At 46.6% G+C, this 288358-nt stretch overlaps 1 protein-coding gene across 1 annotated transcript; it reads right to left on the bottom strand.

Moving 5' to 3' along the window:
- Positions 1 to 57913: 57913 nt before the first annotated feature.
- Positions 57914 to 188865, bottom strand: PBK (PDZ binding kinase). Its single transcript, XM_086928045.1, has 10 exons — positions 188689 to 188865; positions 156872 to 156943; positions 148464 to 148535; positions 123950 to 124021; positions 103413 to 103515; positions 100921 to 101063; positions 89970 to 90139; positions 87976 to 88105; positions 83467 to 83640; positions 57914 to 59328 (listed from the first exon to the last, which is right to left on the bottom strand). Exons 2-10 carry the CDS (start codon positions 156924 to 156926, stop codon positions 59126 to 59128), a joined length of 1122 nt encoding a protein of 373 aa, XP_086784171.1. The 5' UTR covers positions 156927 to 156943; positions 188689 to 188865; the 3' UTR covers positions 57914 to 59125.
- Positions 188866 to 288358: the final 99493 nt, after the last annotated feature.

Here is a 288358-nt window from a genome sequence, read left to right as displayed (position 1 = left end):
CTAACCTGCTGGTTAGGAGAGCCCCACGGGGTGTGCAGTTGGGGAGGGCAGAGCGTTCACGTGTCAACGTCTGTGTGTTTGCGCATTAATGCATGTGTGCACAGGCCCCGCATTCCGCCGAGCACCACCTCAGCTCTCGGCTCGGAAACTTCCATTGGTATTCGAATTGCAACATGGCTGCCAGACACTGTGGTGCAGAATTCCATTGACTATAATTTGCTTTAGAGGGGGAACTGGTTCTTCCTTGAAAACCACTGCAATGACAATTTTGTGATTTTAAATCTTTCATTTTAAATTTCTGAACCGTGCAGAACAATTATCCAATTCGGAAAACGTTTATGCTACAATGTTTTAACTTTATGTAGCACAATTCGCCTAGTTTAAAGAATTGTGTAGGATAATTTTCCCATTTCACTAATAGGAAATACTACATAAAACCGAGCAAATTTTTTACTCGTCTGTTATGGAAAAGTCTGATGCCTATTGTGCTTATTCTGGTAAAATAAGTGGTCTATTGTACTAATTAATAATGGAACATTTTATTGCCTCATTTTTTCTAATTCTTTAAAAAATCTGAAGCCAAATTTAACCATTAAGGGAAACACTGGAGAAAATATGACCTGCTCTTCAGTTTGGTTTAGTTTCGTAATGTCCCAAAACAGTGCAAATTAATTTCCTCTTTCACAGCTTTGCCACAAACCCTGGATTAGAGTAGACAATAACATTTGAGTGCTCTTGTCCGCAGCACTGCACTGAAATTTATTAGTCAGGCATATTACAGGTTCACCAACTCCCATAATGTGCGTTGAGGAGCTGCAGGACATAATTAAATAAAATCAGATAGTGCTCTTCAGCTCGCTCTGTGCGGCTGCCCAAGCAATTATCAGGTCAATCACCATCAAGTCTAGCCAGGTACCCCAGCCTACAATCAGTATTGTGTCTGCATCCCGCCTCTCTGAAGACCACGGCTCTCTGGAAAGATGCTCTCTGGCTAAGCCTGGTAGTCACTGGGATGGCACTTCAGGTTGGCACAAGCGAGTCCAGCAGAGCACTGAGCTCATCCCGAGGGCAACAGCGGCAGTGTCGGAGTGTGGGGCAGTGGGTCAACAACTTGGCTAAAAAACGCATTGGCATAGCCAATAGGTCTTGCTTTTGGGACCTTCTAAGTATTTAGTTTTGCAGCGTGAATCTTTCAGGATTCACTATGCTGTGCATTATTCCGCGGTCTAGTGGTTGGGTCCGGAATCATAGTTTTTTTCTCTTTTCTTTTTTTTCGTAGCCCAGGTGGGCGTTGATGTCCCAACTTTTGGGCGCCATCTTCAGGTTCTTTTTTCCGCCTTTGGGTCTGGATCGTCACCGAGACGTTCCAGAATTTTTGGTGAAAAGACTGAAATCTACTGAAATAGATTGGAGAATACATCCAGGAACAAGACCACTGAGCCGGGACGACGAAGAAGGAGAACATCGAAGACTTCGACGTCCAACGGAGAATGCGCACACAGGGGGCCCCCTGAGCGCAGGAATGGGCAAGACTCCGTTCAAATTCTGCCGCAATTGCCACCACAAATACGCGCAGAAGGACCAGCACCCGGTTTGCAACCTCTGCCTGCCGGTCGACCACAAAAGCAAGGATTGCAATGCCAGCTCCGTCTTCACCCCGAAGACTCTCAGGGTTAGAGAGAGGCAGAGGAGAGCCAACTACAACATGCAAGGAAAAGGCCAACCTCCGTCGCTACGGGACTTGGGCCTCTCCAGTGATGAAGAGGACAACATCGCCGAGGAAGCAGATGACTTCACGGTCGTAGAGACTGATAAGAAAACTACAAAAGAGGTAGGAGAGACGTCGACCCCTAAAACCCCGACAGACTCTCGAAAAACAGAGTCTAAGTCCATGAAAGGAGCGCTGGTGCCGAAAATTTAGACGGCCGCAGCTGCATCCATGGACAAACAGCCCAGCGGATCCTTCGAAAAGGACTCCCAGACAGCGAAAACAATAGAAAAGCCTAGGTCGTCGAAGCACGTCCCCGAAAAGGAGCGCTCGACGCCGAAGGAAAAGGACCCGAAGGCTACTTCAACGTCTGCGTCGAAGAGATCGCCCGAAACACTCGACGCCGAACAGACCGCCGAGATGGAAAGGAAAAAGAGAAGGCTCTAGGCCGAAATGGATAACATCCTGCAAAGGAAAAGAGAATTCGACGAATGGATGAAAAGGTTCACCATCGCGTCGATGACGACGATCGTCTAAGTCGAGGAAGAAGAGGAGTTCGATGCCGAAGAGCCGCCAAAAACTCCCGAGCCCCAGGAACACCAAGAGGAAGAGGGCCTATACTATGGCGAGGAAGATCAGTGCAGGAGTTTGGGCTCGGCCTCCTCGGTAGCACAGGACCTGGATTGGCAGGACCTCGATGCCGAAAGTCCAGAGGAGGCCGTGGAGACGTATCCTTCGAGGCCTTCACCTCCAGAAGACATTGGGATCTACAACATGATCATCAGGAATGCGGCAACAGCTTATGAAGTGAAACTGGAGGAAGAAAAACCAAAATGCCTGCTTCCTTCTAGAGACCCTGCTCCCCACTCAAACAAGGAGCCAATTCCTGCCCATGCTTCCAAGTGTCCTGGACCAGGGGAGGGAGGCATTCAAAGAACCAGCAAGCTGCAGGTTTGTCACACCTAGGACAGAGAAGAAATACAAACACTCCTCTAAAGACCCTACCTACATCCAGGGATCCGTCAATGCAGACCCCATCATTGCAGCAACAGCAGGGAAAAGGGCCAACGTTCCCACAAACTCAGGGCCACCACTGGACAAAGAAAGTAAGAGGATAGACCTCACTGGAAGGAAAATAGGAATGCAGCAGTACACTGGCGCATTGTAAACTAATACCCTACTCAGACACACGTACCAGCATTAGGACGAGGTCGGACAACTGTTCAAGCACCTCCCTGAGCAATACCAACAAAGGGCAGCACACCTGGTGGAGGAAGGTAAGAATATAGCAAACTCATGCCTGAAATCAGCCTTGGATGCGGCAGACCCATCCAGCTGGCTCATAATGATCGGGGTCACAGAAAGAAGGCATGCCTGGCTGAGGATCTCAGGCTTCAAGTCGGAAGTACAGAATAACATTCTGAACACCCCCTTCAATGGAGAAACCCTGTTCGGAGCACCAGTGGATGAGAAACTCACCCAACTCAAAAGAAAATGAGACTGCAAGGTCCATGGGGGCCCTGCAATTCAGAGGAATGAGAAGAGGTACCCCGACACAAAGACCTAACAGGAGAGGGGGAAACCAGCCAGGAACGTCACATCAGACATTCCAGCAGTCCTACCAGGGCGACAATCAAGCACAGCAGGGCCAGCAAAAACAAACCTGGCAATACCAACCCCGGGGCCAGTCCTTTCGCGGAAGGAAGAATGGACGAGGGCAAACAAGAAGAGGGGGCCAGCAACCCACCTCAAAGTGACTCCGCAACACCAAGCGTGCCCACATACACAACACCTCTATGGGAGGGGCACGACAAAGTCAACAAAAAAGGGTTACATGGACTAAAGATCAACGAACATGTAACACCAGTAGGAGGCAGACTAAAACACTTCCGGGAATGGAAGAAAATAACTACAGACAAATGGATAATGAACATCATACAGTTCGGATACTGCATTGAACTGGAAAAGAAAGGCACGCTCAGCTAGAGAACTAGCGCTGCTGCTAGAGGAAGCACAAGAACTCCTCCACAAGGAGGCCATAGAAACAGTACCATTCAAAGAAAGAAACAAGGGAGTGTACTCAAAACTACTTCCTAGTACAAAAAGTGGAAGAAACATGAAGACCCATGTTGGATCTGCGGTTCCTAAACCAACACATAAAAACACAAAAATTCAAAATGACATCCCTACAAGAAGTCATTCCTCAGATAAGGGACGGAGACTTTATGTCCACCATAGACCTCAAAGATGCCTACCTACACATTCCCATGAACAGGCAGCACAAACATCTACTGAGATTTGCTATCGACGAAGCATACTACCAGTTCACAGCCCTGGCCTTAGGACTAACATCCGCAACAAGGGTCTTCACCAAATTTCTCGCTGCTGTGGCAGCGCACCTATGGAGGGAAGGGATTCATGTATACCCCTACCTTGACGACTGGCTAATAAAAGAAAGTTCCTACAAACAATGCAAAATACATGCACAGCGGGTCACAGAAACGCTGACAGATTTGGGATTCTCAATACACTGGGGGAATTCCTCAATGGAACCAGAACAAGTGAAGATCTTCCTGGGCGCACAGATCAACACCATACAGAGCAAAGTGTTATCCAGCGACAAGAGAACACTTGCCCTGCTGAAGGAGACACGTCGGTACCAGAAGGGGCGAGCTCCGACAGTGAGCAAGTTCATGGGGATGATGGCGTCCTGCATACACCTAGTCCCCAATATGCGACCCCACATGAGACCATTCCAGGAATGGCTCCAACAACAATGGTCACGAGCTACAGGGAGTTGGGAAGATCTAGTGGTGTAACGCACACAGTGCAAGAGGAAATAGCATGGTGGAGCAAGGAGAACATAACAATGGGGAGACATTTAACACCACCAAACCCAACAGTGACCATCACCACAGACGCATCCCGGAGGGGATGGGGCGCACACATGAACCAGCTCAAGGTGCGGGGTCTGTGGGCTCCAACAGATGCCATCAAGCACATCAACTACCTGGAGCTAAAGACTGTGTTCCTTGCCCTAAAAGCCTTCCAGAAACAACTGTACAACCAGAGAGTGTTGTTACAAACCGATGTTCTACATCAACAAACAGGGAGGAACACAATCAGTCGCACTATCAAACCTAGTGCAGGAGATATGGAGATGGGCCACCCCACTCAGAATAGACCTCCTCCTTGCTATAAATCTACCAGGAAAAGACAACATGGAAGCAGACAGGCTCAGCAGACAGACATCTGCATCCCACGAGTGGGAGCTCAATGCACAAGAAACGCAAAGGCTATTCAGGAAGTGGGGGAAACGAACTTTAGACCTATTTGCAACACACCAGAATGCAAAATACCGATACTTCGAATCCAGGGGAACAGTCCCAGGGGAATGTCCTATGGATAAGCTGGTCAAAAACATTTGGCTACGGTTTTCCCCCCGATACCACTGATACACAGGGTACTCAGCAAATGCAGAACAAGCATCATGACACTGATCCTGGTGGCACCACAGTGGGCCAGGCAGTCATGGTTCTCACAAATAGTGGAGATGGCGCATGGACCACCTCACAAATTTGTGAAAAGAAAGGACTTCCTCTCCATGCAAAACGGAGAGTTACTCCACCCAGAGCCAGAGAGCCTCTGCCTAGCTGCATGGCTCCTTAAGACATAGAGTTTGCACACCTGAAAATGCCGGAGAGCACACTGCGGGTGCTACGAGAAGCAAGGAGACCTACCACACGGAGGTGCTATGTGGCAAAATGGAAAAGATTCACACAATGGTGCATCAAGGAAAAGCTACACAAGAAGATGACAAAGGAATCAACTGTGCTGAAATATTTAACACACCTGCTAAAAGCAAATCTTTACATTACAAGTAGTAAAAAGATTCCTGGAAGGGGCTAAAAGGATCGCACCACCAAAGAGGATCCCGCCACGGCATGGAACCTTAATTTAGTCCTAACAGAGCTTATGAAAGCTAAACCCATCCCTAAGTCCTTGCTACAAATGCTCACCATGAAGACAGCCTTTCTAGTAGCAATCACCTCGCTATGCAGAGTAAGCGAACTGCAAGCACTAACGCTACAAGAACCTTGTATCCAAATACACGACAGGGTGGTGATGAGTGCGCACCCACACTTTGTGCCAAGGTTGGTGTCAAGGTTTCACATGAACCAAACAATACAGATACCAAGCTTCTTTCAGAAACCATCCACAAGCTCAGAGAGGGCACTGCACACTCTGGACGGTAGAAGGGCAGTAATGCATTATATGGAAAGAACTAAAGAGCAGAGGAAAACAAAGCAGTTTTGTGTCCTTCGCAAGCAGTTTCCTAGGTAGACGAGTAACAAAGGGCACCATCGCACGATGGATCGCACAAATGATACAATTCTGCCACAAACAAGCAGGTCAAGAACTAACAGAGGGGGCACAAGCCCACTCTACCGGGAAAAAGGGAGCAACAATAGCCTTCCTGGCTAACACACCCATTCAAGACATATGCCTTGCGGCAACATGGGCTTCAGTGCACACGTTCACTAAGCACTACTGCGTGGATATACAAATGAACAAGGAAGCACAAGTAGGACAGAAAGTGCTTCAACATATATTCAACAACCAATGCTCATCTTCCACCCAGCCGCCACAAACCTAACAAACCGCTACAAAGTCTATGCACACCATAGTGAATCCAGAAAGATTCACGCTGCAAAACGAAAAGTTTCTTACCTGTCATTGTGTAGTTTTGCAGCTTGAAGATCTTTCTGGATTCACTAGCGAACCCACCCACCTCCGCCAGAAAGATGAGGCAGGAGAAGAAGGTGGAAATACAAGGACAATATACAAACAGACACCTTAAGAGACCGAATGGAAATTCATTACTTTAAGATGGAACTTGAAAACATTGCTTAAGGATTCACGAACATAACACAAAAACGAGAAAAAAAGAATCCGAAGATGGCGCCCAAAGGTAAGAGCTTCCGCAGGAAGCGTGCCGACGTCACAGGAAGGACACCAAAAATTGGGACATCAACGCCCACCTGGGCTGCGAAAAAAAAAAAACTGAGAAAAGACTACGATTCCGGACCCAACCACTAGACCGCAGAATAATGCACAGCATAGTGAATCCAGAAACCTCCTCAAGCTGCAAAACTACACCGACAGGTAAGAAACTATTCGTTATGCAGCACAATATTCTTGGTGCAACAACTGTTATATGGCTAAACACTTAAAAGGTCCCAAAGGTGAGACCTATTGGCTATGCCAATGCTTGTTTGGCAAAGTGCCTAGCAGTAGTTTTTTAACTCTAGCTTTGCCGGCACCTAGGGAAACCTAGCAAACCTATACATTGACTGACTGGCTCTCACCAGGTTCTGTTACCCAAAATCCCTTGCAAACAAATAAATTGACCAAAAAAACACAATTTACTCACATTTCTGTGGTGAGAAGTTCTGGAATCTACTTGGATCCACAAAATGTCACCCACCGTGTGTTCCCCAAAGTCTTCAGAGAAAAATGGTACCTCACTTGTGTGGGTAGGCCTAGTGCTCAGGAAACAGCGCAAAACGCGATATGGACACACCAAATTTTCACAGTGAAAAATTACCCTTTTTTTGCAAAGTGCCTAGCTCTAGTTTTTGAACCTTAGCTTCGCCGGTACCTAGGGAAACCTAGCAACCCTATACATTTTTGAAAACTAGACACCCAGGGGAATCTAGGAATGGGTAACTTGACTGGCTCTCACCAGGTTCTGGTACCCAGAATCCCTTCCAAACCTAAAAATGTGTCCAAAAACCACATGTCCCTCACATTTCTGTGGTGGAAAGTTCTGGCATCTTCGTGGATCCACAAAATTCAATGCACCCCATACTCCTCAAAATCGTCCGAGAACAATGGTACTTTACTTGTGTGGGTGGGTCAAGTACCCGTGACGGGCAAGGGCCCAAAACCTATAGAAGTGACATCAAAATTACCTATCTCAAACCAACCTGGTTTTGCAAGGGGGTCCCATGAGTTTTTGGCCCTGGGCTCGGCGGCCATCTAGGGAAACCTACTAAACCCACACATTTCTGAAAACTAGACACCCGGGGGAGTCCAGCGAGGTATGGCTTGCATGGGTGCCCCAACATTTTCCTACCCAGAATCCCCTGCAACCTCAAATTTAGCTGAAAAAAATCACTTTTTTTCTCAAATTTCTGTGTGGGAAAGTTCTGGAATCTGCGTGGATACACAAATTTCCTACCACCCAGCGTTGCCACAGGTCTCCCGATGAAAATGCTACCTCACTAACGTGGGTGGGTCAAGTAACCGCGACAGGCAAGGGCCCAAAACCTATTGATGCAACATCAAAATAACATCACAATACAACCTGGTTTTGCAACGGGGGGGGGGCGCCATCTAGGGAAAATACCAAACCCACACATTTCTGAAAACTAGACACCAGGGGTTGTCCAGCGAGGTATGGTTTACGTGGATCCCCCAATGTTTTCCTACCCAGAATACCATGCAAACCTCAAATTTAGCTGAAAAAAAACACATTTTTGGGTGGAATCATCATGCCGGCACAAATGTCCTACCCCACAGCGTTCCACTTGGTCTCCCGAGTAAAATGATTACAATTTAAACGGCTTTGAGTTGCTTGCTCATACCGGCATAAAGTGACTGTGGCGATATCGGAGGCAGATGTAGTAGCAGGTCTCATATCTCTGTGGCGTTTGATGTGAGAACGGTGTTGAGGAGTATTGCGATGTTGCTGGTGGCTGATGAGTGCGTGGTCTTTGTGCTGTTGGTGCCTGGCGGTTATAGGAAAATGCAGGAGAACTTGTAGGTAGCGCAGCAGTGTACCTCTACGGTGTAGTGATGTGCTGGGTGGTAGCAGGAATCAGGATTGCAGGCGAGGAGGGTTGCATTGGGGTACGGCACAGGCGGCCTGGCCTGGAGTGCACCAGCATCTGCACTGTGGCCTTCATTAAATGTGGGGGGGCGGGGGGGAGAGCAGGCTACAGAGCAGAAGAGAGCAAGAGATGGGAGTACAGGAAAAGAGCTAAGGATCGCACAGGTAGGAAAGGGAGGAAAAAGTAGTATAGCTCAAAGGAAGGGGGAACAAAGAAAGGAGCAGAAAACAAGCAACTCAATATAAAGTTTAAGCAAAAATATATGAAATAGGTTAAAAAAGACAAAAGTAAAGAGGGCGAAATGGTCAAAAGGAAGGCGAATCAAGATGTAAGAACGAAGAAAAAAAAGGGCAGAAAGAACAAAGAGCGCTAAGAACTGGGCGAATGCTCAGAGGAAAGAGCCAAGACGGTGAATATCGAGCAAAACTGGCACAAGAATGCAGGGAAACCATGGTTATAGTGACAGCAACATAGGATGAGCTCTGGACAAAGTCTACGCCTGATATGAGTTTCCGCTGCCAGGGCCAGTTGGCAGCAGGGAAAGCCATGCCAGCTGAAGTCCAACTGCAGGCCTTCATGGATCCCAAAGGCACCCAAACTGCTGTGAAGTTCGCGATGGCTTGGGGAACTCCTGATGACGTAAATAATTAATTTACTCTCTTAATTTCTATGCAGGTAAGTACATAATCAATAATAACTCAATCAGAATGAAGGAAAACAGAGTCCGTGGTGTAAGAGTTTCTAAGGGTTTTATTCCTCATAAAGGAATCAGGATATCATGTTCTGACCACCACACAGGGTGTCAGAAGGGATAGATGAGCGCGCTCTCGTTTATTGACAATACATAGCTTATATACTTGATTTACATCATAATGTTCAATGTAAGAGGCGTAACAGCTGAGAGAAGACGAGATAACAGTATACACGTGGTACTAGTACATCATCAAGAGGCGTAAACTAGGCGTAAACTAGGCGTGAACTAGAGGTGAGTGCTAGAAACGTCACTGATAGGTGACGCAAGTGGGTGGCACCAAGGGGTGGTGCTAACAGAATGTTGCAATGTCAGCAGAAATCGGAAGCTTGGATGCGCGCGCAGCTGCATGACGTGTGATTGACGGGGTGCAGGGGGCTTGACATTTGCACTGACGGAAAGAGACAGAAGTCTGGCATGTCAGATCAACTCGTGCTTCTATCATATCTGATATCTGATGTTTAGGAACTAAGCTATCTGGGCAGAAAGGTCTCTAGAGCAGAAGCTATTCTATACTTGCTGTGAGTGCGTGTATAAGCGCCTGAGTGTCTGTATGAGAAGCGTGGGGCGAGGGGCCTTCCATGAAAGCATGGCAACGGAGTCTATGAATTACTTGCATAGAGACAGGTCGGCCCTTTAGCCCTGCAGCTGAGGAAGGATGTTTACTGAAACTAGCAGGCTGGAATGTATTTTCGGGGAGGGAAACAGATAACTCGAAGGTTATAGTCAATCTTGGCAGGTAGCAGGCTGAGCTGAGCACGGAGGGCCGCGCTAGAAGTAAGTCAGAGTTCACGGGTACGGGGGCTGCTTGGGCAGGGGCCCTCGCAGTCAGAAGCCAGAAAAGAGGCTCGGTGGCAGAGATTCAGGGCCTACTTTCAGCCAGGCTGAAAAACGTAGGAGTACACTTCAAAAAGACGTTGGCATAGCATACTTAGGAACGGACCATCCAACCCATTCATGGTGGGTCTGAAAGAGGACAAGTTAACGTTGGACGCAAATGTATTTGCGTCTTCATAGCTGGTACAGGAGGGAAGTTACATGCACTTTAACTCGTACATGGAGTCGGTGTGGTACGCGCTAGGGAACATAACTTGACCATAAAATTTATATTACCTCATTCCCTCCTTGTTCCCTACGGACCCTTCATGATATATCAATCCTCATGAATCTATCAGTCTGTTCTTGTAACATTATATGTTCATCTTTCTTTCTTTGACTGTTTGAGAGACAACTGGAATGCTCAATGCAGGATGTGGCACACAGTCCACATATCGCTGGCCCACACTGTAGGCACAGGCAGCAACTGAATACTATAACAAGGCCAATGCCTAGGAATGATAAGATCTTCCATCCCCAAGCGGTTAACGTTGTCCAGAACCAACCGGACCAAGTCCAGGTGCCTGAATTCTGATGTATCTGATTTGCAATTTTATGCAAACGGGTAATAGCTTGATAGACGGATGGTGCGTTTTGTGGAATGAAAACACAGCAACTTGACCCGATGACCTTACAGGCTCCACCTCTATCTGCCAAGATGACGTCAATCACAAGACGATTTTGAAGGACAACAACCCGCATAGCAGATTGCTCCTCTGTTAAGTTACCTAAGGCGGAGGCAGTTTCATGTACTACTGCTTCAAGTGTTCTCGTTAATCTGCGTATTAATTTACTGTTTTGGACAGGTCCTAGGAAGAAAAAGAATCCTTTATTGAAATCAGTGTACTGTTCCCATGCCGTTTCTGTGTAGTCGACAAGGGGAATATCTCTTTTGGGTCTATTCGGTGCTAGATTCGTATTTCTATGGTAATCAGGAGGAGCTAGAAAAACAGGTGGCAGAAGGAATGCAATGTAACAGGTACCATCCCAATCTGGAGGTAGGCTAATGTATGCGGTATGACCACAAACAAAGTAAGAATGACTGGTAGCTTTAAAGGACGATTTACCATGGTCACTGAACTCGACCACAGTAGTGCATTTACTATGACCTACGTGTACTGAACCTTTCTTGCTAACACATAATTCACCTGTGACTGGTAATACTAACATATGGGGCAAAACTGGAGCAGCTTCAGATTCAACAGTAAGGATCATAAGGCTAATTGTGTAATTACCTAATCCATATACTTCGTTTTCTAGATCAGTTCCTATTCGAGTGGGAAGTCCTTCTTTATCAGGATAACAGACGTGGAGCAGGACTAAGTTCAAGTTTCCCCAAACCCAGCCCCCATCGAAAACAGCAATATCAGGATCTAAGGAATTAATTATTTTAAACCATGCTCCACAGGAGCCATTGTGAGTGAATGGGTACGGAAAGAGGGGCAGAGCTCCCTTGTAATTCTGGTAGGGAGGGAGTCGGCCACATATCCAGCAGTCGGTAGCATTGTTTGTCTGATGGGAGTGGTGTAACATACTAATGAATGTATTGTTGCGCAGCGCAAGTCTGTAAGAGAGTTCATGTGCAGGAAGTTCACTAAAAGTGTGTTCAGCAGAGACATTGTAAGCAGATTGTTCACGCCTGAAAATAGGCCAATATATAGGTAGCAGAATGCTGGCAATAATAATTAGAATACTTAGAAAAAACATTATTAACAACGTCACTATGCAGTGACTACGCAGTGATTTACAGTATGTACGTTTCTTTTCTTCTCTCTCTCTCTCTCTATCTCGATCTAGGGGATACATGTCAGAAACTATTTAACCGATTCACCTAGGGGAGGACTTAAACAATTAAACTGTCTGACTTGCTAGATCGGAGTTTCATTCGGTAGAGTTCTTGGGGAGTCTTTTCTCTTTTAGGGACGGTAACGTCTTGTGCTTCAACACAGTCTTTGGTGGGGGTGGACGAGTCAGAGTCCTGTTTCAGTCCGTTTTTTAGTTCATTGCATAGTTTGATGTGACTCGTGTGGACCCACCCCTTTCTCCCCTCGATCTTCACAGCGGTCCTTGTGGTAAGGAGGACGGTCTTCGGAGACTTCCAGCGGGGCTCCAGCGGACTTTTCCGGTCGAAATTCCGGACGAGAACCAGGTCCCCTGGACGGACCTCATGCGCCTTTACATCGGTATTGTCAGGGAAGGCTGCGGCAACCTGTGAACGACATGATTGGAGTGCAGACATCAAGGAGGCAAGGTAATCTGTCAACATGTTACAATCAACATCAGTGATCTTTTTCGGAATGGGCGTCCCCCACATATTCGGTGGTCTGCCAAAGACCACTTCGTACGGGGATAGCCCTGATCTTGAGTGGGCGACCATTCTCATGTAGAATAGTGCCACGGGCAGGGCGACTATCCAGTCGACCCCTTTTTTCTGACAGATCTTGGCAAGACGGATTTTTAGTGTCTGATTATGCCTTTCTACAAGGCCAGCTGCTTCGGGATGTCGGACACAGTGGAACCTCCACTGATATCCTAGCAAGAGGGAAACTTGTCTCATCAACTCGGACGAGAACGGCTGTCCGTTATCTGAATACACGACACGGGGCAAACCGTACCGTGGGAAGAATTCACGAACCAACTGTCTGGCAGTGGTCGGAGCAGTGTAGTCTGGGACTGGGTATGCTTCGGTCCAACGGGACAGAGCACAAACAATTACAAGGACATACTTAAATCCTCTACAGCTATTCATCTGGATATAATCCATCTGGAGGACTTCAAAAGGGTGATCGGGAGGATGGAATCCACCTTGCTCAACAGGGACGCTTTTACCTGGATTGAACTGACAACAGATCATGCAAGTACGCACTTTCTGTTTTGCTGCTGCTCGTAAGTGTTTGTTGTACCAGAGATTCTGTAAACTGTCTAACATCGCCTTTTCTCCTAGATGGGCCGGGCTATGTGCTGTATTTATCATGACCTGAACCATTGAGTCGGGGAGAAACCATATGGATTTTCCCTTCGTCACCCAACCTTGATCTGTCTGAATCCCTCCTAGTTCAGTCCATTTCTTTATCTCCTCTGGAGTAGCATGTGTCTGGATATCAATTACGTCTAGGGCGGGATCTCTAACTGCCATACACTGTGTCTGTACTATTGTCTTTGTCACATCAGTAGTCTGGGTGTGAGTCAGTGCTGTATGTTTTGCTGTCTGGTCTGCCAGGTCGTTACCCTGGGAAACAGAATCTGTGACTTTAGTATGTGCCTTACACTTCATGACTGATATGCCCGAGGGCAAATGTATTGCTTCTAACAGTGCTTGAATGAGGGGGCCATGCTGTATCTTGGCCCCATGGGAAGTCAGAAAACCTCGTTCTTGCCAGAGGACTCCGAAGTCGTGTACAACTCCGAAGGCATAGCGGGAATCTGTGTATATGTTAACATTTCTGTCCTTGGCTAGAATACAAGCTCGGGTCAGAGCGATGAGCTCTGCTGCTTGAGCAGACAGTGTGTCAATACGATGTGTTTCTTTAATTTCAGTTTCAGTGGTCACGGCATACGCGGCCACTAATTCTCCTGTACTTGTTCTCATGCATGAACCGTCCACATAAAGTGTCAGGTCTGGATTTGTCAATGGGACATCTGTTAAGTCTCGTCTAGGCTTAGTTACTGCATTAATTATTTCTATACAATCATGTGGAGCTGGATCTGTCATAACTGTAGGTAACAGTGTTGCTGGATTCAGGATGCTGCAACGTCTGATTTCTATGTGTGGCTGGAATAGTGTTAATTCATAACCTGTCAGTCGTGCTATAGTTAAGTGTTGAGTCTGGGTTCTGTTTAACAAAACCTCTACAGAATGTGGTACTTGAACTGTTAACTGATGACCTAAAACAATTGAATCACTTTGTCTTATTGCTAACGCTGTTGCTGCTACTGACTTTAAGCACGCAGGGAGTGCTTGGGCTACTGAATCCAATGTACTAGAAAAATAAGCACAAGGCTTATGTGAACCTGCTTGATCTTGAGTGAGGACAGACAGCGCTGTACCATCACGTTCTGTAACAAAAAGTGTAAACGGTTTGCTGTAACATGGTGTTGCTAAAACTGGTGCTTGGCATAAGGCTTTCTTTAAGTCTTCAAAAGCTTGTGTATGTTCCTGAGTCCAAGGGAGGGCAGTCGAAGTCGCTGCCTCCTGTGTCGTTAACTGGATGAGTGGTTTAGCTAGAAATGCATACTGGGGAATCCATTGTCTGCAGTACGAGGTGAGGCCTATGAAGGCCCGCACTTCCTTTTGTGTCTGGGGTTGTGGCATATTTGCAATTAACTGAATGCGATCGGGAGTGAGCTGTCTCCCCACTTTGGACAGCAAGTGACCCAAGTACACAACTTGCTGAACACAGAATTGTAGCTTCGAAGGAGACACCTTGTGTCCCTTGTCGGCCAGGAAATGTAAAACTGTCAGTGATGCTTTTTCACATTCGGGCTCACTTCGTGCGGTGATCAGCAGATCATCGACGTATTGTAGTAAAGCGGTGTTAACTGGCATTTGAATACAATCTAGTTGTCTCTTCAGTGCTTGACTATAGATGCTGGGGCTTTCTGTGAATCCTTGAGGTGCGCGCGAAAATTTGAAACTGCGTCCATTTAAACAGAATCCGAAGAGATATTGGCTCTCTGGATCAATAGGCACGCTGAAGAAGGCGTTCTTGAGATCAATTACAGTAAAGAACGTTGCTTCTGAATCAATAGCAGTCAAGAGAGATGATATATCGGGGACCACAGGATACTGTGGGATAATGCATTTATTCAATTCTCGAAGATCAATCACCAGCCGATATACTGGCGGTGCATTGGGATCAGTACGTTTAAGAATCGGAATGATGGGTGAATTACAGATATTGGAGTCGGTTTCGACGACCACTCCTTGGGCAATGAGTTCTTCAATGATTTTCAGTAAAGCCACTACAGCATCGGGTGGTAACTTGTATTGTCTGATTCTGGGTAATACAACACCTGCCTTGAGTGTAACGCGGTATGGTGTAATGTGCATACATCCTACATCAGTTGGGCCTTTTGCCCACAAGTAATCAGGTACATTTTTCAATCTGACGTCAAACTCACGAAGAACGTAATGACCCTTGAAATCCCGCAGAAAGAGTCTAACTCCCTCCGGGGAGCAGCAGATTATAGCTCCTAGAGCCTTCAATGTTTTAATTCCTAACAGATTTTCCGGACATGATTTTGTTAGTAACAGGTCCGTAACGCGTGATAATGGACCCACAGCCAGGGGAACTGGTTCTGATACTTCATTTACAATAGGCTGTCCTGAAAAACCAAGGGAAACATTTTGTGAGCCTGAGAGGGGTGCCCCTGGAACTTCGTCATGACTTATTGTAGTGCGACTTGCCCCTGTGTCAATTAAAAACTTTCTGTCTTTCCCCAATACTTGACTGTGTACATAAGGACCTTCTTGATCTACAGGAATCTCAATAAGAGGCAAGCCACCTTCCCTCTCTAGGCTGTTTCATGTATATCGGGAATATTCGGGGTAAGCAGACTGGGCATACTGGTACATCTGTTGTGAGACTTGCTGAGTTGCAGCAATGGGCTGTGGCTGTGGTACTGCTACAGTCTGTGCTGTCTGTGCGGATGCATGCATAGGCTGTGTATTCTGTGTAGACTGATGCTGGTTATGGTCTTGTCTAGGCGGATGCGGTCTTTCTTTAGTTTTACCTGTCGCTATGTTATGTTTCAGAACTGGGCATTCGTGTACGTAGTGACCTGGCTGCTTGCAATAATTGCATGTCCCTTTAACAGGAGCTGCAGTGTGACTTGTCTGGGTCGTACCTTTTCTGTGACTGTCGGATGGGACCGTCTGAGCTACTAACATTTTCATTTTCGTGTCTTTCATACGTTTCTGTTCCTGATCTTGTTCTTCCCTAATTCTATTCTGGTGATATTGTAACATTTGTAACATCTGGGATGGCGTATTTGCTTGCCATGTACTCTCGACTTTATACACTCTATTTTTAACTAACGGTAGGGAATTCTCGACTAACTTTGATACAAAAAGATGTGGGTACGACTCGCTACTTGGCTGGAGGCCACTATTTATAATAAAACATTTCTCGAATCTTGAATAAAAGTCGCTAGTATCTTCATCTTGTTTCTGTTTACAGGACGAGATTGCGTCCCAATCTTCTTTTCTAGTTGTCAATAATCTGGGCAAGACCTGTACTATCAAACCTGGTAATGCTTTAGTTTTGTCCCCAAGGCCTAACCCTGGAACCCGTTTTTTCTCTTCTTCTTCTATTTCTGCCCAGGCAATCTTTGTGTCTCCCACCTCCCATTCCTTTTCCTTCAGTTTCTCGAATATACCCGTAGGCAGTAATACTTTCAACATTTTCATGATATCATCATACGTGTAGTCTCCCATCAGTAACATATCTTTGAGCTCTCTATGAAAACCTGCAGGGTCTTTATCATGGCACGGGACTAATTTCTTCATTTCTAACAGTTCTAATTTAGTCAGAGGCGTGTGTACATACACGCGTTTCAAAACCTTGTCCTCACCCATAACAGGGTGCACTTCTCGTAAGGGGTTCTGACTTTCAATACCACCCCCGCACTGCATATGGTACATTTTCCTCTCTGGAGGTGGGGCGGGAACATATTCAGAACTTACAAAGGTATCATATCTGCGTCGTTGTTCTAGAATTATTTGAATTAATTTGGTACTTAAGCCTCTCCATCTATCCATCAGTAGTGCTTCTAGTGTCTCGTGTAAGGGACCTGGATCGGAATAATGTTTTCTGTATTTAATGAGAAGGTGCTGAATCATGTATACACCTGCTAATTTCTGTTCGTCGGGGGAGAGGTTCAAAAATGTCTGTGCTACGGTATCATCATTATATATGTCTGCATTCTCGGCCCATGATACAGCTGATCGGGCTAGTTCTTGTTCCTCCATAGAATTGAGTACATGGTACCCAACTCGATCTCGAAGCCGTTTATCAGTTTCCTGGAACTGATGCTCAGCAGAATTCGGATTTGTTAAGGCAGAGAAGAAAACTCTCTTGCTCTCCGGACGGACACCTTTCCTAAGGTAGTTTCCCCTACCTACATATGCTATAATGTCTGTAGACTTTCCTGACGTCTCATCTTCATTTTCCTCCTCGGAGGAAGCTTTATCAGTTCCTTCCTGGTGTGCAGTTAATACTGCCTTTCTGATTTTCTGGGACATAGCGGCTATGCAAGTCCCCTTGTCATGTTTTGCTTCTGCTATATTTTGGCCCCACTTGTTCAATACGTCTAATTCACTCTGATCTGTTCCGGGCCTGTCTCGTTCTCTTATTACACAATTAATGAAGAATCGTAATATCTGTTTTTGAATGTCAACTTTCTGTTCATACATGGCAGCTTGGACACTGTCGGGGTCTTTCCCTGTCTGTATGAATTTGTATAGTCTGTCGAGGGCTTCCTGCATTCCCACACAGCATAACAAGCTATCGGTGGCAGATCTTAAGCGCAGTGATGCTAATACCATTAGATCGTCTGTTCCGGGTACTGGATCATATCTGCAGAACGACATCCTATCTTTCAATGCCTCAAGCCGGGATGAGTAGTGGGGAGACTGGAAAGGATTCTGTGTGTCTTTTAAATGCAATCTGTGTGTCGGGGGCGGGGTCTGTAGACCCGCTGTCGCACCTCCTGAGGCGGATGCTTGGGCATTATCTCTCCGCGGAGTCTGTATCTGAACGTGAACTTGTCGTTTAGGTGGATCAGGCAAACGTTGTTTCGGTAGGTCAGTTTTGAGTAGGGGAAGTGGCGGGGCTGGCGGAACAGGAGAAGTCTGTTGCGGTACCGGCGGAACGTGACCTGGGGGTGGAGTACCACCCCCGTCCCTGTCTGCAGGCAGGGCGCGAACAGGCAGATTGGTGTAAGCTGGTGCTACATCATCTAGATAGGAATTTAGGAATATGTCTTTAGTAGTCTTGTGCATTACTTTAGTTGGAACCAATGGTGACGGCAAATTTTTCGGTATTTCTGAAATGGCGTCAGGGGTACCTTCGGCCAAAAGATACATGTTGTTCACTTGGCTATTTTGGGTACGATCTATTTGTTCTAATTTTACTCGAATTCCCTCAGTAACTAATTCGTTTTCTTGGGCCTTTTCTGATTCTTGAAGTCTGTCTTCTCTACGGAGTGCTCTTTCAGCACGCTTACGTGATTCCTTACGCCAAAATTCTATGGCGTCTTTCTGAGATTGTCTGGCTTTCTTTTTCCGTAATATTTCTTCTACCTTTATGATGCACTCGGCATCCCATGTTCCGTTAACTGGCCATCGGTATCTTTCCTCTAGGTGCTTGGTATAATCGGTCCATAACTCTAGATACAGAATGGCGTCTATGCCATGTTTATTGTACATAAAATTACCTGGAGTGTCCCTAGGGGGGATTGGAATCTCTTCCTCTAACATCCCTTTCCTAGTCCCTATCTGCCTTAACTTGTTGAAAAGCGGCATTGTGCCTACTTGATACTGAAATGCTTGATCCTTGATACTTAATGTCGACTGTAACTATTTATACAAGGAAACACAATAATGCACAAAAACAATCACATTCATACCACGACATTAATTACAAAAACATTTAAAACATAGATGACTACCCCTCTATACTAGATGTACTGCTCAACAGTACAGATACACTGTTGTAACAGTGCAGAATTTCAGAAATTCGGAATACTAGATATACTGCTAAACAGTACAGATACACTGCCTAAAAACAGTGCAGACCGGACTTGCGTACCCAAACCCGTCTAGATACGACCCAGCAATGGTACTCACCGGGAAGCACGGAAAACAGAAGGCCTCGGAAAACTCGACTGGACTCGGCTCGGAACTTCGGAAAACTTCGGAAAACTTCGGAAAACTGGTGGGCCTCTTCACACCTCGGACCTTGCTTCTTTCGGCTGGGCTCTGGTCGGGATCCTCCGCACTCCTCACCGCCTCGTCTGGGCACTGATTGCAGTCTTCGTCACCTCCGTGGGTCAGAGGGAGATGCAGGAAATCCTGCCAGTAAACGTGTATTCCATCTAACTGATGGCAGGGGACACAGTATGCAACGCGCCAACCGGCGCGTGAGGTGGGGGAGGGGTCCCTGTTCGGGCGCCAAAATGACGTAAATAATTAATTTACTCTCTTAATTTCTATGCAGGTAAGTACATAATCAATAATAACTCAATCAGAATGAAGGAAAACAGAGTCCGTGGTGTAAGAGTTTCTAAGGGTTTTATTCCTCATAAAGGAATCAGGATATCATGTTCTGACCACCACACAGGGTGTCAGAAGAGATAGATGAGCGCGCTCTCGTTTATTGACAATACATAGCTTATATACTTGATTTACATCATAATGTTCAATGTAAGAGGCGTAACAGCTGAGAGAAGACGAGATAACAGTATACACGTGAAACTAGTACATCATCAAGAGGCGTAAACTAGGCGTGAACTAGAGGTGAGTGCTAGAAACGTCACTGATAGGTGACGCAAGTGGGTGGCACCAAGGGGTGGTGCTAACAGAATGTTGCAATGTCAGCAGAAATCGGAAGCTTGGATGCGCGCGCAGCTGCATGACGTGTGATTGACGGGGTGCAGGGGGCTTGACATTTGCACTGACGGAAAGAGACAGAAGTCTGGCATGTCAGATCAACTCGTGCTTCTATCATATCTGATATCTGATGTTTAGGAACTAAGGTATCTGGGCAGAAAGGTCTCTAGAGCAGAAGCTATTCTATACTTGCTGTGAGTGCGTGTATAAGCGCCTGAGTGTCTGTATGAGAAGCGTGGGGCGAGGGGCCTTCCATGAAAGCATGGCAACGGAGTCTATGAATTACTTGCATAGAGACAGGTCGGCCCTTTAGCCCTGCAGCTGAGGAAGGATGTTTACTGAAACTAGCAGGCTGGAATGTATTTTCGGGGAGGGAAACAGATAACTCGAAGGTTATAGTCAATCTTGGCAGGCAGCAGGCTGAGCTGAGCACGGAGGGCCGCGCTAGAAGTAAGTCAGAGTTCACGGGTACGGGGGCTGCTTGGGCAGGGGCCCTCGCAGTCAGAAGCCAGAAAAGAGGCTCGGTGGCAGAGATTCAGGGCCTACTTTCAGCCAGGCTGAAAAACGTAGGAGTACACTTCAAAAAGACGTTGGCATAGCATACTTAGGAACGGACCATCCAACCCATTCATGGTGGGTCTGAAAGAGGACAAGTTAACGTTGGACGCAAATGTATTTGCGTCTTCATAGCTGGTACAGGAGGGAAGTTACATGCACTTTAACTCGTACATGGAGTCGGTGGGGTACGCGCTAGGGAACATAACTTGACCATAAAATTTATATTACCTCAGCAGGTCTCATATCTCTGTGGCGTTTGATGTGAGAACGGTGTTGAGGAGTATTGCGATGTTGCTGGTGGCTGATGAGTGCGTGGTCTTTGTGCTGTTGGTGCCTGGCGGTTATAGGAAAATGCAGGAGAACTTGTAGGTAGCGCAGCAGTGTACCTCTACGGTGTAGTGATGTGCTGGGTGGTAGCAGGAATCAGGATTGCAGGCGAGGAGGGTTGCATTGGGGTACGGCACAGGCGGCCTGGCCTGGAGTGCACCAGCATCTGCACTGTGGCCTTCATTAAATGTGGGGGGGCGGGGGGGAGAGCAGGCTACAGAGCAGAAGAGAGCAAGAGATGGGAGTACAGGAAAAGAGCTAAGGATCGCACAGGTAGGAAAGGGAGGAAAAAGTAGTATAGCTCAAAGGAAGGGGGAACAAAGAAAGGAGCAGAAAACAAGCAACTCAATATAAAGTTTAAGCAAAAATATATGAAATAGGTTAAAAAAGACAAAAGTAAAGAGGGCGAAATGGTCAAAAGGAAGGCGAATCAAGATGTAAGAACGAAGAAAAAAAAGGGCAGAAAGAACAAAGAGCGCTAAGAACTGGGCGAATGCTCAGAGGAAAGAGCCAAGACGGTGAATATCGAGCAAAACTGGCACAAGAATGCAGGGAAACCATGGTTATAGTGACAGCAACATAGGATGAGCTCTGGACAAAGTCTACGCCTGATATGAGTTTCCGCTGCCAGGGCCAGTTGGCAGCAGGGAAAGCCATGCCAGCTGAAGTCCAACTGCAGGCCTTCATGGATCCCAAAGGCACCCAAACTGCTGTGAAGTTCGCGATGGCTTGGGGAACTCCTGATGCATCAGCTGATCAGGATGGGATAAGGAAAGCAGAGTAGGCTCTTTCGAAGGCTGACTACATGACTGCTCCCGGAAGCAGGACATTTGGGAAGCCTTAGTCTTGCTTAGGAGTCTTATGTTTTTTTTTTTAACAGATTTTATTTGTCAAGTTACACATATATTGCACTGCTCTATACCCCAGAGACATCTGCACAATTGTATCATATTATATTGACTTTGATATTTTCAATTTAAAACACAGGAGCTAGAAACCCTATAAAAATAAAATCTAAATTAAACCCCCCTGTCCCAACCGCTCCACCCCAAATCGCACTATACACCCACAGTTAGACCGAATCGCACGGTAGTCCCACCATTAAAATAAGAATCCCATCAGAGGGGGGTCCCCTGCCACAGAGACCGGCTCCAACAGCAGTCCTCGATAGTCTGCCCACCATTTCCAAATTTTGATATGTTTGTGTGGGCACCCCCTGGCAATGTAGATGGGGTTCTCCAGGCCCATACAGACGTCTAGGCGATTCTTCCACGCACCTACTGCAGGGGCCCTCGGTGCCTTCTACGACCTAGCTATGTCCCTTTTCGCCAGGGAAAAGCCCAATTACATTAGGTGTCGTTTATAAATGTTGCCTCCTATCCCCTCCATGACATGTAGCAGAGCAAATTTCTGTGAGCGGGGGAGATCCCAACGCAGTACCTCTGATAGACAGGTAACCCCCCACACCCCCCTGCAGAAGTGATCTAAGGAGAGACATTGCCAGACACTGTATGAGAGTACCTCCTCCCGATTACATCAAAGGCACACAGGAGAAGCAATCAGCCCCGCCCTCCACAAACGTACCCGTGTAAAGTAGGCCCTTTGTAGATACTTAAGCTGGACGAGGCGGAGTCGTACTGCTATGGCCGCCTCCCCCCCCTCTGTCCAGTCTTCTTCATCCAATGGACCCACATCGCCCTCCCAATCCCCCCAGAATTTCTGTAGCGTGGGGGAGCAATGGGTAACTAGGGATTGATAGATCTTGGAGATTTTGCGTTCCTGGAGATCTCCCATTAAAACTTTTGCCTCTAGCGGGCTGAACTCCGGCAAGGACTTCAAGCCCACTAGGCAGGGGACAGAGCGTGCCGAAATTTAAGGTAGCGATTGAAATGGGACTTAGGCATGTGAAATTCTTTCTGAAGGATTTGAGTGCCAGTCCCCTCGTAACATCACCCAAGACGCCTATATTATCCCACCCCCTGCAGGGCCGCCAGATGCGGCAGACGCCCATTATTCCAGAGGGGAGTCCTGTCACGAGCCCCGCCTGAAGGAAAACGTGGAAGAGATCGCATCGGCTACTCTCACCGAGGCTGTTCGTCTGTGTATAGGAGAGCTAAGTAGGAAAGGAATCGCGGTCCAAATCGGAGTCTATGCAGTAACGCAAATAAGTACACCCAGCTAAGGGAATCAAATGCCTTATCCATTTCAGCCAATAGTTGTGCCGCCGGTTCACCCAGCTGCTGAATGACCGCCACTGCCACATGCGCCCGCTGATGTTATGCCTGGTCGCCCTCCGAGGCATAAATTCAGCCTGGTCAGGATGGACCAGGGCAGTAATGTGAGGCAAAAAGGCGATGTGCTAGGGCCTTAGCCAGGATTTTAGCCTTCACGTTCAGGAGGGAGATGGGACCATATGATGCATGTTGATCCGGGGGCTTATCGGCTTGTTTAAGACACCCACCTCCGCATGTCTCCAGTCTGGGGGAAGAGAGCCCCGCTCTCGCGCCTCCTCCACCACAGAGCAGTATTGTGGACCCAAATGCAAGAAGTAGAGTTTAAAAAAATTCACTAGGGAACCCATTGGGCCCCGGCCCCTTCCCGGAGTTAAGCTCTCCCAATGCAGCGCCCAACTCTTCATCTGTCAGGGGCAGGTCCAGCTGTTCCTTAACCTCATCCGATAGTGCCTTGGGCGGAAGATCATCTAGGAACCTATCTATTTTGGTAGCTGGCAACATTCTCTAGGGGGCATACAGATCTGCATAATATGTGGCAAAGCTCTCAGCTAGGGCCAGTGGGTCTGTGAGCGGTTTGCCTACCGAGCCCAATATGCCAGGGAGGGCCTGAGAATGAAACATTCCTTGACAGAGCCAATGCAGCATCTTGCTGGATTTATCCCCGCATTTATAGACCCTACTACGTGTCGCAAACCAGGCTTGGTGGGCCTCATCCATCAGGAGTGCAGCATAATTCTGTTGAGCCATCAGCAACTGCCTTCTGACCAGGCCACCTCCAGGCTCCCGGCTCCTACGTTCAAGATCTTCTATGCTCACCTTCACCTGCAGCAGCTCTTCCCTACGTGCCGCCGCACACTAGGAAATGTCGTTCCCCCTCCCCCCCCCTTCCTCAGTGTAGGTTTCATTACCTCCCATAATAACTCGGCCCTGGAACTGACCCCACATTAACTGTCCAGTATTGATCGAGAGCACAGCTCATGTGTTCTCTATAATCATCATTTTGTAGGTGTCATACCGAGAGGCGCCACCTAAACGGCTGCTTCATCCGCCCGATTTGTAAAGTAAGGGCCACCGGGCAGTGGGCATACAACCACCGCGGAAGAATCTCTGCCACCGCCACTCGGGGAACAAAAAGGTAAAAATTCTGGAATAGAAGTCGTGGACCGCAGAGAGATACGTGAATTCCCTATCATCTCCGTAGAAGTGACGCCATACGTCTACCCAGTCAAGCCCCGTCACCAAGAAGTACACCTTCATAGTGCAAGTACCCTCTAGACATCCCCCAGCCCTCCAGCGATCCCTGGCTATACCCATCACATCGTTCCAGTCCCCACCAACTACGGATAAACCCTTTGGTACATCCGCCCAAAGGGTCATGAGACGCGCCACTAGATTCCACTGCCGCGGGGGAGGAGCGTATACACTACCCAGCACCAAAGGATCCTCCCGACCTTGCCCTGGAGGAATAAATATCGCCCCTAAGTGTCTGTCCATTGCTTGGTATGTGTATATAAGGGACTCTGCAGTGTATCAAGATTGCCACCCCCCTGATCCCCTCACAAAACTGGAATGGAACACATGCGGATACCCATATCACTGAAAATAGAGGGCTTTCATTCCCATGAGGTGAGTTTCTTGCAGCATAAGGACATCTGCACTGGCCCGTTTAGCCTGCTGGAGCATGGCCCCCTGTTTAATCCTATCTAGGGCTCCTCGCACGTTCCAGCTAATGATGTGAAGTGTACTGGGGACACCTGCTCCCTAGTGGGGATACTGGCCATCAGGGGCTGTGCCAGCAAATGCAGGAATAAGGAACACTATCTGGTGTATGTGCAAATAACTACTGTCAGTGAGCGAAAGTGCCATCAGAGAACAGAAACGACCCCCCACCCTATACCTCAAAAACAATGAAGCATCTGCCGTGGCTGGAAAGACCCCCAACAGGAGGATGTGGCCCACCCCGACCAATAGATACCCAACTTACAGCCCATGCATCATAGGCACACTCTCCGCTAGCAAAAGTCTAACAGAGATCCTGGCCCATGAACGAGTCCCTCCGATCAGACCAAGGTAGTCTACTTCACCACAGCCCCTTGCGGGTTCACCAATCAGGCCGCCGATGTCTGTTGCCCAGAGGCCGAGCCAGCCCGGGACGATGCGCCACAGTACTGGGAGCAGCACCTGGATCGTGATCTTCTGGTGCCCCTCTGCTGCAGCCGGGGCCCCTATCGAGCCACCACGCTCAATGAGGAATCTGACTCCCTTCCGGGAAGCGTATGAGCTCTTACCCGCACCGTCACATCAGTCCATTTAAAAACCTCTTCTGGTGGGTCAAAGAAATGGGTGCCAGAGCGTCACACCACTCGCAGGCGGGCAGGATATAGTAGAGCATATGGAAGCTTAAGATGTTTGTAATCAGGGAAGATCAGGATGCGAGCATTGTCACAGACCAAGGGCTCCTTGATCCGGGCCTGCTTCAGTATCGCAAAGCGATCATGATAGTTCGAGAGTTTCACGATGACTGGCCTCGGGTGAGCCCGAGGCGGGGGCTTCTGTATTAGTGCTCCACAACGAAACAGCGGGACATAGACTCCAGAGGGAGCCAGCCCTCCAGCCACTGTGTAGGACACTGCTCCATATCGACCCCTTCACAGCCCTCTGGGAACACAACAAAGCTGAGATTATTGCGCATGGCCTGCCCCTGGGCGTCCTCCACTCGCACCGCAAGACCTCGTTGAGTGGTTTCCATGGTGGCCATCTTTTTCTTTAGCGTAGTAACATCATCTTCCACCCCGGATATGTGGGTGTCAGCCTCAGTTATGCGTGATACAGCATTGCTCAGGTCGTGCCGCAGGAGCATGACATCGGAGCAGTTAGTGCCCAGCAGTGGAGATTTGGCCCGTGCAAACGACTGGAAGACTTATCAAGGTCCGCTGGTGTCCTGACTATATATAATATTAGACTTATCTCCATGCAGTGACTCGCGCTACCATATCAAGACACACTTCCTTGACTTTTACCATAATCCTGTGTGGGATTCAACATCTGGAAACTAGTAAGGTGGAACCCACACCCTGAACAGCTCGCCGGGATCATTATCAATAATAGGATTCCTAGTACTGACACATCTCACATCCTTTGACCCATAAGAACTTCCCGACCGCCAGACCTCTCTATTCTGACTAAGATAGCCTTGAAAAAGCCCCTGAGTGGGCGAAACAAGTGTCGGCAGTGCAAAGCTGGAAAACTTTTAATGTGTCTAAAATAAAGATCTTGAAGTATAACAACTGTCTTGGATCCATACTTTGAAATTTCTCAACTCCAAACGAATTCATGTTTGATATTGGGGTTTAAAAAAACTTTTTGAAATAATTAATGCTCTACGGCAAATTTTCCTGAAATTTGACTTGTTAGAGGGTGCTTGTGTAACTTGGTATCTTCTTGTTTCTTGATACTAGCATTAAGTTGCTTTGTTTCACACCCCTGGTGGTGGGTGTCTTACCAGGTTCCCAGTGCACCTCTTTTTGATATTACACGTAGACTGTGCCCATTGAACATATTCATCAACAGAAGGTGCGGACGTTTTCTCTCCTTGAGAAACACTACCACCAGTATTACTGTGTAATAAAGACATCGGAGCAGACTGCCCCATTTTAGCGTCCAACATGTACCTGGACTGAGTAATGGCGGCCATGAGCGCTGCGTTGACCGGCATAGTCCCCCAGACGCCAAAGCCGCTGTACCGGGGCCCGTGAATTAATCTATCGGGCATTGCTTGGACGAGCCGCCGCCCCCCTGCTCTCGTCATGGCAGTCTCTGGGTCTCCCAGCATATGCACAGATAATATCTGGGGACCACAAGGGGGGTCTCACCCAGACAGGGCAGGGGGGGGGGGGAGAAACCCCCACACAAGACTCCCGCAACCCGGGCCTGCCCAGCATCGAGCCTCAACCGTCAAGGGGCCCGAGGGTGCTCACACGGCACGACTGACCGCCGATGCAAAAGCGCTTGTGAGCAGGAAGAGAGGCACTCATCCGCCGACATCCACTAGTGCCACAAACTCCACTGTTGCTGCCCCAGATGTCTCTTTCCAGGATCTCACACCGCCACCGGCCAGTGCAATTCGCCCTGTGGGCACCAGAGACAGGGTTGGGCGATCAGTCTGTAGAGCCAGACTCCAGCGCGGCCCGTTCAACCACTGATGCTAGCGCCTCTCATGACAGGGATAGGGCGGGAAAGAACACAGCGTACAGCCCCTGGCCCGTCCAGGGACTCGTCGACTAGCTCACCAGACCCCCACGGGCCCTAATCTACTTCCCCTGCGGCTCGATGACACCGCCGGACCCCCGCTCTTATGCAGGCAAAGGGGGGAGGGTACAAGGCAGAGGCGCCCGGACCCCTGCTCTCAGCAGGCCCGAAGGGGTGCACGCACTACGGGCCACCACCACGAGGAAGAGGGTGTCTGGCAGGAGGAGGAGCGCACTCGCCTGCCGGGGCCAAAGGACCACCGACACACGCACTTCCAGAACACGGCCAGAGACCTACCTCCTCAGCAGCCTACACACACGGCTTCTCACCTCCGCTGCCCGAATCAACGCCGAGCATCACGGCCCTCCCTATCGTCAATCGTTGTCGCAGGGCAGCAGCTGACTCCTCCCTCCGGAGATGTCTGCCCGTGGGGCACACACCAGGGCATGATCCTCCCCACTCCTGCAGCGCTTCAGCTCAGTCACAGCAGCATCACCCCCATGCTTTGGATCCGGGCAGCGTCCAACTCCACGTCCCGGTCTCACGAAGGGCTGCCAGGCCGCCACTTCAACAACACCATATCGCCACCACCAGCCACTTCAATGAACGAAGGTCTTCCCAGGTAGGTGACTCCAGTTTGCCAGGTCCGCAGACTCTCTGTGGGACTCAAATATTGATCAAAGGTGCAGGATGATGTAGGATTAATTTAGGGCTGGACGGAGCTCACTCATCACACGTCCGCTATGACGGCTTGCCAAGCGACGCCCCCTAGGCGTCTTATGTTTGCGCTTTGACTTGTCTTTTGACTTTGCCCTAGAATTACCAGAAGATGGGAAGTGAGCCAAGGATCGATCGCATGACTAAGCTGAGCTACCCCTTTTCTTGTGATCAACAATGTAGAGTTGGGCTTCCCACTCCCTGTTGGCCTTCGGGTGTTCCAGGGAGCGTTTGTCACAGGATTTGGAGACATGTTTGGTACTGAGGCACCAAAAGAAGATCTTGTATGGGTTTGTGACTGGCATCTGGTTACTGAAAGTGCAGAACTGCTTAAGCCTGTTTTGTGGGTGACAACCCTGCACAAGGTCAGTAAAACGTTTTAGAGAAATTTCCGTGAGTGGCCGAAAAGTGGGAGCAGAGCCCTGGATCTGCAGCGAAGGGACCAGAAAAAGAGGAACATGCATGGGGGTGGGGGGTTAGAAGCTTTATGCATCTACGTGTCATGTCTGGAAGCATGAGGCAGCAGCAATGGAAGTCAATAGCACCACATCTAAACATGCGGAAGCTACTGCAGAGAGTTTTCCGGATCCACTTGGGCTCCTGATGTTATTCAAAAGGTGAGGAATCTGCAGAAGCATCCATCAGAACAACATGCAACTCTAGGCGCTACACACAATGCACAAACCTGAAGGACCAGGTGCTGGCTAGTCTGGGGAGGAACTTCATGGAATTTGAAAATTACCCCCCCCCCTCACCCCCCCCCCCCCCCGCGAGGACAGAGGGCAAGAAGGTCTATCAACTAAAATACTGATACCGGATCTGGTAAATGTGCCATGTCCACGAGAGCTGGATCTGCAGGGATGGAACATCAACAGGAAAAGTATTCTTCACTCCCATAAGCACACAAATCAAAAAACTAAGTAGTACTTGGCGGGGTACCATAGCAGAAGCTATGCCAGTAATTGGAAGGTGGAATGCATGAATCAAAGCTGCTGAGTTCAGTCGCAACATCCTGTCTCACCCAGGTGAAGAAGCTAAGAGGAGTCCTGCAATTAAAAACGTTGTGCCAAATAAATATGTGATTATTTACCTATGCTTAGGGTGTGATGACAAGACATTTTCATATAGTGTGAACTGCACTTCTGCCTCCATTTAGACCACACACACTTTTCTTCCAAGCCCAATATAACTAGTGACTAAAAGGAGCCACTAAAGGGCAAAAGAGGTTTAAAAACAAAGCACCTCTATATTGAAGAGTGGGGAAGCCAACAATGCACTAGAGATGTAACCTTAAAACGTATCAATATCTGAGTCCCATCAATCAATTGAAGGACAAGCAACCTGCAGAAAAGATCATCGTAGAGGGAATAGGCTTCTAGCAGCATGGGCATAAGTAACAATCGCCTTACTTGAAATTCCCTAAAACATACCAGAAACTCACCAATGGGAGAGCTAAATGATCGCCCTGCAAAGAATCTGAGGCAAAATAATGGAGGCCCACACATTTAAAGGGCGAGGAGCCTACAGCGTCCCGCAAAGGCGGAGGCCCAGAGATTAAGAAATTAGCATCCAAACAAACAAGTTAATTACATACGGTAACGCCGAATCTGGTAGATACCAAATCTTGCCATAGATTCCTCACATTTAGAATGTTCCCAGACTGTATCCGAAAGATTTTTCAGCATAGCCCCTGCGCACTGAGGACCCTGTTTCATGTTGCTGGCCTGCCCCTGTAGAGAGAATGGACCAATGATGCTAGGAGGGACAGGCCTGCCTTATCATTAATTTTCATTTTGAATCATTGCCTCTTGAGTGCTGTGGACTAAGAGCGAGCAGGACTGTCAAGGCAAGGAGGGCTGGTTGGCCTAGCCTCCTCCTGCTGCACCTGAGAGTCTCTGTGCTCAGCAGATTTCTCAAGGTATGCTAAGATGTAATCTTGTCGGATATTTCTTTTTTATATTTTATTTATTTATTTCATAGTCAAAACACATAGAATGTAGTAAATATTGACTACTGACCCAATATTCGGTAAGTTTCTACAGGTTATTTGTTCTCTAATCTCATTTTCCCAAAGTTAAACCAAATTGTTAAAGTTTGATCAGGGCACAGGTCCTAAAAAAAAAAAAAACAGTGGGGGGACTAACCAGGTTAGGAAGTATGCAAGTGAAACCATGACAGGTGCCATCCCTGTGCTTGATGTCACGACACGTGACATTGCATGTGACATAACAGGAAGTGACCTCACAAAAAGTGACATCAGATATTAAGACTTCGTACATGTTTATCAGGTATATCATGAGTACATTTAAGCACATTGAGATTTAATAAATTAGATTTGGCTTCGGGATTGTGCCATAAAAATGGCGTTATCTCGTCACAAAATCTGGGCCTCAACTAATATATATATATCTCAAAGCTTTTCCAAAACCTGCTAAAGAAGGAATGTCCGGGCCAGCTTGTGCATTTCAACAAGCTTTTAATGATAGCTCCACTCTAGGAGTGGAGCTATCATTAAAAGCTTGTTGAATTGCACAAGCTGGCCCGGACATTCCTTCTTTAGCAGGTTTTGGAAAAGCTTTGATTTATTTGGGACTCGCTATCCCGTCTGGGCGCTCCGCTGCAAGGGGCAGGGGTTCAGAGCGAAACTGGAGCTTTGGAGATATATATATATCCCAGGTTTGAAGCATGCTGGGAGTTGCAGTGCCAGTAGTTTCACACTGCAACTAACGATCACATGGTTGGGGGAGGCGTGCACTCAGCAATCACGAGTGTCGCAGAGACTTAAAACAGCTGGGCGCACAAACTCTCAGTTGAGCAGAGGCGTCTGAGGAAGGCTCACGCCGAAATGCATTACGCTGTATCTGCATTCAATAAAGAACCTCTTTTCAAGTCCCCGTGTGCGGCTCCTACCTTCTGCAACGCTGGAGGGTGTTTCGGATGTTATTCGTGTCGACCAGAGACACGATAAGGAGCTCACGTTTCTCAAGTTGCCTGCCTGCTATCTAGTGTCTGCGCAAGCAGTTTGTTCTTCGTCATGGTAGTGGCATCAGGCAGCTCACCAGCGGGAAAACAGGAAAAGCACGGGACGTTGCTCAAAGGCAGTCTGTATTTACACGGACGGTGTTGGTACCTCGTTACCGGCCCACGACCTGGCGGATCTGTGCCCTGCGGGTTGAAGCGGTTGCGGGGACTCGAGGGGCTCTTATGGATATTTTGACTGTTTCCAGTTCGCCCAGCGCTGCCTATGCCTAAAAAACACAAGGACTGTTACCTCGGTTTCCCCACGTTACACCAACCCAGGTTTGAAGCATGCTGGGAGTTGCAGTGCCAGTAGTTTCACACTGCAACTAACGATCACATGGTTGGGGGAGGCGTGCACTCAGCAATCACGAGTGTCGCAGAGACTTAAAACAGCTGGGCGCACAAACTCTCAGTTGAGCAGAGGCGTCTGAGGAAGGTTCACGCCGAAATGCATTACGCTGTATCTGCATTCAATAAAGAACCTCTTTTCAAGTCCCCGTGTGCGGCTCCTACCTTCTGCAACGCTGGAGGGCGTTTCGGATATATATATCTATATATATACTAGCAGCCCGTCCCGACGTTGTCCAGGTATGAATTGCTGCCGGCCAGTAGTATATTGTTTTGTAGGATTTCGTTTTGATAGCATTTCTTATCTGTGACAGGTCTGTGAAACACTCCGATTCACAGTGCACTGCTGATGCACTTAAGAGTGCGCGTTCAGTAGTGTGTGAACTCGAGTTTCCCTACTTTATTTTTCCTTGCAATATTATATAGCGCGAACTCGACAACATGGCATGAGCACAATTTACATTACAGAAGAACACATCCATTTGTGGTAGGTACGAGGAGACAAAGTGATTTTCCTGGAATCACAGGATGTTGAGCTGATGCCGAGATTCAAACGTAGCTCCCCAGCTCTAAAGTTCGCAATTCTAGAACTTGCGGCGGGAGGTGTGTCTAAAAGTGTATGTCGGTGCTGGCCATCAATGAGAGAGACCTGTACATTTTTCAAATGGGTGGTGAAAAAATATGAGTATGTTGCTGGAGATGTGGGCCGCCGTGCCACCAATGTACTTACCCGGGGAGAGTAAACACCCATTATTCCGCAACTTTCTTTCCGCATACCATCACTCCGCATACTTTCATTACGAAAGTACCTTGACTCCGCAATGCCATTATAACGCATGGCATTACATTTTATATGCTTTTACCACGCATACATTTACAACAAAATTCGTTGTAAATGCATGAATGGTAAAATCATGGTTTTTTTTAATGTTTGGATAAGGTAAGTGTGGGTATATGTTTTGGGGTGTTTGGGTATTTTAAGGGTTCAGATATAGTTTTGGGTTATGGGGTACAGGGGTAGTTTTAGGGTTTATGGATAGGTATGGGTTTTGGGGTACAGAGGTATTTTTAGGGTTCAGGGCTAGGTTTGGGGTATAGGGGTATTTTTAGGGTTCAGGGGTAGGTTTGGGTTTTGGGGTACAGGGGTATTTTAAGGGTCCAGGGCTAGGTTTGGATTTTGCGGTACAGGGATATTTTTAGGGTTCAGGGCTAGGTTTGGGTTTTGGGGTACAGGGGTATTTTAGGGTTCAGGGGTAGGTTTGGGTTGCAGGGTTATTTTTAGAGTTCAGGGTTAGACTTGGGTTTTGGGGTACAGTGGTATTTTTAGGGTTCAGGGCTCGGTTTGGGGTACAGGGGTATTTTAAGGGTTCAGGGCTAGGTTTGGGTTTTGCGGTACAGGGATATTTTAAGGGTTCAGGGCTAGGTTTGGGGGTACAGGGGTATTTTAGGGTTCAGGGGTAGGTTTGGGTTGCAGGGTTATTTTTAGGGTTCAGGGCTAGGTTTGGGTTTTGGGGTACAGGGGTATTTTTAGGGTTCAGGGGTAGGTTTGGGTTTTGGGGTACAGGGGTATTAGGGTTTAGGATAGGTTTGGGTTTTGGGGTACAGGGTATATTTATAGGGTTAAGATGGGTTAGTTAGTTGGGGTATTTTAAGGAGTAAGGGTGGGTTATGATTATGGGGTGCAGGGGTATTTAAAGGGAGCAGGGTGGGATTAGCACACGATATGAGACATGGCATGAAAAGCGGAATGTACCACACGCCCCCAGCGTTGCACACGACCACAGCACACGCAGACCCGCCCACAAGGTACTACTTTGCTGGCACGGTTCTTTTACCTTTTAAATGTATATGGTGGGCGTCTGCATAGCCTTTGTCCTTCTGCTGCAACTGCCCTTTTCAACGCTGTATTGGATGTTGTGATTGGTGCTGTGGTTCCTGAGATTACCCGCCTCAAAGGTTTGGGCTCTCTCTTTATTATATTGGTATATATATATTTTTATTTTTTTTCAACATGTCACAAAGAAATCGGCAACAAGGAGAAATATGGCAGTAGATATGTTCTGCTTAACTAAAATCGAACCAACTCACCGCCTTAAACTGCTCCCCCCGCATTATTGACTCAGCTAAATCTCTAAGAATTACCCTGGACAAGCATCTGAATATGAAGACTCACATTAGCAACATGTGCAAGAGAGCTAACCACCTTCTGAGAACACTCAGGAATCTCAAACCCTTCCTACCTCAAGCAGATTTCAAGCAAGTGGTCTAAACGCTTGTTTTGCCGAGAATGGACTATGGCAGTGCTACGCTATGTGGCCTCCCCAAATACACTTTGGCCCCCCTAAAGGCTTCATTGAATTCTGCGGCCAGATTGATCACGGGCACCACGCGAAATGCACACATCTCCCCGGTTTTAAAATCGCTAAACTGGCTACGCTAAGTAGCTAGAATTCAACTGAAGATTGCCTGCCTATCACACAAAGCCCCCCACTTCAAAACCCCCATCTACCTTGCACAAAAACTCGAACTATCGGAGGGGGTAGACTGTCAAGGAGTGCTAATTTCCTCCTCTTGAAACGACAGGTCTTCTGCAAAAAGAGAACATGCCAACGAGCCTTCTCTGGCGCTGCTCCTAAAATTTGGAACTCTCTTCCACCGGAAATTCGGAGGATCTCTTCCAAGGCTGCTTTCAAACTGGAAACAAAAAGATTCCTCATGAACAAGTTCTTACCTTAACATGAGGGGGCAATTTTTAGCTTTAAGCACATCGGACATACTATAGTATTGGTCATTATTCTTCTAAATGATCATTATTTTTGTTTTGTTTATTATTCCTGTACATGATTATTGAATTTACTCCCCTTAAGTATGTCAATTATACTGGACAGGACCTATGCATGCCAATACAGCGGTGGCAGCACTGGGTCTGGTGGAATGGGCACCCAACGCTTCTTTGACAATTGTGTAGCAGTTTTTCTTACAGAGAACTATCCATCTGGACAATGTCGGTTTCTGCACTGCTTTGACTTTCTTTGCGCCAGAGAACTCCAAAAATAGCTGATCATCCATTTGATGCATCTTTGGTACAGCCATTGTAACGGCTGAGATCCCTTTTGGGGCGAGGTGGGGCAAAGAACATCGGAAGAGTGATGGATTGCCTGCCGTGAAAGGAAGTTGCAATTTTTGGGAGAAAGGTTGCGCTAGCCCTCAGCACCATTTTGTCCAGAAAGGTGGTGGTGTAGGGTAGTGGAATCGACAGCATGAAGGTCACTCAAGCGACGAGCCGAGGTTACCGCAAGGAGGAACATTTTCTTCAGGCTCAGGAAACAAAGAACAACTGTGCAGCAGCTTGAAAGGAGTGCACATAAGAACAGTAAATACCAAATTAAGCTCCCACTCAGCCACCATAAAAGGTTTAGGAGGGAATATGTGGAACAGACCTTTAAGGAATTGCATCACAACAGATTTTCTGACCAAAGATGATTGGTCTGGTGAAAATAAAAAAGGTCCAAACTAGCTGAGGATAACTTACCTGTTCCCACTGCAAGTCCTAAGAAAAAACAAACAGTAACACATCCAACAGGGTACCTGGCAGCGAGTCAGTGTCATGGGTGCCACACCAAGCCACAAACTTGTTCCAGCGTCAACAGATTTTGCAAAAGGCCGTCAGGACGACAGCCCCTACTTCGCAAGGTAGAACAAATGCTCAATCAGCACAGACACAGGTGCAGATTACACAGACCCAGGTGCAAAGCCCTGTCCTGCTACAGCAAGATCTTTCTGGAGTGGCAGCCTGATCGGAGGACAGATGCTCTTGCCCAATTGTTCCTGGTACCACTCTGTTGGCCCAATCAGGAGCCATTGGGAAGTCTTGGGCCCGGTCATACTTTATTTTCTCTTGAACCCTGGATAGGAGAGTTATCGTCAGAAAGGGATATAGGAGTCCTTGGCCAGCAACAGTAGGTTGATGTGGATCTCCACTGGGCAGCAAAATCCTCTGACAGCATCTCTCCCAGACGAACTTTCCAACCGTCATCTCTGGGTAGGGTGGGGAGAGGGGTCTGCCGCAGTTCCACCACTGCAGCACTTTTGCTGTTATCTCCGAAACCTGGATGAAGTCTAGCAAGCTCCCTTAGAGCTGGGCCCACTGTAAATTCGGTTGACTGGCATGTTTGAGAAACGGGATGCAGGAGGCCAGTAGGCCAAGCAGCCTCAGATCCATCCTCATTGAGAACCAGGACGGAGGCTGAACATGGGGATCAAAGCACAAATGTCCTGGACTCCTCTTTCTGGTGGGAAGGTCTGAAAGTGCACTGTATCCAGAATGGCTCCAATGACAAGGAGCTTCTGTGAAGGTGCCAAAAGTCAGTTCTGCACATTGATAGTGAACCCCCATGATGTTAGGTTTGGTGTTGCCTGGAGCTCTTCTGCGACTGTGTAAGTATGTCTTCGACAGATGAACAAGTTAACGATATATCTGTAAGAAACAGTAGTTAGTATTAGATTCCTTACCTTAGAATATCCCCAGGTGTCAGTCTGGATCCGGAAACTTTTGCGTAGCAGTACCCCTGCACGTCGGTAGGAGTCGTCTGCAGGCGTCCCCTGCGGCTCCGCGTCCGTCGTTGGCGTCGTGCGCCGTGATGACGTCGCTGGAGTATATAGACGCCGCCTCCGCGCGCTGACGTCAGTTCTTTGCACACAGCTTTTCCGCGCCAGAACACGCAGAGCCATGTGAGAACCAACACTGGTGCCATTTGAAACTAGGGCCCTGAAAGGGATGTCCTTAACCCTAGGTATCAGTTCGCAGAACGGGGAGGATGGGTGGGGTGGTAAGGAATCTAATACTAACTACTGTTTCTTACAGATATATCGTTACCGAAGGTAAGTAACTTGTTCATCTGAAAGAAACAGGTTAGTATTAGATTCCTTACCTTAGAATAGATACCCCAGCAATACCAACCCCGGTGGTGGGTCTGCGAACCAATACAATCCTACATCAGAAAGTCCTGGAGGACAGAACGGCCAAAGAAGCCATCCCTCCGACCTTGACTGTCCAGGCAGTAGTGCCTCGCAAAAGTGTGCAGCGAGGCCCACGTAGAAGCCTGGCAAATGTCCTGCAAAGGGACTCCCCGGCCCAGGGCAGTACTAGCCGCCGTGGCCCGAGTGGAATGGGCCCTCAGCCCAACAGGAGGCTCCTTCCGAGCCAAAGAGTAGCACGCTTTGATGCACAGAACGACCCACCGAGAGATGGTCCGTTTATGTACCGCCCGTCCTTTCTTCGCACCCACGTAGCCAACAAACAGTTGGTCATCCATCCGGAACTGGCGTGTGCGATCCATATAAAATGAAAGTGCACGTTTTGTGTCCAGACGATGGAGCCGCTCTTCATCCTTTGAAGGATGCGGAGGCGGGAAGAAGGAGGGTAGGGTGATGGACTGCCCGATGTGAAAAGCAGAGACAACTTTGGGCAGGAAAGAAGGTCTAGTTCTCAAAACCACCTTGTCTGGATGAATGGACATGAAAGGAGGTTTGACAGAAAGAGCCTGGAGCTCGCTCACTCACTCTCCTGGCAGAGGTGATGGCAACCAGGAAGGCCGTCTTTAAAGTCAGGAGACGAAGAGGACAGGAATGAAGTGGCTCAAAGGGAGCACACATCAAGAAGGTTAGAACCAGGTTCAAGTCCCACTGAGGCATCACAAACGGAACAGGTGGATACATGTGTGTGATGCCCTTCAAGAACCTCGTTACAATAGGGGACTTGAACAAAGAAGGTTGATCAGGCAGCCTCAGAAAGGCCGAAAGGGCAGAAAGGGCAGAAAGGTAGCCCTTGATAGTGCCCAGAGCAGAGCCCTGCTGGGCAAGAGAGAGAAGAAAGAGGAGAACCTCGGAAAGAGGGGCAGAAAGAGGGTCCACAGCCTTTGCTGTGCACCATGCCACAAATTTGTTCCACCGGCAGGCGTATACCGACTTCGTGGAGGAACGCCTGGCTGCCAGAATCACATCACAGACTTCAGGAGGCAAGTCAAATGGCCTCAACCGTCGCCGCTCAATCTCCACGCATGGAGGTGGAGGCTGGACAGGTTCGGATGGAGGACCGTCCCCTGCTGCTGCGACAGAAGGTCCTCCTGAAGGGGCAGGCGGATCGGGGGACCGACTGACATGCTGAGTAGCTCGGGATACCAGTACCTTCGAGCCCAGTCTGGAGCCACAAGGATGAATTGGGCCCGGTCGCGCCTGATCATCTTCAGCACTCTGGGCAGAAGTGGTATAGGCGGAAAGGCGTATAACAGACCGCAACTCCACTCGCGCCGAAAGGCGTCGCCGTGCGAGTGCCGTCTAGGAAACTCCAACGCGCAGAACTGATGACATTCTGCGTTCTCTTCTGTGGCGAATAGATCTAACCAAGGCTCTCCCCATTGCAGAAAGAGGCCTTGCACCACGTCCGAGTTCAGACGCCATTCTGATCCATCGAGCACCGACGGCTGAGTTCGTCCGCCCTGGCGTTCAGAGAGCCTGCCAGGTGTTGAACCACCAGGGTCACATCCTGATGTTCCAGCCACTGCCAGAGGCGCAGAGCCTCTTGGCAAAGGGTCCACGACCCCACCCCGCCCTGTTTGTTGCAGTACCACATGGCGGTGGTGTTGTCCGTGAACACCAGCACTACACTCCCGCTGACAAAGGGGAAGAATGCCTTCAGTGCCAGACGAATCGCCCGTAGCTCCAACAAATTGAGATGGAGCCGGGACTCCGCCGGAGACCAGATGCCTCTGATCTCCGCCTCTCCCAAGTGGCCTCCCCAGCCCTGGAGGGACGCGTCCGTCACAACAACGTGCTCCGGTTGGGGAAGGGAGAGGGATCTGCCTCTGACCCAATCGCGGTCCGTAAGCTACCACTGCAGTTGTCTTGCAGTGCCCTCCGAGATTAAGACATGGTCGGACAAGTTGCCCTGATGCTGGGCCCACTGAAACTTCAGGTCCCACTGCAGAGCCCGCATCCGCCACCGGGCGTGATGCACCAGAAGGATGCAGGAAGCCATCAGCCCCAGCAGCCGCAGCGTCAACCTGACCGAAACCCGGGATAACGGCTGGAAGATGGGAATCAAAGCCTGTATATCCTGGACTCGCCGTTCCGGAGGATAAACCCGAAACTGCGCCGAGTCAAGAACCGCTCCGATGAAAAGGAGCTTTTGAGAGGGACACATGTGTGATTTCGGCACATTGATGGAAAACCCTAGCTCGTGCAGGAGGTCTGCCGTCATCTGAAGGTGGTGGACGACTGTCTGGGGCGAGCCCGCCTTCAACAACCAGTCGTCTAGGTAGGGGAAGACTGAAACCCCTAACCTGCGCAGATGGGCTGCGACCACCGCTATCACCTTTGTGAACACCCGTGGGGCGCTGGAAAGGCCGAAGGGGAGCACGATAAACTGAAAGTGCTCTTGGCCTACCGTGAACCGCAGGTAACGCCGGTGGGCCGGCAGGACGGGGATGTGAAAATATGCATCCTGCAAGTCCAACGCTACCATCCAGTCTTGCGGGTCTAGAGCAGCTAAGATCTGAGCCAATGTCAACATCTTGAACTTCTCCTTCCGGAGGAAGCCGTTGACGTTCCTTAGGTCCACGATAGGACGTAGGCCCCTTTGTCCTTCTTGGGCACCAGAAAGTAGTGGGAATAGCAACCACGCCCTACTTCTGGCCCAGGAACGCGCTCGATGGTCCCCTTGGCCAAGAGGGCCGTAACTTCCTCCTTCAGAAGTGTCAAGTGGTCCCCCGACACACAGTGGTTCTGCGGTGGCATGTCTGGAGGAGTGGTCTCGAAGGGGAGGGAGTAGCCCCTTCGGACGATCTGCAGCACCCACCTATCCGAGGTGATGGTGCGCCAGTGGGAGTGGTGATGGCGAACCCTGCAACCCACCAGCGTCACATGGGCCTGAAAGCACGGACTAGGAGGATTTTGTGGCAGATGCTGCGGGGGGAGGTGTGGTCTGACCTCACCGTTGTCCCCGACCGCCTCCACGGCGGTTTCCACGGCCGCCACCGCGTTGATAATTTTATTGCGGCGCGTGGCTGGCAGCATGTGTGGGACCGCCCCTTCCTTGGCCATGAAAGGAGCGAAACAAACCCGTTTGCTGGCGCTGGGTCGAGAGACCCAAGGACTTGGCCGTGACCCTGGAGTCCTTGAAGCGCTCCAGCGCGTGGTCCGCTTTGTCGCCGAACAGGCGACTGCCATCAAACGGCATGTCCATCAAAGCATTCTGGACATCTGCCGAAAAATTGGTGGATCTCAGCCAGGCGTGGCGACGAATCGCCACCGTCGTGGACATCGCTCTGCCCAGAGAGGCGGCCGTATCAAGACCACACCTGATGGAGTATTTTGCTGCGTCTCAGCCTTCAATCATAGCCTTGCCGAGCTTTGCCCGTAGCTCCGGTGGGCATTCCGGCAGCAAGTCCGCGACCGTATCCCACAGAGAGTGGGTGTAGCGGCCCAAGAGGCATGCGGTGTTGCAAGACCGCAATCCCAGACTTAGGGATGAGAAGACCCTTTTTCCATACTGGTCGTACCTCTTAGATTCCCTGTCGGGCGGGGCCGACGGGAATGCGGCCTGGGAAGTCGAGGCCTGGATCACCAGACTCTCAGGGGGGGATGGGTGGACAGGAACTTGGGGTCATCCGTACACAGACGGTGGCGTCTGGCCACGTTCCTATCAACAGGCGAACCTGAAGCGGGCCTGGACCACGTGCCCAAAAGAACGTCAGACAAGGCCTCGTTGAACGGCAGCAGTGGCTCCTGTGGGCACGACTGCGGTTTGAGGACCTCAGTGAGGATGTTAGTCCTCACGGCCGCGACGGGGAGCTCAAGGTTTAAGGCCTTGGCAGCCCTCATCAACACCACTGAATAAGCTGCCCCCTCTTCCGAAGCCACGGTAGGAGGCGAGATAAAGCCAGGGTTAGGGGATTCATCTAGACCACTGGTGTCACCCAAGTCACCTGCCCAGTCCACATTGTACTGACACTCACGTGTCAGAGGGTCCTCAGAGCCCTCCCAATCCTCTCCGTAATCTACCTCCTCATCATATTCGGGATCAACATAGTAGACCGGCTCCTCGGGGTTCACAGGCCCCATCGGCGTCGGGCGACGCCGGTTCGGCTCCGTGACCGGAGTCGGAGAGGGTATGGGGGCGTCGCCGGAGGACCGGCGTCGCGCGGGGACGGCGTCGGGGGCAGCCCCGATGGAATCGGCGCCGGGGAGGTCGGCTGGCCAGCCGGCGTCGATCCTGAAGGCCCCTGCGGCGCCGGGACCGGTGCCGTCAGCGGCGCCGGAGCACCCGGCGGCGTCGAGGCAGGAGCACCCGACCCGCTAGGGCCCTCGGACGGGGGCACAGGACCCGAAGGCGCCATAGGCCCCGTCGGAGGAGACAGCTTCCTCATGGCCATGAGGAACTCCTCTATCTCCTCGGGCGTCGCGCCTTGCCCAGGGACCGTAGGGTATGGAGCAGGCCGCGCCGGCGGCTCATGCGGAGCCGCGGGGGTGGGGCCACCCGAACCCCCGGCTGCATCGCGTGAGCGTCGGGGGGAGTCGGGGGTACGATGAAGACGCCCCGACTTCTTGTGTTTCCTACCTGAGGAACCAGAGGAATGGTGATGACTCCCGGAGCGTTAGTGACGGCTCCGCGACCGCTCCCGCGACCTCCGGCCGGACCGGGACCGCTCTCGACGCGGGGCCGACACCCGCAGCTCGAGAAGCTTGCGGGACCGCTCCCGCCTAGCTTTACTCGTCAAGGCCCGGCAATCGACACAGGCGTCCACGTCGTGGTCGGGGCCCAGGCACCGGAGGTAGAGTCGTTGATGGTCCGTGACCGACATTGTGCGGTCGCAGTCATCACAGTTCTTAAAACCAGGCATCCTACTGGCACCGTAAGAAGAATCAAAAAGATCAAAAACTTTGGTCAAAGACCGGAGTACTGCTCTTCTCGGATCTGCGCTAACTGGCGCGGAAAAAAGAAGAACTGACGTCGGCGCGCGGAGGCGGCGTCTATATACTCCAGCGACGTCATCACGGCGCACGACGCCAACGACGGACGCGGAGCCGCAGGGGACGCCTGCAGACGACGCCTACCGACGCGCAGGGGTACTGCTACGCAAAAGTTTCCGGATCCAGACTGACGCCTGGGGATATTCTAAGGTAAGGAATCTAATACTAACCTGTTTCTTTCAGATAGCTGTTGGAATAGGAGCAGACTGGCACTGCCAAACTTCGAAGGCATGCTGCCACCACCACAATCACCTTCGTGAACACCTGAGGGACACTGGTTAGGCCTAAAGGGTGCATAGCAAACTTTAAATGCTTGTGGTTCACCTTGCAATGCAGGCGAGTGCCTGTAGGTCTAAAGGGTGGGGAATATGAAAATAGGTGTTCTGCAGGTCGAACACCGCCATGTAGTCTTCTGGATCCAGGACACCTCATCTATGAGTTTAGGTTGAGCAGCTTGAATTTGCCATTCCGCAGGAGTCGAAGTACTAAAATAGGGCAAAGCCTCCACCGTTTTCAAGATTCGAGTAACAGTTCCAATCTTCGAAGCCTGGTTCATCTCTCCAAAAGACCCTGAACTTCCTGCCACAAAACTGCTAAACGGTCCGCTGAAAGGTGGAATAGGCAGCGGCTTGGAAGAGAGTTGGAGGGCGCAGCCCTGTTGGACAATCTGCAGGAGCCACCTGCCAGATGTTAAGGCTTGCCACCTGTGGAGGAAAGGAATGATCTTGTCTCCTAGTATTGTGTCCTGCTAAGCTTGAAGGAGGCTGCTGCAGTAAGGGTAAGGGGACTGGGAAGCTTGTTGCTCCTACTGGCCTGGACGCTCTCTGCATTATCCCCTACCCTAACCCCTGGCAATGCCACATAAGTGGTGAAGTTGTAGAGGATGCTGCTTTGCGGGTGTGAAAAGACGAGGGCGCATCCAATAGCTTTATTCTCTTTTAAAGCGATTGGGGCAGAGTCATCGAAGCCTGTCAAAAGGCATACCGAAGGCATGGCGCTGAAGCACCGTGCTAGTGTTGAAAGCTCTAGCCAAAGGAGTCGCCTGTATCCGGCCTGACTAGATGACATACTTGGCCAAATCCTTGACATTTCGAACGACCTGTAGCAAAATTCCTCCTGGATTGCTGGTAAAATCTCAGCAACAAAGCACAATAATATATGGGAATACCATCCGGCAACCAGCTGGCATAAACTAATCGGAGGGTGAGGCTAGTTAAAGAAAACATCCTCTTCCCAAAATGCCCCAATTGTTTATGACTCTGTCCACAGGAGTAGTGGGAAAATAATTCAGGTTCACCATGCTAGCGGAGGCCTGTACTACTAGGCTTTCAGGAGTAGGGTGTTGCGTTAGAAGGCACAGTGGGCCTGTGGAGACATGCCACTTGTCTGTTTCTGGGTGAGCAGGAGCAGGGTTTGGTCCAAGTGCCCATGAGGATATCTGTTAGGCCCCATTGAATGGCAGTAAGGGCTCACACACGGATTGCCCTTACTGCAACGATTCAGGGGCATATGTACATAGTGGCGAAGCGTGTCGTTAAGCCAAGAAGGCTAACAACACGCTTTGTTACTTTAGAAACGCAGGCTGCACCCTATTCACGAGAAACGACCTATCGCAGAACTGGCTCAAGAGCGGTAAAAGGTCCAGCAACAACGACCGGTCATGGGATCGGCACACGTGCGGAATCAGGTCTGTGTCTTTGACTTCAAGTAAGAGCAGCCATTAAATGGGTTTCTTCTATGCTCTGCAACACACAGCTTGGCTTTGAAGTCCCAGATATCGTTCGAGTACACCAGACACACCTCATGTGGATCTGTCACAAACATTTGTTCTTCATCAGCCACTACAAGGCTTTTAGTATGTAGTTATTGAACGGGGACACATTTCCTTGCACACTGGAAAATAATTTAAGAAAAAAAGCTTGTCAACTGATGAGAAAGTAGGATCTAGCTCTGAATCCAAAGTATGAAGATGTGGAAAGAAAGGAACGGACGTCAGCACGCTTGGGTGGCACCTATATACAGCTCAAGCCATCATTCCTGGGATAAAGCAGAGTCCACGAGGAGCTGCTCAACACCACCTAATGGCATGCTGGGACTATGTTGAAAAATGTTACAGATCCAGTGTGGCATCTGCGGATATTGTAAGGAATTGTGAGGAATCTGCGGTTAGAAGCATCCATCAGAAATACACACATGTAAACTGACACTCTGTACTGACAAATCTAAATAGTACAGGAAAACAAACAGGAAAGAAGAGGCCATTCACCAAGGTGAAACCATCACTTGGCATTGTTAGGAGGAACAGACTTTGAGCATGTGGAGTTTAGCGGGGAAAAAGTGTGGCATGGCCACACCTGAGCTTCAAATGGTGTAAAGCAGTCTGCAGAGATTCTAAAAATCATGAGGAAGTAAAAGAAATATATACACACACTCACACAAACACTCAGATACACATATATATATATATATATATATATATATATATATATATATATATATATATATATATATTGATTACCAATCCAATTCCTTCGGATGAAAGGAAGGCACGGACACCGTGACTTTAACTCAAGGAAAGATTTAATCCGACATGCTGCACAGACGCGTTTCGGCGGAAGCCTCCGCCTTGCTCACTTAACTCTGTTGTAATTGGCACACGTTTATATAATGCATTACATGCTGACACATCACGAGCAGAGTCATACAACATGATAGGTTGTTAGTCGTTATGACAACGAGTGAGTCATGGCTAAACACACTAATTGCATAGACACAGAAGAGTCTGTAGTTTTAAGCGCAAAACCTACATGGTAACACGTTATTCCTACTACTGACATTTACTGCTGGAAATGCACGTAAAGTTATATACCCAATGTATTAATACATGATATATGTAAATTCAGTTCTAGATCAAATATGCGTGCCTGCCAAAGTTTACATGACTAGACGCTGGGTTACGAACAATTAAGTATCATTGTGTCTTGTTGCAATATTATAGCCAGTCATGTTACTTCACTTTGGTGCATAGGTAAATTGATTTAAATAACAATACCGATTCTAGGTAATGCTACCTGTGACATTATCTCCAAGTGGACATAATTACTGCTGTGCAAATACATAACAAAGGTTATAGTCGTGTCTGTGCCTGACATTCAATTGTATGTGCCATGGCTACATTATCATATGGTTGTATTTGTGTCGGGAACGTGTATACAATAATAAACAAAATATTCGCTCACATTGTGTCCCAAATTACAAAATTAAATGTATGTTTCAAAGGTACAGAGTTAAAACTGGAATGAGATTATATTGACGGGTAGGGCTCTACTTTGGATTCATAGGTGGACAGTCATGGCTTCGTCTGAGTTTAATCCATTCGGGATTTTTGAATTTAACAGGATTATGTATCTTGACTCAAGACGTCGTAAGGCTAGTCTGCGGTTCCCTCCCCTAGGGTTCTTTGGGACACTGTCTATCACATAGTAGGAAATATGTTTGATATTCCCGTCATGCATAGTTTTTATGTGTCTGGCCACAGGGTACGTTTGGTCGTTGTTAGTAATGGCGCGCAAATGTTGCAGTATTCTCACATGTGCTTGGTGAATAGTACTCCCAACATAGCGTTTGCCACAGCTGCAGACCAGAACATATACGGCGTACTCAGTTTTACACGAGTAGCCGCCCCTGATGGTATAGGGTTTGTTCCTGAATGGTACCTGTACCTCCTTCATATTAAGCCCTTGTTTGCAGGCTTTGCACTTCGTGCACTTTTTGAAGCCTTTCTGAGGTGGGGGCCAAGTGACTGGTTTTTTTAGTGTAGGGGAGTTACACACTAGTTGGTCACGCATGGATTTGGCCTTCCTAAATGTTATATTAGGTCTGTTCCCACTCCCATATATATATGTGTATATATGTATATCTGAATGTATGTGTATATATATATATATATATCACACACACATCTATGTTTTTGTATACACCCACCAAAACAGAGGTTAAAGATAAGTTATAGTTAGGAAAACTTTACGTTTGGTAAATAAACCTAACAAACTACATAAACATTAGAAATTCTACAGTTATAGTTATGTGTTTGATCATTTACGCACCTCTTTCAAATGACAAAAAAATCAGTCAGAACTCACATTTATACTTCTGGAGCACCTTTAACTTATTACGACTCAGGCACAGCAGTAAACTCTTGTCACCTCACTCGCCACACTAAATCATGATAAATTAAACAACTATAACTTTTGAGTTTCTTAGGTTGGGTTTATCACAGATAAGTAATAACTAAGTGCATAACTCGTGTGGAAATGATACATTTAAGAGATAACTATAACTAGAATTTCTAACTAAGTTGGGGTTGTATACCAAAGTTTTCTACAAAACCATAGAAATTCAGCAGTTATAGTTACCTGAGCCAGCTATAACTTATGCCCCTCCATTGCACTACTTATGACCTCACATATTACATCACTCGTGACATAGTCAGTGACATCACTCATGACATCATCCAGTGACTGGGTGTTTTATAAAAGCTTCTGATTGTTAAAGATACATATTATGATACTACAAAAGTTAAATGAGTATTGTTTGGATCCTAGTAACGAGTGATACGATTTGTAACATGCGAGTGGCTGTGACTGTGTATCCATGTGTGAGTAGTTGTCTGAGTGGCTCTGTGTGTACGAGAGTGGCTGTATGGGCGAGTGTGTGAGTGGTGTATGGGTGAGTAACTGGGTATGTGAGGGGGTGTACAGATAAGTGATGGGGTGTGTAGGTGGCTGTATCGGTGAGTGGGTGTGAGCAAATGTGAGAGTGGCTGTATGGGTGAGTGATTGTGTCAGTGACTGTATAGGTGAGTGAGTACATGTGTTAGTATATATGTGAGTGGGTGTGTAAGTGAGTGACTATGGGTGAGTGATTAGATGTGGGAGTAGTTATATTGGTGACTGATTCAGTATGAGTGACTAAGGGTGTATAAATGACTAACGGTGTAGGAGTTGGTTGTGTATCTGGATGTGTGAGTGGCTGTATTGGTGGGTGGCTGCCTGAGTGGCTGGATGGGTGAGTCAGTGGCTGTGTGAATGGAACTATGAACCAGTGAGTGAGTCTGTGAGTACCTGTAACGGTCTATGAATGGGTATTTGACCCCTTCCCTGCTGGCAGGATTCCCCCGCTGTGCTTGGGGAAGGGGGGGCGCACGCAGCGCTCCCATGCTCATGACGAGCTCAGCTCGTCATGAGCTACAGTGCTCCTGTACTCATGACGAGCTGAGCTCGTCACGGCCGCACCCGTTTCTTTAGAACGCTCAGCACAGCAGGGGAATTAGCCCAACGTGCGAGCGTTCTAAAGGCCATGATGAGCTTAGCTCATGACGAGCTGAGCTTGTCATGAGCATGCAAGGGGTTAAGTGGTTATCTGGGAGTGAGCGGTGGTACAGGGGTGTGAGAGTGGTCTGTGGATATCATCACTGATCTCCTTTGAAATATCAGGGATGTCACTGACCATGTCATGAGTGCTGTAATATGTGGAGTCCTAAGCAGTGCATTGAGGGGGCGTGAGTTATAGGAAGCTCAGTTAACTAGAACTGCTGAATTTCTATGGTTTTGTATGAGTGAATTCTGAGCCTAACTATTTTAATTCCCAACTGTAGAGAGCGAGTGTGTAGTGTATGCGTGCATGGGATGGATAGAAAATTTTCTGTCTGGTCGCACATTTCAGGTTTCTTCCTCTAAAGCAGTTTCTAAAGTTCATGCTTACGGAGTGCCACAGGGCTCGATTATCAGCCCTCTTTTGTTTAACATTTATGTTAACCCATTGGCTGATATTGCGGAGGAGGCAGGGCCGTCAATCTTTTCCTATGCTGATGACACCCAAATAGTCTTCTCCCTCTCTGCTAAAGGAGCCTTTGGGCCCTCTTTTCTTCAAGTTGGATTGAGTAAAATCATGCAGTGGATGAAAGTCAATTCACTTAAGCTTAATGGAGAGAAGACGGAGGTGCTCATCCTAGGGAAAAATAAAGAACGCTGTGGCCCCCAACACTGGCCTCCTGAATTGGGTGTTACCCCTCAGCCTACTAAACAAGCCTGTAATTTGGGTTTTGTAATCGATGATCATCTCTCGATGAGGCCTCAAGCCATAAACGTGGCTGCAACATGTTTCTCCATTCTTAGATGGCTCAAAGATTTTATGGATGCTCCAGGAACCTACAAAAATGAACGGTAGTCCATGTTTCGATCACCTCTCGCCTGGACTATGGCAACATCCTTTTTTTTGGAGCTAATAAGTAGGTGATTCATAAGTTACAAATTGTTCAAAATGCTGTTGCTCTTCTGCTCTGCCAGATTCCCATATTTTCTTCTGCGTCTAGTTCTTTGCGCGATCTCCACTGGTTGAAAGTGGAGAATAGCATTGAATTTAAGACCTTAACCTATATGTATAGGATTAAAATGGGTAAGGCCCCCCCAATATTTGAGATCCATTGCTCAATTGTACGTTCCTCCTCGTTCAGCCAACCAGACAAAATTTGTGGTCCCAAGGTATAGACTATCTAGAGTAGGCGGATGATCCTTCTCCTACCTAGGGCCTACTTTGTGGAATTCTCTTCCTTTGTCTTTAAAGAATAAGCCTAGTTTTGTGCACTTTCGTGGGATGTTAAAAACCTGGCTTTTTATTCAAGTCTTCCATCCTTATCTGCATCTGACCTCTTTTCAGGCGGCGCCGGGAAACCCTTGGATAGCTGAGCGCCTTATAAAATTAAATAACAGAACATAACATGAGCGTATCAGTGGGTGTGTGAGGGAATATGCGAGTGTCTCAATGTGTGCGTCTGTATGGGTGTGGCTGCATAAGTGTCTCACTGGATGTGCAAGTGTGAGTGGGTGCATGTGAGTCTGAGTGGGGGAGGCTGAGTGTCTCAGTGGGTCTGTGTCTGGATTCGTTTGCAAGTGCCCCCATGAGTGTCTGAGTGGGTGTGTTAGTCTGTGAGTGGGTGTTTGAGTCTGAGTGTGTGTGTGAGTGCCTGAGAGTGAGACTGTCTGTGTGGGTGGGTCAGTGGCTGTGTGAGACTTGGCCACAAAGGAACCACACCTGCCCTGTTATCCAACAAGAGTCCACAGTTTTGCACAAAGTATCTACTTAAGTGGAGTACATTCTTCTGGTCGATTAGTAACTGCTACCTCATTGGGTAAATGTCCAGTGCGTATTGTACATTACATCTGTGTAATGGACCATAAAGAAATGTCTTTAGTGACCTTCTGTGCGTTTGGCTATGTGATTGTTCTTTACATGTCTTTATCCAGAAATCTGTGATAACATGAACCCCCCCCTACCCCCATAGAAAGAACAATAAGACTACAAAGCGGTAAATCTACAACAAGTACTTCCTCCTATCTATATGAAGTGCTTCTTTGTTTTGTGGATATGGCCTCATATTCCTCGACACCACTATCACCAGGAAAACGCAGTGTGGGGCCTTTTGGTAAGCTGTCCCTCATCCTGGCAGAAGCCCTTTGCATACAACTGAGGTGGGCGGGAAGGCCTGGCCAATTATTAGAAGGGGAGGGGGGCCATGTGTCCCCCCTACCCAGGCCTATTTCGGCCCCGGGAACCCCATCCTCTGGGGCCCAGCCTAGACTCCCTGGGTGCCCTGGAGTCCACCAAGGGCACCCAGTGGGCTTTGGGACCGCGGGTGAAGCTAAAAGGCCCCGCGATCCTAGCCAGCAACCTGCCCCCTGGTGGAGCCCGTATTGCTGTTGCACACAGTTGCCTGCGTGCAGGAGCAATAGTTTCATCTCTGTCCCTGGCTTGCATGTCTTGACAGCTCCCGCTTGATGGAAATGGAGTGTTTCTTTTTCCTTGGCGGGAGCTCCCATCTCCCGCCAAGCAAAAGGAAACAGCTTTGTTCCGGGGGTGGGCACCCCAGCACATAACAGGAGGTAGCCCCTGGAGGTGGGAGTGACCAGGGCCATATATGGCTGCAGGAGGCAGGCCACGCATTTCCCTTTTTTCAATTTCAAGGGCTTGCCCAGGGGAGCAGGTGGTCCCTGGGGCAGAGAACAGCCCGGGAGGGGGGCCAGTAAAATGTCCTGTGGAGGTGGTGGTCCCTGGGGCATACATGGCCCAGGAGGGGTGCGCATGGCCCCATCCCCTTTCAATACCACCAGTGGCCCCGGGGAGGTGTTAGTAGTCCCTGGGGCCCTCTTGGCCAATGGAGGAAGTGGGCCCGGCCCCCCCTCTTTTTTCCATAAAGACCCCAGAGAGCTCTTGCGACCTCAGGAAAAGGGCTGCGTAGACCTCTTCCTTTTCTATGAATATATCGGCCAGCCCTAATAGAGGTTGTGGTCCCGGGGGCAAAGATTGGCTATTGGGAGCGGGGCCTTGTTACCACCTTTGCCAAAATGTATTATAAAGTATTCCCCAGGGACCTGGCCCATTTGGGGGCTTTAATAAAAACAAGCACAGGAGTCCGCTTTTTTTTTTTTAATTTCGCCATATTTCCAGATCTGCTGCCATTTTCAGCAAAAATGTAAAAAAAAGAAAAATTGCATCACCAGAGCTAAGGAGTCAGTCAGGGTATTCCTTCCCTGCCCCCTTTTCTTTGTCTTAAGTTTTATTCTGGGTCTCAGCTGAGGCAGAGTCCGAAGATAGCTGCCACCACTACTTGGTTTAAGTACTGGCAGCCAATCCGATCTCAGCATGAGATCAGGAGGATTCGCAGAGCCTTTGCGTCCCTAAATATACACATTTGGATTTCTTTAAATATCTCAAACTACTGAATGGATTTATTCCAAATAACAAATAGCACATTTTTTTGGTAATTCCATCCAGCGGTTTGGATTGTAGTTTTGTTCAAAATCCGCATGAGAAATAATACAGAAAATACACAGTTTTTCTCAGGCCCCATTTGACGAATCACCCCGAAATGTTCCTTGCACAACTAGAATCACCGCACATTTTTTTGGGGAAAGTTTGTGAATATTCGTCAAAAAGCGCCAAAGATATCGGCAAGCCAAAAAAACACTTTCCCTATGGAAACATGGTCCAAACTATAACTACTTACAGGCGACCACCAGGAGGATATATATGTTTTATCAACCATTCCGCCGAGGTTTTGAATGAATGGATGAATAAACAAATACATATATATTTGCAGATTTTACCTTTGAAACATCAAAAGCATAGTAGCCAAATTAGATTTTTGATGTTTCAAATGTAGAATCAACAACAGCAGATTATGCTAGATAGAGATATACAATCCTTACTTACATCAATCTATCAAAATAGGGTGGGCGTGGCTTGGACGCCGAAGGGAATGGCGGCGTGAGCTCGGAGCTCCGTGCCCGATCCCCACAGAAATCCTGAAAATCGGAGCGGAAAAACCCACGACGGCCCCGGAAAAACGGGTCACTGACAGGTGAATAGAGCAGGCACACGGGGAACCGCCAACGAAGCCGATTAACAGAGGTTTGGAGCCGGAGGAACATTACAACTCGAAACAAAGAGGCTCCCAAGATGGCGGCCGAGGTGTGATAAGAGCCGATCGGCAGCGAGCGAAGTTCTCCCCCCTGAGGGAGCCGAAGTCCCGACTCCGGATCACACTGCCAAACATGGCCAAGTGACCTAGCGGTGGACCTAGATGGCTTAAGACGAGAAGTTTACTGCTCACCGAGCCGTCTAGCCTGAGAGCAGGGACTTGACAAGATGTCGGAGTGACCCGGGCTGGTGCGTCATGCAGGGGAGCGGAGCCCGGAGGAGTAAAGGCCTGCAGCCTGTGGAGAACTAAGGAGTGGTGCAGACCAGCAAGGCCGAGACGCCCTCGCCGACGGACCGGAAGGTGGCCGACTCACGACCCCCCCTGAAAGAGACGGAGGGGTGGGGCACTGAACACCGAGCCATCGGCGGCGGATGAGACGACCGCAGGCAATCCTAGAGAAGTGCCCCAGCCGCCCTTAAGACAGTGGGGCTGAAGGGGAGACCACAGTACACGGAGAGGCCCGGTCTATACATTGCACCAAGCAGGGATCGAGATAGAGGCGCGAAGACGCAGATCACGGGCCCGCCCTGCAGGTAGGCCGCATGAAAGTGCTGAGCGGAGAGCACCTCCAGAACAATACCAGGCCCTAGGTCGGTCTTGACCCGAGTGAACCGTGGTGGTTTGCAGAAGGACGCAAATACGAGGCGGAACGACGGGTTGAGCAGCGATCCAGCGGTGACCCAGTGGCGGGAGAGCCTGAAGCCGGAGCCCCGAGGCGCCAACAGGCGGAAAGCTGGGAACGAGACGGTCCCTGCAGTTGGGATCCAGCGCCCAAGAGGAAAACCGGGGGACAGCGGGGGGCCCGACTAGCGACTGTGGGCACTGAGCACATCGACGGAGTAGGTGGCTTGGCAATATGGTGAAAACTAAAGGAAAGACTGAGGGAGCCGCGGCCTCCGACGCAGTGGAAGGGGATCCTGCAGGACCATCGGAGCTGCAGCAGTTGCAGGACCGCATCTTGGAGGCTATAGCGGCAACAAGAGACACTTTGCAGCAAGATATAGCGCAGGTGGTATCGGGACTGGGCCTCCTACGAGTGGACCATGACAAACTTAAAGATAGGGTCAAGGATGTCGAAGATACCCTACAGGAACTGGCTCCTGCTCATAAAACTGCGGAGGGTAGACTAACAGATGCCCTAGACCTGATCCAGGTCTTAGAAAGACGAGCTGAGGATGCCGAAAATAGGAGTCGACGCAGTAATGTCCGCATAGTAGGAGTGCCGGAAAAGGCAGAAGGGGACGAAATGGTTGAGTTCCTCGACAACTGGCTCAGAACTACGGTGGTGCCGGATGGCCTGTCGCCCTTCTTCACCCTGGAGCGCGCACACCGTGTCCCATCCGGGCCGCCCAAACCGGGCCTGCCCCCGAGACCGATCATAGCCAAATTGCTGCAGTACAGGGACCTTCTGCTTCAAAGGGCTCGGGACACTGGTCCGTTTCAACTGGAGAACAGCAGAGTGACATTGTACCCCGATTTCACCTTCGAGATGCAGCGACTGCGTGCCTCCTTTCTCCGGAGCTCCGGAATGAAGGCATCCCATACTCCTTGCTTTTCCCAGCTAAGCTCAGGGTGGTGGTCGATGATAAGACACACTTCTTCGGCACGTCAGCGGATGCATGGGCGTGGTGGGAAACATAGAAGGTGGGCACTGATGGAGCCAAGTTCCGAGAAGAAAGGGAACGGGCACCATCGGGCCTACGGAAATCGCAGGGATTGCGCAAAAGACGACAAGGCACACGGAAACCATCGGCGTCACAAACGGAAGCGGAGCGGAAGGCCGCGCTTCACGCTGTGGAAACGCTGGCGAGATTCTGTGATTCCCAGTCCAAGCAGGGCACGGACACAGAGACACATGCCTCGGGCTCGGAATCGGACCTTTCAGGAATACACGGAACCATGGGCCCGTTGGTAACACCGCAGACGTCGGAGGAGATCCTGAATATTTGACTCGGAGCTGACAGGTAGTGGGCAGGATTGCCAACGAGAACCTCCCGAACTAAAGAGTACTATAACCGGGGATCACGAACTGGTTTATAAGCCTGCTGCTAATCATGGGGGGGTCCACGGGAGGGTGCGGGGGGAGAGCCTGCGTAGCTACCTTCCGATCTAGGCCACGCTCCACTCGCCCTCAAGGCACTCACGGTTACGACCGTGCAATAGCAACACAGTTAGAAAGGTTGCATAAGTTTGGATGGGAACTGATAGACCAATATTGGGGCCTGTTCTGGGGGGGGAGGAGGGGCATACTGTTGGGGACTTTTTCCACGACTGGCGACTGTTGATCCCGGAACACCTGGGAGATGAAAAGTTTGAAAAATCAAGAGGGAATGGGGGGGGGGGGGGTTACCATCCGCGAGGAAAGGGGATTCTATGTGAGGAAGCGACTTGAACTATGGGACAATGGCTAATGCAAATGTATTGAAGTGTATAACCTGGAACGTGCGGGGGCTTCACACGATGGTAAGGAGACATAAGGTACATGCCTACTTGATTCGAAGGGGGGTCCATATTGCGCTGATGCAAGAAACACACCTCACGAAGCAGGAAGGGGCGGCACTGCAGAGGAGATGAAGGGGTCAGGTCTTTCACACCACTTATTCAGCGTATGCTAGGGGCGCTCTGATATGGGTTAGGGCGGGCACACCCTTTCAGCCAACACGACATTTAATAGACCCAGAGGGGAGGTAGGTAGTGGTAGAAGCCAGGTTGAGAGGTAGGGACATAGTACTGTGCAGCATATACGCCCCGAACACGGAGCAGCTGGCCTTCCTAATAGGTTTGTCAAGGACACTAGCACACTTCCTGGATGGCCCGATTCTGATGGGAGGGGACTTTAACTCAGTAGCGGACACAAGACTGGATAGGTCCCACCCACCATTGAGGGACTCCCCTGTTCACCGACTTACAAAGGGTAGATTGGAATGGCAGGAGGGGTGGGGCTTGACTGATGTTTGGCACGCACAACACCCAACTGAACGAGATTACTCGCACTTCTCCAGCCTGCATGACCTCCACGTCCGAATTGACGCGATACTATGCTCACAGGTCGTGGTGCCGGCCATAACTTGGTCAGAGTACCTGACAAGGACAATCTCGGACCACAACTCGTTAATAGTCAACTTGGCCTGGGCGGTCGAGGTGCCTCGAGTGCCGACCTGGAAGCTGAGACCAGAGACCCTGGAAGACCCATTGTTCCATGCGGCACTGGAGGAGGGGATAACCCAATACTTCACCGACAACGAGGGGACGGCGGCCACTAGAGCGATGGAATGGGATGCTTTTAAAGTGGTGGTGAGGGGCCAGTGCATAACGAAATACGTGGGCACGCAGAGGGTGCTGCTAGAGGACCTCAATAAGGCAGATTCCAAGCTGCGGGAAGCGGAGAGGGTGCGGCCTGGCCATCCAGAACTCCAAGAGGAGGTCAACTTAGCTAGGGAGGCGGTGGAAGTGGAGCGACTTCGCGCCTTTCCTCATCGGGCATATATGCTTAGGACCCACGTAGAGGGGGACAAAGCCGGAACATTACTAGCATGGCTGGTAAACCCCACAAAGCGATGCTATCCAATACTAGCCATAGAGGATGAGGTGGGTCGCATCCACTACTCCCAAACGGAGATCTTGGATGGCTTTCAGAAGTACTATGAGGGCCTCTACAAGAGCGAACCGGGGGATCGGGAGAGTGAAACCGAGATCTTTTTAGATGGCCTCCAATTGCCCCAGTTAGACGAGGAACAGGCGAAGGTTCTGGGGAGAGACATTGACCTAGGAGAGATCAGGGGAGCGGTGAAAAGGATGGCCCGCAATAAGACACCAGGATTAGATGGGCTGCCCATAGAATTTTATAGTAAGTACCTAGACATCTTGGCGCCAAAACTCCACACAATATACAAAGAAGCCAGAGTAACAGGTCGCCTGCCCCAATCAATGCGGGAAGCGCTAGTAATACCACTCCTGAAACCGGGAAGAGAGAGCTGTAAGCCTGCGTCTTATAGGCCACTCTCTATGCTGACCGCTGACTACAAAATATTGAGTTCTATTTTAGCAGCTAGACTCCTACAGCATATGCCCGACTTAGTACACGAAGACCAAAATGGATTTATTCCCGCACGGAACACGACGATTAACATCAGGAGACTCACGCGCCTGTTGGAGGGCTGGTACGCTGAGGGCCGAGCGCCTCTAGTCCTATCAGTAGACATCGAAAAGGCTTTCGATAGTTTAGAATGGGACTATTTATATAAGGTCATGGAACGCTTCGGATTGGGGGAGGGGTATATTAATTGGACGCGAGTCCTGTATACGGCGGCAGTGGCAAGAGTGAGGATAGGACCCCATGTCTCGCACCAATACCCGGTGGAAAGGGGCACCCGACAGGGATGCTCCTTGTCCCCCCTATTATTCGCACTAGCGATTGAGCCACTTGCGGCCGAGGCCCGGACGTGAAAACACTTCGAGGGGGTAGACCGAAGGGACGGTCAGCAATTTATTTCACTGTACGCCGACGACCTGCTGTTATTCCTAGAAAATGATACGACAGCGCTGGAAGGTGCAGAGAGACTGCTGGGGCGATTCGGCGAAATATCGGGCCTAACGGTCAACTGGGCGAAGACGTGCTTGTTCCCATTACGGAGGGACGCGGATCGTCCTGACCACCGGCCTATGCTTAACTGGGAGTCAAATTGTCTTAAATACTTAGGGGTATATATATACCATACAGCAGCGGATATGTTAGAGGGAAACGTGGGCCGCTGTGTGCGCGCGCTAAAAGGCAGCATGGCCTTTTGGGCCACGCTCCCGCTATCCGTCACTGGCCGTATATCCTTGCTGAAAATGGTTGCCCTGCCGCGATTACTATACTACTTTCGCACACTCCCGATCTGGATCCCTAGTTCCTTCTTCCGCCAACTCAAGTCTCAGCTGACTACGTTCCTGTGGGGGGCAGGTAGATGCAGAGTGGCGCTGGCAACGCTCACCCGTCCGAAGGACGAGGGGGGGCTCGCGGTACCGGACTTTGAGCTTTATTATCTCGCCGCTCAACTGCAGATATACACGCAGGAGGTGGCGCGGGTGTACCGGGGCCCTGAGAGCGACGGGATGAGAGGCACGCCACGGCACGTCCTGGGCCTATATAGTCCTACAGCAGAGGATCGCCATTCGAGACCTGACACTTGAGCAACAAACGTTCCGGCTTTGCTGGAACCGGTCTCAGCGGCGTGCGGGGATACGACACCCATATGCCCCGGAAATACCCCTGGGCATGCTGACTGCCCTGCCCCACGGCGGAGATTGGTCGCAGCTGCAGCACTGGGAAGATGCGGGAATACAGGTTGTAGGAGACCTCTATGAAGACTGCGCGCTCCTCCCATATCAGGAACTTCAGGAACGGTTCGATCTGCCACGAGGGGGCTACCTTCTGCACTCGGCTGTGGTTGGAGCAATGCAGGCGCATTGGAGAGGGGGGGTCTGACAGAGCCCGAGACGTCCATGGCTTGCCAGTATGCTATGATGGCGGCTGGGACGGTTAAGGCTGTGACGTGCCTGTACTCTAGAATGCTCCGCGAAAACCTGCCGCCCCTCACGGCGTTAAAATCCAAATGGGAAGCTGACCTGGGTAAGGATATTCATGAGACGACTTGGGCCAGACTAGTGCGCCGAGCCCGAAATAGCACAAGAAATGCGAGATTTCAGCTCATTCATTTCTACGTGCTGCACAGGGCCTACATGACCCCTGGCAGAATCAGGAAGTACTTTGGGGTGGCTGAGTCGGCGTGCCCCCGATGTGCATTGGAGGGAGCTGAGCTGGAGCACATGCTGTGGTCCTGCCCTGCCCTCCGGGAGTACTGGCAGGAAATAGGAGATACCTTGAACGAAGTAACGGAAAGAACCATTGAGTTTGATTCGGCAGTGTGCATTCTGCACTGGTTCCCGCACACGCCCAAAAATAAAAATTCAAGTAAATTCGTTGATATGGGGTTGATAATAGCCAAAAGGGAAATAACAAGACAGTAGAAGGCGAGGACAGGCCCAACTCACAGGAGATGGTATAACGAATTCCTCAAGTGGTCAGCTTGTGATAGCACACACAGATATCAATTAGTAAGTCTGAATCCAGACCTTAGAGCATTGGACATGGCGGAAGCCTGGGAGGCGCTAGTACAAGCCCTTAGGGATAGCATGCTAACGGAGGACGAGGAAACCCTCAGCACGGACAGGAATTGTACCCTGGAAACACCGAGCACATCACACACCTAGACAATATATGGCCCAAGATTGTATCCTAGATTAGTCACCGCAAGAGACCCTGCGAGCGGCTGGTGGGGGTGGAGGGGAGGGTGGGCACGTAGCAATGTTGAGGGATAGTTTAGGGGTGAGTTCATACAGTTTATTTAGGTTAGGAAAAGAAAAGTAGACATGCACTCTTTAATGTGGTGAGGATGATCCTAACAACAGCAACCAGACAAAGGAGGGTCGATTGAATGCCGCCGCCCGACCTCCGGGTTGTGGGCCTGCAGGCTGTGTACAACAAGAAATGAAAGTATGTCGTTAAATGGCCCGAACAGAACTGTAAATGTGTGGATACTGGTATGTGAACTGTATGTCTACAATAAAATTTACTTTAAAAAAAAAAAAAATCAATCTATCAAAATTGAAACAAGAAGACCAGTTTTCCAAAGGGATGTCTCTGGCCTGAAGCCCAATAATTCCCACAGCACACTCATACCATCTTGGAAAACAGTGACAGGACGGTCACTTATTTACAGAATAAATTCACAAAATTGATGAAGGAAGCGACACAGTTGTCTTTTCCATCAGTGACTTAACCTAAGGCTCTGAAGTAGAATTCAGGACCCTGTGAGGCGCATAAGTTGAATGCGAAAGAAGGGACAGGACCAAACAAATTCACCAACTTTGCAAGAACAAAAATATATTTGCCACAGTACAAACTATGAGCTAGTGATGGGGGCATACACTGATGAAGAAATTGAACTAGGAGTTCTGGTCGATATTCTTATCCTCCAAGGCCAAAAAATAATGTTTGCTCCTTAATATATGGATAGGTTTTTTATTAAAAGGAATTATCCTACTGGCACAAAGCAGTTTACAAAGTTTCATAGGACTGCTTACTGGTAAGGAGGGTTATTAAAATTACATTACTACAATTGAACCACCATAATCTCACAATAATGTAAATAGTATAGGGTGAAGGAGACAGTGAAAAAAGAATGGCAATAAGTTAAAGAAAAAGATACAAGTTTATTATTAAATATTTATTAAACTTTTTTTTTTCATCAACAAATCACTGTTCTATTCAATTTATGAGGAAGTGTTTGGCATAGAAAGTAATGCATCTAAAAAATTAGTTTAGACAGGTGCTACTGTGGGAAAACTAAGACATGAATATAGACAACACACAAGATAAAAACACAAATTGTTTAAAACAATTCGGTACACATTCAAAAGGGTGCAACAATCTAAAACTTATTTTACATACTCAAACAGATGACTTTCAAAGGTTAAGTAGTACAATTAAAACATTGCCTACTAATCAAGTCAAAACTAAAATAAAGAGATAGATTTGCAACAGCTCAAAGTCGTACACTTTCGTGAAGATAATTTGTAATGTTTTAGTGGACTAATATGACAGACTGGCAATGGCACATTAAAGAGAAAGCTTTAAGATCTCCAATACTAATGGGAATTCAGGTTGCATGTACTGTGTTAGCCATGCATAACAAAACAGCAATTATCTGTAAATAGTAATATGCCCACACCTTAATCCAACTAAATGATTTCTTGGTCAAATAAATTATTCATTTATTACTATCAGCAATTAAGTGCTGTGTATACTAGAAGGACAAAGAATCAAGCACAATCATAATGCTTTGTGGTTGCCTCTTGTAACCAATGGCGCTAGGGAAATTGTGCCTGTGGATAAAATGGGAAATGGTATGTGTGCTCTTAAATCATAGATGGTCAAGTGGTGAATATCACTGAAGATAATTCCATTAGAAGGAGGCTGGGTGATCGATTTAGGTTTCCAGATAAGTCTGGTATTTCCAGAACCGTATGTGTAAATTTATTCTGCTTTGGCCAACACTAATTTGCAGTATATAAAAAAGGAACTAAAACAGAACTGCAGTATTATTTGTTATGCATGGCTGCAAGAGTCAAAATGGTAGTGTATAACCAAGCCTCTTATAACAAAGACAACAAATCAACACAAGAAAGTGGATTGTATTGTGCTAATTAATATATACATCTTATTGTTTACATTCTGCTTCTAAGACTGCCAAAATCTGAGCAGCAGATGGGCGTTTTTTGGGATCCTCGTTTGTGCAAACAGAGAACAGCTCAATGACCTTCTGGTATGATTCATCAAGCTCCTCTATGTTAAGAGCAGGTCGAGTGCCCAAAGCTTCATAGTAGGCCTCATCATCAAAGTCTTCTTCGTCAAAAGAATCATCTGATAAAAAAAGGAAAATTGTTTTACTGTGTTCTCCATCATAAATATTAGAGTATCTACCCATAAGCAGAAACTAAAGAAATTCACACAAAAATGTATAACAAATGTTTCCAAATTCAAATTAATTCTAGCCTGAAAATACACCCGCAGAAGATTTAACTATATATGTCTTTATTGGGAAATATCCTGTGCCAAAGGTCATACTCTGTGGGGGTTGGCCACAGGAAACTGTTGGGTGCGGTATATGATTTAAAAAAAAGTTACAGAAAAAAACAAAAGTTAAAGTAATTGTTAAAGACTTGTTTTAAAAATTCTAATTTTTTTATTTTTAGATTTTTATATAGCGCGTACTAGACCCGAGACATCGGGTATCAGAGCGCTTTACATGAGCACCAGTTTCGTTACACGAGGACACATTCTTTTTTATTAGGCACAGGAAGATTAAGTGATTTGCCCTGAATCACAGGATGTTGGCCATCGTTGCAGAGACTCGAACCTGGTTCTCCAGCTGTGAGGACGACTGCTCTAACAGTAAGGCTACATCCTCTCCCCTCTTTAACATATGTTTAAAAAAAACTCAGAAATGAAATTAAAATGCACAGTTTAAGTAAAATTATGGGCACAAATTAAAACCAAAAAACAATTGTTAGATTATTGCTAGGACCACAATTTGTACAACATCTATGAAAACTATAACTCGCACACTGAATAAAACGCTTATTGTCCTCACAATATTTATTCTAATAAATAACATCACTTCAAATCAAATTATATTACGTATACTCAAATCAATAAATACACATTCATAGTTGTCTTTCAGTGTTAAGAGCAATATGATATGCAAACCCATCTGTAAGATTTACGTTCAGAATTAAATCCGCGCATTAAAGGTCAAGTTAGGAGCATTGCACATTTTTTGCAAATGTTATGGTTAGCATGGCTTTTGTGCACGTTATGGATTGTGGTCCTAACCATAATTTGCAAATTGCAGTATTTTTTGGTTTTAATTCCGAACTGTAAGCGCTGTTCTAGTGCAGGTTTGTAGTTGATGAATCTGTACAAAACTTTCCAAAAAGCCTATCTGCTTAGGGTTTGGCATATTTATTTTCATGGAGGTTAAAGTGTGGTGAAAATAAAGGAGGTTGGGTGATTTAGGTGGTTATCGGTGGGACTCAAAATGTGGCTATTTCCATTTTGGACTTTACTACAGAAAAAAAGCTTAACAGAAATACACCAAAGTTGGCTTTAAACTAGAACTTTATTCAGGAAAAGTGTCTATGCTTGGTGTGGTATAAATCCCTTCATTAGTTTGAAAAAATAGCTTTATAAAAACGTGTTGGTTGGGCTTGAAAGGGGCAAAACATTGGATACATCTTGAAGTCGAAAAGCAGTTTTTGTTCTTATAACTTTAAAGCTATTTGACGAATTTGCAAGAAATTGGACAGATGCTTAGCATGTTTAGTTTACTTTTGGAATTTTTACATATGCGCTTATTTGACGGGGAGGGGGCGTTGAAAGGGTGGGACAAAAAAGTTTTTATTTGCTAATAACTGTGGCATCATTTGACAGATCCACATGACAATTTTAAATTTCAAAGACATTTAGTCTTTTGGAAATAGGGCAAGCTTTGTCTGGATCTATCATGTAGAGCAAAGGTAAAATGTGGCATTAATAATTTTGGTGCAGTCAAACTGCAAAATGTATCAGCAAATCGAAAAATCTGTGTCCCACTGATAGAGCGAGCTTTAGAAATATTTTATTCAAGCTTGTGATGTCATACTCTCATAATTTGAATTAATATATTAATGAGTGCATGATTTGTTTGATTAAACCAACCTAGATTAAGTTTGCACCACACATGAACAAGCGGGAAACTAATTAAATGTGCTCTTGTTGCAATTGCAAGTCTGTTTTTGTAACACATTATTAATATTGTCCTGTTTGTTATGTTTGTCCTATTGTCTTTGTCACTATTAATATGCAGCTGATCATTCATGGCATGTGCTTTTATATGTGCTTACATGTATGTCCTATGTTGTGTTTGTCTGTCTGTGTATTATTTAATCATCTTTTTACTCTTTCAGAAACATAAAGCTGGATTACATGAAGAATGGTAGTTATTATATGTGTTGCTTTATTTGTTTGCTTTTGCTAAATGTCTTTTATTAGTGGGTTAATTAATAATTAGCAGGGGCTGGGTGGTACAGAAGGGTTTGTTTTGCCTGAATTAATTATTCTTTTGTGTTTGTTTAAATAATAGTTTTCTGAAAAAGTGACGCAAGCTGAAAGTGGCGCAGTGACGCAATCTGAAGCAGCGCAGAAAAGGCCTGCTGATATTAAAACCCACATGAGACAATTTATTCTGAAGTGGAGGAAAAGCCTTTTATTTTGAAAGCTTCAAAAAATGAACTGCTAAAGTCAACTCTGTGGAGTGGGTTTGGATGTGCCACAAAGCTCAGAACAGTCTGGCTCAAGGCTAAAAGGAAGAGACGTGACAAGATTTCATACTGCTTGAACATTTTTGCTACAAATTGTAGCGGACTATGGAACTGTTGCCAGGATTCTGTGCATAAACAATGACTTTGTGTAAAGCCTGGTCTCGTGGTGGACGATGTCACAGTTTACTGTGGCGTGAGGTGATTCAGCCAATGGAGAGCCAGAATTCAGCTGTTGGAATGTGAAAAATAGTTAGCTCAGCTTAAATTAGGGTATAAGAATAGGCTTTAGCTGCAAACTTTTGGCTTACGCTCTTGATTCCAGAAGGACGTGTTCTGCTGTCCGATGATTACACGTAAGAAATGTAACTTTTAAAACTTTGTTTTCAGGCGATGAGGGTAGCGTCAGAGAGATAGTTAGGTTTTGGAAATGCTCTTCCTTTTCACTTATTTCTGCTAATTAATAATGTTTTCTTGAAATAAGCTCTCTTTATAAAATGCTGAATAAAACTTATATGACTTTTTCTAATGCTTGCTTAATAAAGTTCCAAACCTAAGTTTTCTGAAATATGTTTAGATAAACTTTTCAAAATGACAAGCTGGACTTGTTTTTTGTAGATAGTTTATTGCTAAAAGTTACACAACATATAGAATCCATTCACCTCATTTACTATGTTTATGGGCCTGGTATTGTTGGTAAGTGTGATGGTAGTGGATTGAGTCATCATTTATAAAGAATTTTAGTTTCTGGGCTCTATCAATTGGTAGCAGAGGATGGTTGGTTATTGACACTACAGTGTCATAGAGAGGCCGTGATTGGATTGGAGGAGACAATAAGCACTCTCATTGGCTGAGTGTTTTTTGTAGCCACATGGTGATTGGTCAAAATACACAACACATTGTTTATATTTCCCAGAATTAGTTTTCCCACGCTATTTATGCCTAAAGCTTCATTTTTCTTAAATTTGAAAATTGATTTGATATTTATTATTGATAATTAATAAATAATACAAGAATAAAGACCTTAATTAGGATACTAGTACCAAAGGTATTTTAAAAAAAAAAAGGATATTAATTATTTAATTAATACAAATTAGATAAAAATAGTTATTTTAAATTGCAAATAAAATTATAGTATTAACAGCATTATACATTAGAAAAAATGTTTTTCTGCTATCAGAAAATGGAAAATATTTTCAAACAGGTTAAAAAGGTTGTTGCTACATGTGAGAGCAAATTAATGAATACACAGGTGAGTAATGAAGTAACTAGTAAGCATAATAAAAATACAGATGCTACCCCAAAAGAAATAATTTTTAATGAAAATCCATTTCCTGAATTAGCAAATGTAAATAATAAACCTGACAGAGAAGAATTTATTGATCATTGTAAAAATGATGTTGTAAATACAGATCAGGATAGAAATAAAAGCAGGTTTCCAGAACAGATTAATGTAACGCCAAGAGTCCCAGTTCAGGTTAATGGAGTCCCAGTCCAGACCCTTTCTCAAGGTGTCACAACAGGTAGGTATGATGAGATGCCTAGTACTTCTGGAATTAATATTCCTGATCATGTAAGTTATACAAATGATTTAATGGAGCAGTTAACGTCAGATATGGAAGCAGTGACAGTTCCTGTGACAATTGGATCTGTTCCCCCAGTGCTTGGAAAAGATGTAACTAGTCCCACAGCTTTAACGGTCCCAATTCAAAAGTTTGCTGAAAAACTTTATTTTAATGTACCTGAAAATAAGTTAGTAATGATTTCAACTCAGCAAGGGAGAGTGATGACTCTAGTTTCACCTAGTGAAAACTTTGACGTTGACCTGGTTGACCTGACACAGCCTGGTGAGTACAAATTACTTGATAATACAAACAGTACAGACAGATTAAAAAGATTACAGGATGATGAGGCCATGGAAGACTTGAACAATACAGGTAGGTTTGCCTCTGCTCATATAAAAAATTTAATTTGGGTTTTGAGAAAAAGGGGTAGTCTGAAAAAATGGAAGACAAAACGGACGAAGAAAAAGGAGAAGGAAAAAGTGACTTTAACTTTTGTAGGAGAGTGTAAAAATTCACAGATGCAGAGTGAGATAAATCAGCAGCAGCAGTTACTGAATGAACAGCTACAAATACAGCGACAGGTGGTGTTTGAGCAGAAAGAGATATCTCTGCCGCCATTTCCAAATTATGTTAATGAGCAGAAATACAATACAGATACAGGATTCAGTGGAGTTCAGGAAGACAGACGTGATCCAGTTAAAATTGCAAACAAGCAGGGAAACTTATTTCCTAATGTTCCACAGTACAAGATGAAGCCAGAAACAATTCCTGTTATTGAAACATTCATTAAGCAGGGTGTCCTAAAAGAAATTGAGAACAGTCTTTGTAATTCACCAGATATGGGAATTAGAAAGCCAGATGAAATGCACAGAATAGTACAGGACCTGAGAAAGGTTAACAAGATAGTTATCCCTTGTTGTCCTATTGTGCCTAAACTAGTAGAGATCCTTTATCAGATACCACATGATACTGAGTGGTATTGGGTCCCAATGTACCCAGAGAGTCAAATAATTTTTGCTTTCAGGTTCCAAGAGAGGATTCCCAGTCAGGTAACTATTGAGAGAAATAAAATGATTCAGGTAATGGAATGTCCACAGGTAAGAATGTTCTTAGTCATGGTTGGATACTGTTGCCAATGGATTAGTGCTTTCTCAGAGTTTACAAAACAATTGCGGAGATTGACAAAAGCAGATATGAAAGACCCAATTGTCCTGACAGAAATAAAAGTCATTGAGCAATTTAAAAAGAGTTTGAGTGAAGCTCCTGTTCAGGGCATGCTAGACTTCAACAAAGAATCTAAGCTTCTAGACAAAATAGCAGTGATAAAATGTGCCGGAGAGAAAATTTTCGCAAGAAATTAAAAACTTGGTTGTTTAATAAATAAACTACTAAATGACTCCAGGTATAGAATAATCATTAGAGCAAGGCAGTTTCAACCAGCCGGCAAATTATTCAGCGCCAAGACACCCCAGGGTATATGTTGCGCTTTACAAATGCCAATAAATAAATAAATAAATAAATAAATAAAAATGATCATGTCTCAAAAGGCAATGAGCACGCAGGTATCATTGTTAAATTTAGTGCTCAGGAGTGGGTTGCAATCTATGGGGAAAAATTCAATGAACATGTTTCAAGCATCCTCATACTAATATTTGCAATTCAGGCATGGCAAGAACTAAAACAATTACACGATGAGGCACATGATGAGGAGAAAAACACATGGCTCAAAGAAGGTTGCAGACAGCGAGAAGAAGATGAAAAGGTTTACAAAGATGGCGGACCTATTATGCCCAATTGCATGATTGCTGATATGGCACAGATGTACCATGGTCCAGGTCATTTAGCAAGAGACACAATGATTCAACTGTTCAGGGAAACATGTCTGTCATGCCAGAAAAACAATCCAGATCAAAAGATATTTGAGAATTTGGGAACCATAGGCTGGGAGGGTGGTTCATTTGCAAAAATTCAAATAGATTTCTTTGAAGTGCCCCAACATAACAAACTGAGATATGACAAGTCATCATTTGTTTATTTTCAAAATGGGTCGAAGCTTTTCCAACAAGAAAGAATGATACAGTTTCTGTATTCCATCAGTTGGGAACAGATACGGAAACGGAGCAGGCTCATGATCTATTGCCAAGAGATTTGGTCAGAACAAAAGTTCATCAGAGGAGAAACTGTCTAGTACCCAAGTGGCAGAAAGCAAGTCAGGTGACAACAGATACTGGATGGATGCATATCAGTAATAACCTTTGTGTATCTGTATCTGATAACACTGATGAAGTCAGTGAAGTCACTACAACTGATTCAGACTCTGAAAAAGAAATTCCTGAAGAAAATGCAGATCTTGAAGATCGACAAGGTGGTCGACATCTGGATGATGATGTCAAAAATCCAGATCTTGAAGATCGACAAGGTGGTCGACATCTGGATGATGATGTCAATGCGAATGAAACATTGAATGAAGAAGATCTAGAGATTGTGATTCTAGATTCAGAAAATGATGAAAATGTGCTAGAAGAATGTCAAGCAGAAAGAGAAGATTCAGAAGCAGAAAATTCTGAGCAAGAAAAGAATCAAGTCCAGGAGAATATTGAAAAGCAGAAGAGTAGCTCTGTGTGCGGGAACAAGAATCCTGAAACTGGGAAGCTAATGGTGATCCCTGAAGAAGAGGGAGAATTACCAAGTACCAGCTGTAAGGATGATGTTTCTAACGGAGTGAAGCTGCCGAGTAAAGAAGTTCCTAGGTACAGATTTGAAGTCTCAGAAAATGTTACAGATGGGAGTGATGAAGAGTCTGAGATAAGAAAATTCGGAAAAAGGGCTTGGAAAGTTGAATGTAAAGAAAGCAAGCCTAAGAAGAAACTCTTGAGAAAAGGTGATGTCTGGCCTAAAGATTTAAAGTTCAAATATGAAGTGTCAAGTCAGAAGAGTAATTCAGACAAAAAAAGAGCAAGCTGACGAGAAGATTGAAATGATTGCCAGGAAAAGCAAAAGACCATTGAGACCAAATGTAAAATACAAGTCTCCAGAATGGGCCTACATAACTATCTCTCCAATAGTTGAGGAGCGCAGTAGCAGTCAGGTGGTCTTGAAAGAAAATGGTGACAATGACTAAATTTAGTTTTCTTTAAGTTAAGGTTTATTTTTGGCATAAGGCTGAAGAAATTGTGTTAGTTTTCTTTAAGTTGAGATTTATTTTTGGCATAAGGCTGAAAAAATTATGTTAGAGTGACTCAAGGTCGAAGAAATTGTGTTAGCTGGAAACACTTCTATGTAAGACACTAGGTCGAAGAAAACATGTTTTAGTTTGAAAAAAAAAAAAAAGAGGGGGGATATACTATGTACTAATTTTTCAAAAATTAACTTTTTGTTTTTTGTTTTGTTTTATAATACTCAGATTGATATTTGTTTTGTTGGTGCAATTCAAAATGTAGTTATGCAATTTAAAACTTAGTTCCCTAAATTCATTGGGGGTTGGGGATTCAAAGGTGGAAAGGATTCAACTTAGCTGAATAAAGAAAGGGTATAGGATATAGAATTAGTAGAATGTAGGACTCAATACTCATTATGAGAGTTACAGAGATATAGATGAAATTAGAGCTTAAATACTAATCCTGAGTAAGCCTGAAACATGTTCAATAGATTAAAAAAAAAATTATTAAAATTTTTTGGGTGTTTGGTGATTTTGAAATCACCAGATGAGGGAGTTGATAGAGCGAGCTTTAGAAATATTTTATTCAAGCTTGTGATGTCATACTCTCATAATTTGAATTAATATATTAATGAGTGTTTGCATGATTTGTTTGATTAAACCAACCTAGATTAAGTTTGCACCACACATGAACACGCGGGAAACTAATTAAATGTGCTCTTGTTGCAATTGCAAGTCTGTTTTTGTAACACATTATTAATATTGTCCTGTTTGTTATGTTTGTCCTATTGTCTTTGTCACTATTAATATGCAGCTGATCATTCATGGCATGTGCTTTTATATGTGCTTACATGTATGTCCTATGTTGTGTTTGTCGGTCTGTGTATTATTTAATCATCTTTTTACTCTTTCAGAAACATAAAGCTGGATTACATGAAGAATGGTAGTTATTATATGTGTTGCTTTATTTGTTTGCTTTTGCTAAATGTCTTTTATTAGTGGGTTAATTAATAATTAGCAGGGGCTGGGTGGTACAGAAGGGTTTGTTTTACCTGAATTAATTATTCTTTTGTGTTTGTTTAAATAATAGTTTTCTGAAAAAGTGACGCAAGCTGAAAGTGGCGCAGTGACGCAATCTGAAGCAGCGCAGAAAAGGCCTGCTGATATTAAAACCCACATGAGACAATTTATTCTGAAGTGGAGGAAAAGCCTTTTATTTTGAAAGCTTCAAAAAATGAACTGCTAAAGTCAACTCTGTGGAGTGGGTTTGGATGTGCCACAAAGCTCAGAACAGTCTGGCTCAAGGCTAAAAGGAAGAGACGTGACAAGATTTCATACTGCTTGAACATTTTTGCTACAAATTGTAGCGGACTATGGAACTGTTGCCAGGATTCTGTGCATGAACAATGACTTTGTGTAAAGCCTGGTCTCGTGGTGGACGATGTCACAGTTTACTGTGGCGTGAGGTGATTCAGCCAATGGAGAGCCAGAATTCAGCTGTTGGAATGTGAAAAATAGTTAGCTCAGCTTAAATTAGGGTATAAGAATAGGCTTTAGCTGCAAACTTTTGGCTTACGCTCTTGATTCCAGAAGGACGTGTTCTGCTGTCCGATGATTACACGTAAGAAATGTAACTTTTAAAACTTTGTTTTCAGGCGATGAGGGTAGCGTCAGAGAGATAGTTAGGTTTTGGAAATGCTCTTCCTTTTCACTTATTTCTGCTAATTAATAATGTTTTCTTGAAATAAGCTCTCTTTATAAAATGCTGAATAAAACTTATATGACTTTTTCTAATGCTTGCTTAATAAAGTTCCAAACCTAAGTTTTCTGAAATATGTTTAAATAAACTTTTCAAAATGACAAGCTGGACTTGTTTTTTGTAGATAGTTTATTGCTAAAAGTTACACAACATATAGAATCCATTCACCTCATTTACTATGTTTATGGGCCTGGTATTGTTGGTAAGTGTGATGGTAGTGGATTGAGTCATCATTTATAAAGAATTTTAGTTTCTGGGCTCTATCACCACCATTTAGCCCTGGTTGAATCAGCATGTAACTGGGCAGTGCTGTACTGTGTTTCACTTTCTAACAGTGTGTAAAAGGCCTTGTAGATTCATTATACTGCACCAATGTTATTAGCACAGCATGTGAAAACACTTCACTCCCTCCTTTAACTTCGTCCTCCCTTAATGGATCTGACGAGACTTGACATGCCAAGAGAACACTAAACATGATAAATGTGTCATGTGAATTCGTCAAAAGGTGCCACAGAATATGCAAATGCACACTTTTTGACTCCTCCACTAAACCAAACCCCTCCAGACTAATTTATACACATTTATAAATATAAAGAGTAAGCTAAACAGGCCAAGCGTTTACAACATGTTTTGCTAATTCCTCATACAGTAAAGGTGTATGCAAACCAAACACACTGAACAGTTAAGATATTTCTAAATTTTAGCTCTTTGATCCCCTCCCAACGCATTTTCCAAAGGTGATAATCTCAAAAAATATAGAAAGTACTTATTCCAAACTAATTTTAAAAAAAAGCACTAGTCTGTGTTGAATTGTACATTCATGGTGGAATTCCGTACACAGGGTTTGGCAGTAGTAGAGCAAAATTTCATATGGAAAGAAATGAATCTCTATTTTTTTTTTTTTTACAACGTAAGTCAGAAGGTAAAACTTTAACCAGGATGACCTGCATGGTTTATCTAATCTCCACTCTATTGCGGTCGGCCTGAAATCATGCCAAGTCCCAGTCAATCTTGAAGAGTAACTTTTACTTGACAATTTTAGTATTTTGGCTCAATAGACTGCTTCTGAGCATAGGTGTTAACGGTAGACTACTTAGCAGTGATGAACAAGTTACTCACCTTCGGTAACTATGTATCTGTAGGAGACACGTCAGTTGTAGATTCGTTACCTTCGAATTTCCCCCAGGAGTCAGTCTGTATCCGGAGATTTTTTTCATTAGCAGTACCCTTGCGCAACGGTAGGGTGCGTCAGTCGACTCCGCGTCCGTAGTCAGTGTCGTGGTTGACTGGATGACGTTGCGGTGCCTACTTAACCACTGCCCCTGCGCGCGGATGTCAGTTCTGACACTACTTTCCATGCCAGAATCGTAGTGCCTTGCAAGACACCACTTTAGGGAGGAATGAAGGCATTGTTCTAAGCACCACTTGGTCCAGATGCACAGATAAAGAGGGCTTGGAAGATAGAGCCTGAAGCTCACTCACCCTGCGAGCAGAGGTGATGGAAACAAGGAAGGCAGCCTTGAGAGTGAGGAGTCTGAGAGGACTGCTATGAAGAGGCTTGAAGGGGACAAACATAAGATATGTGAGAACAAGTTTCAAGTCCCACTGAGGCATTATGAAGGGAGATGGAGGAAACAGATTAGTAATGCCCTTGAAGAACCTATTAACAATAGGAGACTTGAACAAGGATGGCTGATCTGGCAGCCAAAGAAAATCAGAGATAGCTGCAAGAAAACCTTTGAGAGTGCCCAGTGCAGAGCCCTTCTGGGCCAAAGAAACCATATACAAAAAGACTCCGGAAAGAGGGCAGAAAGGGGATCCACAGCCTTTGCTGTGCACCATGCCACAAACTTGTTCCATCTACAGGTGTATACCGATTTAGTGGAGGGACGCCTGGCTGCCAAGTAACATTACAGACTTCGGGCGGAAGGTGAAAAACTGTCAACTGTTACCGCTCAATCTCCACGCAAGGAGGTGGAGACTGGACAGGTTCTGGTGGAGTACCGTCCCCTGCTGATGCAACAGAAGATCCTCCCGAAGGGGCAGTCTGATCGGAGGATCGATGGTCATGCTCAGAAGGTCGGGATACCACACTCTTTGTCCCAAGTTCGGAGCCACAATAATAACTTGGGCCTGGTCGCACTTGATCTTCTTGAGCACTCAGGGCAAAAGTGGTACAGGTTGAAAGGCGTACAGGAGGCCGCAGATCCAATCGCGACGAAAAGCGCCGCCGAGCGAGTGCCGCCTTGGGAAACTCCAACGTGCAATACTACTGACATTGCGCATTCTCTTCGTTGGTGAACAGATCTAAGCAAGCCTGTCCCCACCACTGAAAGAGACCTTGCACCACCTCCGAATGAAGACGCCATTCGTGATCGTCCAAGCACCGATGGCTGAGTTCGTCCGCCCTGGCATTCAGAGAGAATGCCAGGTGTTGAACCACCAGGGTCTTGCCCTGATGTTCCAGCGATGTCCCGAGGCGAAGAGCTTCCTGACAAATGGTCCAGGACACCACCCCGCCATGTTTGTTGCAGTTCCACATGGTGGTGGTGTCGTCTGTGAACACCTGCACCACTTTCCCTTTTAGAGAGGGAAGGAATGCCTTCAGTGCAAGTTGGATCGCCCGGAGTTCCAGAAAGTTGATATGGAGTCCAGACTCCCACTGAGACCAGACGCCTCTGATCACAGTCTCTCCTAGATGGCCGCCCCATTCCCCTTTTCTGAATCGTTTTGTCCACCATAAGCATGGAAGGGTATACTCAGATGTGAGTCCCTTGCTCACTGCACCATCAGGATTCAAGCAAGCCGGGCCGAAGACGGCTGTAATGCCAGAAACCGGTCCCCGGAAGCTTGTTTCCTTTCCAGTTAAAGAATTGGCTTGGTAGTTTGGTCTGCCCTGTTCCCATGATGCACTGGGCCAGGGACAGACTAATTTGCATGTAGTCAGGTTCTGAGCTGGGATGGTGCAGTGAGCTAAAAAACGGTGATGGATCAAGCCCTGATCTGTTGAATGGGTACGAGTGTTCTGTTTAATTCAGATACTCTGTCCATCACCACCCCCTTTTCTGAATCGTTTTGTCCACCATAAGCGTGGAAGGGTATACTCAGATGTGAGTCCCTTGCTCACTGCACCATCAGGATTCAAGCAAGCCGGGCCGAAGACGGCTGTAATGCCAGAAACCGGTCCCCGGAAGCTTGTTTCCTTCACAGTTAAAGAATTGGCTTGGTAGTTTGGTCTGCCCTGTTCCCATGATGCACTGGGCCAGGGACAGACTAATTTGCATGTAGCCAGGTTCTGAGCTGGGATGGTGCAGTGAGCTAAAAAACGGTGATGGATCAAGCCCTGATCTGTTGACTGGGTACGAGTGTTCTGTTTAATTCAGATACTCTGTCCATCACCACCCCCTTTTCTGAACCATTCCAGGAGTGACGCATCTGTCACCATCGTTAGATCTGGTTAGGGAAAGGAGAGGGATCAGCTTCTGACCCAATCTTGGTTCGTTAGCCTCCACTGCAGTTGTTTTGCAGTTCCATCTGAGATCTGAACATAGTCAGAAAGAGTCCCCTGATGCTGCGCCCACTGGAGCGTCAGGTCACGCTACAGAGCACGCATATGCCATCTGGCATGATCAGCAAGGAGGATGCAGGAGGCCATAAGGCCCAGCAGTCTGAGTCATTCTCACCGAAATCCGGGAGAGGGGCTGAAAGGAGTAGTTTCTGTCCTGTAACTCCAGTTCTGTAGTAGGGGTATCTCTGTTATAGTCATAATCTAGTGAATAGTCCCGCCCATGTGCGTGGACCCCGGCAATCAAAAATAATCTCTTAAGTTGTCAAAAGAATGCAGGAACTGCAAAGACACTTAAGAGAGAATTAAAGACAAATAATGCAGCCTATATCCAAGGCTACACTGTCCAGTACTTCAACTAGAAATTCCACCAAAATTCACCACACACAGCCCAGCCTGCTAGTTTCTACCATAGAGAAACCTGCCTCCCCAGTCAAAGACCCAGGAATGATAGAGAGGAAGGTAGGGACAGACAAGCCCCATAGGCTGCCATTATGTGGCTTAAACAGGATACTGTGCCTTTAAGAGAACCTTCTAGACTTCTCCCAGTATCCCAGAATGCATAGCAGGTCCAACTTACTTTCAGTTCTTTTTGAAGGCGTATACAACGCCAGACCTGCAGCATTGTGTACATGAAGAATTCTCCACCGGGGAGGAGGGAGGGCGCTTATGACTATAACAGAGATACCCCTACTACAGAACTGGAGTTACAGGACAGAAACTACTCCTTCTGTAGTAGGGGATCTCTGTGTATAGTCATAATCTAGTGAATAGAATGGCAAGCCCATCCCCCAACTAAGCGGCGGTGGAGAGTAAATACATAATGCCACTATTGTGCGAACAAATTCCGCAGTGAAGCCTGTCCAACCTGAGCGTCTGCCCTGGCGTCAGTGTCCAGGCAGTAATGCTTAGCAAAGGTATGAACCGACTTCCAAGTGGCTGCCTTGCAGATTTCAGCAATCGGCACGTTACGGAGCAGAGCCGTCGTGGCAGCTTTGCCCCTGGTGGAATGAGCCTTAGGCTTACCTCCTAAGGTCTTATTAGCCTTCTGATAACACAATTGTATGCAGGACACAATCCACCTAGAGATGGACTGCTTAGAGGTCGCAAGACCTGTCCTGACCGATCCATAATTGATAAACAACTGGTCAGACCTACGAATATCTTTGGTTTTATCCAGATAAAATTTCAACACCCTCCTAACATCCAGAGAATGGAGAGACCTCTCCGCTGGGGACGAAGGGTTCTGAAAGAACGTAGGTAAAGTTATAGTCTGGTTGACATGAAAGTCAGAAATAACCTTGGGAAGAAATTTAGGGTGAGTACGCATAACAACCTTAGCAGCATGAAATACAGTATAAGGTTCATTACAACACAACGCCTGAATTTCACTCACCCTGCGGGCCGATGTAATGGCCACGAGGAACGCCGCCTTCCAGGACAGGTGCTGCAACGAAGCCTTATGAATAGGTTCAAAAGGTTCCTTCATCAACCTGGACAGCACCACATTCAATTCCCATGAAGGCGAGGGAAGCCTGACAGGAGGGAATACTTTCTTCAATCCTTCCAGAAAATCTTTGATCACGGGGATCTGGAAAAAAGAAGTCTGTGAAGGGCATTTCCTGTAGGCAGTCAATGCAGCCAGATGAACCTTAATGGAATGCACATTAAGGCCAGACTGCGCCAAATGTAAAAGGTAAGGAAGGATGACATCTTCCTTACAGGTCGTAGGATCATGGTTCTTAGACTGGCACCAGATACAAAACCTCTTCCACTTGTAAGCATATGAAGTCCTAGTGGAAGGTCTCTTGGACTCCTTCAGAATGTCCATGCAATCATCGGGCAGATTAAGATGGCCATACTGCACTATCTCAGGAGCCATGCCGCCAAACTCAAAGACGATAGGTTGGGGTGTAACATCCGTCCCCCGAACTTCGTGAGAAGGTCCGGCCTGCACGGCAACCGAATGTGAGGAAGGAGAGACCGGTGAAGCAGGTCCGTGAACCACCACTGCCTGGGCCACTCCGGGGCGATGAGTATCATCCGAGCCCTGGACCGGGCCAGCTTGATGAGCACCGCCGGAATCAGGGGAATGGGAGGAAAGGCGTACAGAAAGTTGTTCGTCCAGTCGATCCATAGCGCATTCCCCAGCGTCCCTTGCTGGAAGTACCTGGAGGCGAAGTCTCTGCACTTGCTGTTTTCGGCGGTGGCGAACAAATCTACGTCTGGAGTTCCCCACCTTGCGAAGACTTCTCCTAGTACTTCGTCGTTTATGACCCATTCGTGGTTTTCCTGAAGCAGTCTGCTCAGTGCGTCTGCCTGAACATTCTGCACACCTGGTAGATGGGTGGCCGTTATCGTCAGTCCTCTGGCCAGGAGCCAGTGCCAGATCGTCTGCGCCTCTTGTGACAGGGTGCGCGATCTCGACCCCCCCTGCTTGTTGAGGTAATACATCGTGGTGGTATTGTCCGTCTGTACAAGCAGAGAGTTGGTCCGGAAGGACGGAAGAAAGGCCTTCAGCGCCAAGTGGACAGCTCTGAGTTCCAGGAAATTGATGTGATACGTGGCCTCCATCGGTGACCACGTGCCTTGAATCTGCAGAGTCCCGGAGTGCGCTCCCCATCCCAGAAGAGACGCATCCGTCACGACCGTCTGCGTGGGAATGTCCTTGTGAAAGGGAACCCCTCTGAGGAGATTCTCCGCCGAACACCACCACTTCAGGGACTGAAGAGCATGCAGCGATAGGCGAATCTCGTCGTCCCAAGATCCTTTCCTCTGATCCCACTGGTCCTCCAAGCACTCCTGCAACGGTCTCATGTGCAGCCGTGCGTGTGGCGTCAGGAAGATACAAGAGGCCATCGATCCCAGTAGAGAAGACACCGTCCTCACTGTTGTAGATGGAGTCGTCATAAGAGCCTGAGCCTTCCGAAGGAGTGATAATCGTCGCTCTTCCGAAGGAGACACGCTTGCTGACAGCGTATTGATGGAGGCTCCCAAGTACTGTATGCATTGGACCGGAGTCGGAACAGACTTGGCCAGGTTGATGTGCAACCCCAGCTTGTTCAAGAGAACGCACGTCTTCTGGAAGTGTGCTCGCGCTTCCGAGAAGGAGGATGCCTTGATCAGCCAATCGTCCAAGTAAGGGTAGACGAACACCTTGTTCTTCCTCAGGTGTGCCGCTACCACCGCCATGCACTTCGAGAATGTCCTTGGCGCAGACTTCAGCCCGAATGGGAGTACTGTGTATTGATAGTGATTGGTGCCGACTTGGAACCGCAGGAACTTCCTGTGTTTGTGAGCAATGGGCACATGGAAGTAAGCATCCTGTAGGTCTATCGCGCACAGCCAGTCTCCCTGTTGCAACTGAGGGTAGATCTGGTGCAACGACAGCATGCGGAACTTTTCTCTGCGAATCCACTTGTTTGCCTGTCGCAAATCCAGAATGGGCCTGAACTCGTTCTTGTCCTTCTTGCGAACCAGAAAGAACCGGGAGTACAGACCTCTTCCTCTCTGAGACAGAGGTACGTCTTCTATCGCCCTTTTCCTTAACAGGATATCTGCTTCCGCCTGAAGCTCGCGCAGCTGAAACTGCGAGCTGACCGGGGGAATCGCTGGAGGAGGGCTGGTGAACCGAAGACTGTATCCATTGCAAACAATATTCAGCACCCACTTGTCCTGAGTAATTTTTCTCCACTCTGCCAGAAAAAGTTGGATGCTTCCCCCTACCGGAGTGGGTAACGGATCCGGGGGAAGTAAGTTCCTAGGGCCTAGACCCCGCCTGGCCCTTGGGCGCCGGAGCCGACTGCTGGCCTCCTCTGCCCCTCTGCCGCTTCTGGAACGGCTTACGGAACTGCTGCTGCTGCTGTTGTGAGTGTCCCGAAGCCTGTCCCCGTCCTCGGCCTTGACCTCCGAACCGCCGTTGGAAAGGGCGGTACTGCTTCTTGGTCTCCTTGGGTTTTTCCAAGCCCACAGCCGTCAGCGTTTCGGCCTCCGCCTTCATGCGGGCCATTTCATCATCAGCGTGCTTCCCGAAGAGGGTCTCCCCGGAAAACGGCAGATTGGCCACCCTCTGCTGCGCGTCCGGTTTCAGGGACGTCAGCCGGAGCCATGCGTGGCGCCGTTGGTTGATCCCGTGGCAGAACCCGTGAGCAGCCAACAGGGAGGAGTCCGCAGCCGCACTGATTATCTGGTTGGCCACCAGCATACCCTCACTCAGGACCTCCATGAAGTCTTCACGCTGCTCCCGAGGCAAATGCTCCGCAAAGCGCTCGAGGGAGTCCCAGAGGGCGCGGTCGTAACGCCCCAACAGAGCCGTTGCACTCGCCGCTTTCATGGATGTCGCGGAAGTCCCACAGATCTTTCGTCCCGCCGAGTCCATCCACCTAGATTCCTTGTCCGGGGGGACCGTGGAGGTCGGAGTGGTGGCGTGCTGCTTGCGGGCCGCCGTGACGATGACGGAGTCAGGCGGAGGCTCCGCTCTCAAGAAGGCCGGATCCGATTCGGGAGCCCGGTATTTCTTTAGTAGCCTGGAAGGGGCCGCTCTCGTCACAGCCGGGGTGAGAAACAGCGCCATAGCCGGTTCTTCCAAGCCCGGTACCAGGGGCAGGAGGGGACGAGACATGTGCCTCTGATGCAGAGTCTCGAAAATGACGGACGTCTTCGGAGTAGGCACCGTCAGTGTAATGCCTAGCTTCGCCGCGCCCCGCAACAGGACGTCTTGAAAGGCAACCAGGTCGTCTATCGGGGACACTCTGGTGTCCGGCGACCCCGACAGCGTAGGTGAATAGTCCCTGGTCCCAAAAGATCTCGTGCGAGAGCGAGATTCGCGCCTCCTATGGCGGTGTCTCGACCTCGTGGGAGACCTGCGCCTAGAGCGAGAACGAGACCTGCCAGCTCTAGGGCGCTCCTTCGGTTTGCGAGGAGGGGTCTTCCGTGGCTTCTCACGGGGACTCTTCGGAGCATCCCGGGGCTTCGGTTTCGGGGTCCCCTTGGGAGGAACAGGCAGCGACGGCAGCGAAGTGGACCTCGGCGGAGGGACCACCGGCTGCGGGGCGGGCCCATGAGGTGGGACCGGAGGTGGATCAGAATCCCCCTTAGGAAGTGGTGGTATGGGCGGAGGGTCCTCCTTCGGTACGGGTGGAGGAGGAGGAGTCCCGGGTCGAGATGGAGTGTACACTTCCGAGTACACCGAGCCCGGTGACCCTTTAGGGGACGGTCGCGGGGAGCCATCCCCATCCGCAGGCGACCTCTTCCTCTTGCGACCACCGGAAGTGGCGTGACTCCTGGGGCTAGAGCCCCCTCTGCGCCGTTTGGGAGAAGGAGATCTACTCCTCGGCGCTGACCGCTGTCTGCTGGACGCAGAATGACGCTTCTCCGGCGTCGAACGGCGCTTCCTGGACTCCGGCGTCGAACGTCGTCCCCTCGACGTCGACCCTCTCATCCTCGGCGTCGAACGTCGACTCCTCGGCGTCGATCTCCTCTTGCGCGATCTCTCACGCCGCCCTCTCGACGTCGGGCGGTCCGCCCTCGGCGTCGATCGTCGACGTCGCCTTGTTGTCCCCGACGTCGAGGAGCCCCTCGACGTCGAACGGCGGTGTCGCCTCGACGACGACCGACGGTGTCGCCTCGACGGCGAGCGTCGGTGCCGCTTCGACGGCGAGCGCCGAAACACGTCCCTGCGCCTTCGGCGTCGGTATGAAGACGTCGACGTCGACGAAGACGATGACGTCGACGGCGGCCTCGACTTCTCCTTCGCCGTCGATCCGCCACGCCGTCTCGACCCGGAGCCCCGGGGAGATGGGGAGCACGCCGTCGTCATCCCTCTCGACGCCGTCGTCGAAGCCTTCGACGTCGACGGAGAATGGGACCGTTGGCTGGACTTCCTGCCCCCGGGGAGCCCCCCAGGGGCCTCAGCAGAGGCAGAGGGATCCTTCCCAGGCTGCCCAGACCCACCTGCAGCACGTTGACGCCTATCCTCCAGGCCAGCCAGCCTGATCTTCAATCTGTCCCTGAGGGTCCTAGCAGAAAGCTGCTGGCAGATAGCACACTCCTCAGGGCCATGATTCTCCGGAAGGCACACGATGCAGACATCATGGGGGTCGCTTTTGGCCTTCTTCCTCTCACATGCTGGGCACTTCACAAAAAGGCCAGGCATTTTGGAGCCCCAAAACACCTAAAAACCAGCACAAAAGGGAGAGGAGAGCACCAAGAAATAAACTGTAACACTTTTAAAAGACAAAAGTGCAAAAACGAATTCAATAAACCCTTGAAAAAGGGAGAGCTCAATGCCAGGGTCCTGTAAGCAGGAGCCGGAAAAAAGAACTGAAAGTAAGTTGGACCTGCTATGCATTCTGGGATACTGGGAGAAGTCTAGAAGGTTCTCTTAAAGGCACAGTATCCTGTTTAAGCCACATAATGGCAGCCTATGGGGCTTGTCTGTCCCTACCTTCCTCTCTATCATTCCTGGGTCTTTGACTGGGGAGGCAGGTTTCTCTATGGTAGAAACTAGCAGGCTGGGCTGTGTGTGGTGAATTTTGGTGGAATTTCTAGTTGAAGTACTGGACAGTGTAGCCTTGGATATAGGCTGCATTATTTGTCTTTAATTCTCTCTTAAGTGTCTTTGCAGTTCCTGCATTCTTTTGACAACTTAAGAGATTATTTTTGATTGCCGGGGTCCACGCACATGGGCGGGACTATTCACTAGATTATGACTATACACAGAGATCCCCTACTACAGAACATCAGTATCATAGCCCGAATATCCCGGACTTGCTGTTTGGGAGGATAGGCCCAAAACTGCACTGTGTCTAGAACAGCTCAGATGAAAGGGAGCGTCTGAGAGGTAGTCCGGTGTGACTTCGGCACATTTATAGTTAACCCCAGCGAATGCAGGAGGTCCGCTGTGTCTGGAGTTTGAAGATGACCATCTGTAGTGAGCCTGCCTTCAACAGCCAGTCGTCGAGATGGGGGGAAACTGGATCTGCACAGATGAGCTGCGACTACCGCCATCACCTTTGTGAACACCAAGGGGCACTGGTAAGGCCAAAGAGAGCACAGTGAACTGAAAGTGCTCGTGGCCCACCATGAACCGTAGATAATGTCTGTGGGCTGGCAGGACGGGAATATGGAAATAAGCATACTGCAAGTCCAACGCTACCATCCAGTCTCCAGGGTCGAGGGCAGACAGGACCTGAGCTAACATGAGCATTTTGAACTTCTCCTTCCGGAGGAAGCGGTTGAGGGCCCGTAGGTCTAGAATAGGAAGCAGGCCTTTGTCCTTCTTGGGCACCAGAAAGTAGCGGGAATAGCAACCATGACCTACTTCTGGTGGAGGGACCCTCCAATAGCCAAAAGAGCTGAGACTTCCTGGCAGAGCAGTGCCAAATGATCCTCCGATATGCAATCGTAAAAAGGTAGCATGGAGGGAGGAGTAGTCTCGAAATGGAGGGAGTAGCCCCTTCGGACGATTTGCAAAACCCACCTGTCAGATGTGATGGATTGCCAGTTGAGGTGGTGATGGCGAACCCTGCCTCCAACTGGCCGTTGATAGGCCTGAAACGTCGGAAGGTTTGGAGGCTGTGGGGGGTGGAGGGGTAGGGCAGCGGAGGCACGGGGTGGGGCTGGGGGGTTGAAGGACTGGCCGGCCGGCTCCCAGACCCACGAGGAGGCTGGGTCCCACGTCCAACGCCGCACAGAGGCTAGGCACCTTCCGTGACGTGGTTGGGCATCCCTTCCGTTACCACGAAAGGTACGAAAAGCTGACTGAGTGGATGGGAAGGCGCAGTGAGGCCTAAAGATCTAGCCGTAGCTTGATAATCTTTAAAACACTCAAGCGGCAAGTCTACTTCGTAGCCAAAAAGACTACGGCCATCAGAGGGGTTAACTGGACATCCCCAAAAAGCCAGATGAATTCAACCAGGTGTAACGCCTAAGGACTACCAACGTGGCAACTGTTCTGCCCAATGAGTCGGTGGTATCCAGTCCACATCGATTGGTGAATTTGGATTCATCTCTCCCATTCGCAGCTGGCTGGGAGAGAATTGGCCGGGCCTCCTTCGGGCACTGAGGCAGCACCTGCGCGACCGTATCCCAGACAGATTGGGAGTATTGGCCCACGAGACACGTGGTATTCACCGACCACAGTGCCAAGCGGAGGAAGAGAACATTTGCTTCCCAAGATGGTCCAGCTTCTTGGATTCCCTATCTGGGGGATCAGAAGGGAATGCACCCTTATAAGAAGAGGCTTGGACCACCAAGCTCTCAGGGTAAGGGTGTTGGGTCAAGAAGACTGGGTCACCCAGGGCGGGACGGTGGTGGTGGGCAATCATCCTCTCCACAGGAGCCCCTGTGCTGGGCTTGGACCAACTGCCCAGGAGGACATCAGTAAGGGCTTCATTGAATAGCAGGAGTGGTTCAGAAGAGGAAGCATCAGGCTTAAGCACCTCTTCAGGAGGTTAGTCCTGACTGCCACTGAAGGAAGCTCAAGGCCCAAGACCTCGGCCGCTCTTCTCACCACCAAAGCATAGGATGCACCCTCCTCCGTATCCATGGTGGGGGGGAGAAAGCAAACCATTGTCTGGAGAGGTGTACAGACCACTGGCCTCACCCAGGTCCTCTTGCAAGTCTGGTTCTTCCAGCTGGTCAGTTAAAGGGCCCAACGACCCCCTCCCACTCCTCATCACCACCCTCTGGTCAATAGGGAACACCAGGGATGAACAGGGGAACAAAAGTACCCTCCGACGTCAGTCCGGCTCCATGTCCAACTGGGGATGAGCATGGAGACTGTCAGCCGGGGGCGTTGCCGTCGAGATCGGTGCCAGGGAAGGTCAAGTGAGATCGACCGACATCGATCCGGATCCAGGCCTGGATCCGCAGGGCTCCTCCGGCTTCGAAGGTCCAGGACCACCGACCCGCGCCGGCAGAATCTGCACAAAGACGAGGTGTAAGGCCATGTAGAATTGTCGAAGTTGGATAGGGGATGCTCCGGCTCCCGGAAAGGGTGGGAGGTACAGAGTCATCCGTGATTCAGGCACCGAAGACGGAGCCTTTAAGCGACTACGCTCAGAGTCCAGCTTGGCGTCAGCCGACCAACAAGAAGGCGAAGATTGCTTGTGCTTCTTCACCTTCTTGTGCTTAGACTTACTAGAGGATCTTGACGACTTGGAGTGTGACGAGGAGTGGGGGCTCGGAGAACGGTCTTGTGACCTTCTCTTGAACCAGACCGGGAGCGACGCGGAGCAGACAGCCGGACCTCCAACATCTTTCGGGATTGCTCCTGCAAAGTCTTTTGGTACATGGCCCGGCAGTCGGAAAACAACTTTGGGTCGTGGTCTCGCTCCAGACACCACAAGCACACAAGGTGAGGATCTGTCACAGACATCATCTTGTGACAGGAACCGCAGGGCTTGAAGCTGGTCCGGCTTTGGGACATCCCTTGCGCACCAGGAGTCCAAGATTCAAAAAGATGTTGACAAAAGTCGACAAAAAGCTAGCCAAAAAAACGGCTAAGGTGTAGCTCTCTCTGGATCTGCGCTAGGCTGCTGCGGATAAAGAAAGAACTGACGTCCGCGAGCAGGGGCGGTGTGTAGGTAGGCACCACAACGTCATTCCGGCGACCACGATGGCAAACACAGAGTCGACCAATGCCACCTACTGACACTCAGGGGTACTGTTAAAGAAAAAATCTCCGGATCCAGACTAACGGCTGGGGGAAATTATAAGGTAAGGAATCTACAACTAACAGTCCATTTCAGATTAGATATTTGGGAGTGGACAAGAACAGTTGGCAGAATAAACGGCAGATTTAGCACTACCTCCTTTGACTTGGAGATGCCACTGAGGGCTTATATTTATTCACAGACTCTCCCAGACAGCCAGTAGGAGGGAAAACCAGTTTTACCCTGTCAACAGGTAGGAGAGCTCATTTGAATAGGGAGGTAGCTTAGGACCTAAAGACAGGCTTTCCTGGTGGCAGTGGGGTTTTGTCATTTTGAAACACAGGCTATGGAGTAATTTTACAGTAAGACAAAGGGGGTGCAGGGGAACATGAAAATAGTTCAGATTGGGATGTAGAATTTTCCAGCCACTGGCTCGGTAACGGAATAAATCTGGCAACAGCATCTCAGAGCATTCCTAGACATGGGAAGACTCCATCTAAAGAAGAGGGCTCTGATGACAGCAAACTCCTGCTAGAAGAAGAGGACTCACACTAGGACTCCTAACTCCTGCAGGCTCCCAGTGAATTGAACTGCTCTCCAAGGGTCAAACGAATGTCCTCCTGTTTTCATGCTTCATGCACACAAAAAGCACAAGGACTCCAGATCCCAGGAGGACCTAGATGGCTGTTCAGGACTGGACCCTGTAGAAGGCCTGTCTAGCGAGGGACCTGTTGCCTAGCCCTGAATAGCTAAGGGTCGTCAAACTGATCGTGTGAAACTGGTCTCAACTTTTTCAAAATTCTGGGTTCAGTCATTTTCTCAAACTCCGGAGGACTAGGACAAGTTGCGGAAGTGTGCCCAAGGAGGTCACATCCACAGGCAGGCAAGAAAAACAGGTTTATCCCACTCAGAGCTTTATGCTACAATACAAACTGGGTCAGTTGGGTATTGCGGCATAGGTATTGGGCTTTGTGTAGCCAGGCTAAGGTTTCCAGGCTTACCCTGCTGGAGGATTTTGATTTCCAGATTACGTCCGATGGTCAAACTTTGAAAGAGGGTAAGGTGGGAAATCTATGGGACTCGCAAAGTGTCCTCGCCAGCTATGAAATTTAGGTTTGTCCTGCTTAGTGCTTCATCGGAGCTTGAAGAAGACGGATCTGACTTAGAGGAACAATTGCTGGCCAGTCTTGGACCTTACCTGCTAGTAGATTTTGACTTCCATAAAAAAGACTAAATCAGAACGTAAAAGCTTTGACCAGGATGACCACTTAGTAGAGCCGACTTTGGCTCTATCACGGTAAGTCTGAAATCACTCCTAGCTCCAGTCAATTGCAGCAGTGGCATTTAACTAGCGCGTTATTTTTTCTTTGCATGTTTTGCCCTAAATCTTTCAAAATTCATAGTTCTGATTCCCCTAGACTTATTTTGATGATCCTGGTGTCCTTTTGCGAATTACAATTTTCTATTCATCTAAATCGATTTGGAATGTTATTATGCCACGTTCTTCGCTTTTAAAAAATTGACAAAACTTGCACTTAGCACACACTTCTCTGGGGAATACCAGGGGTTGAGAAGATTTTATCTGAACTGTCTTGACCTAACCAGTGTGGGTTTATTGATTTGGTGGGGTAATCCTTTACAAAATTAATAACCCCATTTCTGACAGATCCTTATTCAGTAAGAAGAACAGCCTGAATGACTGTGCTGTGCATGATGGGATAGGGCAGGCTCCACAGTTCTGACAATGGCATAGTCCATATTTATTCTTGTAAAGTCTGTGTGCTCTTTCTTTTGAAAGAAATTTACACTGCTCGGTTTTCAGTCAAACGAGATGCATTGCAAGTGACTTGGCTAATAAGAGTTATTTAAAAAAATGTGAGTTTACAAATAACAGAATTTCTCAGTCGAAAGTTAGGTAAAATAGTCAGCAAAAGTTTTAAATCATTTAAAATACAAAAGTACACGTCTATTCTTAAAAAGACTGAATATTAGCTATCTCACCTTCATCATCTTCAGGCGGCAAGTTTAAATGCGGGATGGCAAGTGTCATCATTTCCCATAGCGTTAACCCAAAAGCAAAAATATCTGATTTATCAGTAATGACACCATCATCTTCCAATGCTTCTTTAGGTTTCCATGGCTCTGTGCCAATGTACTGCAGCTGAGGATCACTTACTGAAAGAGAAACACCCAAACATAGCTCTTTAGTGAATTTCAAATTGATCATATGAAACAAATAAACATGGAGGCATTCTCTAAATAAACTTAATTGGGAACATCCAAATACAAACCAAACCCTAGCTATGAAACCTACATTGATACATACTCAGTTATCCAAATTATGAGCACACCATAGAGGATAATTTTAGGTCTGGCTTTCTGCAAGATCTCATGAAAATAACTTAAAGCAATACATCCCAAGAGACTTTGGATCAGTTTAGTTGAGCCACCGATTTCTTTGGGTCAACCTCCTCCAGCCACTGCTTTGAGACTGTTAATCACATTGCGGATCAGGTCAGTTGACTAATAATCTCTCCTTGTTGGCTATTGGCAATTAGTTGCGCTTGTCCACCAGCTTAAAGTGGCCTTCCACAGAGGTGCAATGGATATATATTAGATATAGAGCGGTTGAGAAAGGCAATCGTCGAAACGCGTCCCGCTCCGCTTTCTGATAAATAAACAAATTTAATTTCACCCGAGAGTGCTGCACCTTTCTTAGCTGACGAGGAAGTTTGAGCGATATATATATATCTATATATATATATATATATCTATATATATCTATATCTATATATATCTATATATATATATATATATAGATATATATATATATATATATATATCACACTAAGGAAAAGTCCCAAAGGGCAGATTGCCTGGGTCACATGTGGGTGACCCAGGCAATCTATGCCAAACTCGTGTTTGGTAAAAAAACCCTTATTAAAATCATTCTTTCTGACATCAAGTGAGCCTGTTACATAATTAGCTGCCAACTAAATCTCATTCCATGTTAACCAGTGCCAGACTCAGTGCCGCTTAAACAGAGTGTGCAAGCCCATGCCAATCATGTGGTCGATAAATAATTGGAGAAACCTCCCCCGATCAACAGCAAAAACACCTTCAGGACAGATGATTCACATGCAGCTTCAACAGGTTTGTAGTCGTGCAGCTCTAACTGGGACTAAAGACCCCAAATCTTCACATGTCCAGAGAGCCGCCAAACTGATGGACAATGCAAAGGCCACTAACATAGCAAATGACAGGTGTGCGCAGAAGGGTTTGCCACAAGTCAAACTGCTGTCCGTCAGCCACCACTTCAGAGAAGCTGCCTCCGACATGATCTTTTCCGAAAAACAGTCCAGTGCTGACTGGACATGTTTCCTGGATCGCCCTCATGTGTTAGAGCGAAAGGTGTCAACAGACCCAGGAGCTGCAAATCTGAAGACAGAAGATGAATAGCTTTCACATGAACCATTGGGATAATAACCTGAATCCCTCCTGACTTGCTGAGGGGTAGGAATCGCCTTCAAAGTAGCTGCGTTCAAAATCAAACATATGAAGACCAATCCAGGGGTGAGACTTGGACCTAGTGTTGTAAAGTAACACTAACCTTTGAAGGTGAGCCAACACTAGCAAATGTGGCCCAGTCCTCAGAAACCAGGTGCCTAGGTACAGTAATAAACCCAGACCAGCGAAGAGGAGCCACAGCCACTGATATAAGCTTCATAAAGACCAGAGAAGCCAATGTAGGGCAACAGGGATGGACAGCAAATTGATACAGAGTATTGCCCAAAGTATGAAGTATTTTTTTGTGGGACCGCAGGATAGGTACATGCAAGTATGCATTCTGCAAGACATCACCCAGTCTCCACAAACATAGGCCAGCAACATCTGAACAAGGGATAGCATCATGAACTTCTCTTTCTGTAGGAACAAGTTAAACACTCAGGGTCTGATATCGGTCACAGACTCCACCTTTCTCAGGGTTGAAGTAAATGGAACTTCAACCATACCCAATATATGTTGAGCAGAGCCAACAACTCTCTAAACAGGATACTGGAGTTATCTGTAGAGACAGCTGGATAAACCAGCAGGATATGGGAAGGAGTGCCCTGGAAATGCAGGGCATAGCCAAAATTATCAATCTGCAGCGTCACCGCTTGACAGTAATGGAATGGCAGCAGTCCAAAAACTGGCGATCAAGTCCTGTGCTTTTTCTCTCCCCAACCTCTTACCAGGAGCCCAAGGGGAAATAAAAAGGTTCTGTTCTATTACCAGGAGAGGGGGAGGTAGGCTGCAGCCACTGCTGACCTTTTGCTCCACTGTTGCCCCTGAAGCTGTGAAAGCTTTGCATGGGCTATTGCACCTATTATATGGCTGCCGCCGACAGAAAGAGAGGCTCTTATAGAAGCTCTGGAATTTGATACTTTTTTATACCGGGTAAGCTTGGCCCAGCAAGAGCAGCGTAGCATGGCTCTGCTTAAATTTCTACAGAGTGGCATCAACCTCGCCACAAGTAAGCACTATAAAGAACATGTACATAAAGCAGTAAAGACATCTCGAGAACCCCACAGAGTGCATCCAGGCATGTGTGCAAATGGTAAAACTGGTTCCCTGACTAGACAAATGTTGGGTAGGTCCATGACAGAAATCTATTCATAAAATGTACGAGTTTGAAACCTGTGCTCTTCGGTGGCACCCTCTCTGCTCACTTACCAGGAATTTGTCAGGAAAAAATGTGCAAGGTCTAACCGAAATAACCATCTTGCCCCGCAAACAACCTTAATCATAAAAGGATTTTTCTTAAATCGTTCCACTTGAACCGACCACCAACATCTACCTGGTTATGATCCACAAAGGAAGCCAGGCACTACTATATTTTGCCACATAATCCCGAACAATGCATTTTTGGTTTTCTACTGTAGTAGAATGTTTTTCCCCCCCATATTTTTGGATGCGTACGTTCAGTTTTCATAGTTTTAGGTTTTTCTTGCTCAATAAAATATTTTAAGATACCTTGATTTGGAAATGTTAACTTTGCATTCCTTAACTGTACTATTTTTACTATTAGCTTACATAAATCCACATTCAATTTCTTTGCAAAACATTGCTGTTTGAACCACGTTACCAAGGGCAAGGATTCCTCACAGAAAGCAGTTTACTTTAAGTGGAAGAACTGTTTGGGACTTGTTAGAATTCGGTGACATTTCCTCACTATGGCCTCTCTCCTACAATATTAGCAATCGGACTTCCTGCAATGAAACTTTGCAGAAACCGCATGCAATCAAACAATGAATCATTAAAGACTTATAGAATCATGAGCTTCCGCCTCCCCCATTCCGATCCGAAGCCTCCAAGATCATCTGCGGCGTACACTGTTCAACATCTACATGGCTCCGCTCGCACAAGTCGCACGACAGTACGACCTCAACAATCTCCTACGCAGACGACACTCAACTGATCCTTTCCCTCACCAAGGACCCCCTCACCGCCAAATCCAACCTCCACGAAGGAATGAAGGCCGCCGCCAACTGGATGAAGATCAGCCGACTGAAACTGAACACGGACAAGACTGAGGTCCTCATCCTCGGCTCCAACCCTTCAGCCTGGGACAACTCCTGGTGGCCTACGGCACTGGGAGTAGCCCCGTCACCCACCGACCATGCAGGCAACCTGGGAGTCATAACGCAGTCTCCTCCTCCTGCTGCTTCAACACCCTCCGCATGCTCCGCAAGATCTACAGGTGGATCCCGACAGATACAAGGAGAACAGTCATCCAGGCCCTCGTCAGTCGCAGACTCGCCTATGGAAACGCCCTCTACGCGAGAGCCCCGGCCAAGGTCATCAAACGACTACAACGCATTCAAAACGCCTCTGCACGCCTGATCCTCGACGTACCACGCCACAGCCACATCACCCCCCACCTGAGAAACCTGCACTGGCTTCCCGTCAACAAGAGGATTTCCTTCAAGCTCCTTATCCACGCACACAAGGCACTCCACAAGACCGGCCCAGCCTACCTCAACAGACAACTCTTCTTCTACATCCCCAACCGCCAGCTCCGGTCTGCCGACCTCGCCCTCGCCACCGTCCCGCACATCCGAAGAACAACCACCGACGGCAGATCCTTTTCCCACCAACCACCAAGACCTGGAACACCCTCCCACTGAGCCTACGAAAGACCCAAGACCTGCTGACCTTCAGGAGGCTACTCAAGACCTGGCTGTTCGACCAGTAGCCCCCCCCTTTTTCCCCCAGCGCCTTGAGACCCTCACTGGTAAGTAGTGCGCTCTACAAATTCTTGATTGATTGATGAGATACAATGTTTGGGAACAAATCTTAAGTCCTGTGAGACATTGCTACAGTGGAAAGAAAAACAAGAAAGCATTCAGGCTGAGCTAGTTTTCTCTAGTCTTCTTAATGGATTGTGACAAAATTAATGAGAAACAGTATTTCAACGCTAATCTACTACATCTTGAAAGCATTTCCTTTTATTACTGCTTAATTTACCGGTCATGTTTTCATCCAGTGGAAGAGAAACTCCAACATCACAAATTTTAATTGCTTCAAAGTCCCCTTTAACGACCACGTTAGAAGACTTGATGTCACCATGAAGCAGTTTCTTTTCATTGTGCAAATACTGAAAAAGTAGAATAGTTAGTTAACACAAAAAAGGGAAATACAAATTACATTAAACATTAAAAAAAATTACCAAGCGAATAGTGAATACAAGAATCAGGATTTTAGGACTAATAAAAATTGAGAGCCAGTCTTAAAGGCACAGCTGCCGCTTCATTGTGGGCTTAACGTGCAATCAGTCTCATGAACTGTACTCAGCAGCGCACTTTCTAATGTAAGCATCATGCAAAACGTCCTTGTTCAGCAATAACTATGTGATGGACAGGAGTGTCAGGATGAGTTAGTTGTGGAGCATCACAAAAATGTTGCCAGTTCTCAAGTTCAACAGCTAAGACAGAATGGCAGATATGATGGTGATGAATGCTGTTCAAAAACATGGGCAGCTGAAATTTCTTGCTTGGAGAACACTTTGATGTGTCAGTGTTAGACCGGCATCCTTTAGGTGGTTTCTCCCCAGACCTTTTGCCTTCGAACTCGGAGCACTTTACCACTGTTAACCAGTGCTAAGGTGCATTTGCTTCTCCCCTAAACATGATGACATCGGTGTATGCCTGATTGGCATATTTGTTGTACTGGTAAGTCCCTTGTAAAGTGGTATTCCAGGGCCTGTAGTTCAAATGCTAGTAGTGGACCTGCAGCACTCATTGTGCACACCCACATAAGTAGAGCTTTCAAACCTGTCTCAGGCCTGCCATTGTTTGTGAACTGTTTGTTGGCACTTTGACTTGGCATTTAAAACTACTTGCTAAGCCTTAAACACCCCTTTTATTGCATATAAGTCACCCCTAAGTTAGGCCCTAAGTAACTCTAAGGGAGGTGTGCCAAATAGGTAAAAGGTAGGACGTCCTGGTACTGACAATCATCTCAATCTGTTTATCACTACCCCTCTCAAAGGCTAGCATTGGGAATTTCTTAACACATTTTTAAGCTGTAATTCCCGATCAGAGAGGAGTAGCTTTTTAATGTTTCATATCTTTGGAATGGTAATGATAAATCCTCCTTATTGGTGAAGTTGGATTTAACACTACTGTTTTAGAAATCCCACTTTTAGAAAGCGTAACTAAGAACAGGTGTTCACCTGGAACTCATTTCCTTATATTTAGCTATATTTTGGTTCAAACCATAAAAGCATTTGTACAAGTTGATAAAAAGTATTACAAACCAGAGTCAATGTGATACAGTAAATACATGATCAGACCAACTTGGATCACAATGAGCATGGCATGGGCTCAATTAAGTTGTGTAAACATAGATGTATCTTGGTCATCTTACAACGCTCATGAATATCAACTTAGTCTTCATACAATTCAAAAGCATGAACAAATCAGGTCATTTATCAAAGCGATAAAAAACTATGAAAGAGGCTCTTTGCAATATTCAAAGGGCTGCGGTTTTAGTTTCGGCTTAGTTTATGAAAACTGCCTGGCTCGTGAGCCAGTTTAAGCACTTTTTTAGATAGGATAGCCACACTACGGGTCGTTCTTACAGAGACCAATTGAAATCAGGTTAACAGCTCACTGGAGGTCCACCCTTGGCTCCTCTGGAGGTCATGTGGTTTTTGGAGGGCAAGGAGAAGAAAGACGCAGGATGAAAGCAGTGTCTGCTGGGGTTACCTGCCTGTAGCCCTGCTGGAGGGAGAGTGAAGGATGCTACAAGTGCAGGATAACTTGGACAGTGGTGGAGGGCCTAGCTTTATTCTCTTGCTTTAGGGACCACTATTGCTAACTTAGGATAACATTCACTGTGCTGGCACTGGCTGGTCTATCAATTTTCATGTTGAGGAGGGCTAGAATTAGAACCATAGAGCCAAGATATGAGCACATATTTATTTTTAAATTCTTACAAGAATAACCTGTGTCTAGTACCTTTAAGCCCCTTGCCATGCTTAGAGCAACTTTCACAATTGTTTCTGCTGGAAAAGGCCCTTCACCATTCTCATTTTTGGCTTCTATAAGATCATTAAGAGATTTCTCTCCCCCATACTCCATGGCAAGGCACATGCTTCCATCACTGGCTTTGGTGAAGGCACGATAACCTAAATAAAATTTAGAAACAATGTCAATATCAATTCAAAAAAAGTTTCACATAAAGTGTTTTCAAGCTAATTAATTGTAATGCATTTAAAAATAATTACAAAGCATCCCATCCCAAACAATGACAATGATAAAAAAAGAACATAAGTTACTTACCTGTAAACTGTGCTTCTCCAGTATTGGTGCCTTTCATAGATTCACATGCTTGAATATTCCCCGTCGTCGAAGTGGGAGTCCCATGGTACATAAAATAGCAATAATATATGCATATAGAAGTAAAATTATTATAATTATATAAATACATATACATATATAAAATACAGTAAAATATCCAGAAAACTCAAAAGTACCATAGAACTGAATAGGCCCATAGAAGCCCAAGGGAAAAACTCAACCTGGTAACATATCAGTGTCATTATGTTTTGGTCCAAATTCCAGCGAATCAGGCTGTAGCTCCCTCTAGAACCTTCTCCTATGAAGCCCAAGACCTCAGATTTTCGTAGCACAGAGTAACCAAAAGTACCTGAGGAGAAGAGAGCCTCTGAGGGGAGGAGGGGAGGGTCGCATGTGAATCTATGAAAGACACCAATACTGGAGAACCACAGTTTACAGGCAAGTAACTAATGTTCTTCTCCAGTATTAGGGGTGTCTTTCATAGATTCACATGCTTGAATAAGAGTAGAAAGCAGTAATCATCATATAAGTCATAAAGGTAACAGTAAATGCAAGCATAAATAAACATATAATTTTTTAAAAAAGAGAGAACCTTTATGACTGGCGGGTAGCAACAGAGGCTCACCTTTAATGGAAAAGATTCCGCAGCAGCGCTTGTCCGACTGCTGCATCAGCGGCGTCTGTTGACTGCAGACAGTAGTGCTTCGTAAAAGTATGGCGGCTCGACCACGTAGCAGCTCTGCAAATGTGTCGCAGGGGCACCCCCGCAAAGAGGGCAGTAGAACCTGACACAGCTCTAGTTGAATGAGCACGTACTGGAGCTGGAAGAGGCTTGCCAGCCCGTTGATGACAAAAAGTAATGGTGGAAGAAATCCACCTAGTAATAGTTTGTTTGGTAACAGGTTGTCCTTTGCAGGTCGGGCCATAGGCCACGAACAGTTGATCAGATTTCCTGATGGATGCAGTGCGCTGAATGTAAAACTAAAGACTACGTTTTAAATCCAGGGAATGTAATGAAAGTTCCGCAGGAGTTTGTGGATCAGGAAAGAAAGTTTTCAAAATGACTGGTTCATTGAGATGAAAATCACTGGGAACTTTCGGAATAAATTTAGGATTAGTACGTAATGTAACAGCCTCTTTTGAGAACTGGAGAAAAGGAGGCTGAATTGTGAATGCCTGAATGTCACGGACACGCCTAGATGACGTCAAGGCGAGCAATAGGGCAACTTTCCACGTGAGGAATTTTAAGCTTGCTGAATGGATGGGTTCAAAAGGAGGTAGGAGGAGCTGAGACAAAACAGGTTTAAGCGCCAAGCAGGCGGAGGACGCCGAATGGGTGGAAACATACGGAAGAGGCCTTTGAAAAACTGTTTGATGATTCTAGAAGAATACAGTGAGGTAGAACCATCATGACAGAAGCGGGGGAGAGCCGCCAGAAATACTTTCATAGAGGAGTGGGAAAGTCCTGACTTTGCAAGGGATAGGAAGAAAGGCAGGATTTGCTCTGGTTTGGCGGTCATCGGATCCAAGGCTTTGGTGTGGCACCAGACACAGAAACGCTTCCACTTTAACTGATAGGTTTTAACCGCATCGCTGCTGCGGTGATTTTTGCGCTGTGCTGCGCGGTTCAAAGTACCGCGTTACATGACGAGCTCAGCTCGTCATCAGCACACGCCACCCGTGGCCGATGACGAGCTGAGCTCGTCATCAGCATCGAAGGGGTTAATGGTGGAAGGAGCACGGGCGTGCGCTAACACCTCTCTACAGTCAGCGTCAATGGTCAGACGCGCAAATTCATGGTGTACAGGTTCCAGGCATGGAGCTGGAGACATGCTGGATCCGGATGGCAAATCTGCCCCTGCTGCATCGTGAGGAGGTGAGGCAGTGGATGAAGCGGAATTGGCTCGTTCTGGGAGAACAAGACCAGGTCCGAGAACCAGGGGCTCCGCGGCCACTTTGGTGCGATCAGGATGATGTGGCAGGGTTGAAGCCTCATCCTGTGCAACAAGCGCGGAATCAGCGGAAGTGGAGGAAAAGCCTAGCTGAATGCGTTAAACCAGCTGATCGAAAAGGCATTTCCGCTCGACTCTCTGTGGGGATGAAGACTTGCAAAGCGTTGGCATTTCCTGTTGGTGATAGTCGCAAGAAGATCCATCTGCGGCTGGCCCCACTGGCGGAAAATGAACTCGAGAGTTGGTTGATTGAGTTCCCACTCGTGGTTGTTCGAGAAAGACCTGCTGAGTGAATCCGCCAGAACATTGGAAGCACCCGGCACATGGATGGCTGTGAGATGTATTGGATGACGAATCGCCCAATTCCATATCTCCTGTGCTTGTTGGGAAAGCAAAAAAGGACCTTGTGCCGCCTTGCTTGTTCAGGTAATGCATGCTGGTGGTGTTGTCTGTCCTCACCAGCAAAGATTGACCTTGAACAATCCGTTGAAAAGACTTCAGGGCAAGGAAGATCGCCAGAAGCTCTAGGCGGATTAAAAGCCAAGTGCGGTGGACCGCAGACCATTTCCCTTGTACTGACAGACCTTCGAGATGTGCTCCCCAGCCCTCCAGGGACGCATCAGTTGTAAGCGTCAGAGTCGGAGCAGCGTCTTGAAAAGACCGACCTTTTGAAATGTTCGAAGGGTGGGCCCACCACTTCAGAGCTTCCTGAATGCGGGGCGTGAGAAGGATCCTGTCGTTGAAGGACCCTGAAATCGGTTTCCACTGCTTGTCTAACTCCTCTTGGACGACCCTCATATGTAGTCTGCAGTGGGGAGTCAACTGTATGGCAGAGGATGCCATGCCGAGGAATGATTTCAACATCCGGACTGAAACGTACATCTGGAGCATACGGTCTTGTCTTTCCTGGGAGACAAAAACCATTGCCAGGCGAGAATCTAGTGAGGCTCCTAGAAAATCTCGCCGCTGAGACGGGCGAAAGTGTGACTTTTGGCAATTGATGGAAAGGCCCAAGTTTTGAAACCGGGAGATGCAAGACTGCGTATGCTGGATTGCCAGTTGGAGGTTCGGAGCCTTTATGAGACAATCGTCCAGGTATGGATAAAACTGTATGCCCTGTAGGCGCAGAAAGGCAGCTACCAGGGCCATGATCTTGGTAAAGACCCTCGGTGCTGAACGGAGGCCGAACGTCAGGACTTTGAATTGGAAGTGCAGGTGTCCAACTGTAAAACGAAGATATTTTCTGTGCCTGGGGTGGATCTGAACATGAAAATATGCGTCCTGGAGGTTGATCGTGGAGAAGAACTCTCCGGGATTGAGGTAATGTAGTATCTAGAGCAGGGTTAACATTTGAAAAGTTTTGGACATGATGAATTTGTTTAAAGCTCGTAGATCCAAAATTGGGCGCCATTCTCCTGATTTTTTCTTTACTAGAAAAAAGCGGGAGTAAAACCCTTTGCCCTGCTGGCCTTGTGGTACTACCTCGATGGCACCCTTCCTGATCATTAATTTGACTTGAGTCAAAGGGTCTTTGAAATGGGGTGGAGGTGGGCCAGTAGGAGGGCGAGGTGGAGGAAATTTTGTAAATTCCAAGGTGTGTCCTTTTGAAATCAGATCTAGGACCCACTGATCAGAAGTAATGTTGGACCAATTCAAGATGTAATTTGAGATTCAACCTCCAATTTTTACAGTCGGTGGAGAAAGAGTACTGGGACTGTCCCTGTTTCTTCGCATTTGAACCACCTCTGTAGTTAGTTTTCCTTTGGTATGGTCTGGAGGAGGTCTGACGATTCTGGGACTGGTACGTTTGTCTTTGTCTTTGTCGATTGTCATTGTAGGAGCAATATTGGTTTGAGCCACGAAAAGTGGAAGTTGCCTCCTCTACCACGTGCTCCTCGAAAGGGGCGTTTCTTATATTGAAGAGACCCCAACGCCTTGGCAGTATCCGTGTCTTTCTTAATTGACTCTAGGACCTCGTCGACATGCTTTCCGAATAGCGATTCTCCATCATAAGGAAGATCGAGGACTTTAGCTTGGACTTCGGGGCGAAATGCTGTTGATTTTAACCAGCCTTGACGCCGTAAAACAGCAGCTCCCGCCAACTGTCTAAACCCTGTAGAGGAGATATCAATGGCGCAGTCAATGATTTCCGAGGAGATTTTTTCGCCCTCCTGAATGATGGTTTGTGCCTCTGCGCGAATATCGTCTGGAAGTTGTGGAAGCAATGCCGCAATCTCGGACCACATTTGGCGGTCATAACGTCCAAGAATGGCCAAGGAATTAGCTGCCCTTACAGTGGTGGCTGCCATGGTAGTAAATGTTTTCCCTATGGAATCCAGCTTTCGGCCTTCCTGATCTGGAGGAGAAGTAAGTGGCGTTGAAGGATTGCGAGACCTCTTTTGGGCCGCCTGTGTAATAACGGAGTCCGCCTTGGGTTGAGACACCAGACATGCTGGAGAATTTGCTGGTGCTTTATATTTTTTATCCAGTCTTGGCAGGACGGCTGGGATCGAATTCGGCCGCTCCACCAATTTGAGACCTTTCTCCCAAATGTGGTCAATTATAGGGATAGTGTGAGCTTGCCTTTGAGGTAGGTCTTTAAAATCGTAGAGAAAGCAGTCAGTTTGTTGGACGTCTAAAGTGAGATGAAACCTCTTAGCTGCGCGAACCATCAAATTGTGGAAGCTGCCAATGTCCACAGGAGGCGAAGCCAATGGCGACGTTGGTGGAGTGGAAGGCGTGTGAGCCCTGTAATCATCCCAGTCTTGAAGGACATTGTCGTCATCATTTGGATCCGTATTTTAAGGATCAGGATCGTCATTGTCTGTATCAAGCAGGGCATGCACCGGTGATCGTGACGGAACTGGTGCAGAGGCTTGTGTTTGCTGAGGAGGTTGAGGGACTGGAGAAGCAGGCCGAGATGGAGGAAATCTGCGGTTATAATCATCCAGCATGTGTTGCAGATTCTTAACCAAAGACAGTGGTATCTGTGTCGTTTGGTCTGACATAAGTGCCTCTGACCTATCTACTGGAAAAAGTTCTGTCCCATCTTCGACGTCCTCTTCCTCCTCCTCCTCATCATAATCCTGGCACTTAATGTGCAGGTCGGATGGACTAGTTGCTTGACCAAAGGCATTATCATGCTCCGAACCATCATTGGAGTCCTGCTCCGCAGACTGAAATAACTTATCAGGAAGTGCAGATCCACTCTTAATTGGACTCAGTTGAATTAGAGGTACGCGTCGCAGCGTAGAAGCAGTAACCACTGTGAAGGAGGTGGCTGTGGCTAAAGAGTGGTGCAGCGTCGACAAGCCCGTCGACGTGGCGATGGAAGATTCAACAGCCGTTTGAGGCGTCTGTACTGTGTCCACAGGCAAGGGTCCCGTTGACGGAAGTGTCTTAGGCTTCGTCGATGATGATTTCTTCGCCGTCGACGGCGCCGTCGACGAGGCAATGGACTTGCTCGTCGACGATGATGGTCCAGTCGACGAAGGAAGGACCGTCGACGAAGTGACAGTTGTCGACGAAGCCGTCGTCGACGGTAAGGCAGCCGTCGACGAGGCAGTAGTTGACGGGCGACGACCCGTTGACGATGTAGAAGTCTTGTTCGACGACGAAGAGTGCGTCTACGAAAGGCGAGTCGACTGTTGAATCTTCGTCGACAAGGCTGAGGATTTAGAAGCCGTAGACGAGATCTTCAAAACAGAGGCAATAGGCCTCACCTCATGTGATGTCGTCGACGAGGTGGACGTCGTCGACGTAGTTCGAGGACATAGTGCAAGTCGTCGTCGACGTGGAGACAGCATCCACGGATTTCGTCGATGTCGTCGACGGACGTGTCGACGAGCCCGTCGACGAGCCAAAGCCCAGTTTAGAGGATGAAGGCATGGCTTTGGACAATGGCACCAGAGAACCAGGTCTCGTAGGCACATGTGGAGGCAAATCCTGTGGGGAGACAACCTTAGAAACATCAACAAGTCTCTTTTTCTTCAGAAAAGGAGAAGGTATCTCAGTCTCCGACCCACGTTTCTGAGAGGTCTTGGAATAAAAAGAGGAGACACTCATCCTCCGAGACCACAGTGTCCGTTGTCTTCAACTTCTGAAGCCACAGAAGGAGACGGGCCTCTCTGTCCCTTAAAGTTTTAGGTGGAAAAGTACAACAGTACTTACAGGTCTTCACTTCATGGTCAGGGTAGAGACAGTAAATACATTTACTGTGTGGATCTTCATGAAAGAGACGCAGTTTTCCACAGAATGGACAAGATTTGAACAAAGATTTCTTTGAAGAAGACATTTAGAGTTGAAAATACAGCTAAATAAGTTGAAAAACTGAGCAGAGCTCAGGGAGACTCCCTTCGCACGACATGCGGTAGAAAATCTGAGGTCTTGGGCTTCTGAGAAGGTTCTAGAGGGAGCTACAGCCTGATTGGCTGGAATTTGGACCAAAACATAATGACACTGATATGTTACCAAGTTGAGTTTTTCCCTTAAGCTTCTATGGGCCTATTCAGTTCTATGGTACTTTTGAGTTTTCTGGATATTTTACTGTATTTTATATATGTATATGTATTTATATAATTATAATAATTTTACTTCTATATGTATATATTATTGCTATTTTATGTACCGTGGGACTCCCACTTCGACGACGGGGAATATTCAAGCATGTGAATCTATGAAAGACACCCCTAATACTGGAGAAGATAGGTTTGCTAAGCTGACTGGGGAGAACCAGGAACCGTGCATAACAAATGCATCAGTTGCATATTGTAAAATCATTTTTTTTTTTTACATAGAATAAGGAAGTGTCATTGTTGTATGGTTTTACTGGGCACCTTTGGCCTGTATATGGTGGTGGGCTGAACATGTGGTTGCAGGTTTTTTCCTCGTCCATAACGTAGTAGCCGCCTTGAGATACAAAGGTTGAAATTGCATGTAATCCCTGTTAACTAGGATAATAAATACTCAGAGATAATAAAGTCTGCTTCCGCCACCTAATTTACTCCTGCGGATAAGTTGGAATGAGCAGTCATGTTTTATCTCAAAGGAGGTGGTGTAAAGACTAACATTAGTTGCAGAACAATTGTCTCAGTCTCTTTACAGATGGAATACCCAGCCAAAGTTCATCCAAAATTCCGAGACCTTTTTTTGACATTCCGGGCCGTTTGCATTAAAGCCTTCATGCCTTTTTACTACAATAACATGCAGGCCAAATTTGCTTTCCCAAAATGTATCTAGGATTTGTGATTTAACATGAAGGGCTCTTAGAAAATGGGCAAAATAAGGTAACATTGCTTTTTTCTTTCAAATAAAAAAACAAAAAACAAGGGGGGAGAATTTCCTGCTCAATAAATTCATGTTGGCCCCAAAAACCTGGACGGCCAAAACTTTGCTGTGCTAAGATTACCTTCTTTCCAGCTTTGAAAAAGAAAGTAGGCACAGTGTTTAAAAGAAATAAAAAAATACATTCAAGATATTTAGCATTTTTCTCAATTGTGGTCAATATTAAATTTCTCGGTTACTACATATTTGCAATGTTTGAGGGAAACAAGTGTGAAACCTATGCGAGAGCCCATGAAGCTAAGTATTTCTGAAAACTAGATTATTCTGAATTCAGCAGGGGGACATTTGGAGAGCTCACTGTAGTTTTTCATTAAGAAACTCATCATTGAAAAAAAATGAAACAGAAAAGGGGGGTAAAACTGAAATAGGCGACAAGGTTTTCACCCTGAGCTTGTTTGCACTGAATGCTGATCTAAAAAACACCGAATATGCCCCTTGTGAGCACAGACTATATGACTTCTACCAGAGGCAGGAACATTGGTTACGCATCACGCCTTGCTTAGAACTCTTGTGCTTGGACTGGTCTCCCACTCTCACCAGAAGACTTAATGGGACAGGGAGCAACCATACGACTGAGTGGGACCTACCTCATGCTTGTGTTCAGCCATGTAGAGTTTGGCTTCGAGCTTCCTTTTGGCATGAACAGGTGCGGTCAGGGCTAAAGAAGCCAACTTCTGTCGTAATAGGTTCATAATGGGCAGAATATACCTTTTGAAGGTTTCAGAGTGAGCTATTGATTGACACAGGCAGCAAAGCGGGCACAATTTCTACATCCGATGCCAGAAATGAAGGCCCCTCCCTAACCCCAAAAAGCTTGCTCAGGGGCTGCAGTAGCCTTTCTCTATTTGTCTCCTTAGAGGGTTTCCTTCACAGACCTCAAACTTGTGGGTTTCGTTTGGTGCCAGTCCCGCTCATGTCCAGCACTCTGACACAGGTTTTGGTACACAGAGTAGAAGGAGCGTGCCTGCTGTCCTCCCCTTAGGGACCCCTTCTCAGGGAGAAAACTGTCAGGGTCATCAATCCACACTCTACAAGAAACAAAACATTCAAAACCATTCAGAAGCAAGTATGGCATTTTTGTCTGTTATGTGGAACAAACTTTTCACACAGCAGTCATGCATGTCTGTCTTTTCCAATACATTTAGGAACTTGCTGCTACAGTTACACCCAAACACAAATGTCTCAAGAAAACAAAAGTAACATAAAATTAAAAGAAATAAGGATTAGATAAAACTATTTGAACTTAAGTGACTGAAGGAACAATTGGACACGGTTCCCAGCTAGTTTGAGTGCAACACAGGAGCATGTCAAAGGAATTTGGGTGGTACACCTTATGTAGTAGTGTTTCATATCTGGTCTAGTATCTTCATCTAGACTGTAGTTATAGTAAAAGTATGAAAAGATTTCCACGTTGCTACTTTACAAATTTCTGGAAGTGAAACATTCTTGATTCAAGAGGTAGACACTCTTTCCCCCTAATGCACTGAGCTCATGGCTGACCTGATAAAGGTTTATTTGCCCATTGGTACCAAAATGAAATGCAACAGACTATCTAACGAGCAACGGTCTGTTTGGAGGACGGGAAACCTGTCCTTAAAAGACCAATATTAACAAAAAAGGGGTGTATAATCTTTCTAACAGGTTTTGTCTTGCCTTAGAAAAAGTTTGAAAACACTCTTTACAAATAGAGAATGGAGTGATCATTTCACAGGAGATGAAGAAATTGTAAAAAATACAGGAAGGGAGATGGACTGATTCATATGGAAATCTGACACCAGTTTAGACAAAAAACCTAGTTGTGTTCATAAGACTACGCTTTTTCCATGGAAACATGGTCCTAACTATAACTACTCACTAGAAACCGCCAGTAGGCCGGCAGATGATATATATATTTCTCCAACACACTAGTTTTTTAAAACGAAAGTAGACGGCACTCTTGAGCTATAGTTTTTAAGGTGATTTATTGGCAGACCCCCCTGCCCCCAAGACAACAGACGCGTTTCACCAGTAAGGATATATCCCGCAGAAACGTCCCTGGGTAACCGCGCGCGCCGAAAGATTAGAGAACCGAGTAATACAACAAACGCTCTCGGAATAACCTTGCAGCATCCTCACTGCCCCCGCTCACACACGCACAAAGCAACATATGGAGACCGGAGGAAACACGGCAAATCTGCACTAAAGATTAACAAAATAATGTGCCCTCACGCGAATATAAACCCCGGACATTGCAATAATTTATGAGCACCACACTCACCAGCGCCGAGGGAGTTTTAAACGCGGTAAAGCGCGCGAAGGTCTGTCTGTCACAGCATAGCGAGGCACACACAAGGCAGGAATGAGGAAATCACTGGGCTCAAGGTGCGGGAGGGTTTCTAGAGAAACGAAACAACGCATGGAGGCGGGTGATGTAATTGGAAACTGTGAAAGTGAAAATAACTTCTCTATGTCAGTCTAATTAAGGCGTCGCCTCAAGTTACCATGGTAACTGGGCTACACATGAGTGTGAAATGTGAAAACAAGCTAGAATGTGCATGAAAACAGGAGTTAAACGCGCATGATGTAATGCAATGACTAAGGGGTATAAATATAACCACAGTCTGTCAAGATGTTGTGAACAAGGCGGGTGCTTACCGCCGAAACGCGTCAAGCAGCCTAAATGAGTGAATAAACTTATTTGGAATCATCTATTTCACGGAGTCAGTGCCTTACTTGCATGAGAAAGTTTGGAGTGTTCCAGATATATATATATATATATATATATATATATATATATATATATATATATATATATATATATATATATATATATATATATATATATATATATAGATATAGATATATATATAATAAAAAAGTTCTATGTTCCTGACTATCAGTGAGAATTCTAAAATGCAGAACAGTGTTTCGATAGTCAAGTCTAGACAGTATTTCTGCCCTTATTTCTTTTCAGACCATTGTATTGCATACGATTAAAAGTAAATTAGTTCATGTTCAGGTTTTTTTTTTATATAGATCAGACAATGAACAAAAGGAATGTGGTCCCTCTTCCATACAAGCTTCCAAATACTCCAAGACACCCCACTTAAAACATTTCTTAAAGAGAAAAGTGAAATTATCCCAATGGAGACCGAAGAGAGCTAGGACTCCAGAGATGCATCTGGCAAACTAGGCACAATGTATTGTACTTCTGGATTTGTCCCATTGAGATGCCTATTCATAGTGGAAAGTTCATCAATGCAGTGTTATGCATAAATACATTTAAAAAGGGAGAGAGATGTACAATATTCTGCGTCTTAATTTTCAGCCCTTACCAACAATGTTGGGATGCTGCAAATTTTTCAGAATTCCAGCTTCTTCGTGGAGTCTCCTTTGGTAAATGTGTTTTTGGGCTTGATCACATATTCGATTAAGCTTTTTCACTGCCCATGGTGAATGGAGAAGGCCTTTTGGAGATCTGAATGAAGAAAATAATACCCGATTAATAAAATAGAAGGGATTCTGAGGGAGTATCCAGAAAAAAGTTACTTTCCTGAAAAGGTTGGTCTCCCTTGTTTAAATCTTTATAAATCCAGGATATTGCCAGAACTCCCCGAATAAGAAAGGAGGATGTCCACTTTTTGAATCACCATTTTAGTATGCTTATTAAGTTAATTATACAGACGCAATTGAGATTTATTCTAGAGATGCTTCCATAACCAATTATCATCAGGCATTATATAATTGAGTTCAAAGAAAAGAAAACAAGTCACAAGTAATTAAAGGTGGTTCCAGTTTGTAATTTTCGGATTCCATGTTTTCTTTGTTTTTGAGAGGGACCTCAAAGGATCACTTTCCCATAGTTTTTCAGTGTTGTCTGTTTATTTTGTGCCATATCAAACTGCAGTTTTCTACAAATATTTCCTTTACGTCTTCTGTTTTAATTAGAGCAGGCGTTTGGCACTAATCATTTTAGTTAAAGTGATTTGCAATGACAACTGTAAGCTGGGTGGCAGCTATTCGGATGTTTAGGGTAAGAGCCTCCTTGGCCTTTTCGGGACTTAAAATGTGGTTAAGCCACATGGACAAGGAACCCGCTAGACACAGATGTCGGAGTGTCAGAAAATAAATGCATGATGTATAAACAAAGAGGTCTATGAGCGCTCTTCACAGAGACAATCTCCGCATGTAAGGAAACATTTAGCAACCGACACAGCAACATAGTTTCTCAAGATATTTATGCTCGTCAGAGTTCTTAATATATTTTCTAAAATTTCAGGTGTAGGGAGATTTCTTTTCAAACATCACAGCAGTTGACTAAGTGAGCTGTATAAATACACACAGCCCAGAAATCACAGAACGAAGATTTGGAAAAGAGGCACAGCACGTATGTGCCTGGGCAAAGGGAGACCGAATAATTGCAGGTTACACTTTCATTTGCATCCGAGATGCCACACGATTGGACTAGAGTCAAAGTTAATACTGGGCACCCAAAAAAACAGTATTGAGAGGAATATCTCATTTCTTTATCTGACAAAGTGACAGATCAGGCAAAGTATGCTCCTAAGTATCAAATGGTGGATGTTTTAGAGCACCCCTGGAAGAACTTGGTTTTGTTATAGTGAGTCATTTGTTAGGATGCAAAACGGGGCTTCTTGGTCAATATCACTGATCTATGACTCTCAGTCTTCTGTTCCATGAAGCAGTTAGAAAGTCGGTACTCCATGAATGGAAGGACCTCCTTGATAAACTATTGCATACTTTATATCAATTATGCATCTGAAAGAGAGAAGACAGAGATTTCTCATATGTTCAGTATTGATACAGCTGGATACATGGATGGGGTTGTCAAAGTGAGAAGTATACAGTGGATAAATCTAAATCTTTGGTCAAGAAGTGTCAGATCTTCTCATCCACTCTCCAGGAAGGAAAAACTATTTCATTCTTTTGGAGAAGACAGACTCACACGCCAAATTATTGACTAGAGTAGTGCTTCCTGAACAGAGGGACAATGCACTTGTTTAGGTGATAAAAAGTTGCAGCAGGAAAGCTTCTAGGTTTGAAAGAGTGGCAGCTTAATGAGTACATAAATGCTCTTTTTATGTGTCCAGTCCTACTACCATCGAGATTTCATTGACTGGAGACCAATCAGCACCCACATGCCAATCAATCTGGTAGCCTCTTATATATTAAATCCTACAGAGACAATGTTACATCAGCCTATTGCTACTTCAAGGGCCCTAAGAAATGGGCATTTGGTCAGTAGGATCATCAAACCATTGAGTGCTCATCTCTCACTACTCAATCAGGAATACATGTGAGCACCTTTTATCCAGGAACATATAGTCAGTCGCCCTGATCTATCACTGGCTCAACCATGCAAACTGCCAGAGTATCATTAGGAATGGAAAATTCAAGAATCACAATAAGGAAATAGAAAACAATTTAGAAGAATTGAGAAAGAAAATAGCAGTTTGAGTTTGACATAGCACTCCAGGGCTGTAATGACTGGCTTTCAGCTGCTGCTCTTCCAATCATACTCTACATAGACTAAGGGATGGGGATGGAGCCAGGCCTAATTCTATCCATCAGTATTTACCCGAAGCAGGGTTAGGTCTGAAATTATTTAGCTGACAAGTACCTTTGTGTCCCTATCAAGCATGATTTGAGGAGAGGAGGAAAGAGTGAACTGCAAGTTGTGGTGAAAATAACTGTGGTCTGGGACAGGGCACTCCTTTAAGTCCAGAGGCAATTCACAGTAAGCCATCTTTAAGCTCTTTATGCACATACGATGCACAAACAACTCTGGTTATTTTCGTCTTCTTACCTTTTCATCAGGTAGACATTGACACCAGTTCCGTACCCTAGCTTCTGCATGAAGGGAGAAGCAGGAATGACTAGAGCGGTTGGTGTGCCTGAAGAGGAGCCTCCTAGAAAAGGAAATTCAAAGAATAAAGTAAGCTCCATGTAAGTGAAGTCAATACAATTTGATGAGAAATGTTATTTGTGACACAAATGAGTCCCATCGTCCCTCTAATTGACTGAAAGAGGTTATCATGATGGCTACTAGCGTAGTGAAAAGTTTACATGCCTTAAGAAAATCCATCTGTCATTCCAAAAATGTCAAATTCAGATGTCTCTATGAGGATATTTTAACTTATCTACATTGTGTCTTCCCTCCAGGAACAAAGAGATCGTATCATACCAGTAACTTGAATCGACTTGGTCCCATGTTCATAAGAACCTATTCTCTCTGGCATCCCAGTCCCAATAAAACTGCAGTTTAAAAGGCATTTATTTGCCAATCATGGGCTAATTTTCTCAAACCCGATTTTAAACTAGACAGGAAACCCACTGCCTTGGCAAAGCCAGTTGTCCTGTTTGTAATTAATGTTGTTAGTATTATTGCTACAGCTGTAGCTGGCGTTGGTGAAATACAATAATATTGTTTTATAATTGTACTAAAAAGCACAGCTAGTCTTAGTGGAATAATTGGTGGACAGCAATCCTAGTTGACTAACATTTTGTCTTCTTAAGTGTTCCCCTTCTGATAAATATTGCGTAGTCTCCCGTCAAACAACTCCACCTATACGCATGGCTCACAGTAGTCTACAGTGGCAACACTAAACAACAAAACAAACTGTAATGGCTCTTTGGGCATCTGGCCACATAGGGCACAAACAGCAATGGATTGGACTGCTCAAATGCATACCCAGTAATAGGGACAGAGGCAGAAAAATGCCTCTCCACCCAATATAATACAACCCTCGTGTCTAGACACTGATTACAAGTTATTATCCTATTCTCTAGTACTTCTTCTCTCAACTTAGGATGGAAATAATGGAATAAGCAACCAGCTGATTCAAACAAGTGCCTTCCAGGTGAAAATCATATCTCAGCAGTGAAACTTTGGTCAATTCAAAGGTAGTACCCATTAAAGATCCCAGATTGTACAATGTGTGAAGTGTTCGGCTAGGTCTTGCTATTTTGTTTATGTCTGGTATGTTGTTTCGTGCTATGCTATGCTAAAAATGGTGTGTTGCGTTATGCTTGGTCCCAGTGTCATCCTGGTAATTACATGAGAGAATCGTGGCCCTCCTTTACAAGCTTCAGGTGTCGCATATGCTCTCTAACAAAAGGACTACCAACTCTCCCATTACAAAGACATTCATAATTCTCATATTAAATGGGCTTGATGGGCAGCTTAGCCAAGCAATCATAAAGCATAGTAACCATATAAAAAGCAATTACTGATGGTGGTGGTACTTGAAAAACAAAATAATATTAAAAAAATAATGATTGATGACACAAGGACCCCAGGCAACTGTTTTTTTGCAGGACCTAAAGAACCTGGAGGGCTGGGTCCATCCACTGGCATCATAACACAGAAGAGTGCATGCATAGGATGTGGTGGTCTTCAAGCAATGTTTTCAACTAGAAGGGTAATTACTGGACAAAAGAAAGAAAAGCAGAAGTGGAGATAGAGCATAAAAAGGTAAGTGCATGCAGATGGCATGGCTTTCACCTTAGCACTGTGTTCGGAAATGTATCCGTATAGGAGATCCCCATGCCAGGCTGGGGGTGGAGGGCCAATGAGGTTTGAAGTCTTGAAGTGACCTATGACTGGGCTTCCCTACTGAGTGTCTTCAGATGCAAACTGTTTCTACAAGTGGAACTTTGGCTCAGTTTTTTGCTGCTGGTCTGGCAAGGACAGGCATGCCCCAGAAAAAGTGTGTGAATGTGTTCTATTCAACGACTAACCAAACAGCCATGGCAAAGCCAGTCGGTGCCTGGCTTTTCAAACACTGCCTATAGCGACTGAAAAGTAGAACGTTCGTTATTCTTCTTAAAATCATTGTACTTGTTACTGACCACGTCTTTGCAAAGGCTTTTCTTGGGCATCCAAGTAAATCTCCTGAGTGTAGTAAAAAAGTATTCCAGGAAGCAGTTTTAGAATACGCTTTCAGTGGGTAGATTGAAAATACAAGCAAAACAGTGTGATTCTACTCACGGTGACAGATCATAGGTAATCAGGAGTACTGCAAGCAACAGAATAAAACAGCGGCACACTCTAAAGACTGAAGCTTCTTCAGACTAAGACATTTCTATATTTCAAACACTAGGAGCCAAGCTCAGCTGAAGACATCCCAAAACTCTAGCCCTGGGGTGCAGAGCTGTTAGGCAAAAACATTAAAGTCTTGCATTAGAAGGACATATAACAAGGTGAACTGCCCACAGAGACTGTTCACACCAGGGCGGGAAAGTAGTATAGGAAAGCAAGTGACATTTACCTTAAATAAAAAAATGCTTCTTTCTGGTCAGTAACACAGGGTCATAAGGGATCAATAAAAGTGGAACATGGAACCAGCATAAATGGCCGAAAAGGGCCATGGTCATAATAATCTGTGAAGGTCCATGACTCTGCCTGTCCCAAATAAATTTTGTATATGGTAGAAGGCAGTAACTGACATGATTTCAAGTTAACTGAAAAGCAAATGTGATTATTGTAATTACGATAATAAATACTTTCGTACAGCAAATACAATGCTGTAGGAGGAAATATAGAATTTCTAAATTAGAGTCCTTGCAATTTCCTCCCTATGGTACTTTCAATCTGAGAACCTGAGGCGAGTGTAGTACGAAATGGAAACCCCACCTGGACCAGCCCAATATGAAACCATGTTTGTGAAGACCACCGCATACATACAACAAAGGAACACCAGTAAATAATGTTTTGCTGTAAACACTAACCCCTTCACTGCGGCGGCTATTCTTCCGCCGCAGTGCTAAGGGGGCGGAGCGGCCGCATGCTGGTGACGGAACCTCTCCGTCACCAGCGTCGGTGGCGCTGTGCTTATGACGGAGCAGTTCAGTCACGGCCCGCCCCGCTCAATAGTACGCTCAGCGCAGGCGCGGAATTCGCGCCGCGCATGAGCAGCGAGCGGGCCATGACGGAACCTCTCCGTCATCAGCACAGCGCACCCGCAGCTGATGACGGAGCGGTTCCGTCATCAGCACTTAAGGGGTTAAATACAATCAGAGCACTACTTTTTGTCATTTGAAAGTCTTCATAAAATTACATGTTCCATCAGAACCCACTTGTGACTGGCAATTGAACAGCACAAGCGTCCCTTCAATGAGAAGTGGAATACTTTCTGTTGAATACTTTGCCTTTTCAATTGAGCCTGAATTAGGAAGACACTGCTTGCATGGCCTGAGCAGAGAAAGGCTCACTGAAGCACGCCTACGTATTGGTGATGCAGAGTCATCATCATTTATTTGCACTTCGTAATATGCTAAATTGCAACAAGGTTAACCATTAGTTATGTGTGCACACATGATTTTACTCTTACATTCAGTGAAACAAGTGATTTATAGGTTTTCATTTTAGTTATAGTTGGGATATATACAGATTAGCATTAACATGAGTGGGCTTAGGTGTCCAACTCTGTTATAAAGTCACGCTGTATCTGTGCTCGCTGTGTATAACTTTGGGCATCATTATGATGCCGGGTGGTCGGACCGCCGGCTAGTACTGCGGCAGTCAGACCACCGACAAGCATGCGGGCGGTATGACTGGCCTATTTGGATGGGGGTTGGAAACACGGCGGAGGCATACTGCGGCCGTGGGAAAGGGCCACAGCACATGCCGAAGCAGGGCATGCACCACCTGCAAGTCTGTGGCACACGGAGGTGAGTGGGGGTACTACATGTGCCCCCAGGGTTACTTTGCAGGGGCCCTCGTCGGGATGGGGGCCCTGTTTGTGGGCCCCACATATCTCTTTCCGACAAACTTTTCATAGTGATGTTCCCAAAATAAAAAGCCTGTCGATAAGGGATATTGTAATCCAGACGGCGGTGCTCGCCTATGCACAGCCACCATGGTTGTATGCAGCTCCGACAGCCGCCCTGTCGGGATCTCTGATCCTGGCGGAGGTAGCAGTCTTCCATACGACTGCTGTGGATCCAACCGCCAACATTGTGACGCGGATGTCAGACCGAAGGGATGTCAGCGGTCGGACCACCACAGATTTATTTATTTAATGAGGTTTATATAGTTCTGGCTAGACCCGAAGGTATCAGACCGCTTTACAAGAGTATCAACAAGAAACAAGTTACACAGTTACAACACATAATACAATGTTGCACGGAAAAAAAACAGGGCATTAGAACATGAGAATAATCGAGGATGGAAAACAGGATGCAAAAATGAGGCAATGTAAAAACAGGGGTCAACCCATAACAGATTGAGATAAGCGGTGACAAGAACAACCAAAGGGGCAGAGGAAGGGGGAGAACAGAAAGGAAGAGTAAGAACAGCAGATCGGGACAGGAAAGAGACAAAACTGAGATGGAACCAGAAGTATAAAAAATAGTCACAAACGAGGAACAGATCCGTGGAGAAAAAAAGACCATTGAGAGTTCGCCCACCTGGAGACCAGCGTGAACGAAGGCATGTGGGCTACCAGACATCATAATCAGGCCCTTTGTTTCTGTTTCAGGCACCGGAGTCCGTATTCTCATAAACAAATATTTTCTGTTAGCTTGTTGTATGAATGACATGTGTATTGCAATGAATTGGCTGGACGATGGATATGAGCACCTGCACAGGATGAGAGGCAGAGGAGGAGGATTTTGTGAAGACCGGGATGATGGAAGAATCTGAAACAGTATTAATGGATAATACAGTTTCAGATTCTTCCATCAAAAGGAGGCTGACACCAAGTACAGGGGAGATCACTGATTTGTGATTGGTTATGACTGTGAGAACCTGTGGAATGCCCCTTTTGGACTTAATTTCATGTTTTAATTGTATGAATCAGAGTTAGTCCGCAAACGCCCCAGTCCACGTTTGTAGGCGGAGGTCCCTTTCTCTTTATTGAGACACAATGAACCATATATTTTTACTCACTTAATTTCTAGAACAAGTACATTTCTCCTTTTCTTGGCCAGAACCTTCATAGGATTCTACTTTTGATGCTTTATTTGCGAAGATCAGCTGCTTCAACACTTTACAACTTACCCACAACCTTATCTTAGCAGAAGGAGTTTCTCTTTATGGGAACAACATGAGATCTTAATTTTCATATGCGATCTTAGATGATGTGTACTTGCATTTGCTGAACGGAATTGCCTGGATAATAGATACATGCTGTTGCCAGGTGACTATTGATTTATCCTTAACTAATTTGATTTGAACGTGTAACTTTATTAATTTTAAATAAACCTTCATGGTTTGCAAAAGTACTTTTCTCTGTCGTTCCGATTGTGCAAATTCTGTTTCACTGTCATTGATCTATTGCTGTACTTATGATTTTAGACTCCATACAAGATTAAGGTCCATCCTAGTGGATATAGCGGAGATCCGAATTGGCGCCAAGTTTGAATTCTCTCCAACTACCAAAACATGTATCTTTCTGAATATGCCCCAACTTTCTCTGCATCCCTGAGGTTCCTGTGGTCCAGTTTAGACAACAGCGCTGTTCAGACGTCCCAGTGCGGTTGTAGTGTCCTAGGAGTGTGAGAAAATACGGTTATGCAAATTCAATTGTGGTGAGCATTGAGGTGTTTGCATGCTTTGACTTGGTAGTGTGCTGAGCGGTGTCCATCTGGGTCCAGGAAAGGTGTGTGTTGTATGTATCTGTGTTATATATATATATATATATATATATATATATATATATATATATATATATTCACTGAAAAAACCATAGGCTATAGACCATATATAGTTAGGAATTAGCATTTACAAAACCTTGAAAATTCACTGAAAAAACCATAGGTTATAGACCATATATAGTTAGGAATTAGAATTTACAAAACCTTGAAAATTCACTGAAAAAAACATAGGTTATAGACCATATATTGTTAGGAATTCGCATTTACAAAACCTTATTTTACTCACACAAAACCATTGAAATTCGCATATATAGTTAGTTGCACTAACTATATATCGCGCACCCGCAATCCACTGCTGATCATGTCACATATTACATCATTCATGACATGGTCAGTGACATCACTGATGACATCACTGATGACATCTCAAATGGCATCACTGATGACATCACTGAAGACATCTCAAATGACATCACTGATGACATCACTAATGACATCTCAAATGACATCACTGATGACATCACTGATGAAATCTCAAATGACATCACTGATGACATCTTGTTTGACATTACTGATCACATCACTGATGAAATCTCAAATGACATCACTGATGACATCACTGATGACATCTTGTTTGACATTACTGATCACATCACTGATGACATCATTCATGTGATTATACGATGAACCTCTTCAGACTCTAATATAACTTTAGATACAATCAGTGTAAACAGACACTCACAGACTGTCACTCATCCATGGAGTTACTCACACACCTAGTCAGTCATGCAAAGAATCAATCACACCTCCATTTCCTCAACTATACAGTTATACACACCTTACTTATTCAAACATATACTAACACCTATTTACTCTCTTATACAATCCCTGATACAAGTTCACAATGATCCATACAGCCACTCACACATTCACTGGCTCTTATTCACAGTTATTTATATATGTCAACTCTCACATGTACTGTGTTTTACATATGTACTTACTTTGACATGTAGCACTGAGATATCCATTCACTCACCAATACACTCATGCACACAGTCAACCGCCCATACAGCTGTTTCCACATGCACTTTTGAACCCATACATCTAGAGAATCAACTGCTCACACATCTATGCACTGAGTCATACACCTCCCAGCCACCCACACACACACTCAGTCTCCCATACAAATACTTGGGCAACCAATCAATAGCCCATATAGTTACTCATATAGCTACTTATCAACACATGCAACAGTTTACAGAACAACAGGCATAATGATGCACAAATTAAGACAGTTTAGTCACTAACCCATGCACTCAGTGAGACACATTTAATCACTCACTCATACAGTCAGTCATGCACCTACTAAATCCTTCATCCAGACACTTATACATCCACTCGTTCTTCAATATGTAAGACATATTTTAACTTTACAGAAACATACAGTCACTACATGTTGTCATCAGTGATGTCATCAGTGATGTAATTTGAGATGTCATCAGTGATGTCATCAGTGATGTCACTGACCATGTCATGAATGATGTAATATGTGACATGATCAGCAGTGGATTGCGGGTGCGCGATATATAGTTAGTGCAACTAACTATATATGCGAATTTCAATGGTTTTGTGTGAGTAAAATAAGGTTTTGTAAATGCGAATTCCTAACAATATATGGTCTATAACCTATGTTTTTTTCAGTGAATTTTCAAGGTTTTGTAAATTCTAATTCCTAACTATATATGGTCTATAACCTATGGTTTTTTCAGTGAATTTTCAAGGTTTTGTAAATGCCAATTCCTAACTATATATGGTCTATAGCCTATGGTTTTTTCAGTGAATATATATATATATATACATACATATATAAACATATATCATCTGTATATCTATATAAATACAAACATAAATGCATGCATACATATACTTATATGCATACAGATGCATGTTATTTACATGAAAGTTGAAAAAACACTAATAAAAGCAAAGCTAAAAAGCCACCTCATTACAAACAGAATGGCTTTAACTTAAACGAGGGCAAGATCTATTGCATTTTCAATGCTTGTTTACTTTGGTTCCATCAAGAAGGCATTCAGATGTGTCACACATTTGCCATAAATTCTGAATGTTAGCACTCTAGTTGCACATTAGATCACTGTAGTAAAGCTACTGCTCACCAGGGACGTCTGCTGCTGGTATTCAAAGTGCATGTTTCAGTCTGCATGTCAGAATTTTTTTAATGAAATAGAAGAGGATTTGAGAAGTCACTCAAAATGATCCCTAATTTTTCTTTCTGAAGCACTAATCATACTTTCTATGGCAAAATTACCCCCCTCATGTTGTTCCTTTTTAAATTGAGTGTTTTCAGACTTACCACTTCATTCCAATCAAGATGGCTTCTGGTCTGCCATACTTTTGTCATAAGTAAGACTGTTAGCGCTCTAGTTGTTCTTTAGAACACTCTGGGACATTCTGTCATTGGGCTATACTTGGGGTACATCTGGGTGATATTTGGGCTACATTTAGGCTCTTTTGTCTCTGGTGGCCATCTTGGGAGACTGTATGTCAGAATTTTTTAATGAAATTGAAGAGGGTTTGAGAAGTCACTCAAAATGTGCCCTAATTTTTCTTTCTGCAGCACTAATAATACCTTCTATTGCATAATATACCCCCTCATTTTGTTCCTTTTTAAATTAAATGTTTTAAGAGTTACCACTTTATTCCCATCACGATGGCTCCAGGTGTGCCATACCTTTGTAATAAGTAGGACTGTTAGCGCTCTAGTTGTTCTTTAGAACACTCTGGGACATTCTGTCATTGGGCTATACTTGGGCTACATCTGGGTGATATTTGGGCTACATTTGGGCTCTTTTGTCTCTGGTGGCCATTTTGGGAGACTGCATGTCAGAATGTTTTAATGAAATAGAAAAGGATTTGAGAAGTCACTCAAAATGTGCCCTAATTTTTCATTCTGCAGCACTAATCATACTTTCTATGGCAAAATATACCCCCTCATGTTTTTTCTTATTAAATTAAATGTTTTAAGAGTTACCACTTTATTCCAATCAAGATGGCTTCAGGTGTGCCATACCTTTGTAATAAGTAGGACTGTTAGCGCTCTAGTTGTTCTTTAGAACACTCTAGGAGGCTGCAGTAGAACACAAAGGAATCAACTGACAGTCTCTGTCCTTGTTGGATGTACATGTTTTACTGAGAATGTCAGACTTCATTTTCACATGACTGAGAAAGATAATGTGAATTTACAGAAAATATGCTTTCAGTTTAGCTTATAGATCCCCTTCCAAACCACTGTGGGAAAATCATGAGATATTAGTTTTCTTTCAAACAATATTCATGATATCACAGCAGAAGGTTTTTTCACATGGTAAAATCACCTTAGAACCCACCACAATTCCTAAAACGAGTATGGTACCATCAACAAATGATTTATAATGTAACTAAAGTCCTAAAACCCTCTATTAACTACAATGCTTTTTAATGAGGTGCTATCATGTATATTGGTCCCAAGATGGCTGCCAACACTTCTTGGATGAAGTGCTGACAGCCAATCAGATCAGATGTGTGGTTAGGCTCCGCCCAGATATATATCTTTTTTTGAACCTAAATTACTCAAAATCCACTGGAGCACATATATTGAGACCTAGCAAAGGCACATCGGGCTAACAGTCCCTACAATTTGGCAAGTTTCGTGCAAATCCATTCAGCCGTTCGAGCTAAAAGTGAGGCCAACCGCCCTATGGAAATTAACATGGGAAAAACGCCTTTTGGGACCCCCCTTTTTTCTCGGCCCCCCCTTGATGAAACCCCCCCAAATCGTCAGGGGCTGCTCAGAAACAAAATGTTCCATTTTCCTGAAAATTTCAGCCAATTACGTCCACAAACGCCAAAGTTATTAGACATAGAATTTTCAAAAATCCCATAGAGAAAAAATCCTAACTATATATACCTACTGGCGACCGCCAGTAGGTAATATATATACACACACACACATATATACATACATACATATATATATATATACATATATATATACATATATATATATATATATATATATATATATATATATATATATATATATATATATATATATATATATATATATATATATATATATACATACATACATATATTTTACCTACTGGCGGTCGCCAGTAGGTAGTTATAGTTAGGATTATTTTGTATAGGGATTTCGCAACATTCTATTGGGAATAACTTTGGCGCCGGTTGAGGAATCTGCCTGAAATTTACCCCAAATTTGCCTCGAGGCGCTCCGCTCCTTCCCTGAAAGTTTGGGGGGGGGGGATTCGTGAAGCGGGGGCCGAGATAAAAGGGGGGGTCCCAAAACGTGTTTTCCCCATGTTAATTTCCATAGGTCGGTTGGACTCACTTTTAGCCCGAACGGCTGAATGGATTTCCACCAAACTTGGCAAAATTGTAGGGACTGGTAGCCCGATGTGCCTTTGCTATGTCTCAAGATATGTGCTCCAGTGGATTTTGAGTAATTTAGGTTAAAAAAAAAGTATATATCTATAAGCGCGCCCCGGTACCCGCACCCGGCGCGCTACGCGAGTTCGCGAGCGAAGAGCTGATTGGCTCTCGGGTGTCTGTCAACATTCCAAACAGTCCGGAGCGGCCGCCATCTTGTGTCTCGGTAGGATCGAGACACAAGAGGTGGCAAAAATAAAGGGGGAAATGAGCAAAAGGGGGCAGGGTAGACCCCCCCTGACCCCCTAGGTTTGATGTGGGGGCCATAAAAGGGCCCCGCGGGGCAAAAGAAAATTGTATTTTTTTTTCCGATTTTTGTGGGGTGAGCGCCCGGGTACGCGCACTGGAGAGCGTACAGGGGAGCGTAGCATGGGGAAAACCCAGTTCATTCACTGCGTCAACCTCTACGACCCTTTCTTGCGTCAATACGCCCCTTTTGCATACATTACACCTGACGTAGGTATAATGTGGCGCAGGGGTTTACAAAGTGACGCATCTACCTAGATGCGTCACTTTGTAAATATGACTCAATAAGGTGCATGTTTTACGCTGCTGATGCGTCACAAAAAGTGACGTACCGGTGGCGTAAAAGTGACGCATGGCCTCATAAATGAGGCCTTCAGTCTTCTACTCATGCGTCATATTTAATATACAACGCATTATGTCGCAAGTACTTACAGATACATCAGTATTTCAGACGTATCTGTAAGCGCAAAAGTGATGCATTGCTGGAGTGTGTCACAAAAATGATGCAACTCCAGCAATGCATCTTTTCTTACCCTTCCGCCCCCCGTTCCTTTTCTACATTTTCTTTGAATATCCACATTCCCCATGTTCACTCTCCTTCTCCTTACTTTCCTTCCCAACACTCACCTTCTTTCAGTCACCCTACTTCACTTCCTTTCTCCTCTCATACCTTTCTGTTCTTTCTTACTCATTTTCTTTTCCTTTATCAATGCACTCCACTTCACTTACTCTTTCATTTTTTTAAGAATATAGCTCTTTGATGAGAATTGGAGGTAGTTCTGAAAATAACTTTTTTTCTTCTTTTTTCCTTTTTTAGAACAAAAACAAAAACAGGGAATCAAAACTGCTCAACAGGAGCAAAAAAAAAAAAAAAAAAAAATTAGGGCTGGGAACGGCAGCGATGGTTCTCCCATGCTCGAACTATGAGCAGAACACTTTGCTCCCCATAGCAAAGTAGCTGATCACAGTCTCTGCATTTAAGGACGCCTTTGTTAAATGCAGGCTGAATGTTCGGAACCAGCTCTTGTGATCTCCCCCTCACCGATGTTGTTGGTCCTCAGGTTGATGTAGAGGCCCCATCACTGGGAACCTCTTGTGCCAGAGCCCTGACACTTTCCCGGGCAAAATTCTGGGGGTGCCTCCTCTCCACATGGCGAATCATTGTGGAGTTCCCAAAATAATATTTTTTAGTGGGGTCACCCCGTGACAGAACTGTGTGACAGATCCTGCACTCCACTTTTGGAGCATTTACCTTCTTCTGGTCATCAGGTATGGAAAAAAAATTCCAGATGAAATGTTCTTTGACTTTTGGCTGAGAAGGCTCTTCATCGATGAATTCATTGGAGTCATCTTCACTGCTCGATGGTCTGGCAGCCATGATAATCCAAGATATCCAACAAAGAACCGAGAGCAAAAAGGCAGGTCTTTCAGTCACAAAAGTGAAAGAAGAAGTGAAGGAAATGGGTGGGGATTTCATTCTTTGTAAAAATAACTGTTAGCAACCAATGAAAAGTGTTATTTTAAGGTCACATGACGACGCGCTTACGCTGCGCGCACCGAAGCGCTTCCGGGGGCGCTTACGCAGCACGAACGTAGGCGCTTCCGGGGGCGCATACGCGGCGCGATCGAAGGCGCTTCCGGGGGTGCTTACGCGGCGCGCCTAAGTGACGTTTTGATAGTTTCACGGAAATGCAAAATAATTTTCATTTCCTTATTCAAAAATACTGCTTTTATATGTATGGTACTAAATGTCTTGTGTTATTATTTACTTTTCATTCATATTTTTTTACACGAACGAAAGTAGCGCTCTGGGTGCGCTTTCCGGAGGGCTTACCGGTGCGCGCACCCAGAGCGAAACATTTAAAAAATATTATTATGAAAAAAAAAAAACCAACAATTAATACTTACACAAAACAGCAAATTAAAAAAAAATCGTAGGTTACAAACTCGATATAGAAAGGAATTAGCTTTTAAAAAACCTTTGAAATTCAGTGAAAAAAACAGAGGTTTCACAATCGTTATAGTTCGGAATTAGCATTTAAAAAACCATTGAAATTCAATGAAAAAAACCATAGGTTTCACACCAGTTATAGTTAGCTGGAAATTTTACTGACATAAAACCATTGAAATTCCCACCTTTTAGTTAGTTGGACTCACTATAACTTGCGCGCCTGCAATGCACTGCTTATGACGTCACATATTACATCACTCATGACATGGTCAGTGACATCACTCATGACATCACTGATGACACCATCCTTGTGACAGACCTCCTTTCAGTGTAATGTAATCCTTGAAACACATTCAAAAATAGAAACTAAAATTTTCCAAAAAATGGAGATACCCATACCAGTTACAACAACCAATTCAGTAATTCAACCAACTATATACACATCCACTCATTCACCAACAGTTCTATATAGTCACTCATACATATACTCACTCATCATATGTAGTGATACACCTATACATCTGTTACACACCGTCATCCAAAAGTTACTCACACATGCAAATAAACTATTGAACATCCATTTATTTGCATATACAGCTATACACCCACTACCACCTTACTTCTAAGGAAACTTACACATACTTACTCTCTAAAACAATCACTTATAGAAAGACATACTTATTTAAACAGGAACTCTTACAATCTCTCACATATACTCACTTATATACATCAATACTCACATATACTAGATTAAAACAAATGTAGTTACTGATAAAGACACTAGTGAGACAGTCATTCACTCACTAACACACACATATACACACTCATCCACCCTTCCAGTCCTGCACATATGCGGTCTTCAAAACACATACAGTGAGTCAGTCATTGATGCATCTATGTGCTAAGTAATACCCCCACCAAACCATACAGATACTGATACTAAAAAACATCTAATAACCCATATACGCACACATGTAGCTACTCACCAACTTATGCAGCCACTTATACACAAAGTGAAACACTGATACATATATTTAAATGTTTAAACATTACACGCTAATATATGTATTCACTAAGATACACTTAAGCCAGTTAACCAATCAATTTTTTTTTTAAAACGTCCATTTAGACACTTACACATTTATTCTTCCATCGACCTTTTTCATATACATATAGAAAACATATTTATTTTTCAGAAAGACACATTCACTGGATGGTGTCATGAGTGATGTCACTGACCATGTCATGAGTGATGTAATATGTGACATCAGCAGTGCATTGCAGGCGCGCAAGTTATAGTGAGTCCAACTAACTAGAACGTGGGAATTTCAATGGTTTTATGTCAGTAAAATTTCCAGCTAACTATAACTGGTGTGAAACCTATGGTGTTTTCAGTGGATATATATATATATATATATATATATATATATATATATATATATATATATCTATATCTATATCTAAATCTATATCTATATCTATATATATATATATATATATATATATATATATATATATATATTTCCAAAAACGTCTCCCTCACGAGAAACAAATTAGATTGCACTTCGATATAGTGCAAAAATCAAGGGTAATTTATTTATCAAAATACTCCATACAGATGAGAAGCACACCAACGCGTTTCAAACTCAACTGAGTTCTTGATCACAGTAGCGCCCATAGCGCGTTCAGCAATATTTAACAAATGCTCAGTTGCTGACATCATTTCCTGCTGTAAACCGCTAGGAGCATTATGATCATAGTAGTGAAATATAGAAACATTCATTTTGTTGTAAAAAAGTGTTCATGAATAAACGAAAATAAATCAGGAAAAAACAATGGTGTAACATTATAGTCCGAGAGCCATATTTTTAGAAAAAATATGTGGTTTTGTTAAAGTTTTCTTTCCAAATTCGTACTTTGACTTCAAAGCATTCTATTTTAAGGTACTTGTATTCCTGAGGTGCATAACTTAATATTTAGACCTCCATTTGATATACATAAAAGCCCCCAGTGGCTGGCCACCACGCAGCGGATTAGAAGACCTTTCCATGCATTTAGTGTTTAGCCCCGATTGTATGCCTCAAGTGGCAGATACAATCTCAGTCTTGCTGTAATGCTCGGTGCGCTTAACCATGTTATCCATCACAGATTAGGATTCTCCAGGTTTTCTCCAGTTCTCATAGGCTCTCTTATATGAACAATTGTATATATAAAAAAAGTGCTAATAAAATAATATGTGCAAATTAAAAAAAAAAAATAAAATGAACGTATAACTCGTAGATTTAAAGAGGCTGAAATTTGCATGTCTGTTGCTCCCTAATTTGATATGGAGCTGGCTATGATGAAAAGAAGATGTTTGTCCTAACTGGTTTACCAAATATACAAATTATTAACAAGTAGATATAAATTTCTTCACTTTGGTTCAAACCAATTTATTTGTAGCTCCCTCCTATATGGTACCAAGAGAATCCAGGGCCTGTAAATAAATGCTACGAGTGGGAAGGAGTACTCATTATGTCACCCACTAAAAGTAGCCTTTTAATGTATGTCTTAGATCAGCCACTGCATCCTGTAGAGCAGTTTTAAACTGCCAATTCAAACTGGTAAAATAAACCTTTTGCCAGACCAAGCCTTCCTTTTTAATAGATATACGACGCCCCTAAAGTAGGCCCAAAAACCGCCCTATGTTAGGATGAATTGTAGTTAAAAAGTAAAACGTGGTCGCCCTCCGGGGTATAGGCCCAGATGCTGTGTCTTTACTGTATGCATCCGCCCTGCCGACAAGATTGATGAAGGCAGCTGGGCTGTGTTTCGAGATGTCCTACCCGCACAATAAAAATGATTGATTCTAAAAAGTAAAATGTGTTTTTACGTTTGAAATGTCCTGGCAGTGAAAACCTCTTATGCCCTTATTTCACTACTGTAAGGTCTACCTCTATTATAGTAAATGTAATAAGGTAACCCAGTGTTATCCTAAGTGCTAACCTTTGGTTGGGAGCAGATAAAAGTGTCATGTTTGGGCTCAAATGAATTGTAATTTAAAATCATTTCTAATGGTGTAGTCAGATATTAGATTACAATTTTGAAAATGCCACTTTTAGAAAGTTGGCATTTTCCTGCGCTTAACTTTCCAAGGCCTTCTAGAAGTTTCCAGCTGCAGGGGTCTGGTAATTGCTCCCTCATCGGAAATGCGGATTGGCCCCAAAGAGTGAACAATAGTACTTGGGTGTAGCTGAGAGAGGGCCAACCTGCCAGGATGGGAGGGACGGAACTGTTCCCTACATCCATTTACATTTCAATTGACTGCCTCCAGCACACTCGCAAAGGAACCTACCACCTGCCTATTGACACCCTAGGCCGCCTGGAGGGGGAAGAAAGAGGAAGAAACTTTCCAGAGGTGGACTAGAAGCTTACCTGCATTCAAACTGTGGCAAAGGTGGCCCCAAGCATATTGAACCTCCTGGGCCACTCATCAGTACACTCCAGGACCTGTGGACATTACAGAAGGCAGACTGCCTTGTTCCCCCAGAGCTCTGCCCTGCTGCATGAGGCCTGCCTTGTTCTCCACAGGACTGTCTTGCTGCTTTAGGTCTACCCTGCACTGAGAAGGAAAACTCCCTTCATCCCAGGCTAACTTGACTGACAACAAGGGTCAGTTGACCGACCCTTTTGGAGGTCCAGGAATACAACAAGCTTCAGAGGCCTCCTGGCAACTGCTCAGCTGACCTGCTTCAACTGGCCCTGCCCAAGGGCTGCTGGCCGCTGCTGTATTGTAATTTATCGTTCAGTTAATTAAAACTCCCAATTAAAAATAAGAGCATTACATTAAAAAACACGTATATCCATCCATCTTTTTGATTTATGCACCATGTGCAGATGCGCTAAAATGTACAGTTCGTTAATAGGGTGTTCCATAATAATGCGGAGTGAGAGGGAGAACATACCCAGATTTCAATTCTAGTTTGAGTTTTTAGGGGCAGAAGAATATGCCAAGTTAAAGTGCCGATACATCAAGATGTAAACATAACGAGTACAATTTAGCCAAATCAAATATGCCAGGTTAAAGTGCTGGTGCATCATGATGTAAACATAGCAGTTGCAATTAGCCAAATCAATATATACTTAAGACTTGCATTGGAGTCTCTTTTCCACCATGTCGAAGAACTTTGTGAGGCGGCAGTTCAATTGGGTAGCAGTAGCGTTGAAGCACAGCTTCACTGCCTGCAAGTCCTGACACCGCTATGTTTACAAATTGGACAGAGTAGAGTGCACCTCATGTCCATTAGGATTGGACAAATGCAGATAACATGCAAAAGGTCCTCTCTTCCCGTTCCACAGAGGCAGCAGGTATGCTCTCCTGCTATCCTTTTCCAAGGGGGTAGGTGCGGGAGAATCAGTAAGATTACCAAAGCGTAGTCTTAAGAATTTATCTTTTGTCTTCATTTTAAAACCTGTGCTTAAATAAGTTTGTGGTATAAGAACTTTATAATCATTGAGCACTGTTCCGCCATCCGCCCTTTTGCCCAGGGTTTCTTTATCTTCAATTATGGATATAGTTTCTGTTGCATTTGTTACTTCCTTCTTGAAGTTGTGATGGTTTGCCGAGGTGGCCCACAGGCTAGTTAATCCTAGTTTTGATAATGAGTCAAACAGGTACTCTCTGGCAGGTGAAGTTCCATGGCATGTCAATTCGGTTCAGATATACAAGTTCATTGATACTGGCTTGGTTCCTCTAATCTTGTGCCAGCTTTTTATGTATACTCCACTCCTTTCCACTTACTGCTTCTGTAAACCAAATTTGAGGCGAATTTGGGCGGGGACTTAACTATGTTGCAGCACAGTCAAGTTATTAAAAGCACTGAGAAGCAGAGAAAAGTGTACAGGGACTCTTGCGGTTTTGAAGCCCATGCGAGCAGCAAAAATTACATCACTCACTATGCTTCACAAGCCAAATACACAATCCCCATTTATTTGAACTTGAAACAGCTAAAGGGGCTTATTCACTGGCCACTCAAAGTATGCTGTCCTGTGGTTATACCTACAACATGAATTACACAAGTAACTGATGGCTGAAAGGAGAATGTACTGTGTATACATGTACAGATTACTTTGGTTTTGCCATGTAAGATGCAAGCGCCACTATGTCAAACAAAAATACAATAAATCAAAAAACCAAAGAATGTCATGTAAGCAGAAAGCAAAAGGATTCAAATGCAGAAATAATTTTACCACCACAATTTGATAAATTATGAAAAAATACTGGTACTTCTGAATAAATTATTAACGTTTATGGCGTGGATAAAGGTCAAAATATAACTTCCTAGCCTAGGTTTTTTTCTCCAGAAAATCAAGAAAGACAGGCAAGGGGTTTAAACATCAATAGGAAAAGGAAAGTCGCTAATGACCTCAAGATATTTAAATGCAAAAATAATTAAATAAAGGGGAACAAAATTTCTATGTTAAAGAGTTGACTGATCTAGGTGATCCTCGTCTCCTAAACGCCAGGTCATGTGGTTGGATACAAGCTGGGGGGTTCGCTAAGCGTAAGGCTAGCTTCGCATTTAAAAAATAACATGAGGGACGGAAAATGCCCAGAATGACCAACCTGGAGTCCATCTGAACAGGGCTCCAAGATGCTGGGTAATGTTTGCAGGAAACCTTGAAATACAAATATGCAACCAAAATAGTTTTGAGAAAGACAAAATCACAAAATAAAGCCGAATACATCAACCTTAAAATGGTCTTTAAGATGAAAAGGTCATCTTTGTTGCTATGCAAATATGAATTTAAAGTTTTATTTTAAAGTTTTGTTATCTGTTGGGAACGAACAGGCTGCTCCGTGGCAGTTAGAATCACACGCCTATTTCTGTACAATAAATTAATTCTTCACTGACTCAAAAGAGTCACATACATACCTATGGAGGTCAGACTATACATCTATAGACTTAGAATACAAATTTTTTGTAATGGACACCTCCCAGGTTCAGTCCAGTGACCAGACATCATTCCGGGACAGACCTATAGCAATGCTGCTGCACTGAAGAGAAAGGGCAATTTGATACAGAGCAACTTAACAGTCCTCTGTCTTCCAAGCCTCACACCTAACGTTAGATGAGAACAGGCTAGACACGTGTCATCAACTAACATTTTCACTTGACAGCTATGAAAATCACCAGAGAGTGGATTTCTTGATTGTGTGATGAAATACATACTTTACCAAAAAAAAAACCTTAAAATGACACAGGGCTTCAATAACAAGCGGCTCTACATAACACTTCAAAGTGACTCAAAACACCACAATTTGATAAATTATGAAAAAATACTGGTACTTCTGAATAAATTATTCATGTTTATTGTGTGGATAAAGGTCAAAATAAAACTTCCTAGCCTCATTCTACAGTGAAATGCCACACATTTATAACATGCAGTTCCAAACAGTTGCTAATGACAAATTACCCAATCAGAAAGTACATTTACCCAAAAATGTATTTAAATGGAGTCAGATTATATAGGTAGGGCTCCCAGTTTTCAGTTTATACTTATTTTGTACAGATAAATACAGACAGAAAACAATGTGCTTCCTGTCTGCATTTATTTTTAAAAATGGAAAACATACAGCAAATTGGGCTTTTTGTGAGTGCCTTTCCATACTGTCTTTCAATAATTCTAGGCCAACAGCTGAACACATAGATGACATGGGAAGTTAAATAACGATATATGTCGACATCCATTTATAGTATAATGTCAATATTTACTTGTGGCTGCATTGTATTGTTGTGTTATATTTGGCTGCTTAATTTTCTAAAACATGACAGGCATCCAAGTATGAGCACATATTTATTAGTTAAATGTGGAAATGCCACCTGCGCGTCGGGCATGGGGGGGGGGGAGGAGTTGGCAGTACCCCCGGCTAATAAGGAATGCAGTGCGACTTGCGAATTGGTGAAATGGGTTTCATGCAATGCTAGATTTAAGCTAATGCACTTCAATTATGTGCATCACACACATTTAAAACCAGTTAAACAAAGTTAGATGAATAGAGACAGTAGTGTGGATTGTCCCAGATGTGGGGGAGGGGGTGCTTGCTTCCTACATATGGCTTGGGCATGCTGCAGGGTGCATGCCTATTGCACAACACGGATTACACAGCTGCAAACGGTAACAGCACTGGCAGTTGAGGAATCGCCTCGGGTGTGTCTATTGTTAAACAACCTAGAGGGGGTAAAATGTACTGGAAGTTCCTACAGTTGGCAGTAGTACTGGCTAAGAGAAGGGTGGCCATAGGGTGGTTCAGCACGAGGGCCCCGTCCTTCACATTATGGTGTAAATAAGTTATTGAGTGGGCACTGGTGGAGGAGCTGCATATGAAACTCAATCGACAAGTTTGTAAGGGGACTTAAAAATGTGAGCCCACTGTTGGAGGACATTCACATGGGGATGGGTGGGGCAGTAAGCAGGGCTAGCAAGCACAAGGTACGGAACATACTGTCATACAGGAGTGGTGGCCAGACCGAGTTGTGAGGGGTTGGGGATGCACACTGTGTATATCGGGGCTCAAATGTATCCATGATCATTGACTACTGACGTACTAGTTGAAGCACTTCCTGAGGGGGCTCTGGGATCGAGACTGAGGGATGGGGAATGGTGTTTGGATAAGTAGATACTTGCACTTGGAGATGGACTGAACAAATGTACGGCTGGTTGACAATTCTTAGTTTTACTTGTGATTAGTTGTGCTGCAATCGTATAGTATAGATTTGATATTATGTGTAGCTATGACAATGGGCTTACTCTCAACAAATAAGTTGTTTTTTTTAAAGTGGAAATATACCACATTACAACTTCATCTATTTAAAAAATAAATATGGATAAACACTGACAAGATGGGAAAAAATAAATATAAATACAGAAGGAACTGTTAAAATAATAAATATCATAAAACAGGAAGCCCTATATAAAAAGTCAAAACAGCACAGTGTGGATAAAATGTAGATGCCAGTCAGGATTTCACAAGTAAATTAGGATATATATTGACTCACCAGATCTTTTACGGTTATTTTCTTGAGGGGTTCGAAAACTGCTGGCACCATCTATTGTGAGAGGCGGCAAACCTGCAGAGGAAACATATAAACTCAATGCAGCCAGAGAATGAAAATCACACGCCGTTTAAAAATGCACAAGACTTTGAAAAACAGCATATTACTATGGACATTTAACAAAGTACTGCTACTGAACTTCACCTTCACTTTACGGGTCAGAATATGCTCCTTAACCAGTAGTCAGCTTTCGGATCACATTCAAAATTAAAGTGTTGTCAGTCCGATTAGGTTGTTTGTCTCCTATCAGAGTTCCCTATCATCTCATTCTACTGAATGTTTTGTTAATTTTATTAATATAGCGCATTAATGCCCTAAGTAATCACGACTGCTGGCAGAGTTACCACAATTTAAACAACCAGGTCTTTACAGCTTTCCTAAACGAAAGAGGGCTGGGTTCATTTTTAGGTCTCGCGACCTATCGATGCGCGCAAGCTCATCGAGCGGAGCGAGAATTCATGTGGGCAAAACACAAGTCAAACCAAGGGCTTTCAGCCCCGCGGTTTTCTTGCAGTTCACGTGTACATGCACGCGCATCGCATGCAAGCCCAGCCTCTCGCATTCCCAGGCTCTCCCGCCCCCATCCGGCATCAGGCACTCCTCCCACACCTCACGGACATCTGTTCAGCACGCGCATCGCATGCAAGCCCAGCCTCTCGCATTCCCAGGCTCTCCCGCCCCAATCCGGCATCAGGCTTCTCCTCCCCTAGCAGCACTCCTCCCACACCAGCAACTCCCCCCTCCCACACCAGCACCTCCCCTCTCTCTCCCCGCAAACACAGCCTTGCCCTAGCAGCACTCCTCCCACACCAGCACCTCCCCCCTCCCACACCAGCACATCCCCTCTCTCTCCCCGCAAACTATTGCATCTCCGTGTTCTCTTTTCATGGACTCTCGATTTTATTTCTTGCTCCTGTACATTCCTTTACTCTACTTTTCGTCTGCTGAGTGAACTCTTGCATTTCCTTCCCCTCTGAGGTTGGCGTACTTTGGGTAAAGGCTGCTCCAAGCCCTCTCTCCGCGGGCTGAGAGGTAATTGTTGGCATTCAGTTTTCACTGAGCTCGGCGCTCTGGTTCACAAGCTTTCCGGGTCAGATAACCATGTTAACGGAAGCCGGGGTGATTTGTTTCCAGCGTGAGAGCAAATGTGCAACGATTTTACATTTCGTTGCTTGAAACATCGCGCCTCGCATCCAATTACAAGATAACACGGATGTTTTAATCTGATACAGTAACTGTCTTGCCTGTCAAGCAGATCATAAAGCGTTTTTTTTTGTTGCAAAGTAATTGTGACAATTTAAACAGCTATGCTGTGAAAAGGCTGATTAGCTAGTAAGCGGATGTAGGTCTTAACACACAAACTAAAATGCCTACCACTAATAATACTATTATTGCTGCTGGACTACAGTGATGCACCGAAATGTTTATAAAAATAAAACGCACCCACATTTAATGAACCAGTGCATAACGCTTACCCGGTCTACCTTGTGCTGAAGCCTAACCCTATCCCTTAGACAAATGTGCATTAACCTTAAGACCATCAGTAACCTTAAGGCCTAAGCCTAATATCAGCAATTGCTGTAAAAATAAATCTAGTTGTGCTTTACTCCTTCCAATCAAGGTGCGGACAAAATGTCGCCAGTGAGTCTTAACAAAGGATTTGTGCAAACTAAAAACGGCAATGGATTAATTGAATGTTGTGCACGATCTTCAGTGGATGAAGGCGAAAGGAGAGCCGCACGTCTATGGTGTGTATGCTAGGTGAAGGAACATGGAACGCACGTGCACCCCAACTTCATGATCAATGAGTGATTGCAGCAGAACACATGAACAGCTCTCTCTGAAAGACTAAATGAAGTCTTGAATCAAAATAATGCTATTCGTACACCTTGACCTGAACTAGCACTGTCAATATACAGTCATGAGGTCAGATTGGCCCTCAAAGGGTGCTGGAAAGCGAGCAGTTGGGAGGCAGACGCCATCTAATCGTGCAAGATATGAATCCAATCTATCCATACTTTTGTTGGTAAAGTAAAATATTTGACCACGCATTTGGGGTAGTTCAATCTCTCCTTTCACCTAGCACCTTCTGCTCACACCCAAAGACCCTTGAAAAGCAGTTTTGTTTTTCACCAGCCAAACTGATATTTTTGTCCCAGAAAGTAAAAAATGCATAAAAATTCTTTGCCTTTACTTTATACCCTGCTATTGTAATATTTAAATCCTATAGGTTTACGACTCTTGTAAAAAAAAATTCACAGAAAGCTTAAAGGTGACACCTTTTGTAGCTGCGGTTACAACCCCAGAGTCTGTGTTTGTGATTGACGCTTCAATTTGCATGAGGCGTGCCGATATCTTGGAGATGTTGTCGGATGGTAAAATTTCTCGACCTTCTCTGTTTGGCAGTTATTTATTTCCTCCATCCCATAAACCGGCAAATAAATGGGAGAAAATATAGTGTTACTCAAGCGGATTTTGGAGCAGTTTTTGGGAAGTGCACGAGGCGTGCACGAGCTTGCCTGAGCTTCTGCTCTTCAAAGGCTCCCATTTGCTCCTGCCTCCCCACTACTTCACTCGCTTCCCTCACGTCTTTCACGCCCCTCCTCCCTTATCACTCTTAATTACATCTGTATCCACACATGCTCTGGTTACTCCACCCCTAATTATTCACTTCACTTGCGAGTCAGGCCGTGACTCGCATTCTAGCCGTCTGCCTGTTGCCTCCTCCTCCCTCCCACTCCCTTTTCCTCTCCCAGCAGCTTGTTTTTTAGGGCTCGCCCCATTCTTTCAGCCCCTCCCGCCTCCACACACAATATGCCCACCTTGTGTATTTATTTATTCATTTCGATTTTTCTTATAATGAATAAGTTGCATATTCCACCCAAATAGGTTTCAGGGCGCAGAAAAGTGTGATTAAGTACAATGGGTAAAACTCAACCACGCAACGCCACTCACTCACACACGCAACGCCACTCACTCACACACGCAACGCCACTCACTCACACACGCAACGCCACTCACTCACACACGCAACGCCACTCACTCACACACGCAACGCCACTCACTCACCCACGCAACGCCACTCACTCACCCACGCAAGCCCACACTCACCCACGCAAGCCCACACTCACCCACGCAAGCCCACACTCACCCACGCAAGGCCACACTCACCCACGCAATGCCACACTCACCCACGCAATGCCACACTCACCCACGCAATGCCACACTCACCCACGCAATGCCACACTCACCCACGCAATGCCACACTCACCCACGCAATGCCACACTCACCCACGCAATGCCACACTCACCCACGCAATGCCACACTCACCCACGCAATGCCACACTCACCCACGCAATGCCACACTCACCACGCAATGCCACACTCACCACGCAATGCCACACTCACCACGCAATGCCACACTCACCACGCAATGCCACTCACCCACGCAACGCCACTCACCCATGCAACGCCACTCACCCAGGCAACGCCACTCACCCAGGCAACAACACTCACACATGCAACGCCACTCACCCACGCAACGCAACTCACTCAAAGCCACTCACACACAGTGCCACTTTCACCCACACTGTGCAGTGCACAATAGGTCTCGCAGTACGAAAGTTGGAGCTATTTGTTTTGTAAATGACAAAGCCCTTTATGTTTTTAAAATGAAAACAAAAATAAAAGGCATTGTTATTTGCAATTGTAATAGCTCCAACTTTCCTACTGCGAGACCTATTGGCAACGCCAGTGCTAGTTAATGGTTGAAGGGAGTGTATTCCATGTCTTGGTTGCTTCCATCACAATGCTCTTTCCACCCAATCTAGTTTTTTTTAATCTGGGCTGTATCAAAAGATTGTTTCTAAAGACAATGGTCCCAAACATTAACAAGAATAGAAGAAACCAAATGAATATAGACCAAGATTGAAATCTATATTTACTGTCCAGCCGGACAGGTTTTAATAGCATAGTTATATGTAGCCAAGTTGTTGAACAATTACCAAGCGGACACAACCTGTGTCCAACTATCACATATGTGAAAACATATGACGTACATAAAAGTGAGAGGCAAGGGAGGGCAGTCTGCGAGTTATTCAGAATTACAACAGACAATTGATATAAAAGTACAGTGTGTGTGACTTTTACAATACAGTATTTAATTCATCAAGTGTATACTGTCGACGACGTTTCGATCCCTACTTAATATGGGATCATCATCAGGACATATTAATACATGCCTCAATGTTAAACAAGGAGACAAGGTCGTCTAAAGGGACATGACAAGGAAGCCTTTGCATATGATAACCGCTAAGGCGTTCCAAGGGTAAAGAACATATCATGGGCAGTAAAACTCCCGCATTCCGGTCTGTGGGCCGGTTGGTGTGACTGATAGTTCCGGTGATACAACGGAAGTCCTCCTCAATGGGAGTCTGCAACAACGGGCGAGTCAGTGCTCGTTCCGTTTGACGTGAACCCACATTGGTCTGGATGGACCAGCAAGGTTAGGTAGGGTTTCAAACACTGAGCCAGAATGGTGGCAAACAACTTAATTTCGGTGTTGAGGAAGGAGATGGGACGATAGTTCGCACATCTAGGGGAGGGGGGGCTGGGATTTCGGAAGAACCACAGTAGTGGCGATGTCAGTTTCCTGCGGGAAGGAACCTTTCTCCATGGATTCAAGAAATAAGCTGGTCAAGTAGGGCACCAGCGTGTCTCAGTATGCCGCGTAATACTCCTGGGGAAGTCCATCAGGGCTCGGGGTCTTACCCGAGGAGGTGAGGGTGATTGCTTTAGCGATTTCTTTGCGTGAAATGGGGCGGTCCAAGTCTTTCTGAGCTGACATTTCTAGTTTAGGGAGACGCACCCCACCCCACTCAAGGAGGGCCGAGAGTGACAGCTCGGGGGCCTGTGTTGTGTATAGTCTCTGGTAGTAAGCCGCAAAGGTATTAGCCATCGCCAGAGGAGCACAATGGACCGATCCATCCTAGTCAGCCACCTCTGGGATAATACGATTCGCCCTGGGGTATGTGGCCAACCTGTGCAGGAATGTGTCGTTTTTATCCCCTCACCCATAGATTCTCACCACTGAAGACCTCCAAAGGAGCTTCGCCGCGTCTAAAGAAAGCTGTCTAAATGTCATCCCGAAGGTGGGCAAGTTGCAGGGCTTGGGCGGCATCCTCTGATGTGGATAGGAGCTGTTCCAAGCAGAGCGCCTGCGCTTCCTTGGATGTTATCTCCTGTAAATGCGCCCGTCTCTGGATCTTTAGCTGCCCCTTAACGAAGCCCCTCATGGTCGCCTTCCCCGCCTACCAAAGGGTGCCCAGGGAGGCTACAGAGCCAGCATTGGTGGCGAAGTATTGTTTAAGCTTCCTCACCATCACGTTCATCCTCCATGTTTGGCAAGCCTAAGGAGGGGGGGAACCCCTGAGCTGAGGAGTATTGGCGAGTGGTCGGAAATGCCTCTGGGCAGAATGCGGACATCTAGAATCGCAGAACAGTCAAGCGCGGGGACAAAGATCGCATCTATGCGCGCTTGTGTGTGGAGAGCTACGGAGGTATGAGTGAATTGAGTGGTGCGGGGGTGCCAGGTGCGCCATGCGTCGCAAAGTCCCAGGGACTCCGACCAGCTCTGCAGCTGTTTGTTCAGGTAGCGGATGGAGGACCAGACGTATCAAGGGCCAGTGCGAAAACTGCATTAAAATCACCCGCCACAACCATATTGCACATGGGCGTATTGTTTAGCAGGGCTGCCGTATGCGCGAGTGTGGGCGTGAACAACGAGGGGGGAGCAAATACCGACTTGAGTGTGAGAGGGGAGCCAGCCAGCGACCCACAAACTGTCCCTCACGACCCTTGAGGATCGTGAAACATTTGGGAAAGAACAAAAGGCAGGGTGAGTCTCAGGAGGATGGCCACCCCTCACGAGCCCCTGGAGAAGCCGGAGTGCCTCACCCTGTTGTAGCCATAGCGGGCCAAGAAGGGGCAGCAGTTACCCAAGAGGTGCGTTTCCTGAAGCATAAGAATAGCTTTGTGGAGATGCTGCGCATATCTGAGAACCGCCGTGCGCTTGTGCCGATCCAACAGGCCATTGACGTTCCACGACAATACGTGGAGAGACGCCCTGGGCACAGTATCAGTGATCATGGTAGGTGGTGCCTGATTCATGACACGTAGCATAACAGGGGTGCGTAGTTGTGCATGGGGGCACGCACTGACAGGACCATTCACGTTCTATAAGAGCGTGTCCTGTCCATCTAATAAGTTTCTGTCCATTCCGCGATTGCTGAAACATAAGACCGGGTGCAAGTTTGGACGCTGTGTAAAAGTTGATAAAATAAAAATAATAAAACCAAGGCTAAACACTATAAAGTCAGAGGACAACGGTCCCCTTCCCCCCTCCCCACTCCCACCCCCCACCCTACACTTCGAGAACGGAAGTATCTGTCACCCCAACAATGAACTAATGGAACAGAACTAAACTAAAATGCTAGCTCGTATGGAAGCGTGGAGGACCCCACCTCATGACAGGATGTACATAAACGAGATCATCATAGGAAAGAAACATAAGACAACTCTTGACTCTTGACAGTCCCCGGCTGCGAAGCCAGGCCCGGCAGGCAGGGACGCGATCAGGCAGGATCTCTCAAGCGCATCGGGCTACGCGAGAGGTTAGAATCTGGAAGATCAAGACGAGAGGGCCGGGGCGAGGCAGCTCTGCACTCCAGGCGGCCAGAGGAACCAGACGGCCTCCTGACAGAAGATTCCCCAGAGAGCATCACTGGCTGCCAGGAGCGGCCCGAGGGGGTGGGTGAAGGGGGGTTACACGGTGAGTCCGACCGAGACCTCCTCTGTCCACAGCGCCTGCGGTGGCGGTTGCGCTGCGGCTGGGGGGTGCGAAAGGTGCGGGCTGGATGGCGGAGGCTCTTGTTCAGGGGGCCCCCCAGTCGCACCGACATCCGTTGTGGTAAATCGGTCTCTCTCGGTTTGCGTGACAGGGGCCTTCGCCGACCTGTCGGTTCTCCCCATGGTGATACCCCCTGGAGCCACCAATTCCCAGAAGGAAGAGAGGTCCCAGCTAAATCCACTGCCGCACAACTCAACACCCAATGATCAGGATGGGGCAGGAGCAGAAGGGCCAACAGCCGGGCACAGATACTTCAGGACTGGGGGCCCAGACAATGGCGGAACAACGGCGGAGCAGGGCTTCGGCCCAGGAGAGCCCCCACACTACAAATACAGTTCCCAGAACCGGACGGCTAGCCAGAGGCCCAGCAGCCGAAGTGCGGGTCCAGTCCCGGACTCCCGCTGCCGCTCGATCTATGCGGCTGAAGACGTCCCCGGAAACACCCCCGGCCTAGAATCACTGCACGCCATGTGCCCCCCCACAGGAGGACTGCAGAATCCGGGGGGACCACTTACACTCTTGACTGGTCCTGGGGAAGATGGAAGAAGGACCCAGGCCGCACCAAAGACAGAAGAGGCCACTCAAGCCAGTCCACCTCCGGTCCACTTCTTGGCCGAACCTTCGTTCGGACGGAAGGTCTCCAGCATATGTCTCAGGACCCCACTGGTGCCCGGCTCTCCCACCAACAAGGTCTCCACAATCCTGGGGCACCCAAATACCTCTTAATTGCCTCTCCGCAGTTCCTGCTGTCCAGCGTAAACTCCAGTCACACCGCCGGACCGTCAAACGAAATCAGGGCACGGGTGGAGACCTACCCAAAGTGGAAGCTCCATGAAGGAATGAGAGGCGGCGAGGTGGGTTCAGACGCTGCCGCTGGCTCGGATCCTCAGAGTTTGCGCCTGGAGGATCTCTCGGACACCATTTTGCTCTAACCACAACTGGAAAGTTCCTCAGGCTAAATGGCTTTAAGCACTGGTCTGTCCATTAGTGTTGTCTGACCAATATATTCTGCCAGCGTGACTTTAAGGACATCAAATACCCCAGCAACCAAGCTTTTCTTTACTTCTGAGGTAGCTGTGTCACTCAAGGACTCCGATCTGTTATTTTCTGTGAAGCAATAGCTACAAGGTCCAGCATTCCTAGACCATGAGTGCTAGGTGTGCACCAAGGAGCCTCTGGTCATTGTACCCCCATGTCAGCATCCCAGCGGTCTTCACCCCGGAACCCCTGCTCTGCTCCGTAGAAGCTCCCCGCTCCCAGATCGAGGAAGGACCAGGAAGCATTGGAAACCTCTCCACATCTAATGGTTACCTAGACAAGCTGGACTACGCAGAGCATACCTGGCCACCTCCAACTTAGACTGTGCTTGACATATGGGATAAACTAGTGACCAAACGGGGGCTCACTACCTTTCCATCTCTCAACACACCAATTGAGCGTAAACCTGACTTTAAGCCAGCACAGATGCCTCAATCCTTTCCTAGCTGGAGGGCTGGGAGAACGTCAGACATTGCGCAACATGCTTGCAGGACTCTCCCTCAACAGTTTAGACAAATGTAACGATGACAACCACGTCCCAGAAACTACGATATTACACTACTGTCACCCTAGACATTGAGGCTTCATCCCATCAGGGAGCGACTAGGCACTACACTCCTTTAGAAAAACTGGTGCGAGCATACGCTGGCTCCAGGGGACTGATATCCAACACATATCATAAACTGCAGCACTCTATGGCACAACAAACCTACCCCTATCATTCGTACTGGCAAGGTACAACTACTGAGAGTGTCTCACCTAAGCAATGGGATGTCCTCTGGTGGGATAGACCCAAAACCTATCAAAGCGTATCCATCAGCTGATCGCAAACGCGTGGAAAAAAATACATCGGCCCCTTCCATGGCTCAGTGGTTCACTCGTCTATGGCATGACGATTCTCACACAATTTAGCACACACTCAGGCTAAATTTCAACGTATCTGGCGCCCACTGATGCACGACTTCACCTGATTCGAACATACATGCTTTACCCCACCAAAGCTGCAAGTCTTGCTGCTCTTTGACTAATCTCTCTTTAAAACGTACGCTGGTTGCATGGGAACCATTCATTAATAGGGAACCCTCCTATACCCTAAGAAGGTGTAACATTACAACCCTCAAACTCAACCCCTCAGCACTAACCAGGAATTGTCATAATTTTATGTTTTTTTGTTGACCTCTTTCATCTTTGTTTTTCTTCTTTTTTTTGTTTAATGAAATGCTATCCTGTAGGTAACCTCAGAGCGCATCTGCTCACCCACTGTGTGCCTTTCTATTTTCCAGCAACACTCTACTGGTGCTGCCATATGAACACTGACTTTGTGCCACTTGGTCCTATGTCATTGAACGTTGGTCTCTAGCAGGCATGTCATACTTTGCTGTACTTAACTGAAAATGTTCGATAAACAGATTATCAGCACAAAATAATTTAAAAAAACAATTGCCTATTACTGCAACTCCTTGATCAAGGAAAATGTATGAATGGTTACACAAAGGGGGAACAGAACTGTAAAAAAATTTTTTAAAGAGCATTAAGGGACAGTGGATTGTGTAAAATTATATACTGGTTGCAGAAGTAACTGGAAAAGAAAAATGAGCATTCAACTATATAGATCTGAAGATTTTCAGTTAGGATGACAAGTGTTTGTATTTCATGGTTTCGGATTCATATATATTTTCTTGGAGCTGGCTCTAAATTTAGGTTATGACAGCTGATAAAAAGTCTGTTGAGCCAATCACTCAATTCATCTTTATTCGATTCACAATGTGTATCATAAAAGCGCACATAATTAGCATACAGCGGGATATGATTTTCTTCTGGTTAAAACAGCCCAGAGAAACATTGCTAGTACCACACATGTATACAAATTAGGAAGTAATTGCAAATACAAACACGCTGGTCTACATTGCTTGAAATGTAAAGACTTCATTATAGGTACAATAAAATCTCCTCAGATCGGAGTAAAATTTTCACAAAAAAACAAAATGTGAATCACTAATTGCTTGTAGATATCACAGGGACAAGACATTAGTTCCTGTGACCAATTGTTGACACTTGGAAAAGACGTCAAGCGATTAAATATATAAAATCTAAAACGTGTTAAAACAAATCTATCTTGTGTTTTTAAAACATTAAAGAGGTATGGTTGCATTGAGCATGTGGACAGATTGTGTTGAACAGAAGGTTTGACCAATTCCACAGAGAGTCTCAATTTCCCCAAGAGATTTAAACACACTGCTTTAAGTGCTTTCTTCATACTATTATTAAAAGAATACGGCTGTTAGCAGGATTCCGGATGGCTAATATCCACCATTAAGTTCTTCATAAAATGTAGCCATGGACCTTTTAGCGCAGACTCAGAGTCACAGCAGTCCTTTACTAATGCACAGTTAAATTCCATGTGATCTGAAGTCCAGATCTTGTGCCAAAGAAGGCCTGGTTGTATCTTAATCAAATCTGTTAAATAGGTAGCACCCAGTTCAGAATGGCACCCAAAATTTGAACAAGTGGAAGCGCCAAAAGATTATTTAAAAAAGGCATTTTCAACCACCTGTAGTTGTTCCACAATTACGTACCCCCACAGCTCAGATCCGTACATACCAGTCGTTCTACATTTTGCATTGTAGATAGTTAACATTTCTTTTGGCAGTTTACAGCCAAGTTAACTTGCGAAACTACACAAGGCCGCAACAGATCTAACAAATTGCATCGAGATACGAAAAGGTGGGAGTTAGTGGAATGATATATTTCCCTATAAAATGTTGCGCATCTTAGTAGAACTTCGACCTACTGTTGTGGCGAAAGTTTTGCTAATATTAATTCTCAGCCTCAAGTTCTCCATGAAGTGCACAAATCGATCAAGACTATGCAGCAGGGCCATTGGAGTACGTGCCAGGAGTACTGCGTCGTCCGCATAAGGCAGGACGGGTATTGGCCTTTGTTTAATCTGTGGCAGATACAGATATGAATTGGCAAGGGTGTCATCTAAGTTATTAATGTACAAATTGAATAAAAAAGGGGCGAGCATACACCCTTGGCGAACTCCATTTACAATATTAAAGGAACGTGAGCATTCGCCCTTTAAACCAAAGCGAAACCTGGCACAACTAGTGGAATATAAATATCTCCAGAAGATAATAAATGGTGTGGTCAATGCCCATTGAGGTCATAACGGACCAAAGCTTATGGTGAATTACACAATCAAAAGCTGTTGACAGATCGACGAAAACCAAAAACAAGTTAGCTCTTTTAATTAGAGCATACTTAGTCATGAACAAGTTTAAATTATTAGCTTGATCCATAGTCCCTATTCCTTTTCGAAATCCATACTGTAAGTCTAAAAATATATTATTGCAGTCCACCCAACTTGGCAATCTATTTAGGATTTTAGGACCCACAACCTTAACCAGAGAATCTAGCAGCGAGATGGGTCTATAATTTGCATGGCAGTTGTGGTCACCTTTTTAAATATAGGTACAATATGGGACTCAGACCATGAAGGAGGGAACCCTACACATGATCTGAAAACAAGGGTCAAGAGGGGGCCCCAAACCTTCACATTAGCCTTAAACAAATCGACAGGGATCGCATAGGGCCCTGGTGCTTTACCACCCTTGCTTGAACTTATAGCCAGGGTGACCTCTTCCAGAGTAAAATGGAGGTCAAACCAGTCATATGCCATAGTGGAATATAAAGTATCCACCAACAAGACCGATATAGTGTTGTTGCCACCACACTTTGTAAAATCAGTATATAATTTAGAAAAGTGTAATACCCAAACCTCTTTGTTCACTGCTATCTCTATTTTAGGCTGGTAATCCCCACTAAAAAAGGGTGAATTGACTACACGCACGAATGCAGTAGAATCATCGTTACAGCTGGCAACATACAATTTATTCTGTGCCTCCGCTTTCAGACTTCTTTTGCGGTTTTGTATTTCAAGTCTGTACAGCCGTCTCCTATGCTAAACCTCCAAATAGTTCCTAGGTGTACACTTTAAAGCCAGTTTTAAGTTTTTGTGTGCCTCGGAGCATGCATGATCAAACCAGGGCTTCCTATTTACTTTACTTCCTTTCTGCTTTGAAGTTAAGCCCACTTTAATTGCCTCGATAATACTATCGAATGACTCCATAATATCAGAGGCACCTGCCCCAAACATCCAAACATACGTCAAAGGCCCTTCTTCGTTGGTAAATTAGTTGCTCTAGGAAACTGCTCGGTTCAACCATAGACCACCGTAGAGTATAGCCATTTGTTCGCGACAATTCTAGGTTCTCAACAGACATAGTGTTGAGACAGATCCCCTTGTTCTTTAAAGCAGCCAGAGTTCAGCGTTAAGCTCTGGGAGAAGTGGTCACTCGTTGTTAGATCAAGAATTTTAAAATCAATAACTAATGCCGAGTAACTGGTAGGAAACAGTATAAAATCAATAACACTTTTACTCATGCCACAATCGTAAGTACAAGGTACCACAAATGGTTCAGTTTTCAAATTAGTTTCTGAGGCCCAGATCGTATTTAAAGATAAGTTCATTATTTTTTTCACCATATTCGGAGTGTAAAAAATGGGCAACATCGTTGTTTGTCGGAGAGGTAAAACCACAGATCTTACTCAATGCCATTTTACAGTTTGATATTAAAATTCCCCCCACACCAAGATTTTCTCTCTGTTTCCCTTAGTAATTCGAGTTTCTAGATCGATATTAAGTAGGCTCAAAATAAATAATATATCAGAATCGCAAGCATTGTTGCAGAAATTAACGAAGATCTAAGTGTAGAACCCATTAGTTCAAGAGAAACAATTTGGTAAAAAGTATTAGGGATTTTTACATTTACATTAGAGGAAGTTAATTTGACACATAAATGCAAATACCACTTTTGGACCTACTATATCTTGATGGTACAAGAGATACATTAAATGTTTTATAACCATTGAAGTGGATTGGTTCCCTGGTACACGTTTTCTGTAAACAAAAAATGTCATAACCGGTCACAAACTCTAAACCTTCGGGTAAACTAATCTTACTACGAAGCACGCCACTTTCCAACTTAAGACTGTAATCGTAGTGGAGTCAGAAGTTGTACAATCCAAATTTATCTCATCCCTCCGCACAATCTGCTTAATACGTTGTTGAGCCTCCAATACGTCCTCCTCTGTCAAGGAGTTATTACGAGGCATTAGAAAAGTAGGGACAGGATTATAAGCAGGTGCACCTACCATTGAGTCGGACTGAAGTCAATCTACCTCAATAAGACTAGAGAATCATATCTATTGGATGTTGCAATAGAATACAATGGGGGACAAGGCTTATTCGAATTTAAGATTGGTAGTTGAATCCTGGTAATAGTAGGCACGATCGCTGCATCTCAAAAGACCGCTGGCTATGCAACTGTAACGGAGGCTTATAAAAAAAACTGGTAATACTGAGATTTGGTTTAGATTAGTAGGCATGGAGTTTGTCCTTCCCATATCGTGCTTGGTGGGGATTTAAAGGAAAGCACCACACAGTCACCTTGAAACACCTTGGGGCCCCTACCAACCCCATCCTAACACTAGATTTTAACCAACTAAGAGACTTTTGTCAACGAGACCCATGTTTCCTTTAGAGGAGCACCTAAGGTTGGGCATTGGCCAAAATAATCGCATACGGGGTGGCAGCGGGGGGGGGGGGGGTGAGATCTAATCGATCATTGACGTGCACAGGAATGATGGGATGAGTAAGGTGGGTGGAGAAAGATCCCCCCAAGGAGGTACTAAGTATGGAGGCCAGAGGTGTCACTTCATTATTATATCTATCTACATCTTGTGCTAAATGGTGCTGCTGGAACGGGTTTGACACTTGGCGCGTAGTAAACTCTGGATTCTCTATAACAGGTTGTTGTGGCCAGAGAGAGTTTTAGAGGAACTGGAGGTTATACCATCAATATTATCCCAGACATGATAGTTTAGCCCACTATGGGGGTTTACTGTGCCTAGTCGCTCTTACAGGTTAGCACCTCACATGCAACAGCTTTCAATCGGTCTGTAAGAGTGCAAACAGAAGTTTTCATGAAAACAGTCAGGGCATGGGCAGATGTCACTAATTAAGTGCAGTCCAAGGGTGCAGCAGATACTAATTTATTAGCAGTTCTAGGGGGCTTTGGAGTCGCTGCCAGCTTCTGCGTTAGAACCTTCTTAGCTTTGGTTGTCCCGCCGGGTAAAGCCACAGTGGGAGCAGCGGGGAAGATCCTTGGAATCTTTATACGTTTGGATGGAGGATGGGCATTCAAAGTACTGGGTGAAATTAAATTATGCGCAGACTCACTGTTGTCATTGTTCGAAAAAGTAGTTCCCTCGGTCTGCGTTTCAGGTGGTTGAACTGTATCTGAGGTGATTAAACAAGAAGTTACTGGTTCAGGGATGTTCTCAGAGCAGCTGGTTAGAGTTTCTTCCATCCTTAGAATTTGCTTCTCTATCGTCCCCATTGCCCCGGTTATATAGTTCATAATAGACTGCCTTGACTTTGGTGGGAACTTTGCTATTGCACAGCTAGGGTATTTCCTTTTCACCATTTCCATCCCTCTAATTGAAACCAAATAGATCGTAATAACACAATAGGTTATGAGTACTAGCCGTGCGCAAAAACGCTTTGCAAGTCAAAATGTACAGTACCAGTGGATTGATCCTCGGTAGGAGACAGTAAAGCTGTATAAATCTTCGAGGCGCAGAGAAAAGAGGGGGGGACCAGCCCTGCCACTTCCTGTCACTGACAGGCGCACCCCCGCGGTGCGGGAGCCCTGGCCGAGTTTTATGCGCCTCCTGGCACGTAGATTGCAGAGCTGGCGGCGTCCTTGCCGCTAGGCAGGCTGGGGATTGTGGTTGGTCCCCCCGCAGCCACACAAGCAGTCAAAAAAGGGCTGTCTGTGGAGCTTTGGTATAGTAGCAGAGAAAGCCCTTGGCAAGAAAAGAGCATTGATTCCTTTTCTAACACAAGAGATGTTCCATCGATTCTAGATAGCAAGACAAACTTATCCAAAATATCCTTATCCTAAAACCTATAGACCTGACCCCTTCTAATATTGGTATATATAGTCACCTAAAGTGCCTATATATGTGGTATTTTTATAGCACAAACATAGTCACAAGGCAGTAGTGCACAGTATATGGTCAACGATAAGCATAAATCAACTAGTAAAATGAGAGAAAGCTCGGGTGTGGATGGTTAATACATTATGATGTAGATTTAAAGAGGCGAGTCAACTCTTTTCTAAATTGAATCAATGTTGGGGCATTCGTAACGGATACTGAATGATCCTGATCGGCGGCACAGCATTGATCAGTTATCGACGTGGTGATAACTGAATTGCCAAGGGGAAAGCTGTTCTCATGAGACAGCTTACCCTTCAAGTATCACATCTGTGTCATCAGGAGTAGCAGACTGTGGTAGAGATACTTTATAAATAAAAAACTAAAGAAAACGGACATCAACTGCTTTTTAAAAAACTGTTTGTTTGCCAAGGCAAATGCAGGTACAAGGATTGCCAACTATTCCATTTGCAGTCAATCACAATGAGTTGCAAATTACAACCGCCTAATTAATATTCATTTGGCATGTTATGGGACAGCTGCAAATGTACAATTTGCAAATAATTTAGTGCAAACTGCGCATTTAGAGACTGGGAATTATACATATCACGCCTGCTCCTTCATGTCATATAGCTCAGTGTCTGTTATACACACATACGCTGCCAAGTATTCCGATTGCTTGTGTGCAACATTTCCTTATTTTCAGGGCGAAGTATGCATGATATTTCGCTGTTAATGTGGGACACTTGAGTGACACGTTATCAAGAGAAAAAGAAAACAGCTGTTTTACTGTATTGAGATTAATTGAACAACAAATACTGGCAATGCCAATAGGTCTGACTTTAAAGGTATGTTGTATGGTAATGTGAAGCATTACAAGTAGATAGCATGAGAACGGATACGCATTTGTGTGGAAGCAAAGAACCTATAGACTAATATTGGTGAGGTGTCAAGCCAGACCTAAAAATCGCGTAGGTTAATGACTGCCCCCTCCCATCTATACTGCTGCCAGAGAAAAACCCCATCAATTACCTAGTTATCTAAGGCACTTGAATAGAATTACTGTGTCCAGTGTGTGGCCCTGAAAGTCCAAACTCAGAAAGCTGGATAAACAGAATTATCACAGTTATGTGGAGGAAAGGCACTTTTTTGTGGAAGCACACAACTTCTGCTCAATCAAAACATGCATTCCTGGATCCCAACATGTGGGCAAATCCAAAGCCCCTCTCTAATGATGCTCACATAATTGCTTGGCGACAGATGCACTGTCAAGTCAGACCATAAAAATTTGCCCTTTTGTGTAAGGTAATAGTATAACAAAGCTGTGATGTTTCTACAAGGTTATTAACCCACACCTACCACCATAAAAAAATGTAATGAGCAAGATTCTGGATACATAGAAGTTCTCATTAACACTGAACTGGTGGAAGTAACACACATGGAGACCAGGTGATGTTTATTCAATAGGGGGGCTGAGGTGCCACAGCCCGGGCTGCAGTACTGGAACAGATCGGCCTGTCAGACAGAGTGACCAGATTGAGGCTAGCGCAAATGGTCCAGCACAGTTAAGCACCCTTCCTGAACAGGCCTACTTGAGAGAGACATTCAACGTTCCCACCACATGAGAGAGACATTCAAAGTTCCCACCACATGAGAGAGACATTCAACGTTCTCACCACATGCCAACTGTTGGACCCGGCCCTTTTGGCAGGTCCACCCTGAAACTTTTTGCTTTTTCCTAGCCTGTTTCTGTGACCTGGTGTTGGTGATTTTAGGCCTCTGCGCACTTTTTCACTGTGGTACAGTGTAAAGTGTGTGAGCTCTCTGTGTATGTATGGTGAGTGACCTGCCCTCCCATAGGAATGAATGGGGAATATGTATGCCCATGGTAGTTCCTGATGTGTGGGGAGTGCAGGGTCGAGTTTGGTATGTGCGAACTCGTGAGATTGAATGCTGCGTAATGATGTATGCAGCATGATTGTGTCTAGTGTAGAAGTGCCACTTTTTAGAAGTTGGCATATTTGCGTAATTTGTGTCTGGAGTGTGATTGGCTGAGGCTGGCTGGTGAGCCTGGCTCCAAGAGTCTGGGAGGGTCTGCCCCGGTGGTGAATGGAGTGTTTAGCATGCTGATGTGAGGGGAGGAGTGAGCCTGGGCCTGCTTGTGGATTGACTGTCTGGTTTGAGGGTCCTGAGTGAGGCTGGGTTTTCCCCACACAATGCTGGCTCCAGCCCCTGAATTCCCTATAACCAGTTCTAGCTGGTTCTCCCACTGCCTGCACCCTGCTAGACAAAGGATTTCTCTGTATTAAAAGGGGCTGTGTCCCCTTCCAAAATGTTCTTGTTTTTGGACTTGAAACGACCAGGGGCGTGCTGCTGCTGGGGCCCAGGGGAAAGGTTTGCCTCCCTGGGCCCTGCCCAGCCCCTGGATGCTGGAGGACTCTTCTTTGCAGGGAGCGGTTTTGCTCCACATTTACTCCTCCAGGACTGCTGGGACCTTTTTGCTTGCTAGTAGTGGCTGCCCAGGACCTTGTCCTTGAATTCTGAGCTGCCTGTGACCCTTCTTGATGCAGGGGTTAACTCCGAGGACTTGTGGGGTTGTCCGTGCCCCCAGCACGATATGAGCGCTTTATTGGGGCTCTGCAGCGTGGAGCTGCTCCCTGTCCTGCTCTTTGTGCCTGGCAGGTGCCCACCCTGCATTTAGCCAGAGTTCCGATATATTTTTATATCACGGGTGCCACCCCATTTATTTGATTGTCTGATGGGTGCTCACCCCGTTTCTACTTTTATTTTTGCAACCGAGGGTGCCCACCCCTCTTTGTGCCCCTCGGAATCGCCGCCGCCAGCCCGGAGTTTGCCTCAAGGGCGCTGGGCCCGCCTCCCGACCGAGGGCTGCGCTGCCATTGGCGCCCCCCAGTCACCGGAAGTCAGGCATCTTCTGCCGGGACGGGGGCGGGACCTGCAAGCCGGCAGGAAGTCCCGCCCGCCGCCGGCCAGGGGAAGAGGAAGTGTGGGCTGTTGCGGGGCTCCCGTGTGCTGAGGGAGCCCCGAGAGAAGAAGAGGAGGAGCCGAGAGGTAGCGTGGCCGGTGCTCGAGTGAAGAGCCCTGTGTGAGGGCAGAATCCCTAGCCCGCGGCCCTTTCGCTGAGGAGTCCGTCCACAGCTGCTGGTAAAGAGGAGCAGAGGCCGTGGCTAGAGGAGAAGCGGAGCACCCCAGTGCGAGGGAGAGCCCCACTACCAGATGCCTGCAAATGCCCCGGTGAGTCCCGTGTTCGCTAAGGTCCCCGGAGCTGCTGAGAGGAGAGGGGGGGCGTCGGGGCACATTGCCGGTGCCCGCCCCATCGGTGGTGATCGCGTGGGCTCCTGGGTAAGCTCGAGTCCCCAGAGGGGGGACTCCAACCAGAGGGGGGCCTTATTTCTTTACTGAGCCCCGAGAGGCTCCTGAGGGCCATTGGTTCTTCTCGAGTCCCCATGTGGGACTCCAACAACGCTGCAGTTAGGTGTAGAGCCTAGATAGGCTCTGAGGGGCATTTCAGTGATTCAGAGTCCCCCGAGAGGGACTCCAACGTTCCAGGCATTGTGTTTGCGCCCCGAGAGGCTCCTGCCCATATTTGATTTACAAGCCCAGCGAGGCTCGAGGTGCCATTGTTTTACGAGCCAGAGAGGCTCATGGGGGCATAATGGTTCAAGAGTCTGTGTGGCTCCTACCTTTTGGCGCAGTTCTATGTAAGGGGTAATGAGAGCCCATGCCATAGTTTTATGGATGTCCCAGCTGCCCAGCAATTAGTGGGCAGCTGCACCGTTTAAGACCCTGACATTTGGACACAGGGCGTCCTAGCCCCAACAAGGCCAGTTGGCCTAGGGACTGCCACAATTGGTGGCTTATGTAAGTTTTGCGCAATTGTGTGGTTTTATTACACCTCTGAATGTGTTTTCATGCATCATGTGTTTTTGCGCTATTGAGTTGTGTTCTGGCACCTCTGAATGTTTTATGCATCATGTGTCTTCCTTGATTTTACACCTCTGAATGTGTTGGTTTATGCATCATGTGTTTTTCCTTCCCTGCACCTCTGAATGTGTTTTTGATGCATCATGTGCATCATATTACACATCTGAATGTATGTTTTATGAATCATGTGTTTTCCTTCCCTACACCTCTGAATGTTGTGATGCATCATGTGTAATGTGTTCTTGCTTATACCCCTAATTGTATTGAGATACTTAGGTGGTTGTGCATTCTAGTACAGGTGGTCCTAGTGAGGTCCTGGTTCCCTGCGTGACATTCTCCTAAGGTGGTTAGGGTTGCGTAGGTGGTACTTACCTGTTACCGGTTGTTACTGGTTGTGATTTATAACTGTTAATTTGTGCTACAGTGATTTTATATCCTATATTCTATGTTCTACTAAGAGCTGATCCTGACAGGCGCCCACATGGCCCTGTCCTGGTGTAAATAATCCCTTGTGAATATTGCCCGTGCCAGTTGGCACAATGTACATGTGTGATTTCTATCTGATGTGTTTTGACAATACAGAAGTTATTTTTACATAACCTTGTGTGGGGTTCCTTTTGTGGTGTGCCTATGATGTTGTTGCTGATGTGTGCTTGCGCAAATGCTTTACACATTGCCTCCGGGATAAGCTGGTCTGCTCGTGCCAAGCTACCAAGGGGGTGCGCAGGGGTTATCTTGGCGTGCGACTCCCTTGCCCTGACTAGAATGGTGGTTTCTGCCTGGCTTTGGCGTCAGCCTTAGCCAACCTGAAATAGCCAGTTCTAACACCAACAATATTAAGACAGACCAGCCGGGGGAGCCAGGCAGATTTCCTTCTTTTATCATCGACCTCCAGGGTGATAGCATCTTATAGGGAGTGACATCTATTCTACTTTGTCTCTCATGATTGAACCATCTCTTGCTCCCAACCCACTGACTGCTTTGCTGAGGTACGTTCGGCCATTACCATTAAGAACAGGTCATTTTACTGCCATTGCCTTACTCCTAACCAAACGGTAGATCTCGCTTCACTGGGGTGCTCGCACTCCTCCAATGGTGCCCGTCTGGCTAAAAGATCTGGCCTACTGGGATACAAACTCTGAATTATATGTTACCCTTCAGCCACAAACTTCCAGGTCCACAGATATCGGCAGCCACTGCGGGACTACTTGTTGTCCTTGGATCATTCTGCTGACACTGAAAAAGCAACCTAAATTCTTGTTAACTCTTCAATGCTGTATAATGCATTCCCCTGATTTGCTCTGCGATGCCTGATGTGTTTTGTCTACTTTGAAGTTGAGCTTGTCTCTATAGTCTATTTGGCCTTTTGCTTATGTTCATCTTTTTAGGTCTCGCCTGGCGAAAGCAGCGTATGCGCTTCTCTCGCCATTGAGAGTACCTTTTGGAATCAATTCTGCCAAGGGCTTTCATGCACGCATCTGCATGGACAAAGATGGCTGCTCTCACACCATTTGTCCAAAGCAAACAGCATGCGCGTGTCCGTACGGACTGTGGACAATCGGACGCCATCTTGCGAAGCTTGCGTTGTCATAGCAACGAAAATGCTGCTTCACGTATGCAGCTTGCGCGCCCGCTCCTCTGCGGTGCACTGCTCAGCCCCGCTAACTGCTCTGTCCCTTGCTGCTTACTACGCATTTTTCTCCCTAAATTAAAGCTGCAGTGTGCAAACTAGCATTCACTATGTTTATTAATAGGAGGGGACCAGAGTAATCGCCTCCATGGAACAAGAAAACGTGTTTTGTGCCTCTCGCATCTGTGTATTAAATGCCATATTAACCACAGTGCAAGGACCAGAAATTCCTGAGTTTGCTTGTAAACGGGCGGGGTTTGTTTTCCAGCGTCGCATATAGGGGGTCGCCACTCCCACGTCTCTTTTAGTCAGAGAGCGTTCTTGGTGGGCTTTTGTGCATCGCATCAGGCACCCGAACATGACTTGTAATGTTTGCCCTTAGCTTGCTTTGCTGGCAGGTTCAGTCTCTCCGGCAGTGCCTACAGGCAGCCAGCTTACTTCCACTCTAGTTTACGGAGAGCAAAGCAGCAGGCTCCGGGGAGGCTGGACATGGCGGCAACCCTTCCAGCTGTCAGTCTGCCTTGATCCCTCGAAAATAACTAAACCGAGCGGATTCTGTAAATACAGAGAGATGGACTTCTCGCCTCGTCTCTTCATCAATTCATCGCTAGTGGCACCGACTGACTGGGGGGGCGCAGCGATGCCACCCTGCTGACCGTGCTGCTGGTCAGATCATACAGCTTTTGCGTCATTCCTTTGTTAACTACACTCACTGCGAGAAGAAGTAGGTCATTAACCTTTCAAATATTGCTTTCCTCTGGCCAGTCAGTTTCTCTTCACCCAAGCGCCGTTTTCATGACTGAAGTTCAACCTTTCATTTGCCTAGCTGCAGGGAAAACATTATTTAAATGTGTTGTCTATTAGGCGTTGGTACACAGGCCACTAGTAGCTCCCATCAGCTTAGGAGTCTGTGTATTTTTCCTGAATGACCAAGTAGTGTTAGCTTTATTTCATAGTCTAGACCGCACCTTTCATGCTTGATTTCTTAACTTGTTGAGCAATCTGCATATTTGCAGTCTTTTTTTAAATTCTCCCCGTTTTAGTGCGAGTGAGGCAGGTACGTTGTATAAACAGGCGATTAGACGCCTACACCCTTTGTGAGCCTCCGCCTCCCTTCTGTCTGGGATTTGTAACGATCCAGCGGTTTGCTCTTTGTCTTGCAGACTGATACTCTCAAGATGCCGGTTACAGTTTGCCTCAATTTGAAATCCTGCTGAGTAGGTGCACGTTTGCAAACCGGAGAACGCTGGTCCGCAGGCTGGAGTGTCTGCGGACAGCTTACAACATGTGAGATGTGTGGTCTCTGGCAGCAAGCATGTCTGATTTTGGCAGCTAGACAGTTTCTTCACCCTCAGATTTAACAGCTTATCTCATTTATCCTGTGTATATTTAGTACTTGTGAATTCCTGGGCGGCAGCGGTGCACATCGGGGCTTGCGTTAGGTGGCTTTGTTGCTGAATTTCAAAGTGCACTGTTGTCTAAGGAGCACGTCTTGCACCCTCTTTCGTGCGCGCTCACTGTGCCTTTTAGGAAAGGGTTCCACGCCCAGTTTTGAGGCACGCACAGCTGATTCCCAGTTTAGAATCGATTGCATTGTATTTGGGATGCATGTTACTCCGGTGCCGTTTCAGCCCGCTTTTTTCCCATTGCAGATTTGGATGTCTTTGGTTCCCGGTGCAGGTTTAGTCATATTATATGTGCACTTCAATGCTAAGCTTTTAGCAAATTCTTCCAAGACTCCCAGCTCTCAAAAGCTGCATTTTTTGGCTGTTCCTGCTGCCAGTCTAATTAATTCAGATGAACGGAGTCAAGTCAGAGAGTGGGGCTAGTTGGTGAGTAGGCGGCCTGGAGTTATCTGTGTAGCATGGAGTCACTCCAGAACCATACTTTGTGCTTCTACCCCTCTTCACGCTGTCCGGGGTTGGATCACCCCCATTCCTTCACACAGCCGTCCCACACCAGAGGCAAAGTGCAGCAGACACTACTTGACCGGGTGAGTAGTGCAATCAAGATTCTGTGGCAGCTAAAAGTTGAAACTAGATTGGAAAATAACTTGCCTGTGTGGAACACGTTTAATACTTTCGGGGTTGGTAAATTGCCAGTCAAATTCATACTCATTAAAATGCAATAGGTCTCGCCTTTCATTAAGTTAAAGCCATTTGCTTTGCTATACAATACCATTAGCAAAGCAAATGGCTTTAACTTAATCAAAGGCGCGACCGATTACATTTTCAAAGCTGGTTTCTTTCCAAGTCATTTGGTGTGACACACATGTATTGTTTTATATTTTGCTTTGGCTTCATTGTGTGTACTTGTTGCATAAAACGATAAAGTGTAAAACAAAAGAAATATTCTCACTTACACACACACATAACCGCAGCACCTCCGGCTTCCATGATGGTTTTTTTGGGAACTAATTACAATATGTGCTCTAGACTCTGGGAGTATATAAATGACACTGACAACCCAACGGCAATACATTTGAAACGGGGGTGAAAGCTTGTGAGCGCTAACAGCCGTCTAATAATTGGCTTCGTTATGAGAGTTTCTTATCATATTGTTAGGCGCATGATTATTCCCATTCAGGGGGCATTTGTTCCATCACAGTGTGGTAGGAGCCTTGAGGATGTAATGGCCATGGCATAATTTAAAACAGCTGGTGAACAATATTGACATACTGTGAGTGAGTTATCTTTTTTATACCGGCAATTATATTTCGCTGGTTACAGCAGTCACTGTCAGACTCTACTCGTGCAACACTATTGTCTTGGCTGATTTTAGACAATCCCCTGACTCACGAGGGCCATAGTGGACAAAAGCCGCCAGGCCACTGGTAGGCGGCAGGCGCTGCGCAGCAAGGAAAAACACAGCTGCTCCAGCCCTTCTTTGTCAGTTCCTCTCAGGCCAATCAGACCCTGTGTGGTCATGTTTGGGCAGACGCCGTGGTGGAAAAAATACAACAGGCAAGGCGCCACCCTCGGATCTGCGTGGGGACTGAGAGAATTGACTGACTGCTGGGTCTGGATATTGTTTTGTGTATGAGAACAAAGCACTGTGAGGGACACATGGCACACTAAAACTCACCTTCAAGTTCAATTCACATGATATTTGCCCGCCAGTGGGCTGCAAGTCTTTTATTAAAATCTGTGTCTCTCTATTGCACTTTAGTGCGGTGATGCGGACACCAGCACTAAAATGCATTAGTCTAACCTCTAATGCATGGTATCAGGCACGGCTATACACAGGATCCTAAAGTCAACTCCATACTGATCACCCGGTCAGTCAGCCAGCCAATGAAACTGTATTTGTGAAAGACATGATGCACCAGACCATATTCTGAATAATTACAGTTTCCAGTTTAATGGCAAAAGTAATCAGAGATGACCTCCTAGGATAAGCATTTCTGTTTTAAAGTCGATAATGAGAAGTAACTGTATATTAGACAATTCTGTAACCCTCTTGAACTGGCCGTATTTACTTCCCTTCATTCAACTAAACCAATAGATAGCTGCAAAGTAAATTGAATTAATGAGGAAAAAAAGACTACATTTACCAAAATGTATAGCTTGGAGAACTGCTCCAAACAATGCACTCAAAGCTATGCATTTCAGGTGTCCGGGTGGACTTAGGCACACTTGTTCAAAAAAAGAAAAAAAGAAAATATCACACATATATTCCAACAGAATAGAACTCTCCACAGAAGAACAGATGCTAAAGCTACTTACTACATGGCAATAGGAAGGTGTGTTAAGGCAGAAAATATACAATGCATGAGGGTGTCCCTGATTGGAATGGAAGAACATATGGGAAAGATTTTGGGAACATTTCCAAGAACAGAGAATTTCACATTCACTTATGTCAATATACTCACCAGATTTTTTACAGCTACCTCGTTGAGGTGTACAAAAACTATTTCCACTATCCACCGAGATGGACATCAAACCTATGAAAAGAACATAATATCAACTCAAATCAAGAAATCAAAGTTCAAACTCCATGGCTAGAATATGCAAGCTGGACTTCTGAAAATTAAAGGGTCGGGGACATGATTGGTAAAAGTCCATAGGACAAAGCATTCCACATGCCTTTGTTTTCACCTACTTACAGTAGATTTTGCAGAATTTCAATGGACCCTTTTCTAATACCCATTGGAAGCAAAATATCAATATGCACCTGCATAAGGGAGAGAGCTTTTTTTGTAATCAAACCTAAGTCAGACCAACTGTGCGAGGTGTACCTGATAAAGATGCCTACAGAGCAGATGAGGAGTTTGGATTTGATTACTGTAATACGAGGTTTAGTGCTCTAGTGCTAGCCAGGCTGAATGTCATAAAGGCAACAAACACAAAAGGTGATTGAAGGAATGCTTGCACTAAGTTAAACCACTGGCAAGCGCTCAGGGTAGCATTCCAAACCATTGTTCTTTTGCACATCATGCCACATCCTCTTACACATTTTTGCCCACAACATTAGATATGCGGTCGATGAAAACCACTACTACCGGTTTTATATTTGGAAAAAATATATCCAGTGGTAAGACATTTTCATAAAGTACATGGGAGGGGACCACCAGCTAGTACAGTACAGTATGATAGATAGTGTGCCGAGGAAAGCAAGAGAGGGGGACAATTGAGGAAGAGCTGAAGAGTCTAGAGTCACCTTATATTCTAAAATTGGAATGCAAGGAACCGCTGGGACTGAATATTGATGAGGAGCTAATTGTTCACCTCTGAAAGGGGAACTGTCAATGAAATCAAAAGAATTAAGCCGGTAGTCCTGAAGACGGAAATTATTGTTTTTATGATAATAAGTTTTTAACAATGTATATGTTTATGTGTTTGTTCACAGGAGGACAAGCCACTAGATGTAGCAGCATGAGAAAATCTGCAATGGCCAAAATATAGAGACTACTTCTAATGAAGCTTCATAGCAACAGGCTGGTCTGATGAAAATTTAAATTTATAAATTGTTTTCGATAATAAATCCTGTTGTGAGAAAAACACAAATATGAAAGAAATATTTTATCATAGAATATACATTTTAAATCATAAGGGCTAGAAAAAGTTACAAGCAAAGTATTTTGGCAATTTACTAAAGCCCACATGGGCAGAATGCACAGTGAAGATGTAGTGTATTAACATGTTGAAAAATGGCAATTAGTGAAATTGGATTTAAAAGTGATCTTAAAAATAAAATCAATGGGACGCATACCGACAATTATATTGTATAATAATGAATTATATCAAATTATTTATATATTTTGTTAAAGGAAATATTGAATTAATGAGACTCTGTGAAATACACAGCAATGATATACTTTTAGTGGGTCACTACGAAATGGCGACTACAAAAACACCTATGTTTTTGTCCTTCTATTATGTTTACAACATGTATTGTTAAAAGGAAGAATGTAGAACATGGTCGACGTCTATGGTCAGATCTGGAGACATAAGTCCAGCAGCAAAGCACCCTTTTAGATTTTATTCTGTGGGGTCACTTTGCTTCTGGAAAGTATGCAAAATCTAGGCAGGGGGCAATGTCAAAGAAGAACGGCAACACATGCAGGGGTCAGTGCACAAAAACGGATGTTCTCGTTATTCTTCATTCCCATGTGTGAAATTTGTAATGGTGCAGGAAGACTGCCCTAGGCTGTGTCTGAGGAACCGGTGCAGTGTAACAGAGCTACTTTTAGGGGTTCAGCACCCACTGTAAACATCTCTGTGTAACCTGCGTGCCACAGTCTTAGATCCCAGTAGGTGTGACTGAGCTCTTTTTTTTTTTTTAAGAGGCAGATGAAGTGCAGTGAATTTGATTAGTAAGGGGCAAATCAATTGGTTGCCAATTTATTTTAATTAGCGAGCAGCGCATGCGCTACAACACAGGCGAGACCTAAAAAAGATGGTTATATTTTTCCCCGAGAAGGGTGGGCGAGAGGGCGTATCCCTGGCGGTCCCTCAGTGGGTGTGCCCCTGGAACTCACCCCTTTGAAACAACACCTAGTGGTAGGCGTGGTTTAAAAGATTTCCAACTCTTCAGTAGGTGTACCCATAAACAGACCCCCGCCACCTGTGGGATAGGTTTCGCTCAGCGGCTAGCGCACGCGCGCAGCACCCCATTTTTCATTTCCAAACCCTTACGCTGGCCGTTGATCCCTCAACCGTTGCTACGCTGCTCCCGGTAGCCTCTCCTCTGGCCGGACAACAGCTTACCTTGGTCCCTACTGCCTGGGCGGTTTATTTGGAAACAGCTCCCTCCCCTTTCACCTCCGGCTGCAGGCCGCTTTTCCACGCAGTCGCACTCCCAGCCTTGTGGGACGTCGTTGTCACGGGGACTCACTGAACCCAGAGTTGAAGTTCCTGTGTGTTACGTCATCACAGAGATGCTTTTTTTTTGTAACGTGCTAGATTGGTGGTGTTTTGTATTCAAGAACAATGTATGGCTTTCCAACTATTCATGCTGAAACGTATTCAACCGTATTAAAAACTGTAGTCACCCCAACATTTATAGTAGGTCTTGGGGACTTCTCCGACAAAATCAGTTATTCACACTTTAAAATGCACAGTCTAACATGCTACGTAGACAAACGCTTGAGTGCCACACGTACTATACGTGTCGACATCTCAAAAAACACGAATTGGCAAATCCTATAGGTAGCAACAGACGGCGGGTGGGCGGGGCCTAAGGGAGACAGGGCGGACACCAACCCCGTTTCTAAAGAAGCCCGACACAAAACCAACAACAATAGATCTCGCCAAGGCAAAGCAGCACATGCGCTGCAACGCAGGTGAGACCTAAAAAAAACTATACGGAGAGGCAGGGTGGGAACATTCGGCCCCCAGCCCAAATGGGGGTGGGTACCAGAGGTATCACTCCCACTCCCCAGGGCCAAAAATAATATTTTTAATGGCACTACGGTGAGTTAACCCCTTCCGTGCGCACGTCGGCCAACAGCCGTCACGTGCACAACCTGGCTAGTGCTGCGCAGGTCCGTTGGCCGACGTGGCCTGCCCACTCTTCAGAACTCCAGCACCGCTGCAGAATTTGCGCCGCGGTCGAGTTAACAAAAAACAAACATTTTAAAAACCTTGCTCACACCCTTTTATAAATAATCTCCCCAGGGTGGGGGCGTCAGGCCTTCCTCTCTGAACCTTAAGGGGCCCCAGTAACCCTATTTGTGAAGCGTATTCTTTTGTAATGAGGAGGGGGTGTGCTGCCCTCCCTCCCAAGCCTTTGTAAGGCCCCAGGGACCCCATCACCGGTCAAATTTGTTTCTTTGGTGAAGGCATATCCGGACCCCTGAACCTCTTTAAATCCTCAGGGACAACTTTAATCCCAGTCTACACTTTCCCAGGCAGCGACACAACTTTACCTAAGCCCGGTGGGTTCAGAAATAGAAGCTGCTCCTGCCCTGGCAGGAGCAAAGCAACACAGCTGTTCCTGCCGCCACCCAGGAAGGGTGCTGGCTGGGAAGCCAGCAGTGGACACGTGGGCCTGGGAGCTCCCCCAATGGCTCCAATTATTCCCATGCTGTGAGTGGCCCGGTTTGGCATCCACTTTCAAATAATGGCCGATTTCCATGTGGGACTGGGACACCACCCCCGAAAAGAAAACTAATAAAAAACATTTATTTTAAAAGGAACAATAAATACGCAGCAGGAGTGGCCTATTTATTATTTACTGCCATGTTTAAGGAGTGCCCCATAATGCCCTGAAAAGATTTTAATAATATTTTCCGATATGATAGCAATAAAAATAAAAAATAAACTTTAACCACTGCACCACTTTGCCAAGAAGAACCTATTGGCTTTACTGGTTAGTCATTGGCATCTACCTTCTAGTTAAGAGTTGAACCAACTGAGAGCTGTGCCCTTACTACCCACTCTTCCTAAGTGTCTTTAAAGGGGTTGGCATGTGTGCTCTCAATTGCAGAGAACACCTGTGGGGTTGGTGAATAAGAAGGCAGAAGTTCCCATCACCCAAAATGCGTTAATAACTGCCTGTCTGATGTATAGCAGTTTCCCATTCTGTATGTCGTTCTACAAATTGACTGAAAATTGTCTAGTAGGCACTTCTCAATAATAAACAGTTTAAATTGGCCCCCTACAGAACAACGTTCGAGTATTTAAAAAAAGGAGTATGAGGTGTGAGACTGGGTGAAAGTTATTCAGGTCCTCTGTGTTTGAACCTGGTTTCTTCAATAAGGTAGTGGTTTTGCTTATTTAAGTCATCAGATAATAATCGCTAAGCTAGGAAGGTGTGGACTGGTACTCCAGAACACTTGTTGACCTATGCTTTTTGAGAAAAGAGGTTGCCGTGCTAATTGGATTTCTCCCCGGTGTGCTCAGTGATTTCTCTGCTCTTTCTTCAGTGTTATTTGTGGTTTTGTATCCCCCTGAGCCTGTGTCTCTTGCTGATCCTCGTGTTTTTGCTCCCCCTGTGCCCTTGTGCCCCTCGCCCCGCCGCCGCGCGCGAGGCCACGCCCCCTTTTCTTTGTGTACTCTCCCCGCTCCCGCCTCCCAGCTCCTCCCTCCCTCCCACTTCGCCATATATGGCGACCGGGCGAACGTGCAGCGTTGACGCGCAGCGGGCGCGCCGACTGAGCGCCGAAGGTTCGCCAAAGGTAAGCCCGTCTGCGCCCGTCCGCGCCTGGACCGTGCCCAGTGCCATGACCCCTGGCCCCCGCAGACACCCGCTGGACCTACGACGCCACTGAACTCAACGCCGGCCGAATCCCGGGCTGCTACCGAGCCACCCAGAGACGCACCCACGGACCCTTCTGCTGCCACTCCTGCAAGTTTACCGGCATCCGGACCTGCACTACTCCAGCACCGACCAAGACCAAGACGAGCAACAGCAGCAGCCACCTGAAATGCATCCTGCTCAACACCCGCTCTGTCCACAGACACACCGTCGAGCTCTGGAACCTGCTCAACACCACAGCCCCAGATGTCGCCTTTCTCACGGAAACCTGGATGAACACCTCTTCAGCGCCCGACATCGCCATCCCAGACGGCTACAAGATCATCTCATCCGGAGGGACCGCATCAATTAGACTGAAGGAGGCATTGCCATCGTCCACAAGAACACCATCCGCTTCACGACCAACACCGACGACACCCTCGCACCCGCCGAGGTCCACATCAACCCCAAGACCACCCTCAGAGGCACCCTCATCTGCAGACCCCCGGGACCACGCACACGATTCAGCGAGGACATTGCCGACTTAGTCAGCCCGCACGCCCTCCCCTCCGCTGACTACATCCCCCTCGGGGACCTCAACTTCCACCCGGAGAACAACAATAACCGCAACACCACCACTCTGCTGGACAACCTCGCCAACCTCGGACTCAAGCAGCTGGTGACCACCCCCACCCACTACGCCGGACACACACTCGACCCCGTCTTCTCATCCAGCAAGGGCATCACCTTCAGCCACGCCACCGGACTCCACTGGACGGACCACAGCTGCGTCCACTTCAGCTTCAGAAGGACCATGATCCACCACCACCAGCAACAGGTTGCACGCAGAAGCTGGAACAAGATCACAGCCGACCAGCTCGTAACTTCCCTGAGCAAGAACCCTTCCAACGGTGCAACGAACCCCAGCCAAGCAGCCACCAACCTCACGAAGTGGATCAGCGACTGCGCAGACCACCTCGCCCCCCTGAGGACCCCGCCTAGCAGACCCGGCAGCAAGAAAGCCCCATGGTTCACCGACAAACTCAAGAGCTCCAAGAAGAACTGCCGAGCCCTTGAGAGAGCCTGGTGCAGAGACCCAACACCGGACAACATGACTGCCCTCAAGCTCGCCACCCGAAAACACCACCAACTGATCCACGCCACCTAGAAAACTGCATTCAAGGAACGACTGGACAACAACGCACACAACAGCAAAGAACTCTTCAACATCGTTAAAGAGCTCTCCAACCCCAACGCCGGAAACAACGGCATCACCCCGTCGCAGGACCTCTGCAACTCCCTCGCCTCCTACTTCCACAACAAGATCGCGGACATACACAAGAGCTTCATCACTCAACCGACGCACGCCACGACCGAACCACCGCCCCCCCACCACCACCCTCTGCGCCTGGACCCCGATCAGCACCGAAGACACCGTCCGCACGATGAACTCCATCCACTCCGGATCTCCGACTGACCCCTGCCCTCACCACGTCTTCAACAAGGCCGACGTTGTCATCGCACCCCACCTGCGGGACATCATCAATACCGGATTCGACACAGCCACCTTCCCGGAGAGCTGGAAGCACGCCGAACTCAGCGCTCTACTTAAGAAGGCATCAGCCGACCCCACCGACCTCAAGAACTACCGCCCCATCTCGCTGCTCCCGTTCCCTGCAAAAGTCATCGAGAAGACCGTCAACAAGCAGCTGGCCGCCTTCCTCGAGACGAACGGATCCCTCGACCTCTCGCAGTCTGGCTTCCGGGCCAACCACAGCACCGATACCGCCCTGATCGCAGCCACCAATGACATCCGAGCCCTGCTTGACAACGGAGAAACAGCAGCCCTCATCCTCCTAGACCTCTCCGCAGCCTTCGACACTGTCTGCCACCGTACACTAGTGCAGCGCCTCAGCAACGTCGGAATCCAGGAGAAGGCACTGGAGTGGATCATCTCCTTCCTCGCCGGAAGGACACAGAGTCCGCCTCCCCCCGTTCAGATCAGAAGCCACCGAAATCATCTGCGGCGTTCCTCAAGGCTCCTCGCACAGTCCAACCCTCTTCAACGTCTACATGAGCCCCCTTGCAGACATCGCACGCCAGCACAACCTCAACATCATCTCCTACGCCGACGACACCCAGCTGATCCTCTCCCTCACCAACGACCCCACCACTGCCAGAGCCAACCTACACGAAGGGATGAAAGAGGTAGCCGAATGGATGAAGAACAGCCGCCTGAAACTGAACTCGGACAAGACGGAAGTCCTCATCCTGGGATCATCACCCTCCGCCTGGGACGACTCCTGGTGGCCCCCCGCCCTAGGCAACGCACCCAAACCAACAGACCACGCACGCAACCTGGGCTTCATCCTGGACTCCTCCCTCTCCAGGACCAGTCAACGCCGTCTCCTCGTCGTGCTTCAACATCCTGCGCATGCCACGTAAGATCTTTCGGTGGATCCCCACCGAGACCAGGAAGACGGTCACCCAGGCCCTCGTCACCAGCCGTCTGGACTACGGCAACTCCCTCTACGCCGGAACCACCGTCAAACTCCAGAAGAGACTCCAGCGGATCCAGAACGCCTCAGCACGACTCATCCTGGACATCTCCCGCCACAGCCACATCTCCGGACTCCCGAGAGACCTGCACTGGCTCCCGGTCAACAAGAGAATCACCTTCCGTCCCCTCACCCACGCACACAAAGCCCTACACAACCAAGGCCCAGGATACCTCAACAGCCGCCTCAACTTCTACGATCCCAAACGCCAGCTTCGATCGATCGACCGGCCCTCTCCTACCTCGCCGCCAAGACTTGGAACTCCCTCCCGACCCACCTCCGCCTGACCCAGGACCATCTCGCCTTCAGGAAGCAACTCAAGACCTGGCTGTTCGAGCAGCAGCGGACCCCCCACCCCTAGCGCCTTGAGACCCTCTGGGTGAGTAGTGCGCTATATAAATGCTTTGATTGATTGATTGATTGAGGTTGGAATGGCATCTTTCACGCAGGAGGAAGATTTAATTCTCCTTATGTCGCAATGGTGCGGGACATTTCAACACAAGTACCTTCCCTGAAGTATGATGTTCTATCTTAAGCAATCCCTCCTTTGGGATAAAGTGATATAATATGAATGCTTTTTAGTGGGCAATTCAGCATAGCTGTACAAATTCATAATTTAGAAGGAATTAGGACAGTAACGAGACGGACTAGTGATTGCCCCCACCCTACAACAGTGTAATGTAAAGGTTCCTGAATACACCCTATTTGAGGCTGACATCAGCTGATCTGTAATTACATCAGTAAGTTGTTGACCAGATTTTTTTGGGGGAGAATTTAATGAGAATGGGGCCTAGGATTTTATTTCTATAGATAGGCACTGAAAGAAAAACAGTTGATGATGTTTTACTATGATTGCCACTACATCTCTCATTTCACCATATAAACTATTTTACCTTCACAGTATATGTGTCGAATCATCACAGAAAATCACTATTATCAGCCTTAGAAGCAGAGATAATCAGTAACAGGGTATCCATAAAGTTGACAAAAGGAGAGAGCTAGGTAATAGGACCATCGCACATGCATCAGATAATCCACTCACCAGGACTTTTGCCAGAATCCTCAGGTGGAGTTTTAAATTGCTTTGAGCCATCCATGGCAATCTAGAGAAGATCTGTAAAAGAAAAATAAATAACTAAAAGGCCAACAGAGATAAACCTTAAATTAAAAATATCGATTTTCACAGGATTTTATAAACAAAAAAATTCAAATTTCCTACACAGAACCTAACTTTTACTGAGGTGTAGTTTCACGAGTCAGATATAGCTCAACAGGTTGAGCATCAGTGTCCCAGATGTGGGTAACCTGGAGGCAATATGATCAAATTCTGGCATAGGCAGTTCAGTCTTTGATCTTTTATGGAACTGAAACGCCACAGTCTAGTAACAATACCATATACGATGGCTCTAAGTCACCAAAAGAACTGAACTCTAATCTCACTGGCCCCAAAAGTAACATCTGTGATTAACATGCATTTTTGACTTGTCACAAAGAGAAAGCACATTCTGTGGTAAACACCCAGGCACCAAAAATGCATAGCTTTAAAACTCTTCATTATATTAAAAGGCGCAAACAAACCAGCTAAATGCTACGCATAAACTTACAAACACATTTAAATTACAGTTCACAAAATATACAACCCTTCCCAGTAGCCCCTTCTTAAATTTTCAAATGCAAATGTATTACCCCCAGGGCTAGTCCGAATGAAATAACAAAAACTAAAACCCATGCAGACTACAGAAATGTGTAAGTTTTCATGTAACAATTCTTGTCTACATGTTTTAGCAGAGTGTAACAATCCACACCTAGGGGCCTATATTTTCTATTCAACATTTGTTTATCACAACAAGTAAATCAGCCCTCCTGCATATGTGATAGTTTATCACAAAACAAATTAAAAAAACAGACATAAGGATTCGGACGTAACTTCTTCCAGTTAACCAATCATGCCTGTAACCTTTATCATTGGTGTGTCATCATAATCAACGCTGGCCTTTGGTACTGAACATGAGCTTTACCACAAACGCAACTGCCAGGCATACTTGCATATAGTTACGCACATGTACAAAATAGCAGTTGGCATAACAATGTACAACCCCTTTAAAGTGGGCCTGTCAAGGGTTCTTGTAATGCAAATGTTATACAGTGAAGGTTTTTCAGAGGGGGAAACCAAGACCTTCTCCTCCCACAATTATCTGTGAGAATATATGTAACAAAATATCTGTGTACAGAATTTACAATAGTACAACAATCCACCCTTAAATGCCCATTGACTTTAACAAATGCTTTTAACAATAAATAAGTTAGGCCTATTGCCTTTGTCGTGTCTTTAATCAATAATAGGATCAAACCAACGACATCTGACACATGGCATCATTGGCTTGACATTATTTTTAGAGCCCAAGGAAACCCGAAGGGGGCCTTCGGACCATGGGTCATATGTTTATTAAAAGGAACAAGGGTCCTAAGGAGTTGCAATACAGAAGAGGATGAAGGTATAGACCACAATAAGTACTATACTTTTTGCTCCAAACCCAGCCGGGCGAGAAGTGTTTTATTTTGAAAGATAACAGAAGATTAATTGACCTGGAAGGGGTCAAATAAGGACATTTAGATAGGGCACAATCCTGTACCTATCCCAAGAACATAGAAAAAACCATAGATTTAAGAGAAATAGTAAGTGGAAAGAAAGAAGGTTTAACAGAAATTTTTGGAGCCAAGTCTTGCGAATTAAATGAACTATTCCGCAAATCACAACCAACAGTGTATACAAATTAATATGTACAATAAGTTACATGTCACACTGTTTTTAGAGCGTCAACGTTTCGATCCCTATTGCTCCTAATGAAACGGGAGCATCATCAGGACTGTTTTAAATCACTGCCTGTTTACAATACGAACGCCTGTGAAAGTAAAGGGGAGAAAAAGAATAGAGGAACAACATAAGGCATCCGCCTGAGATCATAGAGTTAAAAACATTCAGCAAGGTCCATGTATAAAATACAGGCTACTCTTAACTGCATATCATGGTGCTTTATCTGAGATAACGGTGAGTCGTGATGTCATATCGTGGTTTTATATACATGCGTGCATTTTCATGTAGCACAGTGAAAAAACGGAGCAGTGACTTGGTGATTAAGTGGTCATTCCTTCCTAGGTTTTGTACGTTAGTGCATAATAGGTTGGCGGTGATGTCTCATTTGAGTAAGGCGAAGACATAACTTGTCTAAATTGTGGTGCTTGTGACGGTGGTGAAGCAGTGAATTTCAAAATTGATTCTCCTAATTATGATCCTGCATACCAGGCGATATTTGGGAGGATTGCAGTTGGCGTGGGCGAGGTGAGGTAGTGGTGAACGGAGGTGATAGGAGCACTGACCTGCCAAGTCCTTGGGAGGCTTGGTTTGGCGTGGGACTGCCTATGGACAGTTGCCGGGCAGTCTGGAAACTAAGAACAGATGAACATAAGTGAGGGGGTAGCTCTAATCATGCAATTGATGTTATTGCTAGAGCCAGGGATAATTACCTTCACGGGTCCTGGATCAGGGTCGTGAGGGCACAATAGTTCCTGTGTCAGGGGGATGGTTTTTACTCCTTTTCTGTTAAAGTCCGGGAGCGGAGTGCTGTATGGTAAGAAAATGTTGTTACCATTAGGTAATACTAATATCCCGCAAACTGCTGCCCTGCTTGTTATACAGAGGACTTTAGATAGTCGCCCACGACCACATGCTATTCCTACATCTTTTATTTGCAAATTACTGGAACTCTGCCTTACCAGAAATTTCTTCACGTTTCAAGGCCTCTTCTATCAGCAAATTAAGGGGACCTCCATGGGCGCGATTTTTGCCCCAAACCTGGCCATATTGTTCATGGACGAAATAGAAAGGCAGGTAATTCTACTACCCAGGAAGGAATGACCACTTAATCACCAAGTCACCGCGCCGGTTTTTCACTGTGCTACATGAAAATGCACGCATGTATATAAAACCACGATATGACATCACGACTCACCGTTATCTCAGATAAAGCACCATGAGATGCAGTTAAGAGTGGCCTGTATTTTATACATGGACCTTGCTGAATGTTTTTAACTCTATGATCTCAGGCGGATGCCTTATGTTGTTCCTCTTTTTCTCCCCTTTACTTTCACAGGCGTTCGTATTGTAAACAGGCAGTGATTTAAAACAGTCCTGATGATGATCCCGTTTCATTAGGAGCAATAGGGATCGAAACATTGACGCTCTAAAAACAGTGTGACATGTAACTTATTGTACATATTAATTTGTATACACTGTTGGTTGTGATTTGCGGAATAGTTCATTTAATTCGCAAGACTTGGCTCCAAAAATTTCTGTTAAACCTTCTTTCTTTCCACTTACTATTTCTCTTAAATCTATGGTTTTTTCTATGTTCTTGGGATAGGTACAGGATTGTGCCCTATCTAAATGTCCTTATTTGACCCCCTCCAGGTCAATTAATCTTTTGTTATCTTTCAAAATAAAACACTCCTCGCCCTACTGGGTTCGGAGCAAAAAGTATAGTACTTATTGTGGTCTATACCTTCATCATTGGCTTGACAGCATAATTTCAGGCATGTATATTGTACTGAACATAAGTCTTTCTTACAAGGAAACTATTTACATACAGTCATAAAAGTACAAATATGTACAAAATTACAGCTGGCAGAGCAATGAACACCCCCTTTCAAATGGGCAGAACAGGAATTCTCACAGAGTAAAAAATCTACCCCAAGAGTTTGTCGGACAGGATAACCAACACCAAAATCCTTACTACTATGGTAACCTAGGAGAATCCATAAAAACATAAGTGTGTACAGGTTTTACCCCAGAGCAATACCCCCCTACAGGCCTGATGGCTTTAACCCCTAAACTGCTGGGCCTTTTCCCCACAGTACAGAGCCCTTTGTTTGGCTTTTTGGGGTAGTTTGCACTTAGGGCTCCATAACTTTTCTCAACATAAGGTATCCATTCCAAATTTGCATCCTTTTTGTCCAACATTCTTGGAGTCTAGAGGTATGCAGGGTTTGTGGATTCCCTGTAGAAACTAGGCATAATATATCTAAATGTTGGGTTTTATTGGAAAAATCGGAATAAAGGGCTCTGGATAAAGTGTCGTTTTTTCTCTTCTAAAAATGCCATCAACAGACATTTGCTGTGCTAAAGTTACCATCAGCCCAGCTTTCACAAACATGCAGAGCTGAATAAAAAATATATTTTTACTACAGTGTTGGCATTTTTCAAAGAGGTAGCCCCTTTTTCCTAATTTTTGTGCTCCCAATTCTCAATCTACTTCTATTTTGTGGTGGAAACCAGTGTGAAACCCAGGGGTGACCCTGGAAAGCCAAAGATTACTTTTCTGTATCGTCCTCCCTATGGCAACGTTAGCAATGCATCCTTGCAGTTTTTCACTTGTAGCCAACTTTGGCTAAGTAAACAGCCCTGCAGCTGTTTACCCTAACTAATTGTGTCCTCCCGCCCTCAGCTTCCCCCACAAGGCAACCATTTGTAAAATTACACAACATGCAAAATTACAGTTGGCAAAGGCAAATATGCTCTCTCCTAACAGGGCATCACAGGATACTTCTCTACCTCCACACTACTGTTGTACACTTGTAAGTCCCTAGTATATGGTACAGAGCTACCCAAGTCACAGGTACACCAGGTTCTCAAATGGGCTGTAATGGGTCACCCCTGGGACCACTAAAACTGTGACTACAGACCTGCCATTGCAGCCTGTGTGAGTTGGTGACAGCACCCATCACAACAGATATAGGTTTTCTTATATCGGAGGTCACTGTACTTAAAATCTAGAAGTCATCCCTCTGGCAGGCTTTTCAGTCCTGAAGTCAGGGAGCTTGGTTATAAGTGTAGGGGTGAGCAGAACACCCCTACAAACCCAGTAGTCGATTCTCCAGTAAGTGGGGTCGGCCATTTTTATACATATAGTAGACCCATGTCATTACGAGATGTCCCTTGGTACCTTGGATGTTGCTCCTTCTTCGCTCTCCATGTCTGTTGCAGCTGCCAGGGCTTGTTGCTCCCGCCAGACGGTGACCCCCTGGTTTTCGACTTCCAACGTGGGACAGCTCATGCACGTCTCCTGGTCTTCCTCAGCGTCGCCTAGTCCTCACAGCTGCAGCGGGAAGGTCATCAACAACTGAGCTGAACTGTCCATCATTGGTGGGCATTGCTCTTCCATGCCTCTTGGTCACCTCCAAGTGGCAAAGATACTGCCCTTTCTGTTTACAGGTTCTTTTCTTCCAGAATCAACCCTTGGATTCCACCAGACTCTTGCACAGTCTTCTCCAGCTACATGTTTCCTGAAGTCCTCCATTGTGGTCTATGGCGGTTTCCGACGTAACTTCGCACCTGGTTCCTGGGGTATCCACCGGTGGAGTGAATCTCCAACCTTCCGTCTTCCACTGGGTTTCTTCAAGGTCCATTGGGAAGGTTTTTTTTTTCTTCCAAACTGCAGCTGCAACTTCCCCGTTGACTTCTATTGGACCCGATTCTGTGTTTCCACTCTGCACACAGCCTCCGTGGGGTTCCTGGTTACTTACCTTGGGTGGTTCCTTGTCTCCCCAGCTCCTGAGTCTCCTGGATCAAGTAACGACTTTGGTCACAGTTCACATTCCATTTTCTTAATATATGGTTTGGTCTACCACTGGAGACCACATGCATTTTGTGCTTACTTACCTGTTACAATTGAAGTATTATTGAGTATTTGTGTTTATGTCTTGGAGTAGGAAAAAATATACCAATGCGTTTGTGGATGTTGTGTAATAATTAGAACTATTTTCATATATATATACTATGTGATTCTTTTTCATTTAACCTACACTATATGATTAGATCTGGTAAAAAAAAGCAGCTTAACACTCCTTCAAGATAAGCCAGAAGGCTGCTTTCTACAGCAACAACTTGGAGATTTCTATGGTTGTCTAAGAACACTAAAATCACCATAAGGGTTGTCTGGATTAGTGCATGGTGCTTCACTTAGATAAGTGTGCACTATACACTAAGCCAGCATCCTACACTTACCTTTTGCCGACTGCTGTCTCTCCTTAGCTTCGGTTGCGGAAACAGTAAGCACCCAGGTTCCCTCCCCTAAGCCAATCACAATGCTGCAATGCAGCTTTGTGATTGGTCTGAGCGCCATGGTTCGACGCTCAGCCGGGGACAGGGAGCCTGTGCATGTTCCTCACCAGGCTGTGCATTACAACCTGGTGGGAAACATGCAAAGTGTGCATGACTGTATGGCTGGCCCAAGATGGCCGGCCAATCAGTCATGCACACTTGGGAGAATGCAAACCAATTCTTCCCCTGTGCCACCAGCCCTGCCCTAACCCACCCCTGTAGTGAAAAGTAAAATAATAATAACAAGGTTATCATTTTATTTTTCCTTTTTCCTACTCTGAGAGCAGTGTGCCAAAACTCCCCGCATTTGCGGAGGAGCTGCCACTGACCAGTAGATTTTCTTTTTTTATTCCACACCCCTGATTAATATGTGCAGGGTACTGCCTTTATTGTAACTTTTCATTATAAACAATCACGCCTATAATCTTTTTCTTCAGCTTACCGCCATAAGCAACTCTGACCTGCTCTGTGGAGAAGTGTGGCTCAATGGTTAGAGCGGCAGACCCTGATGCAGAGGTCTAGCCCGGGACCAGGGTTCAATTCCCCACCTCGGCGGGTCTTGGGCTCAAAATTCCACGGACCTGATAATTCTCGCCTCGGTGCCTATTCCAATCATAGAGTCCCACTCTGCAACTCTGGGCAATAGCTTGCTTAATCTCCACAACGGCCCCCACAACGCTAAGGATGCCTGGCCTCCACCTTGGGGGTGCCCAGAAGTGGACGCCTCACAGGGAAAGCCAGGATGGGTTCCACAGCGGTATTTGTACAAGCGCCTTGAGACCCTTGCGGGTGAGTAGTGCGCTATACAAGTATCAATTTTACATCCACTTTCCCACCAACCATCAAGTACACTGTAATAAAAATAACAAATATGTACAAAATACAGTTGTCAAAACAATATAAAATCCATACTAATATAGCCTAATAAGGATTCCTATGATGCAAAACGTCTGTCCCCACGGTTTGTTCAGGTGGGTCACAAACACTAAAGCCCTTGCTTAGTACAGTAATCTGCAAGATTCCATGTAACAAAAAACCTGCTAACAGGCTTTAGAACAGTGTAATAACAAGCAGTCCTTAAAGGCTATGTGCCTTTAACACATGCGTTTCATAATTAATACCCCAGGCCTACTTGATTTGTCATAACTTTTCATTATAAACAGATCACACTTAAGAAATCTTACCAGTGAACAGATAAGGTCATTCCAAGACCCAGCACATCTCTCCATCTTGCTGATAATTAGGGTTCCTTTTTAGGTCACTGTTGTCATTCGTTCAGTTTATCATAATTGCTATGTAGGTAAATTAATCTACTTTGTAACCACGTAACAAATTGTGTTAATTGTACGCTTTTATGATTTTCTTACAAAAAAAAATCAAATAAAGCTCGTTTTGAATTGAATCTATTCATCTCTTCTCTGTGCTGATTAAAAGGTACGCAATTGTAAATTTCTGTGTCCGAGTTACATGCCTACTAAACCTCCAGGAGTTATGTGTAAGCTGCTTATCTAAGCTATTTTTGGAGAGAAGGGATACAAACTGGAGTAATTAGTCTTTCCAACACAGTATTTCGTCTATCCACAGCAGAGCTCTATGACAGTACACAACATAGATTTCCTTCAATAACCCCCCGTTGCCCCAAGATCCAAATAAACTGAAGTATATACACTCTTCAGGGAGCAGTCAGTTATGTCCCAGAAAGACACCCTTTTGTTCTGTAGATGTGCAACTCATGACTGGCCAATAAGCATCCAGCCAGCTCTACTTTCCCTCTACCTCCAATGTTGACAGCACAGGAAGTAGCCTGAACAGGTACCCAGTACTCTGGGAGAAGCGGTTCTGAGAGAAACCCTACCGGCTGAAGCCCTTCCATCAAGGCCCATCAAATCAGCATTCAAAGATCTATCTTCGACCCCTTTGAAATGTCTTGCCACTGACCCAAACTGATGGTCCCTGCTAAAATGGAGTGTCCATTTAGCACCATGCAATTTTTTTCCACCACAGCTTAATATCAAGACCACAACTGACACAACATATGTTTTACGAGGAGACAGGAAACCCTGGGTCCCCAGCCAAACTGTACACAAACCTGGTGCCCAGATTCAGTACCAACTACAAATTTTGGGCCCTCATTTAATGTAGGTGTGTCGTTTGGGGAGGTTTTGAAACAATCACTAACTTTGGCAGATGGCTCTTAAAAGTTGCCTTAGCAAACTCTGGTTCCACGCTCTAGGAATCCGCCCAATGACTGGAGCATAGCACCAAAATTGTATGAACCCTAGAATGCATAGCTAGACATTCAAGTCATGAAACCGATCCAAAGGACCTTGAGCCAGTTTAACAAACCGCTCACAGTACAACTCTGAGCCCCCAAACTAAAGCCTGACTTGGTTCATTTTTACCTATTACAGGTTGAATGCTTTAATCTTTTTCAATGACCTATATTTTTTGATTGGACATAAAATAGCTTTTCTTTTTTCAAACATTAACACTAACTGGACAATGATCTAATGTGTTACACTTTATCTGGAGTAAAATACAACGCCCCCACTGCTTAGACTAAGTGTTGAGTGTCCACTGTGGTACCACTAGGGAGTCAGGTAAGTTTACAAGAGAAATGTTAACTAATCATCTATACCACAATAGAACGCATGGTTCTCAGACACTAGTGATAAAAGACAAAGCCACCAAGGATATATAGGCTGCGCATTGACCAGAGGAAAATGTCTATCATGTATGTAAAATATAAGGTTTATAAAAAGTGCCGTTTGCATGTAAATATTAAGAAGCAGGATCTGTTCAGAGAAGGACTCAACACTTCTGCTGCACTTGCAGATGAGATTTAAGTCTATCTCTACTAACAAGGCCATAGGCTAAAAAAACAGCAGAGTCGACTAAGCCATTCAGATTTTAATGGCGACAAAGAAGCGAATCTTCCCAAGATGAGCATCCTTTCTCATACCCCACAGTTCTCATGAACGATGAAGGGACAAGACGAATTATGATATCAGGGCAATGAAAAGCACCAGAGCTTTTTCAGGTTGCATATCTCAAAATGACTTGGACAACAGAACCCTCTCAGAATGTTTTAACAACGTACACTTCTCATCTATCTCTTCTTTGGGTCATTCCTCCCGCTCCCCCAAATTGAGCCTGAGTCCCGCTTAAAGACGCTCACAGTTTCAAAATTCAGTACAAGTGCACTATGGGGCTTGCAGAAGATGTGTTGACATACCAATTACTTCTCTGAAAGTAATTTACAGGTGTGAGTCTTAGTTTGAAGCAGGCCCTGTACACACAGAAAACTAGGAGACAGTAGTCCGATAGACAAAGGCAGAGTCCTACAATACTCAGACAGAGGATAGACACGAATTGTACTGAAATCCAGTTTTTTGCTTTCAAATGGGCCAGTTTTCCACGTGGCTCAAACAGACCTGTTAGGTGGGATTTTACATTAGGGGTCAACAGGATTCCTCCAGTCCCCACCCGAAAGATTCTGCAGTGCTCAGAGGACTTATGCCTGCCCATTCAGATCAACCTATTTTGTAGCTCCTGGGAAAACATTCACAACTGGTTTAGGTCTCATTCAAGGCTAAGCAAAGGCCTGGAGTTGGCAAAGGCTAATGCTAATTACCTATCTGATAGCCCAAGGAGATAAAGGGTAACCCTCCCAGTTACTTTCCTTAATATTTATTAAAAATCCGACTACCTTGAATTGGATTTTTAAAACCTATTAAAAATTGTGGTTGAATTATTTTTCTATCTGGTCCCTTTCCAGAGTTAGGAGTATTAGTATTTTAATCTGCAATCTGGATTCCTATATAGGACAGCTAGGCTTGCCACAATGAAAAGGCTTTAGGGCCAAGTTCCAGGCTGTGGATGTTGTCATCTCAATGTATGGTGTGTGGGTTGACCAACCATACTTTGTGGCTAGAAGGGCAGGGATATGTATATGTTTTTATCTGGTTGATAGGGAAGCAACATAATGAATTTCAGTGACTCATTTATTGAATATTACCACACACATTGCTTGCAGCAGGCACAGATAGATGTGGTTCCCAAATCCTCAGAATCTACCCAAACAGCATGTCTTAACAAGCATTTGCAATGCAATAGGTCTCGCAGCATTAAAGTTTGAGTTATTGGCATTGTGTATGACAATGCGTTGCATAAAATGTTTAGCATACTTTGAATTGGTGAGCAGTTTGAGTGTGTGCAAGAGTATGCTGTTGCTCACAGCTGTTATTATTCACGCAGCTCTAATGAAGCACCTCACCACGGGCTGACGCAGTTATTATTCACAAAGCTCTGATGATGCACCTCAGGCACGGGCTCACAGCTGTTATTATTCACACAGCTCTGATGATGCACCTCACGCATGGGGCTTACGCAGTTATTATTCACAAAGCTCTGATGATGCACCTCATGCACGGGCTCACAGCTGTTATTCACTCAGCTCTAAAGATGCACCTTAGCATGGGCTCACAGCTGTTATTATTCACACAGCTCTAATGATGCACCTCACGCACGGGGCTGACGCAATTATTATTCACAAAGCTCTGATGATGCACCTCACGCACGGGGCTGACGCAGTGCCAAGGCAGTGCAGCATCTTCGCTTGCTGCGCTGCGCTGCATGAACTCTTTGCAAATATACCCCTAGTTAAGTACGTTGCGAGTATCATTTGCGAACATCGCCTAAGGCACCATTAATTTGTCAGCTGTTTAAACTTGTGTCTTAGTAAAGTTCTGTGTGCCTGGTGGAAGCGTGCACTGATGGCTGGTGGTGTGTGTGCGTGGTAAAAGCGCGCACTTGCGGCTTGTGGTGTGTGTCTGATTAATGCGTGCATTGACGGCTGGTGGTATGTCTGCGTGCTTGGTGAAATTGTGCGCTGGTGGTGTTTATGCCCAGCGAAAGCGTGCACTGATGATGTCTGTGGTTGGTGAAAGTGTGCACTGACGATGTGGTTCTGTGTGTGGCTGTATGTGTTGTTGTGTGTGTGTGGTTGTGTGTGTGGTTGTGTGTGTGGTTGTGTGTGTGTGGTTGTGTGTGTGTGGTTGTGTGTGTGTGGTTGTGTGTGTGTGGTTGTGTGTGGTGGTTGTGTGTGTTGTGGTTGTGTGTGTTGTGGTTGTGTGTTGTGGTTGTGGTGGTGTGTGCGTGTGTGGTTGTGGTGGTGTGTGTGTGTGTGTGGTTGTGTGTGTGTGTGTGTTGCTGTGCGTGTGTGGCTGTGTGTGTGTGTGGGGCGTCCAAAAGTACAGCTACACCAGGAGACCTACAATAGACGCACAGAGACAGAAGGGGTCAGAGAGAGGGAGATCACACCGTGGTGCAGAAGAGAACACAATGCGGCATGGGACACACATGGTAAAAGTGACGAAGAAGAGACAGGGATATCTTGGTATACAGACTGGCAGAGTAGACACTCAGAATAGAGACACACCAGGGGTCGGACACAGGGAATACAATCAGGAGCAGCAGAGGACAGACTATAGCAGAACAGAGACACAAACCTGAAGACATCTTTACAGAAATAGAGATTAGCACACACAGTGAAAACATATTCAGGAAATAGAGAAATTAAGAAAGTAATCGGCAGGCCGGTGCCTCAAAGGCTGATGAAACTTATGTGGAGTTGCAGATTTATAGTCACACGAATCAATGTGCACCAGCCCTACCTGCCTATCAGATGTCACGCCTTTTCAAAAATCAGCCCATTTCGAAGCAGGAGAGGAAACTCAATCTGCAGATGTCACACTTCCTGATAACCTAGTGGGTATGGTTGGCTTAAACGGAGTATGCCATAAACTTGTCATTGTGTACAGTTAGGCACAGACTGACCAAGCTGTCATTCAAACAGAACATAGCCCCTGCTCTTTGTTACTCTACAAGCTGTCTGTCCTGCCCCTGCTCTCTGTTATTCTACAAGCTGCCTGTCCTCTCTTAGATCTGGGAGCACGGTACGTGAGACTGCCCCGCTGTTGATGCCAATCAGGTAAGCTGCTAAAGCCATACCCAGCCAGACCCTAGCTGGTATTTGTTGGTTTGTGCTTCAAAATATACTGAACCATTTACCCCAAGACGACGTACATACAAGCTGTTCACTGGTTTAAAATCATAGCCCATCCCAAGCATTCACCCAGCATCTCCCATGATTCATACTGGGAGATGGTTTGTATACATGCTATAACGTTAACCCAGACGACAGCACTATGTACTATTGACCCCTGGTGCAAAGTGCTCTGTAACCCTACATTCTGGATCCTAAATGCCTTATATTAAGTAACAAAAATATATACATGCTTTTTAAAACATGTAATGGACTTACTAGCATACTGATTGTTAAATCGGACAATAAGGGCTACTTCTTCATAGGCTGCAGTCATCACTAGAGCCCTGCGGTTGCAACTTTCAGTAGAAGTATTCCATCCACAAAAATGACCAGGGAAAGTCATGCTCCCTATCTTGGGGCACTGGCGACTGCCACCCACCCCATCTCTCCTACAAGATCATTAAAGTACACATTGAAAAAGAAGTGGGACAAGGACACATCCCTGCCTCAGCTCGACCTACTTAAAATGTGCTTTAACCCCTTCGATGCTGGTGATGGAACCATTCCGTCATCAGACACGGTTGAGCTGTGCTGATGACGGAATGGTTCCGTCACGACCACACCCATTATCATTGGAGTCCAGCACAGGGGGAAAATATCAACAGCAGCGATGAGGTTAACTCTAATGTCTGATCAGGAAACCTGATGCAAGCCCCCGTAACACCAATATAGATTGCACTCAAGATGAAAATGAGCCAACATTGAGGGCCCCAAACCAGCATAAAATTTTTAATCAAAGATGATCTTGACTATCCGTGCTGAAACTGTACAGAAGTCAACAGATGCACAAGGCGGAGGCACATCCACTGGCTGATTTAACACCTTGTATAAGTGCCGATCCACAGTCCATCGACAATTCCTGGAGACAGCTTATTTGCACTTTGATTTGAATAATGCCCTCCTGATCAGACTACTCCATTTTTCCCGTCAGACACACGATACAGGGTGCACTGAAGCAGAATGCTGAAAACATCATCTCCACAGAAGGTGCTCGGCGGGGGGCACTAAATGCAATTACAATACCTTTTAATTTAAAGAAGTAAATGTCCTGCCAATTTAAAGCTGTGCCCGTACTACAGTAAGTGGTTCAGTAAAACTCGTGTGCGGGAGCAGGAGTCGGACTCTGGCAGGAAGGGACAGGAGGCCTGAAGATGGCAGATATGAAGATTTATATTAGGAAGAGCACAGCACAAGTTTACTTTCACTCGAGCACAGGAAGTCCAGCGAGGGACGGCAGTCTCCGTTAACCTGTTTCTTAGCGCCGCGTGCCCCTCTGCAAACTCCTGCACCGATCGCCTTTTGCAAGATAAGCGCAGCCAGGTGCTGTCTCCTGGGAATCAGACCCAGCGACAATAGATCTCTGGCGAGACAGCGCTTACGCACTGTTAACGCCACGAGACCTAAAAAGGTGAGAGCTGCTCAATTTACAAGTGTGGACTATCCAGGTCATAAATGTGGGCCGCTTTTATTTTGCTGACCTTGCCTATTTTCTGCACCAGACAAACCCTGTATGGTAACATCACAGAATGTTAACAAAATATATCTGCCAATTGAGGGCACTGATACAGTCCCATTAGAAGTATACTACCAGTGTTGAGAAGGGTTGGTACTGTCCATTCAATGGAAATGTACCCTCCATAGTGTAGTGACATTTGACTTTTTCATCTTAAAAAGATTGACTTAAAATATTACTTTTCAAAGCCAGTGCTTTTGGTTCACTACAATCGACGCAGCTGTGAAACAAAATGCAAAGAAAGCAAGGTTGTAAGCAAATTATTGCAGCTTTGTAGATAAACATAAAACATAATAGAAAAAGAGATTGAAAGTAGAAGAGTAAACTCAATCGGAAAATGTATTACAATGGAGAGGATTTGCAGATCTAGACAATTGAAGAAAAAACAGAAGCAAACGAAACCGTTAACTACAAACAACAGTGTAAACTAGATCTGTGTATTCCCTAATTGAGTGAACACAATGAGTGCAGAGAAACAAAATAGGTGTGACTGAAAATAACATTAACTCTCATAGGAGGGTCAATATACATGTTCATATAGAAGTTTTTCAAGCAGACCCGCAAAGTTACACCAAAAAGCTCCTATTCACCTGCTACTTCACCACCCATTTATGTTATATGTTGTGTTATGCCAGGCAGACTTGCACTCAGCCCTCCTACACAACAATGAAAAAGCACCATAAAACCCCTTGACCTGCTGGACCTCCATAATCCCCACGGAAACGGTCAACACCATGAGCTCTACCCACTGGGGACCTCACGTGCACTCCAGCCCACAATTTACCTTAGTCAAAGGATTAGAACCAATCTGCACCACCCCAATCCTCAATGGCTCTCTCCCTTCATCTACCTTCCAGGACACATGGAAATACGCTACTCTCCTGCAATTACTAAAAAAGCCAACACTGGATCCTAAGACACCAGCAAACTACAGACATATCTCCCTTCCACCATACCCAGCAATAATCCTGTAAAAACTCAACAACTGGCTGACCATCTCTATGCCAACCATGTCCTGGACTCATCCCACTCAGGATTCAGACCACACCACAGCATTTAAGCTGTACTCATCGCCACCGGTCTCATCTTGGTCGAGAGAGCTACTGCAACGCTCATCCTCCTGCACCTCCGAGCGACTTCCGAAATACACTCTGACTCAATACTCATACAATGCCCCCAAACACCAGGAATACGAGGATGGGCTTTCAGATGAATCGGCTCCTTCCTCGAAGGTCGCACACAGACCATCAGCCTAGCCCTTTACACCTCCAAATCCTCCAACCTGATTTGCACAATCCCCCAAGGCTCTTCTCTGAGCTTCAGGCTCTCCAATATTTACATAGCCCTGTTCAGAAACATTCTCAGCACCCTAGACTTCAAAATCATCCCTTATGCCGAACTCATCCTTTCCCTCTCCGATAAAACTCCAAACACCCACGCAAATTTCCCCAAATGCATGTCAGAAGTCACCCTCTGGTTCAATACCAACTTCCAGAAACTAAACTCGGACAAGTCAGAGGTGGTACTCTTCACAAAAAAAAACTTGTTCTGTTCCTTCACCTGGCAGCAGTCAGAACAAAGTCCCGGATAACCAAGCAAGGAACCTAGGGATTGTGATCCACAGTAACATCTCAATCTCCAGCCAGGTTAACTCGACCTCCTCATCCTGCTTGCACAACCTCAAACTCCTTAGGAAAATCTTCACATGGCTCCGCCCATCAACACCTGTCATACAATCACCTAAGCTTAAGTTAGATGATGGCAACACACATGGAAATCTCCGCTCAACTCACCAAAAAGCTCCAGGTCATCCAGAACGCAGCAGTCAGACTTACCCTAAACCTCCTTCCAGCACCCACATTTCCACCTAACCTCAAAAACCTTCACTGGCTCTTCAAACACAAACACGCCCTTTACCAACTACTCAAAAACACATACTAAGCACTGCACAACCTATGTTATGCTTGCCTTACCAGCCGTGTAAGCTTCCAAAAAATGTGCAAGACAACTCCACCCCACCAACTTCCTCTCCACTCTCCCCCGCATCCGAATAACCAAAACTAGCGGTCACGCCTTTTCGTACCAGACTCATAAAATGTGCATTGCCCCCCCCCCCCCTTGACATCAGAGCCACTAGCACCGTACTAGAATTCCAGGAGAAAATAAAAACCTTGCTCTTCTAATAGGCCTTATATAGGGAAGTTTCCCACTTTTCTTAGCGCCAGGATACCGTTTCGGGTGAGATACGCGCTTTACAATTGACGTACCATGACAACATCTATAGAGGACACTAGAGTGACATTCTCCATTTGCGCAGGCTGTTTGACAGCAACACCATGAGTATTAGACATACAGAGATAGCCATTGAGATTGCAGCAAAACAGTCTGGAGAAACATGAATAAAATCCTTCCACAGGTGTTCGTGATATGCAACATAATCTTTAGGGATCTGATTGAGGCAAAAATGACAAAGTTAAACATTAAATGAAGCATATATTGTGATGCAAAAAAGTGTCTGTTAGTTCAGTGCACCACTGAGATCACAAAGACAATGAAAAGATTTTGGCCCGCCTTCATATGGAGTATATCTATAACACTTTTTTAATCATTTCATTTAGTGGTGTTGATATTTGACATTACAACAAATTCATAAGCATACTTACAATGGTAAGCTTGCAAACAAATTTGTTTTTTGGGAAACCCCAGACCTCTTAATGCTGACAGTCACAAAAGTCATTTTATCAAAGCAATGCCCGACACTTCAGTATACTGTCTTCCTTCCCAAAGACAATTAATAAATCTAACAAACCAGGGCTTTAAGTAGGATGTCAAAAGTGGAAATGCTCAAAAAGGGGCTTTGGTTTGTGTAAATAAGGGAGTGCATTAAGCATGTAAACTACATTTCTATGATTCTTTGACTGGTATTTTGTTTTTTCTCTGAGCTTTCTGTTATTGTATCCAAACATAGAACAACACCTGACATACACCTACAATCACAGGACTATTGGCCTGGTCCATGGCTGTTAGCGTTTTAAGATAAATGAATAACAACGATTTTTTTGTAAATTATTAATATTGAAAGTGTTTCAATTGTGAGTGTTTGAACTATGGCCTGTGGAAGGGTAGTGTTCTTCAGAGTGTCTCAGTCACTAATGTTATGTTCAGTTATTACACTGTGCTTTAATCAGTGTGCTGCTTTCATATGTTCTACATGCAATGTATAGAGCATGCCTGCTCTCTCTGCTGTTCCATGTTCTATGTTCTGTTTGTGGCAGTTATCTTCTACCAGCTGAGCTGTTCAGACGTATTGTGTTGCTACTAAATAAATTCCTTAAAACCATTTACCTGCTGGTCCTCCTAGACCTTACAACTGGCGACGATTTATGGAGAAGACACCCTGCTATGTTTCCTTTGCAACACAGATGCAGTGCTATCTTCTGGACCCTCCATGTCAAGAGAATTGGGTAGTTTAGAAGATCCTTTATGTATTGTCCAGGTGGTGAGGTGTTCTAAGGATTCCTGAAAACCGCACCCTCCTGCAAGTTACCGATCCGTTCTGAGGCATTTTTTGACTCGTCATTGGCGGCCTTCTTCTGCACTGGCCTTTGTTATGCCTGTTGATCTTCACTCCTCCGAGCCTCCGCTGATAATGGTGACGTATGAACTTACACGTCATCTCTGACATTCTGTGCTTGGTTCTACCTCTGCCCAACTTCCTTTAAAAGGTGTACATAACCTATATACAGTGGCCATTTTGTTTAGCTTTCATCTCCATAGAATCGGTGTACCATGACACTTTATACTACCTGCTGCTGTGTCACGAAATAGTACACCACTGGGCAATATTTGTTTGCTTGGCGCTACTTTCATTTACCATTTGTGCGTCTCGCAACGGTGACACACACACCTTCAGCACCGCTTTTGCCATTCACTGCTGAGCGATTCCGTTGGTTGATTGATTGCTTTACGCTATGTTTATTTGGCATTAGTGTGTCTCGCAATGGTGACACACACACACCTGCTCGGATATCATTATTTTGGAATTGAAGAGTATCAAGACAGTGAAACGCATACTTTGCATGGTAGCGTGTTACAACAGTTATATTATATGGATGATACGCACACCTTCAACTGTGTCGCTATCCCTCCTACACTGTTGTATATTACCAGGGTGACACCCACACCTTATTTTGCGTGTTACAACGGTGATACGCATACCTCAAGTACTTTATCTTTTACTATCATCACATATTTGGGCAATTCTTGGGTTTGTTTTCCTATAGTTTTTACTTATCATTGCAATGATAGACATATATACACACATGTAGCCTTTTTCCTATGTTTGTGCCTATATTGTTACAGCGACATACACTCCTATATTTGTTCATTCATTCAGTGCTTTATGTAGTTGGAATTTTCATTTGCTTTTTTACTTACTGTGTGTTAGTCATCCAACAAAATGCAGTGTGATACTCCCAGCAAATTTTTGCAGAACAAAGGTGAGCCATTTATTCCATGGACTAAGTGGAAATAAGAGTTTATTACGCATCTTAAAGCCGTTGATGGGGAAAAGATGTCAGAAGAAAGGAAATAAAATATTTTTCTACATTGTTTAAGTCCGGGAGGGAAAGTTGTGTATAGAACATTGCCTCCTGTCAGATCTGGTGGGGATTACAATGTCTATGAGACTTTGTTAGGCATTGAGAATCGTTTTAAGCCTCCCACTAGTGTTGCCTTTAACAGATTCAAATTTTATACTAGAGCTCAAAAAGAAGGGCAAAGTTTTGATGAATTTCTTACGGCTTTGCATGCTTTGTCTATTATTTTTAATTTTGGTATGATTACTGACGAGATAGAAGATCAAATTATTGTATATGTTAAAAGCAGAAAGTACAAGAGCAGCTATAGATTAGAATTTAGAAGCTGCCATTAGTACTGCTAAAGCTCTTGAGCAATCAGAAAAGTGAATGAAATCTCTCAATAAGGATAGTAAAACCTCTGCTTCGGGTGATGTAAATAGTGTTACTCCAAGATCTTCCAAAAATACCTTTAGAAACAAGAATAACAATTTTAAAGGTTTACATTGTTTTAGATGTGGCACTCCAGGTCATGTGGCTTCTTTTCCAGGTTGCCCACGTTGAGTGTAGTAAGTGTGGACGTCTAGGACACTTATCTAAAATGTGCAGGGATACAAAAAAGAATTTTTCAGGCTGTTCATCTAAGAGCAAGATTTCCTGTGTATCTGATGAAAGTCTGGTGGAGAATGAACTGCAGGCTGATCCTGAATTTGGTATCGTTTCTATTCGCTATGTTCCTGTTGATATTTCAACATTCAATATTGGTCCTCCTAAATGTCTGGTACATATTATGGGCATGGAATTAGAGCTCATGGCAGACTCTGGCTCACCTTCAACTATCACTAAAGAGTATTGCATCAAATGTTTTGGTAAATTAGTTGATTTAAATTCTCAAATGGAGCCAGATACTGTTGCACAAAGTTTTGATGGGACCAAAATTGATATGGTTGGGTTTAAAGAGCTGAAGATTTAATTATGGAACAGTCGGCCCACATCAAATTATACATTGCGGTTAAAGATGTCAATTTGTTGGGGTGGCGTGATCAAGCCAAATTGGGTATAATTTTTAACCGTAGGAGCAAAGAGCCCGTTTCTGTTGTAACAGATTGTTTTTCCGATGTTGATTTTCCAGAACTTTATCCTACTGTATTTTCAGAAAAGCTTGGCAAATTGGTTGCTTTCAGCCATAAAACTAAAGTCAAAGAGGGGTCTTTATCTGTTAAGCAAAAACTTGAAAGTGTGTCCATTATTGTAAGAGAAGAGTTAAAAACATGTTAGATGATATGGTTCGAGTAGGTCTCCTTGAAGAAGTGGAGTGCTGAGAATGGGCTTCTCCCATTGTTTTAGCCCGTAAACCTGACAGACGTTTGAGACTGTGTGTGGACTTAAGAGCTCTCCATTCTAACTTGATCATTGATTGTCATCCTCTTCCTAATATCAATGAAATGGTATGCATGCTAGAAGGGGCTCGCATTTTCTCTACGTTGGATTACAGTTCAGTGTATCATCAGATTGAGCTTGCGGAAGATTCCAGAATATTCACTGCCTTCATAACACCGCATGGTTTATTCCAGTACAAACGGATGCCTTTTGGCTTGGCCTCAGTGTTTCAGAGAGATATGTACCATATATTCAAAGATCTTAGGGTCTTTGTCAAATGCTTTCAAGATGACATTCTAATGTTTTCCAAGAACAATGAAGATCATTTGTGTCATATCAAGCTGGTATGTGATAGACTACAAAATATTGGTTTGACACTCAAGGCTGAAAAATAGAATTTTTTTTATGAATCTTGGCCATTCTTTTTTAGGTAATGGTGTTATGCCTAAAGAATCCCTGGTTGACTCTATTATCAAAGCTCGATCACCTGACAAAGACCAACATTGGGATAGCCAATAGGTCTCGCTTTTGGGACCTTATAAGTATTTAGTTATGCAGTACAATATCCTTGGTGCAACAACATCAACTGTTGCATTGCTAAGCACTTATAAAGACCCAAAAGCAAGACATACTGGCTATGCCAATGCTTGTTTTCATAACCCTCTTTCTTGTGGAATGTAACATTATTTAGTTACTGGAAAGCTTTATAAAGCACTACATGTCTCCTTTCAGTTACATTAGAGCCTTGAGGGGAGAATACAACATTATGACAGAGTCCAGACCACTTTCCAAAGTTCTTTGATTGGCAATAACGTTCAACTTGTCTGAAGAAATTGAGTTTTTCACCAAATGTGGGATCAGACATCACCACTTCCCTCATGTTCTTTAAGGTAGTATGGAGTCTATTGGTGTGTCTGGTGAGTCCTGGAGAGAGGTTTTGAGTAGGAGATTATGAATGTACCATATTACTCCCCATTCTTTTAGGGGTGTGAGTCCTTTTAGGCTTCTTAAGGGAAGAGATTCTGTCTCTGATATTGGCCCTTGGTGGATAAAGAAATCCTGTAAGCAGGTGGACGAATTTAATGTGGATGTCATAGCTGGTAGGGTAAGGAGGAAGCAAGTTAAAAGGAAGGAAGATTTTGATGACAAATGGAAGGTTAGAGTTCCTGATTTTGTTGTTGGAGATTTTCTCAGATCAAGATACCTGTTTTTTTAGCCAAAGGTCGTTCCAGATTTGGTCCTCCTGTTAAAGTTGTGAAGGTGTGAAAAAACATTGTGGTCACTCAGGATGGTAAGGTCTGGAATGTAAGAAGAGTTGTCAAATGCAGGTCTTGTGAAGACTCCAGGTTCACTGTTTTTAGGTCTCAGCCTGCAATGGCTGCGCAGACATGCGCAGTCTCGCTGGCGAGACTTAATGGGGTAGAGTGAACATCACTAGCGAGGTTAAGCCCCGCCCCTCTTCTCCATTGGCTGGCCTCCTAAACGGTGGCCAGCCATTGGAGAAGAGGTCCTGGTGACGTTCTTCTTTCGATCTAAGCCCCGTCCTTTTCAGATTGGGGGGGGGGCATGTTTTTTTACTTTCTTTCTAGGCTGTACACAACAGTCAAAAACACGCTCCCCAGTCTGAAAAGGACGGGGCTTACAGACAAAAGGCTTTTCTTTTATCTTGCGCTTCTAAGCACTCGCTGCAGCATTTTTTTTTAAAGAAAACTTCTGTGTTTTTTCCCCACTGTAATTCTTTTCCTGAAGTGTTGTTGTTCACACATTTATAGCCGTTTCTTGCCTCAGCTGACACAGTCTTTTTAACCTTTCATCCATGTCTAACGGAGTCCGTGACTTTTAGAGAAATGTCTACCCCGATATACCTACGCTCATCAAGACCAGACAAATTATTTAAAGGCAGATTTGCAGTTGTAAAAATACGTGTACGTGCCTCACCCTGACACCCCATCACACCCTCACAACCCCACCCTCACACACCCACTCACCCTCACACCCCATCACACCCTCGCCTTCACAACACCACCCTCACACACCCCCTCAACCCCCCACCCTCACACACACACTCAGCCTCACACACACACTCAGCCTCACACCCTCTTACCCTCACACCCCCTCACCCAGTGCTCTGTGTGTGTGTGTCGCTGTGTGTGTGTGGGGGGCGCTGTGTGTGTGTGTGGTTCTGTGTGTGTGTGTGGCTCTGTGTGTGTGTGGCTCTGTGTGTGTGTGTGTGTGGCTCTGTGTGGCTGTGTGTGTGTGTGTGGCTCTGTGTGTGTGTGTGGCTCTGTGTGTGTGGCTCTGTGTGTGTGTGTGGCTCTGTGTGTGTGTGTGGCTGTGTGTGTGTGTCTCTGTGTGTGTGTGTGTCTCTGTGTGTGTGTGTGGCTCTGTGTGTGTGTGGCTCTGTGTGTGTGTGGCTCTGTGTGTGTGTGGCTCTGTGTGTGTGTGGCTCTGTGTGTGTGTGTGGGTACAAATGCAATAGGTCTCGCATTTGCGAGAGATTAAGCTATTGGCATTGTAACTAACAATGTTGTCATTTACAATGCCAATAGCTCTAAGTTTTGCAAAGGCGAGACCATTGCATTGTAAATGCTTGTTAAAACGTCTTTGGGAAATAGTTCTGTTCCTGATGAAGGGTTGTCTGTTGCTTCAAGGGTTAAAATTAACAATAGAACATTTTCTGTGCCAAAGAGGTATAGCACTTAAGGTTATCATTTTCTTCTGTTCTTTTTTTATTTTTGTTTTCTTGTTTTGGTTAATATATTTTGTTATTGTCGTTTCCTTTTGTGTTATGGGGTGAGATGTGTTACGTTCTGATTTCATCAGTGTGCTGCTTTCATTTGTTCTACATGGAATGTATAGAGCGTGTCTGCTCTCTCTGCTGTTCCATATTATATGTTCTGTTTGTGGCAGTTATCTTCTATCGGCTGAGCTGTTCAGACGTATTGTGCTGCTACTAAATAAATTCCTTAAAACCACTTACCTGCTGGTCCTCCTCGCCCTTACATCAGTCATTCTGTGTTTGATAAGAACTCCCTTTTTCTCTCCCCATCTTGTTGATCTACATCTTACACCTCGTCTCTTGCCGCTTCAGCGCCTTCTTTTCACTCGCTCCTGAAAGCACTTCCTTGCATCTCCTTCACTTCACCAAATCCACAATGCACCCACTCAGCTGTAAGCACTGTATTTTCTTTTACTTTCGCCAAGTCAGTATTTTGACAGCTGTATACCACTTTCACAAACATGTCCACAGAATCACAATTGGAATGCATGACCATTTCTCTATGCATTCTGTGAGAGGCCGAGGATTGGATGACCACGTGTGACACCTTATTCACACAGTGACAGGCACTATGAGAAATCACACTACCTTCAGCCTAAGCTCCATTAGTCTCAATCGTGGCCCGTTAGAAACACCTGGAGGCGACTCAGTTCAAAATATGACCTATACAAGAGTTTGTGTGTTAAACAAAGACAAATACAAAAACACAACAACCTGAAATAGCTAACAATTGTAAGGGACGCAAGAATAAGTAAAACAGGAAACACAAACAGGAACTAAATCTGTGACATGAATTACCTCAACATTTTTTTTACATTCATTGTTCAGAACTTGATCAGTGTTATTTGCCAATGAACTTAGGCACATAAATATATAGCCCTACAGGTACCATTTTTAATGTCCATTTTTAATAACTGCCGGGTTAGAGACCAGAAGGGACCCAGTCCACTTAAAGCTTGGACCGAAACACAGGTTTGTGTGTGATGGAGCAAGGTTTCATATATAAAGAAACTTGCTTGTATTCAACCCTCTCGAAATAACATGTAATACATTAACCAACATGTTTTGTGAAGACTAATAATTGCACCACACAACATTTCAGTATATGCTTTACTAACCAGTAACCTGAGCGTATTAATATGGCCACCGCAAACGCTGAACTCTTCTACGCATGCGTCTACTACATCTACGTAGTATGACATACTTTTGCTTTTGGTGGGAACTCTGCAACTGCGCAGTAGTGCCTAAGATGACCGCTTCGAATTTCACATACTACCGCATATGCTCTTGCTTAAACTAAAACCAGTGTGTTCTGCTAAACCATTAATGCTATAGTTAAAATAAAGTAATGGGGTCAGCGTAGAAATAAGTGGTATACAATGCATTGATTTATTTTTGTATTCTAACGTGTCTTTCTTTGACTTTATTATTAGCTTGCATTTGGGCTTGAAGAGTGCTGCAAAACTCCATCTTGAACAGGTGCACATGCGCATCTGAACACTGAAAACCTTGAAGCTCTGTCATTGAACTGCAGCCAAGTCCCATCTTACCCGCGATGTCCTTGGGAAAGTCACCTTATGATCCAGAGAAGGACAGAAACTAAATGAAAAATAATACATTGTATATGAAATTAAATAAAATAATGCTGGGTGGAATAAAATCATGGGAAAGTAAATTGTGGGCGGGAACTTTTATCAATTACATCGAACGGAAATGATCTCATACTGGTATGGTGTGTTGACCTCTCCTTGTCTTTTTGACCAATCAAATAAAGGGAATATACGAATTTGCAACACCTGGGGGGGGGGGGGGGGGGGGGGGGGGGTGGTACATGCCCTGGAAAATGGTATAACTAAGGTAGCTTTAGTCAGATTGTCCGACTTGTCGCAGACCTGTCACTGACCCAACGTATGCTGAAGGAGATCGTGGATGCCGCACACGTCAGAGGGCTGGTCGAGCACTCTGAAAGAAGATTCAGGAGAAAGGGGAACAATAGTAGCGTGACGCAGGCGTTGCACTTAGCGGAGGTTAATTGTCCTGTCCTGCACCTGTCCTGTTGGCACCCGATTAGTCGGAAGCCTATCTTTTCCCAGCCCTTGGCCAGGGGTTGTCCTCGCACCATTCTAGGTAAATATAAATCTGTGCGGTATGTCCTTGTACCGTTTCCTTTTCTCACCCTTCCCAGGTACCAATGTCTAAAAGTAATTGTGCCAAGTCTCAAAAGAGGTTTGCTTTAATAATTATTTTCTTACTTGAAAAGTCCTTACTTTCTCTGTTTTGGTACTTGTACTCACAAAATATTGCATAGATAAAGTCTTTAAAACTTTCCCGAGTCTGTGGTTATTTCATGAAAAGGTAAATTGTTATTCTCTACCTATTATTCTAACTCCTTGATACAATTACCTAAGAATCAGACTTAAAGTGACAAGGATTTGGTAAGTCATGGTGTACAGGTATATATTAAAATAAGGTAAATAAACTTCTGATAGGCAGGGTAAAGAGATTGCCGGTTCAAAGTGTGAATGTTTATGGGGCCCAGGTGAGTATGGTATTTTAGAACTAGCCTGAGCTGGTAATCACGCACCATCATGTGCAATAACCCTTTTCACGTGGAATGTCAGACCCACTGGATTTCTCCATGCCCACACCCACTTTGTGGCTGGTGCCTAGAGTTAGCAGGTAAACCCCTTTCAGCAGCACTCTTCTAATCCTCTGCTTTCATTATTACCAAACCCCATCTGATGTATTGATTCAAGAGGGTCATTTGCACAGAATCGAGAATGCAGTGTCCATAATTCACCAACTCGATAAATCAAGAATACTGAAAGAGCGTCCAATGTTTAATTTTTTTTTTTTTTAAAGTGCTGGGTTCTTCATGGGAGGCCACAACAGCCTGCACCACCCAGAGCCCGTATAGCTCGTCCAATGACAGCATCACCACAACTACTAACCATCACACTCATACAAATGTGACAATTCAGCCTATTTTAGGTCATCCAAAGCTATAATAATGATGTGAGTGGCAGGTAATATTTTGTTTTTAAAGAAAAGTGACTTATTAACACTTGTTGTTATGCTCATCTCAAAATTAAACATACAGCGCCCCCATGTGGTGAACTGTCACTAGAGCTGGTGCTGACAATTAAGAGCTGGTGCAGAGAACTAGAAAACACTTGCCAAATTAAGCACTGCATATTCCCCGCCTGTGAACAGCAGCTCTAAACTGCTGTTTACGTGACAGAGCATGAATATTCAGCAAGATGTGAAACAGCTGAGCATTACAGTTCAGTAAAATAATGGTCAAGAAACAAAGGTGCAGCGGTGTAGCTAAGGGGGGCAGTTCACCCCTGGCGGCACTATTTTGAGGACGGCTGCCTCGCGGCTCTGACCCGTAGCGGCGGCCTCTATAATTTATTGGGGACACTCACTGACACTACTGTCAGTCAGTGTACCCAAATAAATTATAAAGGCCGCCGCAAAGAGCCAGTGCCGCGTAGCCGCCGTTTGAAGTGCAAGCGCTGCGCACATGACCTGCTTGCAAAAAGCAAAAATTGCTGCCTGCATTGCACGCACCACAATTGCCAGATTGGGCTATTTCCCGCACAAATGGGCAACATTTTTCCCATTTGTGCGGGGGGAAAAACTAATTGCAGGCGGCTACTCAGCCACGTTACAAGTTCCCAGAATATAAATTTCTTTGCTAAAATGTCAGGGCTGGTCGAAGGTAGTCTACGGTTTGATATCTACTTAAAATCCTTCATATAAGCACTCAGCAGACGGTGAGAGCGCCCGGGTGCAGCTAGCGCATCCTCGTGGTGGCTGGCTGGGCTCCAGCATTTGGTCGCGCAGTGGAACAAGCTCCAGCGGCGTGCGCCTTGTGACGTCTGAGCCGCCCACTACTTCCGGTGCAGCAAGGGAGAGGGCATGCAGGGGTTGGGATGGATTCCTGCACCCCTATCACCACTCCCTGATGACGGTAGTTGAATCCGCTATGGTGCCTGACACCCCTGGATAGGACCAGTTTCCTTGAAGCATCCTACTGTGCCCCAGGTGGGTTGGTGGGTAGGGGTGCTGGTAATTCATGAATCCTTTCTGTTTGCTTTCTGCTGTAACAGATTGTAACGGGAAAAAAACCTGCTCTGTACAGTAGCTGCCCTACCCTATGCGTGTGCTTTGCATGACACAGATACTGCATGTTAGCCAGGGGTTCAGTGACACCCTTCTACTCACTCACCCTCCTTTCCTCAAGCTTCTGTTCTTCCAGTGCCTGCCAGCCACAAGGAGCAAAGCGTATAAAATTGATGACCTTGCAGAAATTCTGTAGACTTTTAAAGCTCTTTGTGTGTTTTCTGTTGCGTGTTGCACAGGGCAGTTTCCATATTTTTACTTTGCATAACATTCAAATATTGTGGCATTTTCGTCCTCTGTAGGAGAATGAGATGCATTAGCAGAACAGGAGGCTCTGTAGTTTGAGAAGGAGCAGTGTTTTGAAGGTGGGAATGGCATTTTACAGGTAAGATGTTGTTTAAGATTATAAAGTGTACTTTAAAAGGTAGGAGAGCAGAGTGGGTCTGAAATTTTGGTGATATAATGTGAGGGTAGAAGGAGTAATTTAAAGGTTGGATAGTTTAAATATAGCGTGGGTTACTATTAGGTAGAAGTAGTAGGAGTATGGAGTAGTTTGGATGTTGATGGGGTAATTATGTTTGTATGCATTTAATGATCTAGCACGTTCTAAATTCCGTAAACCTGTGAGCAGATTTACCAAGATTCACACTATGCAACTATGTGCAATAGTCTCCCTTGCACAACCAAAATTTGCATTGCATTTACTGCGCATTGTGCCTAAATTATGGCATCAACCACACACATGCAAATAACTTATTTGTGACAATAAATATGATTTTTTATTTATGCAAAGACAGAGAAACAATACTTATGTGTTTTGAGTAAACCTTTGTATACAATTATTTCATGCAGACAGCCTCCTAAGGGTAAATTGGGCACTGTGTGTAATTTTAGCACATATCACACCCAATATGCTTTGAAATATTTTGGAATTTCCCATGGTCTGTTGTTTGTACTGGGCTATGCTAGTTTGTATGGCTTTAGTTTAGTTTATATGGCTTTGCTAGGCCTGGTGGTGTGGTTCCTACCCCACTCAGCAAGAATTCCGAGGGTTTTTGTGCTAGGCGACTAGAATTGGATTACTCAACATTATGTTGATACATATATATTATAATGTATGGAATAATTAAAAGTAAGATGAGAGAGGGTGAATTTCAATATCAGTAAATAAGACCAGTTCTAGAAATCCTTGGTATAGTGAAAGGGATGGGGCATGGGGTATTGAGGCTGACATTGTGACATCGAAGATTTGCTCAGGTAAAATGGGTCATGCTGAGTGCGCAGAGTAAGTTGATACTGGGAGACTGAGTATAAGAGTAGTAGGTAGGAGGTGGGGACAGTTTGAAAGTTGGAAGTATTAAGAGGTCAGGAGGGATGTGACAAAATATAGGGTAGCTTCGGTGCTGGGAGGAAGTTGGAAGGGAATAGTTTACAACTGGAAGTAGTTTCAGCGTTGGAGGGGTAGTTTGAAGGTGAAGTTTGCATGAAGGTACGGGTAGTTTGTTTGAAGAGGTGACTTTGTTCTAGAAGGTTGTAAGTGGAGATACTCTGACTGTAGGCAGAGTTCTTTGACAACAGGAAATAGTTTGAGTGGAGGGCTAGTCTAAAAGTATGGGGTAGCGAGAAGATAGGGTCGCTTTAGTGTTGGAGAGGTTGTTTTGGTGTAGTTTGGGTGAAGGAGGTTAAGTTGAAAGGGGAGGGATCATTTGAGCATAGAAGTGCTGGACTGAAGGTAGTTGGGGACAGTGTGAGGGAAGATTGGGATATCTGATGGTTGGGATAGTTTAAGGGGCAGAATCGGGTAAAAGTGCATTAGCCCTGGCTGTGTATTAGTGTTATTTAAAATTAGTTTTAGCCACAGTGCAAAGCATCTGCACTGCTGTACAGCATGGCTACAAAGCATTGCCAAAGCAATAGCTATCATAAGCAAGTCCTTTTGGCTTTGCCAGTGCTTGTTTTTTATTACAGCGTCAGTTCAGCAAAGTAAGGTTGTGATGAAGTGGACATTTACAGCTGAAGAGTGAATGTGGCAAGCAACACCTGTGTGTTCTTAGTAACACACACAAAAAGAGGGCGGGCGATATGAAGGTGCAGAGACCAGAGAGATGTTTGTGAGGAAAGGCACATACTGTGATATCAAGACTCACATTCAATTACTTTGCTTTCTAAACTTTCCGGAATATTGAAACGAGGCACCTGGGGTACAATTTGTTTTAATATTACATTGGAAAACTGTTATTAGTATACATTGCCACGGTTCCTTCTGCAGATTCCGTGGGTTGTCCCCTCCTAGTATACCCTTTTCCCCCCACAAAAATATGAAAATATTTCTATAGATTTTCACATATTTTTTGCGGGCATGGGGCTGTCTCTAGTGACAGGTGCAGGGTCAAGGCTGTCTCTACGACGGACCACGGGTCAGATCCCCCTTCTGGCCTGGGTAGGTAAAAACTGCATTTTTCACATTCTACTGCATTCTCTGGCCTGACACTCCAGCTTATTGACATGCTTTCGGAGCACTGACAGTCTTTAAAACTTACACTACTGTAGTGACCGTAGGAGACACGGAGTTGGTGTTGAATGCTCTCTGTTTGGCAGGAGGGAGGAGTAGAATGGTTACACTGCTCTCTCCAGGGATGGGGGTGGTCAGGGTATGTAGTTCTTCTGCGGCTGGGGAAGTGGATGGCTCCACTGCTGTCTCCTGGCACATGGGATGGATTCTACTGAGCTCTCATGGGGGGCTTGGGTGGAGTGAGAAGGTTTCCACTGCAGGGCTGGTACTACCCCAACTGCAGAACTCAAGTTAGTCTAGTGATCAGGTGTTTTGGACTCACCTGTAGTATCCTGAAGGTGCTGCCAGGGGAATTGTGGTCAAATCCAGTGTGGTGGACTGGTCTGCACACATTGCTGAGGTCATGGACGGGGCAGATAGGGGACAAGGGTCCTGCACAAGCTGTGATGTTATGGGTGAGATGTCACAAACCGGGTAGGAAGAACTGATGTAAGTTCTGCTTTTCCTTCAGCGGCGTAGCTAGGTGACGGCGGCCCGCCCCAGGTGGCACTAATTTAGGGACAAGGGTTGTCTAGCCTTGGACCGTGTCATGTATGTGCATGTAACTTCCATGATCAAGGTAACTATTAGCGGCAATACTACACGTCTCTCAGACCTCATTCAGGTGCTCGCTGTCCTTTTTCCCCAGCACCCACCCAGGCGGGTGGCAATCTGAAGGATACCCCCGGGTGCCACAAGCTCTAGCTACACCTCTGGGTCCTGCACAACTTTATATTTAGGAACACCTTCCTTTTTAAAGGTATCTTGAACTAAAAGTGTGAAAATATGAGTAACATGCAGAAGTATTTCACCTTAGTGCAGCAAATTATAATCACTGCAATGGGGGACATTTATTATATGTGATACTTTTCAATCATGAACTTTAAATGACGCCCCTCTTACGACAACAATGCCATTAGTAAACTAAGAGGCAAGTCGTTGTTCGGTGCACCCTCTGTGTGGCCTAGGTGGTTTTTACCATTAGAACATGGACATGGGGACTTGCCCACCTTAACACAGATGATTTTGTAGAGCACATATCCTGCACAAGTGATCACAATTTGGTCAAGTGGAGAAGGCAAGACTGATCCAGGTTTTCTAGTTTCACATTGTGCCATTCAGCCACAACACGAATATCTCTTTCCCTTTCACGTTTTACATCAAACGTCTTTGCTTTATCTTTAATTCTTGATACATGAGTTTAGAGCGCGGGTGGTATACCGAAGCCTTGCTTTGTTGTCCACACCATGTACATACCTTGCATCCCCCTACGTCCACCTATTACACCACCTCGACCCTAACCATGCAGGCATCAATGAAGGCCGTCAGGCATGCTACAGAACATACTTATTTTGGGATAATATTAACCCCTTCCAGGCTGATGACGAGCTGGGCTCGTCATGGCGTAGCCTCCTCGCACGCTGATGACGAGCCCAGCTCGTCACGTAAAGTGTGTTTTAAAAAATCTCAGCGCAGGAGCGGAATTCCGCTAGCGCGAATGAGGTTAAGCAACATATTGAAACATCTCAATCTAAGAATAAGAATTATTTTGAGATGAAGCATGGTAATAAACCTTGTAATCTGTCTGTTGGTCAATGGGTCCGTATCAAACCTGCCAAGAAAAATCCTACAGGGATTAGCAGGTTGAGCGAACCTCATAAAATTACCAAAATAAATAATAACAATAATAATGTAGTTCTTGACAATGGTGGAGTTTGGCACATGAACCGTCTGACTATTAGTAAAAATTTAACTCATGATTTAATTGATGCCCCTTCTCAAAAAATGTTTTGGCGGATGTTGGATTGTGATGTATGTTCAGAATCTAATTATTCTCAAACTTCTGACACTTCAATCTCTGAACAAGAGAATTGTAGATCTATTTCTAATGATGGAGTTTCTTCTGATTTTCAGGTTGTTATTCAAGATTTGCCTCAACCTGATCTCAGTGAAACCTCTTTGTCTTTTGAAGGCTGTTCAACATCTGATAATCAAAAGACTTCATGTGGAAGGATCATTGAGAAACCTTGTTTTATTGATTTTGTGTGTGAATAGTTGGTATTTTCTTTTAAAGGAAAAAGAGGTTTAGTATGTATGTATATATATATATATTCTGTGTAACATGCATAAGCTTAAGTAGTTTGGAAGTTAGAACTTCTATTTGTGTATTCTATCTATTTTCGACGTTCCGGTTGGAATCTGGAGTCAGATTCAGCTTGGCTTTTGAAATGATAACTTCGTGTCCTTATGGTTGGAATAATTATACTTTTATCTACTTACTGGTAACTTCATACACATGGTCTAAATTAAAATGCCTTGCTGGAAAAGTGCTGCCAGGTGACACGAGGTCACCTGTCAACACCGGAGACAGGCCTCCTTCCAGTCACAACACAAGTGCGCAGACGTCCGGTGTCTGCTGCACCACCAACGCCAGGCCTCCGGTGCACTCCCCTCCTTTAACAGGATTCTCTGGCCTTTCCATGCTCATTCTTCCCCCTTGCGGCGTCCTCCATGTTGCCCCATCCTCGTCACTCGAAAACTTCAAACGCTAGAGCCCCTCACTGGGGTTCCGCACATCGATATATCCCCCCGCCCCGCCCCGCCCCGCCCCGCTCCGCTCCGGTACCGTTCGACGCACCTCCCTCCAGTGCTGCCGCCGTACTTACCACGTAGCCCGTGAAGAAGCCTCAGTCCACCGCTCTGCAGCTCCGATTCAAACTGCGCGCGCTGCTCAGCTTCCGTGGCTGAGGAGGGCCATAGACATAGAAAAGGGACGACGAACCGGTGCACTAGTCTATGATAGACATCGAAGAGGGACTAAAACGACTCCATCGATACTATGTATGCGCCCGCGGAAGCATCTGGTACGATTTAACCACACACACCCTCTCGGATTTTGCGGCCTGGGTTGGCAAATATTGATGCAAAAAAAGGCAGAATCCGTGGCCCAAAATCGTGTGCTACTTTTTTTTTGATAGGCAGAAATTGTGCCTGTCTTAAAAATACCCACATATACCAACATTTCAGAACAAGAAAGAGAGATTTTGTAAAGAAAATAGAGAAAATGTAGTTAACCCATTTACTGCTATTGAAGCAGCTGCAATTTCAGACAGAATACAGCTAAAGTAGTCCCATTTTTGGCTTGTTAGCACGAATGCAGATAGCAAGTTCAATGCTCTCCTTTTTGACTCGCCAAACAACCCACTTGCCCTGCATAGGGTAGCAGAGGGTGTGTGGGTGGTGGGCAAGGGAGGTGAGAGCATACATGTCAACATTTGGAAAACAGGAGGTTGAAAAAAATAAGAATTTTCAAATGTTGAAATTGCTAATTAGCATAAATGTGACATCATCGGAAATAATTTCAGATAGGGAGTAGTGCACAGCTCAAAAATTGTTATACGCAAGACTGTTTTTGTTATGGGTGCTCCGTAGATGGCGACCACGTCCCTGGGCGCCTGAATGAATCGCGAACTAGTGTCTTTAGTGGGACACTAAAGACATCCCTTTGGGCACACCTTTTCTCCTCTGCGTGCAAAAAGAGGATTCCAAACAATTGTTCCTTTTATTGTATGCGTTTTTTTATTATTGTTATTCTTCTTTCATTTTTCCTTTTGATACATTTAACATTATGATTTTTGTTATCAGTTTATCATGTTCATATCAGCGACACAATTGTAATTTAAATCCAATGCATTTCGGGCGTGTTTATCCCGCCCTTCGTCAGGGAATCAACAGTGTCGCCCTTGTGCCTGTTCTTAACCCATGTAAAGATCTTAATCCATGTAAAGAACGCTTAACTGCGGTGTAGCAGCATCTTAATCGCCTTCTTCCCGCCAAACTTCCACCAAACTTCTGCGAACGGCGTAAACAGAAGTTTGGTGGAAGTTTGGCGGAATGCATTGGATTTAAATTACAATTGTGTCGCTGATATGAACATGATAAACTGATCACAAAAATCATAATGTTAAATGTATCAAAAGGCAAAAATGAAAGAATAACAATAATAAAAAAACGCATACAATAAAAGGAACAATTGTTTGGAATCCTCTTTTTGCACGCAGAGGAGAAAAGGTGTGCCCAAAGGGACCATCGGAAATAATGTCACATCATCTTTTTCTTAGTTACACACCATTGTTTTTTTTTTTTTTTGGTGAACCTTTATTTGTAGTACATGCGATTACAGGTATGGGCCTACAACCATCCCGGCTGGCCGCTAGACAAAACTAAAACACTGCCAGCAATATGCATAGTTGTAACAGGTCGGAGCCCAGGATAATACAATAGCAGTACATAGTTTGTAAGCGAACACAACAGGTTGAATCAGGATTTAAGAGGTTCATTTTCAGATATAGAACTTAGCAGAAGTGCCGCACTGTCGCACACAGTCCCGCGATAGTGTGCGAATCAGGATATCTGGAACAGTAGCAATACGGGGGAGCATCAGGGGATAAAATATACAAAACAGGAGAAGCGGAGGCACAACCCCATCGTGTAACAAGTCTAACCCCCGCCCCTCAACTCCAAACACACCGCAAGGAGCATGGGCGACGACGACACTAAAAGAGAAGAAAGACTAAAGATCCATAGAAACAAATACTAATCTAACACCCATCCCGCAACCCCCCACCCTGCACACCCGTAGAAGGCCATGGCCTACCCCCCAGCCGCGTGCCTGTCGCCCTATTAGAACCCGAAATATAGAAAGATAGAGGAAAGAAAAAAGAAAAGAAAATAAACGGAGGAGAGCCCTCATCATGCCGCCCGGCCCCGCCCTTCACCCCTACACCTCGGAAATCCCAAAAAGGAAATAATACCATAATGAAGAATAACAAATCCCGAGCACAATAACGATGAAATATCGATCGAATATACCCACTGCACCGCCTGTCATTAATAAAGCCAAGAGATCGTAAGCCACCTCATCCCTGACCCTGTCTGGCAGTAGTACTGCCAGAAATCCTCTCGTTAATCAATATAAAGCACAGTCCTGAGGGTCCAAACAGTATGGATGGGCCCGGACGGGGCATAGCCATAAAAGAGCATAGTAATCCAAATCGATCCAAATATAGACAGCAAAGAACAGGCAACAGCAACGCCGGTCCCATGAACCTCCCAAAGCTGACAAATGAGAACACCATCCAGGAGAGGAGAGTCACACAGTCCGGCCACCGCCGCGACACAGCCAGGCCAGTCCAAGAAGGAAAACAGCGCTCCACCCCCAGCCGCCGGCCGGACATGTGTCCCAAGGATACATCCACACGAGCAATCAAGTCGACCCGCGCGGGTACGGGAGCCCGGTCCTCAAGCGGCCCTCGGTACCCCCGAGGAGCCGAAACCTCCTCCATGGACTCAGCAGCAAGTTCATCGGCCGACCCCTGGAATAGGACCGTGGCCTCCATAGATGGCGAAACAGCAATGGCATCAATCCTTGCACCCAGGTCTCGGACATGGTGGTCAATGGTCTCGTGCAAAACTGTTAAGGCAGCCAACACGTGCCAGGATGTGAACTCCTTCGTGCGTTGCGAGCATCTCGGCCCCATCCGTGTAACAGCCGTCTGACATGGACGTAGGCCGTAGAGAAGGGCACCAGCCGCCATCTTAATCCAGTCGGCCCCGTCCCTCTTCACCATATTCAGGGACCAGGCCTCACTGTGAGGGCACCGCGGGATGCATCCCCAAGGCAAACAAACCGTGGGGCAGGGTCCAGAAGGAGAGCCACCAAAAGGCTAAAATCCCACCGGGCCCCGGGAGTCGCCCGCCTATGTCGGGGGCAGTCCTTGGCTATGCCCGGGCAACAAAATTTGGGGAGGGGGCAAACGGTAGGTGCTCGTTTTCTTTCCTCTATCAAAGTATGCCTTCGTGGCTCAGGATAGTCGTCAGGATAGACGTGTGGGGCGAAAGGGCTTGCGGAGCCGAGCGACTATGCGGCCATTTCGAATGCCTACTTGGCTCCTCCTCAGTTACACACCATTGTAAATTAGACCATGACACCCATGTGTAGAGTTGGTGAGGGGCGCTAGGCCCTCATTATGCTAGGTGGGCAAATAACACGCAGACACAGTCATTGTGGTTAGATAATGGACCCTGAGCACGTGCGCTCAGCCCTTATTATTGGCCAGGGTCATCTGACCTATGACGCCTGGTGGTGGGTGGGTGTTTAGTGTGGATACATGAAACTGAGACACTAGACTGTGTCTTACGTTACTACATCCCTCCCAACCTTAGTTAATAAAATTACACTAACTAAAGTCCAACCTGTGGGAAAGAATAGAGTACACACAAAACCCATAACTCAATCACGACGACTCCCACGTAGTCTTCTCCACTTCTGGTCACGTCAATTACTGGCAATGGTGTCTCTTCTTGCCTTGGCAGACTTGCAGCTTGTAGGTGGGCTGTACAGTCTCTCTCGCTCTGTTTCACATCCTGTGAACGTGTAGAGGTAAGAGTAGCAGGTCCCGAGTGTGTTACTTTCCGCTGGACCGTCCTGGTTAAGGTGTTCGGTTCAAACTGGTGTCTGTTCCTGATGGGATCTTCAGCTGCAGGTTAACCCTCTCACGGATACCCCTCTCTCGTGGGTGTCCCCTCCCACTGGACGACCCGGAGGCCCCTTTCTGCCAGGCTCCCACTGGACCGGAGGACATGCCGCCTTGCCGCTCCAACGTGTTGAAGGACGTCGCTACCGGTCCTCTCTCCGTGTCCGACGCTCCACCTGAAAGGGTGTTGTTGGCACTGGTTCCGTCATGTGCGACCTTCGGTCTTCCAGGATCTTCAGCGCGAGCTTCAGCAGTCCGTCTCTCGTTGTAGGATCCGCTGCCACCGGTGTCCCTGAGGCCTCTGCCCCTGGATTTCAGCGGCCCTTTGTCCGTTCCATCCCAGAGGTGGGTGTTGCCAACAGACCGGCCTGCTCACTTCCGTCATTCCTGGGTGACTGTCGGGTTCGTACGTGGATGCTTACTTCCAGTGATGTTACGTGTGTCCCGGTCGTGCGTGTGGACTCTCGTGCACCTCTCACGTTCTCCTCGGTGTTTCCCCTTCTGGTGTGTTGTAGTGTCGTGGTCCACACTCCTCTTTGCTCTGCTCCTTTCTCTTGTCTTCCTGTCGTCGTGCTGCTCAGACCTCTTCTCCGTTCTTCTCTTTGGTGGTGGCAGATGTGCCACTCAGACCTCTTCTCCTTTCTTCTCTTTGGTGGTGGCAGACGTCCCACTCAGACCTCTTCTCCTTTCTTTTCTACTGGGGTGGCAAACGTGCCACTCAGACATCTTCTCCTTTTCCTTTTGTGGCGTCATGCCACTCCTTCTCCATCTTCCTTTTCGCAATGCGGTCTGTCATCTTGCTGTCTTCATCTTCCTGACCAGACTTCTCCAGGCAGCGTGCACTCCGCCTGTTTCGCCCTGGTCTTGTCCAGGTTCTCGGACACTGTCTCCTTCTCGTCTGTGACTGGACCGGTCATTGCGATCTTCTCTTTAGACTTTGAATGTTGAATTGTGGTTGTTGAAGTTCGTTTGTCCATGTTCGTGGACTGTGTCTTGGTGTTGGACCTCTTGCCGGTCCACTCTACCGATGCTGGCAGGCTATTTTCAGTTCTCTTGCTGGAACACTTGCTATGTCACTGTTTGTTGACCCTTGCTTTGGCCACCTCCTTTCGCGACCCCCGGTGGGTCGGCTTTTGGTGCGGCCATCTGGCTGGCCGGCTTCTTGGATGCGTCACGTCGTGTGACCGTCCGGGTTCTTCGTGCGACCATCTGGTTGGTCGGCTTTACTTTCTGCGTGAGTCCTCACGCTTTGCCATCTTCCGTGTGCTCGCTCTATCCTCCGTTCCGGTGCTTTAGCGTTGGCGCGTTTCTGTCAGCGCTCTTCCTGTGCTTCGTCGGGTGCGGAGGGTTACGTCACCACTCCTTCTTGCTTCTTCGTGTTCAGGTCGCTTCCCGTTCCTTCACGGGGTGTGCTTGCTTTCTTTCTGGGACCCTGGAGCAGTATCGGCTGTTGTTGCGCTTCCTCCCTGCGTCGCACTTGCCTGCTGGGGAGTCTTGGGACCCCTGTACCTTCGTGTGGTGGTGCTCATTTCTCTTCTTCCCAGCAGCAGTGGCAACCTGTGGCCACTAGGCATCACTGTGCTCTCCTTCGGTGTGGCTTCTATGCTTCTGAGGGATTGCGCTGCGCTCCGTTGACCAGCTCCTGGTTACTGTGGGAGTACTGGTCGCCGCGTTCTCCTTCGTGCATGGAGTTCCTTCACTCCTCGCGCGTTGCTGCGCACTCACTTGTCGGTGGCTTGGCGTCTCTCTGACTGTGCAGCATCTGTGCGCCAGTCTTGCGCAGCTTCGTGGCGTTGCTATGCCAGTCTTGTGCTACTGTGTGTGTCTCTTTGTTAGCAAAGCTCTCTGGTGACTTGGCACCTGTTACCACTGTTCGCCGCTTTGTGCATCTTGGGGAGCTCTGTCGCTCCTACACGTGTGCTGTGTGTAGCCTGCTCCGTGCTGCCATCGTGCCACCTTGGCTTGTTGAAGGCTTGTTTGCTGCATACTCCTTGGCTGCAGCATTGGGAACGGCCATTCGGTGGCAGTGTTGCGTTTTTTCAGTTAGTGGCTACAGCAGCTTCCCAAACGCTGCAGGTCATGCTGGGGAAATAGTGTGGCCTGTCTTCACTCTGCAGGGCCTCCCAGGCCTCATTGCTGCCCCGACAGACATCGCCTCCGCCAGGGTAAGTCCTTGCCTCTTTTATGGGGCGCCTGCAGTCTCGATGTGCGTTCAGTGCTTGTTTGGGAGGGACCCTACTTCCAACCCCCAGCTTCCTTACTCGCCCCACTCTGCCTTCATTGCGGGCCTCGCGTTTCACCTCCTCCCTTCACCACTGTCGCTTAGGAGAGGAAGGGGGGCAACTGTTCTTCTGTGGCTCGCAGGCCCTCACGCCATACTCCTGGTGTCTCCTCACATGTCGCGCAAGGCGGGGAAGGATCGCTCTGCACCCGGGGGCTGTTTCATTGATTTGGGGCACGGATTGTTTCTTCCGACGGGGACGGGGGAGTGGGTAGCTGTTCCACTCTCCACCCTCCCGCCTCTTTCTTGCCCGTCTTGCAGTTAAGGCTCACCGTCTGCCTTACCTTCTCCTCCCGCCGCGGCTTTCTTTCCCACACGCTGCGTGGGATGGGGGAAAGTCAGTACCGCTCTCAGAGCTCGTTAGCTCACGCAGTCTCTCCTGGCAGTTGCGGGTGGGCAACGCTTTTCTCCTTTTCTGCAGCACGGTCTGGCGGCCGCTACTCTCACCCTTCAGACCGCAGTGGGTGGGCTCCGCTGCCGTCGCTGCTTCGGCCGGTGCCCTGCCACCCCAACTCTGCCACCACAACTGTGGCTCCTCACCTGCGGGGTAAGCTCCCGCTGACCACCGGGTCGTAGTCACTCGCCGCTTCACAGGCGGCCTGGGTAGCGAGGTCATCGCGGGTGGGCTCCGCTGCCGCCTCCTTGGTTCCTCAGCAGACGGGTCACGCGGATGCGGGGTGGGCACCCGTTCTGCTTTCCCCTCACCCTGCAGGTCCTCAAATTCTGGGCCTCACCGGTGCGGGGTGGGCTCCTGGTCACCGTGATCGTCGCGCTGTGGGCTCATTCACCCCGTCGCCGCAGCAGCCTCAGTCACTCGCTGTGCGGTGGGGGCCGGAGTCACTGCTGGCAAGCCGCGGGTGGGCTCCGCTGGCCTTGACTTACATGGGGTCACTCTTCACTATCGCAGGCTCACCTCTTGCCTGCGGGTCTCTCCCCGGCGGGGGTCATGCTTACTCGCGTGGTTGAATTGCGGCCGGCGCAGGTGGGCTCTGGTCGGTCCACACTTCGTCACTCTGGCTGGAGAGGCGCGGGGTAGGCTCCCAGCCACTCTCTCATTGTTGTCGAGGCCCGGGGCTCGTCACACGCCCCGCTGGCCTCTCGGCGGCCAGCGCCATTCCTGCGAGGGGCACGACGTCGCCCTGCACTTCTCCCCCTTTTCCCCACGATTAAACGGCTGTGGCACACTGGGCATAGCTCCGACCTCGTCGCCAATGTAGAGTTGGTGAGGGGCGCTAGGCCCTCATTATGCTAGGTGGGCAAATAACACGCAGACACAGTCATTGTGGTTAGCTAATGGGCCCTGAGCACGTGCGCTCAGCCCTTTTTATTGGCCAGGGTCATCTGACCTATGACGCCTGGTGGTGGGTGGGGTTTTAGTATGGATACATGAAACTGAGACACTAGACCGTGTCTTACACCATGAAGGAACCACCTTAGCATGATGCACAATTGTATTATGTTGTATTATTGCTTTGATGCTTCTCGCTGAACCCATCTTAGTTAGTAAGGTGGCAAAGGTACAGAAAGCAAAAACAAAGCTTTTCAGGTGAAGAATGACAACCAAGGATTTTAGTTTCAGGATTTACCTAAATTTATTAAAATGCATAAATGAACAAACTTAGGACATCAAAGTTAAATCAACATGCATTAGTTTAAACAGAAAGTACAGCAAGGCACAGTAGAGTTCTAGTCAATAGATTCACCTTCATAGAGTGGCAAAAGGTCTCCTCCTAACATAGATAAAACAGCCATTTTATAGGGCTGTAGACAAAAGCTTCATACCTTTACTACATTGCTACATGGTTGACATGCTTACAACCAATAGAAATCAAAGCAAAGAACAACAATTGGTAATTAAATACATTTGGGTATTTTCTTACTATTCAAATACATGTAGTTCTGGTGTTCACAGCATCTGCTCTCAGTACATGAAATGTTAAATAGTATGTTGTTCAGGCTGGGATGGCTGTTATGTCATTATGAAGGTACACTCTGCTTATAATTTCTTAGCTTGTCAATATCTTGTAGTCTTTATTATTACACAGAATAAACACAGCAGATAGAGTCACATGTTACAAGGCATTGTCATAGTAAATGGACCACAATGCCCAAAATGTCCTTAGTTTAGCTAAAAGCCCATAGTCTTTCACTCTTTACATTACATGTCAACTAATCTGTGCCCACAATCCTCCCTTTGATGATTCTTGAAATCATCACGTTATCGTTTGTCATCATCACAGGGAATCCGTGATCAGTTTCCGAATCTTTAGTTTAGATCCTTCCAATTAATTTGTGTCATCATAGAAGTCACTCTGAAAGGCCTCAAACTCAACATCAGGTATTTTTCTCTTTCTCCCAGTTGTTGCCTTCAAATTACTTTTCACACACTTTAACCCACCATTTCATGAAATTATTTTCTAAATTTAAAGAAGAAAAGCCTGCATGCAGTTTCATTAGTATCACTAACAGAGGGTTTAGCAGCAACTTTACCATTCCGCCTCCTGTACTGCCTAACCATTCACCTATTTTGGCAAATCCCCTTCGAGTAGAGCTAATAGTGAGCCTATTCCTGTCCCAGCACTGGTCTCTTCTAATCCTTCAACTCTTAAGTCACATTGGTAATATTAATTATATAGCTTTCAAGCTGGTTATCTATTGGGAATGTACACACAACATTCCCTCGCATGGGTTACTTTACAAACCCTGCCTTCCTTTGCTAAAAGCAAGTCAAGCATAGGGCGATCCTGCAGTATCATAGCTCTCTTTGCAAGAAGTTCTTTATTGATTATTGTTAGCTCGCTAGGGGTATTAGTTGTCAATCTATGTACCAGTGTTGATAATTCTCTAATCTACCATCCTTCCGCATCACCCCTACTGAGAATATTAATGCACCAAAATTGTCACTACAATTGACTAATCTTAGCATCATTCGGCGCCATGTCTACTGAGAGTATTAAGGTACCAGAATCATCACTCATTATCTGTCCAAAGCTACGTTTGTTTGGCCTCTCATATATATATCTGGTCTCATTTCTAAGAAATGTGTGCGGTAAATCTTCAGGAAAACATAGCAACTTCCAACCCAATTGTGAAGCAGCTAAAAGTAAGCCAACTTACCATGCACGTAATATATACCCTTAATGCTCACTTCTAATTTGGCAAATATTGTACCTGTGGCTAAGTAACTATGGTCACATTTGCTTCATCTTCATCTTACATCTTCAGCTGTGTCGTCCCCTTCTTGTATACGGACCATACATAGCTTACTCTTTTCTCCATATCTAGACTCAACTTGGGATGTGCACCCTTCCTTCCTTCTCTTTCACTTTCTTCACTTTCCCTTACCCTGCTTTTCTTACTTACTTTTTCATTCTCATTCTCATTCCTATTCCTGTTATGTAGTTTATCTACAAAGGTTCTCTCATCTTGGCTAATTTTGCAAGTTAGTTCATGCGCATTGGGGTTAGTAATGTTCTCATTCGTTATTGGGGCAAAGAATTTAATCATATACTCACGTTTGTCCATTTGTTTAAATAGTTTAGAAAAATGGTATGCATGCTTCGTCGCCCAATCATACCATTTGGGATCTCAAGTGAATGGTACATTTTGTAATGGACATTCCTAATTTGTATGAAACAGTGTAATGGAACTCTGGTCAGATTCAAGAATACACCACATGTGAAGGCATAGGAAAGTAGTAGATGGAATTAGGTAGCACCCTCTGCTGCAGCAGATGGTAGATAGGAACACATAAGGCAATCATTAATGTTCATGATTTTAGAATATTCAGACAACCTCAAATAATACACATTATAATTAAAACTGCTCTAGGCTAGGGGAACATAAGAAAATCTACTCTTATGGGACTCATTGTTAACAGCAATGATACTGGTCTTGTTAGTTCACTTCGGTAATGCATCTCCCTACATTAGATAGTGGTCTGACATCCATTCAGCCACTGATACAGCCACAGTAACTACCAAAATTACCAAGACGATTTTGCAGGATTCCTGCACCATTCTCATATTGCACCAGATGAAATAAGTATTCGTACTGGTACTAAAATGTGTTACTCTACCTTCTTCTACCTAATAATAATAATAAAAACAGCTTGTATAGCGCCTGGTTACACTAGGAAACAGTGTCCCCCGTGCTGTGTAGACAATAAAGTGAGCCGTATCAGAGAAGTTACAAGTGACTGGGGTCGGTCAGGGCGTCTCACAATTTCGGAAAAAGATGTGTTTTTAATTTTTGACGGAACCTTGTCTCCGATGGTTCCATGCGGGGTTCAATGCGTAAGGCATTCCATTGTTTACTGGCCAGATATTTAAAAGACCTTCCCCCCATACGCGCCCGGTAGATTCTGGGTACTTGGAAAAGCATACTACCCAGAGATCTCAAATGGCGCTTGGGTTGATACTTGGTCAGTAGTTTTTGGAGATAGATTGGCCCCTGCCCTTGTGCAATACGATGAGCCATACACATTGTTTTAAATACAATGCGCTCACGAATAGGCAGTCAGTGAAGGGTGGCTAAGGCCCGTTTCCTTGAAGACTCTCTAGATAAGTTCAGTGCCAGTCTGGCAGCTGCGTTCTGCACACACTTTAGACAAGCTCATATATAGTGAGTTGCTGTAGTCTAGGTGGGGAGTCACAAGGGTATGGATCAAAGTTTTCCTGCTGGTTGTAGGGAGGGAGTCCAGGGTTTTACGCAGGGTTTTCAAGATGCTGTAGCATTTACCTGCTACCCCTCTAGTGTGGTGTTCAAAGGACAGATTAGTGTCCAGTCTGACCCCTAAGTTTTTCACTTGCTCCGAGGGTATCGGGATGGAGCCTAGTTCCGGTGGCCACCACGCGGAGGACCAGATGGATGGTGCTTTCCCCAACACAAGAAGCTCCGTTTTATTCGCGTTGAGGCGTAAGCAGTTATTATTCATCCAGCCAGCTAGTTTGCTTAGACAGGCTGAGAAATTTACTGAGGCTTCTTCGGAAGGCTGGGACAGTGTCACCACCAATTGGGTGTCATCCGCGTAGGACACTATATCCACCCCATAAGTCTCTACTATCTTGGCAAGGGGCTCCATATATAGATTAAATAACGTAGGGCTCAAGATCGAGCCCTGCGGAACCCCGTGCCTGAGTGATCGTACTTCCGACTTATAGGGGGGACAGTGTACTTGAAACTGTCTGTCTGCAAGAAATGAGCGCATCCATTCATGAGCCAGACCCTCAATCCCTGCTTCACTGAGACGGGAGAGCAGTAGGGGGTACGAGACAGTGTCGAATGCCGCGCTAAGATCTAATAGCAATAGCGCGGTTGTCTTCCCCTCATCTACTCTTCCTCGTAGTAGTTCTGTAGAGAAGAGGAGAGCTGATTCTGTAGAATGGTGCGCTCTGAAGCCAGACTGCGAGGGGTGAATACAATGGCCCTCTTCTATGTGTTTCATCAGCTGAGCATTAACTATCTTTTCCACTACTTTAGCACAGAAAGGTAGAAGTGAGATGGGACGAAAGTTGTCTAACTGGGCTAAACTAAGATTGGCTTTTTTTTTATAGGGATGACCTGTGCTGTTTTCCAATCTTGCGGGACATAGCTTGTCTGAAAGGACAGTTTAGCCATGTGGCTTATATGATTTACAAGGAGTTCCGCCTGATTCCTAAAGATCTTAGGTCGAGCTACATCTTTGGGGGAGCCTGATTGAATGCTGCAGATGATTTTCAGCAACTCAGTGTTATCCGGCACTGTGAACTGATTGAGGCAGTAGGTATTTTTCAGTTCGGTAAGAGTAGTGTGGTCTATGAGCGGACCATCAGTTTCCCCGGGAAAGGTTTTGTAAATGGTCTCAACTTTTTGGACAAAAAAGTCCGCAATTGCTTCACAGGTTGCTATAGAGTGAGCATCTGGGGCTATGGTCCTCTCAAGTGAGGTGCGTTCCTTATAGATAACAAAGAGTTCTTTGGAGGAATTCTCCCCGGATTCAATTCTTTTATTTAAAAAGTTTCTTTTGGCCTTTCTGATCATCCTATGATAGTTTTTTATGTTATTTTTATATTCAAATTTAGCTGTTTCCTCGTATTTTTTTCGCCAGATATGCTCTAATCCGTTGCACCTCGCTTTGGCCGTTCTTAGATCAGCGTCAAACAACTGTGCTGACTTAGAGCACCTAGCTGGCGCCTTAGTTGTCCACGGTGCAGCTACATCCAGCGCTCCAGTTAACCAATTCTCATAGTCCATCCAGGCTTCATCCAAGTTTTCCTTCAATGGGGGGCTGCCTGCTCTTAAGGCAAGCTCTAAATCGGCCTGCTTAAGTTTTCCCTATTGCCTACGCTTGACTGCCATCGGCTTAATTCGTAGGGGCTTTTTGGACAATCCTGGAATAGTAAACTGAATCAGGAAATGATCTGACCATGCCACCTGGGCAGGGGGCTGGACCACTACTCCCTCCCAGTTGGAAAATATCGGATCAAGAAGGTGACCCGCTTTATGGGTAGGTATCTGGGATTGAGGTTTGAGATTGAACATTTCAAGGGATGCGAGGAGTCCCCGGGCTTCCCTATTATTTTCATCTTCAAAGTGAAGATTCAGGTCCCCTAGGATAAGGAACTTGTTATATCGTAACGCAGGTTGGGCAGTCATCTCTATTAGACTATCTGCAAAGTTCATAGACCCACCAGGTGGACGATATATTAAATAGCCATTTATGGTTAGATTTGGCCCATATTTTATCGAGAAGAAACCTGCTTCGCTATCCCTGATAGTAGCTGCTTCCAAGGTACATGCAAGCTCTAGTTTATAACTTATAGTCTCAACCCAGCCTCGGAAGCTACTGTGATCCTTCCTACACCAACCACATGCCTAAGGGAACTCTAGTCCTCTAATTGTTGCCCTCTTTTATCAAGGCGTTCTTTGATTTGTTAAAGTGTCTCTTTCAGTGTTGCCTCCTGTTTTATGTAACTCAAGTCATGGAGGCTCCTCATCGGGGCGTGGCTTGGGCGCCGATGGCGATGGTCGCCTGAGAGCTCGGCTCCGGGACTGAGCCCGGGATTATCCTGTTAATCGGAGGCCGCGGGGCACCCTAGCCCCCGCAAATCGTCGCTCGGCCCAACTGGACCCCACTGAGACGCCCGGCGCGGCCTGGACGAGGGGTGATCTGCCCGAAACACGAAGTTTGAGGTCCCGGGGAGAGCGACCCAATATGGCGTCCGGACCCCTTTGTCCCCTTGGACGGGGCCATTAGCCTGGATGAACGCCGCTGGTCATAACGTGCCCTCCGCTCTTGTGTTTTCCAGGAGAGTGAGAAGCTGGACTCTGCCCTGCTGAGACCCTGATATTGAGGAATGCGCCCGGGCGATCGGAAGCTCCTACCATAGTAAACCCCGGCACGCGGACGCCTGGAGGTCCCGGCGGTGGTGACGACCCCCGACGCGGCGCTTGGCTGCATCCCCCGATCGTCCCGATCCCATGGGAAGCATAACCCCCTGGTGCCACAAAGTCTCTGGAGGTGTGGGTGGCCCTCGTTCCGGATCCTCGTCAACCAGACGGACCTGCCCGGCCTGGCGCCGAGTGTCTCCGCCTCCTCCTCAGCGCTCTCAGACGACACGGTGGTGGCGCGAGCCGAACCTGTGGAGATCCACCTGGCCCTGGAGAAGAGGATCACCGGCCTTTATCCCGAGGGCCTCCATTCGGGAGAGTTATAGTCGGCGCCCGCACTCGGTGGCACCTTTATCTGAGCCCACACTGTGCGCTTCCCGCGATATGGGGAAGCCGAGAGGGGCCAAGGGGCCCACCCCGGCCGCCTCTGACTCGGAGACCCCAGACAAGGAGGGCAGCGGCAACCCGGGGGACACTGGTGGCGCACCGCTGCAGCAACAGTTTGATCGCGTCCTGGAAGCGATTGCGACCACACGCTCGGCCCTTCAGCAGGACATTGCCCAGGTGGCGACGAGTCTGGGCCTCCTCAGGGCGGATCATGGCAAGCTATCGGACAGGGTCAAAGAAGTAGAAGGCTCGGTGAAAACCTTGGAGCCGGCGCAGCGAACCCTGGCCGCGGCAATGAAAGATGCTCTAACCCGGATTTCTGCCCTGGAACAGCGAGCGGAGGATGCGGAAGGCCGTAACAGGCGCAACAACATCCGAGTGGTAGGCCTTCCGGAGAAGATCGAGGATGGCGACATGGTGGCCTACTTGGAGACCTGGCTCAGAGACACGGTAGCCCCGGAGGGCCTATCCTCTTTCTACACCCTTGAACGGGCTCATAGAGTCCCAGCACGGCCACCGCAACTGGGCCGGGCGCCGCGCCCGGTGGTGGCGCGCCTCCTACATTTTCGCGACAGGGACCTCATCCTCAATGCCGCTAGACATAATGGCCCTTTCAAGGTGGAGAACAGCCAGGTGAACATCTTCCCGGACTACACCTATGAAACCCAACGTAGGCGGTACTCATTCTTGGCGATCAAGCGCGAGCTCCGGAGCGAGGGCATTCAATACTCGCTCCTATTTCCTGCAAGGCTCCGCGTCATTGTGGATGACAAGACTCAGTTTTTTGATACCCCGGAGGATGCCTGTAACTGGCTTGAACTTTATAGAGCTGGGAAAGATGGCTTCGCCTCCACATCTCAGACAACTGCGGAGCCGGGACAGCGACGGCGGTCCACGAGGGTGCGGAGTCGCCGGGGCCGTTCAGGCGGCCCTACTACTGCAGAGACATCGACGGAGCGGAAAGGTGTATTGGAGGTGTTGTCTGCCCTGTCTGGGTCACGAGAGGATGCCATCGCAGAAGAAGAGAACCCTGGTGACGAGGGGGCATCGACGGACTCGGAGAACTCGGTGACAGATAGTACCGGCACACCGGTGATTACACCAAAATCGGTTGAGGACCTTCTTGATGGACAGGGTTGACGGGGTGAGCTGTATCCTTTTGGGTGGGGGCCCGTAGCGGGGGTGGAGGGAGCCGATGGTTCAACATGATCACAGGAGAAGCGGGGGGTGGGGTGCCCTGCCTTTGCCCCGAGGGTTTCCGTTACTGTTTAGGGCTTGCTTTAGTCCTGGCAGCTAGGGCATCGAGGGCCCACTGCCACCGCCCAGCCCGCACCTGGCCCTTAAGGCCTTCCTACGGTGGCGACTGTAGGATTAGTTTGGGACGAGGGGGTTTCTTGAGGGCATGGTTTGGATGGGAACTAGATGGAGTTATTTGGGTCCTGTTCTGGGGAGGGTGGGCAGGGGTTTGGGTAACGTAAGATTTGTTGAGTTTTGGTTGGGGGATATGGCCGCCATCAGTGTTGGGGGGATTGTTGTTTGCCTATTGTTGAGACCCAGATGGGGAGACTTTGCACGCACAGTATGGGACAATGGCTGACGTTGCTAATGTGAAGTGTATTACTTGGAACGTGCGGGGGCTTCATACCATGTCTAGGCGGCACAAAGTCCACGCTTATTTAGTGCGTAGGGGAATACAAATGGCGCTACTGCAGGAGACCCATCTGAACAAGGCGGAAGGGGCGGCGCTACAGCGTAGATGGAGGGGACAGGTCTTCTACACGTCGTACTCAGCGTATGCCAGGGGGGCGCTAATCTGGATCCGGGCTGGGGTTCCCTTCCAGGTCACAAACTCAGTGGTAGATCCCGAGGGGCGTTACGTGGCCATCTCTGGTACTCTGGGGGGGAGGGACCTGAACGTTTGCTGTGTTTACGCACCTAACATGGACCAGATTGCCTTCCTTTCTAGGTTATCGGGCTCACTAGCCCACTTTTTCACGGGGCCCCTCCTGCTCGGTGGGGACTTCAATTCAGTGGTGGATGTGGAGACCGATCGCTCGCACCCGCCCCTCCCTGATTCTCCGGTCCGCCGCGTGGCCAAGGGCCGTAGAGACTGGCAGACACGGTGGGGTTTGACGGATATTTGGAGAGCGCAACACCCCGACACTAGAGATTACTCCTATTTTTCGGGCCTTCACGAGTTGCACGTTCGGCTGGACGGGTTTCTTGGCTCGACTGAACTGGTTTCAGCGGCCATCCGTTCCGAATACTTGACTAGGACCATCTCGGACCATAACCCCCTCCTGCTGGCCCTTCGCTGGTTTCCGGGGGCGCCGGCGGTGCCCACCTGGAAGTTACGCCCTGAGATACTCGAGGACATTGTCTTCAGAGCGGACTTAGGTGATAAGATCGAGGAGTATTTCGCGTCCAACGGGGGCTCTGCGAGCTCGAGAGCGCTGGAATGGGACGCTTTTAAGGTGGTGGTGAGGGGTTATTGCATCACCAAGAAGGTAGGTATGAGGCGGGTTATCCTCGATGACTTGGAGGTGGCCGATCGGAAGCTTCGGGAGTTGGAACTCCGCCGCCCCGGGCACCCTGAACTCCAGGGACGCACGGCGGAGGCGAAGGAGGCGGTGGCGGCTGAGGTCGAGCGGCTGCGCTGCTTCGACTACAAGGCCTATACGGTTCGGTCCCTTGCAGAAGGGGATAAATCGAGTGCATTGCTGGCATGGCTGGCTAACCCTACGCGCCAGACCTCACTGACGACATCCATGCGTATGGCGAATGGGACCATGGTGCACACTCAACCGGAGATTCTAGGCTGCTACCGGCACTACTACGATCAGTTGTATCGCAGTCGTGCTGCCAAAGACCCCGACCTTCTTGAGGACTATTTGGGACCCCTAGAGCTCCCGGTGGTGGAGCCTGATGTGGCGAAAGCCCTAGGTTCCGATATCGAACTGGGGGAGATCCGCAGCGCCATCAAAAGGATGGCGCGGAACAAGACCCCAGGACTAGACGGTCTTCCTGTGGAATTTTATGCGACCTATGCCGACCTTCTGGCTCCGAGACTGGTGATTGTTTATAGAGAGGCGAAGAGGCTTGGCCGACTGCCTGGCTCGATGCGTGAGGCCCTGGTGGTTCCCCTCCTCAAGCCGGGGCGAGACTCAACCGATCCGGCATCCTACCGGCCCTTATCGATGCTGACGGTCGATTATAAGATTCTGAGTAGCATCCTGGCCTCGAGACTAGTTGGCCACATGGCCTCCCTAGTGCATGAGGACCAGGCCGGGTTCATCCCCAAGCGCAATACAACAATGAACATCCGTAGGTTGTTCCGCTTGCTGGGTGAGCCGCTAATGGATGCTCCGTGCCCAGTGGTCCTGTCGGTGGACTTAGAGAAGGCGTTTGATAGCCTGGAATGGGACTACCTACACACGGTGTTGCGACGGTTTGGCCTCGGTGAGGGCTTCATCAGATGGACCGCGGTCTTGTACGCCTCCGTGTCGGCCAGGGTTCGGGCGGGCCCATTAATTTCCTCACAGTACCCAGTAGAAAGGGGCACGAGACAGGGCTGTTCGTTATCCCCACTTCTCTTTGCGCTGGCGGTGGAGCCCCTCGCAGTGCTACTCCGGTCGGGGGCGCATTACAGTGGTTTCTGGACCCCTTCGGGCCCGCACCATGTTTCGTTATATGCCGACGACCTATTACTCTTCCTTGAGGACCCAGTCGAGGCCCTACATGGAGCTAAGACGGCGCTCACGGCGTTCGGGGCGGTCTCGGGCCTACAGGTAAATTGGACCAAGACATGCCTCTTCCCGGTCCGTAGAGGCACCCCTAGTCCAGTCCTCAATGGAGGACTTAGATGGGAACCTGACTGTTTCAGATATCTGGGGGTGTACATTTATCATGATCCATCTGACCTCCTGGACGGAAACATCGCCAGATGCAGTCGAGCTCTACGGGGGAATATGGACTTCTGGGCTACACTGCCGCTTTCGTTGGCGGGGCGGGTCGCCCTCCTCAAAATGGTGGCTCTCCCCCGACTGCTATACTATTTCCGGGCGCTGCCAGTTTGGATCCCGCCAGCCACGTTTAGGCTCCTACGGTCGACGATGACCGGATTCCTTTGGGGCTCGGGCCGCCGTAGAGTGGCCCTTAAGACCCTGATGAGGCCGAAAGCCGAGGGTGGACTTGCGGTGCCGGATTTCGAGAAATACTATCTGGCGGCGCAGCTCCAGACCTTCACCCAGGAGGTTGCCAGGGAATTCCGAGGCCCGGAGGACAGGAGAGGTACAGGGATGGTCAGGCATGTCCTATCTTTCATAGCTCTACGCCAACGTTTGACCCTACAGGACCTGACGTTGGAGGAAAAGACCATTCGCCTGTGTTGGAACCGGGCTCACGCCAGGGGCCAACTCCGAATACCGTATGCGCCGGAAATACCATTGGGGATGCTGACGGCGTTGCCCCATGGCGGGGATTGGTCACGATTGGCGGACTGGGAGGACGCGGGGTTGCAGTTGGTGGGGGATCTTTATGAGGCCGGGGTACTCTTGCCTTTCCAGGAGCTCATTGACCGCTTCGAGATTCCCCCAGGGGACTTCCTGTTGCACTCGGCCCTGGTCCGGGCGATCCAGGCGCATTGGAAAGGCGGACAGGAGGAACCTCCTACGTCTCCGGTGTGCCAATACGTCATGATGTCTGCGGGCACGGTGAAGGCGGTCACCTGCCTCTACGGTAGATTGATCAATGAAGGGTTGACCCCCCTTACGACCCTCAAGGCCCGTTGGGAGGCAGACATAGGCAAGGAAATCCCGGAAGCGACCTGGTCTCAGCTCGTGCGGCGAGCTTGGAAGGGGACGCGTCACGCCCGTTTTCAGTTGGTCCACTATTATGTACTCCATCGGGCATACCTGACCCCGGCGAAAATCCAACAATATTTCGCTACGGGCTCGGCAGCCTGCCCCAGATGCCCGGCGCCAGAGGCAGACCTCCTCCATATGTTGTGGGCCTGCCCGGGTCTATCCTCCTACTGGGTGGAGGTGGAGAAGACCCTGACGGAGGTGACGGGGAGACCCCTATCGGTTGATGCGGCGGTGGGTCTGTTGCATTGGTTTCCACATACCCCCAAGAACAAAATTTCCAGTAAATTTATTGATTTAGGGCTTCTCTTGGCCAAACGAGAGGTGACCAGGAACTGGAAGGCACGAGCTGGTCCGACCGGGAGCAGATGGCATAGCGAACTATTGAAGTGGGCGGCGGGGGAAAGCACGCTGAGATATCAACTGGCTGGGAGACAACGTAACGAACGAGCACAGGAGACAGCGCTGGAGTGGGAGACACTAGTGCAGGCCCTCAGAGACTATTGCGCCCCCAGCGACTCTGATAGTGAGATAGCAGCGCGCCCTGAGTCCCGATAGGCGATGGTGTTTTCTGTTACTGATACGCTCATCTTGGGTCCTCTCACGAATCCTATTGCGGTTGCTACCATACACTGATGGCGGGGTTGGGTGGGGGAGGGATTTCTTTGCAAGTTAGTGTTTTGTGGGTGGGACTTTCTTTTGGGTTTGGGGGCTTGTTTAGAAAAGCAGATGACGGACAGTGGATTATCCGGACCAGCCTTTCGCTCCTGCTGAACCCCCACTGGATTTTATTGCCCGACTTTTGAACTGTGGGCTGGATGATAATGTATAAAAACGTGCTGCGGGGGGTGGACGGGATGCAGTCGATTGATTTCAGTGTATTTTTGATGCTGGTCATATTTGTAACAGTTTCCTGATTCCTGCAATAAAAATATATTTCAAAAAAAAAAAAAAAAAAATGGAGGCTCCTCATCTCTTTCATTGTTAGTTTTTGCAAACTAAGGGGTCGATTAGGATCGCGGACGGAAACGTGTTCCGTCCACCAAGGAAGGTGGCAAGATACTCCGGACCGGTCCGCGGATAAACCGCCATAGCGATTAGGATAATATATGAACGAAACACCGATCGCGGCGGACGGAGCACACCAAACTGCATCCGCGGCGGTCGAAGTACACCTGAGACCGCCGCATGCGGACGGAACCGAAGAAACACCGGCCGCCGCGTACGCACATGACAGCGTGAACATCCACATCTCCTGCTATACCTGCGTAGTCTCCGTGTCCGCGATTAGGATAACTCCGCAAGTACCCCGGTAGGCACCACAATCCATGTCCGCTGTGGTAACAATGCAACGAGAAACCGTGCATCACAGCAGAAGGCCAACACGAACAACATCCCTACCGTCAAACCAATGCCAAACAGTGCGACGGAAGTAAATATCAAACACAGGAAATTGAACTACCACCCACCTGAAACATCAAATCCAATCACAAGATACAATGACCCACCCCCAAGTACCACATATTGCACACCACTCAACACACCCACCTAGCACCTGACTGCCAATAACCATTGAGACAGGACCAAGACACAGACTATAAAAGAACTCCCACTCACTCCCGAAATCCTCTGCATCACAGCATAGCTGCTAGCAAGAGACACAAGAGAACATACAGCACACACCGATAGAATACACACAACTACCACCCAAACACACCCACAACACAAAGACCCACCACACCATTCCTACACACCACACACCTGCACCTCCCAACTCACTCAAACCCACACCCCGAGCACCACACACCATGGCACCAAAAAAGAACCCCAAATTCACAGACAGTGAATTAAAGGTAATGGTGGATGAAATCATCCGTGTAGAACCCCACTTATTCGGGGCCCTAGTCCAGCAGACCAGCGTAGCCAGGAAGAATCACATGTGGGACAGGATAGTTACTAGGGTGAATGCGTCCGGGACCATGCCGAGGACCAAGCAGGGCATTCAGAGGCGGTGGCATGACCTCAAAACCCGTGTCAAGGCAATCCGTGCCAAAAACCATCTCCGGGCACATCACACTGGCGGCGGAACCCCCCTGGAGACCTTACCCTAAACCCACTGGGAGGACAAGGTGCTGAGCATCCTGCACCCAGAGACCCTTGAAGGAATTGAGGAAGGAGAAGAGGCTGGTAAGTACAAACCAAGCACCACGAGCACAACGACATGGTGTGCCTGACACAACTCAGAAGACACTTCCCCCAGACCCCAACCCATGCATGCACTCCACATACTCACCAACGTCTAAACCACTCCAACAGGCCCCCATGTCCATAGGGATGGCGGTGGTGGTGGGTGGGGTGTGTGGGAGGATGGCACTACAACTTCCAACAGGCCCCCATGTCCATAGGGAGGGCGGTGGTGGTGGGTGGGGTGTGTGAGAGGTCAGTGGTACAACTCCCAACAGGCCCCCATGTCCATAGGGAGGGCGGTGGTGGTGGGCGGGGTGTGTGGGAGGTCAGTAGTACAACTCCCAACAGGCCCCCATGTCCATAGGGAGGGCGGTGGTGGTGGGTGGGGTGTGTGGGAGGTCACTAGTACAACTCCCAAAAGGCCCCCATGTCCATATGGAGGGCGGTGGTGGTGGTTGGGGTGTGTGGGAGGTCACTAGTACAACTCCCAACAGGCCCCCATGTCCATAGGGAGGGCGGTGGTGGTTAGTGGGGTGTGTGGGAGGTCACTAGTACAACTCCCAACAGGCCCCCATGTCCATAGGGATGGCGGTGGTGGTGCGTGGGGTGTGTGGGAGGATGGCACTACAACTCCCAACAGGCCCCCATGTCCATAGGGAGGGCGGTGGTGGTGGGTGGGGTGTGTGAGAGGTCAGTAGTACAACTACCAACAGGCCCCCATGTCCATAGGGAGGGCGGTGGTGGTGTGTGGGGTGTGTGGGAGGTCACTAGTACAACTCCCAACAGGCCCCCATGTCCATAGGGAGGGCGGTGGTGGTGTGTGGGGTGTGTGGGAGGTTACTAGTACAACTCCCAACAGGCCCCCATGTCCATAGGGAGGGCGGTGGTGGTGGGTGGGGTGTGTGGGAGGATGGCACTACAACTCCCAACAGGCCCCCATGTCCATAGGGAGGGCGGTGGTGGTGGGTGGGGTGTATGGGAGGTCAGTAGTACAACTCCCAACAGGCCCCCATGTCCATAGGGAGGGCGGTGGTGGTGGTTGGGGTGTGTGAGAGGTCACTAGTACAACTCCCAACAGGCCCCCATGTCCATAGGGAGGGCGGTGGTGGTGGGTGGGGTGTGTGGGAGGTCACTAGTACAACTCCCAACAGGCCCCCATGTCCATAGGGAGGGCGGTGGTGGTGTGTGGGGTGTGTGAGAGGTCACTAGTACAACTCCCAACATGCCCCCATGTCCATGGGGATGGCGGTGGTGGTGGGTGGGGTGTGTGGTAGGATGGCACTACAACTCCCAACAGGCCCCCATGTCCATAGGGAGGGCGGTGGTGGTGGGTGGGGTGTGTGGGAGGATGGCACTACAACTCCCAACAGGCCCCCATGTCCATAGGGAGGGCGGTGGTGGTGGTTGGGGTGTGTGGGAGGTCACTAGTACAACTCCCAACATGCCCCCATGTCCATGGGGATGGCGGTGGTGGTGGGTGGGGTGTGTGGTAGGATGGCACTACAACTCCCAACAGGCCCCCATGTCCATAGGGAGGGCGGTGGTGGTGGTTGGGGTGTGTAGGAGGTCACTAGTACAACTCCCAACAGGCCCCCATGTCCATAGGGAGGGCGGTGGTGGTGGGTGGGGTGTGTGGGAGGTCACTAGTACAACTCCCAACAGGTCCCCATGTCCATAGGGAGGGCGGTGGTGGTGGTTGGGGTGTGTGGGAGGTCACTAGTACAACTCCCAACAGGCCCCCATGTCCATAGGGAGGGCGGTGGTGGTGTGTGGGGTGTGTGGGAGGTTACTAGTACAACTCCCAACAGGCCCCCATGTCCATAGGGAGGGCGGTGGTGGTGGGTGGGGTGTGTGGGAGGATGGCACTACAACTCCCAACAGGCCCCCATGTCCATAGGGAGGGCGGTGGTGGTGGGTGGGGTGTATGGGAGGTCAGTAGTACAACTCCCAACAGGCCCCCATGTCCATAGGGAGGGCGGTGGTGGTGGTTGGGGTGTGTGAGAGGTCACTAGTACAACTCCCAACAGGCCCCCATGTCCATAGGGAGGGCGGTGGTGGTGGGTGGGGTGTGTGGGAGGTCACTAGTACAACTCCCAACAGGCCCCCATGTCCATAGGGAGGGCGGTGGTGGTGTGTGGGGTGTGTGAGAGGTCACTAGTACAACTCCCAACATGCCCCCATGTCCATGGGGATGGCGGTGGTGGTGGGTGGGGTGTGTGGTAGGATGGCACTACAACTCCCAACAGGCCCCCATGTCCATAGGGAGGGCGGTGGTGGTGGGTGGGGTGTGTGGGAGGATGGCACTACAACTCCCAACAGGCCCCCATGTCCATAGGGAGGGCGGTGGTGGTGGTTGGGGTGTGTGGGAGGTCACTAGTACAACTCCCAACATGCCCCCATGTCCATGGGGATGGCGGTGGTGGTGGGTGGGGTGTGTGGTAGGATGGCACTACAACTCCCAACAGGCCCCCATGTCCATAGGGAGGGCGGTGGTGGTGGTTGGGGTGTGTAGGAGGTCACTAGTACAACTCCCAACAGGCCCCCATGTCCATAGGGAGGGCGGTGGTGGTGGGTGGGGTGTGTGGGAGGTCACTAGTACAACTCCCAACAGGCCCCCATGTCCATAGGGATGGCGGTGGTGGTGGGTGGGTGTGTGGGAGGATGGCACTACAACTCCCAACAGGCCCCCATGTCCATAGGGAGGGCGTTGGTGGTGGGTGGGGTGAGTGCGACTGGACACTGAAATGTCCTCAATTTGAAATTAACACGTAATGCCCACAGTACTCATCTGCACAATTTTGTTTTCCAGGTGATCGTAATCTCACAGGTGGAACCACCATCCGGCCTCAAGACTCGCCTCACTCAGGACTCTCTGGGGACGATTCCACAGCCAGCTCCGGTGCGGAGGATGGTGCGGGCACAAGCAGGCAGCCACGGCCATCTGGCTCCCAGGTGATTCCAGCACCGACTACTACGGCCTCTGCAATCCCCACCACACCGGCCACTGTGACCTGCACAGCCACCACCACCACCACCAGTACCACCACTCCTGCCTCTGCCACCCTGCCTAACCCACCGCACAACGCCGGGCCTGCGCCATCCCAGCCACGCAGGGAGAGTGTGCGGCACACCAGAGAGCCCAGGCCACATCAGGCAGGCAGGGCACAACGCAACAAGGTGCAGAGGAAGGTCACCCACCCAATGCCGTGGCACAGTCATTGGAAGCCCTAGCCAGGGTCCAGGCAAACTACGAGCGTGGGCAGGCACAGGCAGACCGTGCCCACCAGGACTCTGTGGAGAACACCGACATGTTGCGGGCCATTGAGAGCCGGCTTGGCCAAATTGTAGACATCATGTCCCAGAACACAACCATGTGGAGGGGATGGATAGCCCACAACACCCCCACCCCCACTCCCCTCAACCAACGCCACGGGCAGCAACACCACCGCCACCTGCGCCCCTGGCAACGGATGGGGAACCAGAGCAGGCTGCGCCCCCAGCTGACTCCGTCCCGCCTGAAAGACGGAGGGGCCGTCCGAGGCTGGAAGTGGGCGAGAGCAGTGGGATGCTCCTTCCACATGCTCCAAGAGGGGCCGTCAATGACTGTGACACTGCCAGAGCCAGCCATTCACCCGGCAAACTATCCTGTCCCACCTAGCCAATCATTGGCACAGGTCTGCTGGACTAGTCAGACACCACCCAATGTGGTGTCAGCAAGGACATTTCATCTGCCATTACCTTTAACTCACACTCCCCCACCCCACACTTATTTGTAAATATGCACCATCACCAATGCACAATCTGTGGTAAATAAAATTACCGGGACTATTTTTCCATACATTAAATGACAATAAGAATAGCTCAATAAAATGAGAAGCAGAGTCCGTGGTATCTGAGTCATACAGCTTTAATTAAGTGGCTCGAGACACTGGACATCGGGTTCCATCACCACTAAGGTTCAGGAAGGGATATTCAACATTTTATTAACATCACACATTATATATAGTAAAACTGTATAATTGAAATGAATACAGTAGGCGTAACGAGTGAAAAAGAGAGAGATAAGAACACATGGGCGTAAAAGAAGGCGTGTACAGGGGCGTACACGGAGGTGTGTGCTGTAAGCGCCACAGAAGTGTCATAGGTGGGTGGATGCTTAGAGAAAGTTTGCAGGGTCAGCAGAAACCTGTACCATGGATGCGTGCGCAACTGAGCATGACGTGGTATAGACGTGTAACTGGGGAGAGCTGGGGGCTTGACTTTAGTGCTAGTAGAGGAGACTGGTGTCTGGGATGTCAGAACGACCTGCACCTATAGCATATCTGATATCTTGTGTTTGGAGGATGTGTTATCTGAAGTAAAAGGTCTCTCGGGCAGAGGCCGTTCAATACTGAATGCTAGTGCGTGCATATGGTTCTTCGTGCAATGTACGGGGCTATGGGCCTACCATGGTAACGGGTTCGGTAAATCACTTGCAAGGAGACAGGAAGGCCGGGCCCTTTGCTCTGCAGCCGGGAATATGTTTACCTATTTCACTAGACTGGAATGTGTTTTTGCGGAGGCTGAGCGGATAACTGTAGGCAAAATACCGTCTTGGCAGGCAGGCCAGGCCGAGCCGGGCACCGCTCGCCTGGGCAGGAAGTAAGGTAGAGGTCAGGGATGCATACCTAAACTGCAGCTTTCAGAGACAGAAGAGGCTCGGAGCCTCAACTAAGGGCCTGGCTCGACTGAGCCAGAGAAACGTGTGAAACGTGTGCTTTGCGATATTTAAAAGTGCACCATGTAAATGCATTGGAAACGTAGGCTTTGAGGCTGAATTATCGTTTCGTTCATGGAGGGCCTGGTAGATGACATGTTAACGTTGGACGCAAATGCAATTGCGTCTTTATTTTCGGCCATGGAGGGAGAATGCATGGATGTCATGCACATACATTGAACGTTGGGGTACACGATAGGGGACATACTTGGCCATATAAAATTCAATTTTCCTCAAATCTGTAAATAAATACCACTTACTCACTCAATGATGTGTTGCCTCCATGTTTATTCACGTGATTGAATCAGAAAGAGACGTTACCAGGTTCAGGGATCCAAGTCGTACATAATCATGGCACAGCGGGAGTGACCTAGGGAAAAACAGAAACAGCAAAGACACGTCAGCAAACAGAATCACACTCATCACAACACACTGCAGTGCAACATTCCACATACCACACTCATCAAGAAATGATTGGATGAGAGCACACACATCATGGAGACTTGCATGTCCAAATCAATAAACACACACACATGCATACATCACATAGCAGAACACACAGATGATGCACACCACCACCATGACACAACACCAGCAAACATACAGAGGGCATACACAACCAGCACAAGAGGTGCACACTCACATTCAAGGGAAGTAGCGATCAATGAGCTGGCGCCTCTGGTCCACACCTTCCTCCTCACCACTATCCTCATCAGTCGACATGGGTGGGTTGGGAGGGCGAGGAACTTGCTGTTCATCAGGGTCCAAGAGCAGTTCAATGTTATTGCGCACAGCCAGGTTGTGGAGCATGCAGCAGGCAATCACGATCCTGCATACTTTGCCTGGTGAGTAAGGCAGGGCCCCTCCGGTCTTATTCAAGCACCGAAACCTAGACTTCAGCAGGCCAAAAGTACTTTCTACCACTCGACGTGTCCTTCCATGGGCATCATGGTATCGCATTTTACCCGCTGTAGTTGGATTGCGTATGGGACTCAGCAGCCAAGGCCTGTTTGGGTAAGCCGAGTCGCCTATGTTGGGGGAAGAGAGAGACAGAAACATCACTACCAGAATTGGTGGCCACACCATGCCGCACAGATATCACTCCTGTCACCACAGCATACTCACCAACAAGCCACGCTTGTGCCGGACGCAGATTTGCCATCAGTTGTGGGACAATGCTGCTCCGCATGATGTGGGCGTCATGTGCAGAGCCAGGAAATCTTGCACACACATGGGATATGATGTTATCGGCCTGGCACACTACCTGCACGTTGAGGGAATGGAAGTGTTTCCGATTCCTATACACCTGCTCACGTGCCCGTGGTGGAATGATAGCGATATGTGTGCCATCAATGGAACCCACTACGTGTGGTATCTGATCCAGTCCATAGAAGTCTGCTTTGACCGCTGCCAACTCTGCCGGCTGTGGGAAATGTATGTAGTCATCCTTGTACAGCATCATGGCTTTCAGAACATCCCGAAGTACCATGCTGAACATGGACTGTGACATCCCCCCCGCATGTCCAACTGTGTACTGAAAGGTGCCTGTAGCAAAAAAGTGTAGTGCCGCCATCACCTTTGCTGTGGGTGTAATGGAACCTGGATAGGTTCTTCGCGGCTGCAGGTGAGGAGACAATTGGTCGACAAGCTCCATCAATCGCCGTCGATCCAGCCGGAATTTCCTGATCACCTCCTTGTCAACCATATCCTCCAGCACAGTGTATGGGCGATGGACATTTGGAGCCCTCCTGTGTGGGAGTAGATGGAATGGAAGTCAATTCACAAACAATGCATGGCTGTGCAACTCAATCACATGTCAACGAACTGTCCAGACAAGTAAAATGTAGTGTATAATTGTCATATGTGTGACATCTCTGATTGTCACTACAACATGGATTACCGTAGCCACAATGTGCAGCCACTAGCAACATGATGTGTCTCAACATGTGCAATGCTACTTAGTCTCAGGTCAACATTACTGCCAAGAAGACAGGTGACATGACCCAAATGTGTAGGAGCGACATCACATACACACATGCAAGTGCATGCACACAAACGATAAAGATACACACACACCATCTCATCATGCACCAATGGCAACACCAATAATGGTGGGCATACGTACATAACATGCATGGTGACACAATAGGCAACACACATGCACTGAACACATGTGTACCCCCACCATAGTCATTAGCTCACATATACCACACACTGACAACAGAATCAGAATGTGCCGATACATCCGTCATGTACTGTGTAGATGTGAAGAACTAGAAACGTGTGTAGGGAAATACCCGACGTCCACATGCACATGTGATGCACATTGTTTGCACACCGATGGGCATAGTATGGACACACATGGAATAGAGCATGACATATGAAGTCATTCAATCACGCACACACCCGTCATAACGCTACTGCAGACAATACAACACGGTGCATCGTCAGAAAAGATACAATCATTGGCGCCGCCATGGCGGTGCACTGCTTCCGCTGTTTACGAATGGGCATACGCGGCCCGCGTTCCCTCTTCCCATTGGCTGCATGTGCACGGACCGTCACGGTCACACACCGGCACCCGCATGTGCTAGCCTTCGGTACGGATGCTTCACTTGCAACAATGTTCAATCACTGGCGCCAACATGGCGGGGCACGTATTCGGCGGGGGAGGTGCAGGCCAACACATCTTTTAGCTGATGTCAATGGACATGGCAGGTCATGACCCCCCTTCCAGTCACATTGCATCATCCATCCTACACCGGCCGGCCCAGCCCGTCCACTACCGCCGTGCCAGGGCCGGCCCAGGGCCGGCCCAGGACCGGCGTGCCGTCCATGTCAACCACCGCCGTGCCAGGCCCTGGCACGGCGGTAGTGGACGGGGCCTGGCACGGCGGTGGTTGACATGGCCGGCACGCCGGTCCTGGGCCGGCCCTGGCACGGCGGTAGTGGACGGGGCCTGGTACGGCGGTGGTTGACATGGCCGGCACGCCGGTCCTTTGCCGGCCCTGGCACGGCGGTAGTGGACGGGGCCTGGCACGGCGGTGGTTGACATGGCAGGCACGCCGGTCCTGGCACGGTTGGCCATGTTGGCGCCAGTGATTGAACATTGTTGCAAGTGAAGCATCCGTCCCGGAGGCTAGCACATGCGGGTGCCGGTGTGTGACCGTGACGGTCTGTGCACGTGCAGCCAATGGGAAGTGTGAACAAGGCCCGCGTATGCCCAATCGAATGTAGCGTATGGAGTGCACCGCAACACCAGGGCCAGTCATTGGCCCTTTTCCAAACACGCATCCAGGGATGACCAATGGCTGGCGACGTATGCCACTGACATTGCCTCAGGGCCCTATATATGTGTGATGTGCAAAAGCACACATTCTACGATGACCACCGACTGCTGCCTGTGACCATCACCTCGACCTGCTGCTGCGGAGCTGACCACCGACTGCTGCCTGTGACCATCACCTCGACCTGCTGCTGCGGAGCTGACCACCGACTGCTGCTCTAGTGCCATACTCCGTGAACTTGCCATGTCGAGAGTCAAAGAGATCCGGTCTCGTCCCTTCACCGCCGCGGAGCTGGATGTCCTCGTGGACGGTGTGCTCCGCAACTTCGGACGGCTGTACGGCGCACCCGGACAGGTGGTAAGTGCAGTGGGGGACATGTTGGTGTGCATGAGGTGGTCCATTACACCTGGCCTCTGAAATCTTGGCGGTGTGCTGTGGGCCCAACACGATTGTCGGAATGTGCATGTCTGCTGAGAGATACGTGTTGTCCCTATCTGTGTGACTGGCCAACTGTCCACTGACTTGCACCCTTTTGTCTCCCTTCATGGTAGGTGAAGCTGCACCTTCGCAAGGACGTGTGGAGGAGCATTGCACGTGACGTACGGGCAGTGGGGGTGTGCAATAGACGACATACACACTGCCACAAATGCTGGGACGACATTTCCAGGCTGAGCAAGAATGTAGCGGAAGTGACACTAGGGATGATTCCAAGAACGCCACGTCTGGCCCGATGCTCAATGACCCCTCTCATGCACCGTATCATTGCTGTGACGCATCCTGACCTGTCCGACCGGCTGCGTGTGGATCAACAGCAAAGTAGCGGTAAGCATACTGTCTGTGTATGTTGCATGGTTGTGCAATGCATGTATTGTTGCCCAGACACATTAGTGACTCCAGTATAGCGTATGTATCGTTGCAATGGCATGTGGGTGCCATTGGCAGAGTCGAAGGTCACTTCCAGGTCCGGCATGTTGATACGCCACTCGCTAAGCAGTTCAGTGTTGATGCACATGCTGTAGTGGTCCGTCGCCCCATGGCAAGACATGTGTGCAGATGTACGTGCTCCTGCCCTGTCCACATGCTGTACAGGTTACACCGCCAACAGCGCTTATTTCATGTGAGGATGACTGGTAGGGGTGGGCCGTGTGCAGGTTGGGGGCTACATGTACTTTGTCAGCTATTGCATTAGGGATTCGTTGGCCTACTGTACGTGAGTGTGCCCATGACTTACACCTCTTTTCTGTGCTTTTCAGCTTTGGCAGAGGCCACTCAGCCACAGACGGCGGAGATGATTGGAGGCAATGCATCCGGATCAGACTTCACGCACACGCAGACTGACACAGAAGAGGGCAGCGCCGGTGAGGGGGACAGGACCGTCTCTGAGTACTCGCATGTGGAGACAACATCGTCCTCATCTTCCGACAGTGTTGGTGAGTCTGCACTGTTGTCACAGACTGGGAGTGGCCAATTAACACCTTCGGTCGGGACACAGCACACAGGGCCCACACTGCCGCCAAAAGCACCATGTACTGATCGTGCACGCAGGAGTAGGGGGAGCAGAGTGGCGTTCGGTGTCGGCACCGCTGCCCCAGCCTCGGTGAGCCAAAATGCACTTTGTGCTGAGGCAGTTGATCTGCTGCGACAGCTGTGTGTGGGGGCAGACCAATATGATAAATGCATTCCAAGACCACGACAGGAAGTTGGGGCAGGTGGTGGCATTCATGGAAGGGATGCATGGAGATCTTGCTGGTCTACACAGGACAGTTCAGTCATTGGCTAGCAGTGTGTCGTCTGCCATTGTCCAGTCGCATGGACTGGGTGCTACTTCTGTTTCCCCATCTACCACACTGGATGTGTCAGGGGGGAGTGTACATTCTGACCAGGAGTCCAATGCAGGTTATTGCACTAGAAGCAGCGTCAGCCAGCATGTCAGGGCACGGAGGGCTCAGACACCATCCCCTAGGTCAGCAAAATCTGTTCACAAAGACAACGTGGGATACACTGGAGTACACACACGGGATCCACAAGTGGTGTTGGGGGAAATGCCTCCACATGCTACACAGGCATCCCACACAAAAGGTACTCCCAAGACAAGGGTTACTCCCAGTTCCATGGACACTACCTTGGACAAGGACAGTCAGAAGACAAAGCCACCTCATAAGAGCAGGGACACTCCCAAGGACAGGGACAGTACTAAGGAAGGGGCCACTCCCAAGGGCAGGGACAAGGACAGTCAGAGGACAAAGGCACCTCAGAAGAGCAGGGATACTCCCAAGGACAGGGACACTGGTAAGGAAGGGACCACTCCCAAGGGCAGGGACAAGGACAGTCAGAAGACAAAGGCACCTCATAAGAGCAGGGACACTCCCAAGGGCAGGGACACTAGTAAGGAAAGGGCCACTCCCAAGGGCAGGGACAAGGACAGTCAGAAGACAAAGGTACCTAAGAAGAGCAGGGACACTCCCAAGGGCAGGGACACACACAGGGAGAAGGTGTGTTCAGGAGACAGGTACACCAGAGACGACAAGTCTGCTGCCAGGAACAGGGCACCATCCAGTGAACAGGGAAAGCCCAGAGACAGCATTCCTCCTACGGAAAAGGAACATCCAAGGGACAAAGCTTCTCCCATGGACACTGGCGCTATCAAGGACAGGCATACATCACCCCTTGCTGCACTAAGGCTGATGTTGTTGAGGGAACGGAATACAGATGTTTCCGCGGTGGAGTCACCCCTTACCTCCACTACCATCAGGGCCCGTCAGGAGCAGAGGAATGTGGGCCCAGTTGTTGCATCCCCTACGACACATGTTGCAGAGGCCAGAAGGCAGCCACACAGCAAACGACATGCATGCTCCAGCACGTCCCCAGAGAGCATACCCCCGGCAGCAGATGCACCACCCATGGTGGGTGACATTTCATTTCCGTCCGAACCACTTGCCAGTCCTGTCCTGTCCAGGGCGCACTCACATATCCCCAAGAGACGTAGACACACACCATTGACACATGCCCACCCCGATGTCGGTCAATTCCAACTATCACAAGCTCCCAGAGCCACCCTGCCTCCTGGACCATACAGCCCTGTGGCTCATCATTTCAGTGGTCCCAGTGGCGCATCTGCAGTTGACTCTCATGTGTCAGATAGTCGCACTGTGTCTGTTGTTTGCTGTCATGCATCATGTAGTAGCACTGTATCAGTTGTGCCCTCTCCTGTTGCTGGTGCTGGCAGTGTGTCTTGGTCTGTGGCGCATGTGTCAGTCACTCAAGCTGTGGCTGTGTCTCACACTCCTGTATCTGGTGCTGGCAGTGTGTCTGGGTCTGTGGCGCATGTGTCAGTCACTCGAGCTGTGGCTGTGTCTCACACTCCTGTATCTGGTGCTGGCAGTGTGTCTGGGTCTGTGGCGCATGTGTCAGTCACTCGAGCTGTGGCTGTGTCTCAAACTCCTGTATCTGGTGCTGGCAGTGTGTCTGGGTCTGTGGCGCATGTGTCAGTCACTCGAGCTGTGGCTGTGTCTCACACTCCTGTATCTGGTGCTTGCAGTGTGTCTTGGTCTGTAGCTCACGTGTCATTCACTGCATCTGTGGCTGTGTGTCACACTCCTGTTTCTGGTGCTGGCAGTGTGTCTGGGTCTGTGGCCCATGTGTCAGTCACTTGAGCTGTGGCTGTGTCTCACACTCCAGTTTCTGGTGCTGGCAGTCTGTCCGATGCAGGTACCTCATGCAATCCACATGATAGAGTGATGTGAGGTGCTGTTCAGTTCACTCACATGTCATGGCACATGGTGTGTACATTGTCCATTGTGTACAGACTTCCAATGTTGTGGTCCTTGGTACGGGTTGCTTGGAATATGTACTTGTGCTGCCTCTGATGTACCTGCTCTGGTGTCCACAATGCCCTGTTGGTGTTCTGATACTGCAGTCTGTCCTCTCATGTACTGCCTCTGATGTACCTGCTCTGTTGGCCACAATGCCCTGTTGGTGTTCTGATACTGCAGTCTGCCCTCTCATGTACTGCCTCTGATGTACCTGCTCTGGTGTCCACAATGCCCTGTTGGTGTTCTGATACTGCAGTCTGCCCTCTCATGCACTGCCTCTGATGTACCTGCTCTGATGACGACTATGCCCTGTTGGTGTTCTGATACTGCAGTCTGCCCTCTCATGTACTGCCTCAGATGGACCTGTTCAGTGCAATGGACTCTTGATGCACTTAGCCCCTCATGTACTGCCTCTGATGGACCTGTTCAGTGCAATAGACTGTTGATGCACTTAGCCCCTCTCATGTACTGCCTCTGATGGACCTGTTCAGTGCAATGGACTGTTGATGCACTTAGCCCCTCTCATGTACTGCCTCTGATGAACCTGTTCAGTGCAATGGACTGTTGATGCACTTAGCCCCTCTCATGTACTGCCTCTGATGTACCTGCTCTGGTGTCCACAATGCCCTGTTGGTGTTCTGATACTGCAGTCTGCCCTCTCATGTACTGCCTCTGACGTACCTGCTCTGATGTCGACTATGCCTTGTTGGTGTTCTGATACTGCAGTCTGCCCTCTCGTGTACTGCCTCTGATGGACCTGTTCAGTGCAATGGACTGTTGATGCACTTAGCCCCTCTCATGTACTGCCTCTGATGTACCTGCTCTGGTGTCCACAATGCCCTGTTGGTGTTCTGATACTGCAGTCTGCCCTCTCATATACTGCCTCTGATGTACCTGCTCTGGTGTCCACAATACCCTGTTGGTGTTCTGATACTGCAGTCTGCCCTCTCATATACTGCCTCTGATGTACCTGCTCTGGTGTCCACAATGCCCTGTTGGTGTTCTGATACTGCAGTCTGCCCTCTCATGTACTGCCTCTGATGGACCTGTTCAGTGCAATGGACTGTTGATGCACTTAGCCCCTCTCATGTACTGCCTCTGATGGACCTGTTAAGTGCAATGGACTGTTGATGCACTTAGCCCCTCTCATGTACTGCCTCTGATGGACCTGTTCAGTGCAATGGACTGTTGATGCACTTAGCCCCTCTCATGTACTGCCTCTGATGTACCTGCTCTGGTGTCCACAATGTCCTGTTGGTGTTCTGATACTGCAGTCTGCCCTCTCATGTACTGCCTCTGATGTACCTGCTCTGGTGTCCACAATGCCCTGTTGGTGTTCTGATACTGCAGTCTGCCCTCTCATGTACTGCCTCTGATGTACCTGCTCTGGTGTCCACAATGCCCTGTTGGTGTTCTGATAGTGCAGTCTGCCCTCTCATGTACTGCCTCTGATGTACCTGCTCTGGTGTCCACAATGCCCTGTTGGTGTTCTGATACTGCAGTCTGCCCTCTCATGTACTGCCTCTGATGTACCTGCTCTGATGTCGACTATGCCCTGTTGGTGTTCTGATACTGCAGTCTGCCCTCTCATGTACTGCCTCTGATGGACCTGTTCAGTGCAATGGACTGTTGATGCACTTAGCCCCTCTCATGTACTGCCTCTGATGGACCTGTTCAGTGCAATGGACTGTTGATGCACTTAGCCCCTCTCATGTACTGCCTCTGATGGACCTGTTCAGTGCAATGGACTGTTGATGCACTTAGCCCCTCTCATGTACTACCTCTGATGTACCTGCTCTGGTGTCCACAATGCCCTGTTGGTGTTCTGATACTGCAGTCTGCCCTCTCATATACTGCCTCTGATGTACCTGCTCTGGTGTCCACAATGCCCTGTTGGTGTTCTGATACTGCAGTCTGCCCTCTCATGTACTGCCTCTGATGTACCTGCTCTGATGTCGACTATGCCCTGTTGGTGTTCTGATACTGCAGTCTGCCCTCTGATGTACTGCCTCTGATGTACCTGCTCTGTTGGCCACAATGCCTTGTTGGTGTTCTGATACTGCAGTCTGCCCTCTCATGTACTGTCTCTGATGTACCTGCTCTGGTGTCCACAATGCCCTGTTGGTGTTCTGATACTGCAGTCTGCCCTCTCATGTACTGCCTCTGATGTACCTGCTCTGATGTCGACTATGCCCTGTTGGTGTTCTGATACTGCAGTCTGCCCTCTCATGTACTGCCTCTGATGGACCTGTTCAGTGCAATGGACTGTTGATGCACTTAGCCCCTCATGTACTGCCTCTGATGGACCTGTTCAGTGCAATGGACTGTTGATGCACTTAGCCCCTCTCATGTACTGCCTCTGATGTACCTGCTCTGGTGTCCACAATGCCCTGTTGGTGTTCTGATACTGCAGTCTGCCCTCTCTTGTGCTGCCTCTGATGTACCTGCTCTGGTGTCCACAATGCCCTGTTGCTGTTCTGATACTGCAGTCTGCCCTCTCGTATACTGCCTCTGATGTACCTGCTCTGGTGTCCACAATGCCCTGTTGGTGTTCTGATACTGCAGTCTGCCCTCTCATGTACTGCCTCTGATGGACCGGTTAAGTGCAATGGACTGTTGATGCACTTAGCCCCTCTCATGTACTGCCTCTGATGGACCTGTTCAGTGCAATGGACTGTTGATGCACTTAGCCCCTCTCATGTACTGCCTCTGATGGACCTGTTCAGTGCAATGGACTGTTGATGCACTTAGCCCCTCTCATGTACTGCCTCTGATGTACCTGCTCTGGTGTCCACAATGCCCTGTTGGTGTTCTGATACTGCAGTCTGCCCTCTCATGTACTGCCTCTGATGTACCTGCTCTGATGTCGACTATGCCCTGTTGGTGTTCTGATACTGCAGTCTGCCCTCTCATGTACTGCCTCTGATGGACCTGATCTGGTGTCCACAATGCCCTGTTGGTGTTCTGATACTGCAGTCTGCCCTCTCATATACTGCCTCTGATGTACCTGCTCTGGTGTCCACAATGCCCTGTTGGTGTTCTGATACTGCAGTCTGCCCTCTCATATACTGCCTCTGATGTACCTGCTCTGGTGTCCACAATGCCCTGTTGGTGTTCTGATACTGCAGTCTGCCCTCTCATGTACTGCCTCTGATGGACCTGTTCAGTGCAATGGACTGTTGATGCACTTAGCCCCTCTCATGTACTGCCTCTGATGGACCTGTTCAGTGCAATGGACTGTTGATGCACTTAGCCCCTCTCATGTACTGCCTCTGATGGACCTGTTCAGTGCAATGGACTGTTGATGCACTTAGCCCCTCTCATGTACTGCCTCTGATGTACCTGCTCTGGTGTCCACAATGCCCTGTTGGTGTTCTGATACTGCAGTCTGCCCTCTCATGTACTGCCTCTGATGTACCTGCTCTGATGTCGACTATGCCCTGTTGGTGTTCTGATACTGCAGTCTGCCCTCTCATATACTGCCTGTGATGTACCTGCTCTGGTGTCCAAAATGCCCTGTTGGTGTTCTGATACTGCAGTCTGCCCTCTCATGTACTGCCTCTGATGTACCTGCTCTGATGTCGACTATGCCCTGTTGGTGTTCTGATACTGCAGTCTGCCCTCTCATGTACTGCCTCTGATGGACCTGTTCAGTGCAATGGACTGTTGATGCACTTAGCCCCTCTCATGTACTGCCTCTGATGGACCTGTTCAGTGCAATGGACTGTTGATGCACTTAGCCCCTCTCATGTACTGCCTCTGATGGACCTGTTCAGTGCAATGGACTGTTGATGCACTTAGCCCCTCTCATGTACTACCTCTGATGTACCTGCTCTGGTGTCCACAATGCCCTGTTGGTGTTCTGATACTGCAGTCTGCCCTCTCATATACTGCCTCTGATGTACCTGCTCTGGTGTCCACAATGCCCTGTTGGTGTTCTGATACTGCAGTCTGCCCTCTCATGTACTGCCTCTGATGGACCTGTTCAGTGCAATGGACTGTTGATGCACTTAGCCCCTCTCATGTACTGCCTCTGATGGACCTGTTAAGTGCAATGGACTGTTGATGCACTTAGCCCCTCTCATGTACTGCCTCTGATGGACCTGTTCAGTGCAATGGACTGTTGATGCACTTAGCCCCTCTCATGTACTGCCTCTGATGTACCTGCTCTGGTGTCCACAATGTCCTGTTGGTGTTCTGATACTGCAGTCTGCCCTCTCGTGTACTGCCTCTGATGTACCTGCTCTGGTGTCCACATGCCCTGTTGGTGTTCTGATACTGCAGTCTGCCCTCTCATGTACTGCCTCTGATGTACCTGCTCTGGTGTCCACAATGCCCTGTTGGTGTTCTGATACTGCAGTCTGCCCTCTCATGTACTGCCTCTGATGTACCTGCTCTGGTGTCCACAATGCCCTGTTGAAGTTCTGATACTGTAGTCTGCCCTCTCATGTACTGCCTCTGATGTACCTGCTCTGATGTTGACTATGCCCTGTTGGTGTTCTGATACTGCAGTCTGCCCTCTCATATACTGCCTCTGATGTACCTGCTCTGGTGTCCAAAATGCCCTGTTGGTGTTCTGATACTGCAGTCTGCCCTCCCATGTACTGCCTCTGATGTACCTGCTCTGATGTCGACTATGCCCTGTTGGTGTTCTGATACTGCAGTCTGCCCTCTCATGTACTAACTCTGATGTACCTGCTCTGTTGGCCACAATGCCCTGTTGGTGTTCTGATAGTGCAGTCTGCCCTCTCATGTACTGCCTCTGATGTACCTGCTCTGGTGTCCACAATGCCCTGTTGGTGTTCTGATACTGCAGTCTGCCCTCTCATGTACTGCCTCTGATGTACCTGCTCTGATGTCGACTATGCCCTGTTGGTGTTCTGATACTGCAGTCTGCCCTCTCATATACTGCCTCTGATGTACCTGCTCTGGTGTCCAAAATGCCCGGTTGGTGTTCTGATACTGCAGTCTGCCCTCTCATGTACTGCCTCTGATGTACTTGCTCTGATGTCGACTATGCCCTGTTGGTGTTCTGATACTGCAGTCTGCCCTCTCATGTACTGCCTCTGATGTACCTGCTCTGTTGGCCACAATGCCCTGTTGGTGTTCTGATAGTGCAGTCTGCCCTCTCATGTACTGCCTCTGATGTACCTGCTCTGGTGTCCACAATGCCCTGTTGGTGTTCTGATACTGCAGTCTGCCCTCTCATATACTGCCTCTGACGTACCTGCTCTGATGTCGACTATGCCTTGTTGGTGTTCTGATACTGCAGTCTGCCCTCTCATGTACTGCCTCTGATGGACCTGTTCAGTGCAATGGACTGTTGATGCACTTAGCCCCTCTCATGTACTGCCTCTGATGTACCTGCTCTGGTGTCCACAATGCCCTGTTGGTGTTCTGATACTGCAGTCTGCCCTCTCATGTACTGCCTCTGATGTACCTGCTCTGATGTCGACTATGCCCTGTTGGTGTTCTGATACTGCAGTCTGCCCTCTCATATACTGCCTCTGATGTACCTGCTCCGGTGTCCAAAATGCCCTGTTGGTGTTCTGATACTGCAGTCTGCCCTCTCATGTACTGCCTCTGATGTACCTGCTCTGATGTCGACTATGCCCTGTTGGTGTTCTGATACTGCAGTCTGCCCTCTCATGTACTGCCTCTGATGGACCTGTTCAGTGCAATGGACTGTTGATGCACTTAGCCCCTCTCATGTACTGCCTCTGATGGACCTGTTCAGTGCAATGGACTGTTGATGCACTTAGCCCCTCTCATGTACTGCCTCTGATGGACCTGTTCAGTGCAATGGACTGTTGATGCACTTAGCCCCTCTCATGTACTACCTCTGATGTACCTGCTCTGGTGTCCACAATGCCCTGTTGGTGTTCTGATACTGCAGTCTGCCCTCTCATATACTGCCTCTGATGTACCTGCTCTGGTGTCCACAATGCCCTGTTGGTGTTCTGATACTGCAGTCTGCCCTCTCATGTACTGCCTCTGATGGACCTGTTCAGTGCAATGGACTGTTGATGCACTTAGCCCCTCTCATGTACTGCCTCTGATGGACCTGTTCAGTGCAATGGACTGTTGATGCACTTAGCCCCTCTCATGTACTGCCTCTGATGGACCTGTTCAGTGCAATGGACTGTTGATGCACTTAGCCCCTCTCATGTACTGCCTCTGATGTACCTGCTCTGGTGTCCACAATATCCTTTTGGTGTTCTGATACTGCAGTCTGCCCTCTCATGTACTGCCTCTGATGTACCTGCTCTGGTGTCCACAATGCCCTGTGGCTGTTGTGATACTGCAGTCTGCCCTCTCATGTACTACCTCTGATGTACCTGCTCTGGTGTCCACAATGCCCTGTTGGTGTTCTGATACTGCAGTCTGCCCTCTCATATACTGCCTCTGATGTACCTGCTCTGGTGTCCACAATGCCCTGTTGGTGTTCTGATACTGCAGTCTGCCCTCTGATGTACTGCCTCTGATGTACCTGCTCTGTTGGCCACAATGCCTTGTTGGTGTTCTGATACTGCAGTCTGCCCTCTCATGTACTGTCTCTGATGTACCTGCTCTGGTGTCCACAATGCCCTGTTGGTGTTCTGATACTGCAGTCTGCCCTCTCATGTACTGCCTCTGATGGACCTGTTCAGTGCAATGGACTGTTGATGCACTTAGCCCCTCATGTACTGCCTCTGATGGACCTGTTCAGTGCAATGGACTGTTGATGCACTTAGCCCCTCTCATGTACTGCCTCTGATGTACCTGCTCTGGTGTCCACAATGCCCTGTTGGTGTTCTGATACTGCAGTCTGCCCTCTCTTGTGCTGCCTCTGATGTACCTGCTCTGGTGTCCACAATGCCCTGTTGGTGTTCTGATACTGCAGTCTGCCCTCTCGTATACTGCCTCTGATGTACCTGCTCTGGTGTCCACAATGCCCTGTTGGTGTTCTGATACTGCAGTCTGCCCTCTCATGTACTGCCTCTGATGGACCTGTTCAGTGCAATGGACTGTTGATGCACTTAGCCCCTCTCATGTACTGCCTCTGATGTACCTGCTCTGGTGTCCACAATGCCCTGTTGGTGTTCTGATACTGCAGTCTGCCCTCTCATATACTGCCTCTGATGTACCTGCTCTGGTGTCCACAATGCCCTGTTGGTGTTCTGATACTGCAGTCTGCCCTCTCATGTACTGCCTCTGATGGACCTGTTCAGTGGAATGTACTGTTGATGCACTTAGCCCCTCTCATGTACTGCCTCTGATGGACCTGTTCAGTGCAATGGACTGTTGATGCACTTAGCCCCTCTCATGTACTGCCTCAGATGTACCTGCTCTGGTGTCCACAATGCCCTGTTGGTGTTCTGATACTGCAGTCTGCCCTCTAATATACTGCCTCTGATGTACCTGCTCTGGTGTCCACAATGCCCTGTTGGTGTTCTGATACTGCAGTCTGCCCTCTCATGTACTGCCTCTGATGGACCTGTTCAGTGGAATGTACTGTTGATGCACTTAGCCCCTCTCATGTACTGCCTCTGATGGACCTCTTCAGTGCAATGGACTGTTGATGCACTTAGCCCCTCTCATGTACTGCCTCTGATGGACCTGTTCAGTGCAATGGACTGTTGATGCACTGAGCCCCTCTCATGTACTGCCTCTGATGGACCTGTTCAGTGCAATGGACTGTTGATGCACTTAGCCCCTCTCATGTACTGCCTCTGATGTACCTGCTCTGGTGTCCACAATGCCCTGTTGGTGTTCTGATACTGCAGTCTGCCCTCTCATGTACTGCCTCTGACGTACCTGCTCTGATGACGACTATGCCTTGTTGGTGTTCTGATACTGCAGTCTGCCCTCTCATGTACTGCCTCTGATGGACCTGTTCAGTGCAATGGACTGTTGATGCACTTAGCCCCTCTCATGTACTGCCTCTGATGTACCTGCTCTGGTGTCCACAATGCCCTGTTGGTGTTCTGATACTGCAGTCTGCCCTCTCATATACTGCCTCTGATGTACCTGCTCTGGTGTCCACAATACCCTGTTGGTGTTCTGATACTGCAGTCTGCCCTCTCATGTACTGCCTCTGATGGACCTGTTCAGTGCAATGGACTGTTGATGCACTTAGCCCCTCTCATGTACTGCCTCTGATGGACCTGTTAAGTGCAATGGACTGTTGATGCACTTAGCCCCTCTCATGTACTGCCTCTGATGGACCTGTTCAGTGCAATGGACTGTTGATGCACTTAGCCCCTCTCATGTACTGCCTCTGATGGACCTGTTCAGTGCAATGGACTGTTGATGCACTTAGCCCCTCTCATGTACTGCCTCTGATGGACCTGTTCAGTGCAATGGACTGTTGATGCACTTAGCCCCTCTCATGTACTACCTCTGATGTACCTGCTCTGGTGTCCACAATGCCCTGTTGGTGTTCTGATACTGCAGTCTGCCCTCTCATGTACTGCCTCTGATGTACCTGCTCTGATGTCGACTATGCCCTGTTGGTGTTCTGATACTGCAGTCTGCCCTCTCATATACTGCCTCTGATGTACCTGCTCTGGTGTCCACAATGCCCTGTTGGTGTTCTGATACTGCAGTCTGCCCTCTGATGTACTGCCTCTGATGTACCTGCTCTGTTGGCCACAATGCCTTGTTGGTGTTCTGATACTGCAGTCTGCCCTCTCATGTACTGTCTCTGATGTACCTGCTCTGGTGTCCACAATGCCCTGTTGGTGTTCTGATACTGCAGTCTGCCCTCTCATGTACTGCCTCTGATGGACCTGTTCAGTGCAATGGACTGTTGATGCACTTAGCCCCTCATGTACTGCCTCTGATGGACCTGTTCAGTGCAATGGACTGTTGATGCACTTAGCCCCTCTCATGTACTGCCTCTGATGTACCTGCTCTGGTGTCCACAATGCCCTGTTGGTGTTCTGATACTGCAGTCTGCCCTCTCTTGTGCTGCCTCTGATGTACCTGCTCTGGTGTCCACAATGCCCTGTTGGTGTTCTGATACTGCAGTCTGCCCACTTGTATACTGCCTCTGATGTACCTGCTCTGGTGTCCACAATGCCCTGTTGGTGTTCTGATACTGCAGTCTGCCCTCTCATGTACTGCCTCTGATGGACCTGCTCTGATGTCGACTATGCCCTGTTGGTGTTCTGATACTGCAGTCTGCCCTCTCATATACTGCCTCTGATGTACCTGCTCTGGTGTCCACAATGCCCTGTTGGTGTTCTGATACTGCAGTCTGCCCTCTGATGTACTGCCTCTGATGTACCTGCTCTGTTGGCCACAATGCCCTGTTGGTGTTCTGATACTGCAGTCTGCCCTCTCATGTACTGTCTCTGATGTACCTGCTCTGGTGTCCACAATGCCCTGTTGGTGTTCTGATACTGCAGTCTGCCCTCTCATGTACTGCCTCTGATGTACCTGCTCTGGTGTCCACAATGCCCTGTTGGTGTTCTGATACTGCAGTCTGCCCTCTCATGTACTGTCTCTGATGTACCTGCTCTGGTGTCCACAATGCCCTGTTGGTGTTCTGATACTGCAGTCTGCCCTCTCATGTATTGCCTCTGATGTACCTGCTCTGATGTCGACTATGCCCGGTTGGTGTTCTGATACTGCAGTCTGCCCTCTCATGTACATCCTCTGATGTACCTGCTCTGATGTCGACTATGCCCTGTTGGTGTTCTGATACTGCAGTCTGCCCTCTCATGTACTGCCTCTGATGGACCTGTTCAGTGCAATGGACTGTTGATGCACTTAGCCCCTCATGTACTGCCTCTGATGGACCTGTTCAGTGCAATGGACTGTTGATGCACTTAGCCCCTCTCATGTACTGCCTCTGATGTACCTGCTCTGGTGTCCACAATGCCCTGTTGGTGTTCTGATACTGCAGTCTGCCCTCTCTTGTACTGCCTCTGATGTACCTGCTCTGGTGTCCACAATGCCCTGTTGGTGTTCTGATACTGCAGTCTGCCCTCTCGTATACTGCCTCTGATGTACCTGCTCTGGTGTCCACAATGCCCTGTTGGTGTTCTGATACTGCAGTCTGCCCTCTCATGTACTGCCTCTGATGTTCCTGCTCTGGTGTCCACAATGCCCTGTTGGTGTTCTGATACTGCAGTCTGCCCTCTCATATACTGCCTCTGATGTACCTGCTCTGGTGTCCACAATGCCCTGTTGGTGTTCTGATACTGCAGTCTGCCCTCTCATGTACTGCCTCTGATGTACCTGCTCTGATGTCGACTATGCCCTGTTGGTGTTCTGATACTGCAGTCTGCCCTCTCATATACTGCCTCTGATGTACCTGCTCTGGTGTCCACAATGCCCTGTTGGTGTTCTGATACTGCAGTCTGCCCTCTCATGTTCTGCCTCTGATGTACCTGCTCTGATGTCGACTATGCCCTGTTGGTGTTCTGATACTGCAGTCTGCCCTCTCATGTACTGCCTCTGATGGACCTCTTCAGTGCAATGGACTGTTGATGCACTTAGCCCCTCTCATGTACTGCCTCTGATGGACCTGTTCAGTGCAATGGACTGTTGATGCACTTAGCCCCTCTCATGTACTGCCACTGATGGACCTGTTCAGTGCAATGGACTGTTGATGCACTGAGCTCCTCTCATGTACTGCCTCTGATGGACCTGTTCAGTGCAATGGACTGTTGATGCACTTAGCCCCTCTAATGTACTGCCTCTGATGGACCCGTTCAGTGCAATGAACTGTTGATGCACTTAGCCCCTCTCATGTACTGCCTCTGATGTACCTGCTCTGGTGTCCACAATGCCCTGTTGGTGTTCTGATACTGCAGTCTGCCCTCTCATGTACTGCCTCTGATGTACCTGCTCTGATGTCGACTATGCCCTGTTGGTGTTCTGATACTGCAGTCTGCCCTCTCATGTACTGCCTCTGATGGACCTGCTCTGGTGTCCACAATGCCCTGTTGGTGTCCTGATACTGTAGTCTGCATTCTCATGTACTGCCTCTGTTGTACCAGATGTGGTTGCCACCATGCCCATGCATACACTGTGATTATACCCCGATTATGTGTAATAAAGCAAGTCAATCATGTGTCGTGCTTTGTCGGAGTTATTCCTGCGTGTGTGATACAGGTGTGTTTTGGAATTCGCTTCCAATCAGTGGGTTTAGATACCTGACACTCCCCCTTCCGACGTCACCACCCTTGCAGGTACTCCCCTCCAGACAGCGAATGGTTTGTAGCGTACCTGCGTCGTCCTCGGTAGTGGGCCAGGACTAGGATGTGGTGGATCGCGAAGATTATCGGGTAAGCATGTAGTGCTGGGTCCATGTCGGCGAGCAGCTTGTGGTGGGTATGTTCGCTGTGGGGAAACCGCAGTGTTCAGGCAGGTTGTTTTTCCGCAGCACTTTTATGTGTATTTTCCGCCATCTTGATTTGGAGGACGGTCCTACACGTCAGTCCGTACGGCGGTGTCCCTGGATTGGTTACGTCCGCCTCGTGGTCGGGTGTAGATGGCCCGCGGAGCGTGCTCTTCCGTCGCGGACGGAATTTGGGCAATGTTTCCTATCCTAATATGGCGGACGGAGTGACCGCGACAGGCCGACGCAGATCAGGCATGTTCCGCATACTCCAGGGCTGCGGAGGCACTTCCGTCCACCATCCTTATGAGCCCCTTAGTCCAGTCGGGACCTACGTACATTTTGGTCACCATCGATTCTCTCTTTGATCTCTTAGGTACTGTCATGGAGCATACTGCCTGGAACAAAGGGGAGCTCAGGTCACACCTGGAAATGTTAGCATTGCCTGAGTGGGTCTGTGTGACCACCAGGTCCATGACTGCCCAGGAGGTAAATCATGAAGGTCTGAAGCCTGGGAGAATTGCCCAGACAGCAGCTAGGTAAGGGAAGAGGCTTGAGGAAACAACCCCTTAATGTCCCACAGCACAGGTTGATGGTGCGCCCGAGGAGGCCGCCCCAGAGCCTACCGGGGAAGACATTGCCTTGCTTGCGACCTGACTTAGTTTGCTAAATAGCAAGTGGAAGGGGAGGAGTTCTGCAAGGCACAGAAGGAGTGGCAAATCTTGAGGGCCTGAGGCGGCAAGTTGAACCCTAGGCCGCTAGTGACAACTCTGGAGATCACTTCATATATTGGGAAAATTACCTCCTGTATAGTGAGCCTCAGGCTCCTGATCATGGGGCAACTTGTATGCTGGTAATTCCCTAATGATACAGGGCCTACTGATTGGGACTGGCTTGTAACATTCATTATTGGTGGTTCAGCACTGAGGATTTAATTATTACATCAAATAGGATGTATTTATATTTGGACATATATTCTTGTCCTTTACACAACACAAGTGTTCATAACAACTGAAAATCATGCATGTAACAAATGCATAGCAGAAAAGTTTCTTTGTTTAATGATTCTTTATTTGTTTTCTTCTTTTAAAAACCACCCCAACAAACAGTAGCCACAGTAGCCAACGCGTTTCGTCTTACAAGGAGTTCTTCAGGGCTACAAAATATATACAAAACATAGACAAAATATTTACAATATGTACAGAAGTTATAAAACAATGTGTATTTCCAAAATTACATCAATATAGACCTATAGGATTTTTGATATGGTACTAGACAATCTAACGTATATGTATATTTACATAAAGAACACATGCATGATAAGAGTTTTTTCACTTCTATCTGATTTGTATTTATTTAATAGAAAGCTCTAGACAGTTTATCTTCTTAGTAACTCACTGGTCTAATGACAAGAATTATGGCGGAATACAAAAGTATATTTCAGTAGGTTCTTATGAACATTACTAGGAGCATAGATTATTACAAATCTAGGCAGCAACATACACCAAGTATTATACAACTAAGCATACCTCTGAATTGTATGCGAACAACGTTGGTTCTTCAAAGTTCTATTGTATAGAGATGATCAAGAATTTTGAAATCCTGTAAAGTATAAGGATTCTGTGAACAATATCATAAAAGCCAAATTGAAAATATAAATTCTAATTTTAATCATTGCATAATGCATAAAAAAAGAGAGAAGAGAGAGAAAAAGGCCTTTATATGTACATTAACTTTTTGTTATTTTTTTTTAATCAAAGTAGGTCGTACATATTATGAATTATTATTATGAAATTATTAGTTAGGTGTTTAGAGCTTAATGGGCCATCATATTACATCAAACCATATAGAGTCATAACGTGCATAAACCATTGTGACAACATTACAGTCAACCGCCTGTGCACTAACATAAGCGCCATTTCAAACGAGTTAACTTCGCGGCATGTCACCATGCACTATTAACCTAATATGCGCAAAAAGTATTTGCTATGATTTAATCTTGCAATACAAGCAAACCAAAAACAAAAATGAGGAGTGTAACTGCATCTGTAGTGGCCAGGGCCCTGTTGGGGATTTTTACCAGAGCGAGGTTCCACAAAGAAATGGTGTGAAAAAAAGACACCAATTCATGTCCGCGTACATGAAGGCTATATGGAAGGAGTGTGGGGTTGCTTTTAAGGTATCCACACCATACCATCCACAAACTAGTTGCCTTGTTGAAAGATTAAACAAGACACTTAAAGGCATGAATATGGGCCTTCCTGTGCCTATGAAGCAGAAGTGGCATGTCTTCTTACCATAACATCTTTTTTTTTTACAGGGAGGTAACACAGAAGGGAGTGGGCTTTAAACTTCTGTATGGTCACCCTTTCAGGGGACCTCTCAGTATGGTCAAGGAAGGGTTGGACCAAGCTCCCAAGAAACCTTTCCAGGATGCAGTTAGCTACATGCTGGCCCCCAGGAATCAGCAAACAAGATCTGGAAGAAGGCTTCAGAGAACTTGGAGGCTAGCTAGGAGGTAATAAAGCAATTGCATGACCAAGTGGCTACCATGATGGAATTCCAGCCTGGACAGAAGGTGTGGTTGATGGAGCCAGTGGAGCACAGGGTTCTCCAGCACTACTGGACTGGGCCCTATGAGGTGCTGGAGTGGAAGGGAAAGTCCACCTACTTGGTCGACCTCAAGACCTCTAGAAACTCTTAAGGGTGCTCCATCTCAACTACCTCAAAGCCCACTAAGAGAAGTCTGAGGTGACCATGCTGCTGGTGACAGATGATGTTAGGCTCTAGGTAGCCCATAGGGCAAGTTGCCTTGAAATTGAAAGGTTGAACATGTACTTTGTAGATTTACATGTCATGGTAGTGAAAAGCTCTTGAATTAGTTTTTCGCTGCTGTAAGACCTGCTCCTCCCATAGGATAACATTGGGGATTCCTTATTACATTTAATAAGCTGTAATTTCCAATTGGGAGCAGGTAGCTATGCTATGTTTGGTGCCTTTGGAATTGTAAAAAAAAACATATTTAATGGTGAAGTCAGATCTTTTAATACAATTTTGAAAATGCCACTTTTAGAATGTTGGTATTTTTCTGCCCTTATCCCTTTTGTGCCTGTAGTCTGTCTTGGGTCACATGACTGGGTGTAACAGACAGTTAGGCTTTGTGAATTCCTCCCAGACAGTCACTCAGTAGAGGGATAAGGTGTGCCTGAATATGCCATCTGCTGGTAGGATGGAGGCGGAGCTGAGCACAGCCCTACCTGCAACTGAATACGGTGTGCTCTGCTTTCACACAAAGGACAGAAATTTCCATGCGTTTCAAAACCACTATCTAGAAGTTTCTCCTACCTTCCAGAAAGAGGACATCAGGGTATATAACAAGCATTAGAAGTTCAATAGGTCTTGCATTTTCTTTAGTTCGAGCTATTGGTGCTCTTAATGGTAATGTCTTTTACCCTTGTGTTACGGAGTGGATGTATGTGGTTTGAGTGGAATTATGTGGTTTGCTTGATTTTTTTATTAGTTCATACCGACCTTTCTAACAAATGGTGCAACACATTTAACCTAGCAGCACAAGTACTCATGAGCAGGGCTGTTATATGTTTACTGGGGTTATAGCATTATGTTCTGCAGAATTGACATTCTTTCAGTTCGAAAGTTCTCAGCATCTTCACATTTAAGTGCAATATGTCTCAACAATGGCTGTAGCAGTCACTGAATTTCTAGATTACCTTGCTTATCAGTAACTGCATCAGTGCACATTTCGCTGTATGCCCAGCTTTAGCATTGCACCCAAGGCAGCGTCTGCTCAGCTCCCATAATATCTCTGCTGCAACATAATCACTATTAAATTTACTATTCCCAAAAATTACATTACTTTGCTTTCAATTTTTTTCCCTATAATATCATATTTCATTTATAAATTGTGTCAAAATCATGTTACCTTGGAAGTAATAAAAGCATTTTCTTTGGTTTGAAGAGAGGCCTTTGTTTCTATTTATATCAGGTTGGTGCTGATTTTTGAGCCAGACTATTGTTTTAAAAACAAAGCAAACATAATATATATGCCTAGAGGTGCTTTTTGGTCAGTAGGCTTCATCCATTTATCTGTTGAATTGAGGTTCAAAATTTACTCTAGTCCACCACCGCATACAGGATGTGGCAATGGGTCAGCTCTCTTTTCCCATTGGCTCCATTCCCATTGAGCGGCTGCACAAAGATTGTGTGCGTTATTCACATCAACTGTTTCTTTCTTTTCAGTCACAATGCTCTTTCAAAGTGTGCTATGATTTTTGTATATAGTCTTTAATAACCAGCTATTTCTTTTGCTTGCACATCAGGTGCCCAGCTAGAGTTCGATTTATGTCCTGTCTCCTTTTCAATGTTGCTGTTAGGATGTGTTTTACTGACGTTATAGCTGAGTGCTTATTTGAGATTTAATTCCTCTTGTTGCCTTCATATCAGGTAATAATAAAATGCATATCCCCACAGAAAGTTTTGTCTTCTCAAATATCGATAATAAAACAGCTATATCAGTGAATGTTTTCTTTTTAAAATTTTATTTCAAGCATGTGGTGGCCACATTTATGTGCCGGTCTGTTTTTTCTATATATGGCATATGCTTGCAATAAAAAAAATGGAGAAAAAAAAACTTATGCCAAGGCCAGACCAATTGCTTTTACCAATTCTTACTTTATTTAGAAATGGTGGCGGGAGTGAATACATTGTGAAGAAGGACTCAATCTATCACCACTGTGGGGCAGAACACAGTATGTGGTTCATGCGAGAAGCTGCATTATATTGGTTGTGTATTCCTTGAGGCCAGACAGACAGTTAAAACCACATGCCTCAAGGAGCAGCATCCATAGTCACACATCTACAAATTGCCCTGTGCTGAGAGTGGCTAGTACCTTCAGCCAAAGTGTTCGGAAGCCTTGAAGTCAGCCCTTTGTTGACTGACCTGGTAGTGCGCCTCAGCGTGCATGGAATAAGTAGTGTCACCCACCACTCTACAGAGAACTAAGGTGATTTCCAGAACCTCTACAATCCTTTCTATGTTAAGAGGGCCAGCAGTTGGCAGAGCCTAGACTGAAGTAGAGCCCACATAGGGAGAAGCAATGAAAAGGATTGCCTGAACATATGTTTACACCAGTGTCATGAGTCATGGTCAGAGACCAGACCCTTGGTTGCTGGCTGGTGGCAGCTGAAAGGGAGCTTGAAGTAGGAAAAGGGATGGAGTGCACTCCTCTTCGCATGCCTCCACTATCAAACCTGCACTTCACATTAGCAGACAAGCCAGTCATCTCAATCTCCAACCAGCCAACAGCGAGCATCTGAACTGACACTCTAATGGGGTTGTACTTCAGAAGCAGCATCTCCTTGTTTTTGGAGACAACAAGCTCGCCACTCAATCTAAGCAGCAGCAGCATGGTTCCTTCCAACATCTTTCCTTAAGCGCTAACTTGCTGTGGTTGAATTCTGACAAGATGATTATGAATCAGCGGCTGAGAATTCTGGGAGAACACCCACTTTGCTATCCAGTGATTTGACGCCCACTATTCCAAAGCTCATTAGCTCAATTCCGTTCCAAACCTACAACATGGCCCAGATAGTGGATTGTTCTTCCCTTGCTTTGGGAAGCACCGCATGAGGGATGCAGCCTTAGGACTGGACTTATGAACCAGATATCAGATCTCACTAGATTATTTCCCAAAACTTCACAGAGTATTACTCTTTAAGGAGATGGACCATAGTTTTGTTCCCCATTGATTTTCACCAGATTCTGTTTTTAAGTGAGAACTGTATCTTTGTATGGCATAGCAGTTCTCACATTCAATCAATCAAGTTTCTTGTAAAGCGCGACTACTCACCCGTTAGGGTATCGAGGCGCTGGGGGGATCTGTGGTCCAGCTGAAGAGCCTTGAGGTCCTTCCTGAATTGCAGCAGCGATGGTGATTGCCTGAGGTGCAGAGGCAAGGAGTTCCAGGTCTTCACAGCAAGGTAGGAAAAATATCTTCCTCCAGCCGTGGTCTTGTGGATCCGTGGGATTGTGGCCAGGGCCAGTTGGGGAGAGCATAGGTGTCTGATGGAGTGTAGAAGGAGAGGCATTTACACCATTTGCAACATAGCTCCACAAAAGCACCCGCTTTGCACTGTGCAGTCTTTTGCCCCAGCACTAAACAATTGGCCGCATGAATCTACCTTTGAAGGTCCTGCATTGGGCTCCTCCTCAGGCACTGATTATATTTCAAAACATTATGCTGAATGAGTGGAAGAATGCAGGGATCAGCTCGAGGATATTTGGCATTGACGTTCCATCCAGCCATCTAGGTGCCTTCATTAGCTCAACCAAAGGTATGTATTTCAATCAATGCTCTGGCGAAAATACGTGCTTTTGCAAGGGTCTTTTCCATCGAAAACTGCCCAACTGAGTCTGTGAATAAACATTTCAAAATTTCAGGAAAGGGTTAAAAGCATATTTTTCCACTAAGTGTTTCTGCTAGCCTCTGCATATATAAACCCTGATCTTTGATAAATGCATTGATACTATGTCACGTGTAAAGTACTTGCTTTCAGGTAATGCACTCTGAAGGGCAGAAAAGATGGCGCATCTAAGGTGTCATATGACTTAAACAAGTTAGGAAAATGACCATAACTGCCTGGCAGGTCGGTATTCAACTTTAATCATAATGGCCGTGCAGGCACCAGAGCTCAAGGTCTGCGCGAGAGGCCCAGTGAACCCCTAATTGTGGCTACCTTTTAATAGGGGGGTAGGCAGTACCCATTTTGATGGCTGTGCCTGCGGTGAGCTGTCCTGTGCCACAGAGAGGACTCATGCTGTTGGGCTGGAGAGCCGCTCCTTTGGCACCACTGACCTGTGTTTACCTTTCGTAGAGTGCATCAATTATCAGCAAAGTGTGTCAACCTTTAGTAAAAGGTTGCAAAGAAGGACTGCAGAGGACATCAGTGGTTACCTCAGTACCTCCCCCTATCCCTGCATGCGTAGCGTCCCGCGAAAGTGCACTGAGTGCCAAGGATGCGGCTTCTGGTCAACTTAAACTGGTTGGATGAGATCTCTTGGGAGACATAAGGGAGAGGGCTGTCCCACCATACCACGTGTCCCCACATAACTTTGTTGACAAATGTCTACTCATGCAAGCAGATGCCACTGCTTGCCTGACTTGTGCATTATGTACGTTTGTGGGAAATGCATCACACCCGCCCATGAGGCCTTAATTCATAGCAGAGCATGCAAACAGACATAGCGTCTAATTATTTATTTATTTCTACGTGCACTGAAGCCTCACTTGCTCTCATAGGGCCCGACTCACAGAACTAATAGGAGATAAAATCCTAAACTTACAACTTTTGGTATTCACAGAAGGCACTTATTACTTTTGGTATTCACAGAATGCACTTACTACTTTTGGTTAAACTTACTACTTCTGGTTAAACTTACTACTATTGGTTAAACTAACTACTTTTGGTTAAACTTACTACTTTTGGTATTCACAGAAGGCAATTAGTAGTAGTAAAGTTGGTTTACTACTACTAAATGCCTTCTGTGAATACCAAAAGTAGTAAGTTTAGGATTTTGTCTCAGATTAGTTCTGTGAATCGGGCCCTAAGCCCCCTTTGTGACTTGTTTACCAAGATGTGTCCATCTCCAGACTGAGCGCTCGAGGACAGTAAACAGTTGCAGTCACTGCATGGCTAGAGGGAGAATTTGTACAAGGCTCACAAATATTGTGAAAGGAGAGAAAGGTATCCGTGTATTACACGCACTATTTTTCAAATCATTTATACGCGCTCCAGGCTTACTCATGAGTTAAATGCTGCACAGACAGTGACCGGCCGGAGATCACGCAGAGCGTGGTCAGCAGCTAATTCAGGACTTGAACTCAAAGGATCCCAACAACAATAACAGGATCTTTTATTCACTAGACCTCCCGAATTACACCCTTATTCACAAACATTTTCCTCGGGGCCGCAAAGTTTGGTCTATGGTGTATCTGGGGGCTGCCAACATGGGTGGGGGGGTATGATGTGGGTGGGGGGTGTAAAGTGGGTGTAGGGGAAGCAAAGCATGTATAACTAGTGGCTGCCTTTAAAAAGGAAGGTGTTCCTAAAGTTAAGGGCCTAGCTACTTACTGCAGTTAACCTTTAAATAGGTGATTGCTGTATATTTAAAAAAAAATCCATGTTAGTGCTGAAACGAGTAAACAGCAGCCCAGTGCTGCTTCTGCCCAGGAGGCCGCATGTAAAGGTCAGGAGGGCCGCATGCGGCCCCCGGGCCGTACTTTGAGTGTCACTGATCTAAAGCACCTGAGACTGCCTGATTTACTTCTAAAGGGAAGCACGTTCATATGACTGATATCTGAGGGTATTGTACTGGGCCCTCACCCTAGGCCCAGTGCTTGTTGAATGTTACAGGTATGTTGTTGGGCCTTTCTGATCGAGGCAAAAAATTCTGAGTCATTGGATGAGAACGCTGTTCTCTTTGCAAACACTGCCTTTGGGGTACTTTTCATAGAATCTTAGCAGTTTTGGAAAACAAGTAGTCTGTGGTGCTGTGAACGACTTGTATTGCTTCTCGACATGTTTTAAAAGAAGTCAGTGCTGGTATAAACCAGACCCCAGATGGGAGGAGTGAGGAGGGGCCATCACATACTGTAACAGGTGGAAGCGTGAAGGCACTTCAAGTATGATGAGCAACAAAAATGTTCTCTTAGTCAAATCGGTGGGGAGGGAACTAAGCACACAAAGGAGGGACATTTAGAAAAATGCACCAATAAAAAGAAAGTGTTTAAGACATGCACAACAAAGCATGAATGGCAATACATAGGCCTGCTTAACGCCCATAGACGGATTCATACATGTTTTGCAGACAGCATAAGCGCTACCAAAGCTGAACCTAAAAATAGGACCTTCAGACCCTCCCTCCAGTTCATTCCTGGACCTGAGGAAGTACTCTCAAAGGACGGCCTTCTGCTGTCACCTATTGTGCACTTTGCAAGACTGCTATGCTGTACCAGAAAAGACTGCTTTGCTGCCTGGAGCTTGCCCTGAACCCTCAGAGGGCATCCCTGCTGTTGGGCCCTGCATCTTCACCTGAGCCCAATACTACCAGAGTGATTCCAAGAGCGAGTTTCCTGGCCTCCTGTTCAGAGCCACAGGGATACAGAAAGCTCCCATCATCTTGAACCCGCACCTGGACCCAGCCTGAGAGAGTCCTGAATCCCAAGTGGTGTCCCGCCAGTCCCAGATACTTATTTGAGGTGCTAAAGGTTCCCAGATGACCAAATTCAAAAACTGAGAAAAAGTATTGGCCAAAATCTGCTCTGAGAAACAGGAGGAGCCTCGGACCAACCTGCTCACCTATCCGCCCGAAGTGCATCAGTAGTTGGATTGACTTTGCGACTTCTCCCTTTATTTTCTTCTTCACAGTAGTAAATCCTATTCAGCGGTCTTACGCCAAAGGGGTATCCAGCCTTGTGGAACTATCTTCGGCTACAGCACTCTCCCTCATTCCTGTGGTGATTTTTGACTTTCAAAAAGAGACCATGTCCGAATGTAGAAATCTTTACCGCATCTCCGACCCAAGGCTGCCTGATAATGACCCTACCTCCTCTGACACCTTCTGCAGCCTTGCCCTGCTGAACATTACCTTCTCAGAACATTTTTCTCAAAATTCCTTCTAAGTTCGAAGGTAAGCACTGACCAGGTCAATCCACTTCTTGTATCCGAACTGCGCTTCATTGCAGTCAGACATATTTTTCGACTTTGACCCGGTCTGACACAACAAGATGTCCATGGATTGCGCTTTGATCCTTTAGATGCATACTAAAAACTTTAAAAATGCATAACTACTGTTCTATCAATTGGATTTTTGTAATTTTGGGGTCAAATCATTTATTTACATTTCATCTATTGGTATGAGATTTTTCTTGTGTTGTGCTCTCCCTTAATTACTGTTTGTGTGATGCATAAATACTTTAGACATTGCCTCTAAGTTAAGCCTGACTTTTTCGTGCCAAGCTAACCACAATTAAGCACAGGTTAATGTAGTGACTTTTTGTGGTTCACTCTGCAAGGGATTGTAGCTGTAGCTTGACCAGGTCTCACAACCCAGTCAACCAACAACCCAATTTCTCACAATCATTGTGTGTCTGTATCAACACAGACAATGCACACCTATCGCGTTCATGACAAAATAGTATGATATCTTTGGCATAGTCTGGCATTCCAAAAATGGGTATGTAGGAAGGTAGGATCCTTCTAGCATGATTACCCCCACTTTTTGTCTGGTGTCAGTGTGATTTTGACTAGTGTGAAATTTGGCTATAGTAAGTACTTCTGTACCTTCACAATTGGCTACTCGTATACCCATATAAGTCCCTAGTATATGGTAGTGAGGTACCCAGGGCATAGGCAGACCAGCTTTCTCCCATGGACTGCAGCATGTATTGTGCCACCAATGAGAGACCACTAAAACTGTGACAACAGGGCTGCCATTGCAGCCTGTGTTAGCTGGTGCTTTCACCATACATCTGAGGTCACTACAATTAAAACCTATAAGTCACCTCTAAGGCAGCCCTTTCAATCTTGAAGGCAGGTTGCTGGATAATAAGTCTGTGGGTGCCCCTGCATGAGAAGGTCACCCCTACGAACCCCTGAGTTGATTCTTCAGGCTTTGTAAGTGCGGTCAACCATTTTTATACATATAGTGGGCATCCATGACTATGCGATGGCTAGCTATACAGTGGATGTGCCAAACCTGGTATTAAACATGTTGGAATTATACCCCAATGCCATTACCCATGTTAAAGGTATGATTCCATGCACTGGTGGGCTCCTCCAGGAAGCCCCCAGTACTCCCGGTAGCAGCCTTCCAGGGTCTGCCAGCAAGCTAGTGATGCTGCCGACCCCAGGCATGATATTGCCCTCCTGCTGCTGAGCTTGGCTCGAGCAGGGGAAGGTAGAACAATAGGTTTCCTGTAGACCTGTCTGTTGGGGGATTATGATTTAGGGACCGAAGCAAGGTGTGCAAAGTGTGGTGATTATAAAACCAGTTTGTAGATTGTGGATTAAAGGCCACTCGCTTCAGTGGTGGCTGCTGGTGCTGATGGTGGAGTGTATTGCATGGCTATTGACATTTGCTTTTCTACCAGCATAAAGAACCTTTACAAGCCTGCAGCTGCGGTGCTGATCCGCTGGCTTGAAGCAGGCCAGCACTGCCTGTCTCCGCGTGCGAATCCCTCTTAAGTTGAACTGAGTTTTGAACAGTTGGGTCCGTTTTCCCTTCAGTTCGTTGCAGATGCCAAGAAGGTTCGGCATGTATTCAGTGGCTGAGCCACAGACTGTACAGCAGTTTCAGGACTGGTGCCTCAGAAGGGAGTATACCCAGATGATGTTTCATGAACTTTTCTTTTATGTTTCTTGAGTAGCCTAGGCTGAAATATGTTTGATAAGCGAGAGAGCGAAGTTGTTGATCGTCATCCAGGTGTTGCCTCATCTTTGTCCAGTGAGTTCTTTTTAATTGATTTCCAAACCAGATTTTTTAATGCTGCATGACAGAGGGGAATGTCCCAGACCTGGGACAGCCAAGGCTTTACAGCAATTTGTGGAGGATATTTCTGGCAGCCAATGTGCTCCGGTGCTGCAGCTCTTGCCAGGCAAGGCGATTCAAGGTGCTGGGAGCGGCGTGCCTGATCTTATGCCAGCAGACAATAAATGCACCTGGCCTTGCCAGGGGCTGTTTTGTTAGGCTGAACTCCAACCTGATCTGTGCCGCCGAGGAGTAGTTTGGGATGTTAAAGATGAGCCAGTCAAGCCTTGGCTAGTATACTGTCCAGAGTCTTAGGAGTCTCTGCCTCTCAGGGTTTCGCTTCCATAGGTGATTGCTGTTAGTATTTTTTATTGAGCTACATGGAAGAGAGTTGACAGCATCGGACCTGTCAGCTTCAGTTTGAGGTTCCATAGCGTCACTGCCAGTGCCATCCCTTTCCTTTTCGATTGCTTCCTTCTGCATGGCAAATTGCTCCCCCCTGTTAATTACTATGACTAGGTACTTGTAATTTGTTGTAGTTTGGATCAGTTTAGTCCCCAGTTCTAGGTGGCCAAATTCCTCTAGAGCCTAGCCCGGACTATGTTATCGAATGCCGCTCTGAAATCGATGAATCAAAGATGGAGAGGCTGCTTGGAGCATCTTGGCGCATCTATGAGCATTGCCATGGCCAGGATGTTGGTAGTTGTGCCCGTAGATTTAGAAAATCATTTTTGATTGAGGGGGATAATAGTGTTCGCCGATGCCCAGGCTTAGAGTTCCTCTAGTAGAGTGGCTGCAAAGTACCTTGCCTCATTGTCAATCAGAGGGACCAGGCAGTAGGTTTTTGGTGTGGATTTCTCTCCTCTTTTATGTATTGTAGAAATGACTGAGCCAATCCAGGAGGCTGGGAGTTTCCCCAGTGATCTGATTTTGTGGGCCCTTTCTCTCCTGCCTTTGGCGATTTGGCACTTGATGATGGTAATGCCCTGAAGTCATGCTGTTTGTGCTTGGTTAGAGAGGGGGTACCGCTTCATTGTGGTTCAGTAATGGGGGATCTTTCCTCTCCGTGCTTGCTAGCTGACTCGAGGATTAGCGATTGAAGTTGAGCAGGTGGACGCAGAGTAAAAAGAAGTGGCCGGCGGGAAGCCCTTAGGGAATATTGCCCTGAATATGAAGTGCTCCAAATCTTCCCATAGGCATCTGGCTGTTTTGCTTGTTCTGCCGCAGGGATGCCTACTTTGTTCTGGGATATTCCAGTGTGAGAACTGACCCTTCTCTTCATCAGCCTCCTAAGAGCCTAGAAGGTGTTAAATCAGATCAGAGAGGATGAGATTAGGTATTCAGATTGCTTATATGTGTCAGAAACTGATCCATGAGGTGTTCCACATCTTTTGTTTTGCATTTCTGGTGTATGTAGGTGTTGAAAATGATTACCTCTACCTTGTTCCCATCAAATAAGAGGCTGATCTGAACTACAATGATGGCTGCTGAAGGAGATGGGACTTCCTCTGCCGTGGTTGTGCAGGTTAATGGTACGTATGTTGCTAGCCCCCTGATGGGTGTCCATATTTAGACTGCTTAACTGCTGGCGTGAAAAGGCATGAAGACCTATAGTTGGGGCGAGTCACCCAGCCAGGTTTGCTGGAACAGGATTATCTTAAAGGATTTAATGTAGAGCAGAAACTCTGGATCCATGACTTTGCTTGCAAGAACGCTGACGTTCCATGTGCACAAGCAGAGGTTTGGTTTGCTTGAGTGGCACTATCCAGTGTTGGTTTTGCCATTGGGTGTGAGTACAGCCGCTGATGGTTCTGGATATCCACCTGAAATCTGAGTGCAGGTTGAATTGCTGTGGTGGGGGCTGAGATCGAGTTTGCCTGTAGTTAGACACCCACCTCCATGTAGGTGACTCACCTCGGGCTCCCCTTAGGACTGAGCATGTGGGTTTTGATGAAACCTAGGTTTAGTTTCCCTCGTTGGGGAGTAAAGTAGTGGGGTAGCCTATGTTATTATTATTATTATGTTTCTTATATAGCGCCTGAATCGACCCCCAAAGGGGTATCTCCGCGCTTGCCTTGGGAACCCGTCCTGGCTTTTTCCTGTGAGATAGCCCCTACAGGGCATCCCCAAGGTGAAAGCCAGGCATCCCGCCGTTGTGGAGATTAAGCAAGCTTAATGCCCAGAGTTGCAGAGTGTGAACCCATGATTAGGTCAGGCACCGAAGCGAGAATTATCGAGTCCATGGACATTTGAGCTCAAGACCCTGCCGCGTCGGGAATTGAACCCTGGTCCCGGGTCTGACCTCTGCTTCAGGGTCTGCCTGCTCTAACCAGTGAGCCACACTACTTGTATAGTAGAGTGATGTTTATGCCCCACGCCTTGAATGTTTGTTGTCCAGCGAGCTATTTTTGCATGCCGAGATAGCTTCTCGTGTGATGAGCTCGATCGTGAGCAAGTCAGTAGACCTTATATTGGCTAGAGATGGAGGCTACTCCTGAGGAGGGCTGCCGACTCATCCATACACTGGCTCAGCATGTCCAGTGTGTCCTGAGTCAATTGTTACTAAAGTGTTTAGGGGCTCTGTGGCTACCTTGCTGCTTGGGCGGACTGCCTTTCAGGGATACTTGTAGTAAAAGGGACCGGCAGGGGACTTATGCTGGTTGAGTTCGGGTCATGGTTAATGGAGTTTTCAGGGTCAACAGGGTCTGTGTGATTCCTGTTTCAGGGGTGCACTCGGCTCAGCATTAGTTGGAGCAGTAGACCTATTTTCAACAGGGGTTTGGGTTGTGTTACTGCTACTGTGGCTGCATTATATGGGGGTGGTCTGTACCTCAGGAGTTCGTCTATGAAAGTGTCCTCTTCACCGCTCACCACTCACATGTCTGTGTCAGTCTCGTCTTTGACCTTCTTCGAAACTGTGGGTTTCCCTTTCCGTAGAGTTTCACCGTCAATTGCGGGGTAAGCACCTACTGTCTCAATCACATCCTCCCAACACCTTCTCTGCCTGTCATTGTACTTACTGTTTAGCCAAGAACAAAGTTTATTGCTGGTCTTTAGTGCAAACCTCTCGCTATGTTTTCCATTTGCCATCTGTTCCCAAAGTGTTTGTGCCACAAATTTGGGTGGGTCCAGGCTGAGGCTTCAAGGCATACATTCTTCTTCTCAGATTCTGAAGCTTGGGTATCTGGTATCTGTCACATAGCAGGATCTGTAATTCCTCATCTTTCTTAGTATGTTGGCGCCACTGTTTGAGCAATACAGATATGTGTAAACCTTTCTTTGTTGCCATTACCCGTGCTGGTGTGCCTTGGGTGGAAATGATTCTTCCTTTTCTATCTCTTTCTGCCTTTTTGAGACAGTACCCCCTGATTTTAGTTTTAATGTCAAATACAATGTCTCTTCTCCTTTCACTCACCTCTTCCTCCCTCACAGAGTTCTTCTCGGTTCATTTTCCAAAGACATGGTGGCCAAACCAAAGGTCAGCCAATCACAGTGCAGCTTTTCGGAGCCTTCCAGCTTATCCCTGCACATCACCCTATGACATAAACAGCCTGTGTATTGTCGAACTCCCATTGACTCAGCACACTCTCTCGACTTTTCTTTGTCTCCTTTTTTCTATATGCAATGAAATCTCTACAAGGGCTACTCAATCAGAAGAACATTCACATTACACCAAACTCTCGACCTGCTGTAGTTCACTTCTACCAACGTGCTTGTTCCCGTGCATTAAAAAATGAACAACAATTGGCCATAAGTAGAACAACCTTAAAACGGAAAAATCATGTCCAGTTCTTGGTGTGACTGTTACCGCTTCATAGTACCCCTCACCACCTTAGCAGATAATACAACAATCTATAAAGTATCTGAACTACACCTTAGGTACCTTTAATTGATGTAAAGGCACAACAAGCAACTTGTACAGCATAGTCTTCAAATATCTATGAAAAACATTAAAGAAACAATGACTACCGTCTTATGAATCCAAGAGTCACAGCCACATAGTGATTCAGTTCAAAATCTGTCCACTGCATCTCAACACTCAATTTTTCCCTACAAATCCAAAAATGTATTCATTTTCACTCCACACTAATTTACACACATACATTTCTCTACTGATACTCATGTAGTTATCTCTAAGTTTACCATGTCAGTCACCTCATCTCCTCATGGTGGTCTCTGGTCAGCATCAAGGTATGGACTGGGTCAGTTTGTTACAAAATAGGGTAAACCAGGAATCACTGGGACCTGGGTACAAGACGATATGTATAATAGTGGTCCCAGTGTGTTACTGACTTCGGGATGAGGAGAAAATATTCTTAGAGAATACAAGGCATGAAGCCACATCAAAGGAGGAAAAAAATAAAAATAAACGCAATGGATCACCAATGTTGTTTAATCACATTGGGACAACGCATTTTGAGAACAAATTTGCAAAAAGACCTAAATCAGGTATCACATTAAAATGTGCGGTGTCAAAGGAAAGTGGGAATAGAGGTCGTAATTAGAATATTGTGAGATTGTGACATACAGTGTCTGTTATCTTATGCTTAAGCAGGCCAGTTGTGCATTGCTAGTCTCAAGTTGGTTCAACCCATTCGCGATTGAGTCCAATTTCAGCAACCACTTCGATTCTCTTAAATTAAGGACACCGCTGATATTACCTCCCCTTGGACCCATTTGTGCTTTTTCCAATACAAGCCATTGCATTTGGTCTGGTGTGTGGCCTTGCTCTACAAAATGTTCAACTAGTGGCGCTCCCTGCACCTGGCATCGTATCCTACTTTGATGTTGAAGGATTGCATTCCATATCCTAGGCACGATTCCAGAGAAGGCATGGTTGCATGTTTTCTTTTTGGCAAATCGTTGTGGTTTCGGAAGAAGATTGCTGGAACTTCAGGAGGATCTGTTGCTACATGAGAGCACCAGTTTCTGGGCCAGATAACTCGGAGTATTGTGAAGTAGGGATTTTCGAGTCATACAAGCGATTTTTAGTTGAATTCTTGCTTCAAATGGTAGCCAGTTAAAAGCTCTAAAGTTGGGGGAAATGTGACAGTTTCTTTTTGAGCCCATGATGAGCCTAGCCGCTGAGTTGATTGAGGCTTGTAGAAGGACCGTTGTAGATCTGAGAAGTCCGCAAAGAGTTGCATTCCCATAGTCTAGTCTTGAGATTACTAGTGCTTGAACTGCCAGTTTAAAGTCATTTGCGGGAAGGAAGGGTTTTAATTTGAAAGTTTGCTCCTTTTATTGCGGCACTGATATGTTTCTGCATGCTTTGATTTCTGTCAAGTGTTAATCCCAGTGATAGAGGTCTGTAAGAGTCGTAGCCAGTTGCAAGTTTATTAGGTTTGAGCAAAGTAATTAATACAGCTTCCCACATTGATTGAGGTAGTTCATCCCTCCCAATGGCCTCTGCAAATACTGCATGTAGTCGCAGCACTAATAAGTCTAGCTAGTTTTAGCTATTTCTGCTAGAAGGCCGTCTGAGCCTGGTGCTTTAGTATTAGGTAGTTGATAACATCAGTAATTTCGCTAGAGTTATAGGACATGCCACAAACTCTCTCTGCCATTAATCTCATGTTAGCTCATTTCCATCCAACATAGTCTACACACATGCTCGCAAGGGTTTATTGAGTTGCCCTCTTTCTTAATGTTCAAATTCTATATGGGCATCACTCAGCCAGGCCAGAGTGATTACCTATTCTGGCCACCTTTTTTCTGTGGCATGTATATTACTTTAAAATGTTCTGCAACCACCCTCTCTATCAGGTACATGCATCAATCTCGGCATTTGCGATTCCTTAATTGCGATTTTTAAGGAATCGCAATTAAGGAATTGTAAATGCCTATGCATTAAGAAATCGCTAAATAAATTGCGATTTTTTAAAATTCCTTAATTGTGATTAGCATTTTGCGAATCGCAATTAAGGAATCCCTTCCCATTCATTCCTATGGGCCTAGATGTCCATAGGAATGAATGGGAAGACAATCTCAATTTGCGATTCGCAATTAGCTAATCGCAAATTGAGATTGCGATTTCAAGGGTGCAGGGGTGTCCAAAGGACACCCTGTTGCACCCCTGAAATCAAACAATGCACATATGTTGTGTACACACATGCCCTAAGGGCATGTGTGTGCACAACATGAAAGTCAAAAAAATGCACAAATTGGCATATTTCTAACATTTCGCAAAATTACCATGAGGTCCAACCTCATGGTAATTTTTTCTCTCTAGTTGCGATATCGAAATTTTTTCAGTTTCATGCATTGCTTTTAAGGAATCGCAAAATTGCGATTCCTTAAAAGCAATCGCACTTTAATAAATCGCAAAAATAGCGATTTCTTCACTTTTAGGATGATGCATCCCAAATAGTGATTTGGGAATCGCAAACGGCCGAATTTTGCGATTCGCACCGTTTGCGATTCCTAAATCGCTTGATGCATGTGCTGTATGTCTTTCAGTGTATGGGCCAGCTTGACTGTCGTATAATGTATTTCTGAAATAGCAGCTGGCCCTCACTATTTCCGGACAGCGTTCGCTAATGCACTTCCAGGTCTTCTTCCCTCATTGTATATTCTCGCCCATGCATATTTGCCGAAATAGTTTGCATCCCCTCTCCCTATTTGAGGATATCCTAATACTTTAGTTCTTATTTTTTCCCAAACAGCCTGAGTAGAGGGGACAGGCAGTTATGCTTCAAGCTGTTTTATTTCACTATCTACTTTGTCTAAGTGGAGTCAAAGTGTTGTAAGTACACAGTGTTCATTTGATATGCATTACCCCCACAGCACTGCTTTGAAAGCCTGCTGAGTGTATTGTGGTTATTCTTGGAGTTGGTGTCAGAGGAGTACAGGTGAGTGGTCAGATAGTGTTTGAGCAAGATATGTTACCTCTAGTATCCACATGCTCACATCTTTGGAGTTGATCCAGAGATCTAATCTCGACCATATATTGTGTGTTCCAAAGTAGGGTGACCCTTGCCGAGTGTGTGGGTGCCTCTGTCTCCAAATACCAGCTCCCCTTCCTCAATTATGTTGTTTAGAGCTGCAGTCGAATTAGAGTGGCCTCTGGACAGGGCGTGTAATCCTTCAATGTGAGGATCCGTTGTCATGTTAATGTCACCACCCCATATCAGCGGGCTAGCGTCTTCTGCACGTATGTGTCCCCAAATAGTATTGTAAAAGTCTGGGTTGACTGTTGCGGGGACATATATTTTGGCAAGTGTCTGTGGCTGCGGGCCCAACATCCCTCGCAGGATTAAAAATCTTCCCTCTGGGTCGACCATGGCACTCGTTTGGTGGAAAGGTATTCTGCGCCTGATAAGGATAGCGAGTCCCCTTGCATAGGACGAATAGTTCAAGTTGATGGGATGGCAGGCCCATTTATGTAGGAGGTGCTTATGTTTTCTTGGAGGTAAATGTGTTTCCTGTAGGAACTCTATGTCAAAATTGTGCCTTTGCCAGTAGTCTGTGACTTTTTAAATTTTCCTGAGATTGTGTAACCTGCTTATATTCCAAGTTAGCAGGGAGTAATTTGCTCTGGTCCCCGTTAATTATATATGGTTTCTGAGGGCCATTGTGGTTTTGTGTCTTTTGTGAGAATATGATTGTTGCATAGTCTGTTTACTGTCCTGTGCTATCTCAACCCAATGCAACAGAGTAGTTACGTAGTACAGTTCCCAATCCCCTCTCCCATGCCAGCCCCAGAACTTCGCTGACAAATATAGTTCCCTCCCCACAACTTTAAACACAAAATCAAGCCATTCCAATGGGACATAACTTGTGTCCAATGAATCAACTTAAATAACCACTGTCTCTGGAGTTTACGAGTGGGTGGCAGCCACAGCCTGGATATCTTGTGGCAGATGTCAAGGGAAACAACCTTTACAACGCAACTTTTACAACACACTACCATTGCAACAAAACTTTTACAACGCAACTTCCATTACAACGCATGCATTTACAACGCAACCATTACAACACATGACACTACAATGCACACCACTACAAACCATGTCATTACAACGCAGTTATTACAAGGCATACCATTACAACGCATAGCATTACAACACATAGTACCCTTACACTATCCAACACTTACCCTACTGTTGCACTCCCTGGAGTTAGAATAGCAATTTTTACCCCTACACTATCCAACACTTACCCTACTGTTGCACCCCCTGGAGTTAGAATAGTAATTTTAACCCCTACACTATCCAACACTTACCCTACTGTTGCACCCACTGGAGTTAGAATAGTAATTTTTACCCCTAAACTATGCAATACTTCCCTTACATGCAATGTAATGTTATGCGTTGTATTGGTATGCGTTGTAAATGTAGTATGCGTTGTAGTGGAATGCGTTGTAAAGGTAGTTTCAAAGAATTCGTTGTAATGGCATGTGTTGTAATGGTATGCGTTGTAATGGATGTTACGGTGTAAAAAATGCGTTGTAAATGTAGGCGTTGTAAAAGTATGCGTTGTAACGTCACACATCCAGATGTCAAAGCAGCAAGTGTGTATTAACCATTGGGTCCTTGTATTGACGTACTGTAATGTTCGTGCTATATAAGACCTTCAAAATAAATAAAAATAAAATAAATAAACGTCTAGTGGGCTTGTAGATGCCCTTGTTGCCTGAGTTTACTAAGCACCTCCGACCATACATGGTCTCACGGCTCCGAATGAGCGGGGCAAACCTCTGCTACCTGGCCATCACAATGCTGGGGCCTCCGTATCAGCATCAGAGTCCAGGAGGGAGCAATTCAGCCTCCCCCTGTTCTTTGGACATGTTTATTACACAATTGTATTAGGTAGGACATCACTTGTTGGGGCTCTGCAAATCTGGCTCACTACAGATTGGTAATTGTATTTCGAGGTTTCATAGTTTTGTTTTTGCTGGCAAATAAGCTTTGCATGCCTCGTGCTCCTGCACCGCCAATGGGAATTCAAGGTCAAGGGAGATGCGGTCTCCCTTGTATTGAAGCTCTTTGTCTTCTCTACCCAGCCGAAGTGCCGTGTCTCTGTCTTGATAGTTGAGTAGCTTGGCTATGACCAGGCACGGCTCGAGTCAGGGAAAAGAGGGGGGTAAGTGGGGTAGTGGGTCGAGGGAGAAAAATGTAAAAAGTTAAAAAGAACTTACCTGCTGCCCTCTACCATCTCGTCGTGCTCATCTTCTCTGCTCTTCCGAAGGCACAGGCTCCCAGCCTGCCCTGCGGCCACTCATGAAGCTGCTCTCATGCAAGAGAGCAGTTTTAGGTTTGGCCTGAGTGCCTCAATTTGCGATCCAGGACCGACTGTGAGTCTGTGCCTGCTCTCTCCAACCCAGTTGAGTTGTTTCCTTTGGGCAAACTTTCACTGCCCATGACGGTTTGGCCGCCTGAGAAGTCTGCCAAGCCATCATGTGCAGTGAAGGGAGTGCACATATCACTCCCCTCAGTGCCTGTCGTCACAAGGAAAATAAAACTACAATAAAACAGGTTTTTAACCTGTTTTATTATGTTTTATTTTTCATGTTTTGGAGGGTGCTGGCAGTGGGGGTGACTCTCCTCCGCGATTGCGGAGGAGCCGCCGCTTCCTATGACGGATCTTCAGGGTGCTCCGGGTGGCGGAAAACAGTGATCTGTGAGCCCTCCCCACTATGAACATTTTAGAAAAGCCTTCTGCACCAAACTGCGTTGTCAGTAATGTCTCAACAAAATTTTCAATTTTACCAATGTTTGCCGATTCAGCCACTCCAAGGTTGTGTAGATTATTGCGCCTAGGTCTCGGTTCGAGTTCTTCATTTTTGGCAGCAATTATTTTTAGAACTTGATCCATTTTCAACAGTTTCTCCCTGTCAGTTTGCTGGTCATCTTCCGCTGTTGAAATCCTCTTCTCCACCTCAGTTATGAGATCTTGCTTATCCAGCATAGTTGCAATGGTATCAATTTGTGCATTTAAAGTGTTTTTGTTTTTCTGCCTATAGATGTGAGTTTAGTTTGAAGATTGCACAATAATTGTCTGATTTTCATTTCTTCATACCCACTGTGTGCGCTTCCTCAGCCATGGTAGGACAGTCATCTTTAGCTGGTCTTCAAAGGGCAGCTGAGGTTGTTTAGGGTCACTGTTTTTGCGCATTCTGTATTTGTGTGCATTATGTGTGATGATCCGTGGGTTGTGTTCACTGTCTGAGCTTCCTGCCAGGGACCGCTTGTATGTGAATGTCCAGCCGAGGCTTCAAGTGGGCTGCAAAGTCCGCCGTCTCTCTATTTAGCCAGAGAGCTACCCTCGCCTCTATGGTTGTGTCTTTATTGTTGATTTATGGGCCTCCCTGCTCATTTTCGCTTACTTTAAGGTTGGGGCCTTAATGCACGTGTATGACAATTACCCTGCAGAGCGGGCTCCCTCACAGCAAGCCAGCTCCCCATGCCCAGGAATGCCGGCTCTGTCTCTCAGTCAGCTCCTTCAGTTTATTTGCTTTTTCCCAGAGTTTGTGTTGGATGGTCCATAGGCCCGCCCAAGTGCAGACCCTCTTTCCCTGGCGCAGGGGCTTTCAGTGACTAACCCTGTTGGGATACGGCCGGCTTTGCTTCATAATTCTCCAGTCGCCAACTCAATGTGTGGCCGCCTATCTCTGTCCTTTTTGTGACTGCCATTTTGGAGTTCAAAGAGGCAGCTTCCACCAGTTTCGCTCACACCCACTGAAGATGGATCAGCACATGTTCATCCCACACTGGGGGCTGGGGGTGGGGGGTAGTTTCATCAAGATGCTCTGGCCTTTTTATGATGTATGTTTGTTGTCTGGGCCACCGCCTGTCAGAGCGCTCAGATCAAGTGGCCATCTTGGCTAGAGGAAGGCCATACCCTCCCCTCAAGGTGCTAAAATACTTATACACCGGGTTGGATGTGTGATGAAAAGGGCAATGAATGGCAACAGTTGTTCTGGCCAAACAGGAGTCCAAGCAAGCTTTGACAAAGTCAGTAGGTCTGGCCTTTGTGAGCTGGTGCAATGGTTATATATATTTGTATTTACAAATGCATGTATGTGCCACAAAAATAAAATGAAAAAAAGGAAAATATGCCATAGCCTAAATGCCATGTGCTCCTAATAAAAAAAATAAGGTTAAAAATAATGTATTTATCACATACAATTTTGATAAATAAGGTAGATGCTTGTTAGAAGACTGATGTACCTAAAACAGGTACATAAGCCATTTTGAGTTTTGAAGCACATTATAGGAACATATGATACTTATTGGTGCAAAGAGAAGGTACTATTGGCTTTGAAATACTGTAAGCTGAAGGCTTGATTTAAACACACGGGAATGAGTAAAAAATAAACAGTAAATGCATCCAACTCTGTCTTTAGAAGCACTAAGTTCTTAGTGCTGTTGAAAGCAGCTGTTAATGTTGGGATAAAAGGCAGAGTCTCTTGAGCAATGGGGACGGGCAGAAAGCAGCTCCATGTTTTATGGTGGTCGTTTATGTGCAGTCTCGTTGGCAAGATGTAATGACTTGGAGTAGCGAGGTTAAGCGCCGCCCCTCTTCTCCATTATCTGGCCTCCTAAACGGTAGCCAGCCATTGGAGAAGAGGTCCCAGTGACGTTCTTCTTTCGATCTAAGCCCCGTCCTTTTCCGATTGGGGGTCGTGTTTTTTGACTTTCTTTCTACCCTCTTCTCCATTGGCTGGAATGTAAACAACAGTCAAAAATACGCCCGTTGTTTACATTCCAGCCAATGGAGAAGAGGGGAGAAAGAAAGTAAAAAAACACGCCCCCCAGTCTGAAAAGGACGGGGCTGTTTTGCCAGGGCTGGTTTTTGTTCCGCCGTGTACCGTACAATTTACTGAAAAGAGTGAAGCATTGTAAATGGAGACAATTACTGCAAATACTATTTACCCATAACAAAAGCGATGGTAGGAATTGCCTTCACGTTATACAGCACTCTGACCTGTCCTAAGGTCTAGGCTTCAGCAGAAGAAGCCTCACTGATCAGTTACACAAAAAACAACAGAGCCGCGTTGTAATTTTTCCCGTCACTACCATTGCCCGTGTTGTGCCACGGAGCTGTAATAAACCTACACAAACTGATAGTCTCTGATTTGTCACTTTTATAAATGTAGGAAAAGTGCGCCGATTCCAGGACCGGTAGCACCCCCCCTGCGCAACAAGTGCAGACGATAGCACCTCGAAGAAACTCAACAAAATGGCGATCAAGAACCTGTTCATGCAGCTGAGCTCTTTACCGGCTGAGGGTGCCAAGACAAAGTTAGGACAGGCTAAAGTCCCTCCGTCGCCCACCACCCCTGAGCCTCCTGCCAGCCCAGAGGAGCCTGAGCTGGACAAGGCAGCGCTGACCGAGAAGTTCTCGGAGACGCGTCTGTGAGTGGACCAGTAGCCGGCATCAGAGTCTTTCCTAAAGCAAGTCTCACTCCCCAGGCCGGGAGCCCGACTTGAGCCCGGGCAGTGCCTTCCTCCGGCTAGCGGGCTCTGAGCCAGCCACCCCCAAGGAGCCCTGGGCGCGGACAGCTCCCAATGCAGGCCCCATCTCCCAAAGGCTGGAGAGCTTCATGGGGGACAGCGATGGCAAGGAGGGTCGGACCCCGGCCACCGGGACCGGCTCTAGCCAGCCACCCGAGGGGCCTGCTCCAGCCCGCAGCCTTCCCAACAAGAAGCCAAGCACAGAACAAAAACCAGTTACTGCACAGCTGAGCCCCCCTCCGCCCCCGGCCGGCCTCCCGCAGCCATAGGTGGCTGTGGTCCGGGCCGAGATGGTGGTGCTGCTCAATGAGACTTCGGACAGCGAGGAGGAGCTGGAAAACGAAGTGTTTTAGCAGCAGGAGCGGGCCCTATTAACCGAGAAGCCATCGATCAAGGAGGCAACTGGCACGGAGTGGCCCGTGAAGAAGGTGCCCCCCATGGACGAGGCGGAGGAGAGCGGCGAGGACAGCGATGCCGATGAGCAGCGCAGCTACTCCCCGTACTCGGCTGCTGTCGCCTGCGGGATTGAGAATGCAGCTTTCGAAGACTCTGAAAAACAAGGATTTTACAGGAAGCCCGAGGGCGAGGATGACAGATACGGCAGTGATTGCAATGAGGAAGTACCGGGATTGTCAGAGGAGGAGGCTGAACTGGACCCCAAAAGGAAAGTCAAGTTCTCCACCGGTCCCATCAAGGTGAGTTTATTTGTTGTTGTTGTCGACTTTGTTTCCTTTTGTTAATTTTATTTTTTTTCTTTATTGTTGTCTTATTTTTAACAGGTTATCCTAAACCGGTTTTATGTGCTAGGTGCAATTATGCTTTCATCGTTTTCTTGTAGTGAATTACTTAAACAGCATGTAACCAACGGGGTGATTTGCATAAAACGTGATCTAAACAGCTACAAACACACTGACCTGATTTTCTGCATTCTGCACTAACGAGTAGACACGCTGCACCCAGGTTGAATCCGCGGTAATGGGTATTTTAGAGCTTTGCATGCCAGTCAATAAGTAATGTGCGGGTAACGTAATTCGTAAAAGTGTTTGAATCGTCAGCATAGTTCTCAGGGGCCAATGTATGTTTTTCTTTGAGGTGCCCCAGTCACTGCCACACCGCTGTTACTTTGACGGACGGGTTAAACTGGCATCCAATTATTTACAAATTAGGCACGGATTTTATCATCGGATCACGTCCGGATGAAAGGCTGAGACGGCTCTGTCTGTATTTATGCCAGCTACTTGCACACCATACCCAGATCTCACTTACTTACTAGCGTTTATTTCGTTTTATTTTTTTTTAGGGAATGAAGTAGCTCTGTGTTGAGTGTAGGAGAGCAAAAATTTATTTAGCCGCGAGTCTTCCTGTGTGTGTGGCTCTGTGTGTCTTTGTGTGTGGCTCTGTGTGTGTGTGTGTGGTTCTGTGTGTGTGTTGGGCTCTGTGTGTGTGGGGGGATCTGTGTGTTTGTGTGTGGGTCTGGGAGTTTGTTTGTGGCATTTGCGAGAGATTAAGCTATTGTCGTTGTAAATGACAATGACATTTATTTATCTGTTTTCAAAACCAACACATAAATAATTTTTTTGTCATTTTAAATGTGAATAGCTCTAACTTTTGCAAAGGCGAGACCGTTGCATTGTAAATGCTTGTAGTTTAAAGGAGGAGGAGCAGTAAATTGCAGAGGCCTTCAGAAGCCTCCAGAAAAACTGTAGGATTAAAGAGTAGATAGAAATAGTAAGGGGTAGGACTGCTGAAAAAGCAGTAGCCTTTCTTCTAAATCGGTCGGGCTGGCAAGTGTGCTCCATTAAAGCTGTTGGTTCTCCATTAATCTTAAACCTCTAACTAAAGTCTCATTTTAATATCAGCAGGTTGTCAGGTATATCATTTTAAGACCACCCTTGAACTGGAACAGGCCCTTTAAAATAATCACAATCATGTAGGGGGTGAATTAAGTTGGATTTTTTTTTTAGCTGTCTGCAGGGATATTTTAAACATGTTATATTTTTTCTAGTATAAATCCACAGACCATTTTGGAGCTTGTAGTCAACATGTGTGGTAGAGGCTCTGCTTGTTTACTTTTAGACAGAGCTGTTATACCTTTCTTAATTCGATTTTTGTGGCAATTTACCTATTGTAATATACCATTAAATTCCTATGAGGTTAAGATATTTCTTTTGTTCAATATTTTTAAAATACTTTTACAATTTGCACAGCCCAGGTACTTGTCAAACAATGACGCACAGTCATGCAAATCTCATGATCATATTATATAACTCTTTGTGTAGAACAACTGTCTGGTGCTGTTGCCAGGGTTTCTGTTTGCTCGCATCCATGCCAACACTCCCGATAAAAAATTATAGTATTTTAATGTTCCCCTCTTCAAACTTCCTCCACTTCAATACAATGCACCCGGAAACTAAATTTCCCTTATTTATTTCTCTGAACCTTCCTCCTAGGCGTTTCCAACTTTTGACATGGATTCTTATGTAAGGCATTACCATGATTTCCATGTTTCCAGTCTGCCTATGTCTGACATTTCAGTGCCTTATGTAGAACACTGAGCAATATATCATCGCAAGTAAGAAGAAAGACTTTGCATCCAGTCGCCAATGCAGAGAAAGTTTGAAGCCTGGCGCTTTTGACCCTTGGCAGTTCTGGGGCTGTGAGCACTGCCATTCAGTTGCCTGCAGTGCCACGGAATGTTGCGGATGAGGTGAGGCGAGTTAGGAAAAAAGTTTCTTACTTACCGGGGTACCAGTCGCCGCCTCTCCTCTGTCCTCTTCTGTTCTTCTGTTGATGCAGGCAGGCTCTAAAACCCCCCTTATAGCTAATCACAAGGCTGCTGTCAACAGCAAGACAGCAGTGTCGTGATTGGTCTGAGCGCCATGGTTCGGTGCTCAAATAGTGAGTGGGAGCTTGTGCAAGTTCTCCACCTATAGGGTGAGCAGACGTCCCTGATTTCCCTGGACAGTCCCGGTTTTCAAAGGACTGTCCCGTTGTCCCGACACTTTTCTTAATTTTAGGAGAATATCCCGGTTTTTGGAACAAAGGTCAGGCCATTCTGTAAAGAAATACACTCCATTAACAGGCGCCTCTGAAGACTGAATTGTTTTCAGAAAGTTATTTGTTGCTGTCAGGCAGCACAGTGGGGGAACGACTGGCTGCTCCCAGCAGAGGCAGAGTGGGGAGGAGGGCAGTGGGAGCTCACGGTGGAGGGGTCCTGCCATATATATATATATATGTATATATATATATATATATATATATATATATATATATATATATATATATATATATAAGAAAGACTCGTCCCAAAACTCCAACACTGCCAAATGCCAAGCAGTCTTGAACAAGCGAAGAGAGGAACCCAAGAATGGTGCCAAACAAAGTGCGTATTTATTTAAGCTCAATTTTGCTCAGCATGCCCGCCATTACGCGTTTCGACAGTATCCACTGTCTTGATCACATGATGTGATCGCAAAGCCACATGGGAATTTATTCACAACAACAGTGACACAAAAGGTGGACTTAAAATTAACCACCAAATCAATGCACATAATGTTTGTAACAGGATTCATAGAAACAAACGGGGGACTAAGCAAATAATACATAGTCCTTCCTGGTCATTAGATACAACCCAAGTGGGTGAACAAAATGAAGTATATACATGTGTGCAATATCACGCAAATAATTACATATATACATATAAATAAATTCATGAATATATACATATAAATATATAGATCATAAAAACATGGCGTTAATTTCATTTTTGTTAAAGACTATGTTTCAAGACCCTTACAAAACATTTTGAAAAACATTTTGAAAATTGATCCCAAGTGGGATTTTCCACTAAAGTGTCCAGTGCTTCATGTAAACAAAATCTTTTGTAAACACACACAGTTATAGCTGTTGATTCCCATAATGCGGCAAGGAGCAGCCATCATCGCAAAGTGCAAATCAGAATAATCAAAGTGCTCGGTGCAAGTAAATTATAACAAAAATGTTTTAAAAAGGGAGGAGCCCCTCCCTTTAGAGTTCAATTTGCTGACTGATGTTAATACACAGCTTTAACCTGAAATGCAAAAATCCTATGAAAATCCAGGTTGTTTATCATACAATGGCGCGCAATTCTAGAATATTATGTCATTTATTCATAATAGGACGAAACCATAAGTAATAAAGAATCTGGAATCATAAACAGGTGTATAAATCCTCACTGGCGTTAAGACCTCCAGGAGTACGGCTATTTAATTCCAAGATATATCGAGTCTCAAGGACCCTGAGTAGCCCATCCCTATTCCCACCTCTTTTGAGGGGTAGAACGCAATCAATGACAAAGTAAGTGAGGTACTTAGGATCACTCTCATGAACAGCCTGAAAGTGGCGTGCCACTGGATAGTATTGCTCATTATTGGAGATTGCTCTTAGGTGCTGCAGTATTCTCCTGTGAACCGGAAGTCGAGTACTCCCTACATAACTAAGGTCACAGGGGCACTGCAGCACATAAACAGCAAATTCTGTCTTACAGGACAGCTGTTTAGTTATGAGTACAGGTTCATCCCTGAATGGAGTATTGTAGCGTGTCTTATTACATCCATTCTTGCAGGCCTTGCAAGTGGAACACTTCAAGAAACCTTTCCTCAAATTCATAAAGGTTTTAGAAGCAGAAGGTTCCAAATGGTTCTTAACCATCCTGTCTGACATCGAGGTAGATTTTCTGAAAGAAAATTCTGGCCTTTTACCCACTGAACCACCGATGACGGGGTCCCCCGTCACCAGGTTCCAGTTACGGCTGAAAATCCGCCAGATTTCATTGTGCTGTTGGTTATATGTTACTATTACCCTAGAGCATTCTGAGGAGGTTTCGGATTGAATAGCTCCAGATTTGGGTTTTGGTGCCAAAATCTGTGCTCTCGACATGTTATTTGTGCGCTCAATGGCCCTGGTAATTGTTTTCGCAGAATATCCGCGTGCCAGGAAGCGCAATTTACTTTCCTCCATTGCTCTTGCACATTCTCTTTCATCACTACAGATTCTTTTGATACGAAGCATCTCCCCAAAGGGGATGCTCTGTATCAAGTGATGGGGATGTTGACTAGCCGCGTGCAGGATAGTGTTACCTGCAGTCGGCTTTCTATATAACCTTGTGGCGAGATTTCCTGCATCAATGTATACCTCTATGTCTAGGAAGCATAGCTGTGATTTGCTTATAGTAGATGTAAATTCCAAATTAAGATCATTACAATTAAGTTTCTCCACAAATTCCTGGGCCTCCAGTATAGTACCCTGCCAGATAAAAAAGAGGTTGTCTATATATCTGAGATAGACTGGGACATGACTCCTCATGATGGCCTGATGCTGTACCATGAGGACCTGCTCCTCCCACCAGCCCATGTGCAAGCACGCCAGGCTGGGAGAAAAGCAGGCCCCCATAGCTACCCCTCTGATCTGTTGATAAACTTGGTTATTGAACAAAAAATAATTTTGTTCTAGACAGATCTTAATCATGGCAGTGAGCATAGAGTTATGTGCAGAGAAATTAATTGGCCTCCTATTTAGAAAATAGTTGACTGCTCTAATACCGTCCATATGCCGTATAGACGTGTATAAAGATGTAACATCCAAACTCATAAGCACACAGTCTGCATTCCAATTGAAATTACCCAATTTTCTGACAAAGTCAGATGAATCCTGCACATAGGAATCTAAGTTTTTGACACTGTCCTGCAAAAAATAGTCAATATATGTTGACATCTTTTCAGTGGAACTATTAATCGCTGAGATTATGGGCCTCCCAGGAGGGATTTGTGTGTTCTTATGGACCTTCGGAAGCAAATAAAATGAAGGAATGACCGGGAAATCTTTCTTTAAAAATCCCAATTCCTCCTTTGTGATTAGGTTTCCACATTTCCATGCAACTAACTTGGCATTTTGCTCTTCCCATGCCAATCTTACCGCTCCCAAATTGCTCTTTTTATAACAGGAATGGTCTTGTAGTTGTTTTTCCGCTTCTTCAATATACATTTGACAAGGCCATAATACTATGTTTCCACCCTTATCCGCTTGGCAGATCAAAATGTTGTTGTCTGATTCTAGTTTTTTCACAAGGGTATTGTAGCTCTGATTCAAATTGTTAATCACTCTGTGCCTTTTGTTGGTGGTGATATAGAGCTGCTTTAAATCCTTGGTAATCAGATCTTGGTAGACATCAATGTTGTCGTGAGGCATTATAGGGAGAAACACCGATTTTGGTTTAAAAGGAGTGATACCCGATACTTGATCAACTCTCGACCTCACCAAAGGTATCATAGTTGAGGGGTTCGTCTCCTCATGCAATCCCCATATCTCGTCAAAATCTGCTCTGTCTCCGGCTTCCAAGGAGACTGAATCAGTTTCAATTGCCCCCAATTTCTTCTTCCTCATGGGTTGCATTTTGAAATATTTTTTGAGCTTGAGTTTCCTCACAAAGCGGAAAGCATCCATTCTTGTGTCCGCATAATTAAAGTTACATGGAGGACAGTAGGAAAGGCCCAAGCTTAAAATATTGGATTCCTTCTCAGTTAATTTTATTGAGGTCAAATTCATTATTGAGCAGGGGCTGCCGCCTGTGTTTTTGCTGCTTTCTTGTTGTTCCAATGGTTTTTCTTTTGACCGCTGTTTGATTTTGTTTTTGTTGCACTTTCTCCTTTCGCCTCGTTTCCTGTTGGCCCTTTGGCGTTTTGACCGCCAGTCTGTCCTCTGGATCTCAATGTGTCTCGACGGTCCTGACACATACAGCTCATTTCCTGGGCCTTGGAGAGTGCGGTAAACCCCAACGGCATACTTATCGCCCCCTCATTCTCTGATTCACTGCCAACCGAACTTGCATCAGAAGAGGAAGGGACACTGGGAACACTATTCGGTGCAACAACACGAGTCTTCCTGGCTCTCGCTTTGATGTTTTCGTAGCGCTTAGCATAAGTGAAGATTTGGCCATGTAAATAGTCCAAGCGATCCCGCTCAAATTTATAGGCCTTGCGTTTTTTTATTATCTCTTCCTCTTTTGTTAACCTTATATTCATTTCTGCTCGCATTTTATCCGTCGCCTCACTCGTTCCCATACCTCCTATTTCCTCTTCCAGTTCTTCAATCTGTGTCTGTAATTTGCAGCGATCAGACTCTGCATATTTAATCAATATTTTCATTAGTTTAGCTGATGACTCTAAATTAGCTTCCGCCCACTCAGTGAGCATGTCCGGATCGGGTGTTTCATAACTAGGGGCAAGGCTGATTCGTAACCCTCTAGGCACCCGTCCCTCCTGTAGGTACATAGACAACGATTTATTCTCCCACCATTTAGCCTGTTCTTTAATTTTCAGCTTCTCCAATTTTCTATATAAATCCCGGATTGTTGGATTTGCATTTACAGCGGTTGTTGGCCGTGTTGAGTCAGATCCCCCAGCCGGGGGTTGTACAAGTACGAGGCCAGCAGCCTCCTCTCTGCTCCGCAATACATCCGCGGACATGCTTGTGCTGTAACTTGTCAATTAGAGCTACACTTTGTCAGATTAGGAACCGCGTTCACAAAAGGCAAATTACGTTCTTGCTAGATTGCGAACACAGTCCTCGGCACACTCCCCACCGGACAATCTCCTTTCGCCTACCTCGTAGGATTACCGCTGTGCAGTCAGTTCTCTCGAAACCGAAGGCTGCGATTCCAGAAACCGAGGCAAGATTCTTCAGTATCCGGGGGTTCTAGGCGGCTAACTTCCAGCCGAAGTTTTGTAATGGCAGCTCCGAAAAACGAAGCTCTCCGCTTCCCGCCGCCAAACCACAGCAAAGGGGGAGGGGTTCCTCTCGCACCAACGGAAGCCTCCAGGTGCCACACATAGAAGAAAGACTCGTCCCAAAACTCCAACACTGCCAAATGCCACGCAGTCTTGAACAAACGAAGAGAGGAACCCAAGAATGGTGCCAAACAAAGTGCGTATTTATTTAAGCTCAATTTTGCTCAGCATGCCCGCCATTACGCGTTTCGACAGTATCCACTGTCTTGATCACATGATGTGATCGCAAAGCCACATGGGAATTTATTCACAACAACAGTGACACAAAAGGTGGACTTAAAATTAACCACCAAATCAATGCACATAATGTTTGTAACAGGATTCATAGAAACAAACGGGGGACTAAGCAAATAATACATAGTCCTATATATATATATATATACACACACACACACACACACACACACACACACACACACACACACACACAGTTACAAGCCTAGCGCGTGTGTGTGTGAATATATATATATATATATATATATATATATTACCTACTTGCGATAGCCAGTAGGTATATATAGTTAGGATCTACTTTCCATAGGAAATCCGCATAATAACTTTGGCGCCGGTGGACGAATCTTCGCGAATTTCTCCAAGAAAATGGCCCGCTCCGCTCTGCTCCGCTCCTTCCCTGAAAATGTGGGGGGGATTCGTCAAGTGGGGGCCGAGATAAAAGGGGGGTCCCAAAACGTGTTTCCCCCATGTTAATTTCCATAGGGCGGTCAGTTTTACTTTTAGCCCGAAGGGCTCAATGGATTTCCACCAAACTTGGCAAAATTGTAGGGACTGGTAGCCCGATGCGCCTTTGCTACGTCTCAAGATATGTGCTCCAGTGGTTTTTGAGTAATTTAGGTTAAAAAAAATATATATATATCTATGGCAGCGCCCCGGTACGCGTACCGGGCGCGCTACGCGACTTGCGTGGGGAAAGCTTATTGGCTCTCGGATGTATGTAAACATTCTAAACAGTCCGGAGCGGCCGCCATCTTGTGTCTCGGTAGGATCGAGACACAAGAGGTGGCAAAAACAAATGGGGAATTGACCATAAGGGGGCAGGGTAGACCCCCCCTGACCCCCTAGGTTTGATGTGGGGGCTATAAAAGGTCCCCGCGGGGCAAAAAAAAACATTTTTTTCATTTTCGCGGGGGAAGCGCCCGGTACGAGAACCGGGGAGCGTACCATGAAGAAAAAAGAATGACAGACTTTTCTAAAAATGTAGCCTTTTTTTATAAATTCGAGGTAGTAGGAAGGTAGTAGGAAGTAGAAATATAAAAAAGTGTATGTGAAGAAGCCTAATATAATTCATAATTATAACAGAGAAGCCTAATTCAATCTATAACTACAACAGAGAAGCCTATCTGAATCTGTAATTATAACAGAGAGACATTAAATAACTGTCAGAAAACGTTCAAAAATTTTTAAACTTACCTTATAGAAAGGTGATGAAGATAAATGAGGAAATGTTTTAAAGATGTATCTCAGGTAGTTGTAGTCAAAATGGCCGTGTTTCCCTCTCATTTTTCATTTATAAAATGGCCGTGTTTTCCTCTAATTTTTCATTTATATTCATGTGCATAACAAATCAAATGTCATGAAAAGTAGGATATGAAAGTAACATTTTAATTGGTTGAAAATGTTAACACTTTCATATGTGTTTTTGTCATGTGTGAGTGTCTGTATACACTTTGTGTATCAAAGTTTATATTAGAGTGTGAAGAGGTTCATCGTATTATCACATGAATGATGTCATCAGTGATGTCATCAGTGATGTCATTTGAGATGTCATCAGTGATGTCACTGACCATGTCATGAATGATGTAATATGTGACATCATCAGCAGTGGATTGCGGGTGCGCGAAATATAGTTAGTCCAACTAATATATATACGAATTTCAATGGTTTTGTATGAGTAAAATAAGGTTTTGTAAATGCTAATTCCTAACTATATAAGGCCTGAAACCTATGGTTTTTTCAGTGAATATATATATATATACACACACATGCTATATCTTTATATATATATATATATATATGTATATATATATATATATACATGTACAAACTCATACATTCACAAGCCAATGTGTGCATATCTTGTATGCGCACATATTTGCAAGGGTATGCAAAACACAGAAGAGGCTAGATATAGAAGTAAGACTCAAAGCTTTAGTCCTACTTTTGTGTCTGGCCTGTCCCATTTTTTACTTCTCAAAATCTGGTCACCCTATCAAACCAGGCTGTGCAATACAGCCGGGTGGAGAGCATGTGAAGTGCGTATGACTGTTTGGCTGGCCAATGAGGGCTGGCCAAACTGTCATGCGCACTTAAATTCACCATCCACTTCTCCTGCTGGCTGTGATAATATTCTAGCCCTGCCCGCTCCGCCCTGTAAAACGACATCAGTAAGGAAAAATACATTCAAAATAACATTGTGTTATCATTTTAATTTTCCTTTTTGCACTGCTCAAAGAGCAGTGGGGCGGTACTCCTCCGACTTAGCGGAGGAGCCACTACTGGCATACGCTAAGCCTCATAGACTGTGGGCAGAGGGATATTCAGTGCCTGGCACCGGATGTCAGATCCTGCAGGCAGTGTCGGACTGGCCTATAAGGGCAATCAGGCAGTGCCCGATGGGCTGGGCTGGCAAGTCAGTCTGTGGGCCGTTTTTTAGGTCAAGCCTGGCAAATATCACTAAATGTAACTAAATATGTAAGTGCGACCCGCAGCTTCTGTCAGTGCCATGCGTCATGCACGGACAGGTTGGCCACACACTGCCTTGGGAGGGAGAAGGGGGGCAAGCCAGACTGACAACCTTGTTGTGTGTGTAAAAGGCCGCTTTATTGAAACAGGTGCACATCACAACTTTATTAACTGGCTTACTGCCTTACAAAATTAAAACCTCTCTAAACATCGAGTCACCTGACCCCTTCCTTTTCCTCCCCCCGCCCCTACGATCCCTACATGATAAAACATCCCCCACCCTGCAAAACACAATACATAAAATGCAAATACATTACATAAATCCCCCATAATACACCATCTTTCCCCATAACATTTGACCTTCTTACCCCCAAAAACGTAACCTCCTATTCGTCTTCCTGCAACTGTAACTAATGAGCACCAATATAAAACCTCCAACCTGTTTATGTCCGGACTACCGTGCTCTTCAGGATCTGGTTGATGCTCAAATGGGTCTACTTCCAGATCTCCCCAAACTCTATCGATAAAACACCCAGAGCTTAGAGGTGATCCGGTGAGGGAAAAAAGGGTAGGGAAAGTACAGCGGGGGAATTGGGAAAAACCTGCAAGACAAGAAACAAACTATTACAACTACGTTAACAGTCTTGCTACTCTTATATTGTCTCACTAGTGTTGTTCCACGTACCTTGAATAACTCTTTGTGTGGGAGCTTGTTATCCTGTTGTCGAACTGCCTCTCCTAATGTGGAACAACCTGACCTGATGCCTATAAAACACAAGCACAAAACCTTATCACCAGCCCAATCACTGAAGCCACCATAAGACACCTGAACTCCTGTTACACATACATACCAAGTGTCATTCACCACGCAGCTGAAGAGAATGGCCAACCCCCACAGGAACACATAGTCCACATTAGCAAGGTTGGATTCCCAAGGTAAACTCAGCTCTGTTAACTGCACAGAGATAGTCGTGTTGACCAGAAAGTGAGTACCAGAAAACAACAGGGAAAACAAAAAGGAAAAAATAGTTCCAAAGAAATGTTTTATAATCTGCCCAAAAAACACAGGACGAAACGGAGTTCACAGTACCTCTGGGCTCCGATACTCCAAGAGGTATCTCTGGTCTTCAGTGAGCATGAGATCCCATACTATCTGCAGACAGGGGAAATCTGAATGGGTCTCCCGCACTTGAGGGTAGCTTTTTGTAGCAAAAGCAGAACCGAAGCACTAAGTCCCGTGGTAGGATCCAGCGGCCGCTGAATCCCCAAGAGCAGATCCGGTTGAGGAAAACGTCCCTTCAATGCCTTAGAAGGCTCCTTGCTTGCCGCCGCGAACAAATCAACAGTTTTCCCCTCCTTCGTCTCGCACACGGACGAGACGTACAGCTCCTTGCTCGCAGCCGCGAACAAACCAACAGCTCTCCCCTCCTTCGTCTCGCACACGGACGAGATGCACATCCGATTCGCCCCTGGAGACAGAAGCGAACCAGGGACCAACAGCACCATTCCGTGCCTCTGTCAAAAGCCAACAAGAAAAGCTCCACAGAACTCTATGGTGTAGCGGGCAGCTGCTCCGCTACTATACAGACGGCAAAATCTCATACAACCCGTCTTCCGTGTATGAGTTGCCTATATAGATCCCGCCTTCCTGAAACAGGGATTTCTGGGACTAGTAGTTTCAAGCGTACTAGGTAGGCGTGGGACTACCTCAGATCCTGACAGTTTAACCTTTCCCCGTTCCTGAACACCAACTCCCCAACTTAACGCTAACTACCAAAACTCCAGCCAAACTTGGCCAACTTCCAAAACAAACACCGCCAGCACCTGTTCCAAGTGATAACATACAATTCAGAAACCCCTGTGCACCTGTTCCAAAACGGGCCCTTTCAAGACCTAACAAATTTATCTTTTAAAAACCTCCCCAAAACCCTAAAACCCAGGGAGGGTGGGCGGGGACAAAAACCTATCCTGCAGCGCTCCCAGCCACCAGGTTACCGAACCTAAAATGGTGGCTGGGCAGGCGCTGAGACCCCAAATAATCCCTTTGGGCTTTCTTTACATAGTTGGGCTGCTTTTGGGCTATCCCAAAGCAGCCCAAAGCAGCACAACATGGCTGCCGCCATCTCACCCCCCTCCCCCTTCCAATCTGCCCGGGGGGCAGACCTCGAGGCTCGGCTGCCCCCCAAAACCCCCATGCCACGTATGTTATGTTATGTTATTGGTGTTTTGTAAAGCGCATGAATCACCCAGGGGCATCTCCACGCTAACCTCGTCCAATTACAGAGAGCAACGAAAGGCCAAGAGAAAATATCAGTATAAGAAAGCCTTCAGCTGTTTCCTGAAGGTCAGGTAGGAAGGGACCTTGCGAAGCCCTTCTGGCAGGGAGTTCCAGTATTTAGGACCTACATATGAAAAGGCTTTACCTCCTAGGCAGTTCCGTTTGATCCGGGGGATGGCTAACAGGGCCTTACTGTTAGATCTTAAATTACAGCGTGAAGTCTGTCTACAGAGTCTATTTTGTAGATACTTTGGGCCGGTGTCCATCAGAGCTTTAAAAACTAAACAGCACGTCTTCAAGAAAGATCTCTTTTTAACTGGCAGGCAATGGAGTTCCTTCAATAAAGGAAGCAATGGTGTGCCAGGGGGGCGGTTCAAGACCATCCGAGCGGCAGTATTTTGGAGTACTTGGAGCTTTGCTAGCAGTGTATCACCTACTTCTGCCCGCAAAGCGTTCCCATAATCCAACCGGCTGATCACTAAGGCCTGTACTACCGTTCTACGGTGGCTCACGGGAAGATATGGAATAATTTTCCGCAGCAGCCGAAGGCTATAATAACAGGAACTCATGATATTGCTAACATTTTTCTTCATAGACAGGTCTTCCTCAAGTTGTATTCCTAGGCTTTTTTACTGCAATCTAAGGCACTGGCGCGGTGCCCAGCTCTACTGGCCACCAGTCATCCAGTACCAGTTCCTGTCTTTTACCTAGAAACATTAACTCTGTCTTTCCAGGGTTTAATTGGAGGCAAGACTCTGCCATCCAATTTGCTATAGCCAACATTCCTAGGATAAAACGTCCTCTTTCCTCCGCCAGGTCTCTCCCAATGGGGAAGATCAGTTGAGTGTCGTCTGCATATGAGACGACCTCAAAACCATATTGCCGCACTATTCTGGCTAGCGGGGCCATATAAACATTGAAGAGGGTCTGGCTAAGGCATGAGCCCTGTGGAACCCCTCTCTCTAACAAGTATTTATTTGACCTGAAAGGGCCCATCATGACCTGTTGTTTCATGCCGGCTAAAAAGTGAGTCAGCCACTTTAGCGCCAAGTCCCCGATTCCGCAATCCTGTAGCCTCTCCGCAAGCAGTCGATGTGAAACGGTATCGAATGCTGCGGAGAGGTCCAAGAGGATGAGCATCACCGATCCCCCCCGTCCAGCGTCCGCCTGATGGAATCCTTGACTTATAGAATGGCCATCTCCGTGCTAAATCCAGGCCGGAAGCTGGACTGTGAAATGTCAAGGATGTTATTAGACTCAAGGTACTGGCTCAATTGTGTGTTGATGTGAGCCTCGAGTATCTTTGTTAACAGAGGAAGTAATGATATTGGCCTATAATTACTTAGGACTGCGGGATCAGCTGATGGTTTCTTGAGAATAGAATGCACATGTGCTTCCTTCCATGCCATAGGGATATAGGCACTGGCGATTGAGGAGTTGAAAATTTTCTGAATGGTCGGCGCACAACTCTCTGCAATCTGGGCCATAACATAAAGTGGGCAGATATCGCTCGGGGATCCCGATTTGGATGCTTTCAGATGACGAATGACGTCTTGTTGTGCAATGGGCTCAAACCAGTTGAGGTAGCTCTCCGGCACCCAGTAATTGACGCTGGGGTCAACTGAGCTGGGGCTTTTGTTTTTCGGAAAGTTCTCATAGATCAAGAAGATCTTATCTTGCAAATAGGTGGCTAGAGCTTCACACAGCTCCTGTGTTTCCACTGGTGGTTGTTTACAGGCCTGCGGGGAGGAGAACTACTTCACAATACCAAATAGTGTCTTTAAGGAATTCCCAGCCTGTTCAATTTGCACCTGGATGTAGCCACATCTGGCCACTTTGATATTGTGATGATAGCCTGCTAATACTTTTTTATAGTGCTTTTTATCCTCATCACTTTTGGATCGTCTCCATTGCCTCTCCAGAGTTTTACAGGTGGATTTTTCTATTTTTAGAGCCCCTGAGTACCAGGGTGCTGAGACTTGGCGAGGTCCTGACTTCATGTTTTTTCTGGGATAATCGTGTCTAAGGTTTGAGCCAGCGTCCGATCAAAGTTGTCCAATAGCGTCTCAGTATCCATGTCTCTTAATTCCTTGATATGAATCTCAGGGGTCTGAAACTTTGCCTCAAATGCCTCTGCAGTGAGCTTCTGCCAGGCTCTAGCTTTCTGAGGCTGTATTAATTTGGGCCGATGTTTTCCTTCCTGTTTTGTTATCTCAAGGCACCTGAAAGAAATCAGATGGTGATCTGTCCAGGTCAGCTGTTGGGCATCTAGGACTTGTGGGCTTTCAATATTTGAAAATAGCATGTCCAATGTGTGTCCTGCTGTGTGTGTTGGGCCAAGGACATGTTGTATCAGGCCCATGTCTGATAGTCCTGAAAATAATTGCACCACTTTCAGATCGTTGCGGGCTTCTCTGTGATAGTTGAAGTCCCCCATCAGTAAAAAACTTCTCGAGGCCACCACCTGTGCGGCAATGAACTCCGTCATCTAGTTGACAAAGTTCACTTTGGCACCCGGTGGGCGGTACAGAAGTGCGCCCTCCCAGGTCTTGGTATGTGGGGTAGTGACCCTGAAGAGGCCTATCTCTAGTTTCTCATTACTAAGCATGTCTAACTAGTGGACCTTTATGTTCTCTTTAAATGCTATGGCAATCCCCCCTCCCACTTTCCCCACTCTATCCAGGTGGATGAACTTATATCCTTCCGGAATTGCGATGTTAACTACTGGGATACTGTGGGGGGTTAGCCAAGTTTCTGTTAGAAAACATATATCTGGTGCAAGTGTGGATAGCATATCCCAGACTTGAATGGCATGTTTTGTCAATGAACGGATGTTACATAGAATATAATCTCGGTCCTTCATGCGGTACCTCCTGGTGGAGCATATAGGGACTTTCTCTTGATTTTTCACGGTCCTCTTCTCCATATCACGTAGGGCCTTGCTCGTGTATCTCGGTACGTTAGTGATCACAGGATCAGAGTCCGTTTGGTCAGCATTGCCCGTACGGTCGTATTCCCACACAAATGTTTGTACCGACTGCTATGACTACGTATGGGGACACGACTACCTCCTTTTGATATTTTGCATACGTATGACCTCATCTGCTACAGTTCCCTCGTCCTATTAATATCATAAGTGTCTGATTTATGACAGACACCCACGATGTGTTATGATGTTCTGTAGTGCCGGGAACTTTGTTTGATTGCACTTTGTTGAGCTAAAAAAGGCCAGAAAATAAATTTATAGTTCAGTACTGATTTGGTTATTTCGCACTACACTCCCCCTGCTCATTTGACACACTGCTAATGAAGGTGTGTTAGATATTGCAGATGTCAATTTTTGTGTTAAAAAGCTAGAAATGTGGTGGTAATGCCTGACTGGATGATCAACTGGGGGCGCCTTGTGGGGGCTTTCGGTTTTCGGGGGCGGGAGGGTTGGAGATGCTTTAGTCAAACGGAGCTCTGGAGTGCCAATTAAGAGCAAGAGACGGGGTAGACTTTGTTGTGGGAATTTTTTTCATCAAAAGGAAGGGAAGAGGAATTGAGGTCCATTCAGTTCCCCTGGGTAGATCATGAAATAATCAATTGTGGGAATGGACACTGGTATCTACAATAACCATTGGTTATTCTTTGACAACCCTCATAGACGCTGATTGATTCGGATGTAAACTGTGCGGTATATCTTTTCGTCCGCCCCTTGTCAAGCGTCAGGGCATAGTCATTGGGTTGTCAAATATTGTGCTATATGCCTGCCTCACCCGAGGCAACCTCAAGTTAGTGTAGAAGTGTCCAGAGATTGGGGGACAGATCTCAGGAGGTAAAAGGTAGAAAAAACGTTTAAAAATCGGTGACTCCCCAAAAACAAGATTTATTAAAGAAAAAAGGTGAGTACCGTTGGTTAAAAAATATTGGTTATATTGAGTAATCGAGTTACCGGATTACCATATTACTCTTAAAGACAGGTCGACATGTTTCAGCTCACCTAGGGCCAGAAGGTCTACGGAGCTTTCGTCGGGACAAAAACAAAAAACAGGACAAAGAAATTGGGTTGGAAAGTACTCACACAACTTGTGTAGTTTTCATGGATTTGTTCGAAGAGCTCATATTGAGATTCCTTCGTAAATAGTTAATTTCTCCATATCAGGTTGCAATGGAGTCGCTAATAACGAGGTCTTTGCCGCGTGTAGGAGAGCATTTGCTCCTAGTGCTGACTCTGCCCCTGGATGTCAGCTGCGCCTTGAAACTCGCTTCCAACGAAATTATGTTGTGTTCCTTTACATAAATGCAGTGTTTATTTCATGCATAACATCCCTGCATACATGCACTTCGTTTCTTCCAGGATAAACAAAATAACAGCATTATATTTAGCATGCGCGACCCTCACGAGACATTCATAATTCAGGTTGGGCGGTGGTCTTGAACAGCCAGTAGCATTTCCTCAATGTTACGGTCACCAGAGGCCTGGTTTCCAGCTTTCGCAGCTACCTAAATACTTTCTGCCCGCTGGACCCGGTGGAAAGCATGTGCTAATTGGTGCAATAACATTTCTACCAGGACTTTCCCTCATGAAAGCTTCAGTGGAAGGGCCGCTGGAGCCCCTCGTAAAGCTTCCATGAAAAGGAGGGGATCTTTCTGCCTGACAGGAAGTTGATGAGGGGAGGAGGGGAAAGGGGGTATCCCTGCAGTCTATGTCAGCGAGGAAACGTAAGCCTAGTTCTTCAAATGCATGGCTTTTTATAACCCAAACAGCCCCCCTTCCCCATTCCCACACTGACGTCTGCATTTGTTTTGTCAGTGGGCACAGCTGTGTCCATAATCCTCAGGCCAGGAATTCCACCCCCTTACACATATTACCATAATCATGCATGTATATGTCTCAGCCTTGCCCACATGTGACCTCCATTGGTTGGTCGCCGAGTACATGTAGACTTCGAAACCTAGCATGGGGCAGCGGCTGAGCGTGAGGATAGCCGAATTTTGAAGTGCATGCTTGAGTATGTCTGTTATATGCAGGCTCGATAAGTTTTGTTTTGAATATACATTTAGGCCAGCATTGGGCTGAGTTTACTACCACTTGCATTGGGCGTCGCAAACGGAAACTAATTTACAGCGTTTAATAGTTCAGAATTCATTACGCCTATTTGGTGTTGTAGCCAGCATTTTTGTGCACGTGTTTTGGACCGCGGACTGCTGTTTTGGGCGGGGCGGCCAGTTTACACCACTGTAGACACCTGCTGCAACATGGTATTATGATGGTAATTTGGTAATTATATCTCCAATTACTTTGGAATTATAAATAGGTGATTTTGCTCATAGTTTACTTCCAACCTTTTTTTACTTTAGGTGCCCCACTCCTTCCCCCACATCCCATCCTAGTCCTGAAGAAGACCCCACTGTAAGGTGCGACTGAACCTACACCACCCAGGGGTCGAAACGTCAACTGTCTCACACAAACGCCTACCCATCCTCAACAAAGTATCATTACTGTGTCGTATTATATGGGATAGGTCTACATGAATGATAAACAATGTATGGGGCTAAAATATAATTGCCCATGTGATATCAACCATGTGAGTTTTGTGTGATCACATGCAACGACTATGTCTGTCCAATCACTATCTTGATCCTCACAAATCACCTTCCCTTCCCCCTTTTCTCTCCTTGTCCCACTTCGGGCACTCATGTCTACCTATGCTGATCATGTATATACATAAATGTATAAAAATGGGGATGTGAATAAATAACATCACTCATAAAGTCGTTGTACTAGTTACATGTACTTAAGTCCTTGTCATTTTTGCATATACTAAACAATACGTAGTCTGGGACCCCTATCTATGTAACAGTATACATCCAGGTCCCAGTACCATTGGATCAACCCTTTAATTGTAACGCTATCTGAGCAGGCACTGGCCTGCGAGGTTGTGGTTCTTTTGTAAATAATTTTTAGTGCACTAGTTTCAGAATGGTAGAGAGTGAAACACTTACATACACTGAGGCATATATCAACCAATTGATCCAAGAGAGATCCAATCAATTTTATCTTCAGACACACCTAATATTGACTATACTCTAAATGATAAAATAGCACACTTGGAGAGACTGGAGAAAAAGCTAACCCGGACTCGACTACATGGCCACCTTCTGACAAAGTATTTACAATCAAACATTATCCCAGTTAGTCTGCAAGTGAAGAACGAACCAGCCATCTTCGTTCATGTGCCAAAATTCAAAGAGGGGTTCAGTTTTGTGGCCAACAACTGCTCCCGGCACTGGATGGTGCTGGGAGTAGAAACAGCTGCGGAACAGGTACAGGCCCTCAAACGAGAGAATGCAAGGTTACGATCAGAGATAGCTGGAGACACAGCGTTACTGAATGCCAAGGAGGCTTTGGATCACTTAGGCAAAACTTTTAAAGACTTTGAGACCAATGCGCAACAGAAGAAACTTGAGAAACTAGCAAAATATATCATGTTTTATGATAAGAAGAATACGTATCCATACCTAACCGAAGATTGCTACAAGCAAGACACCCAAGGCCGTTTTACAGGGAGGGAAAGAGGTGGCTATCGTCGTCGTAGGAACTACACCACATTTTCGGACTCTTCGTACAGTACGGACAGCGATAACGAACAAGGAGGGTCCCATCAAGGCTATGGATATCTGGGGGATTGGAACCAACCCCAGGGTCCTTACCCTCCTTTTTTTAGGAGAAGGCCAATGGCGCCCACTGAGAGGCAGGGGTGGGAACTGGAGAAGAGGAATATCGCGAGGACAGAACCCCCCAACCCCAATTGGGACAGTGGACGCGCGAAAGCACAGAAGCAAGTACACTTACCAGCAGAGAGCAACGGGATGATAGCAACACGGAGGAAGGTCTACAGATGGTACCGGAAAGATCCTGCCCTGTGGTCAACCTATCATCTTACACGCTGAAGGAGGATGAGACAAAAATCCTGAGCAAAGGTTTATCTTTTGTCCCCACCTCATACCCAAACCGATTCACCATCAAAACTGAGCTCATGAAGTTCTTCCGTAAGATTAGATTGCGGTATTTTTTCAGAGATAGTCCCCTGATCACCAGGACATCCAATACGGGACTAAGAATACCCTCTACTTTCGTTCCGCCAGCAAGAACTGTGACCAACCAAATTTTGGCATATGAACATACAGTGTTGAAAGACGTGAACAAAACATTAGAAACACACAAACATACCAGACTTAATATCACAGGTCAAGAACGAAGAGCACTCACCGCCTTACGAACCAACAATGAGATTGTGATTAAACCTGCTGATAAAGGGGGAGCAATTGTGGTGCAGGACACTGAAAAATACAAAATGGAGATTTTCAAACAACTAGGCGATGGGGTGAGCTACACGAAACTACGCAAGGATCCCACTAAGGAACTGGCAGAAGAGATTCTCACCTTAACCAAGAAAGGCAGAGACCTAGGGTTTGTGAACATGAATTTGGATACTTGAACCAGATCAACCCACGTATACCCACCATATACACTCTACCCAAAATACATAAGAGCTTGCAAGGACCCCCTTGGCGGCCTATCGTATCTGGATGCGGTTCTATCCTGGAACCGCTCTGTAAGTACATAAATGTATTCCTCAAACCAATCGCGGAGGAGATAGCAACATATTTGCGAGACACTGTCCAGACGATCAACTTACTGGATGGCCAAAACTTTGATCCTACAACCCAATTGCTGGTAACTTGTGATATAGTTTCCCTATACACCAGTATCCCACAGAATGAGGCCCTGAAGGTCATACAACAAGTAGTGGACAGACGACCTGCACCCATGGCAGTACCAACAGAATTCATTATTTCACTATTGAGCATTGCCATGACAAATAATTTCTTTATCTATCAAGGAAGTTTCTACCTTCAGACCAAGGGCGTCGCGATGGGGGCTGCCTTAGCACCGGATTTGGCAATTATTTACATGGATGACTTTGAGCAGAAATAGGTTTTGAACACTAACAATCCATATAGAGACCAGGTCATTTGGTGGCGACGCTACATCGATGATGTGCTGATGCTATGGACGGGGACAAAGACTGAACTGGATATATTCCATCACTGGCTAAACCAACAAAGCCGAGACATTTAGTTTACTCTCCAGTCAGATAACAACAAGGTGGATTTCCTGAATATTACCATCTTCCATGAAGACAACCATCTCTCAACCACGCTTTACCGCAAACCAGCGGAATGCAACTCTCTACTACAATACAACAGCCACCACCCCCGGGCCCTAAGAGACAACTTGCCTGTTCCCAATTTTTGAGAATACGCGGCAAATGCACCAGGAGAGGGGACTACTTCATTGAATCGAGGATCTTAGCACAAGACTCCTGGAAAGAGGGTATCCACATAGACTTATTAAGAAAGCACAAAGACGGGCATGGTATAGCCCCCATGATACACTCCTAACTACACAAGAGAAGGAGGAGGAAAACCAAGAGCGGATAATTTGTGTAACGACTTTTTGCACACAGAGTAATACTATCCGAAAAATTGTTAACAAACATTGGACATTGGTCGCCGATGAGATTAACCAACGTGATCCCCCTATGCATGCCTTCAAAAGAGCAAAAAGCACTTGAGACCATGTGGTCTGCTCATTCTTGGACAACCCTGAACAACCAACTTTGAGAACGATGTGGAACCTACCGGTCACGCTGGGTCATTTTAGATGTGGACAGTGTAAAGCCTGCGAAACCACTACACAAATCACACAATTCGTATTTAGACACCATAAAATAAGTCTCAAGTCATTCACAAATTGTAATACCTGCTGCGTAATTTATTGCATCAAATGTCCTTGTGGGCTGGCTTATGTGGGTCAAACTCAACAGAAGATAAAAGCATGCATTCTACAACATCATAGTAGAATTAGGTGTGAAGTACAGGGCGCACCGTTGGCTGAACACTGTAAAACAGCGAACCACACACCTGATGATCTTAAATGGGTTGTCCTTGAAAAGGTAGTCCTTGGCCCAAGGGGAGGTAACATATCTCTAATTCTCAATCTTAGAGAAAGCAAATGGATGACACTTTTTGATACAATCCAGGATGGTCTGAACGAACATTATGCTAGTTACGCACAGTTAGCTTGCCTGCGGTAACAATATCCATATGAAACAATGACACTGTATAGAGAATTCCGATTTGTTTTTCATGTTCTATCCCCTCCAGTTCATCCACAGATGAACATATTAAGGAATGTAATTCATGATGTATATATGTTTTTCTTGTTTTTGTATTAACCTTGTGGTCATAACTATGAAAAAATGCACATAAACCTAGGCCCCATGAATACCTGAATGACCAATGTTATAATCTCGAGGCATCAGTTATGTGGTGTCATTATTGTGGTTCTCTCCTCCACAATTGATTACATGCTGACTCACATATTAATTTATACCACCTATTTACATGTGTACATTTCTCAACATGATCAGAAACTGTTGCATTGATGTTCAGTAGTTTCGTCCGAACTAATTACAGAACGGGCCCTCCGGACTTTTAGTCTGTCTTACGTGGCCGCGCGTGACCAGCATCTAGCTGCTGCGAGCACACGCGCGGCTCCCATACTTAAGGGAGAACTTTTTACTGCGGCGGCATTCTGCTGATTCACCCCTTGGAACTGGAAGGCTGTATCCGCGGTAAGAACAGAAGCGCCCTGGCTTTGTTAGTCTAGATTTGTGTCACTTCCCTTTCATGATTATGAAGACTACATAGGCGGTTATCCTTTTGTCTTTTAGACTCATGCACGGACTTGTGGAAGCCCCCAATTCACCACACGGAAGCTTAGTTGAGGATAACTTTCTTTTATTACCGGAGCGCCGGGAACCACTTCTACTCCCTTTCGCGGTCGGCGCCAACAACACAAAATGGCCGCCTTCCGCTTCCTGTCCCGCCCTTCCGTTTCCGGTATGCGGAAAGCTAGACCGTCACCACATATCTCCCCCCTTTATGCAATGACAGAAACAAAATTCTAGTCCTTACTTGCAGTTTCATATCAAAGTCCTTGAACCTCACCGGAACCTTTACTATTCTCTTCACTCTCGTCTTTGTCACTCCATCTCCTCCTTCGCCGCTCTGTTCCACTCTGTCACTCCTCTCTCTTGCACTTTCTGTGTCACTTCTCACCATGTCCTTGTCCAATCCTTCCTTGCTCCAGCCTCTCGCTCTTTCTTCCACTCTTTCTCCTTCATTTCCTTCTCCATTCCTCTCTCCCACTTGCTGCGTACCTTCTTCTACTTTCTCCCTGCACGTTCCACTACTTCCTTCTTCTCCATCTTCCACATACTCTGTACCTTCTTCCGTCTCTTCTCCCCACTTCAGGATCTTGCTGCACATCGCCATTCTATCTTGCGACCACACTTTCCCATCACTGAGTAGGACCGACCGGGCATAAGGCTCTATTACTCGTAGAGGTGGTGAGAACTTGCTCTCCCCTTTCCTTTTGAGGATTGCTAACTTCACCCTTACCCAGTCGCCCTTCTCCAGCTCCACTCCTTGTACACTATGTCTCTTATTAAAGTGTTCGGTGTACACTTCCTGTGCTTTCTCCAGGTTCTTCCTGACCACCGCAGGAGACCACTTACTTTGCACCACCATTTTTCTCCATGCCATGTTGTCCTTTGTAAAGGCATCTCTTCCCCTCAGTATCTTGAAGGGACTGTACCCTGTGCTGCCCGGGGTGATCCGGTAGGCCCATATCATCTTCAGTAACTCTCTCTCCCAGTCCAGTCCATCATTGATGGCAGCTTGAATGGTGCCCATTATCACCCGGTTGAAGCGTTCAACTTGTCCGTTTCCTGATGGGTGGTAAATGGGGGTGTGTTTGACCTCTATGCCATTCCTGGATGTAAACGCCTCCCATTTTGCTGAAATGAACTGCGTTCCATTGTCGCACGTGATGATTTTTGGAATTCCTTCCCTGACGAATATGGTGCGCAAGAAGTTCACTACTGCGTTGGTATCCACATTCTCTCTTACTTCCACCTCAGGCCATTTGGAATACTTGTCAATGAGGACGATGGCATACTTTTGTACTCCTTCCTTGTTGAGGATTGGTCCCATTATGTCGATAGACACCATTTCCCATGGTCCCTCGGGTACTGGGAATTTTCCTAAAGGTGGTCTCAACATGCTCTGGGATATGTCCGCCTTGGCACATGACTCACATGATCTCACATGTCGTTCTACTTGGGCATTGATGGCTGGCCACCAGTACGCTTGCCTGGCCAGAGCCTTGGTTTTAGTGATTCCCTGGTGCCCTTTGTGTAGTAGGACCATCAAGTGTTCGATTATGCCTTGCGGTGGAACCACTTTGTCCCTCTCACGAGGAATATGGGATTCTCTGCTAATGACAGTTCATCTCTCACCTCCCAGTACCGTCTTAGTGCGTCCTTGAGGTGTCTCTTTTCTGGCCACCCGTGGACCACATATCCCTTAATCGCTTCCAAGTCTTCATCTGCTTTGTAGGCCTCTTCCCATTCCTGTGCGTTGATCACTCTTTCCATGTCCTGAATGGTGGCTACCACATATCCTTCCCACTTTGGGCGCTCTTGCTTGTCTGCTTCCTCCTTGGCTGCTGCTCTACTCAAAAAATCGGCTACTTTGTTCTGCGGTCCTGGTATGTGCTCGACCTTATACACGAAGTCCAGTAGACGCAGTGTCATTTTGGCAATCCTTGGGGTGGCGTGCGCATGCCCACTGGGTGTCAACACCTTGAGTAGAGGTTTGTGGTCCGTTTTCACCAAGAATTTTGCGCCCCATAGATACTGCCTGAACCTCTCCATGGCCCACACTACAGCTAGCATCTCTTTTTCTATGACGCTAAACTTTTCTTCGTGGGGCGCTAAGGACCTTGAAGCTAAGCTAACCGTCGACATCTTTCCCTTCTCCGACCGCTGCATTAACACTACTCCCAGGCCACGGTCACTCGCATCAGTCGTCAGAATGGACTCCGCATCCGGGTCAAACCCCTTCAGGGGTATGGCCTCGCTCATCTCTCGTTTCAGAGTGTCGAACTCCTCTTGTTCCTCCCAGTTCCACTGAAAGCCATTCTTTTCCTTCAAAAGTTGGCGCATGTAGTGTGTCTTGGTGGCAAAGTGGGTAATAAATTTGCTGTAAAATTCAGCCATTCCCAGGAATGATCTGACATCTTCCTTCTTACTTGGGGTAGGCGCATCTAAGATGGCTCGCATGTTCGTTCTTTTTGGCTCTATACCCTTTCCGCTCACTTCATGCCCAAGATACGTGACGGACTGCACCCCAAATCTGCATTTTGACCACTCTGCTGTCAATCCATTTTCTTGCAATGTTCGTAGTACTGTGTGCAGCTTCTCATTGTGCTCCTGTTTGGTCTCTCCCATGACCAGAATGGGATGTATGACGTTACAACGCATACTTTTACTCCGCATACCATTACAACGCGGTATTCACAACGCATACCACTACAACGCATAGCGCTTTGGGGTGCTGGATAGTGGTAAGTATAATTTACTATTCTAACCCCAGTCCCCGTGGACCCTAGGGAAGGTGTTGGATAGTAAATTAAACTTACCTCTTATCCTAGAGCGCCCCCCAGCGCTATGCGTTGTAATGGTATGCGTTGTAATGCCTGCGTTGTAGTGGTAGTGCGTTGTAAAAAATGCGTTGTAACAGGTGAATACCCCAGAATGTCGTCCTGGAAAAACTGAACTCCCACTACTTTCCGGAAGACCCTGTGCATAAGCTTCTGGAATACCGCGGCCGCTGAGGCCAGGCCAAACGGCATCCTTACGAACTCGTAACAGCCAAAGGGTGTGATGAACGACGTGAGGTGACTGCACGATGGTTGTAACTTGACTTGGTGGTAGGCAGATGACACGTCTATCGTGGAGAACCACTGTATGCCTTTTGTTTTTGCCAGCATCTCACTGATGCGGGGTAGGGGAAACTTGTCGACTAGGATGTTTTTGTTGAGTTCTCTGAGATCGACACCGAGCCTCACCCTCTCATTAGGCTTCTGTGCTACCACCAAGGGCGAAAGCCACTCCGCACTCTCGATTGCCCTTATCACTCCTTCTCCTTCCAGTCTATCGAGTTCTGCTTGCACCGCTTCTCTACACCGGAAGGGGATGTTCCTTACTTTGTGGACGACTGGTTTCGCTCCCTCCTTCAGTTTAATGAGGTGTTTGTACTTGGTCAGTGCTCCAATTTGTCCACTAAACACTTTGGGGTATGCCCTGTGCCAGGATTCACCGTTGTCCTTTCCCTCTATGTCCATGAGCAAGATTTTCTCTACTCCACCTGGGTTTAACTGTACTCCCAGCGCCCCTTGGTCCTTCCAGCTGAGCACTGACGGCCCCTTTTCGGCAATGTACAATTTGCAATTTGCTTGGCGACCTCTGAATTCAAACAGTAAGGGGCAGTACCCTAACATCGGAATCCTTTGCCGCGTGTACGTTACCGGTCTCAAGTCCATCGGGTGCAATTCTTCTTCTCTTTGTGACCCAAACTTCTCTTCCCATACCTTTCTCTGAATTATGGTAATGGGCGCACCACTGTCTGCGATCATTTCTATGGGCACACCTCCTATGTGCATGTTCAGCTTGGGTTTGTCTGTCTCTGCGCCTTCCATCTCCAATACTTGTACGTCGATGTAGAGGATCTCCTCTAAGTCCTCTTCCTCCTCATGGCTCCCTGCTTCTTCTCGTTGTTCTTGGTCCACGTACCTGACCATGGCTCCCTTGGGTTTTCTACGGCACACTTTTTCGTAGTGCCCAAACACGCTGCAGAATGAGCACTTCGCCCTGAATGCCAGGCACGCCTTGTCGTTACCTAAGTGCGACATGCTTCCACACCTGTAACAGCTCGGGCGTCCGCCTCTGCCTGCTCTCTGGTCTGTGTGGCTGGTTTGGGAGGCCCGTTTAATGTCTTGGCTCCTTTGTTGGTCTCTCGGCTTCGCCCTTTCGCTTTTCACCGGCGTCATAATTTTGCAGACGGTCTGTGTTTCTCCAGCCTCCTTCCTGGCGACTTGCGCACATCGCTTCGACATCTCCGCCTTCTTCACTAAGGCCCAGACTTCTTTTAGGGGGGCATCTCCATTGACCCACCGTTTCTCCTGGACATGAGTGCTGGACGTGTGCATAATGATCTGGTCTCTTATTAAGTCATCATGTAGCGTGCCAAACTTACACGTCAAGGCTAACTTCTGTAGTGCCACCACATATTTGTCCACCGACTCTCCACTCTTCTGCTTCCTCTGGAAGAAGTTGTGTCTGTCGATCGCTACGCATACCACCGGCCTGTAGTGTGCGTCGAGGTCTGCAATGGCGTGACTGAACACATCTGTGTCTGCTGCGTCTCTCGTGCCCTTGACTATGGTATCATATACTCTGATCCCCTCTGGACCCAAATTGTGCAGTAGTATCTTCTTTCTCCTCAGGCTCGGTAATGGCGCTTCACCCTCTTCCTCCAAGGCTTCCAAGTAGTTGAGGAAATACTGTTTCCAGTCTTCCCACTGCATTTCTGGCTCACCACTTTTCTAAAGAAATGGCACCATTTGAGTGAGGGAGGTGGAATGGGTAGCTATCTTGTTGCTGCCTCTGGGGCCTGCTTGATCAGGTATGCGCTTGCCTGGTGGGCTCCCTGGTGGTGGTTGCGCGTCTGCGTCTTCGTCACTATGCTCACTGTCGGTTGCTCTGCTATTAGCCGCTCTCTCAATGGTTGGGAGTTCTTGCTGACTGCCCCTTTGCTCTGTGTCTGCGGTGCTTGACCCTTCCCCGCGTTTATGCCGCGCCGCCAGCGTGCTGGGTGGGCCTCCGCTCAGAGGTCAGTATGCTGTGTCTTGGGCCGGGTTCCCTGGTGCATTAGTGCCCCTTTCCTGCTGTGCTGCTATGGCCCCTTGACTGCAGTGCTTCCCCCTTTAGTTGTGCTTCTGGTTGGGCGTACCTCTGCAGCTGCGTGGATGCCCTGCCCAGCCTGTGCGCGATATCGCCTTAGGTATGGACTGCCTCGTGTCCACTGCCACGCTCCGGTTAATTAGTAGGTTCCGTTCGATTTATATTTTCTCTCTTTTTTTTTTTTTTTTGCCGGTGGGTGGGGGCGGAGTTCATATCCCAAACCTCGTCGCCATTGTGGAAGCCCCCAATTCACCACATGGAAGCTTAGTTGAGGATAACTTTCTTTTATTACCGGAGCGCCGGGAACCACTTCTACTCCCTTTCGCGGTCGGCGCCAACAACACAAAATGGCGGCCTTCCGCTTCCTGTCCCGCCCTTCCGTTTCCGGTTTGCGGAACGTTGGACCATCACCACAGGACTGCCATTTAATTAATTGAGAATATTTGACCACGCTGATTGACTCGTTTGAACTGGAAGGCTGGATCCGTGGTAAGAACACAAGTGTCTCGGGCCTTGCTTGTCGAGTTCTCTGTCACGGTTGTCTTGATGGTTATAGAGACTACATAGGCGGGTATCCTTTTGTCTTTTAGGCGTATGGACGGACTGCCAACTTATGTGAGAATAACTTGACCACGCTGTTTGATTCGGGTGCTTTATTCTGAGACATTTTTGAGAGATACCTTGTTACCCTGAGCATGAGGTACAGAGTTTACTCATTAATCATGTACTGTGCAATGTTCCATGAGTCTCCAATAGGTGGGCCATCCTCAAGACGAGTCCTGTTTTGCCATACGCTAATATCCGGGGATCCCGGTGGGCTCCTTGATCATTATAGAGTGTTTGAAATACAGAGGTCTAACCTTGATTAATATGTCGATTGTCATCTGCCATAAACATCACCGTCTACAGAACTAAGCGCTCCTGCGCCTATTTGGATATTGTATGATATATGCTGTGTATGGATTGCTGTTTTTAGTGTACAGGCGGTACACGTTTTTAACCCGGATGGGTAATGGGAAATGTTTGCTGATTGTCCTTTGCCTGATATAATTTTTTAAAGACTGATTTAAGTGGGAATATTATGATGGCATACCCACTCACATTTATTTATAATCCCTATTTTTAGGTTGTAACACGCTCTCGTTTCACATAGGAGCCTGCGGGCCCTTCTCCTACTATCAACGCTACCCTAGTTGCTGGGTGGTAATTTGGTAATTATATCTCCAATTACTTTGGAATTATAAATAGGTGATTTTGCTCATAGTTTACCTCCAACCTTTTTTTACTTTAGGTGCCCCACCCCTTCCCCCACATCACATCCTAGTCCTGAAGAAGACCCCACTGTAAGGTGCGACTGAACCTACACCACCCAGGGGTCGAACCGTCGACTGTCTCTCACAAACGCCTACCCATCCTCAACAAAGTATCATTACTGTGTCGTTTTATATGTGATAGGACTACATGAATGTTAAACAATGTATGGGGCTAAAATATAATTGCCCATGTGATATCAACCATGTGAGTTTTGTGTGAACACATGCAACTACTACGTCTGTCCAATCACTATCTTGATCCTCACAAATCACCTTCCCTTCCCCCTTTTCTCTCCTCGTCCCACTTCGGGCACTCATGTCTATCTATGCTGATTATGTATATACATAAATGTATAAAATGGGGATGTGAATAAATAACATCACTCATAAAGTCGTTGTACTACTTATATGTACTTAAGTCCTTGTCATTTTTGCATATACTAAACAATACGTAGTCTGGCACCTTAATCTTTCCATCGGCGCAACATGAGTGCAAGAATCATACCAAGTTTAGCCGGTGTTTTCTTGGCAAGTCAAGTTGTGCATCGTCCTTTATATGGAAGTGAATGTTGCGAGGGTGATTGATTAAGCGACTGCATGCTTGGGTGTTTGAAGCTCCAAATTTGACCACTCCTTCCTGGTCCCCTGGGTACTATTTAACCCTGGGACTTTGGGTTGTCGCTCAGGTATGAGCAGCAAGGGCCCGGCAATGCGCCAGTTTCACCTGGCATAACAGCGCAAACGGTTTTCAGTGTGTTGTCTCTGTAAGTTATTATCAGTCGCAATTCTAATGCTTGCCCCGGTAGTGAGAATTCCACACTTACACCCTCCACAGCATTATAGTACCTCCCCTACACCAGGCATAGGTGCACGGCCTGGGGGGCTGAGACCAGAGTCAATGGACCGAATGGATGCATTTTCAATATGCTATGCAACAAAACTATAATTGTGGCTTATTTATCTTATGCAACTAATAAGCGTCGACAAAGCCAATAGATGGGCTTGTTGTAGGTGTAGTGCTCCTTTTGTTAGAGGTGTAAGTCTAGTGTAGTGTTCACGTTTTGTCCCAGTTTTGGCTTTAACATCCTGGTCACCCGACGCTGAGGGCAAGGGCGAGCTGCCAAGGATGAGAGATAAGAAGACGTGTATCCTGCGTTGATTCGAACGGAGCATCAGCAGGTTAGGTGGAAACATTTCCGGTGCAGGGAGTGTGACTCCTGAAGTGACTTTTGAGACCATAGTACAGCTTGCTGTAGGTGGAATGATAAGTGTTGATAACATAATTGGATGCCATGACTGAGGAGGCACAACCATGCAGCACACTATGCTAAGCAATGTTCCTGGAGAATTGTTTTAATCCAGCGCCGAAGAGAGAGCTTAAAATAATAATAATATTCCTGGCATTTGTAAAAGCTCGAACAGCCCGGCGCTAAGCAAGACAGAAGAGCGAGCCACCCGAACTACTCACACTAGCCTAGTCCCTCGGATCTAGGCTAAATAGCCAAGTTTTCAGTACTTTCCTGAACAATGGCTCAGAATCTATCTGTCGCAAAAATTTAGGCAAGGCATTCCATAACTTAGAAGCCTCAACCATGAAGGATCTTCCTCCAATCCGTGCTTTCTTAAACCTCTGAATGCATAATGGGTCCGAGGTTACTTGTATAAAGGAAAAGTCGCTCCACAGCATCGAGAGCCGAATAAATCTGGCGTGTTGTGTTGCTTGTGTTGGCAACCCATGACCAACCCAAATCCGGCTTTCGGATATTGCCATATCCACCGTCTGATTCGATTTCCACCGCTCCAAGAACGCCCTCATTAATTGAACAATTATCCCGATGCGCAACTCCTGCCCTTGATTTACAAGACAAGCAACAACTAAATTGGTTGCCTGCCCCGCACCCTGTCCTGATGAAGACCCCACAGCAAGGGCACCACTAATCCCTGCAACAAATTGAGGGTCGAAACATCGACACGTTGTTCCTTGTTCATCAGCTTCATGCCAATATTCCAACATTAATGTATTTTGCGAAGTATGATACATATTTAGTGATGCATTGAACCTATGGTCTCTTGTTTTGTATATTGAAATTGACATACAAACGCATCTCTGATACTTGGTTGATTTTACTGTCACGATTCCCTTTACCACACTATCCTCACCTTTTCACTTCCCCCTCTTCCCATTGGGGCACTGTACAACCGATTGAAATTTGTACTACCTGATACTATATTTGATAAACATATCCACATTGTGAATAAAAACAATGCGGATCCATTCATTGTATTTCCAAATTCTTTTGTTCATTTTGTGGTTATTGCTAATTCATACTGGGACCCCTCCTTCTCAGTACAGTTATGACCCAGGTCCCAGTGACTATGTTTGGGTGAAACCCCTAGATATACCATATTCTGTTACATAAGCATTGTTTCAAGTAGCTCGAACACTTACCATGTAGGGTGCGGAAAGCAAAGGTCAGGGCCTTAAAT

The sequence above is a fragment of the Lissotriton vulgaris genome, chromosome 6 (assembly GCF_964263255.1).
Source record: "Lissotriton vulgaris chromosome 6, aLisVul1.2, whole genome shotgun sequence".
Lineage (NCBI taxonomy): Eukaryota > Metazoa > Chordata > Amphibia > Caudata > Salamandridae > Lissotriton > Lissotriton vulgaris.
This window is presented reverse-complemented; position numbering and strand designations above follow the sequence as displayed.

Bases quoted from the DNA above. Each gene is read 5' to 3' on its own strand.
- PBK (XM_086928045.1), bottom strand. From the start codon at position 156,926: ATGGATGGCTCAAAGCAATTTAAAACTCCACCTGAGGATTCTGGCAAA. The intron at 101,064-103,412 runs GTAAGAAGACGA...TTCTTCATTCAG, and splicing joins AATGTCTACCTGATGAAAAG to ATCTCCAAAAGGCCTTCTCC. The intron at 59,329-83,466 runs GTGAGATAGCTA...TTTTTTTATCAG, and splicing joins GCCGCCTGAAGATGATGAAG to ATGATTCTTTTGACGAAGAA.